The sequence below is a fragment of the Lynx rufus genome, unplaced genomic scaffold, assembly GCF_022079265.1.
Source record: "Lynx rufus isolate CCGP_SWC_20201006 ecotype Redwood Valley unplaced genomic scaffold, mLynRuf1.p SCAF_9, whole genome shotgun sequence".
NCBI classification, from domain to species: Eukaryota; Metazoa; Chordata; class Mammalia; order Carnivora; family Felidae; genus Lynx; species Lynx rufus.
Window position 1 is genome coordinate 22,852,080 of NW_025814897.1, and position 263,436 is coordinate 23,115,515.

Consider the following 263,436-nt stretch of genomic DNA (forward strand, 5'->3'; position numbering starts at 1 on the left):
GAGACAGGAGGAAGAAGACGGGGGCCCTATATTCCCAACGAAATGGACCAGATTCTAACTCTGAAGACACTAAAGCACTAGTTGCTAACTACCAGGAAAGGAAATGAAACAGCTATATAGAGTTGTAGGGACCTCAGGCGAACGAACATGAAGGGGGCCGGTGGTTTCTACATCTCCCTGCCTCAGTCCTCATGGTACTGATACGCTGTGAAGCCATCCCTAAACCCACCCTGATGCCTAATTAAATTTCCACGGGCAGGAATAGTGCCTGGTTTGACTTGTCTTTAGAAAACTTAGATCACTGACTTATTTTCTATGTTCTTTCTTATTACAGATAACATTCTGCAGTTATCATATATGGTGTGTCAGAAATTCTGCAGAGACTTGACATTTGATTTCCACAATCGGACTTATGTTCATAAATGTTGCAGATACAATTATTGTAACATCGAAATCTAAGATATTTGCCCTCCCGAGGCCTCACTCTGAAGTGTTGATGTTTCTCACCCTTCATACCCTGCCTGCCCTTGCTTTTTTGCCTTGTCTGTCTTGTAAGTACCCCAGCTGTCTCTTTAATTCAGTGTCACCCTTCCTGGCACCTCCAGCTCGGTTTCTATCTCAGTCAGAGGATGATGTTTCTGAACAACAGACCTCTCCCATGACAGGGATTGGCATTTCTATACTCAAGAATCCTGTCCCAAGAGGCTCTGTACAGCGAAATTTAAAACAAGACTGTTCCCAAACCCTATGATCAGCTAAGATAGTTGAGGTGGGCTAGAAGCACTTCAGCTGAACATTCACAAATACTTTTGTCTTAAACTCCCATTTTTGTCATTACTATAATTAAGCAGAAATAGCAGCAAAATGGATGGTGGACACTTGAGATTTTCCTCTACAGACACAATCTTATTTTCCAAGTGGACAGTGTTCACTTCAAACCCAGTCATGATTTTCTTGGCACCTGCAAAGTACACCTGTATACAACGTTAGTATGAAGGAGAAAATAAGGAAATTCCTGCCACTGTGATATTCATAGCTCACACATGGCCACTTGTAGGTCTGTTAATATGTAGTCCAGATACATCACAACTGTCCTTTCTTCTCTTTCCTCTCCTAATCTTTCTCTGCTGCTTCCCTCTATGTTACAATATGCAAAAGGAACCAATTCAAACTGGATTATAAATTGAATAGGAAAAGTACCCAATAAAACTAGAAGAAAGCATAGCATGCATTTATAACTTTGGAATAGGCAAAGGTTACTTAAACATGACCTAAAAAGCAAAATCATTTTTAAAAATTGATAAATTAGACCACATTAAAATTAACAATGTCTGTTCACTAGAATGTATCATTAAGAAAGTAAAAAGGCAAGTTAAAGACTTGGAAGATATTTGCAATACTTATATCCTCCATAGAACTTGTATCCAGAATGCAAAAATAATTCTTACAAAAAGCTGAGGGACTTTATTATTTTTTTTTAATATATGAAATTTACTGTCAAATTGGTTTCCATACAACACCCAGTGCTCATCCCAAAAGATGCCCTCTTTAATGCCCATCACCCACCCTCCCCTCCCTCCCACCCCCATCAACCCTCAGTTTGTTCTCAGTTTTTAAGAGTCTCCCATGCTTTGGCTCTCACTGAGGGACTTTATTACCACTAGACCTGACTTGCAAGAAATGCTGAAAAGAGTTATTTAAGCTGAAATGAAAAGATGCTAATCAATGGCATGAAAACATACAAAAATACACAATACACTGCTTTAGCTTCATGTACAGTCAGGCCTAGAAAATTCTAATAGGATGGTGTGTTAACCACCTAACTATATAGTACAAAGGGCAAAAGGGAAACCATTAGTATAATTGTAGCTCCTGTAATTATTAATAAATACACAATATAAGAGATAAATAATAACCTCAAAATAAAAGGGGGGAAGCTTTGTTAGACAATCAAAGGTAAATTACCATCAGCTTAAACTGGACTATTTAATCTACTTGACACTTGATCTCCACCATCAGACTTAGGTGCAAAAATGATGTAACTACAATTATTGTAACTTCAATAAGACTCATGGTAAGCACAAAGCAAAAACCTAGAGTAGATGCATAAAAGCTAAACAAAGGGGAGAAAGAGCAAACGACCATGGAAAATATCAATTTGCAAAGACAGGCAGAGACAGAGCGAAGAAAGAAACAAAATAGACACAAAACAACCAGAAAACAGTCAATAAGATAGCATTAGTAAGTCCTTACATATCCATAACAACTCTAAATGTAAATGGATCGAATTCCCCGGTCAAAAAAGGGCACAGAGAGGCTGAATGGATAAAACAAGATCCAGCTGTATGCTGCCTATAAGAGGTTCCCTTCAGTTTTAAGGACACACGTAGGCTCAAAGTGAAAGCATGGAAAAATGATATTCCATACAAGCGGAAACCAAAATAAAGCAGGGTAGCTACACTTATATCACACAAAACAGATTTTAAGCCAAAAATAGTAATAAGAGGAAAAGTAGGTCAATATATAATGATAAAGGAGCTAATTCACCAAAAAGATATGATAGACAATGACACAATAGTATCAGGAAACTTCAATACTCCACTTTCAGCAATGGATAGATCATCCAGACAGAAAATCAACGAGTAAACAATGGACTTGAAGCATACCTTAGACCAAATGGACCTAATGGACATTTGTAGAACATTCTATCCAACAGGGACAGAATACACATTCTTCTCAAGTGCACATGTAACATTCCCCAGGATAGATCATATAATGGGACACAAAACAAGTCCTAGCAAATTTAAAAAGATTGAAATCATACCAAGTATCTTCTGACCACAAGGCTATGAAACCAGAAATCAATAACAAGAAGAAACTGAGAAATCTACAAACATGGAAGTTAAATCACACACTCCAGAACAACCAATGGTTCAAAGAAGAAATCAAAAGAAAAAATAAGATATATACATACATACATATATATGTATACATATGTATGTATATATGTATACATATATATATAGGGAGAGAGAGAGAGAGAGAGGGAAGCAAAAATGGAAATACATGGGAATGCAAGCTGGTGCAGCCAGTCTGGAAAACAGTATGGAGGTTCCTCAAAAAGCTAAAAATAGAACTACCCTACGACCCAGCAATTGCACTACTAGGTATTTATCCAAGGGATACAGGTGTGCTGTTTTGAAGGGACACATGCACTCCAATGTTTATAGCAGCACATTGTATCAACAATAGCCAAAGTATGGAAAGAGCCCAAATGTCCATCGATGGATGAATGTATAAAGAAGATGTGGTATATATATACAATGGAGTATTACTCGACAATCAAAAAGAATGAAATCTTGCCATTTGCAACTATGTGGCTGGAACTGGAGGGTATCACACTAAGCGAAATTAGTCAGTCAGAGAAAGACAAAAATCATATGATTTCATTCATATGAGGACTTTAAGGGACAAAACAGATGAACATAAGGGAAGGGAAACAAAAATAATATAAAAACAGGGAGGGGGACAAAACAGAAGAGACTCATAAGTATAGAGAACAAACTGGGGGTTACAGGAGGGGTTGTGGGAGGGGGGATGGGCTAAATGGGTAAGGGGCACTAAGGAATCTACTCCTGAAATCACTGTTGCACTGTATGCTAACTAATTTGGATGTAAATTTTATTTATTTATTTATTTTAATTTTTTTTTCAACGTTTATTTATTTTTGGGACAGAGAGAGACAGAGCATGAACGGGGGAGGGGCAGAGAGAGAGGGAGACACAGAATCGGAAACAGGCTCCAGGCTCCGAGCCATCAGCCCAGAGCCTGACGCGGGGCTCGAACTCACGGACCGCGAGATCGTGACCTGGCTGAAGCCGGACGCCCAACCGACTGCGCCACCCAGGCGCCCCGGATGTAAATTTTAAAAATAAAATTTAAAAAAATCGAAACACAACATACCAAAACCTATGATATGCTACAAAAGCAGTACTGAGAGGGAAGTTATAGCAATAAATGCATATATTCAGAAAATATATATCAAATAAACAACCTAACTTTATACCTGAAAGAACTAGAAAAAACAAAACAAAATAAGCCCACAGCTAGCAGAAGCAAGGAAGTAGCAAAGATCGGAATAGAAATAAATAAAACAAAGACAAGAAAAACAATGTTAAAAATCAACAAAACTAAGATCTGCTTTTTCAAAAAAATAAACAAATTGACAAACCATTAGGTAGGCTAACTAAAAAGAGAGAGAGAGAGAGAGAAGATTCAAATTATAAAATCAGAAATGGAAGAGGAGACATTACACTGATAACACAAAATAAGAATTATAACAGACTACTAAGAACAATCATATGCCAACTAATTGATTAACCTAGGAGAAATGGATCAATTGCTAGAAACATACAACCTACCAAGACTGAATCAGGGAGAAATGAAAATCTGAATAGACCAATGATGAGTAAGGAGATTGAGTCACTAATCAGAATCCTTCCAACACAGAAAACTCCTGGATCAGATGGCTTCACCAGCAAATTCTATCAAACATTTAAAGAAGAATTAACATTCTTGCAGTTTGTGGGTTCGAGGCTTGCATCAAGTTTTGTGCTGACAGCTCAGAGCCTGGAGCCTGCTTTGGATTCTGTGTCTCCCTCTCTGTCTGCCCCTCCCCTGCTCACACTCTGTCTCTCTCGCTCAAAAATAAACAAAGATTTGGGGTGCCTGGGTGGCTCAGTTGGTTAAGCTTCTGACTTCGGCTCAGGTCATGATCTCGCGGTGTGTGAGTTCAAGCCCTGCCTGGGGCTCTGTGCTGACAGCTCAGAGCCTGGAGCCTGCTTCAGATTCTGTGTCCCCCTCTCTCTCTGCCCCTCCCCTGCTCATGCTCTGCCTCTCTCTCTGTCAAAAATAAATAAACATTAAAAAAAAAATTTTTTTTTTTTTTTTTTTAATTAAAAAAGGGGCACCTGGGTGGCTCAGTTGGTTGAGCGTCCGACTTTGGCTCAGGTCATGATCTCACGGTTTGTGACTTCCAGCCCTACGTCGGACTCTCTGCTGACAGCTCAGAGCCTGGACCCTGCTTCAGATTCTGTGTCCCCCTCTCTCTCTGCCCCTCCCCTGCTCATGCTCTGTCTCTCTCTCTGTCAAAAATAAATAAACATTAAAGAAAAATTTTAAAGAAGAATTAACATCAATGTTCATACTCTTTCAAAAAATTAAAAGGAGGGAACATTTCTAAATTCATTTTACAAGGCCAACATTATCCTGATCCCAAAGCCAGATAAAAACATTATTAAAAAACTATAGGCCAATATCCCTGGTAAATATAAAAATCTCAACAAAATATTAGCAAATTCAATGACATATTGAAAGGATTAATCACCGTGACCAAAGGGGATTTATGTCTGGGATCCGAGGATGGCTCAACATATGCACATCGATAAATCTGATATACCACATTGGTAGAATAAAAAATTAAAATCATATCATCATCTCAGTAGATGCAGAAAAGCATTTGACAAAATATAACAACATTTCATGAGAATAAAATCATCAAAGAAATGGTTATAGGGGAAATATACCTCAACATAATAAAACCTATATATAACAAGCCCACATGGGGCGCCTGGGTGGTGCAGTCGGTTAAGCGTCCGATTTCAGCCAGGTCACGATCTCGCGCTCCGTGGGTTCGAGCCCCGCGTCGGGCTCTGGGCTGATGGCTCAGAGCCTGGAGCCTGTTTCCGATTCTGTGTCTCCCTCTCTCTCTGCCCCTCCCCCGTTCATGCTCTGTCTCTCTCAGTCCCCAAAAAAATAAATAAACGTTGAAAAAAAAAAAAGCCCAGTTAACATTATACATACAATGAAAAGTTGAAAGCTTTTCCTCTAAGATCAGGAACATGACAAACGTGCTCACTCTCACCACTCTTATTCAAGATATACTGGAAGTCCTAATCATAGTAATTAGGCAAGAAAAATAAACAAAAGATGAGAAAGGAAGAAGCAAAATTGCCATTATTTGCAGATAATACGAACATTATACAGAAAACTCTGGAGATGTAACCAAAAAGCTACTGGAACTAAGCAACAAATTCAGGGGAATTGGCGGATATAAAATCAGCACAGAGAAATTAGTTGCATCTGTACAAAACATCTGAAAAAGAAGTAAAGACAACTATCTCCTTCAAAATAGCATTCAAACAAACAAAAAAGTACTTAGGAATAAATCTAAGGAATAAATTTAAGGAAGGAAGTGAAAATTCTGTGCAATGAAAACTACAAGACATTGATGAAAGAAATTAAAGAAGATACAAACAAATGGAAAGATATCCCATGTTCATAAATTGGAAGAATTAATATTGCTAAAATATCTATCCATATATGCAAAGCTGTTTATAGATTCAACACAATTCCTATCAAAATTCCAGCAGCATTTTTTACAGAAATAGAAAATCAAGACTAAAATTTGTATGGAACTACAAAAGACCCTGAGTAGAAAACCAGTCATGAGAAAGAGGAACAAAGCTAGAGGCATCACAATTCTTGATATCAAACTATACCACAAAACTGTAAAAATTAAAGCAGTATGGTACTGGCATAAAAATAGAAGGATAGACCAATAGAACAGAACAGAGAGCCCAGAACTAAACTCTTGCATTTATGGTCAATTGATATTTAACAAGGGAGTCAAGAACACTCAATGGAAAAAGGAGAGTCTCTTCAACAAATAATGTTGGGGAAAGTGGATAACCAGATGAAAAAAAGAAAGAAAGAAAGAAAGAAAGAAAGAAAGAAAGAAAGAAAGAAAGAAAGAAATTGGACCCCTATCTTACACCATTCACAAAAATTAACTTGAAATGTATTAAAGACTTAAACAAAAGACATAATACTGTAAACTCCTAGAGGAAAACATAGGAAAGAAACTTCTTTTTTTTTTTATTTTTTTTTTCAACGTTTATTTATTTTTGGGACAGAGAGAGACAGAGCATGAACGGGGGAGGGGCAGAGAGAGAGGGAGACACAGAATCGGAAACAGGCTCCAGGCTCTGAGCCATCAGCCCAGAGCCTGACGCGGGGCTCAAACTCACGGACCGCGAGATCGTGACCTGGCTGAAGTCGGACGCTTAACGACTGAGCCACCCAGGCGCCCCGGAAAGAAACTTCTTAACATTGGTCTTGGCAAAGATTTTTTTAGGTATGACACCAAAAGCACAAACAACGAAAGTAAAATTCAACAAGTGGGTTTCAATCAAATTAAAAGCTTCTACACAGCCAAAACACAAAAAATAAAATGAAAAGATGACTTGCAAAATAGGAGATGATGTTTCCAAGCCATATATCAGATAATGGGTTAATATCCAAAATGTATAAAAAATTCATACAATTCAGTAACACTAAAACAACTTATGGCATTTATTGAGCACCTAATACATGCCAGGCAATTAATATAAGATCTAATTTCTTTCTTGCAACAACTCAGTAAAGAAGATGCTATCATTTTTGTTTCATAAATAAGGAAACTGGGGTTCTGAGATATTGAGAGTAGTTTAGGGCCATTTGGTGAGATAGTAAGTAACAGCACTGGGGTGATTCAAATTGGTATGTTTGGGCTCAAAACACATCACTCTCTCTATGAATCCAAAGGAAGAAAGAAAGAAAGAAAGAAAGAGAGAGAGAGAGAGAGAGAGAAAGGGAAAGAGAGAGGGAGAAAGGAGGAAAGAAAGAAAGAAAGAAAGAAAGAAAGAAAGAAAGAAAGAGAGAAAGAAGGGGGAGAGAGAGAGACAGGGAGAGAAGAAGGAAGGAAGGAAGAGAAAAAGAAAGAAAGGAAGAGAGGGAGAGAGAAAGGAAAGGAAAAGAAAATCCAATTAAAAACGGGCAAAAGAACGAAATAGACATTTTTCCAAAGAAGACTTCCAATGGGCAACAGATACATGAAAAGATACTCAACATTACTAATCGTCAAAGAAATGCAAATCTAAACCATAATGAGATATCACCTCACACCTGTTAAAATGGCTGTCATCAAGAAAAATAGAGATACATATTGTTGAGAATGTAGAGAAAAAAAGGAACTCTTGGACACTGTCGGTGGGAATGTAAATTGGTAAAGCTAGCATGGAAAACAGCACAGAGGTTCCTCAAAAATTTAAAGATAGAACTACATATGGTCCAGAAATTCCACTTGCGGTTATGCATCCAAAGGAAGTGAAAACAGGATATCAAAGAGATATAAGCACTCCCACGTTTATTGCAGCATTATTTATAGTAGTCAAGCTGTGAAAACAACTTATACTCATCAACAGACTAATGGATAAATAAGAGATGTGATACCCACCCCCCACCATGGGAATATTGTTCAGCCATGATAAAGAAGGAAATTCTGCCACTTGGTGACAACAGGGATGAGATTTTACAGCATTTGAGATAAATTAGATAGAAAAAGCATATATGTGGAATCTAAAAAAGCCAAACTAGTAAGAACAGAGAGTAGAAGGGTGGTTACCAAGGTCTAGGGCATGGAGGAATTAAGGAAGTGTTGTTTAAGGGTACAAACTTGCAACCAGTAGATAAATAAGTCCAAGAGTTCTAATGCACAAAACAGTGATTACGGACAATACTGTATTATAAACTTCAATGTTGCTAAGTGACTAGATCTTACTTAATTGTTCCCACCACAAAAAAGAAATGATGATACTGTGACATAATAAAGGTGTTAGCTAATGTTTCAGTGGCAATTATATTGTAATATATCCATGTATCAAATTGACACATTGTATACATTAAATTTATACAATGTTATGTATCAGTTATATCTCAATAAAATTAAACATTAAAAAAAGTATTCTTGCAGATCAATTTGATAATGAAAAACTACCAAACAAAAAAATAGGCTAAAGACTTAAACAGATCATTTACTAAAAAGAATACCCATACGGTCAATAAGCATCTGAAAAATGTTGCTGATGAGACTGTAAATTGGTACTTTGAAATATATGGTTATCTTCTCAACCTCATTATTAGGTACATCCTATGATTTAGCAGGTCTACCCTATGTAGCGAAAAGAGTGACTGGTCCATCAAAAGATGTCTATAAGAATGTTCAGGGAGGAAACAGGCCAAGAGGGATGACAGAATTAGCATAAACCACACAATCTGGAGGCATAATTACAGCTCTAATCCCTCTGATTATAAAGACTTGTCTTTTTCCTGTATGTCACTGTGGGCAATTGGACAGGCTGTTTAGCCTGTCCAACTTCCCCAGAAAGTATTTCATTCTTTAATGGAAAGTAGCTCACTGGAGAGCCGATGTGTAATTTGGGGCGGGGGGGGGGGGGGGGGGGGGGGGAGGGGTCGTCACATTTCCCTTTCAATTCCCCTATGATAGGCCTCATTGTGACTAAAATGTTTGCATTTTAATCTTTAAAAACTGTAAAGAACTATTTAATAGTTTCATTGGCTGCTACTTTTCAAGAAAGCATTTCACTTAAAACCCTAACCTTCTTGAGCCCTTTAACCATTCCCAACCATGTTAGTCCTACATCATATTAGGAAATGGCTGTAATCATTGTTTCTTGTGCCTTGAGAGCACTTGAGGCAGCTGTTTTGTTTCCTTTGAACAATAACCCACGTAGAATCAATTTTTTTTAATCAGCACGATTTTCCAAATGAAGGGGTTGCCATAAAGGGAAGAGCAGGAGGAAGAGAGGGGAGTGGTAGGAAGAGGTTCATGGCTGCTTTATTGGTGATAACTAGAAAAAACCCAATTGTCCATCAACAGCAGAAAATATAAAATGTGGTATATTTATATAGTGTAACACTACACAGCAATATAAAGACTGAACTATTGCTATATGCAACATTACGGATAACTCCCAAAGGCATAATGGTGAGCAAAAGAAGCCAGGCACAAAAGAGTACAGTTCATTTCATCTATACAGTTGCACTCATATGAAGTTTAAAAACAGGACAGAAGTACCATGATAGAATTCAGAAGTGTAGTTACATTTGAGGGTTATGATATAGGAAGGAACAGAGAAAGCACTACCTCAATAAAAAAAATTTTTTTTCTTCAACTGCCATTTAAATTTTCAAGGACATCTTTTCAAAAGTTGTCCCCTTCATCTGTTTATGTATTCATACCCTGCTGTTTTAATTACAGACCTTCGTAGTTGATTTCAACATTTGGAAAGGCTAGTCCTAGCAGTTTGTCTATTGCTTCTTTTGGTTTCATCAGGTATACACCTTGCATTTGCAAAAGAAAATACTTTTGCCTCTTCCTTTCAAATTCTAAGGCCTCTAATTGCTTTCTCTTGTCTAATTACATTGAGTAATTTTTTAATATTACATTCACTAACTGTAGAGGCAGAGGGCATGTATGCACACATGTGACTGAGGGTGGGGAAGAGGGCAAGGAAGAGAGAGAATCTTAGGCAGGCTCCACACCCAGTGGGGAGCCTGACAGGAGCTCAATCTCACAACCATGAGATCATGACCTAGGCCAAAATCAAGAGTCCTTGCTTAACTGACTGAGCCACCCAGGTGCCCCTCCTTACTTCTTATTTTAGCATGAAACCATCTAATATTTCCCCCATCAAATAAACTACTGGCCTTCAGACTCAGGTATATATCACTTTATCATGTTAAAGACATTCATCAATACCAATTTTGAGGTTTTTTTTTTTTTTTAATGTATGAACAGGTGTTGAATTTTGTGAAATGACTTCTTGTTATCTTTTGGGATGATCATCTGATTTTTCTGTTACTATAATATTGTATTAATTGATATTTTTAACATGGAACCACTCTTGTATCCCTAGAATAAGACTCCCCTGGCCATAATGTGTGGTAAATTGCATCATCTGGACCTAATTAGTCATCTCTCCTTTTTTTTTTTTTTTCAACGTTTATTTATTTATTTATTTTTTGGGGGACAGAGAGAGACAGAGCATGAACGGGGGAGGGGCAGAGAGAGAGGGAGACACAGAATCGGAAACAGGCTCCAGGCTCCGAGCCATCAGCCCAGAGCCTGACGCGGGGCTCGAACTCACGGACCGCGAGATCGTGACCTGGCTGAAGTCGGACGCTTAACCGACTGCGCCACCCAGGCGCCCCAGTCATCGCTCCTTTATGTCTCTGTCCTTTAACCTGCCAGTTCTCAACGTCCTCCCACTGCCGGTGGGATTACCTGCCCAGTTTCCTGACTCTAGGCATGGCCTTGTAACTTGCTTTGGCCATTGGGGATGTTAGCAAACTTAATGGAAGCAGAGGTTCAAAATGGGCTTGGATCTTGCTCTTTATGCTTCTGCCATTGTCATGAATAAGGCGTGTCTAAGCTAGTGGATTAGTCCTAGGGGGAAATGAGCATGTAGAGCAGAGCTGAGTCCCCTTAGCCAAGGGTGACTAAATCAAAAAATTTCCAGATACCCCCTAGACATAGGAGTCTAGTTCATTGAGATTAGCAGAGCTACTCAGCTGAGCACATTGGGATTATCTGAATTCCTCAAACACCGGAAAATGATTGTTTATTGTTTTAAGCCACTCAGTCTTTGAATGGCTTGTTACTCAACAAAGATGAAATAATTCATTCTGTATTATCCTTTTATCTGCCATTGAGATCTGCTTGCTAATACTTTGTCAAAGATTTTTAAATTGATGTTTATAAGTGAGATTTTTATAATGCTCTCTATTACATAATCTCATTTGGATTTGGAGATTAATATTATTTTGTTTAATAAAAAGAATAAGTCTCCTTTCCTTATCTATACTCTGAAATAGTTCTTTCTAAATTGTTTATTTATTTATTTATTTACTTGCTTATTTATTTATTTTGAAAGAGAGCACATGTAAGCAGGGGAGACGGGCAGAGAGAGAATCCCAAGCAGGCCGCATGCGCAGTGCAGAGCCCAACACAGGTCTTGATCCCATGAACCATGAGATCATGACCTGAGTTGAAACCAAGAGTCAACTGACTGAGCCACCCAGGTGGCCAACCAGGTGTCACTATACTCTGAAATAGTTTAAATAGCATTGGGATCATCTAATTTTTAAAGATTTTTTTGGAATTCTTCTGTGAAACCATGTGGATCTAGTGCGTTTTTGGGAAATGACAAGAGCTCTTTTATAATTTTATCTATTTTTTTTTTTAAATAGAAATCAGTTTGTGTAGATTTTCTAATTCTGCTTGGGTCAGTTTGGTAAAAATTCTATTTTCCTAGAAAATTACTTATTTCAACTAGATGTTTACATTCATTTGCATAGGATTATACAAATTAGTTCGAAACTTAATTTTTTTTAAATTTTGTTTAATGTTTATTTGTTTTTGAGAGAGATAGAGCATGAATGGGGGAGAGACAGAAAGAGAGGAAGACACAGGATCTGAAGCAGGCTTCAGGCTCTGAGCTGTCAGCAGAGAGCCTGACATGGGGCTCGAACCCACAAAGTGCGATCATGATCTTAGCTGATGCCAGACACTTCAACGACTGAGCCACCAAGGTGCCCCATGAAACTTACATATTTTAAAAAATTTCCTTGTTTTGGATGTTTATTTCTCCTTTGCAATCTCTAATATTTGTATTTGTGCAGTCTTCTTTTTTTTAATTTTTTTTATGTTTATTCATTTTTGAAAGACAGAGAGAGAAGAGCACAAGCAGGGGTGGGGTGGGGGGTGGGGGGGACACAGAATCTGAAGCAGGCTCCAGGCTCTGAGCTGTTAGCACAGAGCCTGATGAGGGGCTCGAACTCACAAACCATGAGATCATGACCTGAGCCGAAGTCAGATGCTCAACCGACTGAGCCACCCAGGCGTCCTGTGCAGTTTTCTTTTTTAAGTAACAGGTTAACTTGTGATTTGCTTATTTAGATAAAATTTTTAACTCATTTGTTGTACTTACTTCCTGTTTTCTACCTATGGCAGACATATCCTAAGGAATGGGATGTATCCAGTGAGTCACAGCCTTGAATAGCCCTCTCCCCTTGAGCGTAAGCAGAACTTGTGTCTTGCTTCTAACCAATAGAATTACCAAAGGTGATGGAATATTATACATATTATTATGTTTCATTATATAATATAGATTCAATCTTAGCAATTAGGAGAGAGACCTTCCCACTGGCCTTGAAGAAGCAGTCATATTGTAAATTGACTATGGGAATAACCGTGTTGCAGAGAACTATGAATGGCCTCTTGGAACTGAAAGAGGCCCTAAGCAATAGCCTGAAAGAAAACCAGAACCTCAGTTCTACTACTACAAAGAGATAAATTCTTTTTTTTTTTTAATATAATTTATTGTCAAGTTGGCTAAGATACAGTGTTCACAATGTGCTCTTGGTTTTGGGGATAGATTCCTGTGATTCATTGCTTACATACAACACCCAGCACTCAAACCAACAAGTGCCCTCCTCAATGCCCATCACCCATTTTCCCTTCTCCCCTGACCTCACCCCCCATCAACCCTCAATTTGTTCTCTGTATTTAAAAGTCTTTTATGGTTTGCCTCCCTCTCTCTGTAACTTTCCCCCCACTTCCCCTCACCCATGGTCTTCTGTTAAGTTTCTCAAGTTCCACATATGAGTGAAAACATATGATATCTGTCTTTCTCTCACTGACTTATTTCACTTAGCATAATACCCTCCTGTTCCATCCACGTTGTTGAAAATGGCAGGATTTTATTCTTTCTCATTGCCAAGTAGTATCCCATTGTATATGTAAACCACATCTTCTTCATCCATTTATCAGTTGATGGACATTTAGGCTCTTTCCATAATTTGGCTATTGTTGAAAGCACTGCTATAAACATTGGGGTACATGTGCCCCTATGAATCAGCACTCCAGTATCCTTTGGATAAATTCCTAGTAGTGCTATCACTGGGTCATAGGGTAGTTCTATTTTTAATTTTTTGAGGAACCTCCATACTGTTTTTCAGAGTGGCTGCACCAGTTTGCATTCCCACCAACAGTGCAAGAGGATTCCCGTTTCTCCACATCCTCGCCAGCATCTCTTGCTTCCTGAGTTGTTAATTTTAGCCACTCTGACTGGTTTGAGGTGATATCTCAAGGCGGTTTTGATTTGTATTTCTTGATAATGAGTGATGTTGAGCATCTTTCGTGTGTCTGTGGGCCATCTGGATGTCTTCTTTGGAAAATGTCTATTCATGTCTTCTGCCCATTTCTTTGCTGGCTTATTTGTTTTATGGGTGTTGAGTTTGGTAAATTCTTTATAGATTTTGGATACTAACCCTTTATCCGATATGTCATTTGCAAGTATCTTCTCCCATTCCATCAGTTGTCTTTTAGTTTTGTTGATTGTTTCCTTTGCAGTGCAGAAGCTTTTTATCTTGATGAGGTCCCAATAGTTCATTTTTGCTTTTGTTTCCCTTGCTTTCAGAGACTTGTTGAGCAAGAAATTGCTGTGCCTGAGGTCAAAGAGGTTGTTGCCTGTTTTCTCCTCTAGGTTTTTATGGTTTCCTGGCTCACACTTAGGTCTTTCATCCATTTTGAATTTATTTTTTTGTGTACGGTGTAAGAAAGGGGTCTAGTTTCATTCTTCTGCATGTTGCTGTCCAGTTCTCCCAGCACCATTTGCTAAAGAGAGTGTCTTTATTCCATTGGATATTCTTTCCTGTTTGTAAAAGGTTAGTTGGCCATACATTTGTGGGTCCAGTTCTGGGTTCTCTCTTCTATTCCATTGGTCTATGTGTCTGTTTTTGTGCCAATACCATACTGTCTTGATGATTACAGCTTTATAGTACAGGCTAAAGTCTGGGATTGTGATGCCTCCCACTTTGGTTTTCTTTTTCAACATTACTTTGGCTTTTCAGGGTCTTTTCTGGTTCCATACAAATTTTGGGATTGTTTGTTCTAGCTTTGAGAAGAATGCAGGTACAATTTTGATTGGGATTGCATTGAATGTGTAGATTGCTTTGGGTAGTATTGACATTTGAACAATACTTATTCTTCCAATCCATGAGCATGGAGTATTTTTCCATTTCATTGTATCTTCTTCAATTTCTTTCATAAGTTTTCTATAGTTTTCAGCATACGGATCTTTTACATCTTTGGTCAGGTTTATTCCTAGGTATTTTATGGTTCTTGGTGCAATTGTAAATGGGATGGATTTTCTTTCAGTTGCTTCATTATTGGTGTATAGAAATGCAACCCATTTCTGTACATTGATTTTGTATCCTGCGACTCTGCTGAGTTCATGTGTCAGTTCTAGCAGCTTTTTGGTGGAGCCTTTCAGGTTTTCCATGTAGAGCATCATGTCATCTGCAAAAAGTTAAAGTTTGACTTCTTTGCCAATTTGGATGCCTTTTATTTCATTTTGTTGTCTGATTGCTGAGGCTAGGACTTCCAACACTATATTAAACAACAGTGGTGAGAGTGGACATCCCTGTTGTGTTCCTGATCTCAGGGGGAAAGCTCTCAGTTTTTCTCCATTAAGGATGATACTAGCTGTGGGCTTTTCATATATGGCTTTTATGATGTTAAGGTATGTTCCTTCTATCCTGACTTTCTTGAGGGTTTTTATGAAGGATGCTGTATTTTGTCAAATGCTCTTTCTGCATCTATTGACAGGATCATATATCATATCACCCTTTCTTCTATTAATGTGATGCATCACATCGATTCATTTGTGAATATTGAACCAGCTCTGCAGCCCAGACACACTACAAAGAGATGAATTCTACCAACAGGCCAAGAGTTTAGAAGTAGATTCTTCCTAAATTAAGTCTTCAAATGAGAACATGGCCTGGTCTACCCCTTGACTGCAGCCTTGTGAGATTCTGAGCTGAGGACCCAGCTAAGCTATGTCTGGACTTCTGACCTATAGAAACTGTGAGATAATGTGTGTGTTTAAGCCACTAAGTCTATGGCACAAAGCACAGAAAGTAACACAGCTATATGAAACAAATACACCACCTCTTAGATTTCTGTTTTTACTTATTGACGGTTCTTTCTCTTTTCTATTTACTTTGTTCTTGGTCTGCTACTTTGAGTTGCATGTTTAATTAATTTCTTACTTTTAAAATTTTATGTGTATTTAATGCTATGAATTTTCCTCTGATAAATGCTACTGCTGTATTCCATAGTTTTTGATATATCATGTTTTCTGTTAAGAAATTCTGCATTTTTGTGTGTGCGTCCTAGATTTTCCTTTCAACATAAGAGTTGCTTCATAACATGTTTCTATATTTCCAGGCGGTGACACATTTTTGGTCTTGTTTTCAGCTTCCACTTTACTGCGTGTGGTAAGTGAATATTGTTATATTATTTCTATTTCTTGGAATTTGAGTATTTCTTTGAGGACTTGCAAACATTTCCCAAGTTTAGATATTTGAAAGAACTCATCAGACTTCATAGAACATACATATTCTCTAAGAACATACTTAGAAAGCATACTGAATACAGACTTTATTTAAAGACAAAGGATACAGTGCAGCAAAAAAAAGAGAGGGCAGACAAACTTTAGGGAAATCTGGGAGACATTCCATGTGCAAGCTCCCAGGACTCATCATTTACATACATACAGATTGCCCTCTGTCACTGGATTGAACAATCACAATTTATGTGAGGGATCTCAGCTTCAGGAGTACTTTAAACAGAAGTTCTTAATGAGGGTGCATGTGGTTGGTAGGGTGGGGTGTGGTTATAATGCCTCTCTGACCATGTGATCAAGCCATGTTGGGAAACAGTTTATTTACATCAGCAAATAAAATGACACTGGGAGTCACCGGGGGAGTTTCAGACTTTAAAGAGAACATCATAAATGTATTTTTATCCTGGCCAAAAGTCCAAGCATCTACTGAGAAAAATATAGCCTTTTACAGTTCAGATGTAAATCAACTCTATCCTCCAAAGGGCTAATATATGTGACCAATCTTTGTGAATGTTCCGTGGGCACTCTATTATCTGAGTTCAGGATTAGATGTAGGTTTATAAGATCCACCTTAATAATGGTATTGTATATGTGTTTAATCTCCTTGCTAATTATTTACCCACATGATCTGGTGATTAGCATGCATTTCTTTTTCTCATCATATCTCCTATAATTTCTATAGAAGAGTTGTTACCAAAAGTCATGGCTGTGGTATTGGCTCCCTCAATTTTAATAATTTATATCTTTATTGCAGATTAGTGGCTTTAATAACATGAAGTATATATTCTCTCTTTTGATGATCTGGAGCATAAAATATAGGCTCATGATCCATATTAATTTTTAATATATATTTTCCCATGCATTTATATTTGCACATTTTTAATTGCTTTGATTTGGCCATACTTCTGGAAGGCAGCTATGCTCACCACTATACCACCAATGCTGACTATTTGGCCATATTTCTGAAACATCATAGAGTTGGATTTTGCTCTGTTTACCAAACTAAAATCTTTCTTTAAATTAATTTGGCTGATATGTTTAGTCAGTGCAGTCATGTTGTTTTATGGTGCGTGTGTTTGTGTGTATCTTTTCTACTTTATGGTCTGTTTCCATTTGTACTATCTTTTTTTCTCTCTCTTTTTTGTTTGTTTGTTTGTTTATTTATTTATGTAATCTCTACACACAACGTGGGTTTGAACTCATAACCCAAAATCCAGAGCCCCATGTTCTTCTGACTAAGCCAGCCCCTATATTATCTCTTTTTCTAGTTCAGGGGGAGAGTATTATTTAAGAAGATGTGTATTCCCATATAGTTTAAAAATCTTAAGCACAGGTTTATCTTGATTTACCTCATGACTTTTCAGCCATCAAATCTATCTCTTTTCCAAATTTCACTGTAGTATCCATATTTATGTTGCCATTATTACACAAGTCAGCATGATTGCAGCAAAATGTTTCTCTCAGTAAGTCATGGTATATTTGGAACATTCCCTCTTCACAAGGATTACAAGACAGTTTTGTATATCGGTACAGATATCTCCCTAAAGAGAGAAGAAAAGTAAAGGTAATTGCCTTACTTAATCACACTGTTTCCCTGGCAATGATGGCTCTCAAAAATCTCATTGGTTTTCTGTAGCCACGGATGAGCCCCAAACTGTGCCTGCATCTCATCTCGGTCTCTCCAGACAGGATCAGGCAAAAGACATCTGCCTCCCACACAGGCTCCACCCGAGGTGGGGTATGGAGAATTCCATTTTCCCAGCCTCTCTCATGGTCCCTGTTCCCTCCACACCTTGACCTCAAGAAGGTGGGCACCACTGGTAATTGTCTTGTGTCTCTCTCTACCTCTCACTTACCTGTAATTTTATCATTATAGTAATAGTGATCTATGGTACAACTCCTGTTATATATCATTAGATTGAACTTCCAGCACTTCTTCAAGTGAGTGAGGCATTTGAATCCATCAAAGAAGTCACAGTGATAGCAAAACCGAATCCCTAAAGAGAGAAAAGATTTAAAGCAGAGCTCTAGGGAAAGTAATTCTGCTACCTCTCCTGTCAACATTTACACTGGTGAGGTACAGAAGTCAAAGAAGGAAGTTGACACCCTTCCCAACTTCTGCCAGGGGTCCTTACTCCCCTGAGTGGGTGACAGCTATGACTCCAAGGATTCAAGACTCCTCTTCCCTTCACCGAAGTCTGGGGGCATAAAGAAGACATTAGAGCACTGAGTGAAGAGAGTGGAATATAGTCAGGGAGGGTAGAAAATCTGTGAAAAAATCAGGAATGTCCCCTCTCATTGTGCCATTATTTATCCAAAAACTGCAAACCGACTACACCATACCTTTTGATGTTAGGACTCTGTCTCCTATGAAGAGAAGAAGAAAAATTGTCTATCAGCCCTTTTACAGTAGCTCAAAAGTCAAGTTGAGAAACCACCTCGGTTTCCTCCCCATATAGCCTCTCACCACCCATCACTGCCTCCCTCACAGGTTTTACCTTCATCCATGAAGAGCACTGTGAATATGCCCAGCAGAAGCAACTGGAACATCCCGGGGCCCATTCCTAAGATGGTCCCAGTGAGATGTCCCAGCTCTATTTATTCCCATCACCTGCCCTCAGGCATCCCACTAGATCACATGATTTCAGATCAAGCCACCTGAATCCTCTCTACAACGTTCCCAGGAGACGGTACATCCTGTCTGCATTTGCATTTCTCCAGATACTTGGAACTCAGCCCACCCAGACAGCTCATTCCATTTTAGTAGATCTAGCATAAGGAACTAATTAACGTTGGTGTAGAATCTCTCTCCCTAGTACCTCTTCACTTCGCTTGTCGTTCTATTCGTTGGCCTACACGGAGCATGTCTAAGCCCACGTTCCAGGACACCCTTTCACACGTAGCAAATCTGGGGGCCCTGAGCCTTGCGAGGGAGTGGCTCAGTCCCTTTCAGGTACCAGAACCATCCAGACACTGGCCTCAGCATGACCTCCAGCGGTACTCCCTCCCTCCCGAAGTGAGTCGTCACTGCCATCAGGATACTCCGGCTGTGGTCTGACCACCCAGCATTAACACCCCTCTGAGAGATGGATGGGGCAGCACAAGAAAGGGGGATGCAGAGGTGAAGATGATCAGTTTCCCTTCAGCTTTATTCACTAATTTGTTCAAGGGAGACAAAGACTGGAAATGATTCCAGTGGGAGAGACGTACACTGGGGATTATGGGGAGAGAGGAAGACATATTTGGATTAGTCACTAGAAAGGGGACAGAGCGGGGAAGGGAGCGGGGTGGGCTGGAAATGAGCTTTCCCATCAGTCCCCTGCCTTTGCGTCACTTCCTCCAGATGGTGCCACACATTTGTGCCTCCCTCCTTCGTCTACTGTCACTTTATCACTGAGGCTTTCCAATATACACATGTGTAAATAGGAAATATTTGTCCATACGTGCAAAACTCCCTTACCACGCTTGCCACGTCCCTTTCCCATTTTCTCCGGCATGCTCAAGCCGCTTTGTCTTTCTAAGAGTTTCCTCATTTATGTTTTCTTGTCTCTTTCCCCTCTCAAGAACGAAAGCACAAGATTTCCCTGTGTTGTGTTTGCTGCTTTCTCCTCAGCACTGGGATGCCTTGCAATTATCAGATAGGCAAGACTATCTGATGAAAAAGTGAATGCATCGTTGGTGTGGTTAACCTGAGACACGAGGGAACGGTGAAAAGCCCCTAGTACCAAGTTGCGGGATGACCTGTGGTTGGTGGTCACCACAGAGAAGACAGGTGATGGCAACGGCAGATTCCCCTGTCTTGGGGACAGAGTGAGTGTGGGGCCCACTTATCTGAGTGGACTTATTCCCAGAGCCAGACACATGCTATTCCCAAGTACGATCCCTCACATAATCTTCGCCAGGAGGGTACTCCCTGTACATCTGGGATGGAGGCCCAAGGGTGCTACCTACCTGCTACGTGACCTTAAACAAGTTACTCATTTCTCTGGGATCTGGGACCTCACAGGTGAAATCAAGGGCTCTCAGAGGTATATCAGCTGTAGTTATTAGGACTTAATAAATTCACATATGATAATGGTCAGTAAGACCCTACTTGGTGGCAAACATTCTTGATTTCTTTGACTTCTCTGAACAACCACATAGCTTAGAAATAATTGACCTCATCTTCAAGTGTGCTTGAAGCCCAAGTACACTTAGAGATGAAGTATTATTCCCCAGGGAACAAGGCTGGACCCGGTGAGCCATATCCTTCCACTACATCATGCTGTTTCTTTCCTTTACCATCCGAGAAGGGTTGTACATGATACGTATGAGATTCTGGTTTCTTATTGTGAAAATTGTGACTTTATCAGTGTACCTGTCTTCCCTGTTGAATGTGAGGCCCAGAAATGGTGGGAGATTCAGGAGCCGGTGCCCTGGCAAATCCCTTTAAACGGGCTAACACCTGAGTTGCCTTCCAGACTCAGCCAGAAGCTTTGGCTAGCTGCTTAGCCTTTCAACACTTCTGTCCTCAGGATCTTAGTGTGTGCCTCCGACAGACCTTGGACACCCGTGGCCACCTCTCCCTCCCACAGAGAGAGAGCATGTGCTGTCCAGGCATTCTTTCCTCCCCGCCTCCATATCTGAGCCCCCAGAACTAGGTTCCCAGCCCTCCCCTGGGGCCTCTCCTGGGGCTGAGGGTCTGCACCTTCTCCCCTCCACCCCTGGCTCCTATTCAAAGCCTGCTGCCCCTTCCTAGATGGGTGGTTGAAGGACTCGCTGTCCTGCTCTTTGCTGCTCCCGCCCTGCCCAGAGGCTCAACCTGTACCCACGTCCTATCTCTGCAGACAGGGGAGAAGGTAATGGACTTGAGGCCACATTTGGCTCCTTTGTAGTCAGCCCGTGGTTGGGCTCACTTTGTCCCTGCAGGAGGGCAGCGAAGGGGCAAAGGATACAGGGAAAAAGAAAATAAAAGCAGAACACCACCCCCACTCACACAGAGAAAGTTCCCTGCATAGAGCAATATCCCCTTCAACCATTTCTGCCAACCTCAGACAAGCACTTTCCCTGGCCCTGCTCAGCAGGGAACACACCTGAGCGTGGGATCATCTGGTCCCAGGTGAGTCCACGACAAGAGGGAGCCTTGCTTTATTACAGGACTCCATCTGAGCCCCACACACCCAGAAAAAAGGACATGTGTGACAGAGGTCCAGGCACGTTTCTCCTCCATGACCATTTCCCTTGCACGCAGTGCAAACCTGCCTCACTGCCGGGCCAGCAGGGGACATGGGGTCTGGCTGACTCGTTCTCCTGGCTGGCCCTTCACCCAGCCCTGCCTCAGAACCACACTCCCTCTAGTAGCTGGACCCACCCCACATCACTGCCCTGAATGCCTGGGTCTCACTCCAGAAACCCTTGCCGTCCCCCCATACTCAACCCAAAGCAGCCCCACTTCCCTCCTGTCACTGCCCTTCAGACTTTCTCGCTGTGGGCAGCCTTGAAGGTACCGTTTTCCCCAGTGGGTCAAATGGAGGAGTTGGGCATGGAAGCAATAGAGCCCCATGTCTTTATTTTATGCCTAAGAAACAGGACTGAATTGCAATTTCACATCAGTGTGAAGACAGAGGGAGATCGTGATCTGGGTGCTCTCAGCTGTCAGGTCAGGGATCATGTCTGATTGGTGCTAACAGAGCAAGAAATGGGAATTCAGGGTCAGACATGGATTCTGGGTCACCACTTCCCATCGATTCGGCTCCTACCACATGCCCTGCTTTGGAGCTTAACTCATCTAACCGACTTGACAGTGGATGGATTGTGGGGAGGCCAGGAGTGACAGTGGACTTCTTCAAGAGGACTCCTCCTCAAAAGCCTGTATTTCCCGACGCTTTTCTTACACTGAGTCAGCAGGATCTCAGTCTCTAAGGCAGTGAGGGCTTTGCCCTGAAGTCCTGTTCCATTGCCCCAGCCCACTGCCTAACAGCCCCCTGTTCCAGTAGTTGCCCACCCTGTTTTGGAGTGATGAGTACAGGATGGAAGGCTGCTGCAAGCCACCCCTAACAGCAGTTCTCACCCAACTTCCAGGACTGCGGTCACAGTAAATGTTCATGTGCTTTTTTTTTTTTTTTTTCTTTTTCAAAATGTAAGTTAAGTTCTAATTCGTTAACATATAGTGTAATATTGGTTTCAGGTGTAGAATTTAGTGATTCATTACTTACATATAATACCCAAGTGTCAACATAACAAGTGCCCTCCTTAATACCCATTACCTATTTAGTGTGCTTCCCTCTACAGGCTGCTAGGACATTGACCAGTCAGTCTGGAGAAGAGGGACTGGAAGTCATAGTGCTCCCGAGTTATTCTGCTCGGGAGCAGTATAACTTCTGCCTGTTCTCATCTACCCAAGAAAACCCTGGTGTGCAGGAGAGTGAGAATATTGACCTAGGTTCACACAAATTTGTTAGAAAGTTATACTGGGAAAACTTGGACCCACCACTGTGCAACATAACTCTATGAAATTCACTATTTCTATTTCCCAAGCAAAAGTGAACAGGATATTCTGTCATATATGCTCCCCCAATGCCAAAGCACAAGAACATAACTGAGGTAAGATAATGGAAGATTTGGGTGTGTGGGAATCTCAGGAATCACACACATCCCCCTAGCCTGAGTAGGTGTCAGATGCATCAGCCAACAGACTACTCTCAGAGGTCACCTGTCCAAAGAGGGTCATAGCCCAGGGGCTGCAGCTGAGGCTCTAGCATGGCAAGGAGACAAACCTGGCAGTGGGGTTAGTGCAGGAGTGACCTGCTAAAGGTTAACTATCTTTAAGGCTTAGCGTCATCTTGTCTGGGAGTAAACAGAAAGAGAAGATCAAGAACAATTTCTTCTAGAATGGCCTTTGAAGTCAGAGACTCCGGTTCAGAACAGACTGGTTTCTCTCGGATGAGTGAGCAGCAAGAAAATTAAATGAATTCCAATTTACCAAAAACAAGGGGAGATCTGGAGTTCTAAAAGCCAGGGTGACCAAAAATTGAAGGAATATCTAAAGGATTGTGTAAAATCTCTAAATGAATCTCAACTGAAACGTTCTGGGGATGTTCTCCTTGTATCTCTTCCCCCATCTCCAAACCTCCCCTCTCATTGTGATTTTCTGAGCATCTCCAAGTGCTTTTCTAGATCCCAAAGTCCTAGGCACAAGTAGTTTCTTCTAGGAAAGGGCATAAAGAGCCTGGTTCAGGATTATCAGAAGGGACTCTATTCCCAGACCAAGCCCAGAGTCAGGCACAGCTTCCAGGATTTTGAATGCTGAGTCAATTCTACCACTCTCCCCTTGCTTTCCCAAAGGCCTGACCCTGGGTCTCCCAGATCTCCCTATTTGCCCCTATTTTGTCTTTGAAAGATAACATTCAACTCCTCAACCCTTCCCACAATGACTGACTGCATGAGAGCATCCAAGTCAGAGAAAGACTGAGCACAGAGGGGCATAATTCTTAAATGCTGCAATTATGGCATCTAAAATACCAAGCTTTGAGGGGCGCCTGGGTGGCGCAGTCGGTTAAGCGTCTGACTTCAGCCAGGTCACGATCTCGCGGTCCGGGAGTTCGAGCCCCGCGTCGGGCTCTGGGCTGATGGCTCAGAGCCTGGAGCCTGTTTCCGATTCTGTGTCTCCCTCTCTCTCTGCCCCTCGCCCGTTCATGCTCTGTCTCTCTCTATCCCAAAAATAAATAAACGTTGAAAAAAAAAAAACTTTAAAAAAAAAAAAAATACCAAGCTTTGTGCAATGCTCACCTTCCAGGGTCTCACTCAGTGGTACCACTGCACCTTTGTTTCGTCTCCTTGCCTGTACTTCCCTGACCTTTCTTTCTTGACAGGGACTTTTCTAAGTAATATGTGTATTCCCACTGAAACCAGGGTGCAGCAAGGGTGAGGTTAACAATAGTTTCTTCTCTGCTTACCTGGCTGCCAAAGAGGAGGACTTCTGGACCACAAATTTTTCCTGTTACTACAAACAACACGTTCTGCCCTAGGGCACAGAGACCATTTAAGAATCAAAACTGCTTCTTCTTTGGACAGCCAAGCTCCATAAATTTAAAGCAGCTGCTTTAGAAGCTGTTGTTTGCATAAGAAAGGTCGATCGTCCCATAACCATTGTGAGTCACAAATTTTTACATAAATTGAAAAAGCAGCTCCTACATCTACCTTTTTGATTTGGGAGATGAGAGTGATGATCCATCGTTCTGTGTTCCCTCTTTGTAAGAGAATATCAAGAATATCCAGTCTTGGAACACCTGGGTAGCTAAGTCAGTTAAGTTAACTGACTTTGACTCAGGTCACGATCTCACAGTGTGAGAGTTTGAGCCCTGCATTGAACTCTCTGCTGTCAGCACAGAGCCCGCTTCGGATCCTCGCTGTTCCTCCCCCCCTTTGCCCCTCCCCTACTCTCTCTCTTTCAAAAATAAACAAACATTTTTTAAAAAGAATATCCAGTCTTAAAATGTGGTTCTAAAAACAGCAGTTTCAGGGTTTCAGCCAGGTCTTTTGGTAGCCATTGGTTGGCAATCGAGCACCAGATACTCTGTTGCTTGAAAAAGATAGGAAGATCCATGGCCTCGTTTTTCTGTTCATCAGGATGTGTGTGCATGTGTGTACATACATGTGTGTGTGCAGGTGCATGCATACCATTATTTTCCCGCTGAATGACTGAGAAGACTGGGGAGGAAATATACACCTCATACTGATGAGCAGTCTTAAAGGGGAGGCAACTTGGCACAGAAACACCACCTAGGACTGGTTCCATGGGTGCAGAGACCCAAACCCCTCTTGAATGGCATGCCAGTGGTAAAGACCTCTGGACCACAGATTGCTTCTATCGTTCTCCTCTAGATTACAGAGGATCTTTTCCTTAAGTACAATCCCTATGGCTACCTGAATAATTCACTTTGGGGGAAACAACTTGTAGATTATTATATGTCAGGATATATACTAGTGCAGAGCTGATGGCAGGAAGTAGGGCACCTGAGGATACCTGTTCTAAAGGGGGGGATTTATACTATGGAGGATTTAAGAAAGGTATGAACCTGAAGACAGACAACCATAGTCAGGAATTGGGTTGTGCCCATGAAGGCCCCACTGGTAACGGATTTTCCTTTGTGTTTGTGTTACATCCCTTGAACCATGAGAATAGGCATAGCCTGTGTACAGGTGAAAATTTTTGTTTCCCTTGTCAAACAATCCTTCTCAACTATCATAACATTCTAAAGTTTCAAACATCCATACACCCCTTTACTGTGGTATTACTAGGAATAAATGAATGGCACAGAAGTGCAGCCCCCCCACTTCTATTCCTCAGCTGAGCCATGAACCATGACAGCAGCATCTTCTCAGTTGAGCATTATGCTTCAGACCACCTGGGTTCGAATCCCCGGTCTGTCTTTTACTAATGATGCAATCATGCCCAAGTTGGTTAATGTTTCTGTGCCTTCCTTTTCTTATTAAGAAAGATAATTACACTAATTACAGTATAAATTCATACTAATAATTGGGTTAATTTAAAAAATAATTATATTAACCTCACAGGGATTTTGTGACAATGAAATTTGATGATGCATGTAAATAGTGTCTACTACAAGAAAATGCTCATTAGATGCTTATGATTATGATTAGTATAGCTGACGCTTGAACAATGTGGAGGTTAGCAGCACCAATGCCCTGCTCAATCAAAAGTATGCATGTAACTTTGACTTCCCCAAAACTTAACTATTAATAACCTACTGTTGATTGAAAGCTTGACCGATACGCGTTTTGTATGTTACAAGCATTATACTGTATTCTTACAATAAAGTAAGCTGGAGAAAAGAAAATGTTATTAAGAAACTCATAAGCGGAGGGGTCCAGGAAGATGGCGGCGTAGGAGGACGCTGGGCTCACCGCGCGTCCTGCTGATCACTTAGATTCCACCTACACCTGCCTAAATAACCCAGAAAACCGCCAGAGGATTAGCAGAACAGAGTCACCGGACCCAAGTGCAGACGAGAGGCCCACGGAAGAGGGTAGGAAGGGCGGCGAGGCGGTGCGCGCCCCACGGACTGGCGGGAGGGGGCCGGGGCGGAGGGGCGGCTCGCCGGCCAAGCAGAGCCCCCGAGTCCAGCTTGCAAAAGCGGAGGGGCCTGACGGACTGCGTTCCGACAGCAAGCGCGACTTAGCGTCTGGGAGGTCATAAGTTAACAGCTCTGCTCGGAAAGCGGGAAGGCTGGAGGACAAAGGGAGGGTGAGCTGCGGAGCCCCTGGACGACAGAGCTCAGTTTGGCGGGGAACAAAGGCGCTCGCCAGCGCCATCTCCCCCGCCCATCCCCCAGCCAAAATCCCAAAGGGAACCGGCTCCGGCCAGGGAAATTGCTCGCTCCGTGCGAACACCCAACTCTGTGCTTCTGCGGAGCCAAACCTCCGGCAGCGATCTGACTCCCTCCGGCTGCCACAGGGCCCCTCCTGAAGTGGATCACCTAAGGAGAAGCGAGCTAAGCCTGCCCCCCCGCCGCCGTGCACCTTGCCTTCCCACCCCAGCTAATACGCCAGATCCCCAGCATCACAAGCCTGGCAGTGTGCAAGTAGCCCAGACGGGCCACGCCACCCCACAGTGAATCCCGCCCCTAGGAGAGGGGAAGAGAAGGCACACACCAGTCTGACTGTGGCCCCAGCGGTGGGCTGGGGGCAGACATCAGGTCGGACTGCGGCCCCGCCCACCAACTCCAGTTATACACCACAGCACAGGGGAAGTGCCCTGCAGGCCCTCAACACACCAGGGACTATCCAAAATGACCAAGCGGAAGAATTCCCCTCAGAAGAATCTCCAGGAAATAACAACAGCTAATGAGCTGATCAAAAAGGATTTAAATAATATAACAGAAAGTGAATTTAGAATAATAGTCATAAAATTAATCGCTGGGCTGGAAAACAGCATACAGGACAGCAGAGAATCTCTTGCTACAGACATCAGGGGACTAATGAACAGTCACGAGGAGCTGAAAAACGCTTTAAAGGAAATGGAAAACAAAATGCAAACCACCACAGCTCGGATGGAAGAGGCAGAGGAGAGAATAGGTGAACTAGAAGATAAAGTTATGGAAAAAGAGGAAGCTGAGAAAAAGAGAGATAAAAAAATCCAGGAGTATGAGGGGAAAATTAGAGAACTAAGTGATACACTAAAAAGAAATAATATACGCATAATTGGTATCCCAGAGGAGGAAGAGAGAGGGAAAGGTGCTGAAGGGGTACTTGAAGAAATAATAGCTGAGAACTTCCCTGAACTGGGGAAGGAAAAAGGCATTGAAATCCAAGAGGCACAGAGAACTCCCTTCAGACGTAACTTGAATCGATCTTCTGCACGACATATCATAGTGAAACTGGCAAAATACAAGGATAAAGAGAAAATTCTGAAAGCAGCAAGGGGTAAACGTGCCCTCACATATAAAGGGAGACCTATAAGACTCGTGACTGATCTCTCTTTTGAAACTTGGCAGGCCAGAAAGAATTGGCACGAGATTTTCAGGGTGCTAGACAGCAAAAATATGCAGCCAAGAATCCTTTATCCAGCAAGTCTGTCATTTAGAATAGAAGGAGAGATAAAGGTCTTCCCAAACAAACAAAAACTGAAGGAATTTGTCACCACTAAACCAGCCCTACAAGAGATCCTAAGGGGGACCCTGTGAGACAAAGTACCAGAGACATCACTACAAGCATAAAACATACAGACATCACAATGACTCTAAACCCGTATCTTTCTATAATAACACTGAATGTAAATGGATTAAATGCGCCAACCAAAAGACATAGGGTATCAGAATGGATAAAAAAACAAGACCCATCTATTTGCTGTCTACAAGAGACTCATTTTAGACCTGAGGACACCTTTAGATTCAGAGTGAGGGGATGGAGAACTATTTATCATGCTACTGGAAGCCAGAAGAAAGCTGGAGTAGCCATACTTATATCAGACAAACTAGACTTTAAATTAAAGGCTGTAACAAGAGATGAAGAAGGACATTATATAATAGTTACAGGGTCTATCCATCAGGAAGAGCTAACAATTATAAATGTCTATGCGCCGAATACCGGAGCCCCCAAATATATAAAACAATTACTCATAAACAGAAGCAAACTTATTGATAAGAATGTGGTAATTGCTGGGGACTTTAACACCCCACTTACAGAAATGGATAGATCATCTAGACACACGGTCAATAAAGAAACAAGGGCCCTGAATGAGACACTGGATCAGATGGACTTGACAGATATATTTAGAACTCTGCATCCCAAAGCAACAGAATATACTTTCTTCTCGAGTGCACATGGAACATTCTCCAAGATAGATCATATACTGGGTCACAAAACAGCCCTTCATAAGTTTACAAGAATTGAAATTATACCATGCATACTTTCAGACCACAATGCTATGAAGCTTGAAGTCAACCACAGGAAAAAGTCTGGAAAACCTCCAAAAGCATGGAGGTTAAAGAACACCCTACTAACGAATGAGTGGGTCAACCAGGCAATTAGAGAAGAAATCAAAAAATATATGGAAACAAACGAAAATGAAAATACAACAATCCAAACGCTTTGGGACGCAGCGAAGGCAGTCCTGAGAGGAAAATACATTGCAATCCAGGCCTATCTCAAGAAACAAGAAAAATCCCAAATACAAAATCTAACAGCACACCTAAAGGAAATAGAAGCAGAACAGCAAAGGCAGCCTAAACCCAGCAGAAGAAGAGAAATAATAAAGATCAGAGCAGAAATAAACAATATAGAATCTAAAAAAACTGTAGAGCAGATCAACGAAACCAAGAGTTGGTTTTTTGAAAAAATAAACAAAATTGACAAACCTCTAGCCAGGCTTCTCAAAAAGAAAAGGGAGATGACCCAAATAGATAAACTCATGAATGAAAATGGAATTATTACAACCAATCCCTCAGAGATACAAACAATTATCAGGGAATACTATGAAAAATTATATGCCAACAAATTGGACAACCTGAAAGAAATGGACAAATTCCTGAACACCCACACTCTTCCAAAACTCAATCAGGAGGAAATAGAAAGCTTGAACAGACCCATAACCAGCGAAGAAATTGAATCGGTTATCAAAAATCTCCCAACAAATAAGAGTCCAGGACCAGATGGCTTCCCAGGGGAGTTCTACCAGACGTTTAAAGCAGAGATAATACCTATCCTTCTCAAGCTATTCCAAGAAATAGAAAGGGAAGGAAAACTTCCAGACTCATTCTATGAAGCCAGTATTACTTTGATTCCTAAACCAGACAGAGACCCAGTAAAAAAAGAGAACTACAGGCCAATATCCCTGATGAATATGGATGCCAAAATTCTCAATAAGATACTAGCAAATCGAATTCAACAGCATATAAAAAGCATTGTTCACCATGATCAAGTGGGATTCATTCCTGGGATGCAGGGCTGGTTCAACATTCGCAAATCAATCAACGTGATACATCACATTAACAAAAAAAAAGAGAAGAACCATATGATCCTGTCAATCGATGCAGAAAAGGCCTTTGACAAAATCCAGCACCCTTTCTTAATAAAAACCCTGGAGAAAGTCGGGATAGAAGGAACATACTTAAAGATCATAAAAGCCATTTATGAAAAGCCCACAGCTAACATCATCCTCAACGGGGAAAAACTGAGAGCTTTTTCCCTGAGATCAGGAACACGACAGGGATGCCCACTCTCACCGTTGTTGTTTAACATAGTGCTGGAAGTGCTAGCATCAGCAATCAGACAACAAAAGGAAATCAAAGGCATCAAAATTGGCAAAGATGAAGTCAAGCTTTCGCTTTTTGCAGATGACATGATATTATACATGGAAAATCCGATAGACTCCACCAAAAGTCTGCTAGAACTGATACATGAATTCAGCAAAGTTGCAGGATACAAAATCAATGTACAGAAATCAGTTGCATTCTTATACACTAACAATGAAGCAACAGAAAGACAAATAAAGAAACTGATCCCATTCACAATTGCACCAAGAAGCATAAAATACCTAGGAATAAATCTAACCAAAGATGTAAAGGATCTGTATGCTGAAAACTATAGAAAGCTTATGAAGGTAATTGAAGAAGATTTAAAGAAATGGAAAGACATTCCCTGCTCATGGATTGGAAAAATAAATATTGTCAAAATGTCAATACTACCCAAAGCTATCTACACATTCAATGCAATCCCAATCAAAATTGCACCAGCATTCTTCTCGAAACTAGAACAAGCAATCCTAAAATTCATATGGAACCACAAAAGGCCCCGAATAGCCAAAGGAATTTTGAAGAAGAAGACCAAAGCAGGAGGCATCACAATCCCAGACTTCAGCCTCTACTACAAAGCTGTCATCATCAAGACAGCATGGTATTGGCACAAAAACAGACACATGGACCAATGGAATAGAATAGAAACCCCAGAACTAGACCCACAAACATATGGCCAACTCATCTTTGACAAAGCAGGAAAGAACATCCAATGGAAAAAAGACAGCCTCTTTAACAAATGGTGTTGGGAGAACTGGACAGCAACATGCAGAAGGTTGAAACTAGACCACTTTCTCACACCATTTACAAAAATAAACTCAAAATGGATAAAGGACCTAAATGTGAGACAGGAAACCATCAGAACCTTAGAGGAGAAAGCAGGAAAAGACCTCTCTGACCTCAGCCGTAGCAATCTCTTACTCGACACATCCCCAAAGGCAAGGGAATTAAAAGCAAAAGTGAATTACTGGGACCTTATGAAGATAAAAAGCTTCTGCACAGCAAAGGAAACAACCAACAAAACTAAAAGGCAACCAACGGAATGGGAAAAGATATTTGCAAATGACATATCGGACAAAGGGCTAGTATCTAAAATCTATAAAGAGCTCACCAAACTCCACACCCGAAAAACAAATAACCCAGTGAAGAAATGGGCAGAAAACATGAATAGACACTTCTCTAAAGAAGACATCCAGATGGCCAACAGGCACATGAAAAGATGTTCAGCGTCGCTCCTTATCAGGGAAATACAAATCAAAACCACACTCAGGTATCACCTCACGCCAGTCAGAGTGGCCAAAATGAACAAATCAGGAGACTATAGATGCTGGAGAGGATGTGGAGAAACGGGAACCCTCTTGCACTGTTGGTGGGAATGCAAATTGGTGCAGCCGCTCTGGAAAGCAGTGTGGAGGTTCCTCAGAAAATTAAAAATAGACCTACCCTATGACCCAGCAATAGCACTGCTAGGAATCTACCCAAGGGATACAGGAGTACTGGTGCATAGGGGCACTTGTACCCCAATGTTCATAGCAGCACTCTCAACAATAGCCAAATTATGGAAAGAGCCTAAATGTCCATCAACTGATGAATGGATAAAGAAATTGTGGTTTATATACACAATGGAATACTACGTGGCAATGAGAAAAAATGAAATATGGCCTTTTGTAGCAACGTGGATGGAACTGGAGAGTGTGATGCTAAGTGAAATAAGCCATACAGAGAAAGACAGATACCATATGGTTTCACTCTTATGTGGATCCTGAGAAACTTAACAGGAACCCATGGGGGAGGGGAAGGAAAAAAAAAAAAAGGACGTTAGAGTGGGAGAGAGCCAAAGCATAAGAGACTGTTAAAAACTGAGAACAAACTGAGGGTTGATGGGGGGTGGGAGGGAGGGGCGGGTGGGTGATGGGTATTGAGGAGGGCACCTTTTGGGATGAGCACTGGGTGTTGTATGGAAACCAATTTGTCAATAAACTTCATATAAAAAAAAAAAAAAAAGAAACTCATAAGCATCAACTGATGAATGGATAAAGAAATTGTGGTTTATATACACAATGGAGTACTACACGGCAATGAGAAAGAACGAAATATGGCCCTTTGTAGCAACGTGGATGGAACTGTAGAGTGTGATGCTAAGTGAAATAAGCCATACAGAGAAAGACAGATACCATATGGTTTCACTCTTATGTGGATCCTGAGAAACTTAATAGGAACCCATGGGGGAGGGGAAGAGAAAAAAAAAAAAAGAGGTTAGAGTGGGAGAGAGCCAAAGCATAAGAGACTCTTAAAAACTGAGAACAAACGGAGGGTTGATGGGGGGTGGGAGGGAGGGGAGGGTGGGTGATGGGTATTGAGGAGGGCACCTTTTGGGATGAGTACTGGGTGTTGTATGGAAACCAATTTGACAATAAATTTCATATATTGAAAAAAAAACTCATAAGGAAGACAAAATACATTTATAGTACTATAGAAATACTTATTTTAAAAAGTCTGCATATAAGTGCAGTTCAAACCTATGTTGTTCAAGGGTCAACTATACAGCCAAAGAATTCCAGGAAGTGGCTAAGATGTAGTTGAATAAGAGTTCCGATGGAGGTGAAGCGAACGTGGAACATCAGCTACTGCATTTAACTGGCATAGAAGTGAATATGATAACACAAATCCCTTTTACTCTCAAATAAACTTGCAGTAGAAGCCCTCTGAAGGGGCATTTACAAGGAGCACAGACTCAAAGCCCAGAGAGATGTTTGAATCGCTCCTGGATCAAGCCACTGAAGTGGTCAGGCCTGAGGCAGAGGGGCAGCGGAGAGTGAGAGAAAGCCTCTGAGACCTGGATTAGACGCTGCCTATGATTTCAAAGCGACTGATGACAATCCTTTTTTTCTCTCCTGAAAATAACATTTTTTTTTAATTTAAATTTTAGTTAATCAACATACAGTGCAATATTGGTTTCAGGAGTACAATTCGGTGATTCATCACTTACATAAAACACTCAGTGCTCATCACAAGTGCCCTCCTAACACCCATCACCAATAGCCCTAGGGTGAGTTTTTGGTCTTACAAATAGTTGCAGATATTGACATGTTCAATTTCTGACCACTTACCTGAGAGAGAAAAAAAATTCCCTGTGTAGTTATTGAGGTTAGAGAAAAGGTAGAGGAGGCAGAGGAGAGGGCCACACAGCATAGCACTGGAGAAAGTAATGGCTGATGGTTTTGACAGTAAAATATTATTATGGAAATTTAGATGTCTCAAGAAGTGCTCTGATAATTTGTTAATTTGAGGAGAAAGACAGAAGAGATATTACATTGACTTGGAGGAGAATATATAAGGCTTAGAGTTGACATCGCAGGCTTAAGCTTAGCTTTCTTTTTTATCTTATTTTTTTATTTTATTTTTTTTCATCATGGTAAGTGTACTCTTCAATCCTATTCACCTATTTCAACCATCCCTCCACCTGTCTCCCTTCTGGTAACCATCAGTTGGTTCTCTATAGTTAAGAGTCTGTTTCTTGGTTTCTCTTTTTCCTTTGCATGTTTGTTTCTTAAATTCCATATGAGTGAGATCATATGGTATTTGTCTTTTTCTGACTTCTTTTGCTTAGCATTATATTCTATCCATGTCATCACAAATGACAAGATTCCATTCTCTTTTATGGCTGAATAATATGCCATTGTATACATGTGTATGTTGTGTGTGTGTGTGTGTGTGTGTGTGTGTGTGTGTGTGTATACACCACATCCTCCTTATCCATTCATCAATTGATGCATACTTAGGCTACTGGCTTACCTTGGCTATTGTAAATAATGCTGCAATAAACATAGGGGTATGTATATCCTTTTGAATTAACGTTTTTGTATTTTTTGGGTAAATACCCAGTAGTGCAATTACTGGATCATAGGGTATTTAAAATTTTGAGGAACCTCCATATGTCGTCTTCCACAGTGGCTGCACCAGTTTGCAAGAGGGTTCCTTTTTCTCCACATCCTCACAAACACTTGTTGTTACTTGTGTTTTTTATTTTTACCATTCTAACAGATGTAAGATGATTATCTCTTTGCAGTTTTCATTTGCATTTCCCTGATGATGAATGATGCTCAGCATCTTTTCATGTGTCCACTGGCCATCTGTATATCTTCTTTGGGCAAATGTCTGTTCATGTCTTCTGCCCATTTTTTAAATGGATTATTCATTTTGGGGGTATTGACTTGTATCAGTTCTTTATTTATTTTGGATACCAATCCTTTAGCAGATATGCCGTTTGCAAATATCTTCTCCCATTCAGTAGGTTGCCTTTTAGTTTTGTGGATTATTTCCTTCACTGTGCAGAAGCTTCTTATCTTGATGTAGTTCCAATAGTTTATTTTTGCTTTTATCTCCCTTTCTCAGGAGACATACCTACAAAAATGTTGCTATGGCCAATGTCAGAGAAATAACTGCCTGTGCTCTCTTCATGGATTTTTATGGTTTCAGGTCTCACATTTAGGTCTTTAATCCATTTTGAGTTTATTTTTGTGTATGGTGTAAGAAAGTGGTCTAGTTTCATTATTTTCCATGGGACTTTCCAGTTTTCTCAACACCATTTGTTGAAGAGACTATTTTTATTCATTGTATATTCATTCCTCCTTTGTCAAAGATTAACTGACCATATAATTATGGGTTTATTTATGGATTTTCTATTGTTCCATTGATCTATATAAGTATTTTTATGCTAGTACTATACTGTTTTAATTACTACCACTTTGTAATATAACTTGAAGTCTGAAATTGTGATCCCTCCAGTTTTGTTTTGTTTTTTTTCAAGACTGCCTTGGCTACTTGAGGTCTTTTATGGTTCCATACAAATTTTAGGACAGTTTATTCTAGTTCTGTGAAAAATGTTGTTGATATTTTGATAGGAAGTGCATTAAATCTGCAGATTGCTTTGGTTAGTACAGACATTTTAACACAATTTGTTCTTCCGATCCATGAGCATGGAATGTTTTTCCATTTCTTGGCATTGTCATGAATTTCTGTTATCAGTGTTTTATAGTTTCAGAGTATAGGTCTTTCATCTTGTTGGTTAAGTTTATTCCTAGATATATGATTCTTTTGGGTGCAACTGTAAATGGGATTTTCTTAATTTCACTTTCTGCTGCTTCATCAGTAGTATATAGGAATGCAAGAAATTTCTGTACATTGATTTTTGTATCCTGCAACTTTATTGAATTCATTTATCAGTTCTAGTAAGTAGTTTTTTGGTGGATTCTTTAACATTTTCTATACGTAGTATCACATCATATGCAAATAGCGATGGTTTTAGTTCTTCCTTACCAATTTGGATGTCTTTTATTTCTTCATGTTGTCTCATAGCTGCAGCTAGGATTTCTAGTGGTGAAAGTGGACATCCTTGTCTTGTTCATGATCTTAGGGGAAAACATCGGTTTTCACCATTGAGTATGATATTCACTGGGGTTTTTTCATATATGGCCTTTATTATGTTGAGGTATGTTCCCTCTAAACCTACTTAGTATAGGGTTTTTATCATGAATGGATGTTGTACTTTGTCAAATGTTTTTTTCTGAAACCATTGAAATAATCATATGGTTTTTATTCTTTCTCTTATTGATGTGACATATCCTGTTGATTGTTTTGCAAATATTAAACCATCCTTGTATCCCGGGAATAAATCCTATTGATCATTCTGTATGATTTTTTTTAATGTATTGTTGGATTTGGTTTGCTAATATTTTGTTGAGGATTTTTGCCTCTATATTTATGAGAGATATTGGCCTGTACTCTTTTTCTGTGGTGTCTTTATATGGTTTTGATATCAGGGTGATACTGGCCTCATAGAATGAGTTTGGAAGTTTTCCTTCCTCTTCTATTTTTTTGGGAATAGTTTGAGAACAGGTATTAACTCTTCTTTAAATGTTTGATAGAATTTGGCTGTGAAGCTCTCTGGTCCTGGACTTTTGTTTTTTGGGAAGTTTTTTAAATTACTGATTCAATTTCATTGCTGGTAATTGCTCTGTTCAAATTTTTCTTTCTTCCTGTTTTAGTTTTATTAGGTTTCTAGGAACTTATCCATTTCTTCTAAGTTGTTCAATTTGTTGGCATATAGGTTTTCATAATCTGTTACAATTGTATTTCTGTAGTGTTGGTTATTTCTCCTCTGTCATTGGTGATTTTGCTTATTTGGATCTTGTTTGATGAGTGTGGCTAGAAATTTATCTATTGTGTTGATCTTTTCAAAGAACCAGCTCCTGGTTTCATTGATCTGTTCTATTATTACTATTATTTTTTTAGTTTTGGGTTTTAGTTTTAGTTTTAGTTTTTCTAGCTCCTTTAGGTATAAATTATGTTGTTTGAGATTTTTTATTTTTTTAATTTTATTTTTTATTTTTAAAATTTACATCCAAATTAGTTAGCATATAGTGCAACAATGATTTCAGGAGTAGATTCTTTAGTGTCCCTTACCCATTTAGCCCATCCCCCTTCCCACAACCCCTCCCATAACCCTCAGTTTGTTCTCCATATTTATGAGTCTCTTCTGCTTTGTCCCCCTCCCTGTTTTTATATTATTTTTGTTTCCTTTCCCTTATGTCCATCTTTTTTTCTCTTAAAGTCCTCATATGAGAGAAGTCATATGATTTTTGTTTTTCTCTGACTGACCAATTTCACTTAGCAAAATACCCTCCAGTTCCATCCACGTAATTGCAAATGGCAAGATTTCATTCTTTTTCATTGCCGAGTAATACTCCATTGTATATATATATACCACATCTTCTTTATCCATTCATCCATTGATGGACATGTGGGCTCTTTTCATACTTTGGCTATTGTTGACAGTGCTGCTATAAACATGAGGGGTGCATATGTCCCTTCAAAATAGCACATCTGTATCCCTTGGATAAATGCCTAGTAGTGCAATTGCTGGGTCATAGGGTAGTTATATTTTTAGTTTTTTTGAGGAAACTCCATACTGTTTTCCAGAGTGGCTGCACCAGCTTGCATTCCCACCAGCAGTGTGAAAGGGATCCTCTTTCTCCCCATCCTTGCCAACATCTGTTGTTGTCTGAGTTGTTAATGTTAGCCATTCTGACAGGTGTAAGGTAGTATCTCATTGTGGTTTTGCCTTGTATTTCCCTGATGAGTAGTGATGAACATTTTTTCATGTGTCAGTTGGCCATCTGGATGTCTTCTTTGGAGAAGTGTCTATTCATGTCTTTTGCCCATTTCTTCACTGGATTGTTTGTTTTTTGGGTGTTGAGTTTGATAAGTTCTTTATAGATTTTGGATACTAACCCTTTATCTGATATGTCATTTGCAAATATCTTCTCCCATTCTGTCGGTTGTCTTTTAGTTTTGCTGATTGTTTCCTTCGCTGTGCAGAAGAGTTTTATTTTCATGAGGTCCCAGTAGTTCATGTTTGCTTTGGTTTCCCTTGCTTCCGGAGATGTGTTGAGTAAGAAGTTGCTGCGGCCAAGATCAAAGAAATTTTTGCCTGCTTTATCCTTGAGGATTTTGATGGCTTCCTGTCTTACATTTAGGTCTTTCATCCATTTTGAGTTTATTTTTGTGTATGGTGTAAGAAAGTGTTCCAAATTCATTCTTCTGCATGTCGCTGTCCAGTTTTCCCAGCACCACTTGCTGAAGAGACTGTCTTGATTCCATTGGATATTCTTTCCTGCTTTGTCAAAGATTAGTTAGCCATACATTTGTGGGTCCATTTCTGGGTTCTCTATTCTGTTCCACTGATCTGAGTATCTGTTCTTGTGCCAGTACCATACTGTGTTGGTGATTACAGCTTTGTAATACAGCTTGAAGCCTGGGATTGTGATGCCTCCTGCTCTGGTTTTCTTTTTCAAGATCGCTTTTGCTATTCGGGGTCTTTTCTGGTTCCATACAAATTTTAGGATTATTTATTCTAGTTCTGTGAAGAATGCTGGTGTTACTTTGATAGGGATTGCATTGAATATGTAGATTGCTTTGGGTAGTATCGACATTTTAACAACATTTGTTCTCCCTATCCAGGAGCATAGAATCTTTTTCCATTTTTTTGTGTCTTCTTCAATTTCTTTCATAAGCTTTCTATAGTTTTCAGTGTATAGATTTTTCACCTCTTTGGTTAGATTTATTCTTACGTATTTTATGGTCTTTTGTGCAACTGTAAATGGGATCTATTCCTTGGTTTCTCTTTCTGTCACTTCATTGTTGGTGTATAGGAATGCACCCGATTTCTGTGTGTTGATTTTATATCCTGTAACTTTGCTGAATTCATGAATCAGTTCTAGCAGTTTTCTGGTGGAATCTTTTGGGTTTTCCATGTAAAGTATCATGTCATCTGCGAAGAGTGAAAGTTTGACCTCCTCCTGGCCAATTTGGATGCCTTTTATTTCTTTGTGTTGTCTGATTGCAGAGGCTAAGACTTCCAATACTATGTTGAATAACAGTGGTGAGAGTGGACATCCCTGTCTTGTTCCTGATCTTAGGGGGAAAGCTCTCAGTTTTTCCCCATTGAGGATGATATTAGCATTGAGTCATTCATATATGGCTTTTCTCGAGGTATGCTCCTTCTATCCCTACTTTCTTGAGGGTTTTTACCCAGAAAGGATGCTATATTCTGTCAAATGCTTTCCCTGCATCTATTGAGAGGATCATATGGTTCTTGTCCTTTCTTTTATTGATGTGATGAATCACGTCCTTTTGCGGATATTGAACCAGCCCTGCATCCCAGGTATAAATCCCGCTTGGTCATGGTGAATAATTTTTTTAATGTTTTGTTGGATCCGAGATTTTTTATTTTTATTTTTTTTTGCTTCTTGAGGTAGGCTTGTCTTCCTATAAACTTCCTTCTTAGAACTACTTTTGTTGTATCCCCCAAATTTTGGACCATTGATTTTACTTGTTTCCATGTAACTTTTGATTTCTTGGTTAACCCATTCGTTGTTTAGTAGCATGTTATTTAACCTCCGTGTATTTGTGCTCTTTCCAGATTTTTTCTTGTGGTTAATTTCTAGTTTCAGAGCATTGTGGTCAGAAAAGATGCATAGTATGACTTTGATTTTCTTGAATTTGTTAAGGCTTGTTTTGTGACCTAATATGTGATCTATTCTGGAGAATGTTCTGTGTGCACTTGGAAAGAATGTGTATTCTGTTGTTTTAGGATGAAATGTTCTCAATATACCTGTTAAATCTATCTGGTCCAGTGTGTCATTCAAAGCCACTGTTTCCTTGTTGATTTCCTGTTTGTATGATCTGTCCATCAATGTAAGTGCAGTGTTCAAGTCTCCTATTATTATTATATTATTATCTATTATTTCATTTGTTTGTTAGTAACTGTTTTTATGTATTGGGGTGCTTTCATGTTGGGTGCATAAATATTTATAATTGTTATATTCTCTTGTTGGATTGTCCCTTTTATTATTATACAGTGTCCTTCTTTGTCTCTTGTTACAGTCTTTGTTTTAATGTTTATTTTGTCAGATAAAAGTATTGCTACTCTGGCTTTCTCTTGACATCCATTTGTATGAAAAATGTTTCTCCAACCCCTCACTTCCAATATGCAGGTGTCTGTAGGTCTGAAATAAATCTCTTGTAAGCAGCCTATAGACAGGTCTTGTTTTTTGTTTTGTTTTGTTTTGTTTTTTTTATCCATTCTGTCACCCTATGTCTTTTGGTTGGACCATTTGGTCCATTAACATTCAAACTAATTACTGATAGGTATGTATTTAGTGCTATTTAGTTACTTGTTCAGTGTTTTTTTTTTTTTTTCTATAGATTTTCTCTAATCCTTTCTCCCTTGCTCTCTTCTCATAAGTTGACTTTTTTAGTGATACACTTGGATTCCTTTCTCTTTATTCTTATGTATCTATTAGTGGTTTTTGATTTGTGGTTACCATTAGGTGTGTACTTAAGCTCTTCTGCATATAGCAGTTTATATTAAGTTGATGGTTACTTAACCGTCTGTACTCTTAACCCATTCTGTACTCTTCTCCCACATTTTAAATATATGTCCTATATCTATAGATATTTACTTCCTTTTATTTTATGAATCTCTTGACTGATTTTTAGAGAAGTACTTGTTTTCACTGATTTTGTGTGTCTACTTTTCATACTCTCACTTACGGTCTTTCCTTTCCACTCAAAGAGTCTCTTTTAATATTTCTTGTAGGGCTGGTTTATTGGTCATGAACTCTAATAGTTATTGTCTGAGAAACTCTTTATCTTTCTACTCTGAATGATAACCTTGCTGGATAGAGTATTCTTGGCTGCAGATTTTTCTCTCTCGGTGCTTTTGAATATATTATGCCACTCCCTTTGGCCTGAAAACTGTCTGCTGAAAAATCTACTGATAGCCTAATAGGGTTTTCCCATATGTAACTACTTCTTTTCTCTTGCTGCTTTAAAAATGTTTTTCTTTGCCATTACTTTCTGCTATTTTAATTATTATATGTCTTGGTGTAGACCTCCTTGGAATGAATTTCTGGGGGGAAACTCCGTGCCTCTTATTTCCTTCCCCAGATTAGAGAAGTTTTCAGCTATTATTTCTTCAAATAAATTTTCTATTCCCTTTTCTCTCTCTTCTTCTTCTGAGATCCCTATAATGTGAATGTTACTATGTTTGATAGAATCACTGAGTTCCCTAAGAGTATTCTCAATTTACATAATTTTCTTTCCTCTTCTTTGCTCAGCTTATTTTCCATTACTCTGTCTTACAGATCATTAATTTGTTCCTCTGCTTCATTTAGTCTACTATTTATTCCATCAAGTGTATTATTTATTCATTTATTTTGAGAGAGAGAGAGAGAGAGAGAGAGAGCATAAGCAGGGGAGGGGGCAGAGAGAGAGGGAGAAAGAATCCTGCTTGGGGATTGCTTTTGGTGGTGACCATGGTGGCAAAGCATAAGCAGCAAAAGGAGAACCTAGGATAGCTTTCCTGAAGCGGGGCTTGAACTCACAAACTGTGAGATCATGACCTAAGCCCAAACCAAGAGTTGGATGCTTAACCAACTGAGTCACCCAAGTGTCCCCTTTATAAAAAATTTTTTGTTAAGTTTATTTGTTTATGTTGAGAGAGAGAGAGAGAGAGAGAGAGAGAGAGAGCCTCAAGCGTATTTTAAATTTCATTTATTGTGTTCTTTTTTTTTTAATTTTTTTTTCAACGTTTATTTATTTTTGGGACAGAGAGAGACAGAGCATGAACGGGGGAGGGGCAGAGAGAGACGGAGACACAGAATCGGAAACAGGCTCCAGGCTCCGAGCCATCAGCCCAGAGCCTGACGCGGGGCTCGAACTCACGGACCGCGAGATCGTGACCTGGCTGAAGTCGGACGCTTAACCGACTGCGCCACCCAGGCGCCCCTCATTTATTGTGTTCTTGATCTCTGATTGGTTCTTTTTTATATCTGTGTTAAGGGTCTCACAGATGTCTTCCACTCTTCTCCAGTCGAGTATCTTTATAACCATTATTTTAAATTCTCTTATCGGGCATATTACTCATGTCCATTTTGCTTAGGTCTCTCGCTGTGGTTTGCTCCTATTGTTTCATTTGGGACATATTTCTCTGTCTCATTTTGTCTAACTTTCTGTGTCTGTTTCTGTGTTAGGAAAGTCAGCCACTTCTCTTGCTCTTAACAATAACAGCCTTATAAAGAAGTCCTGTAGTGCCCTGCAATGCAGTGTCCCATGTTCCTCAGGGCCTGGCGCTTCAGGGAGTGTCTCCTATGTGTGTTGCATGTGCTCTGCTTTTGAGTTTTCCCTCTTTTTCCTTCAGTACCATTGTCCACAGAGGCTCTCTTTGTCTATTGGTCCCCAGCAGGGGTGGGGTGCATTTTAGCAAGGTGTGTGGTGGTCTGCTTACAAAATGAGACCTGCCCCTGCCGCTGCCAGAATTAAGGTCCCGCAATACACACAGGTTAGATGTGGTACTGGCAGGGTTTGCATGAGAAGGGCCCACAGCACCAAGACTGAGGCAGGCATGACTGGGAAGGGCAGATCTGCTGAAGCAAGCACTGCTTGACGTAAGCAAGTTAGACAGTGAGTGTCCCAGCCCTGCTGGTTCCTGCGGGTGGCTGTGTGTTTGTACTGAGCAGCAGGGGAGGGAAATGGTGCTGCTAGCTCCTTTGTTCCTGGAGGGGTCTCTCCAGGTCATGCTCTGAGATGAGCAAACACTCTCCCTCTCGTCTTCTCCCAGCATTTTCCCAAGTCCTGGTCCTACAGCGTATCTGCACAGGCTGTTTGTCATGCTGTCTCTTTAAGGATAGGGATTCCATTTCCTAAAACCCTCTGGGATCTCCCAGAGCCAAGCCCACCAATTTTTAAGATTCCAAGCTTTAAGTCCTGCTCATTATAAAAACTCATGAAATTCAGCCCCTCTTGCTTTCAAAGGCAAATGTCCTCCCTGCTCATGGGCTCTTCAGTGTGAACGTCTGTCTTTTGCCCTTCTCTGTGCCACCAGCTCCCTCCCCACCGTGTATGGTCATGATCCATTTCACTCCCAGACTGCATCTTTGCCCTTCTTACCTTCTTTGATGTGGCCTAATTTTAGTTTTGGAGTTTGTTCTGCCAGTCTTCGGATCATTTTTCTGAGTGATTTATGCTGATGAGAGTGTTATCTAGTTGTATCTGTGGGACAAGGCAAACTTATGGTCCTTCTACCCTGCCATTTTCCCAGCCAACCTCTTAAGCTTAGCTTTCTTGACAGGAGCTAAGGTAGATAGACATCGCCTAGGCACTGAGGTCCTGCACACAGGTCCTGAGGCTTCTGAGCCTGGGAGAAAGAATAAAAAAGAATAAAATTTATTTTACTTTTGGCTCCTGCAATAGCCAACTTTATTGCCCATGGGTGAATTGGTATTTGTTTCACAAGGAGAGCATAACAAAGTCAGGAGATAATACTCAAAGATTGACATTCAAAATGAGATTATGTAGAAGACAACAGTTTTAGAAGCCAGACAATTGTTCTGGGAAGAAAGGAAAAGAAAAGGGATTTGTAAATTCTCTTTGGTTCCTCCTTTAACAATCCAACAACTAAAACTGGAGAACTCAGCGAAAATTCCTTCATGGTACAGAATGACTGTCCTATAAGGCTGTGATGTCCAGGTCTACTCTGTCATAGAAGGGTATGTGTGATTTAGAGGAAGTAAAAATAAATGGCCTCCCTTTTCCAGCTTTCACATTTTGCTACCAGATGTGCTTTGTTAGATTTGCATGGGACAGTTTTATAATAACAAAATTTTTTAAATAAGAAATACAAGAAGAATTCACAAAAATATCCAGATTTCTAGATATTTTACAGCACACATGTGGTATTTTTAAGCATCAAGGATTTGTCAATACTGAACCCGAAATACCCCATGGCTACAATCCACCAGAACTCAATACCTGCTGTCCTTTCCAACTAGGGTCACCCGGTTTCTTACAGCCTCCACTACTCTATATTTTCTCCCAGATACAACTAATTAAATCTAATTTACATTATTTGTTGGCATTTGAGCTTGGGTCTGCCCTAAGAGATGACATCAGACATGTATAGCAGAAAGGAGTATAGTGAGAGTGGAAGGTACAAGAGTGAGTTTTTGAGGCAGAATTCCTAACTTCAAACTCCACTCCTCATTTAGTAGATGTGTGGCTTCTGTGCCCCTATTTCTTCATCTATAAACAGGATAATACTATCTTAGGACTGTGGTAATAGTTACACGAGATAATATACCCCTAAAGAGCTTGCTACAGCGACTGGTACGTCAGAATTTCTCCACAGATGTTAGCTGTTCTTAATGACATCATTTCCATACTCATATCTACATCATCTGAACACATTTGGTTACTCGCCTTCTCTTTCCCTGTCACTCGAAATTCCTTGGTAATGGTGCCTAGCCAAAGTTCAAATCCTCCTTCTCAGGCATTGGCCCTGTACCCCTGGAAACATGAAATTTTCAGTATTTTGTGGCAAGGATCAAAGGCAGACGCTCTGCCCTGCTGCCTGTCTCAGGATTTTAGCTGAGGTCCCAGGAAAGTCTGCTATAACAGCTGGTGTTCTAGATCTAAGACAGAACCCAAACCTAAGTGCTATAGACCTTCTTTCTGTTTCTAGATGAGAATCTACATCCTTTAACAAAATACTACATGTCTGAGTTGTGAGTTTATAAGCTATCTTCATATTCCCCTCTTCTCTAACCCTTTCTGACAGAGGCTTGGGGCCTTACAAACCTGGTCACTACCTACCTATGTACATACAGGTGACTCTGATTGTATCTAATCTCACCTAGCAGTCACATCCAGAGTATCAGTAATTTTCCTTTTACAAGGAGATAACCTGTATTCCATCACAAATTAGAATAAGACAAATCAAAACCAAAAGCAAATGAAGCTATCATGGCATAGAAAAATCACAGAATAGAAGATTAAGAAGAAAAGAGCAAATGAAGAAAGAAGTCTGACTCAGTCTTACTCTGCTCAAAAGAATATTCTGTCTTTGAAGCCAAATCTCTTGGAACCACTGAAAAGCACATTCAGAAATTAATCGTGCAGCATCATTTCTCAACCAAATACGTTTTAGTTTTTAACCAAGTGCGTTATTTTTAAACACATTTATTTAAACTTCTATAAAAATTTTAAATCATAATGTAACATATGCCTGCTATAGAATTTTAAATAATACAGGAATGTAAAGGGGTGCCTGGGTGGCTCAGTTGGCTAAGCATCTGACTCTTGATTTCCACTCAGGTCAGGATCTCATGGTTCATGAGATCGAGCACCACATCAGGCTCTGTGCTGATAGCACAGAGCCTGCTTGGAATTCTCTCTCTCCCTCTTGCTCTCTACCCCTCCCCCTGCTCGTGCACATGCACACTCTCTCTCTTTAAATAAAGTTTTAAAGAAAATACAGGAATATAAAAAGAAGTTGATGATCTTGCCATCCTCCAAAGCTCCCTCAAACCACATATTTTCAAGGTAATCAGTTTACAGTTACCAGTTGGTGTGATTACAGCAGTTGGAGTTACAGTCCTAAGATGACAACCAGAACAGGGAGCCTCCTCCACCAGCCCAATGGAGACTCCAGTAGACATGGTCCCTCTGACACACTCTGTCTGGTATGCACCCCCCCTCCCCCTGCTGGGTAATGTTGTGATTGCCACAGAATGAGGCTGCTCTTGCTGGTTCCTTTCGACAGAGAAGCAGAGGCTCTGCCTCAATGCTCTCATTCATGCAGCAAATATCTACTAATCCTACCTCTGAGTACCAGGCACTGTCCTAGGAGCTGGGAAAACAATGACAAATATGATAGTCATGGTTCCCACTCTCAAGAAATGAATATGCAAGTAAGTAAAAGAATAATTATGAAGTATGTTTACGTGCTATGAACAAACCAAAGAGAATACTGGAACATAAATACAAAAATCACAGGTGGTCACAGATGAGCTCTGGGGACGGCAACATTAAGAGAGAGAAGGATGGTGGCACTTGGGTGGGTCAGTCAACTGAGCTTTCAACTTCGGCTCAGGTCATGATCTGGCGGTTCGTGGGTTTGAGCCCCGCGTCGGGCTCACAGCTGTCAGTGCAGAGCCTGCTTGGGATCCCCTGCCCCCTCTCTCCCTGCCCCTCCCCCGCTCATTCTCTCTCTCTCTCTCTCTCTCTCTCTCTCTCTCAAAAATAAATAGGGGAAAATGGAAGCGTCTGAGCTATACTTTGGGTAGATTGTAGGTGATCTACTAGAATGGAGAAAAGGGTGGATATCAATGACTCTCAGGTATCCGGTATGTGCAACTGAGTGTAAGTGTCATCACTCACAGGGAGAAATCCCTTCGCTGAGGAATTCTGTCATTGTGGCATGAAGAAGGGAGGTAATTCAACTTTGTACATATTATATCTGAAAGTAAAGTGAGACATTCAAGTAAAAATGGCAAGTAGACAGTAGCTATGTGATCATGTAGCTCAGGAGAGAAGACTGGGATGTAAAATTAAGATGGCAGGATATGGGAGAAGGCGGTAGGTGTGATGGTTAATTTTAGTGTCAGCTAGGCTGGGCTAAGGGGTACCCAGATAGCTGGTAAAGCATTCTGTCTGGGTGCATCTGTGAGGATGTTTCCAGAAGAAAGTAGCATTTGAATCAGTAGACGGCGTAAAGAAGATCACCTTCACAAATGAGGGTAGACACCATCCAATCCATTGAAGGCCTGAATAGAACAAAAATGCAGATGGGCAAATTTGCTCTCCTGGCTTAAGCCAGTACAGCCATCGAAGATCCTGGTTCTCAGGCCTTTGGACTCAGATTGAATTGCACCACTGGCCGGGTTCTCCAGCTTGCAGATGACTAATTGTGGGACTTCTTGGCCTCCATGATCACATGAACCAATTCCTATAATAAATAAATAATTATATATTTTTAAAGTTATAAATATGGCTTCTATATAAATATAACATATACATACACATCTGTATTAATCTCCTTACTAGATCTGCTTCTCTGACTAATAAAGATTTTGGTACTGGGGTACCTGGGTGGCTTGGTCGATTAAGCATTCGACTTTGGCTCAGGTCATGATCTCACGGTTCGTGGGTTCAAGCCCCATGTTGGGCTCTGTGCTGACAGCTTGGAGCCTGGAGCCTGCTTCGGATTCTGTGTCTCCCTCTTTCTCTGTCCCTCTCCCACTTGCACTCTGTTTCTCTCTGTCTCAAAAATAAACATTAAAAATTTTTTTAGTAAAAAAAAAGATTTTGGTACTGACGGTGATTCTAAAGGAGCAGAACTGTAAAGATGAGTATTCTGAATTAGTTCTGGGGTTTCTGAAATTGGCTCTCTAATCCGATGAGATTTAAAAAAAAATGTTTTTAATGTTTATTTATTTTTGAGAGAGAGAGAGAGAGCACAAACAGGGTAGAAGCAGAGAGAGAAGGAGACAGGATCTGAGCAGGCTCCAGGCTCCAAGCTGTCTGCACAGAGCCCGATGCGGGGCTCGAACCCATGAACTGTGAGATCATGACCTGAGCCAAAGTCAGACGCTTAACCAACTGAGTCACCCAGGTGCCCCTCTAATCTGATTAGATTTAAAGACACTAAGGACTCTATTTCCAGTAGTAAAGAGTGCAAAGATAGTTGATTGCATAATCTGGCAATAAAGATAAGCAAAATATCTCCACTGGGTACTCATTAATTACTCATAAGAAACAAGACTAAAATGGCTATGTGTACTTTCAAACATTTTCAGAAAACTAACAAATAGGATAAGATTGGCTAGTTGCTCCCAAGATCACTAGACAACGTGGGGAAAGAAAAGGATGAGTTCAGAGATTTGAATGTCCAGGTCCTGGGCCACAGAAATGACTGAGAACTTCATGTGTGCCCTGAAGGAGACCTTTTATCTCCTCTAGCTGCAGGGTTGAAATTGCTGAAAATCAAATGCAGACCCTCATCCTACAAGTGGCTGCATTACGATGTAACTTGAACTCCTGGTCTTTCAAAGGCTCTACTGTTACAAAGAGGTCATTAATTGAGAAAGAATAAGTTAGAATGATGGAGGTGGGGACATCGAACTGCTAAATTTTGAAGAGTCTTCTCTGCTGGTGGAAGACTCCTCCCTGTCCCCAGGGGAACTGACTTCCCCACCCTCAGCTGAAGTGTTTCACCCAACTGCAGTGGCACTGGCCTCCCCAGACCCAGTGGCAGCAGTATCCTCATGTCCAGTAGTGTCAGCTGTTCCACCCCCATCTGAGGGGATTAACCCTGCGTTGACTGAGGAAACTATAATGGCCACCCCTGAGGCAGCTGCCTTACAAGATAATACAGATTCTCCTCAGGATCCACCCCACCACACCCCTTTGCTTCTAGACCTAGAACTAGAATCAAGTCCTAGCAGGCCACTTAAGGTGAGGTGACCCATGTGCTATACTCCAAAAGAAAGAAGTATTTGATTTTTATAATCCATACAAGCAGAAATCTGGGGCACATGTGTGGAAATGGATACTAAGGGTATGGGATAATGATGGAAGGAACATAAAGTTGGATCAGGCTGAAGTTATTGATATGGGCACACTAAACAGAGATTGTGCATTTAATTTTGCAGTTTGGGAGTTAGAAAGGCAGTTAGAGGAAGGGATTCAAAGGCTTAGGGGGATTGGAATGTCAGAGTGCATTGTGATTTAAGACTTACTTACCCACAGGGTTTGGTGGGGGGCGAGGGGGGGGAGATGGGGGGTGCTCAGACGTACGTCTTCTCACCGCTACTTTGACAAATAAATTTGTGAGGGGAGCCCCAGCATCCTTGAGGAGCTCTATGATCACCCTTCTCTTATAGGACAGAACTTACAGTAGAAACTGCAGTCACAACTGGAAAACCTAAATGCATTGGGACAAATTGGACCCCAGGGTGGCAGAAGCCAAGTGGTGACACCCCAACACCATCAGCAAGGTGGGCCTGGTTACTGCAAGGGACAAGAGAGCCAAAGCAGCAATCTGATAGTTTGACTTACACAGACTTATAGCTTTGGCTAGTTAATTATAGTGTTCCTACAAGTGAAACAGATAGAAAATCTAATAAATTCTTACTTGTTCTATACAAGCAGGAAAGTTCTACATCGGTGAACAAAAGTCTAACTTGAATCATAAAAACAGGATCAGGGACTCCTCAATCGTTCATTGACTTGAGCAAGTTTACAGACTCAGAATCCTTTGAATGAAGGGGGTGTCTCCTTCTTCTTGAAGTACATTACTGAAAATGTATACTGTCATTATTCCTCCCAGCCTTGCTCAAAGGGACCTACGGCCTTTTACCAGGGTAACTGTGAAGTGGGGAACAGGAAATATTCAGACCTTTCAGGGATTACTAGAAACTGGCTCTGAATTGACACTAATTCCAGGAGACCCAAAACCAGTCAGAGCAGGGGTTCAGGAAGGTCAGGTGATCGATGGAGTTTGAGCTCAGGTCAATTTCACAGTGGGTCCAATGGGTCCCTGAACCTTCCTGTGTTTGCTTTTCCAATTTCAGAATGCATACTTGGAATAGACATACTTAGCTGGCAGAATTCCTTATTGCTTCCCTGACTATGGAACGAGAGCTATTATGGCAAGAAAGGTCAAATAGAAACCATTAGAAATGCCTCTACCTAGGAAAACGGTAAACCTAAAGCAATTCTTAGGAGGGATTTCAGAGCTTAGTGCCACCATCCAGGATATAAGGGATGCAGGGGCAGTGATTCCCACCACATTCCCATTCAACTCACCTAAACACTGGACCATGGGATACCAAGTTACCATGAAACCTGAGCTGCCCAGCATGAACGGGGTATTATCTGATCCACCTGCTGATTTTTAGTCCCATTAAAAATCATCTTAGTCAAGATGGTCTAATAAGGACCAGATTTATCCTCCTGCCTAGAGAAACTCAAAAAATGAATAGAATATTGTACATAGTTTTCAAGGTAACGTAGGTCAGTGATTCCTGAAGCATGGAAAATTAAGCGAGGTGAGCCATATGACTATGACTGTACCATCTTACACCTGGAGAATTCGCAGGCTAAGGACGTGTGCCTGAATTGAAGAGGCAAAACTGACGGTCTGGAGAGACCAAGATGGCTAGAGCTCACAGAGAAGGGAACTGGAGAAAAGAGTACAGAGAGAACACAGATCTGGAGAGGATCTCTCTCAAGTATTCAACTGAGTACTGATTGGCACATGTGTGAACACACTACACAAAGCAGGAAAAAGCACGATAAAAAGCACAGTGCTTATTCCCTAGGGCAGAGTGAAAAATCTCACAGTCAAACACAAAGAAATCCACACCAAGACACATCATAGCCGACCTTTTAAAAACTGCAGACAAAGAGAAAAGTCTTGAAAGCAGCAAGAAAGAAATGACATTTTATCCACAAGGGGAAACAATTCAATGGTAAGATTTCTCATCAGAAACCGCGGAGGCTAGAAGGAAGTACATTTTTCTATTGAAAGAAAAGAATGGGTAGATCCTATATTCAGCAAAAATATACTTCAGGAATGAAAGGGAGACACAAGACATTCTAAGATGAAGAAAACTAGGAGAATATGTTGCCAGTAGACTGACCCTAAAAGAATGGCTAAAGGAAGTACTTAGAATATGCTGTTCTTGGGACATCAAGAACAAAGATAAAACATCATAAGAGAATGGATAAACACAACAGACTTTCCTTCCTCATTTGAGTTTTCAAAATTACATTTGACAGAGAAAGCAAAAATTATAATATTGTCTGATGTAGTTCTTGATGTATGAAAAAGAAATATTTAAAACAATTAAAAATGGAGGATTATATTATAAAGGGACATAAAAGGACAAAGGGATCCTATACTGCATTCCAACTGGTAAAATGGCAACACCTATAGACAGTGATAAGTTGTCGCAGACTATGAGTCTGGAGTTCTTTCTTATCCAGCAAGAGAGAAGACACAGAATTGAATATGAGAGTGGCTAATGTCCAGGAGACAAGAGCCCCAAACAGGAGTTTTGTCTCCGTAATTATGGACCCACATGGTGAATGTGAAGAAAACAAGATCTTTCACACGTGAATGTGGAGAAAACAATCAGACAGTAATCATTAACTTGTGTGTTGTAAGAAGCAAAGAGTCTTGGGGGGCAAGTGAGGTTTGTGATCAATGTACAATAGTATATTGGTATCAGATGAAAAGTAATTTCCTGCAGGTGATATAACAAGTTACTCATGATCACATTACAATATCTCACTAGCTAACCTTGGGTACTTTCGCCCCGTGGTGGCAGCTTTCTGTCCTAAGCTTTTTTCTAACCCATTTATGTAAGTAGAACATATTTCCCCACAATAAGTTATGCATATATAACACCTCGAGCAACCACTAAAGGACCTATACAAAGAGAGTCACTCAAAAACATTATAGATAAATTAAAATGTAGGTTTCAGTTCAACAGTGATGTAGTAGGATCCTGCACTCAACCTCTTCCCACAGACATACAAAATCTATATATGGAGAAAGATCCTCTGAAAGAAACCCAAAACTAGCTAAGCAGCTCCTACATGTTGGATAAAAAAAACAAAAAAAACATAACATAACATGAAGGGGAGGAGAAACTGAGACATGTCATAAATGTCCCCTTCTCCCACAACACACAGCAACTTATGATCAGGAGAGAACTCACAAACCCAGGTTTCTCCTTGAAGAGTGAAGGGTTTGAACCACACACCTGGTACCCCAACTTTAAAGACCTGCACCTGAAAGACAGTCCCCAAAACATCTGGTTTTGAAAACCAATAAGGCTTGTGTCCATGAGACCCACAAGGCTGTTTCAACTAAGAAACAGTTCTTAAAGGGCTTGTGCAGACTCACCCACTCCAGAGCCCAGTACAAAGGCAGCCAGTGGAAAAAGTACTAAGACTTTGGGTGAAAGAAGCTTATCTATTTATCTTAAAGCATCCGCCAGAGGGGAAAGCATCTAATTTAACACTCATCTACAGGCCTAATGAAACACTCTCCAAAAACAGAGGCCTACAGGCATCTTCTTTGTGCTCACCCTCTGCCTTGCTCCAGGCCACTGGTATCTCCTGGAAAGGAACTTATACCCTCCTCTGGTGCTCTGATATTTGTGCCTGCTGCCCACCTCTAGGTCGCCTGGTGGTCAGTGAGGCTTACACTTGTGGGTCCCACAGGATTATAGACAATGGAAAAAGACACCTTAACTACCTCCCAGGGCACAGCAGAGAGACAACAGACTGAGGTGCCCAGTCTTCCTATGAAAGAGACTTATTAGCTTATGTTCATAGCTACGGCCTGAGGAACAGGCTTATTAAACACACATATAGGAAGCAAGCAGCAAAACTTAAAGGCAGCCTACAGAATGGGAGAAGATATTTGCAAACAGCATATTGGATAAAGGGTTAGTATTCAAAATCTATAAAGAACTTATCAAACTCAACACCCAAAAAATGAACAACCTAGTTAAGAAATGGGCAGAAGACATGAACAGGTGGCTAACAGACACATCAAAAGATGCTCAGTATTACTCATCATCAGGGAGATATAAATCAAAACCGCAATGAGATACCACCTCACAACTGTCAGAATGACTAAAATGAACAACACAAGAAACAACAGATGTTGGCAAGGATGCAGAGAAAGGGGAACCCTCTTGAACTACTGGTGGGAATGCAAACTGTTGCAGCCACTCTGGAGAACAGTATAGAGGTTCTTCAAGAAACTAAAAATAGAGGGGTGCCTGGGTGGCTCAGTTGGTTAAGCGACCGACTTTGGCTCAGGTCATGATGTCGCAGTTTGTGAGTTTGAGTCCCGTGTCAGGCTCTGTGCTGACAGCTCAGAGCCTGGAGCCTACTTCGGATTCTATGTCTCCCCCTCTCTCTGCCCCTCCCCTGCTCATGCTCTGTGTCTCTCTATCTCTCAATAATAAATAAACGTTAAAAAATTAAAAAAAAAAAAAGAAACTAAAAATAGAACTACCCTAAAATCCAGCAATTGCACTATTAGGTATTTACCCAAAGGATACAAAAATACAGATTTGAAGGGGTACATGCACCCCTTCAAATAGTTATAGCAGCATTATAAACAATAGCCAAACTATAGAGAGAGCCCAAATGTCCACAGAATGATTAATGGGTAAAGAAGATGTGGTATACATATGCAATGGAATATTACTCAGCCATCAAAAAGAATGAAATCTTGCCATTTGAAATGACGTGGATGGAGGTAGAGTGTATTATGCTAAGCAAAACAAGTCAATCAGAGAAAGACAAATACCATATGATTTCACTCAATATGTGGAATTTAAGAAACAAAATAGATGAACTTATGGGAGTGGGGAGAGAAGAAAGGGAAGCAAACCACAAGAAGATTCTGAATGATAGAGAACAAACTATGGGTTGACAGAGGGAGGTGAGTGGAAGATGGGCTAGATGGGTACTAAGGAGGGAACTTGTTGTGTTATATAAAACACTGGGTGTTTTATATAATCAAGTGTTTTGATGAATCACTGAATTCCACCCCTGAAACTAATATTGCACTGTATGTTAACTAAAGTTTAAATAAAAAATAAATAAAGTAAGTAAAATTAAAAAAAAATAAAATAAACACACATCTAAGGGCCAACTCTAATCCTCTCCAGAGACCTTGGGGAGAGGGCACTTTCTTCCTATTCTCCTTGTGCTGTACCACAGATCATTGGTGTGCCCTGGAGGGGAGTTAGTCCATACGACTGGTATCCCCTCCTGGGAACACCTCTAGTTGCCTCGCTCTGGTGGCCAGTGGCTCTTGTGTTCGTGGTCCCATGGGAATGTAACAAATGAAGAGACAAGACTTGGCAGCTACCAATCTCAGGGCACAGCAGAGACAGTGACCAAAACACACGCTGGTTTCTCTGTGAAAGAGGCTCATTTGCTCCTCTTGGAGCTTTGGCCTGAGGGGTAAACTGCTGGTTTAACACACATCTCGAGGCCCACTTAGGTACCATCTAGGGATGAGGGCCAGTGGGTACCATTTTAGCACTATCTCTCTATCTCAGTCAGGGTTGCTGGTATTTATGAAAGAGGCCTATTGAATTATCTTCATAGCTGTGGCCTGAGGGGCAGGCTTCTAATTAAACTACATCTAGGGGCCAACTTCTCCAGGGACCAGGGAGGGTAGTGGCGTCATTTCTGTGCTCTCCCTCTGCCCTGCCCCAAGTTGTTTGCATCTCCAAGAAAGGTGCTTATGTACACATCTAACACCCTGGCTGCCCAGAGGACACATCGTTTGATAGCCTAAGTCTGATGGCCAGTGGGGCTTATGTTCATGGGTTCAGTGATACAGTAGCAAAGAAAGAAACAACTCTTAACTGGCCATCAGCACAAAGGGAACAGACAGAAACTCTTATCTCCCAGTCTTCCTCTGAAAGAGGTATATTTGCATACTCTACAAGCTACTGCCTGAGGATCTGGCTTTCATCAGCCTGAATCTAGGTGCTGACTGGGATCATCCCATCCAGGACACTGACGGATCTAGCACACCCTCAACTACTCAGAGTCACTAGCGTTAAAACAGGCTGTTTTCACGATCACAAAGGTTTGAAAGGCAACCAAGAGATAGGGCAAGGTTGAATAATAAAGCTCATCTACTGCACAATGCCATTCCTTTAAGACTGGGAGAGGAGGCTATTTTATCTAATGTGTGTACATTAACACAATGAAAATGAAGAAATAGAGGAATATGTTCCAAATGAAAGAACAAGATAAAACATGAGAAAAAAATATTTTGAGAGAGAGTGTGCAAGCGAGTTGGGAGAGGCATAGGGAGAGGGAGAATCTTACGCAGCTTCCATGCCCACCATGGATCCTGACACTGGGGCTCGATCTCATGACTGTGAGACCACGACCTGAGCCGAAACCAAGAGTCAGATGCTCATTTAACTGAGCCACCCAGGCACCTCTAAGTTGGTAATATCAGGGGACTTTAATACTCTGTTTTCACCAAAGGATAGATCATCCAGACAGAAAATCAATAAGTAAACATTGGCCTTAAATGACACATTAGACCAGATGAACTTAAAAGACATATACAGAACATTTCATCCAAAAGCAGCAGAATGCATACCTTTCTTAAGCACACATGGCTTAAGCAAACACATTCTCCTGGACAGATCATAAATTAGGCCACAAAACAAGTCTTAATAAATTTAAAGAGAATGAAGTCATATCAGGCATCTTTTTCAATTACAATGGTTTGAAACTAGAAATCAATTACAAAAAGAAAACTGGAAAATTCATAAATATATAGAGATTAAACAACATGCTACTGAACAGCCAATGAGTCAAAGAAGAAATCAAATCATAAATCAAAAAATACCTCAAGCCAAATGAAAATGGAAATTCAACACACCAAAACTGAGGGGGGGCAAAAGCAGTTCTAAGAGGGAAGTTCACAGAGATGAACGTCTACGTTAAGAAACAAGAAAGACCTTAAATACACAACCTAACCTGACACCTCAAGGAACTAGAAAAAGAAGAACAAATGAAGTTCAAAAGTAACAGAAGGAAGGAAATAACAAGGATAAGAGTGGAAATAAGTGAAGTAGAGACTTAAAAGGCAATAGAAAAGATCAATAAAACTAAGAGCTGCTTTTTGAAAAGAATAAGATAAAACAAACTTTCAGTTAGACTCACCAAGAATAAAGTGAGAGAAAATGCAAACAGATAAATAAAAATGGAATTCTAAAAATTATTCCTGTACTCTATATGAAGGCAGGAAAAACTAAAAGACATGAAAAACAAAAACAAAACTAATTAAATGACTGACTTAAAGTCCAAAATATCAATTATTATCCTACCTGTAAATGTTCTAAATACATCAAGACACAGATTGGCAGAGTGGATTAGCAAACATGATACAACTTTATGTTATCTATAAGAAACTCACTCTAAATATAATATTGAAAATAAAAGGATGAAAAAGATACAGCATACAAATAATCTAAAGACAGCAGGAGTTATTAACCATAGATAAAGTAGACTTTGGGGCAAAGAAAATTACCAGAGACAGAGAGGAACGTTACATAAAAGGTCCAATCCATCAAGAAGGCAGAGCAATTCTAAATAAGCAAACATCCAACAACAGAGCTATAAAATATGTAAAGCAAAAACTGATAGAACTGAAGGAATAGACAAATCCACAATCATAGCTGGAGATGTCCACATTTTTCTCTCAACAATTGATAAGACAACTAGACATAAATTTAGCAAGTACATGGGTGAACTCAGTACCATAATCAACCAAAGGATCTGACATTTGCTAAACCTTTTACCCAATAACAAAAGAATAAACACTGTTTTAGGTGCCCACAGAACATGTACCAAGGTCTGCCACATCTGGGCCATAAACAAACTTAAATAAATTTAAAAGACTTAAACTCACACAAAGTGCATCCTCCAACAACAATGGAATCAAACCAGAAATTCATAACAAAAAGATAATAAGAAAATCTACAAACACTTGAAAACTAAACAACATACTCTTAGGTACCCCATGGATCAAAGAGGAAGTTTCAAGGGAAAATTGTTTTAAATGCATTGAACTGAATAAAAATTAAAATATGTCAAAACTTGTAGAAAGGAGCTAACGCAGTGCTCTTTTTATAGCTCCTTTTATAGCAAGAAATGCATACATCTGAACAGAGGAAAAGTCACATATCAATATTCTAAGCTCCCATCTCAAGAACCTAAGAAAACAAGAGCGAATTAAACCCTACACAGAAGGAAGGAAATAATAGGAGAAATCAACGAAAATGAAAACAGAAAAACAATTGAAAAAAATAAAAGAGCTGATTCTTTGAAAAGATCTAAAAAATTTAGAAACCTCTAGTAAGACTGACAAAATAGAGAAGAAATATTATTTCCAACATCAGGAATGAAGCATGGGATGTCACTACAGACCTTGATGACCTCAAAAAGATAATAAGGTAATACTATGAACGACTCTATATAAATAAATTTGACAACTTAGACAAAATGGACCAATTCCTCAAACATTACAGACTATTGCAATTTACCCAATACTGAATTATTTGATTAGTTCCATAACTATTTAAAATATTAAATTAATAATCAAAAAACTTTCCACAAAGGAAACCCATGGCCCAGATGACTCCACTGGTAAATTCTAGTGAAGTTGCAAATCTGCATGTAACTTTTGACTCCCCAAAACCTTAACTACTACTAATAGCCTCTGTTCACCAGAAGCCTTACTGATAAGATAGTTGGTTAATACATATTTTGAATGTTATATATATTATACACTGTAGTCTTATAATAAAGGTAGAAAAAAGAAAATATTAAGAAAATCATAAGGAAGAAAAATATATTTACAGTACTATTATTATATTTATTTTAAAAAACTACATTATCAGTCAGCCTGCACAGTTTAAATCTGTGTTGTTTAAGGGTCAACTATACTATATAAGATCTATAATGCGGCAAGTTATTATTATTTGGTAGACACTGTGCTAATGTGCATTTTCTCATTTAACTTTCACAACAACCCCATGAAAGTCAGATTATCATCTCCATTTTAAAAGTAAGAAAATCGAATCAAAGAGATGCCATATAACTTGCCTAAGTCACAAAACTAGGGAGTGGAGGAGTTAGATTTTAAGCCCAGATAATATGAGCTCAGAGCATACAGTCTTAATTACTATGTCATATCCTTCCATATTATTAAATGTGTTACTGAAAGAATCTGAAAGTGAAATAATTAGGGCTGAACTAGAGATTAATAGTAAAAAGGAAATGGAAGTGAGAGGAGACTTTAAAAGGAAATAAATGCAAGAACTTAATAATTATAAGACATATAGTGAAGAAATGGGCAGAAAACATGAATAGACACTTCTCTAAAGAAGACATCTGGATGGCCAACAGGCACATGAAAAGATGCTCAACGTTGCTCCTTATCAGGGAAATACAAATCAAAACCACACTCAGATATCACCTCACGCCAGTCAGAGTGGCCAAAATGAACACATCAGGAGACTATAGACGCTGCAGAGGATGTGGAGAAACGGGAACCCTCTTGAATGCAAATTGGTGCAGCCACTCTGGAAAACAGTGTGGAGGTTCCTCAGAAAATTAAAAATAGACCTACCCTATGACCCAGCAATAGCACTGCTAGGAATTTACCCAAGGGATACAGGACTACTGATGCATAGGGGCACTTGTACCCCAATGTTTATAGCAGCACTCTCAACAATAGCCAAATTGTGGAAAGAGCCTAAATGTCCATCAACTGATGAATGGATAAAGAAATTGTGGTTTATATACACAATGGAGTACTATGTGGCAATGAGAAAGAACGAAATATGGCCGTTTGTAGCAAAGTGGATGGAACTGGAGAGTGTGATGCTAAGTGAAATAAGCCATACAGAGAAAGACAGATACCATATGTTTTCACTCTTATGTGTATCCTGAGAAACTTAACAGAAACCCATGGGGGAGGGGAAGGGAAAAAAAAAAAAAGAGGTTAGAGTGGGAGAGAGCCAAAGCATAAGAGACTCTTAAAAACTGAGAACAAACTGAGGGTTGATGGGGGGTAGGAGGGGGGGAGGGTGGGTGATGGGTATTGAGGAGGGCACCTTTTGGGATGAGCACTGGGTGTTGTATGGAAACCAATTTGACAATAAATTTCATATATTGAAAAAAAAATAATTATAAGATATATGGGGATAAGAAAGAGTAAAAAATGATCATTCCTTCAGTGATGAAAGCCCAGGGAAATGATAAGATCACTGAAAGGAATATGGATATCATAAGGGTGAATCCAGAGGGAAACAATAAATAGTATTTTAGATATGTTGTATTTGGGAAGACAAAAAAGGTATTCATGTAGAAATCTTAGTACACAGCAAAGATAAATTTTAGAAACCAGGGAAGAATAAGAATTGGAAATATTTTGAACTTATCTCACATAAAATGAGTTGTGGAAGCGATAAAACTATTCAGCTCTCCAAGGGGGAAAAAAGACTATACTCTGGAAACCAGCAACAGTTGAGAGGCAGAAGAGGAGAGGTGAGAGGAGAGCCAGGACAGGGTAACCTCAGAGAGTTCACCAGATGAGTTTCAAGAAGAGACTAGGCTGCTTTCTTTTCATTCTATACTCTTTCCTGGAAGATCTCATTCACACCCATTACTTAAACAACTATCCACCCACATGCAAATACTACAAGGCCATACTTTGCATCTGACCTCCACACTCAGATTTCCAACTGCCTAATTTTACCTCCACCTGGATGTCTCAAGGGCATCTCAAATTCACCATGCCCAAAATCTAACTCTGCCTGTCAAAATATGGTCTTCCAGAATTCTCCATCTCAGAAAGTGGCATCCAGCTGCAAAAACCAGAAACGTACAAATAATCCATGACCTATCTTCCATACATCAACCCCAGTCAATTCAAGGTCAAGTCATTATGAGTTTTATCCACTAAATAGCTATCTGTCTTCTCTCTTCTTGCTATTTCTGGCTGTTCGCATCCTCACCTAAGCCACCACCATGTTCTGCCTAAAATACTGCAACTGCTTCTCATTTGTACTTCACATAATCTTGCCCCCTCAGATGCGTTCTCCTCAATGCATCCAAGACAAAATTTCAAATGCACATATGAATGTGTCACATAACACATCCCAATCTTCACTTTAGTGAGTTTCCACAGTTCTCAGGAAAAAATCAAATTCTTTGTCTTGGCCTACATGACCTACATAACCTAGCCCTTGCCTACCTCTTCCGTCTCACCTCTACCCTCTCTTTGCTGGTCTTCTTTCAATTTCTTGAATCTTCCAATCTTCCACCCCCAATAGGCCTTTGCATATGCTTTTCCTTCTGCCTAGAAATCTCCTTTCACCCCCCATCTCACCCTTCCACATTTTCCCTACTATCCTTTAGCTCTTTGTTCAGTGGCACTATGTCAAATCTCCCCATTATTAGACGTTCTTATGAGAACATTTGCCTCTCTTTAGCACTGGACAGAATTGTAATTTTACAATAATTTGTGATTGTTTGATAAATGTTATTTTCTCCTACCCAACTGGAAGCTTTATAAGGGCAAGGATCATGTCTTTTTATTCATCATCAAATCACTAAGACATGGCACAGTACCTAACATAGGTATTGTGAAACCAAGTAAAGGCTACCTCATTTAAAATGGAGCTGAGAGGTCAGAAAGGGGAGGTTTCATGCCCTACAGTTCATTGTCAATTATAGATTCCCCAATAAAAAGCGATGTGCCTTGCATTTCCAAAAGGAAGAAGCCTATACTTGACTACCCCAGAAAGAAGAAGGAGGCTTTTTCTACTTGCCTGACAACAGCCCAACCAATGAGAGACTGTCACAACTCAGCCAATGAAAACCCTAGAATACTTCAAATTCCCAGTTTACTCCAAAGTACTTTTTGCTTATAACAGCCCCTCCTAACTTCCTCCTTTCCTCTACAAAAGAATGTCTCTCCTTTGTTCTCTGTATTTGCCCATCATTTTGCTAAACCTTGCATGTCCCAGGTTACAGTCCCAGGTAACAATCCCCTGCTATTCCCAAATAAACCAATTTTTGCTGGTAAAACAACTGACAGTTTTATTTTTAAGGTTAAGTGCTCAACAAATATTTGCTGAATAAATTATCAAACAGTCTCAAAAAAAAAAAAAAAAAAAGAGAGAGGAAGAGAGAGAGAACGGGAACCGAGCAAAACAACTAGAGATGACGGTTAAGAAGATCACTAGTTACATTTGAGAGTACACTTTGAATACACTGATGAGCATAGAATCCAGAATGCAGGGACTTAAGAAACAACTGAGCAATGAGAATAGAGAGGAGAAATTGGACAAGTAGGCTGATAGGAGGCGGCAGCAGGGTAGAGAGAGCTGTTTTCATTTTGCTTTGCTTTTCTTTTTTTAAATTTTTTTAAATTTGTTTATTTATTTTGAAAGGGCAAGCAAGCACAAGCAGGGGAGGAACAGAGAGAGAGAGGGAAAGAGAGAGAATCCCAAGCAGACTCCACATCGTCAGCACAGAGCTAGTTGCAGGGTTTGAACTCATGAATGGTGAGATCATGACCTGAGCCGAAATCAAGTCAGATGCGTAACCTGACTGAGCCACCAGGGCAACCCCTCATTTTGCTTTTCTTTATGCCATTGTTTTTCTCTGTATTTCCAAGACTAAAGAAGGAAGAATTGCAAATGTTAGAGGCAGGAGATAATGAGTCAGGTAAGAGAGGGCTACAGTTGAAGAAGTTTGAAAATGTCAACAAAGGGGTGAGGTGAGCAAACATATCATAAAGGAGGGATTACCTTAAGCATGACAATATAACCAACTGAAAGTAATATTTCAAGCACAGAAAAAGATGCTGATGGGTTAATAATTATTGGAACTGGGCATTGAGTTCATGGGGCTTCATTACATACAATTTTTTTTATGTGTTTGTAACTTTCCTTAATAAAAATTTTTAAGGATACAATTTGGTTTTCAAGAATAGGATTTTCTTTTATATGCTGTATTTTAGACGGCCTTAGTTAAGGTTTCTTGACCTGGGTGTAATGTATTTCAGAGAATCATGAAGATTATTAAATCAGATCTAGGCAAAGTTGGAGTATAGTGATCCACCAAAAAACAAGGACTGAGTTGAACACAAGACACCACTTGAAATATGACAGGAGATAGATCCTTTAAGTTGTTATCAATTAAAGGTTTTTAAAAATCAAACTTTAACATAAAGGATAACAAGAAAATAATTGGGGGCGGAGGTAAGGAACATGTTAAATGATCAAAGCAGTAGGTAAGAAAAATGACTCTACTCTTGTTTCTAAAACACATTGAGGAGATTTGATGTCAAAGAAAAGGTCATGCAGGTGTAAGACAACCAAACTAGAACAAGGGATATTTGCCCATGAGGAAAGAAAAGAATGTGTGGCACTAAAGTGGTATTGACTGAGATTGAAATCTAGGGCGTAGGGTCATTCAAATCTTTACAACCTACTTTCTGCCATCTTGTTTAGTCCTTTTTCTTTCCCCCAACAAATCCAAAGTGACTTAGAGCTAGTGCAAAGGCCCCGAGACTAAGAGGGAAGAATAAGAGGCAATGTGAAATGGATTAAATATGATCTTCTCTCTCTCATTGAATCCTGGATTTAAGAAATAATACAAATTTGTCATCCAGCGCCTATTTGTGTAAATTGGGATCCAGAACGTTCAGGACTTGGCAGGACAAATTGTTTAGTTATGTTGCAGGGCAATGACTAGAAAATGCTGAGTCGTGGGGACCTCTACTCATTTTCTTTTCTAGATCTCATCCTCAGCAATTCCCAAAGCGGGTACATACACAAACACACACACGTTTTTTTTAAGGAGTATGGCTATGTCAAGGGAGCAGACGGGAGCACTCCGAAGGAAAACCCCAAGTGAGTGCCAATCATAGCAAGAAGTCAGCATGGCTGGAGCACAAGCGCAGAGTAACATTGGTACGCACGGGAGACACAGCAACCCGTCAAATCAGAAGCCACGGAAAGGATTCAAAGAGCGTGCACAGAACCTGCGTACGTCAGACCCCAGGGGGTCTGTCTGAAAAAGCTGGAGGCTGGAGATGCTCCAGCTGAGCTCTGAGGACCTTCAGTTCCAACACCACCCACCCCCCGGGGCCGCCCCAAATTGGGAAGGGCGGACATTCGTTCCACTGAGATGAACGGAACGTTAAGGCCGTCCCTCCCCAAACTCAGCTAACTTGCCGTTAACCGAGGTTAGAGAGTCCCCTCCTTCTCTACCCGTAGGCCTGAAGGCGCCGCAGAGACAGTTCCGGGTTACGCGCCAGAGCAAGGGGAGGTTCGCACATTTCCGAATCCACGCCTCAAATCCCGGGCTTCCTCCCGCCAGTGGAGGAAGGCAAGAGAAAATGGGCACCAATCAGAATGTAGACATGGAAGACGTTCATGGTCAGAACCAATAGGAGAACTGGAGGGCGGGGCCGAGGATGCAAGTTCGCTCTTCTAGTTTAAACCGCGGCGGCCAGGCGTTAACTGTAGCTTGGAGGTTGGGTGTGCCGTGCGCCTGCGCGTGCTGCTGGACGCTAACGGAATCCTGCGGAGCTTCGCTAGGCCGGCAGCGGGAGTCGGTGCGGCGAGCGGACCTCGGCGGGGCCGGTAAGCGGGTAGAGACTGGAATAGGGGGCGCACGGGCCCACGGGGGCCGATCGCCCGCCGTGCGGAGAGGTCGAGGTCTGGATAGCACGGAATGGGAGTACCCTCACTGGTGCGCCGTCTCACGTCCGACATACCTTCCAAACCCGGGTTTACTGCTTCCCAAGGTTGGTGTAAGCTGTGTCGTGCTGTGCCCTTGGCGTGCCTGAGCCCCTTGAAGTCACAGTGGGCCCCCGTGGCGCGCCCGACGTCCACTGCCAGCCCGATGGCTGCCCTGGCTGGCACCTCCGTAGCCCAGAGGGCTGCAGGGGAAGGGGGTGGTGTAGCCGCGGGAGCCGGGTTCCCCGGAGGCCGCCAGCATCCGAGGCGACGACCGCGCCCGAGGCCAGGTGGGCACCAGGTGGCCTTTGTTGTTGTGCAGCGACCAGTCTTCCCAGCCGGTAGTTGCGCCCTTTGTGAACTTCTGGGTGTAACCGTGCGAGCAGCTCTCTCGCTAGTGAGTTAGGATAGGGTGGAAAAACGAACCCTGTAGCCCTACCCCAGATGAAAAGAAACCTTTTTTCTGATTGTAAAGTTATACCGTCCCGTTGATTTTAGAAATAAATCCAAGAAGAACGAACGTATAAAGGAAAAAAGGAAGAAAATTCTAGATATTCCACTGGGCCACAGATAACCATCAAAAAAACCCACTTCATATTTGGGTTCCCTTCAGATATATGCGTTTTGAGTATATATACCTAATTATACTTATAAAATATATTTGGTTTTATGTAATTGTTTTAAATATGATAAAGCATAGTCATTTAAAAAGCAGATTATGCCTTAGTAATATTTTAGGAGCACGTGACTGTCAAATATAGATAAAGCATTATCATTTTTAATGGATGCATGGTACTTCTTACAATGGCACTACTGTACAATATATTATTTAACCAGTCCCCTCACGATGGACACTTGTTTTTCCAGTTTCTTCATCATAAAATAGCATGGTGGTGGTTACATGTACGTATACATGTTTGCATTCTTGTTCAATTTATCTCCTTAGAATAATTCTTGGAAGTGGATTATGGCTTAGACATTGTGGTGCAGTTTAAATTGTGATTCATAATGCCAAGCTGCCCTCTAGAAAAATTGATATCCCCCCCATCTACACACACACAGTGTGTAGGGTGCTTATTTCTCCACACTCTGACTGACACTGGGTATGAGAAAATCTTACCAATCTGAAAAGACATCTTAATGTCTTTATTTCCGTTATTAATGAGATTAAACATTTTCTGTGTGTATTATTATTTCTTTGGGAAATTTTCTGTCTTTCCTTTATTCTGGTCCCCTATTCTGGTGCATTTACCTTTTACTAGCTTTCTAAGAGGAATTTGAATTAGTGATTTTGAACCTGTTGCACACATATTTTCCCCAGTTGTCCCTTGGATTATGGTTGACTTTTGCTGGGTGTTTTGTTTTCTCTTGTTTTGCTCCAATGTTGTGGTTCTTTAAGCTGCTTGCTTTGTTCCAAAGTTGTGGTTCTTTCAGCTACTTGCTTACTTCTCCCCAGAGGTAGAGAAATTTGTTGTAACTCTACAGTAGCCTCCCTGTAATGGTTAGAATCTAACTAGTATCCCAGTTTAAAATCCTCCCCTTTCACCCTTGAAATCCTTGCACTTGGAACTACTAAACCTGGGATACCAAGTTGCTTGGGATTTTTGAAGAGAAGGCACTACTGGGTATTTTGGTCAATATTATCAATGTCTACAAAATATAAGCTGCTCTAGCTTCTATGTGACAGGTTCCTCCTAAGTAAAGGGAAAGGATTATCAGGTCTTTATTAAAAAGAAAGAACTTACAGTTACCTATGAGCTTTACTACAGTTTATGTTTTACTATTTGCAAACACCCTTCTTCATACATTGAAGAAAAAGGAGTGTGCCATAATTTAAATGCAAACAAAATAACATGTTAATCACTGTATAGTATAGTAGATATGACATTAAAAAAAATCTCTTTGGGCTTTAGTATTGGAGATCTTCCTAACCCAGAGTCCTATTCCATTTCTGTCCCTGCTTTATTCTGTTTTATCTTTTTAGTAGGTAGTTTTGTATTGCATGAACATTGGAATAAATGGTGTAATACCTCTCACAAAGCACCATTTTATTTGTATACATACCATATATGTGTATGTTACATATAATACATATTATGTGTTATATCTTCATATATAATGTATATAATCTCATTTAATTCCTTCCATTTTTCCAATGAAGAAAATAAGATCTAAGGCCTACTTCTGACTCCATACCGTGAGTCAGAAACTGAAATTTATAATAAATATTACCTCAGATAACGTAAGTAATTTTGCAAAGTTACATTTTAGGATGCATCATTGCTTCATCTGTGATGATTGTCCTGATTGTATCTATGGTAACTACCAAAAAAATAATGTCAGTAGGGGCGCCTGGATGGCTCAGTCGGTTAAGCGTCCGACTTCGGCTCAGGTCATGATGTCACGGTCCGTGAGTTCAAGCCCCGCATCGGGCTCTGTGCTGACAGCTCAGAGCCTGGAGCCTGTTTCAGATTCTGTGTCTCCCTCTCTGTCTGACCCTCCCCCACTCATGCTCTGTCTCTCTCTGTCTCAAAAATAAATACACGTTAAAAAAATTTTTTTTTTAAAAATGTCACTAAATGCTTATTCTTCTAGATTTGATAGTATAGTTTAATTAATCTTGAAAGAATTTTAAGATCTAAGACCCTGTTCCTCTAACTCCTTTGCTTCTAAGGAATCTTCCAAGCATGGCGTTTTAGTGTTTTTTGTCCCATGTATTGTTTCTTTAAAGTTGAATTTTTAAAATAGTGATTTCTTAAACTCTTCTTTTCCAGGTTTTTCTCGAAAACTAATGGCAGTGGAGGTACATTGAAATAAGGTAGGAAATTGAAAAAAATAAAATGCTTTGGTTTGTCCTTCCATGTTTAAGTGAGGATATTCTACTATACTCAATGATTACATTAAAAGCAAAAGGATCCTGACATCAAAATTAAAGAGGAAGGCTATCTATATATCTCTATCTCTATCTGTATCTAGATAGATAGATAGATATATTTTTTTTAGCAGGGGTGGGTCAGAGAGGGAGAGGGAGAATCCAAAGCAGGCTCCATGCTGTCAGTGCAGAGTGGAGATGTGGGGCTCAAACTGCTGAACCATGAGGTCATGACTTGAGCTAAAACCAAGAGTTGGAGGCTTAAGTGACTGAGTCACCCAGGCACCCCAAGAATGTTTGCAACTTATGTAAAAGGTGGTGAAGAAGATGATGACTATGCAACTGAGACCATTTGTGGCTCACACAGCACTAGACTGATAAACTTTCTAAGAGATGCTGTGCTTTATTGAGTTAGGCCATTTTCAGGTAGTATTGTGCCTGGTATAAACCAATGTATCAAATATTTAACGGACTAAATTTCTTACTTTTAATTTCTCTTTTAAAAAATAAGACACTCAGGCAAAGCTCTTTATGAGAATTCAGAGTAGTGAATATTTCATTTGCTTTTTTCTTTTAATTTTTTTAATGTTTGTTTATTTTTGAGAGAGAGAGAGAGAAAGAGCATGAGTGGGGGAGGGGCAGAGAGAGAAGGAGACACAGAATCCGAAGCTGCCTCCAGGCTCTGAGCTGTCAGCACACGGCCTGATGCAGGGCTCAAATTCACAAGAGTACAAGATCATGACCTGAGTCAAAGTTGGATGCTTAACCAACTGAGCCACCCAGGCGCTCCACTCATTTGCTTTTTTTTTTTAATTTTTTTTTTTTTTAACGTTTATTCATTTTTGAGACAGAGACAGAGCATGAATGGGGAAGGTCAGAGAGAGAGGGAGACACAGAATCTGAAACAGGCTCCAGGCTCTGAGCTGTCAGCACAGAGCCCGACGCGGGGCTCGAACTCACGGACCGCGAGATCATGACCTGAGCCGAAGTCGGACGCTTAACCAACTGAGCCACCCAGGCGCCCCCATTTGCTTTTTAAAAAGACAAAAATAACAGGGGTGCCTGGGTAGCTCAGTCAGTTGAGCATCCTACTCTTGATTTTGGCTCAGGTATGATCCCAGGGTCGTAAGATCAAGCCTCGCTTTGGGCCCAGTGCTGAGCGTGGAGCCTGCTTAAGATTCTCTCTCCTCTCTCTCTCTCAAAATTAAATAAACAGCATAACAAGTTAGACACTTGTAGGATCAGGCTTTAATGAATTTGAGGCACAGGTTTCCACATGTATGTAAACCCCATTTCACAATTGCTTTTTGCTTCTTCCATCTCTTAATCCTTTTGGACAGGAATGAGAATGTTTGAATTCTCTTACTCAAGTAGGAGCTTCCTTCACAGGGCTTAATGTTCTTTTGGTTTGGGGTTTTCTGGGGGGGGGGTTTCTTGTTTTATTTTTTCAAAGAGCTGATAATCTGAATTTTTAGGTCTTCTTGTAGTACATATTTTCTTGTATTTCTTTCTCTCCACCTACCACTAGCTGCTTGTTGCCTCCTAGATTCTCTTATGGTTAACTGATGCTTTTAATTTCTGTATCAACACAGACTCTCTTTGTTGGTTTCTCCAAAAGAGTATTTTCTTCCTCCATTATATCATGACAGTCCCTTTTGGCTTTTGTTTCTTCCTCAAGGAATGAATGTGGGTGCTCGATACGTCCCCTACGTACAAAATGCTGGATCCGGGATTCTAATCCTTGGCATTTAGGACGATCCATTAGTGGTTTATATGTGCGCATTTTCACTCCTTCTACAAAGGCACTGGTCTGCTTTATGACAGAGGGCTTAACATTTCTCCATTCTATCATTCCATCCATCTCTGGTCCTATAATACATACAGTCATATGTTACATGGATACTTTACCACAGTAGAATCACCTCCAAACTTTACATAAATCTGCTCCCATAACCCCACATAACTTTGGTTCTGGTAAATAATCGTCTCTTAGGATTTCCCCTGTCATACCTGTCCCACAGGGTACTGCAACACAGTCCAGTCCTTGTAGCATGCTATACAACATGTGAGTTTTCACAGCATGATTAGCCCATAGTTGTTGTAGGTGGGTAACATTGAACTCCTGAACCTCTCGGTCATAAATCCACTTGATATTTTCAAACTTACAGTCATACAAGACTAGAGGAAATTCTACAGCCATACTAGAGGGAAAAAGAGACAAGAAACAGTATGAAAATACACAGCAGCCGTCCAACAGTTTTCAAATACAAGTGGCGGGGGGAGGTAGTTGGATTAAAAGGAGGGGAAAATCTTCGTCAGTACTGAGTAACAGATAAGAAAGCAAAAAACACCATCCCTAACCTTGAACAACTTTATATTTGAAAGACAAAAACAAAAACACAACACAACAAACCATGAATCAACTGGTTAGGCCTCAACCATAATGCTATAACATTATTTTTTACATTTTTTCCCAACTTGTTGATTTTGCAGTATCGTAGCCAGTGAGGTTTATCCAAGGTGTGATTATTGCTAATTGAAAACATTTTTATGAACTTGTTAATTTTGCATAGTATGAAGTAAAAAACTAGATTTCACTGCTTTAGAAATGAACTGTTAGTCTGTCTGGCCTCAGCCTAGTCTCAAAAGTCTAACTATTCTTCCTACCTTTCTTGCCATTTCAGACACTGAAAATAAGGAAAAATTCAAAAGTACAGTAGTATGACTGCCCAATAATATAAAGCAAGGAAGATTTATATGAATAGTTTGAATGCTCACTTTTAAACTTCACCAGAACCTAATAATAATACCCTTAAAATAAATTCAGGGGAAAAAACATTTAGGAATGAATGTTATTTTATTTAAGGGGACCGGTCCAAATACCTATTCCTTACTAATGGGATAGAACAACAAGAGAAGAAAAAGATAGCCCTCCTGCATATTCATGACATTCTCCAAGTTAGATTCAAAGCTTCAAGAAGACAAAATAAGTGACCTAGTTAATTAGACAGTTGTTGGGAGAAGATATGTTAACCTTTAATTATTTAAAAATTTTAATATATTTAAAAATATTCTAACAGCAACAATTGTCTTTTGTTTTTAACGTACCTGTACTGAGGTTTCTGGGGGTTTTTCTCTATGTTCAGCAGCTCATCAATAATCTCTGGCTTCTCCATTCCTTGGCCAATCAGAAAAAGGATAGCCATCATACAGCGGACTTGATGATAAAGGAATGCCTGGCCAATCACTTCAAACTGACATAACTGGAAAGGTTCTTGCCAGCTCTCCTTATCCAGACTCTGGCCCACTAGCTGTACTTGAGCAGACAGAATAGTCCTCTGAAAATTGATCACTCCGTTGGCTACATCCATTTTACATAAGTTCCTAAAATCATGTGTGCCAACATACTTCTGAGCTGCATCGTTCATGGCCACAATGTCTAAATCAGCACGAGGGAAAAAATAGCGGTAAGTCCGCTCAAGACAGCTGAACCTAGCACTGAAGCTAGGTTCCACAGGGGCCCAGGCCAGTACACGGATGTCTGGAGGGAGTACCCGATTGAGAATGTGGGTATAGCGGATCTCTTTAGCAGCATCACTGACTTCATCTTTTAAATTACAATCCTCTGAAGCCCTGTCCTTTGGAAAGTGAGAACGAAGGTCAAGAGAAATCACCTATGGAATTAAAGGAAGATGGTTGTTTTAAAGACACAATCTGAATCCTTAGTATGTGCACCTAGAATACATGGGTATCACTTGCTTTAAGAAACAGTATGGTGGCCCTTACCTGTCCAAAGGCACTGACTCCTTTGTCTGTTCGCCCACAGCGGTGATAGTTGGATGTCTGTCTGCTTTCTACTAGTCGAGTCTTGGTTAGAGCCTCAAACAGTTTCTCTTCAATTGTATTGTTTGTGTTTTCCTGACTGGCAAAGCCTTGGTATCCCCAGCCCAAATAGGCTATCTTTAGAGCTACATGTCTTTGACCATGAGCACTGAAATCAAATGCACGCTTAGCTTTTCCAGCTCCTAAAGAATTTTCTCTCACGGTTGAGTCTTTGTTGTTGGCCTGTTCTTTTTTAAGTCTCTGTACCTCCTGCTCCAGTTCCTGTATTCTTTTTAGGAGTTTGACAGTTTGGGTTCTGTCTATGTCACTTTCAGCCATGATAAAAGACAACCAACCCCAGGGATAAAGAAATCATATAGGTCCACTCTACCTGAAAAAAGAGTAAAAGGATACAACAGTTTCAATGCGGATTACTTTGGTGATGTCCATATCATTCCATCATCTGCAAATAGTACCTAAGATTTAATTTAATGCCTAAAGGATATATTTTGCTTCTGCCCAGGGAGGCAAGCATTAGCTTAATTGTTCTGGGTTGATCATCCATAGATACTGTTCTTTTCTATCCTGTCTGGCCAGTTCACAGGGGAAAAGGAAAGGAGCATCAAGAAGTGGCATTGTTAAAGTTTAGTCAGAATTTAGGGAAAATATTTGTAGATCCCATTTCTCTCTGCTTCATTAGCTGTGATGATTTTTTTGATGATGATCGTGTTTTTGATATTTTTTCCTTAAAACATTTCCTTTTGACTTCTCATTACACTTGTCTAATCTTTCTAATCTTAAAATCTGTTCATATGGAATATATATGTCTACTCAGTTTCCACTGCTTTCCAGTATTTCATATAAAACGAGTGGCTTGTATATTCTGTCCTCTAACACTCAGTTCTGTCTTAAAGGTGGTACGGCAGAAGCTAGCCTGACTGACGAAACTTGTCAATGATTGTACTTCATATTGCAAGGAGAGCCTGAAGTCAAGGGTTTCCCACTCTTAAGTGGTTTTGATGGCAGAGAGAAGGTAATTAAGCATCATGATCTTTTTTTAAGTTGAATTTCTGTTCTATACCTCTAGCTATTGAAGAGTCAATCTGGAAAATGTAATTTACATGTTGAAATTCCTGACATATTTCAAAATTCTAGCGTTGAATATACTACATCCTTAAAATTGGGACAGTGCTAGACAGTCCATGACTGGTGGTCACTTTATATGGATTGTCACCAAATGTGTTCTAAGGCTATGTTATCTGGGTAGCTCATTTAGTTTCTGGCCTTTGAGAGTTTCTGTATCTATGGATATGTTAAAAGTTTAAATACAAAAAAAATGAAACTATAACAAATACTAGAAGAAAACTTTTCTTTTATAGCCTTGGAATGTGAAAGGCATTTCTATGTAAGATACTATAGAAGCCCAGAAAATATATACATCTGTTTTAATTTAAGGATCAATAAGAGAAAGTCCAACAACCAGAGAGATAAATGGGAAAGGAAAAGCATTTCATACAAAAAGAGAAAAACAGCTGATAAAAGTGTATGAAAAGTCGTTCAGTTCTACTCAATGTAAATACCATTTACAGGAGAACTATTTTTCATCCAGCTGACTGCAGAGGAGGTTTGACAGTACACCACTTTGGAGAGGGAATGGAGAAGCAAGCTCTGGAAGATGCTGTCAGTACAGCCTCTTCACAGGGCAGTTGACAACATCCATCAAATTGAGCACACACATATCTTTTGACCCACCTACTCCATTTCTAGAAATTTTACATACACGTGGGCTTGCACAAGTATGTAAAAACTTGAAAGATACTTGGAACATTCATTTTTAACAAGACTGTAACCTAAATTAAATCAGGGGCTGAAACGAATAAATTAGGGCACATCCATATGTCAGAATTCTGTACAACTTTAAACAAAATGAAGTCCATGTGTGCTGATCTCGCTGGATCACCAAGACCATCTTTAAGATTCAGGGGAGTTGCGGGATGCCTGGGTGGCTCAGCTGGTTAAGCGTCTGACTTTGGCTCAGGTCATGATCTCATGATTCTTGGGTTCAAGCCCCGCATCAGGCTCTGTGCTGACAGCTCAGAGCCTGGAGCCTGCTTCGGATTCTGTGTCCTCCCTCTCTCTTTGCACCTCCCCCCTCATGCTCTGTCTCATTCTGTCTCAAAAATACATAAATGTTAAAAAAAAAAAAAAAAAAGATTCAGAAGAGTTGTATAATATGCTCCTTTATGGTATAAAAATGTACATATGAATATGGAAGATTACTAGAGAAAGTGTAAGAAACTACCTTTTGAGAGTGAGACTTGATGGGGGAAGTGGGGAATCCTTATTTAAAATGACCATGTGTTGGGGCGCCTGGGTGGCGCAGTCGGTTAAGCGTCCGACTTCAGCCAGGTCACGATCTCGCGGTCCGTGAGTTCGAGCCCCGCGTCAGGCTCTGGGCTGACGGCTCGGAGCCTGGAGCCTGTTTCCGATTCTGTGTCTCCCTCTCTCTCTGCCCCTCCCCCGTTCATGCTCTGTCTCTCTCTGTCCCAAAAATAAATAAACGTTGAAAAAAAATTAAAAAAAAATAAAAAATAAAAAAAAATAAAATGACCATGTGCAGTACAGCATAGGAAATCTAGTCATTATTGTATATATAGTATTGTAATAACATGTGATGGTGACAGACAGTAGCTATACTTGTAGTGAGCTTAGCATAACCTATAAACTTGTCAAATGTACAACTGAAGCTAATGAATATTGTATGCCAACTGTATTTTAATTAAAAAAATTCCCATGTGCATGTACTAGTTTTTCAATTTAATTTAAAAAGAAAAATTGTAGGGCATAAAAGTCCTTATTAGAAAGAAAGAAAAATTGTAGGGATACAGGAAATAGTGTGGGCAGTAGCTACCTGTCCTAGATCCAGTCCAGAAACTAGCATTGGGCATTTGGCTGGTTGATTGGGGTTTAAAAGTTAGTTCAGTGACAGGGTACTGAGATGAACAGATTTAGCTTGGCAACTAATGACACATTAAAATCACTTAAGCATACGAGTGTTTATGTGCATATCACTGCTTTGTGATGGTTTTGGATTAAATCACTCTCATCAGTAAAAGCAAGGACTGAAGCCAGACTGCCTGAGTTAGACTTCCAACTCCATCACTTACAAGCTGTGTAACCTTGGACTAGTTCTTTATGCCTCATGTTATTCATCTGTGGAAAACCGGTAATAAGAGTACCAGTTAGCTCACAGGATTCCATGAATTAGTAAATGTTAAGCACATAGAACAATGCTAGATACACAAAGTGCTCCTCAGTGTAAGTTGCATAATATATGTTAGGCATTATGTCTCAAGCTCTTTTTCTGCCTCACCTGTACTGTCCTAGGAGCTACTACAGGTAGCAGAACTACCAGGCATTAGAAAGTGAGAGCAAACAAGAGAGTGGAAATGAAAGCAGCTGGTAGATTTTCTGGAGCTGAGTTAATGCCCCTCCAAACCGCCACCATACTACCCTGCTCTAAAATCTGTATTTTATTACAGAACTATTACATTTATGATTGCCTTAGCCATTCTTTCTCCATTTGACTACAATAAAATAATACACAAGAAGGGAATGAACAGTTAATGAGCTGGGAATTATCAGAAACTGATCAGTATTTTTTCTTCCAGAAGGTCCTACAGTGGAGGGGAAGCAATGGAGGAACTCATGGGACCCAGTGGACAAAAATGGGCCAATATGGATCCAGAAGAAAGAATGTTGGCAGCCACTACAGCTTTTACCCATATCTGTGCAAGGCAGGGTGAGGGAGATGTCAGGAGAGATGCCCAGTCTATGCAATATGATCCCTACAGTAAAGCCTCAATAATTCCAGGAAAGCAGCCTCTCCCTGTGCAACTGCAGTACCCACACGTAGAAAGTAATGCCACTTCAGAAACAGTCTCAGAGGCCTCTCAAAGACTCCGAAAGCCAGTGATGAAGAGAAAGGTGTTGCGGAAGAAGCCAGGAGGGGAAGTCTTAGTGACAGATGAGTCAATTATCAGTGAATCGGAGTCTGGTACAGAAAGTGATATGGATCTCTGGGACTTAAGACAAAAGCTGATGAGTCTGCAGTTCCAGGAAGACAGGGAATCTCCAGCTGACATTTCACAAAAATTTAATTTACCACATGAATACCAAGGAATTTCTCAAGATGAGCTCATTTGCTATCTACGAAGAGAAGGAACGGCCCCTCCAGCTTATGAACAAGACCTGATTGTTGCCAGTCGACCAAAGTCCTTTATTCTCCCAAGGCTGGACCAGTTGAGCCGAAACCGGGGCAAGGTAGACCGCGTAGCCCGATACTTTGAGTACAAACGAGACTGGGACTCAATAAGGTTACCTGGTGAAGATAATAGAAAGGAATTACGCTGGGGTGTCCGAGAGCAGATGCTTTCTCGAACAGAACCCCAGTCCAAGCCTCAGCACATATATGTTCCAAACAATTACCTAGTGCCAACTGAGAAGAAAAGATCTGCCCTTCGCTGGGGTGTTCGTTGTGACCTCGCAAATGGTGTCATGCCCAGGAAGCTTCCCTTCCCTCTTTTTCCTTCTTAAGTGTTTTTTTAACCTCTTTTATGGGATTGTTTGGGGGTAACCTGGTTCTTTCTCTCTTTCCTTTTATTTAAGTAGAAACAACTAACTGAAAAGCCCATGGAACATTATAAAGACTTCACCTACCATTGGTCTTTCCTAAGTCTATATCTCATTAGTATTAAATACTACTTCACTTCCTAATGACCACTCTCAAATCCGGTAATTGCAAGACAAATGCCAGAGAAAGAAAAACAGATCTGGTCTTTCACTTTGTCAGATAGCACTATTTCTGTTCTATACTGTTTTTAACCTTTGGCCAATGTGTGAGTTGCTGTCTTTAAAGTTGCTGGGTGTTAAGCTTACTCATTAAAGAATTTTTGGATTTTGTGAACTTGATCTTTTTTTTACTTCTACTTCCTAAGTAAGATGATCTCAAAACTGGGTTATGATTCTCCTTCCAATCATTACTTCCCATCATACTCTCACCACTTAAATAATGAGCACCAGAGGAAAGGAACAAAAAACTGTCATTTACGCACACACTCCTTAAAGGAAGGAAGGAAAGTAGCAACACAGATGATCCTCCATCACTAAAGGAACATAGTAAATCCAGAAAACATAAGTGATCTTTTTAAAACTTAATGTTTTTTTTTGAGAGTGTGTGCAAGCACGTGTGCATGAGTGGGGGAGGGGCAGAGAGAGAAAGAGGGAGACAGAATCTGAAGCAGACTCCAGGCTCTGAACTGTCAGCACAGAGCCCGGCGTGGGGCTTGAACTCACAAACTGTAAGATCATGACTTGAGCTAAAGTCGGGCCCTTAACGGACTGAGCCACCCAAGAGCCCCAAGTGATTTTCAATAGATGCTCAGTAACAGTACTACATGACATACAGAATTCTAACCCAAGTTTAATTCCAGAATTACTTCAATAATGCATTGCCCTCCAATTGTCACTTCTAGAATACCATGCTTTTTATAATTTGCCACTGAGATTTTCTTGGAAATTAATGCTTGTTGCTTGAAGGCTATTCCCACTATTAAACAGAACTTCTTCACTACGAATACTATCTGTAACTAGATGCAGACACAAATATCCAAGTGAATCTGGCCTATTTGGGTACAGACCAAAATGCTAATTCTGTTCACCTTAAATTGGTTCTATTCTTGATGCCTCTAATCCAACGAGGAACATCTAGAATCTGGAGACTGTCATTTGTAGCATTTGAAGCCATCAGAGGGACAGCAGAAACAGTTTGCTTGTTCAAGGGAAAACAGCTGTGCAACATAAAAATGAACAACTTTGACCATTACTATCTGCTAAAATATACTTGCTCCATAATGTTTGGGCCACATTCATCCAGTTCCACTGGAAGGCATTTATCAGGGAAAGAATCAGTGACTCAAAGATAGATGTGGGATATGCTCACTGTAAAGTAAAAATTGCAAACTATCCAACAGTGAAATGATTAGGAATATCGTCCACTGAAAATAATGGGAAGCTATTAACAAAGTGCAAATTAAGTGAAACCAGTTGTAAACTATACAGTATGATCACAGCCATCTACACATGCAAAGCACAAGGAAAAATCAAAACCTTACTGGGTAATGAGATTAAAGGTAGTTTTTATACCTCTTTAAAAACCTTGAAAACCACATGGCATTTTTATATGCAAATTACACCAATGACTTTATATTATCTCAACGCCCACTATCAACACATAGTTTTTAGTGACCTAGTTTAACCCTTTAACCAGAGAACTAGTCCAAAGGGCTTAAGCAGGTAGTAAGATTTGTGGCAAAAAGACTTGGGTCCAAGACTCCTGACAACGTGCATTGCTTCCTCCAGCACACCGCAGCACACCCAACGCCTGGAAGGGGGCTGCCACATTACCACAACGAGGGAATCGTGTGTGCGCCGACCAAAGACTGTAAATATAATCAGCTATCGCTAGAGTTTCAATACGTTTTTTGAAGTTGAAAAGATTCAAATCTCAAAATATTAGTAACCAATAGGGTAGTAGAAAGCGTTCTCCGTGATAAACTTTATTTTAAACCAACGAGGGAAGGAGGAATAGCCAAAGGATCAGGAGACACTATGATCACTAACAGTGAAAAGCAATCGCGTGGAAAGCAATCTCCTGAACAATTTTTTAAAAAGTCGGGGCGCCTGGGTGGCGCAGTCGGTTAAGCGTCCGACTTCAGCCAGGTCACGATCTCGCGGTCCGTGAGTTCGAGCCCCGCGTCAGGCTCTGGGCTGATGGCTCAGAGCCTGGAGCCTGTTTCCGATTCTGTGTCTCCCTCTCTCTCTGCCCCTCCCCCGTTCATGCTCTGTCTCTCTCTGTCCCAAAAATAAATAAAAAAAAAAAAACGTTGAAAAAAAAATTAAAAAAAAAAAGTCGCCACGCCTCCCTCTCCACAGACTATTGGAATCCTGACCTCTATTAGTATTTAGTTTTGTGACCAAACAATTCTGAGGCAGCAGAGACTTAACTCCACAGTCCAAGGGCCCTCTAAGTAAACCGAATTACAAGGAGTTCTTACTGCTGCGACTTTCTGCCAGGAGCATCAAGAAGCACCAGATACAAAAACAGGGTCCTAAGCGAGATCCCATATTCACCCACCAGCGCTTTCAAGAACAAGGTATGTAAAAGGGGGACTGGAAAAGAGAAACATCCAGCTGTCTATACATTTAGCGTTTCTCTTTGGAGAACCCAGAAGATAATTCATCCCCAAATCCCCTTACTTACCTTCCGGTTGTCGACCACGCAGCTTTTCCCGAGACAGGAAGCTGTCACTTTGCGTCTTCTGCGCGCGCGCCCAGGGTCTCATGGGAGATGTAGTCCACCCTTGTGGGAAATGTAGTTCCAAGACAGACGCCAAAATCTGCCTAATATTTTCTAGTCTGACCACCATTTCCCCTCCGACAAAGCAGAACCTGGGACCTATGCTAACACAAGAATAAAATATAGGATAAATCTAGTGCTATAAAATACCGAAAAAGCAGTTTTTCAAGTCTCTGCTATCTGTATACGAAAACTAACATTGAAGAACCTGGTCCGACTTTATATCTACTTACATGAGTAAAAAGTTACCATTGTAAGACAAAAACATTTGCTATTATAATCCACATGTAAAGGCTGAAAAGGAATTTGATAACCTCAAAACAAACGATTGAGGTGCCCGAGAGTGACCGAACAGAGCTGGGGAGTCGTGCTTCAGCACCACGGAGAGATCATAACTAGGTTTTTGGTTTGTGAGTTTCTGCAGAGACGCTGATCCAAATCTAAAGGCTCCAGTTAGAAAACTGATAATGCAGATGCGGATAAGAGGTGGAGGTTTTACCGCAAGGAAAACAGTTTTCTCATGATTGTTTTAGCAAAGGGCACATATCAAGATTAAAATTAAAACAAGCAGGTATGTGGAAACATCACAGGTATTAGAACAGGGGCAGAAGTTTAGAACTTGGGTAACTTCACTCCCCCTTCTCATCTTTGCATTTGAATTAATTTGTCAAATGAAACTCATTCATTCTGCCCCTTTACTATCCTATGCAATTCTCTGGCCTTTCTGACATCTTTTAATACAGAAGCGGATATTTGGGAGGAAACGTGGGCACGAGTGCTTGAAACCGGGAATGGGTGAGCTGAATTGTCTGTAGTGAGTGGTGCTTAAAGAAAGTGGAACTCGCGAATCAGTGCGAAAATTGGGGCGGCTTAGAGTCTCAAGCTTTTGTTGGGTTAGCAGAAGTTAGGGGAACACGAATGTTCACGACAATAGCGCCCCGTCGCCCGTTTCTAACACCTGGCACGGATGGGGTTGCTGGTGGAATAGAAACCTGCCCCAGGATCACACTTCTCTGGCTCCGGCGGCCACAACTCCCCCTGCCCCCGCCCCCCCCCACCTCCCTGGCGCTCGTGCGCCTGCGCGCCGCGCGGCGGATGCTCGCGGGCGCGTAAGCCCGCCCCCAAGGGAAGCCCATTGGCCGCTGGCTGGGGCCGGGCACTGCCTCGTGCCACGGGAGGGCGCACGTGCTGGGGGCGGGAGCTGCGATCTCGGCTATGGCGTCGTTACTTTGGGGAGGCGACGCCGGGGCGGCGGAGAGCGAGCGGCTGAACAGTCATGTAACCGCCGCTGAGGCGGGGAGGGGAAGTGGGCGGGAGCCAGAACCTCACTCTGAGAGGGAAATCTGCTGGGGGGGATGTGGCGGGGGGGGGGTGAGGGGAAGCCTCGCTAGCGTGTGGCGTGGGGTGTCAAATGGTGGAGGGGTGATGTGGTAAGGATTTGGGGGAGGGCCAGAGGAAGGAGACCCCGAGAGACGCAAGATCTTTGGTTTGAAGGGCAGAACGAAGACCCCCTAGAAGTCCTGGGAGAGAAAGCAGCTGATAGTCCCAACTAGACCTCGGAGTTTTTTGTTCTCCCAATTTGACCATTTAGCCTCGGCTAGCTTCCATCTTACCGACCACCGCGTTTTTCTATCTACCATTCCTTACTGGTTCTGTGACACCGGCCCCCCCCCGCCCCGCCCCAAGGACTGCCACATTTAGATTAGAGGACTATAAAGAGGAATTTAAGGTACAGGGGCAGCAGAAAGTCTCCTTCATTTTAGCATAATTCATACAGGTGACCTGTTCCTGAAAAGAATCCATTAATACCCGAAACTGCAAAGGAAACAATATTCGGGTGGTCTCTCCCAGCTAGTGGGGAGCACTGGGCTGCTTGGTGGCTTGCTTCCTAATATTGATTGCAATTTGTGTCTTTCAATAGTTTTCAAACCTCATCCACCCCCGGAAGAACCTTCGGGGTATTAGGAGTACTACAGTCCCAAACGTAGGTGAGTGCTGTTAGATAAAGCAAATTGGTCTCAATTAATTAAAAAGCATTGCTTTCCTCAGGCCCCTGGCAACTGAAATACAATAGACTTCCATTAATTTAATACTCAGGGTCCTCCACTACCTTCCCTGTCTTTTTACCCACTCCTCCACTGGATGACCCTTCATGTCAGTGCACACTGTGGAGTTGGTGAGAGATATTGGGATCATACAAACATTTCTGTTTGGTATTTATTGTTTCTTTTCCATCCTTTTAGATGGTTCTAATAACACGGAAGATGATGATGAAGACGATGTAGGTAGGAGTAAATTCATTTGCATGTAACCTAGCATTCTGTATCAATTAATTATGACTTTCACAATGTGAGTGAATAATATAATCTTAAGTGAAAAAGGACTTTTTCTCTATTTTCTTTATAAATCGTGAATTTCAGAAGAAATACTAAATTAGGAGTAGGCTGTATTTCTTTAGGGGGAGTTGAAATGCAATATGCGGGAATGAGTCGAGAATTTTCAGCTGGCAAGGCAAAATTAGGTCTGGTGGTGATGGATGTAGGCTTGCTTAAGGCCAGAGGTTGGTGTAACAGCAGAGCATAAGAAACTGGATCTTCATGTAAAAAGGAACTCTCAGTGTTAAGTCATTCTTTCTACAACCTTCTTTTAGAAGGAAGATAAGAGTAGGAGCAGTTGCTTGATATACAACCACTGAATGGAAAGGAGCAATTTATTAGGTGTCATTTAGGAAGCTGGATTTACTCGTGCAATATTTCCTTTTTTATTTTTGCTTTTCTAGTGGATTTGGCAGCCAATTCACTCTTAAACAAATTAATCCGGCAGTCATTAGTAGAATCCAGTCACCGAGTTGAAGTCTTACAGAAGGACCCCAGCTCTCCACTCTACTCAGTGAAAACATTTGAAGAGCTGCGGCTGTAAGTATTTTTATTCATTTTGTGTGGGAAAATGCCAGAGTGGTACAGAACAAAATAATCTGCTAATAATAAAAACTCTCAGAATACCCTTCTTGTTCTAATATTCAGTATTAAAATGAGATGTGTACATTTTGCGTGCAAGTAAAGTATAGCTGAAAAAGGAGCACTACAATACCTGAGTTGTGCAGCAAATTGAGAAAATTTTGATGGTAAAATATTTTAACCTTGACATGCTAAGGGAGATAACTAAGCTCAACACAGCCATATTACTATTTGCCATACCATGATACAGATATAGGGACGTTGATGACCCAAATATTCTCTCTCACCTCCTTTAGATAAGTTATAAGCTGTTACCTTCCTAATTCTATTTTGTTTTAGATGGCATTAAAATGAATAAGTTTCCCAAATGGGTTTGCATTTGCTAGGGATCTGTTAACTCTCATTAAGGAAGTGTGTTTTAATCAGAAGAGTTACTGATAGGGACCCGTTTAAGGGGGAAAAAATCCAAAATCCCAATGCTCAGACATTTTCTAAATGGAAGGAGAAGCCTACTTATGATTAACAGCTGGTTGCCAATAACCTGCCAATTTAACCGCATGCAAAATGTGCCTGTTATTGAAGGTGGACGTGTTCCAACCTATTTCTTTTTATCTTCTTTCTAACATCTATCAGGAGACCTCAGGAAGGATGCATTTAAAAATGCTAGCTCTGGGGTGCCTGGGTGGCTCAGTTGGTTAAGCGTCTGACTTCAGCTCAGGTCATGACCTCATGGCTCGTGAGTTCCAGCCCCATGTCAGGCTCTGTGCTGGCAGCTGAGAGCCTGGAGCCTGCTTTGGACTCTGTGTTTCCCTCTCTTTCTGCCCCTCCTCTGCTTGCGGTGTCCTCTCTCTCTCTCTCTCTCTCTCTCTCTCTCTCTCTCTCAAAAATAAATAAACATTAAAAAATTTCTTTAAATGCTAGCTCAGAAGGATGAGATAATATTGTGTCTTCCACTCCTAGACAGAATTGATGTAAGGATCACCTCGACATAATTTTGTCTTCTCTGAAAATTGCTGTTAAAGCATCAAAGTTTGTCATTCATTAAAAAGAATTAAACAGAGGGGTGCCTGGGTGGCTCAGTTGGTTAAGTGTTAGATTCTTGATCTCAGCTCAGGTCTTGATCTCAGGATTGTGTGTTTAAGCTCCATGTTGGTCTCCATGTTGGATGTGGAGCCTACTTAAAAACAAAAAACAAAAAACAAAAAAAAAAAAAAAAGGAAAGAAAAGAATTAAACAGTAAATCTGTTTTCTGCTTGTGTGGAAAATAAGGCTCTCCTGGCAAGTTAATACACTTTTATCAGACAGGTTTTTCCTTTTTTGCTGGGTTCAACTGAAAGTTCATTGTTAGGCTCTTATTACTGTCCTCAGCCTGGGCTTGTAGCGTAGCTTATTATTTTAATGGTAAAACTGTACAAGCATGATTGTATATGTTTGGAATTCGAGGTATAAATTGTATATTTCTAAATACTACTTTTGAATCTCAGTTGCAAAGTGGCTTAATTTAAAAATGCACCTTTGGAGTTTGTATTTCAGAGGCTGCTGACCAGTCATAGGCTTTGTTTGCTTTTTTTTTTTTTCTTTTGACAGGAAGGAAGAGTTATTAAAAGGGATCTACGCAATGGGCTTTAATAGACCATCCAAAATCCAAGAGATGGCTCTCCCTATGATGCTGGCACACCCGTGAGTTTCCAGGGCAGTGCTATCCCAACTTCATTATTTTTAGTCTCCTGTATGCAGTTTATACCCAGGCATCTCCTCTTTTCTCCAGACCTCAGAACCTCATAGCCCAGAGCCAATCTGGAACAGGAAAAACAGCTGCTTTTGTGTTGGCAATGCTAAGCAGAGTTAATACCTTGGAATTGTTCCCACAGGTAAGGAAAGGCTGAGGGAGAGATGGGAATGCTTGAAGATGCCAATGATATTGTAGTAACGGGTCATATTACTTCAATGATGTGCTGGCATTTAGAATAGACATTCTTTCATAAAATCACAGAGCATTGGGCAGCAGTAGGGGACAGTGATTGGGAACACAGTCTTCATTGTTTGGTTCCAATCCCAGCCTCTCTGCTTACTAGTAGAATGTCTTAGGTGAGTTAGTAGATCTTTCCATGTTTGTTTCCCTGTCTGTAAAGATAACATCTATAAAGGCGTGGATCATTCCTGACTCTGAGCACAGTGTAGAAACCGCTCATTAAGCATTGAATGCACGCATGAATGTATGAATTCATGAATGAATGAATGCCTCATAGGATTGTCGTGCAGATTAAGTAATGTACCTCTTTAGCGCTGTGCTAGGCCTAAAGTGAGCATTCACTGGTGATGACTGTAGGACTAGAGGATCACCTGGTCCACCTCCCCCTTTAGCAGAGGAGGAAACTGGGGCTTGGGGAGGGAAGTGTCTCACATAAGGTCACAGATGTCAAGAGTGACTGAGCAGGGACAGGAATGGATCTTGCCATGTGCTCAGTCTGGCTTCCACTCATGGAAAGTGGTATTCTTTCCCTGTTTCTCTAACCTGTACTCATCAACTCGTTTGACAAGCTGAGTACCTGAGTACTGAGTGCACTCTATGCCGTGGGGAAAACAAGGCTTCTTTTGGTAAGTTTACAGTTTGATCAGCAGGATAAGCTGTGGAGATGGATGACTAATGCCCAGCATTTGAAATTTTGTGCTTTTTTAGAAAAGTTCACTGAAATAAATATTCAGGGAGGGTTTGATATGATGAATAAAAACTCTTAGGAAAGACTGTGCATGAACACACATTGAGAAATGTGTGTGGAAACAATTTTTAGCACTGTAGCTATGTTTTCCTCTTCTCTGTATCTCAGATTCTTAACTGATCTTAACAAATGCATTAAACATCACCAGTTTCTTGCATCAGCTTCTTCATTCATCAACCAGGTATAGAGGGGTGGAAGTAGCAGGAAAATTTTAGGGAATATTCTGCCAGCATTGTATATGGTGGATCAAGCAGGGAGTGTTCTGGAAGTAGGCAAACTTAATAGCAGGCAAGAAGTTATGAGGGTCATGCTCAAGCTGTGATTTGTCTTGCATTATCTTTCTTCTGGATTCCCAGCCTCCCTACACCTCACTGTCCCCCACAAAAAAAGCATAACCTGTGGCTCTCTATAACTCTTTAGAGAGGAATATGTAAAAGGTGTTTCTCCACCTTCAGCCCCTTCTCTCCCCCACCCATATTAAGTGTTCACCTCAGATCTGTCAGCTGCTAAATTGTGTTCAATTGAAGATATTTTAGTCAACCAAAATCTCCAGTTTTGCATGTGTGCCTCTTCCTGAACAGACTTTAATTGTATGTCAGATTTGCACGATGGCTTGCATGAGCCTTTCAACTTACCCTTTCTCTCTCACAGTGCCTCTGTCTAGCTCCTACTTACGAACTGGCTCTGCAGACTGGTCGTGTGGTCGAACGGATGGGAAAATTCTGTGTGGATGTTCAAGTGATGTACGCCATTCGAGGGAATCACAGTATGTACCAGAAAGCCGGTCCTGGCTGACCTTTTAAATCCTCACTCCGGCAAGCATGTTACATCCCTTCTTGGCTTGTCTCTAAAGCGGGGGCTATGACAGCACCTGTACCAAAGGGTTGTTACTAGAATTAAATGAAGCGGTGCAGATGACGCTCCGTGTGCAAGCCTGGAGCATAAGAAGGACCCAGTAAATGTTAGCTACTTCATTTCCACATCCTGCAAGATGGTGCTTACATATATTTCTTTTTTTGAGGCTCAGGCATTTTGTGCAGACAGCTTGTGGCGTTTAACTTTTTCATTAGAGTATTTCATGTGCATGGCAGAAAAAGATCTTTAAAACACAGGTCAGAAGGTAAAAGTGAAAGTTTCTCTTTCTTGTCCTCCAAAGACCTATTTCCAAGGATAACTAGTTTTGTTCACCGACCTCTGTTGTTTGCTTTCTTTTTCAGTTCATTAACATATGGATGTACATGTATGTATTTGTTTTTGTAGAGTGTGAAAATGGGAGCACTATTTTCTTAGTGTCTACAAACTTAACATGGGGACACTGTCTGGGGACAGTTTGTAGGGTTTCCACCACTGTGCCAGTGCTATTGCTGCAGGGTGGCTTCTTAACCGACCGTGGGCAGAATCAAATAGTCAAGACTGTTATTACTAAATCCTAGGAACTGAGGAATCTGTCCTAAAGCTCTGCAAAATCAAAATCTGAGAAGGCCCTCAGGGTTTGCATTTGCAAAATCATCACCAAATGTACTTTGACTGAAGAGTCCTGTGTCGCATCACCCTGATGTGTGGATTCTTAGGGTCATTTGCGTCGCATCTGAAGGAGTCCTTCAATCCCTTTCTCCCTAGTTCCCAGAGGAACCGATGTCACCAAACAGATTATAATCGGCACTCCTGGGACTGTCCTAGATTGGTGTTTCAAGCGAAAATTAATTGATCTGACTAAGATCCGTGTATTTGTCCTGGATGAAGCAGACGTGATGATTGACACACAAGGATTCTCAGACCAAAGCATTCGTATTCAGAGGTAAGTTTCACATCCATCCTTGTTCTTCCTGAATCTTCCGTCTGGAGGGGGAGTTTGATTTGTCTGCTGCTCCTAGTTGCCTTCACTACTTAATTCCTTACTTCTTTTGCTTTTGAGACAAATTTGGGGTTCAATATTTTCACCAGTTCAGCGGGCCTTTAGACTGCTGTCATTTGCTGGTTTCTTCAGTTTGTAATCTTGCCTGACTGCTCTTGTTTTCTCCACTGGCCTACATGTGGAACCCATGTGGTGAGTTGGCACCAAATTGTGTCCCTAAGTTCTCTATTAGAGCAAAAGTCCAAAGAGAATTTGTTAAAACTTGATAAGGCTGTGGTGAGGATAACCGCCGGGGGATAGAGAACACAGTAATCTGGAATTGGGAACCACGTGGTCTAGTCCTGACTTTGCCTCTCATTTGTCCTGTTGTTTTCCTAGGCCTTTCTCTCAGGATAACCCAAGGGCCCTAAAATCACAGATCACCAGGCCTAACCTGCGACTCACTGGTTCAGAATTTCTGGGAGTGGGCTTTAGGAATCTATATCACTTGTTTTTAAAGAAAGCATTTATGCACTCAGTATTAAACTCAAATGGTACTGAAAGACCCATCATGAAAAACAGTGACCTCCTGCCCTATCCTGTAGAGAATACATCTGGGTTCTGGTATTAACCTTCATATATTTAAATAATATGTCACATGCCTTTTTCTTAATGTGTCGTCATCTGCTGACTACCTTGTAGAGGAGGTGGGAATTCTGCTCTTTTGTACCACCACCCTCCCCCATCCTCCTGTCCCCTCTGTCCCCTCTCTGTGGTTAGTTACATCGTAAGAGTTGGTTACGTTAATAGTGATATCATTAGGACATACAGATAACTGTTCGCTGTTGCACAGGGTATTACTATAATTATGTATTTTCTTGTACAACTGCTACCCCCAGAATTTAATAACTGTCTGTTTTCCTTCCTTTGGTTAGTATCACTGTGTGGGGATCTTTAAGTTTTCTCTGCCTATTTCATCATATATGTCATACGAAAATGCTATCTCCAGAAAGGCAAATACACTTAAAAATTCCATCAATGTCTTTTTTTCCCTGAAACTCTCCCGAGCACACTCTCTACGGTTTCAGTCTGGACTTCGTTGTATAGCTGTCTCTCTAGGTCTTCCTGGCCCTCATTTACAGTTTGGAATCTCCTGTTTTCTGGGTCCCTTTTCTTGGTTTACTGTCAATTTACTCAGTACGCTGGAGTATATTCTCTAATGGCTTCCTAAAAAACAATGTCAGGAAGTTTACTTTCCATCTCCCACATGTCTGAAAATATCTTTATTGTACCTGTAAATCTGGTCTTTTGATTGATAGCTTGCTTGGATGTGGAGTCCAAGTTGAAAAGAATTCTCCCTATAAATTCAGAGTCAATGTTGAAAACAAAAATTTTTTAAATACTATAATTCCCTCAGTTCCAGTGTGGTTGCTGACATTTAAAGTCGTTCTGATAGCCAAACTTTTGTACGTGATCTGTTTTTTCTCTGTAGAAGCTTTTAGAATCTTCTTTCTCCATAGTATTCTGAAACTTGACAGTGATATGTGTTTGTTTGGGTTCTTTTTCCCTCATTCATTGTTCTAGACACATAGTACACTCACCCTGTTCATTTTTAAAACTTGTGCCTGCCAGATCTGGGAAAATTTCTTAGGTTATTTTTTTCCCTGCAGTGACTAACTTTCTAGGGAGCAGGACACAGCCATGCCAGACCAAAAAAAAAAAAAAAAAAAGTATATATATATATATATACATATATATGTGTGTATATATATATATATGAATGAATATAATGTAGAAGAAATAGTCATACATGTGTGTTAACATAAAAGTGTGATAAATGGTATATTTCTTTAAAATTGTATATTCTATATTTTCTGTTACATAAATCCTACAATTTAAGCAGAACAACAGTAGAACTAGTTAAGTGGCTATTAGTCATAATTATCAATAGAACTAATTAAATGAATAGTATGTATGAGAAAGATATAACAGTAGTTTATGTCATTTTTGACATAATTTAATTTTTTTAAATTCTTCTCTTCTTTTTTTTTTTTTTAATTTTTTTTTTTTCTTTCAACGTTTATTTATTTTTGGGACAGAGAGAGACAGAGCATGAACGGGGGAGGGGCAGAGTGAGAGGGAGACACAGAATCGGAAACAGGCTCCAGGCTCTGAGCCATCAGCCCAGAGCCCGACGCGGGGCTCGAACTCACGGACCGCGAGATCGTGACCTGGCTGAAGTCGGATGCTTAACCGACTGCGCCACCCAGGCGCCCCTAATTTTTTTTAAATTCTTTATTGCACGCTTAAATGTTGTCAGCTGTGCTGTTGTATGTTCTTAAGATACTTAAATAGAAGACTTTACAAGGAGAATGTCAACACAATAGGACTAATTAAACAGCTGTTACCTGTGTTTAAGGACAAAATCAGCAATGACCTATTTCTTTTTGTCTCCTAGTGCAGTAGGCTGTTTCTACTCCTTCTCTTTCCTCCTCCAGTAATACTTCTCTGAACTGCCTGCAGCCTTCTTCCCTTGTATGTGGTGGTAAAACTGAATACAGTCAAATGTAAAATTCATTTTGACTTGAAACTCTGCTCTTATCAAGCTTACACCAATTCTTGGTATTAGTCCAGTGTGATGTCCTCTTAACAAAAGTGTTTAAGGGGGGCGCCTGGGTGGCTTAGTCGGTTAAGCATCCGACTTCAACTCAGGTCATGATCTCATGATCCATGAGTTCAAGCCCTGCGTCAGGCTCTGTACTGACAGCTAAGAGCCTGGAGCCTGCTTCTGATTCTGTATCTCCCTCTCTCTCGCCCCTCCCCTGCTTGTGCTCTCTCTCTCAAAAATAAATAGAAACATTAATAATAAAGTGTTTAAACATGAGCTATTTAAGAGTTTACTGTCTAGCAACAGTAGTTTTTTAAACACGCAAGAATTCATGTCTAGCTTTCTAGAAACATCCACATCTACTATGTCTGCAGGCTTGTTTTGTAGACAAGCTATTTGTCATTCAGATCCTTCACACCTATAAAATCCACCGCTTAGGTTACCCGGGTCTAAAATGTCCATCATTTTTAAACACTCTGAAGTCCATTAGATAGCATTGTAATTCTCAGGGAAATGGTTGTGAAGCACCGAGGGGATTTAAGTCTGTGAAATCCAAGATGGATTCCGAGTAAGTTACAGTTTTTAGCAAAGGAACAAGAAAGTCTTGTTCAACTTAACTCCCCTTTTCTGCTGATAGTCTTGAGTTCTGCAGAAGTCTTACTTCCTTTAAAATGAGTATTTTTTTTCTTTTTTTTGCTTCAGGGCATCACACAGCATATCATTTCTGTTTTACCGTAATTCTTTTTTCCATTCCTATATTCAGCACATTTTCAAGTTGGAGAAAGATGTTCTTTTTTTTTTTTTTTTTTTTTATTTATTTTTTTTTTTAAATTTTTTTTTTCAACGTTTATTTATTTTTGGGACAGAGAGAGACAGAGCATGAATGGGGGAGGGGGCAGAGAGAGAGGGAGACACAGAATCGGAAACAGGCTCCAGGCTCTGAGCCATCAGCCCAGAGCCTGACACGGGGCTCGAACTCACGGACCGCGAGATCGTGACCTGGCTGAAGTCGGACGCTTAACCGGCTGCGCCACCCAGGCGCCCCGAAAGATGTTCTTTTTGTCTCACACTTGGAAGATACGATTTTATGACTAACATTTTAACTCTTTTTCATGGCCAGCAGCAATGATAGGCATCTTACAGGCATATGTCCAAGGTGACTCTCTTCTTCCATTAACATACAGTAAAAAAATGTACTAGATGCTTCTGCAGTTTTTAAGGAAACTAAAAAGTCACCAAAAACTTTGGTAATGGAAGCTCAACATCACAGTTAAGCAAATTATATGCCTTTTAAAAGTGTGGTCTACAAAGTATGCAGGATATTTAGCTAGCAAGATCTTTTTGTTTTCTTTGATAAGTTTATAGACTGAATGGAATCTGTCAGAATTTATATTTGCATTGTCTGCAGCATATGCAGACAGTTGAACAAAAGCTAGTTTGTATTTGGATAGGATATCAACAGTCTTCAGTTTTAGATTTTCCGTGACTTATTAAAACTTTATAGAAGTCAAGGAGATGTTTTGAACTCCCATTTTTCAAGTCAAAGTATCTAAGAGGAGGAATATATTTATTGTTGCTGTGATTTGATATATCATCTGGTATAGTGTAGACAGGATGATCACTGGTAAAATCTTATAGAATTAGCTGTACACTGAAAGTGGCAAGACATCTGTGGTCAAAATGTTCTCCATTTGTTCACCCACAGGACATTTTACTTGCAACCTCTAAACAGGAAATGTAAATTTCCTCAGTTTCAGAGAGATATCAAGGGAGGGATACAATAATGCATATCCATTTGTATGGTACGGCCAAACTAATTCAGCATCCACTGTTTCCAGCTGAGCACTGGTGTGCTTTAAAAAGGCAAAACAGCTTTGAATTTAGAAATGGTGCCCATCTCATCCTGAACTTGTGATGCTTGGTCTCCATATATGCTTTTCACATCTCCTTCTCCACCATGCTTTCCCCCTGTTCTTCCCTTCATGTGGTGCAGTTGCTTTGTTTTTGGTATTTACCTCTTTAACCCAGTTGAATGTGTCTTTCCATCTGTCATTAAAATAACACAGTCACTTAGCTGCCTTTTTCTGTCTTATCTGGATCGTCCTGGCATTCCCTGTTTCTTTTCCATAACTTCCTTTTCTTGTCATGGATGCAATATGCTGCTGTTGTCTCTCTGAGGATGTTAATTATAGTATTTAAATTTTTTTTTTCTATTCTCAACATTGGCTCTGAATTACCTAAGTTTCTTGTTTTGTTTTGTTTTGTTTTTTGCTACAGTCTGTGTCTTTTGTGGTAGACCTTCCCCCCCTCGAATCTGGTGGCACAATGGCCAGCCTTTCAAAATCTAAAAGTAGGAACCAAGAAGCTTATTGACAGCTCCCCAGGAGACATGCACTTGGTTGCTGGCCTTCTGGGAGGGCCAGGGAGTGGGCTGTGTTTTCTCATGTGCATATTTCCCCTCGTTCCTTATTTTCAGCTCTCCGCTTTACCCTTACCTTCTACTGAGGCTGGTATCCCCAAGTCTGGGATTTCTGCACAGACAGTAGACTTCTACTTGCACATGTTCAGCTGCCTGAAATGAGGTGGGGTCCAGTTGCTCCTCACACACATTTTCAGCCAGCCTTCCTATTTAAAATAATTTTGGCCAAAGATCAAGCGAGACTCCCTTCTGGCCATCCTTTACGCTAAGTTGGTGTGTTTATATATAACTGAGAACGAAAGGTTCGGTAGCTGAAAAGGGCTGCCTACTCAAGAGAATATTAAGTAATAATTAGAATGTTTATGTTGGTTGTTCACCCTTCCATTGTTGATTTTCTTCCTTTTGCTTAAAAAAGATTAAATCGCAGTATTGTCCAATAGAAAGATAATGCAAACCACATGTGTAACTTTAAATTTTCTAATAGCCACATAAGAAAAAACTAGAGAAGTTCATGTTATATTTTATATATATCAGAATCAAAAGTAGCATATCAACAAGTAGTCAATTTAATCAATATGAAAATTATTAATGAAATAGTTGAAATTCTGTTTCTCCTACAAAGTCTTCAAAATCCAGGGTGGATTGCAGAACAGCCCGTGTTTCCTTTCCTTGTGTAGTCTGTGTACATGGAATGAACATCATGAATGTACATGGAATGAATCATTCATTGGAATGAGATGGCACAGGCCTTGGGGTGCAAGTCCCGGTACCATCTTTCTCCAGATGGAGAACTGTGATGTAGCAGATGGCCAAGAGTCTCCCCCACTGACCCCACTGACCCCCCCAAGCAAGTTAATGCACAGTATCCTTCATATCTTCTGGCACACTGCCCCCACTTACTCTGGCCTCTGGTGCCCACAGCTCTGAGAGCTCTCAGGGGTTCTGAGAGAGCCACTGCCTTTGCAGCTCAACCACCCTTGTCATCACCATTTCCATCTGTAGCGCTCATGTTTTCTTGTTAACCAGAGTTTCCCATCTTCCAGAAACGTATTGAAATTTCTCATCCACCAGTGTCTCCTTTTCTGTCTCCATGTTGTTGTAGATTCATATCTTTTTATCTCTTCTTGATCATACTAGTGGTATGTGGGAAGCTAAGGAGGTACGCATGTAGGCAGTCTACCACAGTTGCCAAGAAGTCTATCAGATCGTTACTTTGGAAAGCTGCCCAGATGATTCAGACCCCAGACTTGACAGAGTACTTGGGACTCGCTGGACTCCATGATCTTTCCTGCTCTCTTGTAGCACTAATGCCTTATCTTCTAGGTGCTCTGTCATCCCCTCAAAAGCAATGATTTCTCTCCAGTGAAATCAGATTAACTTAAAATTTATTGATGTATAAAATGTGTTCAGAGAAATACATGAATCACAAGTGTACGGTTGAGTGAATTATCACAAAGAGGCCGTGTTCATGTAACAATGGCCCAGACCAAGAAATAGAACCCCAACTCTCCAGGGGTCCCTGAATCGCTAGCCCCCTTTCTTCAGGATTAACCTCTGTTTTGACTGCTAGTTCCATAGATTCATTTTACTCATTGTTGAACTTTATGTAATTTGGCCCTCTGTTCATTAGGGGTTCAGCTCATATTTTGCATGCAGTAGCATTTTTATCTTTTGTTCCCCTTTTGTGTATATCCAGGTTCTTCCCACTCCAAATAAAGTTAGCTGTGGCTGCTGTTCTTTTCCTCCCAAGAACTATAACACCTGCCATTGAATGACTAGCCTGTTTCCTTCCCCACATTTAACTTTGTGTAAAATGGTACCATGAAGACTATCTAGACCACACTCTTGGCTCCATGATTTTGCCTCTTTTAAGAAGACAATTGTCAGGGCGCCTGGGTGGCTCAGTCGGTTGAGCATCCGACTTCGGCTCAGGTCATGATCTCGCCGTCTGTAGTTCGAGCCCCACGTCGGGCTCTGTGCTGACAGCTCAGAGCCTGGAGCCTGTTTCAGATTCTGTGTCTCCCTCTTTCTCTCTCCTCCCCCACTCATGCTCTGTCTTTCTTTTCTCAAGAATAAATAAATGTTAAAAAAATTTTTTTAATAAAGTAAAAGAAGACAGTTGTCAAGTGACACCCCATACCCTCCAAAATACATATCTAAATTGTGCCCTTGAGTTCTACATTCAGTTCATGTGTTTTTCCAAATTCTGGTTGGCAAGAAAAGGCAGGACACGTGGCCCTTTGCACAGAGGTGGAGCTTATGGGCAGCACTTCACCCACTGAGCCCTCATGGCAGTGGGTGTGATGTGCTTGAAGATGCCTCCAAGGAGAGCACCAGGGATGGCAGCGGCTGACGGCCCGGCCGTCTTCCCCTTCTCTCTTACAGAGCTTTACCTTCTGAGTGCCAGATGCTCCTCTTCTCAGCAACCTTTGAGGACTCTGTGTGGCAGTTTGCAGAGCGAATCATTCCTGACCCTAATGTTATCAAGTTACGAAAAGAGGAGCTGACCCTGAACAACATCCGACAGTATTACGTGCTGTGTGAGAATAGGAAAGACAAATACCAAGCTCTGTGCAACATCTATGGTGGCATCACCATTGGTCAGGCCATCATCTTCTGCCAGGTAACTGCTGAGATCTGTCTTCGTCATGCCCAGACTTCCCTGCATGTGGAGGCGAGGGGATGGTAATACTAACAAGTGCCATAGAGCCAGGTGCCATCGCAAGCACTTTTTGTACCAGAGGGTATTTAGTGTAATCTTCAGAACAGCTTGAGATAGAAATTAATCTGTATTTTGTGGGTGAAACTTAGAAATATTAAGCAATGGAATAGGACCTCAATATGATGTTAAATAGAGGGCATCATTTATTTTAGGGGGATTGCTTCTAACAGTTCCCCATTTAGGTTGATGTTTACTGTTGGGTTTTTACAGATCACCCTTCATCAGATTAAGAATGTTCTCGTCTAATTCCTAACTTACTATGAGCAAAGTAGCCACTCCGTCTCTCACTGTTAATATTACCCTGGTTTTATTTTCATATTTACTTTTTCCATCGGACGTGTTTCATGTTCACGCATTGGTTTTATTTTCTCTCTACCCCACGAACACTATAAGCTCCATGAGTGCAGGACCTCATCTGTCTTACTTTTGTAGCCCACTAGAATGGCTCCTGCCTGGCACAGGGACAGCACTGAACACATACTTGTAGAATAAAAGAAAGCTCGCTTCTGCCACGGACTAGCCATGAAACCTTGGGCAAGTGACTTCATGTTTTTAAGCTTTGGGTTTTTGGGTTTTTTTTTAATTTAGGTAGCTATGTCATCAGGTTGTTGTGAGAGCAAATGACTGTAATGCATGTAAGGATTTGAGCGAGATTCCTGGCAGACATGAAGCACTCTTCTTAAAGGGACTAAGGGTGTCATTACTGCATTATCCAATTTTGTCATCACACTACCACATGAGGTAGGCGAGCATTTTATCTCTCCTTAATGGCTGAGAAGTCAAAGCTCCTAAAGGTTGAGAGGATGTGACCCTAGGAAGTACAGGGGGTGGACAAATTCCATGCCTATTCTAAGATTTCTCTAGGACTTGAGGGAGAGGTAAAGCAAAATCCCTGTGCAGCCATTTCTGGCTTCCCCATCATGCGTAAGTGAGCATTGCAAACACAGCAGGTCTGCTTTGACTTGGAGTGCTGTGCTGGGTTTTGTGTTTTCATGTAGACTCGTCGAAATGCCAAGTGGTTGACTGTGGAGATGATGCAGGATGGCCACCAAGTGTCTTTGTTAAGCGGAGAGCTGACCGTGGATCAGCGAGCCTCCATCATTCAGAGGTTTCGGGATGGGAAAGAGAAAGTTCTTATAACAACCAATGTCTGTGCTCGAGGTGTGTGTGTGTTTGTGTGTGTACACACTTAAAGTCAAGTTTATTGAAGTATATAATTTACGTATGATAAAACTCATGGATTTTAAGCATACAGTGAGATTTTTGACAAGCATATAGGGTCATGTAATCATCACTATAATCAAAGTATAGAACACTTCCCTCTCCCTCCAGAACTTCCTTGTGCTCCTTTGCTGCTAGCCTCTTCTTCATATCATCTGACCCCTGGCAACTACTGATCAGATTTCTGTCTACTTTTTTGTCTCTTCCAGAATGCTATATAAATTAAATCATATATAGGTAGCCATTGTGTCTGACTTATCCTACTTGATATAATGCTTTTGAATTCATCAGTGTTGTGACATATATTAGTAGTTAGGTCCTTCTTATTGCTGAGTCATATTCCCTTGAATGGATATACCACAATTAGTTCATTCACGAGTTGAAGGACATTTGAATTATTCACAGTTTGGAGCTATTTTGAATAAATCTGTAATAAACATTCATATGTAGGTCTTGTGTAGACATGTTTTCATTTCTCTTGGATAAATAAAGTAGGATTTGGGGGTCATATGGTAGATGTATGTTTAGCTTCATAGGAAACTGAAACTGTCTTCCAAAGTGACTGTACCATTTTTTATTCCCACCAGCAATGTAGGAGAGTTCCAATTGCTCTGCATCCTTGCCAGCAATTAATACTGCCACTCTTTTTCATTTTAGCCATTCTAGTAGATGTGTGTGGTATCTCATTGTGTTTTTGACTCATGCTCCCTAATGACTAATATTGATCATCTCTGAGGTGTTTTTAATTTTAAAACTATTGACTACTTTGGGGAAAATTCTTTGTTTTTTCAGGAGACAGGCCTTCCTACATTATTCATTCTTCCCATACCCTTGCCTACACCCCATACTCAAACCATGTTTCCTAATTCATTCAGATAGAAATGAAGACCTGCTATGCAGGTGGAGCTCAGCACTGTGGAAGAGGAGCCTGAAAAAAGATGAGGTCCCAGCCCCTCAGGAGCTCAGCGTCTAGGCACTTGACTATCTAGACCAGTGCCATCCAGTAGAACTTTCTACATTGAAGGAAATGTTCTGTTCTGTGCTGTCCAGTTGGTAGCCAGTGGCCATATAGGGCTGCTGGGCACTTGAAATGTGGCTAGTGTGACTGAGGAACTTGTAATTTGAATTAATTTAAAGTTAGAGGGCCATATTGGATGGCACACCTCTAGACCTTGGAGGAAAGAGGGCACCAGGAGCTCCAAGGAGGACAAGGATTGTGACTGAAACAGCTTTCTAGTGCTGGGAGACAGAGGCACTGGGGGATCATAGAATTCTTCCGGGAACATTAGATGTGAAAGGTTTTGAAGAAAGGGTAGAATCTAATTTGATAAGAATTTACAGTTTGCTTGGGAAATGGCAAGGCCGTGTGACTACAGTGTTGGATTTGAGTCAGGAGAGGAAGAGATGAGACTTCAGGTGGTTTGGAAATCTGGAATTGTTTGTGTTTCATCCTGTGCAGTTTGGGCAGTCAGCCCTGAACTTAGGTGTCCAGGACGTTGCCATGGTGACCGTGGTCAGAGAGACTAGAGGAGGAGAGAAGAGGGGGAACTTGTCTGGAGGTTGTTACAACAGTGAGGCAAGGGATAAAAAAAAGTCCTGGCTGGAACCATGACTGCGGCATGGAGTGGCGTGGGGTCCAGTGAAGGGTAGGGCACGTGAGACAGGGGGTCCTGCCGGGGACTTAGCAGAGTAGGAACGGAGAGGAGGCTCTGTGGGCTTGGCGAGAGCCCTGTCCACAATACACGCTCTTTGTACACACTGAAACTTCTGTAGAATTAGCTTCTACTGACACTCTTAAATCTAGCATCCTAGGTGCCCTGGGCCAGCAAACTGCTTGACCAAAGTATCCAGTGACATAAAACCAGCTTTTGTTTGTAAATGATGGCTGTTAAGAGAGAGTTTCCCTGGCAGATGGGGCTCATGAATAGCTGTGTCCTAAGGAGACAGTCGCAGGACCCCACAGTGTCTTTCCTCTTCCAGGGATTGATGTGAAGCAGGTCACAATTGTTGTGAACTTTGATCTCCCTGTAAACCAAGCTGAGGAGCCAGACTATGAGACCTACCTTCACCGCATAGGGCGGACGGGGCGCTTCGGGAAGAAAGGCCTGGCCTTCAACATGATTGAGGTGGATAAGCTACCCCTGCTTATGAAGATCCAGGATCACTTTAGTAAGTAGCACCTGTCACAGTGGGAACTGTGCATCCTGCTGATGGTGACAGTGATGGTGTCTGTCACGGACCTAGTACCCAGAGGTTTAGGGTCTATGGGGGCAGGAGCCAGGGAGTGGGAAGCTCCTAATCCACAGTGAGTGCTAGAGCTCCTAATGTGAGGCCGTTGAGTAAATCATCCATATATGGTAGCTGAAGAACAACTTAAAAATCAAGTGGAATTATGGGGCGCCTGGGTGGCGCAGTCGGTTGAGCGTCCGACTTCAGCCAGGTCACGATCTCGCGGTCCGTGAGTTCGAGCCCCGCGTCAGGCTCTGGGCTGATGGCTCAGAGCCTGGAGCCCATTTCCGATTCTGTGTCTCCCTCTCTCTCTGCCCCTCCCCCGTTCATGCTCTGTCTCTCTCTGTCCCAAAAAAATAAATAAACGTTGAAAAAAAAAAAAAATCAAGTGGAATTAATATGAGCTCAGGTTTATGTTATTGCCCATTATGGGACCCGGGGCAGCTTTTCATGTCCTATAAAGCACCATCCAAAACAAAGTAATAAAGTCCTTTAGGATTATATTTTGTTCCTGGAGTGCTTGGTGGCTCAGTTGGTTAAGCGTCCGACTCTTGGTTCCAGCTCAGGTCATGATCTCATGGTTTGTAGGTTCGAGCCCCAAGTCAGCCTGCTTGGGACTCTCTTTCTGCCCCTCCCCCACTCACACCCACACGCTCTCTCAAATAAACTTAAAAAAAATTATATTCTGTCCCCAGCTTCCCCTCTCATTTACATTTTTCTCTTCCTCTGGCCCCACCCTACCAACTAGGATAGTCCTAAATTCTGAGATCTGCTGCCCTTCTTCCCACCCCACATCCAAACAAGGCAGACTCTGGTAACCTTCTGGGCTCTTGGACCAGCAGCTTGCACTCTGATGGAAGCTCTGATGGTAACCTGAGGCATCCACTTCTCAGTTACCCCTGGCCCCAAGGCCCACGGACATGACTGGGGAGCAGGGGGAGAGGTACACGCGAATGACCCCGAATATATCTTCACCTTTTGGGAAAACGGTACTTAACTTTTGTGGGAAGCAATGGACACTGTCCCTGGGGAAATGCATAGAGGCACACCTATGCAGTTTGGAATACGATTTGGGAAAGTCTAGACTGTGGCACATCCATGGACGCTTCAGGGAAGTTGATTAAGCACCTCTCTGTTAGGAGAGGCAAGGAGGGATGGCAGGCAGAAAGAACCCTTACCATCCATCCACGCCTGCTATGGTAAGCTCCTTATGACCAAATCCTGGGAAGTGACCTCAGCAGAGGCACCTTAGCTCCCCTCCCTGTTGCCATCCCTCACCCCACCCCACACACGCCCATTCATTCCTCCTAGTAGGGCCACGCCCCTTCCCAGGCTCCCCTCACCTGCACTCTGGCCTTTTTTTCTGCCCCAAGGTATCTAGACACAGCTATTCTATTGTTTGGTACATTTGATGCTCTTTTAGTTAGTTTTAATTGGTTATTTTAATCCTATCTCTTCCTTATCTAATCTAGAGAATGTTCTCTCTCAGGGCTTTCCATACAGGGGATGACAGGAACACGTATTTGTGAAGGTGTCACTATCTTCAGAAATTCAGAGCTGAGTGGAATGAAATTCTGTGTATGCCCCAGGCTAAGACTGCTTCTGTTCTCTTCCCTTCTCTTAGATAGCAGTATCAAGCAGCTCGACCCTGAAGACATGGATGAGATTGAAAAGATTGAATATTGAAGACAGAACTGTGTTGTTTGTGAAATGTCCTAGTTTATGTGAGAATGTCCCAATGGGTTTTGAAGGTAATTTTTTCCATTGGGGCTTTTTCAGAGTGAAACTGTTAAATATGGCAAAATAAATGTCATGGTAGCCTTAGTCTTAAGACATGAGGTCTTTTTGAAACCAAGTTGGTGTGAAGCACTGATCTTTTTGAATAAAAAAGCAAGATTATTTCTTATTCTAACCTTTTTGCAGGTAAACATCTTTGTGTGGGCCACTGGGGTGTTTGGGGAACTTCGTCTGTAGGGTCTGAGCAGAGTGTGCCTCTTGTGAACGTGTCACGGTGCCACGAGATGGCAGTAGAACTTCACCAGTTCTGGGATCTGAGCTGCGGGCCAGGAAGAAGCCCGACAGCTCCAGGCCTCACTCCCTGGGCGGCCCTTTAGAGCCACTAGTGTCCTTCTCCCTCACACGTCTGCTCCCCCTCCTAGTGCAGGCATGCTTGGGAGTGCCCGCGCACACGTGTGCACACACACCCCTTAGGTTGGAGCTCAGGGTGAAACCTTCAAAAAGTAAAACAATTTGAAAGAGAACATTTTGCTTTTTTACTGTTTCATGTGACATACACATTGTGAAAATATTTTCTCTGGCTTCTTAATGTCTTCAAATTAGAGGATCATTTGCTATCTAATAGGATCTGGAAACGTGGCTTTATTACAGGCTTTTCTTCAAAACAGCCAGTCAGGGGTGGGGAGGGGGGTGGAACCCGCTCTCCTTATTAAAGAAGTAACATTTCAAGGGAGCCGAAACGTTTTGCTTTTAAAAACTTAAAGGTGTATCTGAGAATCCCAGACGTTTTCCTGTAAGTCCCATTGAAATGCTTTTCATTTCTCACATTTGCCGCTAACCAGTGAAACAGTGGGCTTGCAGAAACAGGGGAAATCGATACCCTCCCAGAAAGCGCGAGCCGGTCTGCAGCCTGCAGCTTGTCCAGGCCCCGGCTCTGTCCCACCAGACTGCCACCAGCAGCCGCAGTTAGTGCTCCCGTTGGCCTGGCCTGGAAGGGTGTTTCTGGCCTTTCTCTTCTGGTGTTCCACGTGCATAGCCCCCTGCCTGTGTGTTGTCCCCATGAGCAGGGCTCAGAAATACGTGGAAACCGTCCGGCATCCTCACCCCATGGCAGACGTTTCCTGTGCGTCCTTGACACCAAACACCAGCGAGAGGGAGATGGAAAAGATGTTAGGGTCACCTCAGAATTCAGAATAACAGCAGCCTCAGACCATGCCGAAGGACAGAGGGGTGTGCGGGCTGTTGGTGCAGCACAGAGGAGGGACCCCCAGCGCCATGTGGGCTGGCTTCCCAGAGAAGACACTGTGCGGCTCCTTTTACGAGAAATATGTATTGAATGGTGCCACTCGTCATGTACTTGGTACCACCCTATGCTTTCCTAACACGGGTCCGCTGGGGCAGCCTCCCAGGCCCTGCTCGTCACCATGACTAGCCCCGTGTGGAAAAAAAAGCCAGACCCTGGGAAGGCAGAGCCCAGAAGTACAGTGGAGGGGAGCTGAAGGCACAGGCAAAGTAGCAGTTAACAAAGAGCTCGGTCTCAGGAGGAGACCGACACAAAGAAGAGCCTCCAGCGACAGAATTTGTAGGAAGCTGAACTCCCACCTCTGATCCCACTCGGGTTTTCCTCGCACTGTGTCTGCCTTCCTGTCTGGACTGCCATCGGTTTGTGGTCCGTCTTGCTGTCCACTCCGTCCGTACCTAGCCCCCAACACAGTGACCGGTGCATAACAGATGCTCAGTAAATACTTGCCCAGTAAATATTCCTTTGCCATTTCTTCATTCACTAACATTCTTCCCTGACGTTTTCCATCCTAGTTTTGAACACCAGTCATATGGCATAGGATGACTGAGGATAGGGAGGATGTCAAGGTGTTCTGCTCTCTCTTACTATTTGAGAATCGAGTGGGACTTTGCATCATACTCCTCTCTGCATTGCGGTGTTCTAAATAAAACTTCACCATTTCCCCTTCCAGTTAGACCTCTGATGGGATATCTACCAGCTACCCTCACAAATGTCTTCAGGAATTTCCATTTGGCAACTGTTCCCACAGGGTCTGCAAATAGTGGCATTCTTCGGCCTTCCCCTTTGCCCCTCTCCTCACATTCTTTTGTCTTGCCACCTAGGAGGCGGCAGAGCCGTCCTGTGTTCTGTGTGCCTCACAGCTGTCTTAACGCTGGCTGTCCGGTTTGGTGAGTCAACAATCCAAAGGCTGTTTTGCAGGGTGCAGCTCCTTGCTGGGAACTGCAAGCAATTTTCACATCACACCGTGCGTGGCCCGGCCAAGGTCATCTCTCAGTTGATGCCTGCCTGAGGAAGGAGTCAATGGAGAAGCAAGGAATAACCAGATGATTTCAGTGCATCTGTGGGCTGGATTAATCAGCTGTGTATTACTTGGCATTAAATACTAAACCAACTCCATTCCGTTTATCTTGGCCAGCTTACTACTGTTAGCATATTGAAATACACGATTACATAGAGCAGGGCTGTGATTCCCAGCGGGAGTTGTGAGTGAACACCCCTCCTGGGGCACGGCTCTCTGGATGTTGGGTGCTGGATCTAAGGCAACTATGAATAATAGGAAAGGCGGAGGTGTTGGTCACAGTCTGGTAGGATGTCTGACAGCCCTTCTCAAGAGACATTATTGCTCTTGGTCATGAGCAAGTGTTGATCCTCCCCAGCAAAGCCTGGTCTCCGTAGAAGCGGCTGGCGGTCTCTGCACTTGTGATCAACGGTGGAAAGTCTTAGAGGATGGTTGGCTGGGGGAGATGGCAGTGCCTTTCCAGCCCTGGGGAGAGAGGCTGCTTGTGTCCAGCCTCGCTTCTGCGCTTGGTCCCCTGAGAGGCTCTGTCTCCTTCCTTTTATTCAAGTGGGGACCCCAACAGAAAGGCTCCGAGCAGAGACGACACAGCTGTTGGGATAGAAGGTGAAATGGGACTTCAGAGCAAGGACCTCTCTGTGGGCCTGCACTTTTTCACCCTCTGAACCCAAGGGCCTTGCTCTGTTCTTTCCTGCTGTTGAACGGAGAACCCGTGCATGCTGGTCCAGAGGGCACGAGGGGCCCAGCAGCTGGGCATATGTTAGCTTTACTACAGGACTAACGCGAGAGTTGGGTCCTCTTAAATCCTACCCCCTCGCTCCAACCCCCCACCACTTGTAGGGAATCATCATGTGTATTAAAGACACTCATAACATTGTAACCCACAGACTGTGAAATATCTCAGGCTATGCTTCAAGGAATACCAACTTTCTGTTTTTGGAAGAATCCGAAAAGAACTTGCCCCAGAATTTTGTATCCTTTTATTTTTTTTACCCGTAGCCTTCTGTCTGCTGACCCCGTTCCCTGGCTAATGTTTTCGGTTCTAGGTCCTGCATTTTCCCATGTTCTTGGCTCTGCTGTGCTGCCTGCTGTCTAAGGAGGGGTGGGCCAGCCAGGCTCTAACCTTCTCCCACCCCTCCCTCCCACCCCCGCTGTGCTGCCTGGTGCCCCTCAGAGGCAGGCTGTCAGAGCCATCATCTGGAGATGCTGCCCTCTTCCCTTAATTTTCCTTATTGCTTTGTGTCTCAGTCAGCTGGGGCGCCGTAACAAAATATCACAGACCAGGTGGTTTAAACAACAGAAATTTCTTTTCTTACGATTCTGGAGGCTGGAATGTCCAAGATCACGGTCCAGCAGTGTTCAGTTTCTGGAAAGGACTCTCTTCTGCCCTCGCACTACATCCCCACGTGGCAGGGAGAGAGAAAGAGCTAGCTCGTGCTAATCCCATAATCCCGTCATGAGGGCCCCACCCTCATGACCTAATTACCTTCCCAAATCCTCACTTCCAAATACCATCACATTGAGGTTGGGGCTTCAACATATGAATTTGAGGGGGGGGGGCAGGGAAGAAACATTGTGTCCCACCTGCCAAATAACACTTTGCAGCCCATTATTTTAAAACTATCCATAACATTCCATAAACTATCATTTAAAAATTTGGGTGGGGTTGAAGCACCATTATCGTTTTATAATGTGGTTTTCCACCTCACCATCAAACAGGCAACTTTCAGGCAACTTCTAATGAAATACAGGAAACACACCTGAAATGGGGTGATTCTGGGTTAAGAGAAGTAACAGTGTGTCCTGAAAAGCTATGGAGACCCACTGCCCATGTTGAACTTCCCACCCTCCTTCCCCAGTTCATCAGCTTCAACTTCTACTCTGATTAGAGACAACCAGAAGCTCTAATATATTAAGAAAGATGAGCACTGAAAAGATGGCTGTCCCTCTCTTGTATTCCAGAAAAAATGAAAGAATTTTCTAAATGAGAATCTCCTGAAGTCCTTAGTCTTTAGAGAGAAATGAGGGCAAACTATCTCACACTCTTCTTTGGGAATTTATCTGTGCCTGTGAGTTTCTTCTCTTCAGTAGAATGGTTGTGGGTTTCTGTATTCCCATTTCTAGAATACATTTTCATGAGTGGGGATAATGTCTTATTTTGAGCTTGATATTTTTCTTGTGTTAGGAAGAATGATGCGGTTTTACTCCAGTCCCTTAGTTTGTGATTTGTGGCTTGGAATCCCAGTTGGAAGGAAATGATTGACCAGGAAGCCCGTTTTTTTGTGAGGTTTAGAGACATGGTCAAGTATAACAGCCTCAGGCATGATTTAGAAGGCAGAGTCTGAACAGGCTGCTTTGTGAGGTAGTGAGCTCCCCATCCGTGGGACTCTTCAGTCCATCAGAAGCATCCATTCTGGTCACTTGCAATGGATATTGTGTACTTGTGGTTCTTGCATTAACTGGGAGTTTGGAATACAATGATCTCGGAGACTGTCCATTCCAAGATACCATGTGTCCATGACTCCGCACAGCAGAGCTACACAAACAGAAGAACATGAGCCCTAGAAGCTTTGCACAGAGGAAGATTGTCTTCCACAAAGGAAAAGAAAACGGAGTGATTAAGTTCTAATTACACCCTGTCTCAACTTTCAGATTCACCGGTTTCTTCCCCATGTGACCATCTCTTTATACCTATCTTCATCAACTCATGCAGAATGTGGATTATTTTTCACTTAATATTTATATTCTAAAGGCAATAAAACAGCAAATAAAAGTAGCAAGGGGAACATTATAAAATATCCCATTACTTCATCATAACAATTATTATCTCGATGCCATCCTTTCCCTCTTGGTATGACTATTGGTAGTTAGTCCTAGTGCATATACGTGATGCCTCTTTATTTGAAACCTTCAAGTGTTTTTTTCACGGTGCTGAGTAGTCTTTGGAATTACTAAAAATAATAATTGGCTGGACTCTCCTATCAGGTGAATATAACACAGTGCATTCAGCTGTTCACAGTTCAGCTTTGCTGAACACTTATGTGCTGTCCAGTTTTTCAAAATTACAGGATTATAAGTAATGGAGCAAATCTTCTTGCCCATTATTTTGAGTTATTTCTTGGGATGAGAGACATTTAAGTTTGAGTGTTAGGTAAAAAAAGAGCATTTTTATGGTTTTTGATAGATTGTGCCAAATTGCTTCCAGAGGGCCATAACCACACCCGTTTATACCGCCCCTCTGATTTCACCCCGCCTTACCAGCAAGGGGTATTTTCATTTTCAAATTGCTTGGTAACTTTTTCTGGCTTACATTTCTTCTAATACAAACGAGATTGGAACTTTTTTAAATATGGTTCATTGTTTGAAAAACATCTGTGGTGTCCTTTGCCCATTTAACTTATGAGATCTTAATGTTGTCCTTATCGAGTTATGTGAAATACATGTGTGAGCTGATTTTTCCAAATAAAATAAAGATATTAACCATTTTTCCTAAAACGTGTCTTCCCAGTTTGCCTTTTTAATTTATATCATGGCTTACATACAAAATTATCTAATTTTTATAGTAAAATATATCAATAGTTTTGTGAGTTTTGACTTTCTGGTTCTAGAATGTTAGCACTGCTCTAGAAAATATCCAGTTTCGTTCTCAGTTATTATTGTAATTTTATCTTTAGAAAAGATATTTGAGGGGCGCCTGGGTGGCCCAGTCAGTTAAGCATCCGACTTCAGCTCAGGTCATGATCTCATGGGTCATGGGTTTGAGCCCCGCCTCGGGCTCTGTGCTGACAGCTCAGAGCCTGGAGTCCCCTTTGGATTCTGTGTCTCCCTCTCTCTCTGCCCCTCCCCTGCTTGTACTCTCTCTCAAAATAAAACATTTAAAAATAAAGATATTTGACTTTAATCCATCTGAAATTTATTCTGGTGGGAAGTATATCAAATTGATCACATTTTCTTTCTTTCTTTTTTTTTTTTAAGTTTGTTTATTTTGAGAGAAAGAGCTCTGGAGAGCATGAGTGAGGGAGGGGGCAGAGAGAAAGGGAGAGAGAATCCCAAGCAGGTTCCATGCTGTCAGCACAGAGCCCAATGCGGGGCTCTATTCCACAAACTCTGAGATCATGACCCGAGCCAAAATCAAGAGTTGGACGCTCAACCAATTGAGCCACCTAGGCACCCCTCTTTTTAAAAAATGTTAAGGGGCACCTGGATGGCTCAGTCAGTTAGGTGTCCCACTTCGGCTCGGGTCATGATCTCACGTTCGTGGGTTTGAGGCCCGTGTCAGGCTCTGTGCTGACAGCTCAGAGCCTGGAGCCTGCTTTGGATTCTGTGTCTCCCTCGTTCTCTCTGCTCCTCCCCTGCCCACCCTCTGTCCCTCAAAAATAAATAAACTTTAAAAAAAATCTTTTTTTAAATGTTAATAATTCTGGGATGGCTGGGTGACTCAGTTGGTTAAGCGTTCGACTTTGGTCTCAGGTCACGATCTCACCACTTGTGAGTTCGAACCCCGCGTCGGGCCCTGTGCTGACAGGTCAGAGCCTGCTTCTGATTCTGTGTCTCCTCTCTCTCTCTGCCCCTCCCCTGTTTGCACTCTATCTCTCAAAAATAAATAAACATTAAAAAAATGTTAATGATTCCAACTCCATTTATTGAGAGATCCTTTCCTTTTTCCATTTTCTTTGGATTTCTCCTTTATCATATTACATTTCTACACATCCGTGCACATATGATAGGATTCTATCTACTTGATTCCAGTTTATTGTGCCAGTACCACAGTTTTAAGTATTGTTACATAATTGTTTTAATCTAAGGGCTTGGTCCTCCTCTTGGCTATTGCAGTTCCCTCTCATTTTTTATCTTTTTTAGGTTTATTTATTTTTGAGAGAGAGACAGAGCATGAGCAGGGGAGGGGCAGAGAGAGAGGGAGACACAGAATCTGACGCGGGCTCCAGGCTCTGAGCTGTCGGCACAGAGCCCGATGCGGGGCTAGAACTCACAAATGGTGAGATCGTGACCTGAGCCGAAGTCGGATGTCTAACCGACTGAGCCAGCCAGGCGCCCCAATTCCCTCTCATTTTTAAAAAATATCATTACTAGTTTTACTCTTTGAAATTAGTTTTAGATCCATTTTGTCAACTCCCAAAAAACTCTGGATTTTTATTTGACTGCATCCATTTGGCAGTTATAATTATTCGGTCCATACATTAATTTGTGCAGTATTTAATTTCATGGTGGTCTTTTCTGTCCCCGTGTCCGGAGACATGCTAGGAGCAAAGACGGAGGGAACGGGCCTGGCGTGGGCCAGGAGGCTGGTATTACTGGGGGTAGGGGTGTTGGAGAGACTCAGCTGGCTGTACCCGGGCTGGGCCACGTGCCCACATGTCTGCCCGAGAGGGAGTCCAGATGACGGAGACTGGTGTATACTGCAGAGGTCAGGAGACCCAGTTCTAGCCCCACCTGGAGTGGTGTTAGTCCCTTCTGTGCCAGGGTGAAGCCACTTCATCTGCCATGGCCTTGTCCCCCAAGGATCCTTCCAGCTCTAAAACCTCTTCACCTCTGCTCCACGTGGCGGAGGACCCCGCAGTGCTGTCCCTGCTTCACCTCTGCTAGACCGCGAAGCGGGGCGGGGCGGGAGGCAGAGACCCTTCTGCTGGGTCCTCCAGGTCCCAGCACCCGGCCCGGTGCCGAGCCCTCACAGGTGTTCCATGCCCGCAGGAAGAGGGGCGGAGGGAGAAAGTGTGCAGCTCCGGTGTAGACAAGAGCTTTGTCCCGGCTCACGTGTTTCAGCGCGCCCGGTCTCAGGCTGCGACCTAAACAGAAATCAGCCTGGGAGAGTGCGATCGTGCAGCTCACTGAGGGGACGCCTGGGTGGTGCCCGTGCTGTTCGTGTGCAGACCACACCTTGAGTAGCAAAGTTGTAGAACACAGATGTATGTGGAATTCTTGGCTGAAAAAAAAAGGGTGGGGGTAGGGGTGTGGGTGGGGGGCGCCTGGTTGGCTCAGTCGGTTATGCGTCCGACTTCGGCTCAGGTCACGATCTCATGGTTTGTGAGTTCGGGCCCCGCGTCAGGCTCTGCGCTGACCGCTGGGAGTCTGGAGCCTGCTTCAGATTTCGTGTCTCATTCTCTCTCTGCCCCTCCCCCACTTGTGCTCTGTCTTTCTCTGTCTCTCAAAAATAAACAAGTGTAAAAAAAATTTGTTTTAAAAAGTGAGGAGGCAGGGGTGGCTAGGTGGTTAGACTTCTGTGACCATTATGACCATTATCCTTTTAAAAGTATATGTATAGAATAGACGAGAAACACCAAGTCATCTGATACCTTGTCGGGATAGTAAGTTCACAGCTCAGGTTACGATAGTAAGGTTATAGACTTTCTTCTACCTGTTTGTTGCTTTCACGTGTTGGCAAAGAATAAAAACTGTTAAGGAATCTCTTTGTGAACCGGAAAAACAAAAGCGGTTCATCCCGCAGCCACAAAGGGCCACATCACTCACTGTCCCTTCTCTGAGTGGCTCTGTACTCCCGAGGTAAGCCTTCTCTCCAGTTGGGACAGTTTTCAAGATGTTTTCTAACAGCCTGCTTGGGTTTGCTCTGTCTAGAAGCGCCCGAGGCTGTACCCACTGCCCAAAGGGTGAAGTGTGACCGGCTGACCCACCTCTGGTACAGATGTAGCCCTTAGAGATGTAAGAAAGTTCCTTGCTCCTCATCTAGGGTTAACCCGCAGCCGGACCAAACCACCAGGGACGCCCTCTGCTCTGCACCCACCCAGAGTATGAAGGAAAATCTCTGAGTTAAAAGTTTGCCTTTCTTACTGGAAGAATTTTTATTAGGCCAAAGCGTTGACAACTTTGTCCTTCCCAGAATCTGCTAACACCCTCCCTCCGTTCCCTTCAATTTTTAGCACTTTTCCCCTCCTCGGTTTTGGAGGGGAGGAAAAACTATCTTGAACAAGCAGAAAGTTTTATCCAAGGTGTTTGGCAATGACTCCGTGTGCTGGGAAAGATTTATGTCTCCGTTCTCTGGCACCGCCTAGTGTGAGCTCACTTAAAACAACTGAATAAATGAGTTCACTTTATCCTGTCAAAATGGAACCGAGGGCGGCATGGTACCCAGCTGGGGTCCACAGGGACCCTGAGGCAACGTTCATGTCTCAGTCACTTGTGCTGAGCTCAGCCGTTTTTATGTCTGTCTGAGATCATTAAAACGAGGAGGGCAAGGAGAAGAAAGCCCCATGGAATGAATGGTGTGATGGAAACACCACTTGAAGCCTACAGGGCTCAGCCCTAAGTCTGCATTTAGAGGTTCACTTAAAAGGCTGCCCCTCTACCAGTTAGCAGCCCTTCGGACAGTTGGTTTGACCTGAGCTCCTTGAAGGGGCTCCTGCAGAGAAGTTTCTTCATGCTGATGGTCACAAGACTATTTGTCTCCCTTTCTCGTTAAGCCCTATTTTGTCATTCCTATGGCCCTCCTACCATTAAGACTGGGCCCATTGAGACAAGGCCTTATTGCTCTAGGAAAGGATCATGGATTCTGTCCTGGATGGATTGTCTGGGCCTCCTCAGTTCCATCCCTATACATGGGTTGGGGCTCAGGATGCTTTTTAATTCAAGGTAGCTGCCCCGGAAGGGAAAGATAGCACTGCTAAGTCCCGAGCAGAAGGTAGCTGGTGAGCTGGAGGGCCCAGGCTCACCCATCTGGAAAGCGGCTGCACGACGCTACCCTCGGCTAGGATTTGTTCCTCCTTCCGGAGTCCTCGGGCTTCAGCCAGAGGGAAGGGTGGCTTTTGTCTTAGGGTGGGGGACTTGGGACTGTTTTGGACAATTTCTTAGCATTTAAAGGTGACAGAGTGTGTCCCCTAGACTGTAAGCAGCCTAAGGGTGGGGATTGTGCCTTCTCCCAAAGGAAGAGAGGTAGAGAGATGGAGGGAGGGAGGGAGGGAGGGAGGAAGTAGACCCTCACAAGGCCTGGGAAACTCTCGTAAGAACTTAATGCCCTTTTATAAATGTGGAAGCTGAGAGATTGTGTTTATATATGTAAATACATCCTTCTATCAATTTATTTTTGTTTAAAATGTAACTAGTTTGGGGGCGCCTGGGCAGCACAGTTGGTTAAGCATCCGACTTCAGCTCAGGCCATGATCTTGTGGCTCATGAGTTCGAGCCCTGCATCAGGCTCTGTGCTGACAGCTCGGAGCCTGGAGCCTGCTTCGGATTCTCCCTCTCTTTCTGCACCACCCCCACTCACACTCTGTCTCTCTTGCTCTCAAGAATAAATAGACAGAAAAAAAATTTTTTTTAATGTAACTAGTTCGATGTGCACTGTTTATATTTTTTCAACATGACTTAAAGCACAAATAGAGATAAGATAAAAATTGTCATCTGTGTATCACCTTGGATGTTGCCCCAAGTGCTCCCATCCCACAAGGGCAGTGGCTGTCACAGTGTGGTCCCCAGGCTGGCAGCATCAGCATCACCTGAGAAAGCCTCAGAAATGCAAATTCTCAGGCTCTACCATAGACCTCCTGAATCAGAAGCTCTGGGAATGGGGCTCAACAGGCTCTTTTCTCAAACCTTCCAGATGATTCCCACACTTGCTGAAGTTTGGTAACCACTGCCCTGGAGAGTCGGACCACTGAGGAGTACCTCCTGGTTGTGTCTCCTCTGCCCCTCCTGGACTCGGTGTCCTCATGAACACAGCACATGAAAGCCCTGGGTGAAGTACCATGTAAATGTTAATTCACACCCAGCCTTTCGCAGCTTAGTTGAGAAAGACAAGAAATGTGATGTGAAAGAACATTTGCACCGAGGAAGACACCTTGAAACTTACATGTAAGAGTGCAGAGAACCAATGCTGGATCATTTCTCTCTGAATCCTTTAGTCAGAATTCAGGACTGATGAGGAGAACCTAGGAAAGCAGCTAGCTCCCCATTGTTTAGAGCAGCCCTGTCCAACAGAACTTTCTGCAATGATGGACATGTTCAATATCTACATTGTGCTGGGAGACAATCCTCCAGGGGTCTTTTGCATTTCTGCACATCTTTCAAGGAGAGACACTGACTACCTTTTTCTGGACAATTTTCAAGGACATTTGTGTAGCCAATAGTCTTGGAAGGCAGAGACAATGTCTTCCTCCAGAGCCAAAAAACACAGCCTGCTTCCTGCCCATTATAAAAGATTCAGGTTCCCTAAATTGGGGTTTCCTCTCTTGTATTGGAACCCACTGCATGTATAGGAATCATCTGGCCCTCCTCATGTTACTCTTTGAGAATTGGAGCTCAGGAAACTGGAGCAAGAAAATGCTGATACTCTGGCTACTGATATTGCTATAAATAATAAAGTCCGTTGTCTCAGACCCGGGAGTCTCATGTCTTCTGCTAGCATTCGTGAAACTAGCAGATTAATTTGTTAGCTTGCAACTAGAGGAAAATATGAGATTCTTCACGTTCCTCAACGTATTGTCCAAAACATGTGGCTATTGAGCACTTGAAATGTGGCTAGTATGACTAAGAAACTGCATTTTTAGTTTAAACAAATTTTCCCTAGTTTTAGTGAAGTATAATTGACAAATAAAATTGTATATATTCACAGTGCACAATGTAATGATCTGATACAAGTATACATTGTGAGATGATTACCACAATCCAATTTATTTACATATCCATCATCTCACATAGTTAGCTTTTTTCTTTTTTTGGTTAGAACTCATAAGAATTACTCTCAGCAAATTTCAAGCACATAGTACAGTATTATTAACCATAGTCAGCATGTTGTACATGAGATCCTCAGAACATATTCATCTTGTAACCAAAAGTTTGAACACTTTGATCAACATCTCCCCATTTCCCTCACCTTCCAGCCCCTGGCAACTACCATTCTACTATGTTTCTGTGAGTTTGACTTTTTTCCCCTTTTTTTAGATTCCACATATAAGATTCCATGTATGCCATATGGAATACGTCGTCCTCTGGCTTATTTCATTTAGCATAATGTCCTCTAGGTTCATCCATGTTGTCATAAATGGCTGGATTTACTTTTTTAGGGTTGAGACATATTCCATTGGATATATTTTGTAGAAGTTTATTTATTTATTTTTGAGGGAGAGAGTGTGTGTGGGGGGAGGGGCACAGAGAGAGGGAGAGAGAGAATCCAAAGCAGGATCCGCGCTGTCAGTGCAGAGCCCGACGCGGGGCTCCATCTCATGAACTGAATAAATGAGTTCATGAACTGTGAGATCATGACCTGAGCCGAAATCAAGTCAGACACTTAATGGACCGAGCCACCCAGGAGCCCCTCCATCGTATATGGTAGACACTTAGGATGTTCCCATATCTCAGTGATTGTGAATAATGCTGCAATAAACATGAGGATGCAGATATATCGCCAAGATACTGATTTCACTTTCTTTGGATATGTATCCAGATGTGAGGTTTATTTGTAAATAGCCACATGTGGCTAGGGACTATCATATTGGACCACAGAGCTCAGAATGTTCAAGCATCAACGAGCAGGACCAGGTAGAGGGATTTTTCTACATTGAGAGGGAGTTGACACTTAGATGATCTCTAAGGTATTTCAATATTTGAGTGCTAATGATTCTGCAGCTCTAGGAGGAGTGGAATTGTGAAGAGGTGCCTTTTCTTTTTTATTATGTCTGGAGGGGTTTCCTGGCACAGCTCAGAGATCAAAGGCAAGAGGAATTGGGACTGGGTTTGGAGCTTGGGGATGGGGAGATATTCTTGCTATAGGAAATGTCTTTTGGAAGAGGCTTGGATGCAAGAGAGAGAGAGAGAGAGAGTGAGAGAGAGAGAGAAGATATGGCCAGAGAAGACAAGCAGACCGGTGACCCTTAAAGAATTTACCCAGCTCTGCCCTCCCCTTCTGCTGTCAGCCTGAGAATATCCCCCGTCCACCTCTGGTTGGTCAGAGACTCCTCTGGGCCCTTTTCAGCTCCCCAGGCACCTGCCCCCTTACCTCCTGGCTCAGAACAATCTCCTCTTTGATTGCTGGCTCAGGCCCTGCTGACAGGTCAAGTCATATGTACCTAATCAGGAGGAGCTGGGGCCTGAGGGATGATAAACAGGGCTTCTCATTTCAATAAAGTTTGTGCAGAATATTGGAAACAGCTGTGGGCCTTGGCTGGTGGTGCCAGAGCCCGTGGGGGCCTGGTGTTTGTGGGAGGAGGGTTGAAATCGGGAAACATAGGGGCGGGAGTTGAAAGGGTGCTTTGCCACCCAAAGGCGGAGAAAGCCAGTGAGCCTAGTTCAATTGCCAGCTCCTGCTGGAATCCCAGGCTTTGTGGAGCGTGGAGAGCCCTCTGGAATCAGAGGACTGAGGTCATAGCCAGGCAGGTCTGGATTACCCTGGAGGTCTTTACTTACATTTATGTAAATATGTCGTTTATTTTACAAATTCTACATAGATTTCTCCGCAAGCTGCTTTTCTCACCTAACATCGCAAAAATCCCTCTACATGTATTCTTTTTCTTAAATTGTGGTAAAGATATAAAATGTACCACCTTAATCATTTTTAAGGGTACAGTTCACTGATGCTAAGGATATTCACACTGTCGTGCAGCCAGCCTCCACAAATTTTTCACCTTGCAAAATTGAAACTCTGTGCCCATGAAACACCAACTCCCCATTCCCCCCTCACCCGAGCTCCTGGTGACCACTTTTCTTTCCGTTTCGCCGAGTCTGACTACGTTAGAGGTATGGAAAGTAGAATCATACAGCATTTGTCTTTTTGTAATTTACTCTTTTTAATAGTTGCAGAACATTACGGTATATGGACCTATGTGTATCATTCAACGATTACCAGTACTGTACTTCTGTCACTGCAAAAAAAAAAAAAAGCTTTGAAATTTTTTAATGCATATCCTTGAATGCTGGAGTTTGCTGCCTTTCTCTTTCTTGTTTCTTCCCTTCCTTCCTTCTTTCCTTCTTTCCTTCCTTCTTTCCTTCTTTCCTTCCTTCTTTCCTTCTTTCCTCCCTTCATTTCTTTCTTTCTCTCTTTCTTTCTTCCCTCACTCCCTCCTTTCTTCCTTCCTTTTCTTCATTCATTTTCTGTAGGATAAATGACCAGAAATGACATGTCATGACATATGAAATAACCCATAACTGGGTCAAAGAGATGCCTATTTAAAAAAATTTTTTTTAATGTTTGTTCATTTTTGAGAGAGAGAGAGATATGAGTGCAAACAGGGAGGGGCAGAGAGAGAGAGGGAGACACAGAATCCAAAGCAGGCTCCAGGCTCCGAGCTGTCAGCACAGAGCCTGACGTGGGGCTCAAACCCATAAACCGAGAGATCATGACCTGAGCTGAAGTTGGACGCTTAAACGACCGAACCACCCAGGCGCCCCAAGAGATGCATATTTTTAGCTTTCATACATGTTACTAGATCCCTTTCTCAGAAGTCCGGGTAACTCCCATTTCCACACCTGGGACTGCGAGTTACTTCCCCCACATCTCCTCCGGCGCTGGCTCTCCTCACTCTAAGGTTTGCCATTCTGACAAAGGAAAAGTGAAGTCGTGCTTTTAAAATGTGTATTTCTTGGGGCACCTGGGTGGCTGGCTCAGTTGGTTGAGCGTCCGACTTCAGCTCAGGTCATGACCTCGCAGTTCCTGAGTTCTAGCCCCGAGTCGGGCTCTGTGCTGACGGCTCGGAGCCTGGAGCCTGCTTCCAATTCTGTGTCTCCCTCTCTCTCTGCCATTCCCCTGCTCACACTCTGTCTCTCTCTCTCTCTCTCAAGAAAAATAAACATTAAAAAAATTTTTTTTATGTAATAAAAATAAAATGTGCGTTTCTCTATTAGTGAGGTTATGCATCTTTCCCTGAATGCACTGACCATCTCTGATACAAATACAAATGTATTCGTATGTTTTGTCCATTTTCCTGCTGGCCTATTTCTCTTCCTCATTTTGCCTCAGAGCTCTTTGCCACAGATGTCAAACCTCTATAGGTAGTAGATGTTGAAATTTTGTCTCCAGTCTGTAATGTCTTTTGTCTCTGTATATGTGATATTTTATCCTTTGAAAATTAAAAAAAAAAAAATGTATGTCTACCTTTTCCCCTCTAGCTTCTGGATTTTCCATTTTGTTTGGAAAAATCTCCTTATGGGCACTTGGGTGGCTCAGTCGGTTGAGCGTCCGACTTCGGCCCAGGTCATGATGTCGGCGGTCCGTGAGTTCGAGCCCCGCGGTCAGGCTCTGTGTTGACAGCTCGAGCCTGGAGCCTGCTTCGGATTCTGTGCCTCCCTCTCTCTCTGCCCCAACCCACTCGCATTCTGTCTCTGTCTCTCTCAAAAATTAATAAACATTAAAAATAAATAAATAAAAAATCTCCTCAAACCATAGATTGTATGAACATTCTTCTAATGTTTTCCTCGTTAAATTGTCTTAAGCAGTGTTTAAAACTGTTTTAAATAGTTCCTCATGAAATTGTTTAAAAGTGAAAAACAGCATATAAGTGGTTTGAAATGTTTAAATTTAAACACATTTAAATCTTTCACCTATTTGAAATTTAGTTTTAATAACACGTGAGGTAGAGAGACAAACCTTATTCTGTTTTTCTCAAAGAGCCAGTGGGGCCTACGCAATCGATCAAATAAACTATCCTTCTCTCCACTGGTTTAAAATACCACTTTTATTGTGTATTATCCATACGTACTGGCGTATATTTGTGGACTTGGTTCTATTTCTGTCCCATGAATCTGTTTATCTTGTCCTTTCGCCTTACCATATGATTTGGTCAAAGTGATTTGTAGTCCGTTTTCATAGGCCCCTCTTACCTAAATATTTCTTCATTACTGTTGTTTTCATCATTACGGTTATACAAATTCCTTGCAGCTGTAGAGCCTGGGAACGTCGGGAACTTTTCAAGACAAGGCAGAGTAAGTCCGGGAAGGCCTGCCCATGTGCACTCTCAGGAATCAACCACAGCAGAGGCCAGACGAGATTAGATCTCCCGTGTGCTCGGCACTGCTCTTTTCAGTAACGCCGGGGCTGGAAGACCAGAACTTCCCCACCTTGCGGTGACGAATACTTAAAATTTCTGGCTTCTCAGCCCCAGCCCCGTCCTCTGTACACTGCTTTGAGAAGGTGGCCTCGGGCCCTGTGAGTCCCGTCTCTGCTTGGCCAGCTGTTCCCTGTTGGATCCTTGTGACCAGAGCCACTAGAGGGGAGGCTGCCGGCTGGAGGAGGAAGGGTGACCGCCTGCCTTCCCGTTTGTGTCCGTGTGTTCCCTGTAAGAGGCACCCCAACCTTCCCCCTTCACCCCACAGCAGGCCCATCCCGGAGCAGCAGCTGAATCCAGCTTGCCATGTCTCTAGTACTTCAAGCTTCACCATACGCTACGCACCCCACACGCCAGCTCCAGAGACCCGGCCCTCACAGGCAGGTGCCTCTTCCTCAGAGGTCTGGGCGCAAGCCCAGGGGTCCGTCCTTCCTTCCTTCCGGCTGAGAGCCTCCTCCCCAGGGCTCTGGGTCCCTCCTCAAAATGTCTAAGGGTTAGCGATTGCAGCCTCTTCCTCTGGTTTCCCCAGCCCAGGCGGTGGCAGGCCCTCCGGCCACTGACGAGACCTCCGTGACACCCGAGCAGTTCTCTTGTCGCCCTTTCGTTACCTCGTGAGCAGCGTTATGTCTAGTTATCAATTCTTTATCCTTTTTTCAACTCACTTGTGTGGTTTTGGTCTCCTGATGGGCCCCCGCCTGACGCAGGTAATGGGGGAGCGGAGTTTTCTGGGGGCTGAGGGCTGCTTCTCTTGGCCACCCTGCAGAGAGCTCTCCTCCCCCCTCCATTCCCAGAATTATTTGGCTGCTGGTTGTCAAGGAGACGACTGACAATTTCCAGTTGCCAAGACTCCCCCAGGAGTTCTACGGAGACATTCTGGAAACTCCCTACCCCTTCCTGCTCCCCAGCCAGGGAACTTGGAGAATCTAGCCAGGTTGGGGGGGTGGGTGGGGGTGGAGGGCAGGGCATGGGACGGGGTGTGGGGAGCAGACCAGGCCTGCAGATAGAAAGAGAGACAAGTGGTTTCCTTGGGCCCTGGCTTCGTCCACAGACCTCAAGTGCCTGGCCCGCTCCCCCAGCCTGGTCCCGACAGATACCCACTGGTCCAGACAAGGCTGAGTTCTCCGGTCGGGCTCTCAGCCACAGACACCTGTTCTCACGCCGTCACTCCAGGCATGGTGGGAGCCCCATTGCCAGCTGCAGCAGGGAAGTGCCCAGAACCTTTCCCGGGGAAGAGCCTCAGCCATTCCTAAGTTCCTGTCACTGAAGCGGGGAGCAGCACACATTGGCACCCAGTGTCACGCCCTGGCTCCAGTCTGTTTCATAATAATAACAGAGGCAACATAATAATAATAATAATAATAGCAGTGAGGTGGGTGTGGACCTCCCTGCATTAAAATCAAATAAAGTTGCCTCCATTACCGGGGCCCCTTCCCCCTTCCCCCCAGAGCCCCACCAAGATCTGCGAGGCTTACAAGGTACCGAAAATAGGGAGACGCTTATAACCCTGGGTCCATCATGGTTGCTACTGACCTTCCCATTGGCCAAGCCTTCATGGGACTTTCCATTTCTCTGCCCTTTATGGGTCAGGGGCCTGGCCTTTGGAGGTTCATCCTCTCTTGGGGACCCAGTGACCTCTGATCCATCCCCAAACTCAAGGAAGTCTCCTTAACTGCCACCAGAGGCACTCTCCTTTCTCCTCCTTACCACTTCCACAGAGAACACCTAACACAACTTTTCAGTGACTCCGTGCTTCCAAAAGAAAATAAAAAATGCTGACTCTGATGTCAAGAAGGTTTTGCGTCTGCCCTATAAAAATCCTCATGGCAAGGTAGAACTAAAGACCTGTTTTATTTTTGCAGAAAAATAAACTGAAGACATCATTCCATCTCATCCCTGAATGTCTTAGCATTCATCTAAGAAAAGTAGGAACATTGCCTTCCATAATCACAAAACTAGTATCTCACAAAACCGAATTAACAACATTTTTCTTGTGGCGTATGCTGAAGAATCAGCCTCGTGTACGGAAAAGGACTGAGCTCTGGAGCGGGGAAGTAACATGCTTGGTGTCACTCTGCCAGAGGGCCACAGAGCCGGGATCTGAACACCCGCCTGGTTCCAAGGTCCGCTCTGTCCACACCCCCACGCGTTTGCACAGCGGTTCCTGCTTCTCGCCGTCCTCTCCGACGCACCCGCTCCTCCAGCTCTTATGACAACCCTGAGAAGCCGCTGGGCCGGCACGACAACCCCATTTTTAACTGATGAGGAAACAGAGGCCCGGAGAGACAGAGTATCCCACCCACAGTGGCGTGGGAGGGCTGGCTGTGAAAGTCTCCGGGAACGGTACAGCCGACGGAAGGAGGGCTGGCTACCAGGCAGAGCTGGCACGGGGAGCAGGCCTGCCTCCCGTCCCCCAAAGGGGGCACTAGCCACCACAGTCACACCTCAGCTTAGTCCTCCCCTGCCTTCCTCTCCTGATCCGTTGGTCTCCCTTTCCTCAGCCCTCTATGTAGGGCCTCGTTCATTTCCTCTCCGGTCTCCAAAGGGCAATTAACAAAGTGACTAAGCGGTGACCCCTGCAGGGCCCTCTGTCCCTCTTGCCCTCCCCCTCCCCCTCTCAGCCAGGAACACAGCGGGAGCCACCACCACTGCGGAGCCTCTGGCCCATTTCCTCTCCAGCCCTCAGCTCATCTCCTGCTGGGGTCCCCGAGGGCCTATGGCTGGCCTCTGACAAGGCGCACATGGACACATGTGGAAAAGCCATTTTTTTTTTTCCAGGAGCATCTGCTTCCTCTGCTCCAGTCCAGCTGTCCCTATCCTTCCACATTCTGTTCAGGTTTCAGAATCAGGGTTCAAAATGGTCGCAACAGCCTGGAGAAGTCTGACGTGCCGCTGCCCACAGTGAGGCAGAAGTTTCCCAGAAAGTAAGGCAGCGGCCAGGAACCGCGAGCGCTCGTTGTAGCCGGACCACTACTTTGGCCAAAGACCCCGGGGAGCCCCGTGGAGCCACCATTTCCTCTCAGAATACTGAGTTCTGTCCAGGCTTCCTCCTGGGCCTAGGTGAGGACCCGAGAACACAGAAATAAATGTTAGCTGGATGGATCAGCAAAACTGTAACACAGTTTGTAACCGAGAGGGATTTTGAGTCTTCTTTTCAGAGAGAAAAGGAACCCAGCAGTTCCACGGGCTTCTGGCCAGCCCTGAGGGGACCGTCTCAGGTGGGGACAAACTGGAAAGTGCTCAAAGGTCATGGAGCTACAAGGAGAATGGGGGATCGATTCATCGGGGGAAAAAAGTAGAGGGAATCTGAGCCCATTGGTAAAATGTGGATAGGAGTACTATCTCATGGAGTGTTGAAAACACCCAGCCCATGCAGCACATTCCTGGCGATAAATGGTATTATTATTTAGGTAGAGAATAGAAGGACTGGATATGCTGTTTTCAAATTCTGAATGACTTTCATTTGGAAGAGGGATAGGAGTAATTTTGCAAAGTTTCGGGGGAAGAGCTCAACCCTGACAATAGCAGCGTCAGGAAGGCAGATTCTAGTTCACCCGAAACAGAAAGAGGGCAAGAATGAACGTTTATTGAGTGTATACTATGTGCTAGGGGCTTACAAGGTGCTTGGTAAGTGTGGTCGCATCTTATCCAATAACTTGAAAAAGTAGTCATTAACATGCTCATTTTAAAGATGAGGACAAGGAAGTTCAGGGTATGTTGCTTGCCCGGGGTCATATAGCTACTGCAATGCCCACCCAAAGTTGGCCAATAGAAGGGGCTGAAGGGCCATCTCTCCAGAAGGCTACTGGAGGCCTCCTCTGCCATAAGGTGGGTCTCACTGACCCACTCAGAGCCCTCAGCCCTGGTTCTCCAAAATTTCAGCTCAAACAAGTCAAGAGTCTGGATCCCCAAGTCCATCCTTGTTACCTTCTGAGTTGAGCCAAGGGAACACTCCCGAGTTGGCCCCTCATCGCTCCTGTCTCTAGACCACCCCCTCCTCCTCCCTCCAGGATCTCGCAAAGCAATGACGCAGGTGCTGATGTGAGCCCGTGGGACCCAGGAAGGTTGTCGATGGAAGCCCCACAGTGAGGGGCCCTGCAAAGGACCTGGGCAGGAGGGGAGGACGCGAAGCAGGCACCGAAACACGGGGAGCCTACAGCCTCACCTGCCCCAGAGCCTGGGTACTGAGCATGCCCAGAGCAAAGCACAGTACCAGGTTACCCTGGCTTGGCTGATGCTCTTTGGGAAAGAGGGGAAAAGAGATAGGAAGGTGCCCTGCCATCGGTAGCACGATGCCTAGCACTTAGTAGATGTTCAAGAAATGTTTGTTGAATTAATTGTTGACTTTCTTCAGTTCAAGGGGCATAAATAATTTTAATAGACAGGCGCTATATATGCATAAGACCATTTATTTTTCTCAAGGAAACAATTATATAAATGAAACTGAGCCTCAGAGGGGTTAGTTACATGCCAAGATCACACGATAATGAAGAGGCAAAGCTGTATTCTGACCACTGCACTTTGTTGGGCACAGGAGCCTCTCCTGGCCCCTGTGCTCCCATAGCATCCGAGACAGGAGCCCTAGACCTGCTCGCCCATTCTGGTCATGCCTCCTCTTCCCTTCCAGACAGGACTGTAGCTCTGCCCTGGGTGGGTGGGTGGGTGGGGGCTGGGGGCGGTCAATTTTTAGGTGTCAACTTCACAGAGCCACGGTGTGACAGATATTTGATCAAACATTATTCAGTGTGTGTCTGTGAGGGTGTTTTCTGGATGCGATTCACATTTGAATGAGTGGACTGAGTCAAGCAGATTGCCCCCCAACCCGACCATGTGGGTGGGCCTCATCCAATCAGTTGAAAGCCTGGGTGGAACACAAAAGTGGACCTTCCCCCCAAATAAGAGAGAACTCTTCCTGTCTGACTGCTTTGAGGTGGGACATCAATCTTCTTCTGCCCTTGGACTTGGACTGAAGCATCAGCCTTTCTTGGGTCTCGCGCTTTCCAGTCTTCAAACTGGAACTCACACCATAGGCTCTCCTGGGCCTCCAGCTTGCTGACTACAGATCTGGGGAGCTGTCCACCCCCGTAATCATGTGAGCTAACTTCTTAAAAGAAATCTCTTTCTTGGGGCACCTGGGTGGCTCAGTTGGTTAAGCACCGGACTTCAGCTCAGTCATGATCTCACGGTTTGTGGGTTCGAGCCCCACATTGGGCTCTGTGTTGACAGCTCAGAGCCTGGAGCCTGCTTCGGATTCTGTGTCTCCCTCTCTCTCTGCCCCTCTCCCCCACTTGCACTCTGTTTCTCTCTCAAAAATAAATAAACATTAAAAAAAAAAAAGAAATCTCTTTCTCTGTAGACACACACATCCTATTGGTTCTGTTTCTCTGGAGAATCCTAATACACCTTCTTCCCTGACTCTCCCTTCCAGAATCTCCCTCACTAAGGAGGCAGAGTGGGTTGGGGAGCACTGCCCACATCTTCTGTGATCTTTTTTTTTATTTTATTTTTTATTTTTTAAAATTTATATCCAAATTAGCATATAGTGCAACAGTGATTTCAGGAGTAGATTCCTTAGTGCCCCTTACCCATTTAGCTCATCCCCCCCTCCCACAACCCCTCCCGTAACCCTCAGTTTGTTCTCCATATTTATGAGTCTCTTCTGTTTTGTCCCCCTCACTGCTTTTATATTATTTTTGTTTCCCTTCCCTTACGTTCATCTGTTTTGTCTCTTAAAGTCCTCATATGAGTGAAGTCATATGATTTTTGTCTTTCTCTGACTAATTTCACTTAGCATAATACCAGTTCCATCCAGTTCCATCCACATAGTTGCAAATGGCAAGATTTCATTCTTTTTGATTGTCGAGTAATACTCCATTGTATATATATATACCACATCTTCATTATCCATTTATTCATTGATGGACATGTGGGCTCTTTTCATACTTTGGCTATTGTTGATAGTGCTGCTATAAACATGGGGGTGCATGTGTCCCTTCGAAACAGCACACCTGTACCCCTTGGATAAATGCCTAGTAGTGCAATTGCTGGGTCGTAGGGTAGTTCTATTTTTAGTTTTTTGAGGAACCTCCATACTGTTTTCCAGAGTGGCTGCACCAGCTTGCATTCCCAACATCTTCTGTGACCTTGATGGCTCTGGGTGAGAAAAGGCTGGCCGCAGGGGCCAATTCCACACGCAGAAGAGGAACTTCTGGCTAACTTCAAGGCCAGCACAAATTCTTGCTGCAAGATCAAATATCCTTTAAGGTTTCCTGACTCATTCTGCCTGGATGCTCATGTTTTCTCTAAAGACAGGGCCTGTGGCCATCTTGAGGCGGACAGCAATGCCAGATCCCAAAGAATTTCTTTTGCTCCCAAAGGAACATTAAGATATTCCCAGGTTGGGGTGGGGGGGTGGTCAAGAGGAGTGAGCCATACGGACTGGTCAGTAGTGTCAGGAAAACATGCTGTCCCTGCTTTGTGGGAGCCCGACTCCCAGGGACCCTCCGTCATTCTGTTCAAAGCCCAGTTAGGAGGGAATAGAGGCTCATGACCCAAAGGAGGGCGTGGAAGGACCTTGGCCATGACTGAATGAAAGTGGGACAGGGGTCTGTCCACTAGCCTGGGGCAAGTGAGAAGCCGAGAGTGCCCCGGTGAGCACCTCGGAGCCCAGGAGGAGACTGTGGGGCACTCAGCTCTGACGGCTTCTGTCCCAGCCGAGCCCTGATGAACCTGACACCAGATACCCCATCCCACTGGGGTCCGGGAATCTCACCCTATCCCTCACCCTGCACCAGAAGACCGAAAACTGACCTCATGTCAGGCTGTCTGGCAGAGACAGCTATGCAACAGGAAAGCTGGTCCATGCTTCATAGATCAGATCCAGCTGGGAGCGTGAAGGACAGCACCAACTACATGCTGGGCGCCTGACCCAAGTATTTGCGTGCCTGTGTACGTGGATAATTTGATGAACTGTAACCCCCACCCAAGTCAAGAAATAGGAATTTACTAGCACCCGAGAAGCCCCCCCGTATGCGAATATAAGGTTTTTATCTGATATTCACAATAGCCTTAGAAAAAAGGTGTTGTTATCCCACTTTATCTGCGAAGAAACTAAAGCTCAGAGAGGTTCAGAAATTTCCAGAAGTGTCAGGGCTCGACAGTCAAACCCAAACTCTGGCGTTGTGTTGGACTCCTGAGCTCCTTCCAACCCTCTACCAGCTTCTCCCAACAAAACAGGAGGAAAACACAAGGGGGGACAAAAAGCATTCAATGACGTGTTTTGATGTCCTTGTCCCTGAGGTCCGGAGGGCTGCATATGGGGGGCTTGTGCCGGGCAGGTGCTTGCACTTGATGTGGTTGGGCTGTTTTCAACTTTATGCTCAGCGACTCTCTAACGTTATACTCTCATTGAAATGGAAATGCCAGGGGAGCTCAGGGCTGTCCCCGAGGCGTGTGCCCCAGCTAGGTCTTGCCCTCCCATCTCTGCATTATGGATGGAGTGAATCATCTGGTAAATAATTCACTTGTCATTGGGACAGTGAGGGTAACAGGAGAGCGGGATGGTGGTGTCGGAAGGCTGAGGTTGGCCACCTGAGCCAGACCCCCAATCCTTCCAGGGCTGGGCTTTGCTCTGGAGAGGGAGCTCCCGAGAGTCAGGCAGGAGCCCCACATGGACAGCCACCCAGGGAGATGAGACCATGGTGCGTCAGAGGGCTCTGCACAAACCGCTCAGTCTCCTGCTGCTGACACCCCTCTGCCTTCTGCATCGAGGGGCCTCGGGTGAGTGATACTCGGACCACCCCTCACGGGGGCCCATTCCCCCCTCACATCCTGTTACTTCTTCCCTTTCTTCTTTGGGTGGGATCCCCCTTTTACACTTTTGTGGCCCTTCTGCCAAGTCCATCCACTTTGTTCATCTGCTAGGCCTTAACCAGCTCTCCCTGAGCGACCGCTATGTGCCGGGAGTCGGGGAGGCAGGGCCGGAACACCTTCAGAAGCCTGGGGTTATCCTGAGGGCCACTGTCGGGTTGTAAGCATGGAGCGACATGGTCAGATCTGGGCTTCCAAACGTTCCCCCCGCCCCCCGCTTTATTTTTTAATTTTTTTAATGTTTATTTTTGAGAGAGACAGATCATGAGCTGGGAGGGGCAGAGAGAGGGGGGGTCACAGGATCCAAAGCAGGCTCCAGGCTCTGAGCTGTCAGCAGAGAGCCGGATGCGAGTCTCGGACTCACAGACCACGAGACCGTGACCTGAGCCAGTCGGACGCTTAACTAACTGAGCCACCCAGGCACACACCCCCCCCCCCAACATTCCCTTCAGGACAGATGGTTTCCTGGGAGCTGAGAGCATCTGGAGATAGGCTAGGTGAGAGATGCCGGTAGCTGGGGCCACAGCAGTATCCACAGGGTTGGGAAGAACCAGTTTCTGGGTTGTTTTGCTTCTTGCTCAAGTGAAGAGCAGAATTTGGCCCTTGATCCCTTCCCTCCAGCTCCGTGCCTGTCTTCTCTTCTGGCTGGAGAAGTTGGCAGCTGTGGAAAGAGTCTGAGATTGGGAGCCAGGCTCCAGTCCCAGCTCTACCACCTGCCATGTGGTTTTAGACCGTGATTTCGTGCTTCAGAGTCTCAGGGGATGCTATTATCGTTACAGGCAAGGTCAGCAGATATTCTGTGCCTTGCTTGTCTTCTGAGGTGCTATCATCATCCACACGTGCCAAAGCCCAGGACAGTATCATTATTTGGCCACAGGAGACAGGAGAATGTGGTCCTCAGGCAGATGCTGGGGCTCCGTACTAGGTCCTGAGCAGAAAAAAAACACCCGTTGACAGCCTTACTCTGTGATGGCTGTTTAATGTCAGACTCCCCGATAGACTGAAAGATCCATGAGAACCAGGTTGGGGCGGCTCATCTGTCCTTGTAACCCTGGTGCCTGGTACAGAGCAGGTACTCTGTAATTAGCAGTTGATGCATACGTGCTGGATGGGCTGATGGCAGGCTGGGGTCATCTTCCCTTTGCCGTAGTGGGTCTGGAATCCCCCCGGAATCTTTACACAGAGACCCCCACAGCCTCGATTACCAGTGGCCGTGTAGATCTCCATCTCGGGCTGATCATCAGACTGACTTCTAGATGTTTGTTAAAAATACAGATTCCTGGGCCCTGATGCCTGGGGATTCTGAGTCGGTGGTCTGAGATGAGGCCCAGGAATACGTATTTTTATCAGTCTTCCACAGTGGTCTGCCGGCACCTGGGGATGGGAACCTCAGCTCCAGTCTGTTCCCTGATCTCAGGCAAGGACTCCCCCAGGCTGCCTGCCCTGCCAGACAGGAAACTCCAAAGCTCCCTCAGACACTGTCGCTTCCCCACTAACTCCAAGGAGGAGAAGGAGGAAGGGCCCGAGGAGGGGAGGGAGGAGAGCCCAGCACAGCCCAGATGTCCTGAATTCCCACTCTGTCCGTAGGGCAGCCCCACTGGACACGCAGAGCCCCTGACGAGGAGGCCACAGCCATTCAAGGAGTGCGGGGCGGCTCCGTGGAGCTGGCCTGTGGCTCTGGGCCCGCCCCCCTGGTGGTCTTCTGGAGCTTCACTCCCCTGGGCTCGCTGATTCCCCGACCTGTGGCTGTCACCAATGGAGCAGAGTCCAAGGTGGAGGCCGGGGCCTCCGCGCTGGGGGCCGTGAGTCTTTGGAACAGCAGCCTGGTGCTTCAGGAGCTGCGGGAGGGCGCCCGTGGCCACTTCCTGTGCCAGGCCCTGCACGCGGCCGGTGGCCAGCTCCACACCACCTACTCCTACCTCACTCTGGCCGTGCTGGGTGAGGAGCCTAGCTGGGACGGGTGACCTGGGTTGCTCTGCATGCCGTTTAGCCTCTATTTGCATGTGCTTCTCATTGCATTGGGCCGGGCCCAGGTTCCACCGGTCCTTGCCTCCGGGGGGGCGAGAAAACCTGGGGTCCTAGGAAAGGGATGGTCAGGGCCCCATGGGCAGGCCAACCCCCAGCCAGCAAGGGCTGAGCCGTGAGACACAGCAGGTCATGGCCTGGGTCTGCGATAACAAACACAAGGCCTCTCCTTCCCCTGGCCAGTGCCCGTATCAAAGCCTCAGGTGAGACTGAGTGACCCATCCCCAGTGGAGGGGACCTCCGTGGTGGCCACATGTGCGGTACGGGAGGGCACAGAGCCTGTGACTTTTGCCTGGAGACATCAGGCACCTCGAGGCCCTGAGGAGGACCTGGTGGAGGTCACAGGGCAACTGCTTCAGCTGGACCCAGTCAACAGGACGCACCTGGGCTGGTACGCGTGCAGTGCCCGCAACGCCGTCAACCGGCTGAGCAGTGATGGAAACTTCCTTGATGTCGTCTGTGAGTCAGATGGGTGGGGGTGGGGGGGCACGTGGTCTGCACTCTGCACTCTGCCTCCTGCCACACCTCAGGGCCACCAGGAGGGCCACGGCCCTCTGAGAGGCTCCAGCAGGCAAGAACATCAGGGCACTGGGCCCGCTGGTACAAAATACAGGTCTAGGACAGGGGTTTTAACCTTTTCAAGCTCATGGGCCCCTCTTCCCAGGAAAATGGGCATACGTTCAGAGTCACAATTCTACGCATATTTACGGTAAAGGGGATGGCCCACAGAGCCTGCCTTTGGGCTGAACCTGAAGGTCTCTCGGGACCAACTGAACCCTGAGGAAACAGGGAGGAGGGACACAATAGGGAGAGAGGGCAGCAAGTTGGTCCAAGTTGGTCCAAGTTGGACCAAGTCAAAGGCCAACGGTCCCAGTCCCAAGAAGCCCCTCCATCCTGGGCAAACTGGGAAGGTTGGCACCCCCCTCCTGCCTAGCCAACTCTTGTCGTACCCCAAACTCGGTCCCTCAGGGAAGCCTCCCACAGCCTAGGGTGATTGCCTCCACGGACCCTGAACACCTACCCTGGACGGTGCCTATGGCCCGCAGACTCTGAGCTCCTCGGGGGCCTAGCCCAGTGGTTGACATAGTAGGTCCATAGTACGAGCTTTTTGGTGAGCTCGGTGACGATTACACGAGTGAGTCAGGGAATGAAGACTGGAGAGATGTGACGAGTCTTCCTTGCCCCCCAGATGGTCCAGACAATCCCGTGATCACGGTGGAGCCACTGGGCTTGACCGAGGAGGGTTTCTGGGCCGGCGAGGGGGAAGAGGTGACCCTGAGCTGCGGGGCTGCATCCAACCCCCCTTGTCACTACGTGTGGCTCCGCGACCACACTCAGGTCCAAGTGGGGCCCGCCTACACCATCGCCAGCGCCAGCCGCGCCCACACAGGCCTGTACACCTGCCTGGCCCACAACAGCCGCCTGGACACCCACAGCCAGACCACCGTCAGGCTCACCATCTACTGTGAGTGTGGGGGAAGGGGCCGCTCAAAGCCGGGACCACCACAGCCCTGTGTTCTGGCAGACTCCAGGCGCCCTGTGGAAAGCGGTGTAGACGTCGTAGGGGAGGGAGGTGTGGGAGTCAGGAGGTGGAGAGCAGGGGGACAGGCTGAGAAAGCTGTGGGAAGGGACAGGGAGAGAGGAAGCCCCTGACCCTATGTCGACCTCATCCCCAAGTGATTCTTCCCACGGCCTTGGGGACTGAACTGAGGCACAGAGAAGGGTAGAGAAATGACCGTGAGGCAAAGCACCCAGTGGCAAAGAAGAGGCAATGGGGAAACTTCCCCTCTGGGGGCTTCCACGGGCCTCTGGGATTCCTCAGGGGCTCTGAACTCCCGCTCACCCCGTCAGCTCCTGCCCCTGACCTGAGAGCTCAGCTCTTTGCCCTCCAGCCCCTCAGAGAAATCGAGTCGTTTCCCTGCCCACACACTTCTCGCTCCTTCTCCTACCCTTGACCCTGTGGCCCCTGGGCCTCCAAGCTGGGCCCGGGGGCCACGGTGCCCTGGCAGCGGAGTCTGTCCAGCCCCACCCTCACCCACTTCTCCGCCCAGATCCCCCTGAGGGGCAGCCCTCCTGTTCTGCGCTCCCCACCCTTGGGGCTGTGACCTTGGTCTGCGCCTGGCAGGGGGGGCTTCCAGCTGCCCGGCTGCGGTGGGAAGGGCCCCGGGGAACTGGCCCTGCTGCTCTCAGCAATGTCACCTGGAGTCGTGGCACCACCCAGCTCCCTAACGGCGGCGTTTTCACCTGTGCCGGCGAGCACCCAGCCCTGGCGCTGCCTGCCCTCTGCAGGATCACACTGTGTGAGTGGACATAGGACACAGCAGGGCTCGGATGTTCCAGGCAGAGGCATGGGTGGGAGCCAGGGGAGAGCCTTAGGGGAGCCCTGGGACCTGGGATGCGGCTCCAGATCGCAAACTCCAAGACTTGCCATGTAGCAAGGAGGTGGGCAGCACTCAGCTCTGACTCTCGCTTCCAACCTCCTCTCCACTCCAGCCGGGCGTCCAGCCACACTGCCCTGTCCTCCGCAGTTTGGGCTTGGAGCCCTGTGACGCCTTCCTGTCTCCCAGCCTCCAGGGTCAGCAGGCTGTCATTGACCTTACACCATACTTCTACTGCCCTATTGCATGTTGGCCTTGAAATGTGCCTTTAGCTTTCTCTCCGCTTTGGAGATTTTTACCCACCCCCCAAGACCAAGTTCAGATGCCATCCTATCTTCAAAGTGCTTCTCCCTAAAGCCCCACAAAGTTTGTCTTTCTACCTGTACTCTAGCATTCATCAAATTATATTGTCATTGTTTGCTTGTTGTCTGTTCTATTTCTCTGGTACATGGCCAGCTCTCAATAATGATGGATGAATGAACGAGTTAATGAGTCAATGGAGGAATGAGTGAGTGAGCAATAAATGAAGGAAGGAGGGGTGGGGTGGGGTAGGCCTACCAAGCCCTTCCTCCGCCTGTAGGGCCAGGCTGAGCCATTATTCCCTATCCAGGGGAACCCCTCCGGAGCCCCACCTGCTGGACCACAGCCACAGTTGGAGACCAGTTCATCATGCTGAGCTGTGAGTGGCCTGGAGGCGAGCCCCGTGCCATGCTGAGCTGGCTGGATGGACAGCAGCAACCCCTGGGCACCACTAGCCCCTCACTGGCCATCCACCTCCTGCATACCCAGGACGATCTGGCTGGCCGAGAGTTCACCTGCAGGGGCAGTCACCCACTCAGGGTCCCTGACCCCCACTGCCGGCTCCTGCTGGGTGAGTAGGGGCTGGTGGCTTGGTTCTGGGGCGGAGGTGGGAGAGCAGCCCTTTGGAATTGTGATGAGGGCCTCTGGGGGGGGGGGGTGTCTGCGCTGGATGCAAAGTGAGTCAGGAGACTGAGTCACCTCACCTCCCAGAACTCAAGTTGTTTCGATCCATAAAGTCAGGGGGTTTGGTCCGGGTCTGTGTTGCCCAATAAAAATAGGTGAGCCGTATATATAATTTAAAATTTTACATTTAAAAAAAGTACAAAGAAATAAGAGAAACATTTTATGGAACTCAATATATCCAACATATTATTACTTCGATGTTTAATAATAAACAATTATGAATGAGGTATCTTATTCTACTGTCCTCAAAATCCAGTGTATTTACTTACAACCCATCTCAGTGTGGTCTGGCCCCCTTTCAAGTGTGCAACAGTCCCGTGTGACCAGGGGCTACCGCTATTGGGCAGCACCCTGTCTAGCCGGTGAGGGAATTCTGTCTCCCTCATTTGCATCAATTTGCATGAGGGAGTCTGTCTCCTTCATTTGCCTGAGGGATTCTGCCTCCCTCATTTGCATCAATTTGCATGAGAGGTGCCTGATTATATTCCTGCCTTGCATTAGTGTTTCAGGTGTCAGAGGTCTCTCTCTTCCTCTCTCACTGCTTCTATTTGTTTTGGTCTGGTTTCCTTCTCTGTCCTCATCTGGCCCTGCCAGTCCTTTTTATTGCCAGCTCCGCGAAAAAGAGTTAAATACTGAAGTGAAAAATGTGAGAAAACACACAGTCACATATAGCAGTTCGCACAAAATGATTTACATCTTGGTCTCCAGGGGTTTGGTGACAGCCTCCCTGGGCTCTCAGAAGGCCCTCATCTGGGAATATTTCCCTCCCTTATTACTCAGTCTTGGGGTTGGAAATTCTATCCTAGGAGATTCACTGACACCTGAAACTCTGGGTCTTTAGGACTCAGTCCATAAAAAGCATCTGCTCTGGGCCCAGCCCAATGCCCTGGGGGTGGGAGCTGGTGGGCTATTTAGGGAGGTATTAGGAGGCCCCATGCCAGGTACTAGGAGGGAGCTGGTTAACACAGGGGTGAATAAGGCAGGGGCCCCACCTATAGGAGCTGAGACTAGAGTTGGGGCCTGAAGGCACACTGCTATTGTCAAGAAATCTGGAACCAGATTGTGGTAGGACTCTGGCATAGAACGGGATCCTGGAAGAGGCAGCAGACTGGCCCAAGACAAGCTCCACTGCCAACTCCACTGGCCCCGTCTCTCCTCTGTTTCCCCTCCCTATCCCCTCCACTGCTGGGCTACCCCCAAGCCTTCCCACTAGCCCAGGCACGGGGGACATCTTCCAGCCTTACCCTCTCTGTCCCTGCAGAAGCCCCACAGGTGGCAGTGGCTAAGCCCCAGGTGTCCGTGCTGGAAGGGGGAGAGGCCTGGCTGGGGTGTGCCCTCCTGGGGGGCACGCCACCTGTCCAGCTCCTCTGGCTGGGACCCCAGCGACAGCAAGTGGAAGCTGGCCCTTCTGGATTCATGCTGCACCCTGAGGGGGCCCAGCTGCACCTTAGCATCCGGGACGCTGACCCAGCACGCCACAGGGGCGCCTACCAGTGCGTGGCTCGCAATGCCTTAGGGAACAGCAGTCGGAGCGTCCTGTTGGAGGTCCTGAGTGAGTGAGCGATAGTGGGTGTTTGCGTGGCGAGGGGCATGGGGAAACCTCCAGCCGTAACCCTGCAGGTGGAAAGACGCAGGAATCCTCTGCTCCAAAATTAAAAAAAAAAAAAATCTTAATGTTCATTTTAGAGAGAGGGGGGGGAGGGGCAGAGAGAGAGGGAGACAGAATCTGAAGGAGGCTCTAGGCTCTGAGCTGTCAGCACAGAGCCTGACGTGGGGCTTGAACTCACGAATTGCGAAATCCTGACCTGAGCCGACGTCGGACGCCCAACCGACTGAGCCACCCAGGTGCCCCCTCGGCTCCAAAATTTAGACCCGTTAACTCCTCAGGCACAGACAGGCCCTCAAAAGCGCAAACCCAGACGGGCTTATGTGAACGTGAACCTGATGAACCTGATGCACTCTTGAATGAAGGCCAGCAGCACTCCATGCTGTCAGAATAACGTCCTCAGTTTGTAGGTGACGACACTAGGGCACCATAGACTGAAACTACACAGGACTGATCAGGTCTACAGACCTCAGTGTGGTGCCGCACTCCTGGCTCTCTCTCAACAACATTGGAATCAATGTGGGGGCGCAAGCACACCGACATATGTGGTTATAGGTGTGCAGGTGCCGTATGTGTCCCCGCCCTCACCCCCAGGATACCCAGCTCCTCCCAACGTCACCATCAGCCGCCTGACATACGGGAGACACCGGAGGGAGGTGCAGCTGCAGTGGGCCGTCCGAGGCCCTGGGAACCTGACGGGCTTCCTGGTGCAGCGGAGGGCCAGTGTCCCGAGCCCAGGAGCTGGGGCTTGGGAGACAGCAGCCAGTGACATTGAGCCAGAGAGCAGGGGCCGGAGGCTGGGGGGCCTGGACCCAGGTGTCCGTTACGCCTTCCGCGTCCTGGCTCTGAATCACCACACGGCTGGACATCCCTCTGAGGTGAAGATACCAGGTGCCGGGGCTAGGGCCATGGACGGACTCACCTTTTCTCCACCAAACCGAGCCCCGCTTCATTTTCCTCCTCACGGGGCCTCCCCTGCTCCTTTCCTCCGCCTCCCTCCCACTTGAAGTCCTGTCTCCTGGTCTCTTTCCTCTTCTCCACCCTCCCCTGCGGTAGTCACGGCCGTCTTTCCCGTCCCTCCCTGGGAGGCTCCGGAGGCCCCGGGCCTAGGGGTAGGAGCCACAGTTCAGCTTGAATCCGGAGAAATAGGGAAGGGGGAGGCACAGGATGCCGGTGATTCGAGAAGGGTAGGGGCCCAACTCTGTGCCTCAGTCTCACCTCCCGGGGCACAGGTGGGCTCTCAGCTTCCTGCTGCTCTGTCTCCGTCCCGGGAACTCCCTTATTTCCTGGTGTTCTTCCCTTCGGCCCCAAGCTCCAAGATAACTGGCCTGTGGCCTTCAGTGCCACAAATGGGGGACTTGGCTGGGGACTCGAAAGCAGGCAGAGCACCTCTTTCCTTGGGAAAGGCCCGACTGACAGATTCTCTGGGTCAAGTCTCGCTCTTGATTGCTCACCGCAGGGCATTGCCTGCATGCCGCCCCCTAAGCCATTGTCACGTTTCAGTAGTGGCACCAAAACCATGTAACCAGCGCTCTCCCCTCCCAGCGGATCCACCCTTCAGCGCCTATCCAGCAGTGCTGGGTGCAGCGGGCACAGGAGTGGTGGTGGCAACGGTGGCCTCTCTACTGGTGTTCCAGTATGCTGCCCGGCACCCGGGGACCGTCCCCTGTGAGTGGAAGGCTGAAGGGCGGGGTTGCTTGAGTCCATAGGTGGCCAGGTCTAGACCTATCCAAGGAGAGACACAGACTTCCCCTGGGCAGAGTCTAGGCTCTTCCTTAACTGTAACTTCTCCTCAATGCTAGCGGTTCATCCGGGCTCCAACCCCCAACCCCAGCCATCTATGGCCATCCCCATCTATGCTCCCGAGTCTCTAATACAGGGCCTAGGAAGGAAGGGAGGGCTACTCTCCAGGGACCTGTGGTGGATTGCTCAAGTTAACACCCCTTCTTTTCTTTTCTTCCTACAGGCCTTGGTCGGTTGCTTGTTCCCATGTGAGTGTAGAACCCTCGTCCTTCTGGGTGGGGCAGGGGCGGGGGGGGGCGGTTGTGTGTCGGGATTTTCCTCTAATTGGAAAGGAAGGCTGGGGAACCGAGGCTGTCACTGACTTCACTCTCGCACTTCACCCTCAGGGAGCAAAGTCATCAATATAGGGAGTCGAGGGAAGGCCTTGAGGAACAGGCAGGTAAGCATGCTTCCGTCCCAAGGACCACTCATGTGTAAGGACAGCAGTCCTGAGTTTCATGCATGAGGCTCAGTCTCTTGTCCTGCGAACAGGCGGGGATGCCCCCGAGGCATCGGTCTGCTCTGCTTGTGTCTGTCCTTGGTAGGCATTGAACCCCCACCCGCCACCCCAGGTGTGGAGCCTGTGCAAGAAGCCACGGATGCTCCAGTTAACGTCACCATCACTGTGACTGCAACCCCATGAGGCCCCAAGGGTTAGGTGCAAATACGCACAGGGACAGGTGGGAGTGGAAAGATCCCTCCGTGTAGTCGGCCCTAGAGCCGAGAAAGCGAAGACCCCAGCTGCCCCACCCCTTCAACACCCAGCCTTCACAACCAGGACAAGGCTGCCGTGCCTCTGGAGGACCTGCTTCCAAGAGGAGTCCTGGCCCAGCTTGTGGAACCCGGAGGTGGAAGGATGAGGAAGACCCACAACTGGAGAAGAGACCAGGCGGGTGTCCGAGGGCCGGGGAGAAGGATGGTTCTGGGGACGGTGCCTGGCGCTCTGCCGAGCAAGCCAGCTGCTGGCGCACGAAGCCTGTGAACCGAGAAACTGCTAAATAAATCGTACGTGATGCTCTCACTGGTGGAGGCTTATTTCAGTTGCAACTCCCACAGGGAGAGGCCGGCCCCAGCTTCAGCCGGGTTCTCCTACTGGCGGGAAGCTGGGAGATGGGAAGCAAACCTGTAGGCAGGCGTGTACTGCCTTCATTCAACCGTAGCAAGGAAGGTGCCCTTCTGGGAGTTCCTTACTTTCCAGATCTCGAATTCCTCCCCCAGGAACGCAAACTTCGGTTATGGGACCAGCCTAATCAGAGGGGTAGTGGAGCCACGCGCCAATGCCAGGGTCTTTGTCCGTCTCCGACCTTTGGTGCAGGAGTGCCGCGGAGTCTGCAGTGGTCACAGGGACACACAGTCGCTAGACTCCGGGAGTCTGTGCCGACACGACAGAGCAGAGGTATTCCAGATGCGGCTTCTTGCCACCAGGCCCGGGGGATGCTGGCTGACAGGGGACCTTCCAGAGTCGTACCCCGTCAGCTGCCAGCATGACTCACTGGCTCCAGCGTGCGTGTGCGTGTGTCTGAAATCTGGGGGAAACACAAACGAATGCTTGTTCAACTGGGCTACGAGAGTCAGGAGTCAGAGCTGCCTCCGCAGGGGACTCGGATGAGAAGAAACAGCAAGAGAGCCAAGGGATGATCTTGCCAGGAATAAGGAAAGTGGCGCCTGGAAGGAGACAGGAGACGGACAGAAACTTAAGTTGCTTCTCAGGTTCTCACAGACTTAGACTTTATTAGAAAAGGGATTTCAAGTTCTCTCAAGGCTCTCAGGACTGGAGCTAAGGTTTAAAGAAGGCTTATTTCAACATGGGGAATAAACCAGAACAAGGCCCCACCCCATGCCAAAGACCCTCTGGCTCTCTGGTCACCACAGCCCAGACACTTTGACTTGTTAGGGCTGCGCCTTGAGGAGGCGAGCTGTCTACCCAGGAGTTCACACCGATGTAGCTCCAAGTTAGTGGTAAACACAGACCACTCTCCTCCCCGCGTTCCTCTCCCTCCCTCCTGTCTTCCTTCCAAAGAGATACCGAGTTTCCCCCCCAACCCCCGCAGGCGGTCTGCCTCCTTCCACACAGCTCTTTGGCTCAGGCATTTTCCCAGCCTCCCCATAAAACTCTTGTTGTCCTAGATCTTGTTCCTTCAGGGCCTGGATCTCTTCGGTCAGAACAGGAGGGATTAACTCGCTTGGCTCTGGGGCGCACGCAGGGATTTTGAGGGGAGGACAGGGATGGAGGTTCCAAAGAATTTCAGAGTAAGACATACACCCACCCACCCCCATCACAAGCTATAAGCAGCTTTATACAAACAGGGAGTATCTCAGGATCCCCATTTTCACGTGCTACTCTACAGGAAAGCAGCATTCCCTTTTTAATATAAAGTCGTATCAACCAGATAAAACCTGTCAAAGCTACATCACTTAAAATATGTACACTTCCAAACAGAATATTACAACTTGAAGGAAAATAAAAACACACTTTTCAATATGATACAAAGACATGCATCTCAAAGTCATTGCTGTAAAAGGGCAACACAGGTGGAATTCAGTTCTGAAATTAAGCTCTTTGCAGTACTGTATCTGGAATGATCGTTGCGACACGGTCGGCCTGATACAGACGTATTGGTGTTCACAGACTCACTCAACATAAACACAACCCAGAAATGCTTTCCTAAAAGACCACTTCAAAAGGCTGAAAACATTGCAATTTCGCTTACATCCTGTACGGCACCCATCACCAGACTATCAGTACGTGATGGAAAAAAAGGAGATAGTGAAACGATACGACAGGAGCGGGGGAAGTTTGATGCTAAAACAAAGAACCACAGAGAATTCTAAGATGAGAAGGCACATGAAGAGGCCTGACCAGTGAGATGCTCACTAAGCCGAGGGAAGATCACATTCCCTGGCGGGGCGGGGGGGGGGGGGCAGTGTAGGAAGAGGTGAGGGGTGTCCTGGGGAGAAACGGGGACTCTGGAAAGACCCAGAGCACGCAGCTCTGCCCCTGCAGGACCCAGCACAGCTTCTCAGGCTGTGGGGTCAGGGCATCGGAGGCACCATGCGGCAGGGGAGGAGAGCATACAGAACTGGACCGGTTCCATCGAAAGAGGGAACCACATGCTTTTGGAAAGCGGTATGGAAAAAAATGGAAGGAGCCCAGATTACGGCTCCAGATAAACTGGGCTAAAGTTCAGGCTCTGTGGTGGGTGACTGGCTATGTTGCAGATTTGCTGTGAGGGTTAACGAGATAGCAGAGGCCAGCACTGAGCACGGTGCCTGGTCCACCGCAGCTACTCCACAAATGCTAGGGCCATCTCCCACCCTGTGCTATGTCCTCGGACTTCCCGGGGAAGCGACAGCAGGCAGGACGGTTGCTGGTTGACTGTGCAGGTCATACAAGTTCAGAATAACTCAAGGTCAGGGAGAATGCAGAACTCCTGAACAGTAAGGCAACTGTATATATATATATATATATATTTATATATTTATATTTATATTTATGTCTCAATATATAAAGGCATTTTTTTTATAAATAAAATACAATAAAAGGGATAACACTTAAAACAGCGTTACTAATAATATAAATAAAGCAGTCCACAATGAGTTTGCCCTAAAGGTAAAAGTTGTCTCCTCTACCGGGTGGACAAATCCCATATTCAAACTCAATCTTTAAAAGCAGTTTATGACCTAAGGCTCATGCTAATACACCTCTGTTTCCTGAATCAAAATGACTGCCTACGAACATTTACTCCCAGTTTTCTCAAACTCCCTTTGTGACCGCATGGCTGTGAGTTGGTTGGCAAACACAGGGCATGTTTTCATATTCTGTGCACTAGGACTCCGTCCTTTGCTAATCACAGAAGGGATGCAGATATCCCCCTCCAAAGCCAATTGTATCTACACCACATGAAGCATAAATCCAGCATACTATAGGTATGGACATCTGGAATGCAGAATTTGATTCTACGGCACCCCTAATACCGGACCCTGAAATTATATTCACTACATTCCACTCGAAGACATTCTCGCATAGTGACCCAGCTCAAACAGCGTTATTTCGCTAACAGCTCTATTTATAAAATATATAGACATATGTAAGGGAATATTGATGCATTTACATAAACAGTTGATTAACATAGTATTCTAGTCTATTTCACTGCAATTTTTGGGAAAGAAGCTTTTTTCATTTATGCTGAAACTGTTTGACTCTACATAAAGAGAATCATTTTGTTTTTTTTCCCCCCAAGGGATGCACAATCCAAAAATAAGCAGTGATCCATTAAAGCTTGACTCAAAAGCTATTAAAATAGCTATTAAATAGTAGGAGTGTTTTTTTGTGAGCTTTTGTTTCTTTTTTTTTAGATGTGGAGAAGAAAAGCCTTCCAAAGGCAGCTGCAAATGTCCTCGTCACTCAGAGGGAGCAGTAACTGTGATTTATGAGCTCTGCTAACCGAAGCTTCAGGTGCCTGTTTACAATGACGACATTCTGAAAAAAGTCAGGAAATTTCAGACCATACCCCTTTCCCTCCAAATTAAATCTTTTCTGACATTCACGTCTTTCAAGCATTGCCCATGTTGGAAGCTGGAAAATAATAATTTTCGGGTGGCATGACACCGGGAGCACAATGTGGGTCTTTCTTTTCAAGTCGCCACTTTAAACTTATGTTGTTCCTACTCTCAGAACAGTCAAAAAGAGCCCCACAGTGATGATTTTATAAACCAATCCAATTTTAAGGTAGTGGGACCTGAGGACATTCATTTTTCTCTCTGGCCCTGGTTCCCTCTCTGCAAAATGCAATAACCCCACAGACCTTAACCTCAAACCATGTTCATGACACTTTGTGACTAGTGTCTAGAAAACGGAACATAATTTGTGCCCATGTGCAGACAGTCAACAGGTCCCCTATCACTTCTGTGGAAGGCACTCCTAAAATTCAAAAGAGACCTGCTATTATAAACACTAGGTGACAGCTGAGGGTGATTTCAAATGTTCTCAATAATAATAAACATAGTATCAAAAGCCAGCTTTCCATCTGAAAACTTCGAACAGCCAGATCAGTTCCCTCTCAAGCCTTCTCGGCCAAGAGGCTGGATCCTTGCAGGAGGCGCTCTTCTGGTCACTGAGGTTCTCGGAAACATGGAATGATACCACCGCTCTCAGATGATTGAAAACTACGCAAAACTAGGTTTCCTACTGAGGGGGAGGGAGGAATAGGAATTGTTAAGGCATAAATAATAAAAAAGGGCACACAATTTAAGATACATTCATATGACATTACTACTACAAAAAATAAATAACGATTTTCTCTGATTTGAATGAATGTCCTTCACACAGTCCATCCCCAGGCCTGTTTTGTGCAGGTGCTGGCTTGAAGTGGGAGCGTGACCAGTCGTACGCACATCCTCAGGTTTCTTGGGGTTGCTGAAGGACCCCTGAAGGGCTGTCTAGAGGAATGCCGGGAGGAGACCACGCTGTCTTTTCAGTACAGTCCTTTGACCCATGTGGCAAAATAAGAGGATTCCAACTTAAAATTTTGTTCTCTGTTTCTGAATGGACACAGCTCTCTCCTGAAAAACACAAAGGTTTGGGAGCATTAGGAAATCATAAAGCTGACTTTCACAACACAGTCTAAAAATATTACTTTGATCAATAAAGAAAGAATCATGAGCAAGAGTAGAGCCAGTTGTGTTGAGTTTGACTTTGAGAGAGGAAGTAGGTTTCAAAGATCTAAAATAAAGCTGAGCTCTCATGGACAGTTGTACAATTCATCTGAGGGCTAAAAACCCCTTAAAACCCTGCAAATAACCACTTTAAAGAAAGGCTACAGGGGCGCCTGGGTGGCTCAGTAGGTTAAGCATCCGACTTCGGCTCAGGTGTGACCTGAGATCTCATGGTTCCTGAGTTCGAGCCCCACGTTGGGCTCTGTACTGACAGCTCAGAGCCTGGAGCCTGCTTCAGATTCTGTGTCTCCCTCCCTCTCTGCCCCTCCCCTGCTTGCATGGGGTCTCTCTCAAAAATAAACAAACATTCAAAAAAAATTCTTTTTAAAGAAAGGCTACAAAAAAAAATTAAATAAAGAAAGAAAGGCTACAGGGGTGCCTGGTGGCTCCATCAGTTAAGCGTCTGACTCTTGATTTCAGCTCAGATCATGATCTACAGTTTGTGGGTTTGAGCCCCACATAGGGCCCCACACTGATAGCGTGGCGCCTGCTTGAGATATTCTCTCTCTCTCTCTCTCTCTCTCTCTCTCAATCCCCTCCACCTCAAAACTAAATAAAATATATAAACATTTAGAAAGAAAGAAAGAAAGAAAGAAAGAAAGAAAAGGAAAGAAAGAAAGAAAGAAAGAGAGAAAGAAAGAAAGAAAAGAAAGGCTACAACTCCAGAATTAATGCAAATGTAAAAGAGGCCCATGATCACAAAATGCATTGCCCCACAAGTCTACTGTTCAGGTACAAACTGAATCAAAGCCTATTTGGATTTATTCTCCAAAATGTAATGGGATTAACAGCCTGAGCTGAAGGATGTGGATAACAGAATTTCACAGAATTCCCTGTATCGTCAACTTTTTTGAAGTACCCACTAACCCCACCTACTATTTAAGAAATATGTGAGCTGATCACAGAAAAAAGCAACTTCCTTCATACAGGTCTTAAGTAACTGAAGACTAGCTTGAAACTTAAGATTTCTTTTTTCTTTCTTTTTTCTTAAAGCACGTAGTTTAATGGAACTTGGGAAACATTTTTCACATGTTTATCATTTTTATGTTTGTATCACAGATGGTTTGAAATTATTAAAAGCATCTTTACACACAGTGATTCTGTCCCTAAGCTATCAAATATGACTGGATCGATGGCATTACTAAGAACCTTTTATTTTTCTAGTAGGGATAGAATGGTTTCTGACTATACCCTGGGAAATGTATGGGGAAATGCATTAAATTAACATACACAATTCTGCTACCAGAGAATATGTTGTCTAACTAGACAGAGAAATTGCTGTAACTATATTTTACACGTGTGAGAAAAGGAGTGAGCCCCTTATGTACTCTGAAATTATGATGGGATTTTCCCCCCAACACACACCAGTGGGATAGAGCACTCCAATTTTCACAAACATGGAAAGACGCAGAAATGATCCCTTTCCCCCCATTTCCATTCTTCTTGCAAATGACTTATGTGAACTCTTGTATTTTTGTAAACTATAGAAGACAGATCTGGGAACAGCTTATTCTGTGCATTCTAAAAACAACCGTATGAGGGGAAAATTGTTTTAGATTATGTGAACAGTATTTGCACATGAAACTTGAGATTGTTAATGGCTCCCGGTACCTCTGCTGAACTCTGCTGTATCTTCTGTGCACTCAATGTCGATGTCATTTCTATTGTCCTGACAGCAAGTATGCTGAGCAGGTCTTGGTGCCGTGTCATCTTTGAAGCTCTCCTCAGGTGACTGGCTACAGTCGGGGGCTGTGGAAGCCAGACATACGGGCACCTTCATGTGACTGAGGGGCTTCATTTCCAAGCCATCGTGAGGATAAGGTGCTACCGCTGGGACCACAGGAAGGGGGCTGCTGCTGAAAGTGCTGCTGGTTTTGGTGAAACACCTACAAAATACAACCAAAAGAAACAGAATTGTGCCTTCAGGGATCAATCGTTAAAATACACTTACTTTGAAATACCATTTGGTGTTTTGTAATCACAGACTCTCATTAAGAAAGATCAGTGCTTACAAATAACGCAATGATTCGCTCTGATTTGCAAGATCAAGAACTCAGAAATTGCAGTTAAAGTGGAATACAGCAGGAGACTGCACCACTTAAGAATAAAGCCATATAGGATGACCAATCTCACAGGCTTCCTTTGCCTTGGTCCTCTGTCAGAAGTTGTCTTCCATTTCATAATTAACTGGTTCCTGAATACAGCACACAGAAGAAAAAGGCCATTAGCCACTGGAAGGAATGGAAGAGAACAGAGAGGAAGAAGAGAACAGAAAGCTAAGAAACCTACGGCCACGTGAGAGGACGAATCTTATGAAAGCCGACAAAAACACACGGCTTTGAAGTCAGGTAATATGTTCCCTCTTCCCCCTTGCAGGGCAGGGGACACTACAAGGATCAGATGTTCGAAATCCAGGTTTTGTATATTTTAAAATTTTTTTCTTTGAAGAACTGATTGCTAGAATTTATTAGCACAGAGCATTCACTTCAATCCTGACTTACTTTTATTCCTGCCCTCACCTAAGATACGCGTTTTCTTTTTTTCTTTCGGTTCTTCAGGTTAGATCATTTCTATTGATCTTCTAGTTCACGGATTCTGTCTTCTGTCGTTTCCAGTCCGCTGTTAACGCCATTCAGTAAATTTTCCATTCCTGTTAATTGTACTTTTCAGCTTCGGAATTTCCTTGTGGTCTTTTCTATAGTTTCTATTTCTCTGCTGCAATTCCTCAAGTGTGAATTCAATGTTTTTATCCTCCTTTAGGTGCTTGAACCTATTTATAACAGCTGCCTCAAAAGTCACTGTCTGCTCATTGTGACATCTGTGTCACCTCAGGGTCTGTTTCTGTTGACTTTTTTCCTTTAAGTATCACATTTTCCTTTTTTTTTTTGCTGGTTTTCTATTGGTCTTGAACTCTATCCTCTGACACCTCTGTTTGGGTCCCTGACCCAAGACTGGAGAATGCCCTCCGGCAAAAATTCACAAATAAATGTCAGCCATTGTCTTTCAAGTTTAGATTTATTCAGTTCCTGCCTGCTTCAAGCTATTCTCCAGTAATTTCAAACTGTCCAGATTTCATCACTATTATTACCTATAGATGATCAAGCTATTCCATCATAAACAGACACTGGAATAACAGAAATATATTTTTTATTTCAATAATTGTAAGAAAAGTCTTAGGAAGACATTTCATTTGGCTTTGATTTGGGCATGTTAGGTAGGAAACACACAGAACTGACCGGCAGTGTGAGGGAGCTAGGCGATGTTGGGGAATAAAAATAAGAATCCTTTGGATTTCCACTTTTTTACCATGGGATGGTACATTTCTGGGGCATATGCAAATGAGTAAAAGAAGTCCATGCAACTGTTACGAGCATCTCTGTTGGTTCAGGTTATTGGAAATACTAAATGCTAAGCAGGAAGAAAGATCTGAACCTGCAAGACAGGAAGATATCTGTCAGTTAACCGGATCCTTCATTTAAGTAAGTCCAACATTAATTTCAAATAGAGAAGTATACTTACTATAAATTTAGTGGAATCTGGGTACTAGTCACCTGGAATGGAAAGCCAAGTATGTGAGGTATTCATTTGTACAGAACAGTTTGAGTACAGGATTATCTAATAGGACTCTATTTTAAGTTTTAATAATATATAGCAAGAAATACATACCTGACTCAAATTAAACCTAAGTGTTCCCATGCATGTCTTAAGCCAATAAAAAATGAAGGAAGCACTAGTAAGAAGGAAGTTTGCTGGAGGCAGAATCAGAGCACTGGACTAGACAGATCATGACTCCAGGAGAGTATGGCATTCCTCATTTGTCCCGTTCCACATTTTATTCAACTCTGAATTTTAAAAACTTTTCTGGGATGCTGGCAAAAGTGAGCACTAATCTCCTGACAGCCATTTAATAATGTCCATGTGATCGCCCTCTTTCCTTCTTGGATTTTGTCAGGTCTCTTCCTCTGTCCCAATACCCAGGGAACCTGAGAATCCCTCTGAACATATTCAATTCGTCGAATCGAATACAGACTGTTAAGTAGGGTATTCACCCAAAATGTGGGGCATGGTCAGAGGCAAAACCAAAACACAGACAAAAATAGCCTTTCTGAATTCAAATACTACTAATGAAAATTTAACGGGTATTCTCCATTTATATAAATAACCTTACCTAGAAGAACCCTTTATTCTAAAAGCATTTGCTGAACACCTTCTAAATGTCAGACGCTGTGGTAAGAGACTGAAAATATAAAGGTAAATAAGGCAGATTTCCAGCTTCCAGTCAAGCAGAGATGGACAAGTAAACAAATGGTTCCAGCGTGATGCAGTAAGTTACACAAGAAGATGTAAAAGACACTGTCTGTGAGACGGTAATAGATGTGTGCTTGATGAGAACAGGGCACTTCCCATGTGACCAGCCAATGGACTAGTGTCCATTCTTTCCTACTGGTTCAGACCCAATTGTTTTATAATCGAAGAAATTACATTAGGTCACAATTACAGAATTAGAGAGTAAGAAGGATTCTGGTTTCCCCAAATTGGAAACAACTCTAGTTGGGGGAATCTACAAGGTTTCCATGATTTGTTGGAAATAACTTTTAAAAAATTAAACTGCTGGTTTCTGGCTATGACTGATTAGTTTGTATCAGAACAATTCTCCTGCCAAGGACAACTACAAAGGATGGAGAAATTTTTATTTTAAAACTTTTTTAATGTTTATTTATTTTTGAGAGAAAGAGAGAGAGAGAGAGAGAGAGAGCGCAAGCACATGCGAAAGGGGCAGAGAGAGAGGGAGAAATAAATAAGGTAGATCTGAATCTGAAGCAGGCTCCAGGCTCTGAGCTGTCAGCACAGAGCCCAATGTGGGGCTCAAACTCATGGATGGCGAGATCATGACCTGAGTGGAAGTCGGATGCTTAACTGACTGAGCCACCCAGGCGCCCCAAGAAATTTTTATTTTAAATCTGTTGAAGTCAGCAGAGGGCTACTACCCAAGCAAGCACCTGAGTGGCTGAGATTTCAGAGAGAAGGTAAATGTGAACCCGAGTTTCAGCATCCCCTTTTCCCCTTGAGGCATTTCCCCAATTCAGTGCAAAAAGAAAAGGCTGAGGCATGAAGCAGAAAGTGCTGGCTACAAAGCTAAGAAGCTAAACAGGACTCCTGGCACTTTCATGGGGCTGAGAAAACAGAAATTGGAGTTCAGAGCCTCCCAAAGAGAAAAGACTTTTTAATTAGGACCCTTGAAGGCTTATGCTGTAAAAATAATGGTGAAGCAGAAACAGACAACACTTTTACAGACGCTGAAACTCAGCAGTAAATAATCAGCTCAGTCCCTGATCGGGTTAAAGCGATCTGCCCCTTGGCAAACTGCCTGCCAAGAGCAGTCCCTTCTGGAAGAAGAAAACTTCTTCCAGAGCCTCTGTGAGTTTTCATACGCAGTGCCCAGAATTCAATTAAAAATTACCAGGCATATCAAGAGAAAAATAAGTGATGCAGATACTGAATTAGGAGACAAAGACTTTAAAAGACTTGGATGCACGTATTTAAGAAAAAAGATGACAAGATGAAGAGTTTTAATAGACACGTAGAGTCTAGTAATAATTAGAAGCAGGCACTGCATACTATTCAGACTGAAGGGCAGAGACAAAAGGATGGGAAATACAGAGAGAAGTTTTAAAGACATAGGAAGCATCGTGAAAAGAGAACAAGACAGAGCCATATCTGGAGACAGAGGGCTAAGAATTTGCTAAAACTGACGAAAGCCCAGGCCGCAGATTCAAGAAGTCCTATGAACCCCAAGCAGAATACAGATTCACACTTTCGAATGTGAATAATTAACCACAGAGTTTAATGTGAATAATTAAACTGCCGAAGGCAAAATACAATGTGAAAATCATAAAAGCAGTCAAAAGAAACAGACATTATTACTCTGGAAGGGAACAATGACAGTTGCACAGACGATTCTTCACCGGAAGCGATAGAAGCCATAATGCAACATCGTGCAAGTACAAAAAGAAAGTAACTGCCAGCCTAGAGTTCAATAAACAGTAGAAAGGATCCGTCAGAAAGGAAGATGAACTGAAGACATTTTCAGACCAAAACGCTGGGACAATTTGTCACCCTCAAACCTGTACTATAAGCAATCCCAAAGGGAGTTTTTCCAAGTTGAAGGAAATGACTACCAGCACAGAGAAGAAAGGAAATACTGGAAAGAACGAACAGTAACAAAAAAATGTAGTGTCAGGAATTCTGAATAAATACTGACTTCAAAAAACAGTAGCTGTAATGTCTTAGAGAACTTTACGTATCTGTAGAATGAAAACGTGACAAAAATAACACAAAACCCTGAAGAAGGAAATGAGTGAAAATGGTCTAAAGTGTTTTATTGCCTAAGAAGTGGTCAAAGTACTGATGTATACGGGACTCCGATTAAAGTCATAATGTCTAGCACCAGGCACATAGTTTGTGGCACATTAGTAGGACCTCAAAAATGTTGAACTAATAAATAATAAACATTAAAACATCAGCCATTTTTTATATCCTTTTTCTTAAGTAAGTAAATTCATCGTCAGAGGGGGCGGGCAACGATTAAACTAACTGGAAAACATCTTATAACAGACCATGCTCAGCACTAAGATAAGACATGTCCACTTTAGCGAGAATGAATGGATATACTTACGCCTTAGGATTTTTGTAGGACAATAGTAGTTACGTCTGTCCTTGTTCCATACTGGCTCTGTTGTCTGGGTTTTCTCTCATCTGCTGGTTCCAAAGATATCTGACTTAAACTTCAATCTCCTTGAGGACAGGAGATAACTGTCCCAGTGTTAGAGTAACCTCTTAAAACAGTGAGACGCACAGCATAGGCAGACCCTTAAAAACAACCCCTGATGGTGATGTTGTAAAACAAACTAACTAATAAGCTTCTGGCTTGAGGCCCCATGTGTCTGCAAGAATCTGGAAGCAACAGGGAAGTCCTAGAAACCTAAAAGACCACAAAGTATCATCAGGGCAGAAAGAAAAGTTTTCACTTAAAAAAAGCAAAGTTAAACTGTAGTTAAAAAAAAAAAAATACTTGCCAGAATTAGAAAAAGCAGGGCACCTCCCTAAAAACAAAATAGTATAAATTAATAATTTGTTGAGGTAGCTCTAAGAGGAATTAATGTTAATGTAAAATAATGTTAACACAAAATAATGAAGACTCACCAGATAGTCAGAGGCCTTAAATTCTTCTGTTGCTTTCCTTTTAGTTTCTTTTTTTCTGCTCACTTCTTCAATTTAAAGCAAAGGATGACATGTTTGTTTGTTTGTTTGTTTGGCTCCTTGCCCAGCGAGGACCCCCACACGAGGCTTGATCTCATGACCCTGAGATCAAGACCTGAGCTGAGATCAAGAGTCAGCTGCTCAACCGACTGAGTGACCCAAGTGCCCCAAAGGATGAGCTTTTTCGATGAAGTGCAAGGGCGATTTGCTGGGAGGCAGTGGAGGTGAACTACATGGGTGGGGCGGGACTAAGGGGATGGCCAAGACAGAGGGGCCATGGCCAACTGTGACGGATGATAACCTGCTTTTCTGTGCCGGAGAAAACACATAGATGAAATATTCAGCTGTTTTACAAGAAGTGACGCATATTTAGCAAGAAAGAAAAGAAGTACAATTTAACCGTTCCCTATTCTTTGGTATCTATTTTTCAGATAAGTGAAACAGAAGAGGACAGCAGTTTACTTTGTTCTGAATTGTGACTCTCAACAGAACAGTGTTGATGTTGATCATACTTTGGTTAGATTACCCACTTTTCAACATGCTAAACCACACTGATAAAATTTTCTAGTACACCAAATCCTAACCCCTAATCATCAGGAATTAACCTTTTTTTTAATGTTTATTTTTGACAGAGCGTGAGTGTGGGAGGGGCAGAGAGAGAAGGGGACAGAAGATCTAAAGCAGGCTCCAGGCTCCGTGCTGACAGAGGAGAGCCTGATGCGGGGCTCAAACTCACAAACCGTGAGATCATGACCCGAGCCTAAGTCGGATGCTTAACCGACTGAGCCACCCAAGTGCCCCAGGAATTTACCATTGGATAACTACATGGAAATCATTTTTCTGTTCCAGGTATCTACATGTATCAACATAAAAATGGCTTTAACTTGGGGGTTATGTGCTAAGACACAAGCATAGATGACAAAGTATATGAAAAAAGAATATCATAGGGGCAAATGGGTGGCTCAGTCATTAATCCATCTAACTTTGGCTCAGGTCATCATCTCACGGTTTGTGAGTTCAAGTCCCACGTCAGGTGAGCACCAGCCCCACTCCAGGTGAACCCCGCTTCTCTCATTCTATGTCTTCCTCTCTTTCTCCCTTTTTCCCTCTGTCCCTCCTGGGATTCCCTCTCTGCTCCTCGCTTACTTGTACCCTCTCTTTCTCTCAGAAAATAAAAATAAATTAAATAAATAAAAAATAAATGAATAAATGAAAAAGGACTATAATACCTGTTCTGAATAGAATTAAGAAGATAGCATGTGGAAACACTTTTGCTGATTAACACTTGAATTAAAATCGCTAAAGCAAGCGGGTAATCACAAAAATAGTGATGTGTATACATGTAAACTTCAAAGACCCAAATCTATAGGCAGTGAATGAGAGAACATGTCAAGTGAGTATGTCTACAAATACAGGACATTTATCAAGCTGCTCTTACAATGCACACTTTACAGTTTATACAGGCACAAAGAGTTTGTAGTTTCACTACCTTAGGCTTCTCAAATAATCCTTCAATTTCAGTTATTATTGGCTTAAGGTAGAGTGAAAGTTTTCACTGAGCTGTCTCTGACTCAATGAAACTACTCTGCTTAATTTTAAATGTAAAAACACTGGGTAAATAGAGCCCTGGGCATCTTGCCACGTACAAAAATGTGTGCTAAAATTAATTCAGGTGGTCTGGGGCCTGTTAGTTTACTAAGATCTCTTTCGGTTAACAGGAAAGACCTGACAAATTGGTAAGATAGAAAAAGGACAGTTATGGTGTCATAAAAGTAATGAAATAGTCTTTAACCAACAATCTGGATAGCACACACTAGGAAACAGAAGATTGGAACAGTGGCACAGGACTGTGCTTTGACGAGTATGTTGTTTAGTATTTGACTAAATATATTTTGGACATTCCAGAAAAACTATATAGGACCTCTGAAATATTTTCTAGAGAAGTGGCCCATTTCTGTTTACACAGTTAAATATTTGTTAAGTGTGACTGATTATGTACAGAATGGCTCTGATCAGGTAATTGTATAAATTTTGCATTGTTTCCTTTTTTTTTTTTAATTTTGTTTTTAATGTTTATTTTTTTTTTGAGAGAGAGAGAGACAGAGACAGAGACCAAACAGGGAAGGGGCAGAGAGAGAGGCAGGCACAGAGTTGGAAGCAGGCTCCAGGCTCCGAGCTGTTAGCACAGAGCCCGACACGGGGCTCGAACCCACAGACTGCGAGATCATGACCTGAGCTGCAGTCGGCCACCCAACCGACTGAGCCACCCAGGCGCCCCTTAAGTTTCCTCTTTTGATGATCCCTGAAGGGCAAAGACTGACTATCCATGGATCTCTTGGATGTGCGATACTCATTTTCATGAGTATGTTCTTGAAACTTCTGAAATACTCACATCTTGGCGGTGGTTTGTTTTAATACTCAGCTTACTGGGTGCCTGGGTGTCTCCGTCGGTTAAGCATCTGACTCTTGACTCTGGCTTTAGGTCATGATCTCCAGTTCATGAGTCTGCACCTTGAGTCAGACTCCATGGTAGAGGCACAGAGGCCGCTTGGGATTCTCGCTTTCCCCCTCCGTCTGCCCCTCCCCTGCACACAGGCTCTCTCCCTCTCAAAATAAATACATAAACTTAAAGTAAATACTCAGCTTACTTCTGTTTCCTCTTGCCTCAGTGTCTCTGTCACATTGCTGACCCAGCCCTTATTTTTGGAGGCTCATCAGTTACTATGCAACAGAAGCCTGATGACATTCCTCCAGGGCCACGGCTGTCCTCCACTCTCATTGTACATTCTTTGTTGGATGCAACGACCCCAGTCTCGGAGTGGGAGTTGCCCTTTGGGAATTACTTTACTGTGACTGTCACAAAATAGATGACAATAAACGACTGAGTAAATTACTGAACATGGCAAGCTCACACCCACATTGTCTTACAAATAAAAGACCAAAAACACTATCCTAACCACCTGACTCCCGGACGACAGGCCACTGTTCTCCATATTATAAGTAGGAAATATAGAACTTCCTCAGAAGGATGGTACTGATCAATTTTAAAAATTGGACACAATGTGGGAATGCAAGCTGGTGCAGCCACTCTGGAAAACAGTATAGAGGTTCCTCAAAAAACTAAACATAGAACTACCCTACGACCCAGCAATTGCACTACTAGGTATTTATCCACGGGATACGGGTGTGCTGGTTTGAAGGGACATATGCACCCCCATGTTTATAGCAGCACTATCAACAATAGCCAAAGTATGGAAAGAGCCCAAATGTCCATCGATGGACGGATGGATAAAGAAGATGTGGAATATATATACAATGGAGTATTACTCGGGAATCAGAAAGAATGAAATCTTGCCATTTGCAACTATGTGGATGGAACTGGAGGGTATGGTGCTAAGTGAAATGAGTCAGTCAGAGAAAGACAAAAATCATATGACTTCTCTCATATGAGGACTTTAAGAGACAAAACAGACGAGACTCATAAGGGAAGGGAAACAAAAATAATATAAAAAAACAGGGAGGGGGACAAAACAGATGAGACTCATAAATATGGAGAACAAACTGAGGGTTATGGGAGGGGTTGTGGGAGGGGGGATGGGCTAAATGGATAAGGGGCACTAAGGAATCCACTCCTGAAATCATTGTTGCACTATATGCTAACTACTTTGGATGTAAATTTTAAAAAATAAAATTAAGATAAATAAATAAATAAATAAATAAATAAATAAATAAATAAAATAGGTCAAGGGGATGAAAAGTACAGCCAATAATAATACAATAATAATATATTACATAATATATAATAACAGCCAGTGACAGTCAATAATATAATAATAATAATATAATAACATCCAGTGACAGATGGTGACACTTACTGTTGTGAGCATTACATAATGTATTAATTATTGAATCACTATCTTGTACATGTAAAACTAATGTATCATTGTATGTCAACTATACTTCAATAACAAAAAATTTTAAGTAACAAAAAAAAAAAAACTAGACACAATGTTTTGAATTTTTTTTTCTTAGGGAATTGGGCAGATTACCACAGATGGAAGAGAAACCAAACCTTAGGTTTTATGTGTTTGCTGCCTTTGGTTTTTATGGCTATTTCTGAAGTAGCTACATGATCAGCAATAGATAGATGAAGTCATAACAAATTCACTTGCTGGAGCAAAGAATTTAGACGTACTCAACAAGCAGTCACTTTCATACTTCACAAACCAGCTGGGTAGCTCTAATCGTAGGCCAGAAAGAGCTAGTGCTATAATGCAATGTTTGCATACTCATCTTGACACATTATTTTTATCTGCGTCTATCTGATTATCAGTGAAAGGTTCCAAATTGGTTAAAAAGTGTCCCCAAGCTCAGCAACACACAGACTTTCAAGGTTGTCCTCATGCAAGAGCTTGGGGATCATTCGTACGATCTGTGCTTCCTAAGGCACCAGTCCCAGTCAAGTGATTTCTCCTTTGACCATCAGCCACGTATAGCTTGCACTTTTTCTTCCCAGGTGGATTATATCCATTTCTCCAAGCTGGTTTTTACTTGGCTACTTCCTGCCCACTTCTAATCTCTCTAGGACCCTTAATTTCTTGTTTTTTCCTGATGGGACCTCTCAATTCATTCATCTGTGAATTCCATCAGTGTCCTCTCTACTCTTTTTCTACACATTATCAAGACTGATGATAAACAGGCAGGATTTAACCTCAATCCTTTCCCATTAAACTAGCCAAGCAACTGACAAACCCCATTTGATTACATATCCAGAACTGCTCCACTGCCTTTTAAATTGAGAAGAGAAGGGGAAAGACAGAAAGCTTTTGATTTATTTGATTAAAATCTGTTACATTCTTGAAATGCACAAGGATTTCTCAATTAAGTCTTCAGTGCAGGGGATTGGCTCCCCACAAAGGTGCATTAAATACGCTTCTTTCTAGCTGTCCATCGTGAGCTATTACATATCACTCTTAAAACCCGAAAAGGGTTCAAGTTAGCTGAACATGATGAAGCAGGCAGTCATTTACAACATGCCACAAAAGCACTAGCACATCAAATAAAACTCGACAGACTGCTGGAGTGCACATTCCCCTCTTACCTGTTCTCAAATTTTCACATCAGTACTCCAATTTAGACAATAAAGGCAACGTTTTCTCTCCAGATAGTTATGACCAAAACAGACGGATGGTAAAAGGGGTCTAAGGCTGGCACTGATTTGTTTCTTAAGTGCCCACTCTACAAAACATGTTTAAGTTTAAACCCAAGAAAGCACGGCAGGACACCGCACAGGTAAGATTCCACCGGGGACAGGTCCCACACAAGACTTCATCCATTAGGCATCTGTGGAATACGAGAGCCACCCTGGGTAAAGGAGAGTTTGAAAAGGAGTCTAAAAGGATGACTCCAAGGGTTTGCTAAGGGGTAAACCGTTTCTCCTCATCTCCTGCAGTGATTCCTACTTAGTAGGTTGCATCACTTACCTAGATACCCCCCTGCCTGCCTCTTCCCTCAACTGATCACTGGTGTCTTAAAAAAATTTTTTTTAGTGTTTATTTTTGAGAGAGAGAGAGAGAGAGAGAGAGCGCACAAGCAGGGGAGGGGCAGAGAGAGAGGGAGACACAGAATCCGAAGCAGGCTCCAGGCTCTGAGCTGTCAGCACAAAGGCCGACGCGGGGCTCCAACACACGAACTGCGAGATCATGACCTGAGCCAAAGTTGGACGCTTAACCAACTGAGCCACCCAGGGGCCCCAGGTGTCTATTTTTTTTAATTGGCACCTCCTAAATCTCTCAAACTCATCTACTTCTCTCCATATCTACTGCAACCATCCAAGGGCACTGCTTCTCATCTGGGCTACTGCAATAGCCATCTAACTGGTCCCTTGTATCCTCTTTTGCTCCCTCCAATTTATTCTCCAAACTCCATCCAGAATGTTCTAGCACAAGGCTGTCCTACTTAAAATCTCTCACTGACTCGCCATGGCTCTGTATGACCTGCTTTCACTTACCTTTGACCTCTAACCCCTTTGCTTGCCAGGTTCCTGCCACGTTAATCTTCCTGAAGCTTGGTAAGGATCCTAGCATTCTGCTTTATGGCCCTGCATAAATGGTACCTCTTGTTTGCCTGGAAAGTTTTAAACCTATCCCCTTCTCTTTTCCCTAGTTTTACAAATTCTTCAGAGCTTTAGAGCAAAATGTCACTTGCTTAGGGAGATCAGTCCTTTCAAAGCCATTCTTCACTTTTCCTTTAAAGCATGCAGTTTTGAGTGCATGGTCATTTTTACGTTTCATTTATATCATTTTGGGAAAGGTATGTCTCCCCATCAAACTGTAAGCTCAGTGAAGGCAAGGACAATGCCTGGTGTGCTCACGACATATCCCCCAGGACCTAGCTTGGTGTTTGGCCCACTACAGACCTTCAACAAATGTTTGCTGAATGAATGAATAACTGCTTTTTCCTTTCACTCTCCTTATTTTATCACATCCCTTTCATCAGCTCCTTGAAGACATTTCAAGGCTATAAGCAAAAATAATGAAAGAGAGAAGAAAGTCTTATAAAAAGGATGTCTAATCACTTTAAATGCCTAGGAAATAAGGCAACAACAGTACTTTAAATAATTAAAAATATAAAAATAATCAATTAGCCAAAGCTACCGTCTCCCTTGGTGATCCCATCCATACTTAAGTTTTATCACTTTTTAAAAAATTCTTTAATGTTTATTATGAGAGAGAGAGAGAGAGAGAGAGAGAGAGAATGAATGGGGAGGGGGGTGGGCACAGAGAGAGAGGGAGACACAGAATCCGAAGCAGGCTCCAGGCTCTGAGCTGTCAGCACAGAACCCAATGCAGGGCTCAAACTCATGAACCATGAGATCATGACCTGAGCCAAAGTTGGAAGCTTAACCGAGCCATCCAGGCGCCCTAAGTTCTATCACTTTGATGCAAATGACTCTTAGATATGTAGCACAGCCTTGATCTACCCCCAAACCCAACGTCAGCATTTTCATTTGTCATCTTGGCTTAGATATCCAACTGGAACTTGGAACTCTAAATGCCCAAAACCAAATCCATCACCTTTTCTCAATGTCACTTTATTTAAGTTCCTTATTTCTATGACTATTACTGTGGCAATTACCATGCCATCCATGCTGGGAACTTTCTCTTCATTATGCATCTTCCTTTTTTTCTAGATCCGTATCAGTCAGTGGCCAAGTCCTAAAGATTCCCACTCTAGAACCTTCCTCATCTCTTCCTTTCTACCTTCACTCCTTACATGAAAGCCAAGTCTTCGTTATGGAAACAAACTGGTCTCCTCCCTGCAATCCCACCTGTGTACTGCAACCACTAATCATAGCCTAAACACATCTCTTGAATACACTGCTCCCCTTCTCAAAAACCTTCCAGAGAATTATGATGCAACTGGCCCATTGATTTTCAACATTTAACCAATATCCCCCACTTCTTTGTGTTTTAATTAATTAATTTACTTCTTTTTGAGAGAGAGAGAGAGCGCGCGCTCAAGTGAGTGAGGGGCAGAGAGAAAGAGAGAGAGAGGGAGAAAGTGTGGAGCCCGAAGTGGGGCCCGAGCTTATCTGCTGTGGGGCTTGAACTCACAAACCATGAGATCATGACTTCAGCCAAAGTCGGATGCTTAACTGACTGAGCCACCCAGGCGGCCAATGTCCCCCACTTCTGATTAACATAAAAATCTCCTATCCCTCCTGCACTGTTATTACTGAAACAACAGGGACTTTTTCCATTCCTTAAATGTAGAACTACGAGATTCAACATGCTTCTTCAAACTCTGCTCACTATATTTCGAGCTCTGTTGTAAATCACTATGATCAGACCGTGGGCTCTCCAGAGGTAGGACGTGGGCCAGTACCCAGTACATGGTAGGCACTCAATAAATGTTTCTTAAGTAAACTACTACACCGTGACATTCAGGGTCATTCAAGATATAAATTCAATCCACTTTTCCATTTTATATCCTGCTACCCTCTACTTGCATTTCACCAGCCAGATTCTCCAGTGGTTCTTAAAGCATGGTCCCAGGACCAGTAGCATCTGTCCCAGTAGGGATTCATGAGGAATGCAAATTCTCAGGCCCCACTCTATACCTACTGAATCACCAACTCTAAGGGTAGAGCCTCCTCATTTGTGTTTTCACAGTGCTCCAAGTGATTCTAACGTATGCTAAAGTGTGATCATCACTGAACTGCACTACTGGCATACCTTTGAGATAATGAGGTTTGGCTCCAGACGAGGGCAATAAAGCAAATGTCACAATGGAGCAAGTCAAATGAATCTGTTGGTTTCCCAGTGCATATAAAAGTTCTGTTAACACTATACTATAAAGTGTGCAATAGCATTACGCCTAAAGAAACATATACACAGCTTAGTTAAAAAAATACTTTATTTTGGGGCGCCTGGGTGGTGCAGTCGGTTAAGTGTCCGACTTCAGCCAGGTCATGATCTCGCGGTCCGTGAGTTCGAGCCCCGCGTCAGGCTCTGGGCTGATGGCTCGGAGCCTGGAGCCTGTTTCCGATTCTGTGTCTCCCTCTCTCTCTGCCCCTCCCCCGTTCATGCTCTGTCTCTCTCTGTCCCAAAAATAAATAAAAACGTTGAAAAAAAATTAAAAAAAAATATTGCTAAAAACTTTAACCATCATCTGAGCTTTCAGTGAGTCATAATCACTGATCAGATCACTATAACAATGAAACTATAATAATGAAAGAGAACTATAATGATATTATAAGACTTATAATATTATAAGAATTATAATAATAAAAAAGCATGAAATATTGTGAGAATTACCAAAATGTGACAGAGTCGCGAAGTAAGCAAATGCCATCGGAAAATGGGCACTGATGGACATACCTGAGGTAGGGTTACCACAAACCTTTAACTTGGACAAAACACAGTATCTGAAGAGTGCAATGAAATAAAGCACAACAAAATGAGGTATGCCTGTATCCACCCTCAGATAAATGTTCACATAACTGAACTGAAATTTTGCCTCGTTTTGCATACACACTAGTTCAACTGGTGTTAGGAAATGCAAATGTATTCTTAGTAATGTCAATATCCTAAAGGTGTAAATTAACTAAAATTGTGCATATTTGGGGGAGTAAATCATATATCATCTACGTCTCAGCATCAGAAGCTTATTACAAACTTTGCCATCTTGGGGGATCTTGAGAAAAGATGTCTCTTTTCAGTTTCAAAGTGAAAGGAGAAGCTTTACATTTAATGATTCCAATGTTCCAGAGTTGAAGGTAGGTACTTACTGATATTTATCTGGCCAATCACTAAGTATCAAAATCACATAATGGCTCCCGGGAGCCAGGTGAGACATTTGGCTAACCTTGAAGGCAATGCAGACAAGCCAAGATTTGCCCTGAACAGGCAGACTCTTATGTAGGAAGAAGTAAACTTAAGCTGGGGTGAGACAGAAGCTGGTTTTCTCAGGCTAAAGAGAATGTACCCATATTCCCAGGTAAAAGGAAAACCCCCAAACATGAAATTCAAGAAGTTATCAACTTGAAAAGTTAGTAGAACTATTAACTGTCCACTGTCTTAAAGGGGAAAAAAACCAAACATGTATAACAAAACCCCCAATACTATAAACATACTCTCACTCACACACACATAAAAATGGCTATGAGTGAGTGCATGACGGTAGATACTGGTCATATTCATATAAATGGGATGCATTTTGGTACCAGGATGATAACATCACCATAAAGACATGATTAGCAGCAAATTACCAAAATCTATAATCAGAGTATGTTGGGCTGGTTTTACATTTCCTAGGACAATTCTTCATTTTTCAGATAAGGACATAGCTATAAAGAGATTATATAACTTTCCCAAGATCATAGATTTGGGCAGTGGGAAAGCCTCTGTCTACTTATTCTTAGACCAGAGGTTCTCTTACAACATTACTCTGATGCCTACAGTTGAACTGAGACCTGCTGAAGAGAAACACAAAGGACAATACATTGCATTTTCAGGCAATACCATTCGTTTTCATTAAATCTATTAGATTACTTACCAGGTGTATGAAGCATTTTTAGCATGTTCCTAACAAATTGTGATAAAGCCTACAGCCAGTTCAGGACAAAAAATAGGGCTTCAGTGTTATAAAACATCTTAAAATTTAGCTGGGTCATATAGATTTTATTTAAAAATGTAACAAGCAGGGGCTCCTGGGTGGCTCAGTCGATTAAGTGTCTGACTCTGGATTTCGGCTCAGGTCATGATCTCACAGTTCGTGAGTTTGAGCCCTCTGCTGGGCTCTGCACAGTCTAGGGATTCTCTTTCTCCCTCTCTCTCTCTGCCCCTCCCCCACTTGCACATGCGCTGTGTGAGCACACACGTGTGCTTGCTTACACTCTCTCTCTCTCTCAAAAATAAACATGAAAAAAATGTAACAAGAAATCTTAGTACACAAAATAGGCAGCTGACTTGCTCACATACACACCCTAAGATGGGCTAAGTAAACGATAAAGAAAAATTTCGAGGAAGTTTTCATTGTTTTGCTCTGCAACTCAAAACACATGCTGAGAAAGGGACTGTTAGTTCTATAGCTGACCGTTTCCTTACAAGCTCTGGTTTTGGTAATTCCCAGACACAACTCTTAACCTTGTCGTTGATTTGAAAAATATAGGTCCCATCCCATTTCAATAATGAAATATCCAAAATCCAGTCCATACTCCAGTTATCTTATGTAGTAACTATAACACAACTTTTACACTGTAGAATTTTAGACCTGGGATGGGCTTCTGAGACCACGTAATCCAACACCATCGTTACAGAAAAAAAAAAAAGAACTAAGATTTTTGACAGACAGAACTTTAATACAACGAAACGTCTGACAATCCTTTGGAGTTACTATATACAGAGGTAGCCCGAAAGCTTCCTGAATCTTGTCAAAATTTAAATGAACATGTTAGCCTACATATTTCTATCTTGTTTGAAATATTGTGAGTGTACATACCTCTTGAGAGATTTCTGAAACTCAGAAAATTAAAAGAAAGTGAGATTTTGCTACTTAATTATCTTGAGGTTTTAAGAATAATAATTTTAAGAAGCGCTGAATAATCTGGTAAGAAAATTTCAGTAAAATTACTATGAAAACACATTACTATATACACAGGGTTTTTCGTCTAACATTCAAACATGCTCTCATTCGTGACACAGACGGAAAAAAACAGATGAGAAAAGACAAAGTCTATATGCAGAGAATGCCTCTACTTTAAAGATTTCAAAAGCACCAAACCTTTTAATAACATCTCAGTGAGAAATAACGTCTTGAACATTGTCCATATAGCTAAATAACCAAAGCCCAGAAAAGTAAAAACTGTAAAGCAGGGCCAAAAAATTAGTAATGGCCTTAAACTTAAGTCTCCATATTCTGAGATTTATATCTTACATAAAATTTCAAGAACTTCCTTTGCCAAAGGGGAGAAAAAGAAGAGTCCTTCCTATACCATAGTCACAACAACCTGTGCAAATACAGAGCCACTTACCTATTGTTGTTCCGACAATTTCGACAGCTAACGCGCTCCAGCGGGTCCGACTGAGGTACTGCTGTGTACCTCCCACCACCCTGGTCAGGAAGGAAGTGCAGGGAAAAAGAAAAAGAGAAAAGCGTGAAGGTGTCACAGACCAATAATCAAACAGCCTTAAATGTAAAAGCCGGCCCAATAACAAACAGTTATACGCTATATTTTAACCAACCTCTGAGCAAAACGTTATGCTGATCGTTAGTTACCAATATTCACCAATGAATTCTGTACAATATTAAGACTATACCCTACAAGCTAATCGCCATGTTTTTCCCAAGTCTTTTTGTACTGGAAGGAGCCAAAGAAATGGAGACATTTAGTCACTTCCCCTTCAGGGTTTCAAATCTAATGGGCCCAAAATACACTGTACATTACAACCTCCTATTCATTTTTACTTTTCTAGCAGTCATGGAAGAATTTTACGTGATGCCAGTTGGAGAAACAGGGTGGAAATCTGTTTGAATGATGTCACAAGATAAACCCATCTTCATTTTCCTGTAATTATTTCGATTAGGTCTGTTCACTTGACTACACTAAGTTTTCAAACATGTTATATTTTTCCAGATGGAGTAGATTCTCAGCCAGCAATGACTTAGAGGGGAGGATTAATATTTTGATGTTGCTTTTGGCGGAAACTGCCTGGCAATTAAGAAAAATGCCCAGATTAACACATACCTCATTGTAAAACACTCGCTTGACATATACAATGGCAAGAGTTCTTCCAAACTGGGTGTTGGGAACTGAAGCAGGCTTACGGTCAGAGTAAAAATTCTGCTTTCAGACGAAAAACAGCAGAACCGAATTTGATAAGGGTGGGAGAGGCTGTCACACTGCACCCAAACCCAGGGCAGTTCTGCAAGGTTAAGGAAAGTTCAGGCCATTGTTTTTCCCAGAATACTTTCCATTTCCATTCATCTCATAACAACGGCCAGAATCTAAGCAAACCAAAAGTACTGAAAATGTCTCTCCGCATTCCTGATTCAACTAGCAACAGGAATTTTTGGGAAAACATTGAGAGAAAGAATATCCTCTGCCACATTCAGATCATGAGCATAAGCTCCAAAGCTTCACAAGATCAAGTTCACCTACGGGGTAATGTGCTTATTTGAGTCACTAAACACATCAAAGTTAATTCAATGATTTTTATGATCACCAGCGTTTTTAAAAATTTCCCTATTTCCTCCCACCCAGAAAAGAGGTGTAAGAAAACTAATACGTGAAAACCAGATGTTAGCCTCTAAAGGATTAGTACACCTAAAGGAGCAACTATTATTTAAACAGAATTTCGCCATTCAGAAAAACCCAAACTCCTGCGTCCGAATCCTAAACCAAACATCAGACTTATTCTTTTCTGCTTATGGAAACAGCATATGCTATTCAAACTTTAATGCTCTCTCCTTTAGTTTCCTGGACAATGTTACTAGCTTGGACTAGGAGTGGAGACCAAAAAAAGTTTAGAAAGTCTGAATATAAGCCATGTCTTTCCCCACAAAATAATGAAATCACTATTCTCTTTTGATAATGAGATGCACTCAAACGAGGTATTTTTCTACAACACATTAAAACTAGATCACACGAAAACCCAGCAGATGTCCAGCTTTAAGATACGAATATACATTACAGTTTTATTCTCCAAATGTAATATTTTAATAAGTCTTTGTTGAGTTGAGGGTGAAAAAATACCTCTAAACTCCCTTCAAATTTTAGCACATTGTGGGTTATGGCAAGTTTATCTGTAATCAGAACAACGACAAAAATGTCAGTGAGTGCTTAATTTGATCAACTAAACATATTATCTATTTGAAAAATAATGTGGATGCACATACATCCTAACGACATCATAAATCAAACTTCCTAATGCAGAGAACCTCTTTAACCAGCATAAATGCAAAATAAGCTAGTTACTCTAGTCCCGTTTCAAAAATTAAACTAGATCACTAAGTTATCCCTGAAATAAAGTATTTTTAAAGGTCCATCACTCCTTGTGGCTAAAGGATGGTAATATTATAAAAGGCAAAAATCTTACAGGTAACAGCCCTACCACACATCAGACACAAGAGACAAAAGAAACTCATTATAGGTCAGAAGTCACAATCTGGTGGCCTGCAGACATGTTCCACGTGGCCTATGCACTGCTTTCAAAAATTGGAATTAGTTGCCAACGTGTAAAAAATCTCGCCATTTCACCTGGATTTACAAGATGTTTTGGAAAAATCAGAAAACCGGTAACCCCAGGCCCTCTGTCCGTGCCAACAACAGGAGTGAACTGCAGCTGGTGTTCTCCAGATTGCTCCCGCCTCCAACTGCTCTCTTTCCCAGCTTGCTTCACGCAGTTTCACGATCTGCCTGACTCCCCTGGGCCTGCGAGTTTTCAGATTTTGCTCTAAATGAAGCAAATTTAAAGTCTCAGGTCCAATCTATGCCCTGTGGTATTTCTAGCTCTCAAGAATAACTTCCGGCAAGTTCGTTACTGGTATTCCACTTTCACCATGAAAGAATTTTAAAATATAAACCAAACTGATGAACATAACTATCACCTGACAACAGAAAGTTTACACAGATTACTCTGGATTAAGGGGTTGCCACTGATACATACTATTTCCAGTCCAGTGAGCCTGTAAGGTTTCTATGGTCACAAAGGCCAAGTAGGCCAACCATGTTATTGCACCCTGGTACCGTGGGGCCCAGGGAGGATTTATTTATTTGTCTGTTTGTTTGTTTATTTATTTAAAAAATTTTAAATGTTTATTTTTGAGAGAGAGAGAGAGAGACTGAGCGAGCAGGGGAGGGGCAGAGAGAGAAAGGGAGAAACAGAATCTGAAGCAGGCTCTAGGCTCTGAGCTGTCAGCACAGAGTCTGACGTGGGGCTCGAAACACGAACTGCGAGATCATGACCTGAGCCAAACTCAGATGCTTAACCGACTGAGCCATCCAGATGCCCAGGGAGGCTTTATTTATAATTAGGTCTCTTACATTTACTAGGTGACGAGGATGTTCAAAATCCACATGCGTCCTGGTTAGTGAGCTTGTGTGTCCCGCGTAAAGCCCTCCATTTAAGTTCCCATTCATGACTCCATTGACTCCATTAGAGATCTTATGGTGAACATGGGAGCAGCCATTGCTGAGACCTCCATTACTTATGAAGCTTCCATGAACATTCCCATTTATCCGATTTGTGCCAGGCAGAGTAGTGTATTCCACCATCTGCCCATTAATATCTGACCCTTGGTAGAGATATCCTGGAGGGTCATATTCTGTTAAAAGAGAAGAAGCAAAACAAAACAAAATGAAACAAACAAAAAAAACAAAAACACACAACAGTAAGACACTAAAAAAGACAATCTTCTTGGGTAGGCAGTTTGATTAATGAAACAAACCCCTAAGAAACTATAAATACAAGAAAATAAAATGCCCTAAATATGTTCACTGTGTTCACTTAACGCCTAATTATGAGATATGCTTTGAGAAAGTTATTGCTATTTCCTTGTAAGGAGATAGCTAGGAACTTTGAGTTAATTAAGACTCTGTTAATGGGAAAAGAAATTAACCAGAGAGAAACTACTCAAAAGAATTAATAAATTATGTAAGTTGAAACTATCAAAGTCCTGGCAACACTAAGAAAAAGTGTTTAAACTCCCTCACGTTTCAAAGTGCCGAGAGAAACCATATAAAAAAACAACAAAAGACAGGGCGCCTGGGTGGCTCAGTCGGTTAAGCGTCCAACTCGGCTCAGGTCATGATCTCACGGTTCGTGAGTTCGAGCCCCATGTCGGGCTCTGTGCTGAGAGCCCAGAGCCTGCTTTGGATTCTGTGTCCGCCCCCCTCTCTCTGCCCCTCCCCTGCTTATTCTCTCTCTCTCTCTCAAGAATAAATAAAACACTAAAAAAAAGTTTTTTTTAAACAACAAAAGGCAACCTTTAGGTAGGATGTTTTATTATTGTTTTGAATTTGTTAAATGTTTATTTACTTTTGAGAGAGAGAGAGAAAGAAAGAGCATGAATGGGGGAGGGACACAGAGAGAGGGAGACACAGAATCTGAAGCAGGCTCCAGGCTCTGAGCTGTTAGCACAGAGCCCGACGCGGGACTCGAACTCACAAACCACGAGATCATGACCTGAGCTGAAGTTGGATGCCCAACGAACTGAGCCACCCAGGCGCCCCTAGGTAGGATATTTTAAATAGTAATAACACTTTTAAATGAAAGGATGGAGTTATGTATACATTCACTGACTATCCATACAGTTCCTTGGTTAATACAGTCCATGTGGAAGTTGTGGTTTACTAAAGGCTAATTATTCCACTTCCTTATACTAAAAGCATAAAATAGTTGCCTCAATTCTGATTTCCAGGGGTACACTTACTAGACATATCTAGAAAAAGTGAAATAGTCCTTAGAGAATATGGTACCTAAACTCTACAGTACTTATTGGCAGAGTTCGGATAAATTCTTTGAAGGTATTAGAACATGCCAAGATTGGATTAGGTGTTCTTCCTATTACTGAACTTTTTGCACAGGTGAGTTATTATCAGTATATCTGATTATCTTTTCCACTACAACTGTAAGTTGACAGGGCAGGGGCCATGTTTACTTTTTTACCAGCGTTCATTGCTTAAAACAGTGCCAGGCGCCTCAAAGATAGTTAATGAGTATCTTCTGAATAAATGACTCAATGAACATCACTACCATAAGCTTCTATCTTTGAACATATTACCAAGTCATAAAGGGAAATGACCTTAACCAGATTAATCTCGCCCAGACAACCAAAGCAGTACTTTTCCTTTAATGATTCAGCTCACACAATTAAAGTCAATGATACTGAAACCATTTAGAAAAAGAGCCAATCAAATGATCTCCAACCCTTTCAGCCTGGTAGCACCACCACCACCAATTCTCTCCCTACTGTCTCCTGGGGGGCACCAATTCGATAAAAACAAATCATCTTTTCTCCCCCTGAGCTATTAGCTTTAATTCTCTTATTCTGGGGCCAGTGAGAAAACCAAAAAACCTCCTCCCACCAAAGACTAAAGTCTCTGCTGGATCTGATTCCCCTGATTATAACGGTTGGGAGAACAAGAAAGGGGCAAAGGAGAGGGGAAGGGAGAGAGGTCGGGAAAGAGAAAGGAAGAGGGGTTCTGGGCTAGCTGTTTTCATATAGCATCATCACTGACCGTGTAAACACTCTCATTACAAGATACACTTAGGGGGAAGAGATACCGGTCTCGGGCTGTTTGGGTACACCAGGTACTGAAACAGGACCATGTTACCTTAATTTGTGTCATTCAGTAAAAGCAACTTAGAAAAGTATTCCTTTCCAGACTTTCCAGCCTCTTCTATTCCTGCTGACAGGTCTTGTACCAGTAAGAAGGCGTTCCTGCAGCAATCCCAGAGCTCACGCTTCAAAAACTCTTTGCTCTTTGGTGGTCCAACAAAGCCAGGGTTTCCCAGCACTAAGTCAGCTATTTACTTAGAGACCTGCCTGGTTGTGGCTTTGCTGTTTATTTCTACTGGGCAATTTAATGTGATGCTCCACTTATTCTGGTTGACAGCTAGAACCGTTTTAAAGTCCCCTCCCTGAATGAAGAGTATCTAACATGTTTTATGCCATGACACTCATGCACAAAAGTATTGGGGATCAGTATGTATTCTGACAATATTTTCCCACCCATCTTTATAAAAGGACAAGGAAATATTTCTGAATGGCTTACTCTGTATGGTGCTTTGCTGGCGGTTCTTCCACAGGCACATTGCGATGAAAGCCATGAGAATGAGGACCATGACACCCAGCACGCAGCCAACTATCAGATACAACATATCGCTGCTTCTGGTGGGGCTGGTTGCAGGCCCAACGTTTCGTCCACCTCCTGGGGAATTTGGAGGGGTACTCAAGTCTTTGACGGGATACTCAGAAGCTCCAGGAACACGTTTCACTAGTTGAAATATAAAGGAAAACGTGATGTCAGAGCGAACACAGACTCCATGAAATGGTTTACTCTCTGAAGGAGGTCTGGTTAGGAATGCAAACCAATGTGTTTATACTTGTTACTGAGATGATGTGACCACCAATGAGTCACAAAGAGGGCTCAAAAGTTGAAAAATCGGATGTGCCAAAGTCTTAGTTCACAAATTCTAGAGAAATCATAAAATCAGGGAAACAAATGTACCTACTTGAACCCAAGCTCCTATATGATTATCTGCCCAATTATCCTTGTAGAAGACTATCAAAGAGTTGAAATAAAAATATTCCAACTTACAGATGGAACAAATATTTCTCTGTGATATACTCTGAGCTGAAGAAGACTCAAAAGTACATATTTTATGTCTCTTTCATGTGATTACTATTACAAGATACGGCTTTGGACTATTTGAACAATCATCTGCAATTCCGAAGACAAGCATTTCAAAACCAATACCCTTTGGAGTCCACGTACATGCAGTCTTTTTACCTAATGCATTGATATTCTGAGTAAGAGTGACAACAGAAGCTAGCAACAGGTGGACTCAAACCCCATTGTCTCTGTCCTCAGAAAACATGTTCTTAATGTTTTAAATGTCATAGAGTAGCAACAGACCATAGTGGCTGACAACCCGGCCTCTGGAACCACACGGCCCAGCTTTATATTCTCAGTTCTACCATTTATCCTTAGCTGTAGGACTTTAGCCTCCACGGACCAGTGTCTGTAGGTGGAAACTGGAGATAACAACTGCTCTATCAGAAGGCTGTAATGAAGGGTAAAGGAGTTAATCATGTAAAGCACTTAGAACAGAGACTGGCACATAGCAGTGTTCGATCACTTTTGTTATTATTAGTTATTATACTTCCTGTTACGGCTTGTACTGGGGCAGAGTGGTCTTTAAAAACAATCTGAGTCAATAAGTAGTACAGTGGGGTTCAACTTTCTAGCAAGTTTACACAGCACAGAGCTGGGAATCCATTAAAAAGAGGCCACCTTTCAAAGGAAAGAGGTCTCCAACAGTGAAAACTAGATGAATACTCGGCAGAGACTCTAAAAGAAACTCCTACTTCAGGTAGTATGTTGGCTTAGACAATTTGAAGGTCCCTGCCAATTCTAAAGGAAACAAATGAGTTTCTGAGGCAAAATAGACGTTACAGATCATACATTAAAGATCATGATTACCCATGGGGAAGTCCGTCAGATTTATCTACTCTTCATTTAGTTTTTATTTATTCACAATTCTACCAAGCTTGATGATTTTGCCAACTGCTGCTAAAGTTAATAAATTCTGTGGTGGAGGTGATACCGACTCATCAACATCAGTAAGAAGAAATAGGAGGACGGGGAGGAGCAAGGGAGGAGGAAGGGAGGAGAAGAAGGAAGGGAAGAGAAGAAGGAAGGAAGAAAAAGAAGGGATGAGGAGGAGGAAGGGGGAGGGAGAGGAGGAAGGGGGGAGGAGGAGGAAGGGGAGGAGGAAGGGGGAAGTAGAAAAAGAAAAAAAGAGGAGTGCCTGGGTGGCTCAATTGGTTAAGCCTCGGCTCTGGCTCTGGATTTCGGCTCAGGTCATTATCTCTTTGTTCATGGGTTCCAGCCCTGCCTCAGGCTCTGTGCTGGCAGTGTGGAGCCTGCTTGGGATTCTCTTTCTCTTTCTCTCTCTCTCTGCTGGCTCCTCCCCCCAAAAATAAACAAATAAACTTTAAAACAAAAAAAAAAAAAGAAGAGGAAGAAGAAGGAGAATGAGGATGAGGAAGAAGAAGAGGCTAAGAGCATGGAACAAGAAAAGTGAGATGGAAAACATAAAGAGAAAACAAAGAACTAAGAAAAATTATGACAGTCTCTGATATTTAAGAGTAGGGGGAAATGGGCTGGCTTCAACACCGTTCCTGAAAAACCTTACTAAATCACTAAAGATAAGACAATCACCGTTAACAACAAGAACCCTGAGGGGCGCCTGGTTAAGCATCCGACTTCGGCTCAGGTCATGATCTCATAGTTTGTGAGTTCAAGCCCCGCGTCGGGCTCTGTGCTGACAGTTCAGGGCCTGGAGCCTGCTTCGGATTCTGTGTCTCCCTCTCTCTCTGCCCCTCCCCTGCTCACACTCTGTCTCTCTCTCAAAATAAATAAAGATTGTTTTAAAAAAAATTAAAGAAAAAAAAAACAAGAACCTTGAGTCATTTATTTTTTTTTATTTTAACGTTTTTATAATTTTTGACAGAGAGAGGAGTACGTGTGGGGGAGGGGTGGGAGGGGGGGACAAAGGATCTGTAGAAGGATCCACCGAAGCAGGCTCTGTGCCAACAGCAGAGAGCCCAGTGTGGGGCTTGGACTCACAAATCCTGAGATCATGACCTGAGCCAAAGTTGGACGTTTAACTGACTGAGCCATCCAGGCACCCCCTGAGTCATTTCTTTAAAAACTGAGATTGTGTATTATACATTCTATTTAAACAGGCTGGGAATTGTGTAACACATTTCAGAAAGTTATTCAATATGAACAGTTAATGTTTTAAAGAGCTTTTTTTCATTTTTTAGTGACCTGGAAGTCTGTAGGTAGAACCTTTTATTCCCCAGCAAAGTCAATTAATGAGGCATATACTATTATAGACACATCTATGCTTAAATAATACAGTTATTACACTGTTGTCTATCTTTTATGTTTTGCCTGGCTAGATTCTTAAATGTCTTGGGGACAGAGATGATAAATTCCATTTTTGTTTAATTTTGCCCTACGTATTACAACACTCTAGAGGCAAGTAAGAAATGTCCGTTAACTTATCACAGTGACTAATACAAAAAGCCCCTCAAATATATACTGCCCAAATTAAATCCAAGGTAAATTTAAATGTCTGTATATTTATATACACATGTTTAATGTGGATTTAATATGTGGGTTTTGCAGCATAAAGTCATATGACTAACTTAGCATTAAAAGATGGAACAATGTCTTGTCTTTATAATTCAGTTTATGTGGGGCATCTGGGTGGCTCAGTCGGTCAAGCATCCGACTTTGGCTCAGGTCATGATCTCACGGTTTGTGAGCTTGAGCCCCGTGTTGGGCTCTGTGCTGACAGCTCAGAGCCTGGAGCCTGCTTTGGATTCTGTGTCTCCCTCTCTCTCTGCCCCTCCCCTGCTCACACTCTGTCTCTGTCTCAAAAATAAATAAAACATTTAAAAAAATTTATAATTCAATTTATCTGAGCCTCAGTTTCTTCATTAAAAAAAATTTTTTTTTTAATTTTATTTGAGACAGCAAGCAGGGGAGAGGGACAGGGGGAGAGAGAGAGACAATCTTTTTTTTTTTTTTTAATTTTTTTTCAATGTTTATTTATTTTTTTTGGGACAGAGAGAGACAGAGCATGAACGGGGGAGGGGCAGAGAGAGAGGGAGACACAGAATCGGAAACAGGCTCCAGGCTCTGAGCCATTAGCCCAGAGCCTGACGCGGGGCTCGAACTCACGGACCGCGAGATCAGGACCTGGCTGAAGTCGGACGCTTAACCGACTGCGCCACCCAGGCGCCCCGAGAGAGACAATCTTAAGCAGGCTCCACACTCAGCGTGGACCCCAACATGGGTTCGATCCCAAGAGCCTGGGATCATGACCTGAGCCGAAATCAAGAGTTGGACGCTCAACTGACTGAGCCACCCAGGCGCCCCAGTTTCATTTTTGAATTGGTATCATAAAATCACCTGTAGCAGACACACTGAAGGCTGCCCAGCCCAGTCAGCAGCCTTTTCCTCCCATACTTGCAAGGCCCCAATTTTGTTGAGCTGTCCACTCAAACCCCAACAACTAAAGTAGGTCCTGATCAATCATTTCACTCCCGGGAATGGTTTGGGGAGCATGTGACTGAGTCCTGATCACTGAGACCAGTGGGGGTGGGGGACAGGGGAGGAATATGGGAAATTTTCTCTTGTTCTTAAAAACAGACACAAGTTAAAAACAGTCTCTTTTTCTATTAGGTTAACTGAGACTGGACAGGAGTTTGTAAATAGCCACATTAGCTGTTTCTATTACGTGTAGTATTATCACCTTTAAAAACAGATAACAGGAGTACCTGGGTGGCTCAGTGGGTTAAGCGTTCAACTCTTGATTTCGGCTCAGGTCATGATCTCACAGTTCCTGAATTCGAGCCCTGCATCAGGCTCTGCACTGACAGTGAGGTGCCTGTGTGGGATTCTCTCCCTCCCTCTGCCCCTCTCCAGCTCTCTCTCTGTCTCTGTCTCTCTCTCTCTCTCAAAATAAATAAACATTAAAAAAAACAACTAGAAGATATTTTATAGTCAATCTACATATGGAGGCAGAGTTGGGAATTTCAATTTAGCATAGCGCACTGCTAATTCTGAATTTAACCACCACACTTAAGTAGATAGAGTTACACACAACTGTCATTCAAGAAACCACTTGAAGGGTATAAAGCACTTTTCCCTAAAATTATGCTTTTTTTAAAAAGTATTCTAATTTTCACAGCAATCTCAGCAATTACTCAGCAAATATTTCTACTCTCTTTGTGGAGAAAAAGAAAAAAAGAAGAGGAGTGAGTTGCTTGGAGCCACACAGAAATTAATGAATATGATCAATGTTTCCGTAAACTAGGTTTTAGACAAGTGCTCTAGTCAACGTATTATGTTTTCTGTTGGGACAGTCTTCACGCCAGGAAAAAAAAGCATGAGTTCTCATTCCTCTCTTACCTTTAGTTTCACAGATCATCACATTACTAAACTCGCTTTCTCCCCCTTCGTTGAAGCACTGCATTTTAATATCGTAGGAGGTTTCTGGCTGCAGATGGCCAATCATGTGCCACTGCTTTGAACCTAGAAAGGAAAAGGAAAAGACAAGCTTTACGTATCGCACGACCCAAAGGTAATTTCGAAACGCGGTTGGAACAGCATCCTATCGCCATAGCGTCTGTCTGTGTGATGAAAATGTCCTTCAGCGAAGCACTTCAGTAATGCAGCAAGATAAACGCATTTCTGTGACATGCCATGCAACAAATGACAAGAGGTACACGGAATTAAAGCTATACCCGTGCACTGGCAGTAATATTTTGTTTCGTTACCAAGAATTAGTAGTAGGCCTTTCGTAAAATCCATGTTAATTTTATGCATAAGTTAAGGGAGGAAAAACCCCTCAAGTCCTCTGATGGTCTATTTTAACCTAGCAAGTCAATCCAGTCCGTCCACCCTCCAGAAAGCAGTACTATAAATGAGATCAGCAAATGGCGCCCGACCCAGAATAAGTGACCATTTATTTACAAGACAGGCCTCACAGAAACTCTCAGTTCTGCTGGACTGGATATGACGTGAACAGACGTCTAAGTGAATGTATGAACAAATGGTTGAGAATAATCAAAAAGCAAAATCTACTAGCGGAAACTCTTGGTTCCTGCTCCACTGTTTCTTTTCTTTTGAGTCAGGGTCTCCAAACCACACAAGTATCTCTAATAGAATGACTTCTGTTATCCATGGCACCCAGCCAACGTTTCATTTAGAAACACTCCCCAAACTGAACCAACTCTCATGCGAACCACTCTCCATTTTTACTTCCACGGACATGTGATGAACTTTAATAAACAGGGACACTTCTGGCAGATTTAATGAACTCTTCCTGCACCTTTAATCCCTCTTAGAACATACCTCTTCAAACTGTTTCCACAGTTCCTTAGAAGCTCAACTATACCACCTACTGATTTAAGAATTAATTGAAGGGGGAGGAAAAACAAAACCAAACCACACGAGCAAGTCAAATCTACTCGGCTGACAGGTCCAACAGCACTGGGTTCCTTTCTAATTCAACACAGACAAAAATATTTCAGACCGGAAACACAGCCCCTTTTCCAGGTCACCACTACAAAACCCCTCATTCATAAAGACTCGTAGTTTACACAGAAGAGAATCTGCTTGTTTTAGGATCAAGGGACTCTGAAAGGCTCAAGAAGTAAGGAATTCTATGCCCCCTTTGTAAGTATAAAGAGGACCCTAAAATAAACTTGACTCACAATCTTGATTCAAAGACTGGAATAGATCTATTTCTAAGTTCCAAACACTTTCTCAAAGACTTCTATTTTTTCTCTGTCCTTGGGTCTTTCCTAGCTCAGCCCTACACTCACCTAACTATAAACGTTCTCCTGAATAATGACCACACTAGATTGGAAGTTTTCCTTTCAGAGTCCTAGTCAAAACGTAATTAAACTGCGCTTCCCATATGTTAACTAATAAGAGAAAAACAGGTAAAAGGACACGTATCTTGTTAGAATAATACTCCACTGTTATGGTAATTATTCAAATGGCTAAAATGACAGGAAGCACTAGCAGAGAGAGTTTTCCTGATCACTGATGAGTAAGACAACAAAGTACATTATTAGGTTGAAAGTCAACCAACCAGCATACCCTTTTCTTAAACAGGTCATTTTTTTTTTCTTTTTTTCTCAAAGAATATTTTAGAAGGTGAAAAGCCAAAGCACAGGCTTAACGATTAGGATGCTCGATACTTTAATTTTTTGGAAACTCAACTTTATAAGACAAAAATATTCACCACAAAAGCACTGGTATGCTGGAAACATTTACGGTTTACTCCAATGTGGAACTTAATTCAGAAGATAGGATAACTTGATGTAATTGCTCTTGGTGTATTCTTTAACACTGTAATTGAGTTTCAGGTTTTTTCCAAAAGCTTAAACAATTCTGAGTCCATATACATAAGTAATCTAAAACTTTGCCTTAAAGAAAACTTTATGGGCAAAGGGTAAATACTTTCGTTCCTTGGTTTGGGAGAACAGGCCAATAGTTTCCAACTGCCACAAAAAGAATTTCAAATGCATAAACTTGAAAATAAGGAATAAGCAAATTACACAGCACAGTGAAGCCCACTTAAACATCTAACTGCTCCGTCTACGAAGTTTATAAACAAGTTCTCTGTGAACCGTAAGGCAAAACTCACGTCTGCAGACACGACTACTGGATACGAAAGTTAATTTCCCAGTTCCACACACCATATTCACATCACAAAAGCTTGCAAAAATTTCAAAGATTGAACTAGGGAATATATTTTAAAAACTGTTCACTGGTGGATATTTCTAGAGAGTAGAACCAGGGGAGGTTGGGAAAAGAATGGCACAGAGCGAGACAAAGAGAGATGTTCACTTTGTTTACATTTACCTTGTTTAGAACTATTTCATAGCAAATGTTAATCTCTGTCAAAAGATTTTAGAAATAAAAGTGACAGCGCCACTCTCCTAACCCAGCTAAACTAAAATGACGACCTAGCTAGAACTCAAATATAGAACAGTTACTAATAACTCTTATCATTTCTTCTTTTTGCATAGCTTTTTCAGAAAGTGAAATGTGCACAGGGAAAAGTACCCATAACGGAACAGCTCGCTGAATGTTCATGAATTGAACATACCCATGGTACCAATACCTAGGTCAAGAAAGAAAATATTACCGGCACCCCAAAAGTACCCCCCATGCTTCTTCCAGTCATATCTCCCTCAAGAAAGCTACCGTCTTAACTTCATAGAATAGTCTGGCCGCTAACAAGTATCTTACCTCATTCCCCCAGTGCTTCATGTTTAAAGTGGATTTTAGAAACTAATTTGTTTCCTACTTTTCCACATTAAGAGAAATAATCACTCTTTCATTCAAAAAATATTTACTGAGCACCTGCTACGCACCAGGTATTAAAACTCAGATGATAATTTTTTACTATATTACAAAAGTAATCTGCTGGAAAAACATTATTTAAATTACACTATTTAAAGAAAACTTAATTTAGCGTATTTAAATGAACTTATTATAAGACTACTTACAACGAAATTTATATGCAGCCTTTGACATCAAGAAGTCGTATGAAAACAACCTTGGCCCAGGGCCATTTTTTGACATGATCCATCGTGATGTTAATAGCTCAAAGGATCAGAATCTTGGGAGGGGGAAATAGCCCTTGGAGGAAGGCTTCCTCCCAAAGCAAGAATCCCTTCTAAGAGATCACTGAGAAAGCATCCAGCTTCTACTGAACACCTCCAAAATTAAGGAGTTTCTGAGTTTGTTAAAAAAGCCATGTTGGAGGTTTCTTCTTTATGCTACTTCCTTTTAGCTGCCCCTCCCCACCGGCTTAGTTCTTCCTCCACATAATAGTCTTTCAGTATTTTTTTTTTTTCAACGTTTATTTATTTTTGGGACAGAGAGAGGCAGAGCATGAACGGGGGAGGGGCAGAGAGAGAGGGAGACACAGAATCGGAAACAGGCTCCAGGCTCCGAGCCATCAGCCCAGAGCCCGACGCGGGGCTCGAACTCACGGACCGCGAGATCGTGACCTGGCTGAAGTCGGACGCTTAACCGACTGCGCCACCCAGGCGCCCCAGTCTTTCAGTATTTGAAGGCAGCTGTCACATTGCTTGTTAGTCGTCCTTTTTCCAGCCTGATCATCCTCAGATATTCCACTGTTCTTTTCGACTCCATTCATTCATTAAATACTGAACACCTCACCACTGGAGGGGCTGGGGATACGACACTAGAGAAAAGACTCCTTGCCTACAAAGAGGCCAACGTTTAGCGGTGGGGACAAACTAAGTAAATAATTTCATACACACACGCACACATGCACACATACTCCTTACATACCAACTGTGGTGAATTCTATGACATAACCATAAAGGGCACAGTTAGAAATTACACCAAGGGTAACTCACATGAACCGGCAGAGGTTACCTGAGGAAGTAACATTTCGGCCCACAACAGAAAAAACTAAATAAAACACCAGAAGAGGAACACAGTAGGGAGTAGGAACTGCCACGTGTCATAGTACTGAGGCAAGAGAGATCCTGGTGCACACAAGGAAACTCAAAGAGGGCCGGCATGTCACGGAAGACACAGTGAGAGGGGAGACGTGTGTGAGACTGGAGGAAGGTGCAGGCAGGGACCAGCCAGGTCATGTGGGGCCTTCAGACCACATGCAAAGTTCTAGATTGTATTTTAAATGCAAGGGAAAGGTAGTTTCAACACACTTCCCTATCTTGGCTGGTTTTTTGTCTCTATATATTTCAATTCCTGAGCATCTCTCAAAGCGGAGAACATGCTTAAGATGCAATCATTCCAGTAGAGACGTTAATGGAACTGAGACGGAGACATTTTTTTACATATAGCTAGAAGTTGCAAGTGATTTTTATACTCATGTTACTATTCACTTAAATAAAACAGAAAACAAGAATTTTTTTCAGATGAACTACTGACAAGTCAGATCTCCCCCAGGGTTTTTTAACTGTTTCTATAACCAAAATGGAAGATACTATGTATATTACCTTGGAAAGATGGTCTCTCTTTGGGAAAAAAAATCAAAGTAATAGTGTCTATGACATTTCATATTTTATCTATCTTAACCTGGGATGATGTTTTTCATAATATTTATAAATTTTCTCCGCCCAAAGCTCTTTACGCCAGCTTGCCAGTGGGACTTACCTTCTACAACATCCCTCTTGTAATCACTGTCATTGTCACTATCTGTTGGCCGGTAGTAGATATAAAATCCTTGAATGGGAGTATTATTGTTACTTGATGGAATGTACTAAAAAATAGAAGCAAAGACTTGTCAAAGACAAAAATGAGTGTAACTTTCAACATCCATGATGTGAAATATCTGAGTGGCAATACTTTTCCAGCTTCATTTTGTAAACATCCTTGATGGCTATTTTAAATTTAATTCAAAGGTATTGCGAGCATTTAATTTACTGGAGGGCTGGGCAAAAATAATGTAATATATTTCACCAGGTTCTAAGGCATAAAAGTATGTTTGGTTCAAAATAAATAAATCTTGGGGGTGCCTGGGTGGCTCAGTTGGTCGAACGTCCAACTCTTGATTTCGGCTCAGGTCATGATCTCGTGGTTTGTGAGATCAAGCCCTATGTCGGGCTCTGCACTGACAGCATGGAGCCTGCTTGGGATTCTCCCTCTCTCTCCCTCTCCCCCTCCCTCCCCCTCAAAATAAATAAATAAACACGATAAAAAATCTATCTCAATCTTGAAATGGCAATTAAAGGTAACACTTGGCTGAGAGCTGAGAAGACTGTCCCACTCATCAGAGGTGCTTTTAGATAAATATGCTATGCCCTTCAACTTTCCCTCACTTAGAAGTTAAAAACACTTGCTATTCGTAATATCGTGCCATGAGGATATCAAATCAATCATTACCATGGCCAAACTAGACAACCGTCTCATTAGAAAAGCTGTCCCACTTACCGTCCACTTCAGCATGATCTGCGTATCACTGACAGCTTCAGTGTAAGCAATGTGGGGTCCAGTTATTGGACGGTTAGAGAAACGATTGGGGAACCCAGCCACCTGATAAGGACGAGATGCCGAACTCCGAAAACTCTCACCATAATGGTTGATGGCAATAACCCTAAATTTGTATGTTGAACCTTTTGAGGGAGGGAAAAAAAAAAAAAAAAAAAGGAAAAAACAGAGTTTTTAAAAATCTGCAAACAGACAACCGAAGGTCATATCATTATATGAGATATGGCAACTGTGCCTAAGTATCTATCTACAGTCACGAAAACACACTCTGAAGTCTCCACGGTAAACAGATTTCAATCCACTTGCCAGCTTCTGTCAACTGGCAGCGGATGTTCAAGATGTTGTGTTCCCGGGTCCAAGAGCTTATTAGGAGCCACTGGGAGACAAGGCCATGAAAGATTAATGATGTCTGTCATGGTAGGGGCAGGTAGAGAACAGGAAAGAGCACATTTACTTTTTTTTACCATCACGTTCTAAAATCATAACCATCAAATGCAGTATTGGTTGAAGTATCTGTGTTCAAAACGAGGTTCTTTCCCCTTTGAAAGAAACAACTGAAGCGAAGTTTAACACAGTGAATACACTTAGGAAGGGGCGCTGTGTGGGTGACAGCAGATGTCACTTGATTTCACCAATAATGGGATAAGAGCGGACAGATTTAAGCCACAACAGAAGGTATTTATTTGTATTACATATTAAGAACTTAAAAAAAAAAAAAAACAAAAAAAAAACCTCTAAGGATTGTGAGTTTCTGACGATCTAGATCTAAAGAATAAATTAGACTCCCCCAGCACGTTTCCTGATGGCTCATAAATAACCACGGGGCTTCTGAAGACGGTGTTTTCTGTCTGTAAAATGCTACCCAGCTTCGCCCACATTTAAAACTGTCACCTTCTCCCAACTCTACCTGCAGGTTCTGAGGCTCATGTTACCTGTCTAGACAAACACCGACATCTGTCACTAAAGTACATTTAAAAAGGCCATAAACAAAAATGGTCATGGAACACAGATAAAAGCAACCAAAGTGTATTTGTGATTACTGCTTTTTCCTTGTGTGGTTTAACGTCTCAATACAGCCTTCAAGATGCTGGGGTGGCAGCAGGGAAGTCGGGTGTTCTGCTGAGCAAAGCATGAGTGTTCTCCCATTTCCGTTGAGAGATTCATCATTAGAGCCAACAATTTTTGTCAAACAACCAGCAATTTTCCTCTTAAAATATGTAATTATAGCAAAACACCTTACACACACACACACAAAGATGTCACACAGCACTGTTTCTACTGATTAGCAGTTAGAAAGAATCCAAGACCCAGAAGAAAAGAACGTGTTAAGTAAATCACACTACACTTATACAGCAGATATACAGTTCTTAAAAACTTGAGTTTTTGAAGAATTTCTAATGATATTGGAAAAGGCACGTGATAGAGGGAAAATGGGATCACAAAACAGTATTTATGGCACGATCCTGGTTTGTATTAAAAAAAAAAAAAAGGCTACAAAAATACACCAAACTGTAAACAATGCTTATCTCTGGCTGGATGGGTTTCAGGTGACTTATTCTTTTCTTCATAGTTTCTCTTCCGTTTTCACACAACAGGCTTGTATTACTTTAACAATCAGAAGAGTACGAGACCACTATAAATATGCATCTCAAGTCAGCAGTGGATGGCAAAAAAGGAAATGTTTGAATATTATTACCTGGCTCTAAGCTACGAACTTCCACAGAAAGTTTGGAAGGAGGGATATCTTCAGCTGCCACCAGCCAATCACTAGTCCTCATCCGTTTGTACTCGACCTTGAAGGCAGTGATTGGAGAACCCCCATTGGCCCGAGGAATCCAAGTGACATAGACGGACGTCTCTGATGCCGTAGAGATGGTAGGCCGATCAGGTGCCTCTGGAACTAAACATGGAAACATTTATTCCAATAACCCCTGGTGTCAGAGACAAGAATAACTCAAACTAAAAGGGTCATTTTATTAAAGATTCGTCACCAAACTAACTGCCAGAGTTAATAATATTAAGACTATCTTCGTATTATCTTTTAAAAGCTAAGGGGCAATGAAATGACCAGATACAGGAAATACAGGAAAAACAAAGTCATCTATAAACTTGATAATTAGCTCTAGAAAATGGAAAGTTAATGGGCATGATAATAGTGACCATGCTACTTTAGATTCATGGCTAAATAGTGTATAAGTAATTATTACCTGGTGCTTATAATTTATAGTAAATTTTCAAAATTAGGTGTTATTTAAATGTTTTTCTTTACCCATCCAAGCTACATAACACACATACAGATTATTAGCTATTACTATCATATCCTATCTTAACACACCTCAAGGCTATAGGAACGCTACTCCAAAAACACAGACTGCAGGCAGTAAAGAGATAAAATTTGATTAATAAATCAACAGTGATATTAATGGGCAAAGAGAATGCTACGTGGGATGGAAGCAGGAAGACAGGATATGTAGTTAAATAAAGAAAAGGGGGTGGGGCGCCTGGGTGGCTCAGTCGGTTGAGCATCGGACTTCGGCTCAGGTCATGATCTCATGGTCCGTAAGTTCCAGCCCCACGTCGGGCTCTGTGCTGACAGCTCAGAGCCTGGAGCTGGCTTCACTTTCTGTGTCTCCCTCTCTCTCTGCCCCTCCTCCACTCATGTTCTGTCTCTGCTCTCTCTCTCAAAAACGAATAAACATTAAAAATACTTTTTAAAAAAATCAAGAAAACGGCCCTCAGTAACAAGATGAGCCGCCTAGTCATCCACACAAACTTTAGAAAAAGGAGTCAGAGAACGAATGTCTAGCAGTTACAGGTGACACGGCCAAGGGGAGGGGAGGTCCTGGCCCACAACCTGGACAGTCTAGACTCCCGTGGCAGGTAGAAACGTCAGGATTAAGTCCACCAGCCATTTAAAGCACGTACCTAACTCTTCTTGCTGACCAAGAAGACCACACACTTGTTGTCGTAACTGTCTTCCCACTTGGTTCCTACCAGGGAAGAATGCCGACAGAGACAATCTGGTCTGTGGGACGGTTTCAGTGCAAATTAGTAAGTTGCCATTCTGGTTTACGCTGATCGCCTATGAATTCTGCAAAGGTGAGCTGGGTCTCAAGAGACTGACTGTCGTTTGGCATGCTAACAATCAGATGTCCAGAGCTGAAGGAGGAGGTCCAGCTCCGGGCCATGGTGATGTTACCTGGGTAAAGTCACTAAGCGAACCCTGTCTGTCTGGCCCGTGCCACATTCCTTAAGCAACACCACTCTGTCTCAACTCGACACCCCTTTAGCCCGAACAAACACATAAGAAAGAACATAATAATGTTGCAGATGGTACTTGTATGGAGAAAATGGTGGCATTTTAAAAGCAAAGCGCTTGATGGATTAAAAAGAGGAAAATACTCAAAGCAGGCAACTTTTGAGTGATACTTACTGTATTCCTTTCAAGTTAGAAAGCAATGGAAACAGAATGAACAGTACTGTTAGTGAATCTCTCTTTTGGTACTAGATAACCAACCACTTCCTTATATTGATGCATAGGAGGTTAAAACTCATCAAAGAACACCAAAGATCATACAGAAAGAGAAGGTTATTAGGGAAAAGAACCATTACAGAAAAGAATCTTCAATATGTAAAAGAGAGAGCATGTGGCAGTTATGGGATAAAAGAAAGACTGTAGTTGGGAGTTCAAAAATCTGAATTTTGAATAGCAGTTCTGGAGAGCTCAGGCAAAGCTGCATGGCCTTCCTGAGTCTCAGTTAACTGATTTGTAAAATATGCTAATCCTTCCCCCAGGGTTATTGCGAAGATTCAAGAGATCACTTCCTATGGCTATCTCTGCCTGGGTGATTCCAAACTCATGACTTCCAGAACTGAACCCTTAAGCTACACCTAACTATCCTTATTACCTGTCTCGGTAAATGGGCCCTGGTTGCCCAAGCCCGAGGCCCCACACCTTTGCCTCTCCTTCAACGTGGACTCAATCTCCTTTGTCTGACAGCTGTGTCCCTCTCCATCCACACTCTCACTATTTTCGTTATTTCTCTAGCCTCATCTTTGGCCATTTCTCCTTTCCCCCTCTTTAAAGTCTTCTATGGTTCTTCACAGCTTTCCAGGAAAAATTATTATTATTTTTTTTTTTTTAGGAAAGATTAAAATTTTAAGTACATCATACAAGGTGCCCACCTGCCTCCCCCCCAGCTCTGGCGTCACTCCCAACAGTAACCAATCACACCAAATTAAAACCCTAACCTCTAAACCTCGACACGAAATCCAACATGTCAATTTTGCATCTCTTTGCACAGGAGCTGTCTTGCATTTCTTGTTCCTTCCTCCATTCTTGTCTTTATGGCATTCTTGTCTTTGAAGCTCAGCAGAGGGAGCCTCTCTTACCACCACCTGCCTCCTCTGCATATTTCTCTCGTGATCCCAGAACGCCAAGGGTAGACTCTCAGCACAATGAATCCAAATCATTGTTATGGGTTAATGTGTATATATTACCCACTATATTGTTGTGGACTTATTGTCTAGATCATTCACGATGCTGCAAACTCCCTGAAGGCGAGATTTATTTTGCCTCTGCTGCAACAGCATTTGGTCCAGTATCTACCACAGGATGTTAAATAAGTCATAAGGTTTTTGTTTTTCAGATGTCAACTTTATTCATATATAGTTGATACTCGGGGCGCCTGGGGGGCTCAGTCATCTGAGCGGCTGACTTCAGCTCAGGTCATGATCTCGCGGTTTGTGAATTCAAGCCCCCCGTTGGGCTCTGTGCTGACAGCTCAGAGCCTGGAGCCTGCTTTGGATTCTGTGTCTCCCTCTCTCTCTTCCCCTCTCCCACTCATGCTCTATCTGTCTCTCTCTCAAATATAAATAAACATTAAAAAAAATTATATAAAGTTGATACTCGTGTAAGTACTCTATTAAGGGAGCTGAACTGCTCCTCAGAGGCTAAAGTACTCAAGCAGAAGAGGCTCATGATATTGAAGAAGCAGAGGGGTTCCAGAAGGGGGTTCAAATGTTATGACCTGCTTTTGTCTGAGGCCAATCGTGAAAGACTATACAAATAGGGAAGAGAGGCTTGAACACTGTTAGAGCTCAGCAATGAAATTTTAAGCCCTCCCTAGACATCCTGCTAACACACATTAACACAGCCACAAAGAGCACGTTATGTTGTAATTGTAGAATTAGTACATGTGAAATTTAAATACTAAAAAGAATCTTTTGAAAACTGTATGGCTATGACATCTAAAAACCATACAAGTGGCAAGATATAGCAATAAAATGGAATATGGCATGCAATCATTCAAAACACTAAGCCATACCGTAGGCACCACCACACGTTTTGATAAATCACCAAAAAAAAAAAAAAAAAAAAAAGTCAGACTTTCAGAGTTCAAAACATAAATTTAGTTTCTTTGCCAGAGAGGAGAGAGAAAAATCCTTTTTATGAGCTATAAAATCTTAGTACCAGAACATTTTGGGTCTGAGTTTATTACCTCAAAAAGCAATCATGACACTGAGTTACCAAGATCGGAGCACAGGGCATTAAAAAAATGGTAATAGGGGGTGCCTGGGTGGCTCAGTCGGTTAAGCATCTGCCTTCGGCTCAGGTCATGGTCTCATGGTTCATGGGTTCGAGCCCCGCATCAGGCTCTGTGCTGACAGCTCGGAGCCTGGAGCCTGCTTCGGATTCTGTGTCTCCCTCTCTCTCTCTGACCCTCCCTGACTCGTGCTCTCTCTCACTCTCAAAAATGAACATTAAAAAAAATTTTTTTTTTAAAACATGGTTGAAATAGGACCTGAAAGAGCTTTATGGTAGGCTATAATCTGAACAATAAACAAACACTCTCTCCCACTCCACCCCCTAAATAATTTGAAACATGCCAGTTACATGTGCAAACAAACAAAATCAATAAAAATGAAGGTTCTCTACTTTACCTCCACTATGCCTAGAGGAATCTGTAAGTACCACCCCAAAGTTGTCCGCAGCCTCCGAAACAACAGGACGCCTAGGGATGCCCATGGGTGGAGAGGACGCCTGGGTGTTTTTTGATGAGGTTGTTTTCTCTAGAAAAGTTAGAAAACACATAATCACGTACGGTAATATAAGCTTCTGTGTAGATGTAGAGTTAAGGAAAGATACTAAACTCAACTGGTGTATCAATATAAATACATGAACTTGTCTGTTACAGGGTCTGAGTTTAAGACCTACATTGTCAATACTTAGATAATCTGAGGAATTGACTTAAAAAAATTACTTTGTCAGGGCACCTGGGTGGCTCAGTCAGTTAAGCAGCTGACTCCTGATTTCGGCTCAGGTCATGATCTCAATTTGTGAGATCAAGCCCTGCGTCAGGCGTGGAGCCTGCTTGGGATTCTTCCTCCCTTTCCCTCTCTGCCCCTCCCTCCACTTCTCTCCCTCTCTTTCTCTATCAAAATAAATAAATATTGTTTTTAAAAATTACTTCGTCTTTTTCTAGTAGCTTTAAGGGAAAACTGAAATGTGTCTTTCTTCATCAGGCTAATTTAAATTTACACACAGAATAAACACCACAAGTAAAAAAAGCCAAATGCCGAAAAGCTTTCAAACTATCCATCCCTTTTTCTTCTTATTGTACCTATTTCTTCATTCTAAAACATAAAACTCATTCTTAAAGAGCTTCTGTTTCTTTGTGGGAAAATTATCATGTTAAGCTTAAAAATTCCAAGAGGCAAAAAGTGAAAATGGGTGATTATCTTAAAACTGAAATATGTTCTTCTTATTCAGTATTTATAGGTCAGATTCTATAAACAACTGTGGACTGATGATGAACATTAACTCAAAGTGCAGTTCAAACAAGAAATACTCATTTTTCTAGCTACACTCTGTAGTTAGTATGAAAGGGTCTTTTCCAAAAGCCAATAAATAATTTCTTCTCAATCATACCTCCTTTTTATTTTTGTTCTGTACTAAAATACTCTGCTACCCAGTTCCCCTCTCTCCTCACTGAAATCTTTTTGTTCATTGATGGCCAAGCTATAATGGCATCTTTTCAATCAAGCCTACCCTCAACGAGCTACCCCACTTGAAAGAACATCCTTTCTTTGTACTCTTTCAGTCCTTCCCAGTACTTGTCGTACTTCGCTCACACCCTTGCCCTTCTGCGGTCTATCCTTACCCTACCCCAGTTGAAACACACAACAGATTATGTCACACAACTCAGCTCAAACCCTCCAACGTTTCCACTTTCTCAGAGTCAGTCAATGTCCTTGCAGGATGGACAAGGCACTGTGTGGGGTGGCCGCTCTGTCATCTTCCTGAGCGCCCTCCCCCACGGTCACAGCCCCTTGGCTACCGTCACAGTGGTGCCCTCAGTGTTCCTGGGGTACACCCCGCACACCCCACCCCAGGGTCTCTGCACTTGCTATCCTCTCAGCCGGGGTGTTCTTTTCCCGGACATCCACGTGGCTTTCCACTTTAAACCTCGACGTTCTGCTCTGCTGTCGACTGCTCACTGAGGACTTCCCTGGCCACCTGCTTACATTGTGACAAGTGCTACCCCACGCACTTCCTATAGCCACCCGCTAATTTAGTTCTCTTATTAGCATTCACCACTTCCTAATGTACTTATAACTCAGGTGGAAACATCTCCCAACTAGACTGTAAGCTCCATGAGGGCAAGGAGTTTGTCTCTTTTGTTTATTGCCTGACACACAGAAGGCATTCAGTAAATATTCACTCAACTGAAATCCTGCCTTGCAGTTGGTATTTATTTGTGTGTCTTAGCCTACTTAGCAAAGTAGAGGCGCCATTAGGATGAATCTTATCTTGATCATCTTTGCTTTCCCTGTATCACCTACACCAACGCCTTACATATCATAAACTCTCAGAAATACTCGTAGAACATTGGATGGGATAGAATAATACAACCATCCAAGCATGGCCAACAAAGGTACTATAGTAAAATTATTTAATGGATTTATATATAAGAATCTCTAGGGGCACCTAGAGTCGGTTAAGCGTCCAACTTTGGCTCAGGTCATGATCTCATGGTTTGTGGGTTCAAGCCCCTTGTCAAGCACGATTACTGACAGCTCAGAGCCTGGAGCCTGCAGCCTGCTTTGGATTTGCTTGCACTCTGTCTCTCTCTCTCTCTCTCTCTCTCTCAAAAATAAAAAAAAATAAAAAAGAATGTCTATGACCCCAAAGGACACTCAGTAATAAAGAGACATCAACACGGCCAGCTCGCTCCTCCTGAGGAAGATTATACTCACCTTTGCTGGTTCGGAAGGTAAGCATGGCGGGCTGCCCTTCACCTGCTGCGCTCCTTGCCACCATCAAAACTTCATAGAGACTAGATGGCTCTAGTTCTGTCAGATGGAGCTCATTCTCACTTCCCGGGACTCGAACTGTGTGCCAGCTTCCCACCAGGCCAACGCCGTCATCTAGCTGCTCAAGAGAAAATAAGTCATTAAAGAAAAGGAGATAAAGGGCAGAAAAACCTTCCATTCCAATTTGAGAAAATCTTCCATTCCAGATGTATGTTGGTAAGGAATATACTGTTGGAAGAAAGAGACATGATATTTCTTCACATTAAGAAATATAAGGAGACCCGTAACATGAACTTAGGAATTCTCAGGAATAAAAAGACTCCTTCCTGGCTCTCCTACTTACCGCTCATTTGTGGCCTCAAACAAGTTACTTATCTCCCAGAGTTTGCTTCCTTTACTTGTAAAGGAGACAATACTCCTTTCTTACTGGGCTAATGTGAGCATAAAATAAGTACATAATAATCTGGACTAATGATAATATATAATATAAATAAATATATGTTAAGTTAGAATACATATGCATATATGAGTTACATAATTATGCATTTTATATTTCCAGCATTCTTCATGTCTCACCACTTCCACATGTACTGGAGGAAATAAATGTTAAAAAAGATCTGGGGTGCCTGGGTGGCTCAGTCAGTTAAGCATCCAACTCTTGATTTCAGCTCAGGTCATGATCTCACGGTTTGTGGGTTGGAGTCCCGTGTCAGGCTTCATACTCAGCTCAGAGTGTGCTTGGGATTCTCTCTCCCTCTCTCTCTGACCCTCCCTTACTTGTGCGTATTCTCTCTTGCTCTCTCAAAAATAAATAAATAAACTAAAAAAAAAAAAAAAAGATCCAATCCGTTGTGTCTTAGTTAATAGAACTAGGAAACGACATCACACAGAAGTTTTTGTGTGGGTAAGAATCCCAGTGAAAGTTTCATCTTGAATCATTCAAAGTTTCTACATCTTGAATCATCAGGTTAGAAACAGTAAATAAACCTTCAAATATCACCATGTTAATTGTTCCAGATATTAAAAATATATACTATTAAACGATGGGCACCAAAATGTCTTGGACAAAGAAAGGTATTTTAAATATGAGGGTGTCTTTTGTTCATTTATTAGTCTCATAAACAAAGAAACACTTTTTTTCATTTTGCTTTAATACAAGCCTCTGGAAGAAACACTGGAAAATTAACTGAGAGGATCAAGGTTCACTCAAAGAAATCACCAAACAACATACGATTCCGATACAATTAAGAAGACAACTTGAAATAAAAATAATTGTCAGAGATTATACCAGAGGGCTTTGATGTTTCTAATAAGAAACTGCTTTATTTGTTAAATAAACTGTGTTTTACTATCTCACAAAGGGAAGGGGTGACTTTTTAAAAAGTGGTTTCTAGGGGCGCCTGGGTGGCGCAGTCGGTTAAGCGTCCGACTTCAGCCAGGTCACGATCTCGCGGTACGTGAGTTCGAGCCCCGCGTCAGGCTCTGGGCTGATGGCTCAGAGCCTGGAGCCTGTTTCCGATTCTGTGTCTCCCTCTCTCTCTGCCCCTCGCCCGTTCATGCTCTGTCTCTCTCTGTCCCAAAAATAAATAAACGTTGAAAAAAAAAAAAAAATAAAAAAAATAAAAAGTGGTTTCTAGAGGTTTACACTCAAGGGGTTAAAGTGTTTGATAAAAAATGTCAAAAAAAAAATGTCAAGAAGTCACTGGGTTCTTGGAATTCCTATTCTGGGGGATACTGTGTATCTTTCATTCTTACTGCTTACTGGTAAAACCAGCATGGCTGTTGGGATAGCTCTCCCAAACTCATAATCCTAGAACACTCCTGTTTCCTGCTGCTCTATAAATGTCGAAGATAATAAGCTTGTGTTATATACACACAACGTTAAGGTGAGAGAAGAGAAAGCTGATAAATGAGAAGACATTACCTTTCGATACTTCACAAAATAGGCATTGATGGGCAGCCCGCCATCCTTCCCCGCCCTCCAGACCAGGTTGTACGTATCAGATGTGTAGGTCTGCGGAGGGCTCAGAATGATGGGGGCATCAGGGACAGAGGCACCACTAGTGTTTTTCTCTGGCGATGATTCCACTGCGCTGGAGTGTTTCTTCCCTGGAAATGAGCTCAATAATCCAGCTTCTGAACCATCTCTTTTATCATTCTGAGTGGGATTGGAAGGTGTAACTGTTTCTGCTTTTGTATTTGTTTCAAAAGGAACTGCAGGGAATGGAAGAAAGAGAGAGAGAGAGAGAAGAGACAGCTTGAGGAAATTCATTATTTCAGTGCCTTCTGCACAGTGATCCAACTGCCCACAAGGATACAGACAATCTGAGCCCCAGAAGTGAAAGCAGGTTAACAGCTCAGTTTGTAATTCATGGAAACCTCCAACCTCCAACAGTAATCTCTTATTGAAAAAGCTGCGGCAGTGAAGTGATTTTGAGGATGTTATTTTTCCTTGCTCAACGCTAGTATTCCCTCTTCTACAACAACAATTTGCTAGTTTAACCTTGAAAGATTTTAAGTTGGAGAACACCGAGTGGTAATTCCAGTTGGTAAATGAAACACATGAAGCGATGCATTCCCTTAGCGGCAAGGTGAACTCAATAGTAAGGAAACAACCAAGAGCTAGGCTGTTACCTGCTGGGGAGCCAGTCTCCAATGATACCCCTCAGTATCCACACCCTTGGACGGTCCCCTCCCTGCTGAATCAGGCTGGCCCTATGACTGGCTTCAACCAAAGTGAGACTGTGCTCTTCCAGGCTTGAGTCTTCACAAGGCCTGGCACTTCTACTTTTGTGTCGCCCCATACAGACATCCAAGCTAGCCGTGTGGAGTGGTGGGGGGAGAGGGGGAGAGAAAGGGAAGGAAGGGGAGGTGGCCGGTTATTCCAGCCTTCACAAAAGTGTCACACATGTGGGTAAAGCCACTTTGGCTGTTCCAGCCCCAGGTACATCTGACTGCAATGGCGGAAGAGACCCCAAGCAAGGCCGGCAGAATTGCCCAGCTGCGTCCAGTTAACCCTAGGAACTGTAAGAGATAATAAAGGGGCTACCGTTTCAGTAATCTTTGGGGGTAGTTATGCAGCAACAGATAATGAAAATACCCTACACAAGCAAAACAATTTACATTCGACAAGAGGAAACAAGGGAAAAGAAGGGTTTACCTATTTCCAAGCAAGCCCTCTTTCTGGATAGAACTGAAGACTGGCTTAAGAAATCGCCAATCTAGGGGCACCTGGGTGTCTCAGCCGGTTGAACGCCCGACTTCGCCTCAGGTCATGATCCCCCAGTTCATGAGTTCAAGCCCCACATCGGGCTTGCTGCTCTCAATGCAGAGCCCGCTTTGGATCCTTTATCCCCCTCTCTGTGCCCCTCCCTTGCTCGTGCTCTCTCAAAAATAAAGAAACGTCAAAAAAATTGCCAACCTAAAGAAAAATGAAACAAGCAAATAGTCTTAATGACTAAAAGCATACAGAACACAAGGGAAAAATATTTGCGCTGAAAAAAGAAATAGGTTGCGCATCCCATCCCCCAAATTTACTGAGCACATATTATGGGCCACGCATTGTGTTAGACATTTAATAAATATAATCTCCTCAAGCTCTCAAAACAACATTCTTAGGTGGACAGTAATATTCCTACTTCACAGCTGAGGAAATTAGGGTTCTGGGAGATTAAGTGACAACAGGCAGCAGAAGAACTCCGGTGATGCTGCTGGAAAAAAATGAGAAAGCAGTTGATGAAAACAAATAGACTCCGAGCACCATGAAACCCAAGTGCTGACAGCTTGGTTTCTCTCAAGTGCTATTCAGGCTGGCAACAAAAAGGTCTCCCCTTTTTGACCACTTTTGTGGAGGAAGGGAGCAGAGGAAACGATGTGAAAGACTTTCTTTTGCACAGTGAAGTCGGATTCCTGGTAAAAGCTGGGTGTGTTTTGAGAAGCACTGCAGTTCAGGAGGGAACCGACACAAACCACGGCTAACGGCGTAAGGTCGGTTTTCTGTTTAGAGGAGAAAAGGTGTCTCCGACGCGTCCTCCACTAAAGAAGCTAGTGAGAAAATAATCCAGGAGAAAACTAATTAAGTTCACTGAGACAACTTCACAATATTGCTTCTGGAGCAGCCGTGTTTATCTAGTGAGTCAGGACGTGGGCTGGCTGGTAAGGGCATGCGGCTGGTGCCCACTGGGCCGAGAGATGGGCTCTAGCAAGTGGAGGTAATTAGCTGTGGCTTAGGGTAGCGGAGAATGACCTTTTCATCATTAGGAGTTCCACGGAGTCTTTGGGCTGCTTACCACTGGGAAGTGGTATCTGGCCGTACAAGAGTTTAAAGACCACAGGCCTCAACTTATGCAGAGGCAGGAGACAAACTTATGCCTCAGCCTGTGTCTAACAATATCAGTGTCACAGTTCTGCTCCTGCTATTCTCGACGTGATGAGACTTTTCTGCCACGTTTATTAAAAAGGGGATTCGAGAAGAGGGGAGGAGGAGGAAGATTCAATTCTTTTCTCTCTGCTATTTCCAGTAATATTTGAGTACTCACACGATATAATTTATAAGGCCTGAACACCACTTTCAAAAGTTTTTTCACATATATTATCTCAACTTGTCTTCAAAACAACTCTGTGAAATGGTCAGACGAGATCACTTCTTGGCCTTTTGGCTAAGATCAAGTGTGAAATGATCAGTTTAGACATCAAGTATTGGGGCGCCTGGGTGGCTCAGTCGGTTGAGTGTCCAACTTCGGCTCAGGTCATAATCTCACAGTCTGTGAGTTCGAGCCCCGCGTCGGGCTCTGTGCCGACAGCTCAGAGCCCAGAGCCTGTTTTGGATTCTGTGTCTCCCTCTCTCTCTGACCCTCCCCTGTTCATGCTCTGTCTCTCTCTGTCTCAAAAAAATAAAAATTAAAAAAAAAATAGAAAAAAAAATAGACCAAGTATTTTTAAATGTAGAACGCTTTTTGAATTAGAAGAGGCTGATAAAATTTTGCTTTTCTAAGTACTATAACTATGGCAGTGAATTTAATGACTCAGAGCTGAAACTAAACTAGGAATAATATAACCAAACTTGTCAAAGCCGTTCCCACTGTGACCACTCACACCAGCATCCCCTACCCCAACTATCCCAAACCAACTCCCATTATAGTTTTCAAGAGTTACAACCCACTCTACAAATATTTGTACATCTAAGACCTCAAAACCCAAGGTCTCTGGAAAGAAAAAGGAGGAAGGGGCAGTCATCTCTCTCTTTGCCCTTGCTTACCCCCAAAAAAACAAGTAAATGGCTCTCAGTATGCTAGAATTTAATAAGGCTCAGATTCCTGTAGAAAGAGGTGGGTTATTATGTATTGTGAGCTTTAGTAAACCTGGCTGGATCTTAATAATTATAGGGCGCGCCAAAGAGAAAATATAAGAACATTTTGGAAGGAGGTCGGTGATGGGGTTACTATACATGAAAATGGTATTTATCAAGACATAAAATCCTGGAAGGGGTGGGGAAGACCTTAAAGATCTAAAAAATTCTAACCTAAACAAGTTAGCCTGTGTATTTTCTAAAGGCTTCAGATCTTTGATATTTAAAGTGAGGCAGTGAGACAAAAGATCCAGTTCCATCAACTGTGACTATCACATCTGTGCCTCTTGCTATCCTATATTTATATAAAACAATCACTTTAGCCAAAAGCTAACCAAGCATCACCTGTGTTACACCTGTCCTACAGCTAACAATTTGAGCAGAGCCACTCTGATTTTCGCTTGGCAGAGCAGATATATAAACACACACATGTATACATATTCATATTTACACGTGTATAAATTTATACAACACCCAACTACCCTCTTCATTGGAGGATTCTTAACATGTCTAAAGTGAGTAGCTATTTCTTCCTTCCCTAACTGCTACATGGAATAATCCTAATTTACCAATAATCAGACAGTAATAATTATAATCGAATACAAATGGATGTCCTTGGCCTTCCCCACTTCTCTTTCTACCTCCAGCTTCCTCTGGAGCTCCAGGGGCCTTGTGTGCCTGTGAATGGAAATACCTGTGTGCACACCCAATTTCTGTCTACTTTACCTTCCTTCCTCTGCAAAAGACCACCCCTTGGCCGCTCCTCTGGCTTAAGGGTGCCTGCACACTGGTGGTGTGGTCTACACTCTGGAGGATGGGTCAGGGAACGGGTCCTGTGTGGAACCAGACTGTGAACTAATTAAAGCAAGGACTTCCAGAGCCCCAGACCTGCTATACACAAGGAGGAACACGGGCTCCAGGCTCCAGGGACTATAACTTAACCCCTTAACCACATGGACTATTTGACCAGTGGGAGCTGAGGACCCAGGCAGAAGAAAGCTGCAAGGAGCCCTCTAACGCACTGGCCCAAGGCAGGGAACTCAGTTGCCAAGACTAAGGGCAGTACTGTGTTTGACACTCTGCTTCATGCACGACAAATAAGGTGACAGTCTCCACTCAACTACCTGCTGGCGCATTGCTGCTCCAAATACTGATGTAAGGTTTGAATTTGAATTAAGTCAAATTTGAATTAACTTAACAATATTGATACTCTATACTTATTTAATTTTAACAATATTGATACTGTATAAAGCTTTTAAGTCATCCTCACCAAAAATCAATAAAATATCAAGAATTAATGTTATACATCCCATTAGAAAAATAACTTTGAATAGGAGGTACTGTTTGGTAGTACCATGATTCTACTTTCTCAATGAAAGCCAACCCTTTAGGGGTGCCTGGGTGGCTCAGTCGGTTAAGCGTCCGACTTCGGCTCAGGTCACGATCTCACGGTCCGGGAGTTCGAGCCCCGCGTCCGGCTCTAGGCTGATGGCTCGGAGGCTGGAGCCTGCTTCCGATTCTGTGTCTCCCTCTCTCTCTGCCCCTCCCCCGTTCATGCTCTGTCTCTCTCTGTCTCAAAAATAAATAAAAGTTAAAAAAAAAAAAAAGCCAACCCTTTAGACGCTGGATACTGTACTTATCAAAGGCTCACCTAAAAAATGTCAGCAATGATCACTTTCAGTAGCTTAGACAACCAAAAGCATTAATCATGAAAACAGGTCACAACTCGGGCTTGCTCCCAATATGAGAGCTTTCTATAGGACAACTACAACCTTAACCAAAACATCAGAAATGGAAACCAAGGTTCATCCGGTTCATGGTAAGGCCAAATACCCAAAACCACAGTTCTGTGTTTCACTATTGCCAGGGAAAAAAATATATATATATATATTCAGAGATTGCTGGACTCATGAAAAAAACATACTTCAAAGCACTTTATCCCCTACAATCAGAGGAAGCTAATCACCCGAGAAAAAGTACTAATGGCAACTCACCAACTGTGAGGACTGCCTCCGACTGTGTGGCACCATGTTCATTTGCGGCTTCGCAGATGTATTTCCCAGCATGCTCCTGAGTGATGGCCTGAATGTACAGAGAGCTTGAGCCAGCTCGGGACATGATGAAGTAGACAGGCTCCAGGTCATAGCCCCCAGGTCGTAAGTGTGACTTCCGGGATTTTGATCTGAGCACTTGAGACGGATGGCTGGTTATCAACCCGTGCCTGTCATACCAACGCATGACTGGGACTGGCACGCCAGTGGCATTGCAGGACAGAGTAACAAAGTCTCCATCTACCACCTTTGTACTTGCTGGTGCTGTAATTATAACTGGCTTGAGTCCACTGCCTATTAAAACAGTAATTCACACACAAATACACACACATAATTAAGAGTATGGTACCTACAATGCAAAATAAATTCATCTTCTTGCATAAATGTTATCCATGTCGCGCCCAAGTAACAGCCTTAAAAGCATCTTTCGTACATGTATTTCTTAACAGTGTTTTTTTTTTTTAATTGAAGTATAATCGACATACAACATTAGTTTCAGGTGCACAACATCATGATTTAACATATGGATACACACTGGCAAATGATCACCACAATAAATCTGGTTACCATCCCCTAAACAATGTTTTACATGCAGAAGAGTATGGAGAACACATTCATTCCCTGAAATAAGTGTTTGCAAAGACATGGGCAAACAGGGATATAGGACGGTAATAACTAAAACAAAGATAACCCCCCTCCTTGTTAATTCCCTTCTCAACTTTCACCACGTAAAACTGTCCCTAAAAAGTAGAATTCTTAATTGTGGGCTCCTGGACATTTCCCTACACAGACTTCCTGTCCTTTAGGGAAAAAAAAAGGGTTTCCTATACACATTTGACTGCTGTTAAGTATAAAACAGGTGAAGCCATGAACAAAGTGTCAAGGAGCATAAAACAAAATAATATTCCTTCACAAAAATAGTTCATTCCAGGGGGAACCTCTGATTACAAAAAGCCTGGGAGAGAAATCTGTTCTGAGTGAAAGTCGACGAGTGTATTTCTTATCATGTTACACAAACAACATTTTTTGTCTCTAAACTAACTCTCTTTCCTTTTGGTCCCAGGTATTCTCTGGAGCCATTTTTAAGTGTGCCTACTATGGAATATCGATTACAAATGGAATTTTCTCCAGTGCATCCTTCTCTTTCTCCAGCCCTACTTCCTACCTTTGACAAAACCAACACTTGGTATGGTTAGATTCCCGAATCTCTGCCAATCTAGAAAGTGTAAGATGCTGTCTCACTGGTCATAAAGTGCACTCTCCTGAGTACTAATGAGCTTGAACATCTTTTCACGTGTTTATGTGTCACTGGTATTTTTCCTCCTCTTTGAAATGCTTTTTGTCCATTTTTCTGTTGGGTCATTTATCTTTTTTGTAATGGTTTCAGAGTTCTTTGTATATTCCAGCTAGTGTTCTGTTATTCGTTATATATGCTGCTAATGTCTTCTCACAGTTTATTGCTTTTTAAAAAAATTTTTTTAACATTATTCATTTTTGAGAGTGAGAGAGACAGAGCATGAGTGGGGGAGGGGCAGAAAGAGTGGGAGACACAGAATCAGAAGCTGGCTCCAGGCTCTGAACTGTCAACATAGGGCCCGACGCGGGCCTCGAACTCACGGACCACGAGATCATGACATGAGCTTAAGTCAGACGCTTGACCAACTGAGCCACCCAGGGGCCCCTGCTTTTCTTTTCATTTAAAAAAAAAAAATTTTTTTTTAACATTTATTTATTTTTGAGACAGAGAGAGAGCATGAACAGGGGAGGGGCAGAGAGAGAGAAGCAGAAGACACAGAATCTGAAGCAGGTTCCAGGCTCTGAGCAGTCAGCAGAGAGCCCGACGCGGGGCTCGAACTCACGGACCGTGAGATCGTGACCTGAGCTGAAGTCAGACGCTTAACCGACCGAGCCACCCAGGCGCCCCTTTTCTTTTCATTTTTAATGGTATCCTTTATTAATAAGGATGTTCTAATTTCAATGTAGTCATATCAATCTTTAAAAAAAAAAATTAGCCTAAAATGTTAAGTTATATCCAATCAGATAGACGTCTCCTGTATTTTCTTCAAAAACTCTGCCATCTTGCCTTGCACAGATAGGTCTTTAATCCACTGGTAATTTGTCTTTATATACATTACGAGTTAGAGATTTCATTTCTTTTTCTCCATTTTGATGAGCAATTATCCCACATCCACACTTGAAGTGGATGTCCTCCTCTTGGTAATCTGCAATGCCACCTAAGTCAAATCCTTAGGTGCAAATGTCTTCTTGGTGGGTCTTTGTCTTGTTTCAATAGCCTATCTGTTCCTGCACCAATACAATATATCTTAGTTACCACAGATTTTTATATATGTTCTAATACCTGTAAAAATAAGTCCCTGTGTTTTTCTTCTTCTTTCAGCATGCCTTAACTATTCTTGGGCCTTTGGTCATGCATATAAATCCCAGAATCAGTTTGTCAACGTCCTCAAAATATCCAAATAAGATTTTAATTGGAATTGCATGAAGTTACAGAAAGTTTCTGGGAAGACCTGACAACTGTGTAATACTGAATTTCGGTATGTACCAACTGATATATCTTTCTAGGATACCTTGGTCTTTTTAAGTGTTGCTAATATTAAAAGGTGACTTTTAAATGATATTTTCTGCCTGTTGTTGGCTATAGTGGTTAATTTTATGTATCAACTTGATTGGACGAAAGGATGTCCACATAACTGGGTGGGTCTGCAAGAGTGCTTCCAGAAGAGATTAGCATTTGAACTGGTGAACAGAGTATAGCAGATGGCGCTGCCCAACGCGGGTGAGCAACATCCAATCTGCTGAGCACTCTGTAGAGCAAAAATGCAGAGTAAAGGTGAATTCTTTCTGTCTGCTTAAGCTGATCCACCTTCTCCTGCCCTCGAACACTGGACATCAGCGCTTCTGGTTCTCCAGCTTTTGGACTTTGGTCAAGACTTAAACCAACAGGCTCTCCACCACCCCACAAATGAACTACACTATTGGTTTTCCTCCTTCTCCAGTGTATAGAGGTTAGACCATGGGACTTCTCAACCCCCATAATCATGTGAGCCGATTCCTATTATAAACCACCTCTTATTTATATCTTATATATCCAACTGGGTTTGTTTCTCTGGAGAAGCGTGACTAATGCACTGGTATATAGAAAGACACCGATTCTTCTTTGTTGGTCTTCATCCAGATACCTTGCTAAGTGCCTTTATTATTTCTAATAATTTGCCAGCAAATTGAGAATTCTCTGTATTGGCAATCACAGCTGTTATGGGTTTGATTTTTTTCTTTCCTATCCTTATATATTTTATTTTGTTTACATATTTTTTTGTCATTCTGTGCTGATCAGAGTCTCCAGTATGATGGCAAATAAAAGATTTTAATTTTTTTTTTTTTTACTGTTTATTTATTCTTGAGAGAGAGAGAGACAGAGTGTGAGCAGGAAGGGGCAGAGAGAGAGGGTGACACAGAATCCAAAGCAGGCTCCAGGCTCTATCTAAGCTGTCAGCACAGAGCCTGAGGTGGGGCCTGAATCCACGAATGGTGAGATCATGACCTGAGCCAAAGTTGGACACTTAACCAACTGAGCCACCCAGGTGCCCCAATAAAAGAGATTTTAAAGAGAATGCTTCCAACATTTCACCATAAAAGTGACATTTCCTGTAAGTTTTTGTTAGATACTCTTTTTTTTTTAATTTTCTTTTTTTTTTTGAACGTTTATTTATTTTTGGGACAGAGAGAGATAGAGCATGAACGGGGGAGGGGCAGAGAGAGAGGGAGACACAGAATCATAAACAGGCTCCAGGCTCTGAGCCATCAGCCCAGAGCCCGACGCGGGGCTCGAACTCACGGACCGCGAGATCGTGACCTGGCTGAAGTCGGACGCTTAACCGACTGCGCCACCCAGGCGCCCCTAGATACTCTTTATCAGATTAAGAAAATTCCCTTTTATTTCTATTTTTCTAAGTGTGTCTAACATGGATACTGAATTGTGTCAAATGTTTTCCTGCCTCTATTCAATCATGATGAATGACACTTTAAATTTTCTGACTGATTCCTGGGCTGACTCGTTAGTTAAGATGTATTTCCTTTTTTAAATATTGATGGCTTGCTAATATTTTCATAAGATTTTTGTATCTATGTTCATAAATGAGATTGGCGTTTGGTCTTCCTTTCTTATGCCATTCCTTTGTGATTTTAGAATCAAAATCATAAGGACTGGAGAGTTCCCAGTTTTTACTTTTCTCTGGAAGAGTTTGTGTAATATTTGGAATGGTCTGTTACTTGTAAATTTCGTAGACCTCTCGATAAAACCTATATGGCCTGGTGTTTTCTCTGTGGGAAGATTTTAAACCCCTAATCAGTTTCCTTCATGAGTACAGGACTACATAGGCTTTTTAATTTCTTTTAAGTCATCCTTACTAAGTCGTATTTTTCCTAAGAATTTGTCTATTTCCTAGGACATTGTAAACTGTTGACATAAAGTTTATCACAATGTATCTTTATCTTTTATTTTATCTTTACCTTTATTTATTATTTTTAATCTCTACAAGACTTGTACTTTTTATTCCTAAAACTGTTTATTTGTATTTTGCCACAAAGGTAGGTCCATTTTATTAGATTTGCAAAGAACCAACTTTTTTCTTTACTGAACCTCTCCATTTTATCTTCATTTTCTATTCAATTGATTTCTGCCCTTTAGTATCTCTTTTCCTCTGCTTCCTTATTTTCAGTCTTACTAGTTTTCTTTTATAAGCATTTAAGGCTATACATTCCCATGTAAATTCCATTTTTACTACATCCCACACAATTCAATCTGTGGCATTTTCACATTGCACTGTAGTTTTTTCTCTGTTATTGAGAAGCATAATTTTACATTTCCAAATACATGCCAGTTAAAAATGACTTTTACTATTAACTTCTAAAATAATTGCACCAAGGTCAGAGAATTGGTCTGTATCACACTGATTCTTTGACACTTGAAATATTTATAACTCATAGGCAAAAGATTAATATCCCTAATGTAGAATTCCTACCAATCCACAAGAAAAATGACCAACAATCTAATTTTTAAAATGGACAAAAGACAATGAACAGTCAATACATAGGAAAACAAATTCAAATGACTCATAAACATATGATAGGAAGCCCAACTTCACTCATAGTAATATAAATACAGACCAAAAGGTATTTTTTTTTTTAAACTATCAGATGGGCAAAGATTTAACACCTTGCCCTGGTGAGGATATGAGGAGACAGGCAGATACACATTGCTGGTCAGTAAGAATAAAAACCAGTAACAATTTTGCAGAGCAACTCGGTGATATCTACCAAAATTACCAAACAAAGATGCTTTCATTTAGCAAATTCATTTCCAGAAATCTATTTTATAGATATTTACACCTGTGCAAAATAATCTATGCAGATGGACATTCATTATAGAACTCCTTAATAAGCAGTCATTTGAAAAAGAATGAAAACACTGTTTAATGAACCATCTGGGAAGATACCAAAGATATGGTAAATAAAAAACTCAAACTGAGGAATACTACCTCCATTTACGGGGGGGAAAAGATGTTATTAAGTGCACACAGACACATTGTGTGTGATTGTATATATACACACAAGGATATTAAAGACACTGATAAAACTGGTTAGTTCTAAAGGCAATATGGCTGGCCAGGGAATAGAAATGAGAGACTTTCACCATATGCCTTTTAAACTATAGTATCTTTTGAAAAAAATAATTTAAAAAAATTTTTTTTAATGAAGTTAATCAAATAATATTGCCTCTTCATGGAAATGCCCATCTGCAACTAGAAAGGAACATGGAAAATAGGCATAGTTCCTTTATGGTAATGGAATTATGTTCTCTAGTGAAAATGATTTAATTTTTAACCAAAACAAAAGCCTATCTGTAAAGTAAAACTTCCTATGGCTTCTGGACCCAAAAGCCTACCTTTTTCAATTTCAAGTCTCCCAGTAGACTGTATGAATCCAATCCCATTATCTGCTACACACTGATACAGCCCAGAATCTTCCATGGTAACACCACTGATTTTCAGTCTGTTTCCTACAGTTAGATGTCGTGGGGAAGGATGAACAGGTTGTGCATTATGAAACCAGGTACGGTTTGGAGTTGGGTTCCCATGAATCTCACAAGTAAATTGTACTGTGGCACCCAGAGAGACTGTCTGGTCCTGTAGTCCTTTAGAAATTGAAGCATTTTCTAAAAATAAAACATATAAATTAAACTCTAGCCCTTAAGAGGTACTTTTTAAATTATCACACAAGACACATAAAATCTCTCTACCAATAACTAGTTGAAATCAAATTGCATTGTTTACTCACCACATTCTCCTACCTGCTATGGTCATCAAGACAAAATTAGAAATGTATTTGAACTTCCTTCTAATCAAATAAACCATATGTCACTAATATTTCATAGTCTCTTTTTCTAGATCTTCCCACCCACTTATCTCTCTCTCTCTCTCTCTCTCTCTGTCTCTCTCTCTCACACACACACACCCACACACATATACATCTTGGGCTTCCCTGAGCATTTGTTTCAGGTGATTTGTTTGAAATAAGTAGTTTCCCATGATTTCACACTAAACAAGAGCCAAAAGAAGAATGTTTATTCACAGGTTAAATTCTTTTTATGGTCAATTCTGCCGTTAGGCTAGATGTTATACTGGGCAGGAAACTTCCTTTACTATCCATCAAGCCACTTTTTCCTAGACCAAGTAAATCATTTAGCAACATTGGTAACATATGCCCAAATTACATGATTATGCATATTAACTTAGACCTGATTATCACGTCACTTTAAATCTCATTTGCCATACACTTACTTAATTCCAGGGTTACCTACGTTGCAAATAAACACATGCAGAAGGTTTACAGCAACTATATTTACTATGAAACCACTTACAACCTATTTTTTTCTGGCTTTCATGAAAATCTGTTTTGATAAAGGAAAACATTTTCCAGTGCTAGACATGACAGTGAGACAGGGAACTGGAAAAAAAAGGAAGGAAAAGCTTTGAGATAAAGAGTGTATACACAGCAATGTGGGTGGAAATAATACAATGAAAGCATTCCTTAAGGGAAAATAAAATGAAATAGATTTCTTTTTGAGGTGACCTTTTCTAGTCAGTACTGTTAGGTACTCCTACTAGGTCCAACACACTGACACAGCCCAGAATCTTCCACATCATTAGGAAGGAAGAACAAGCTTTGCGTTGCATAACCAGGTTGGGGGGGTAGGTTCCCATAAACATCCCAAGTCAAATGTTCTGTGCCACCAAGATATACTGCTGAAATCAGCAGTCCTTTAAAAAAAAACAAAAACGAAGCTTCTTGTGACATCATATGTGAAGATGTTATTTACATGTCATTTATAGCTCCCAAATAGATCTTCCATTCAAACATCAGTTAGACCAGAAAAATAGCCTGACCCGAAAAGCAATTTAAGAAGTAACGTCTTACCAAGGACATTAACCATGTAAGTCACATGTTTTACGTCTCCAGACTTGTTTCCCACTATACAAGAATAGTTTCCAGAGTCCACCGGGTCAATGCTGTCTGTGGCAAGATGGGAATGCAACCTTCGCCAGTTGCTTCCCGGCACAGCATCCTGACCGTCCTTCAGCCAGTGCACTTGAGAAACTGGGACCCCACTCACCACACACTCCAGGGTGACGGGGCTATGAGAAAGCACAGCTAGTGCCTGTGAAAAGGTGGGGTGAAGAATGTGAAAATCGTCGGAAGAAGGGCCTGGAAAAAGAAGGGAACAAAAAAATGTCATTATTAAACATCCACTTCCAATCTCTTCCTTACCAAATCTGCAAGCTTTCTCATCTCCCCATTTATTCTTCTTTATGCCACAAGGTCCTACATGGTAGCTTAATCCATTTTTAGTGGAGAATTAAAATGAAAACACTTTGTGGCCCCTTAGGGCTATCTCTGCATTAGCAGTTTAGATATGCAGAATTTTTGACCAGTCCAGAGACCACCACTTTGTTGTGCTTTGACCACTGGTTCTAGCTGAGTTCGGCTACCGTAATCTCAAAATCAGCTATGACTACTGTCAGCTGAAAGAGAACAGCTATTAATTTTTCATAATTCAGTTAGCCACCAATTTGATTACCACTGTTACAAAGTTATATTGTCTCTATTATTTCTTTTTATTTGAGCAAAGGGTCAAGTTCTCCGTCTGGTTTCCACTCTGTCATCCTGACCAAAATTCTCTTCTAAAAATTCATTATCGCGGCGGGGGTGGGGGGCAGGGGCCGGGGAGGCGCCTGGGTGGCTCAGTCGGTTCAGCATCCAACTTTGGCTCAGGTCATGATCTCACAGTTCATGAGTTCAAGCCCCACATTGGGCTCTCTGCTATTAGCACAGAGCTCACTTTGGATCCTCTGCCCCCTGCCCCGCGACTCTCCCCTGGTCACACTCTCTCCCTCTCTCTCAAAATAAATAAATACATAAATATTTTTAAAAATTAATCAATGAATTAAAAATTCATTATCTTTTAAACACATGTACAGTACTATACTATAATGCATTCGTGTATTTAATTTTTTTATAAGACTTTCTTATGATAAGCAAATAGGATCTGAAAGAAAAATTCACTCTGATTTTCCAATGCCTTCTAAAGAATGCCTCTGAGGAAGCTTCTCCTGAGGAATGCTTCTGGTTACCGTTATTCTCCCAAATACTTACGACTGACAAGAAGCTTTCGGCCAATGGGTTCAACTTTTAGTTCATGAGTGACAGGATTAAAAGCTGCACACTTATATGATCCCTTGTCCTCTGAAGATACATTCAGAATCTGAAGATTCCCTGATGGAAGGATTAAGTACTTCTCTGAGGAAAGAAGGGAATGCAGTTAGGCCTCTATATGAAAGACCCCAATGAAAACAAAGGCTAGCAGTCGTGCTTTCAGTGTAGACATCAGAACAGCAGCAACAATCAGAGAAAATTGATTAAATGAAAGAAAGGGGAAGTCAAGGCGGGGGGGGGGGGAAGAGTCAACAGTTCTAGAGTAACAAAATCGAACCCATCAGAAACATCTGACCTCAGACCATTTGTTGAGCACACTGAAAGCACAAGCATATGTAGAAAGAGATGCAATGCCCACAGCCCCCACCTTGAGCAAACCTCTCCGGACAGCACTCACTGATCCGCCAGTGTCCACTCATGTCTACCCATTCATTTTTTTCTCAACAAATACACACTGGGTGCCTGTATTGATCCAGGCACAAGTGATACGATAAAGAAAGCAGACTGCAAGCCCTGCACTCATGCAGCCAACATTCCAGTGCAGGAAATGGGGGCCGCAAAGAAAGGGATAAATAACAAACAAACAACCAGAAATCTGTCTATTACAGTGCTGTGGAAACTTTAAAAAGCAGCTAAGTAAAGGGGACACGGAGCAATGGGGCATGGCATAGTATTTTACATAGAGCCATGATGAGGGAGGTCTCCTCAGAGGAAGAAATATCCGAGTGGAACCCTGAATGAATGGAGGGAATCTGGGATTGTAATCATTTCTACAGTGTAACCACTCATGCCGGTCTTCTTCTGACTTCTGAGAGTAGAGGCAATACATCTTATGCATTTTTGTAGCCACAGTCCTTAGGACACGGAGTTCAACAGTAGGTTGCTTCATGACATTTGTTCTGTGGGTACCACTGGCTTTTTGTTGAAGGTCTCACCTGTGGAATGTTTCAGCCACTTTCCCCGGATTTTATAGCGCACCTCAGCCTTGGGGTTACTATCTGGTACTTTGCAGCCAATGAAACCGGTACTCTTTTCTTCCGCTGTAATAACCTGCTTTGTTGGTGAACCAAAATCACCAAGAACTAAAATACATAAGTAAATAAGTAGAAAATTAATTGATTAATCAATGCAAATGTGAACGCTCCCCAAGGAAACTTAAAAACTAGAAGCCACATCTTGCAACGCGGCCGTTTGCGGCAGCTAACCCCAGTTCACAGAGGAGCGTGATTTTTTTATCTCAGGAAGGGGCTGGAGTAGAGGCCTAGAGCTAAGTCATGGCACCCTTTTCCAGAAGCCAACGCTTCCAGGAGACTACAAGACAAACAAGCAAGCGGCCCTTAAAACATGGAGGAGAACCTAAAGCATAGTCATTCCCATTCTGTCAAGAGACATCCTTTTCCAATCCAGTCGCTCATGAACACCCACTTTCCCTACGCATCTTTATGCTGTTTGTCGCTACTCACACTGCAATAAAATGGCTTTCAGGAACAAACCCAATTCCTCTCACTACTAAGAGTTCGCTACAGATGGAGCCTGCCTGGAAGGGTTCTTTATGATCTGCAGTGCTGAAAGCATCCAGCCGCCTGCCACTAGGAGTTCAGCCTTCCCGTGTGAGTCCTGGAGCTGTCCATGGGTCAAAGCTCTACGAAAACATTTACTCTTCTCAGTTACGACAAACTCACTACTCCTGGGGGATCCAGATTTCTTCTGTAAATAGGGGTGCCCTGACAAAGACATCTTCCATTACTGGAAGCCATCACCATTTGAAAGGCAGATGGCTCAAACCTACTAAGAAAACCACCACATTCCAGATTTGCCATAAGTTCAATACCCGACATTCCTTTCTCTACAGTCAGTGATTTCATTCCTCCTTCTTTAGCCTGGTTTCAATTAAATAAACTAAAATCACTCAGTGATCAAGACAAATAAAACAATTAGATGTGAGCGAGATATGGGACTGCATGAAACAACTGAGTGTCAAAGTTGACAAAGCTTTTTTGTTGCTGCTGCTATTAAAGGACTTCTAAATGTTCACAAAGAAATTCAGAATTTGCATTAGAAAACCCTCCTAACCATGTAAGAGTTACTTCCATGCCCCTGTTACACAGGAAGACAGGAGGCCAAGCTCATGGAGGTTCAAGTGCATTTCCCCCAGCTCAACAGTGAGAGTCAAGGCTGAGATGAGGACGCTATGTGTTTACTCCAAAGCCCACGCTCTTCCCTCTATTCACACATGCAAGTACCAGCATTCTAGTTTCTAGGAAAAAGCATAAATCTGAGGGATAAAATTAAACTCACCAGCAGTAGATACTGTTGCAGGGCCGCTCACAATTGCCCCGATGCTATTGTTGGCAACGCACTGGTAGGAACCCGAAAGGGAGGGATTAAGGGACAGAATAGTCAAAGTCCCCTGATGCATCTTAATCTGTTCCATGTTTCTATCCAGTCTTTTTCCATTATGCAACCATGAGATATGAGCGGTCACAGGCTTAGCAGAACAATGGAGTACTACGGGTCCACCAAGTCTCTGGACAGCGGACAGTGGCTCAGAAATAAAAGATGGTGCCAAGTCTACCAGGAAACGTTCCCCACGTGCAAAGGGGTGGGGAGAATAGGAGAGAAAGGAGGTAAGGGGAGAGAGAGAAGAGTACATTGAATACATTTCATCTGAATCTATGGAACCAGAGGCAATTCCGTATTTTATCCATACCTGTTACAGTTCTTAATGCTTGTACAAGTTCTAGGAACATTCTGATATGACTATTTTTGGAAGTAAAAAAGGGCAACGTGTGAAGCTACGACTTAAGGACCAGGGTAGAATGGATGAAAAACCTTTTGATGTAAATCCGACAAAATACCAATTCTTTAAGTGAGAAAAAGCAAACTGCTCTGTGTATGAAGTAGCTTCTGGGAAATGGAAGTCAAGAATCTGAGGGGCTCCTGGACGGCTCAGTCAGTTAAGTGTCCAACTCTGGCTCAGGTCATGATCTCGCGGTTCACGAGTTCAAGCCCCGCATCGGGCTCTGTGCCGACAGCTCAGAGCCTGGAGCCCGCTTCGGATTCTGTGTCTCCCTCTTTCTCTGCCCCTCCCCTGCTCACACTCTCTCTCTCTCTCTCTCAAAAATAATTTAAAAAAATACATATGAAAAACTGAAGATAACTTGCAAAGTAGAAAGAATTCTCTCCTACATTACTAAGGACTTGATTTTAAAGAGTAAATTAATGTATAAATAGTGGCTACGGTCTTCTTTCCTAGAAAGAAAGAATAGAAAATAGAAAATAACATTCAACTTTAATAGAAAATAACATTCAACTTCTAGGAAAGCAGAAGTAGAACATTAGGAAGCCAGGCTGAAATACAGTCTACCCTTTTTTGGAGCATCGATCTTAATATTTTTATTTGGTGTTTAGAATAGTTTCATTTGTTAGACCTTTTCCTCAGCAACTTGGGGGAGAGGGTGAGTTCTTACACTAATATATCAAAACAAATCCCCCTCCACCCCCCAAAAGAGTGAGGGGGACAAGAATACTGTTAATCTGGGGGAATAAAGTACTTCCAAAAAAAAAAAAAAGACCAATAAATTCCTGACTCTACTTTCGCAGGATATTTAATTAGATATGAAGATTAAGGGAAGTGCCTCTCTTGACTAAAATCTGAGGTGGTTGTTTAGCAAAACAAAAACAGAAATAAAACCAGCGAGCCAAGATTTTTGCTTACAAATCCAATATAGTTATGCAGTATTCTTAACAGAGACAACAAGTATTACTTAATGAATAAACCTCACTCGCATTTCTATATACTTACAAAGAAATCTCTCCACAGACCTAAAATTACTAGAGATGCATGTGGGCTTGGGCTTATAAACACATTTAACATTAAACACTTTTAAGCTTTTCAGTGACCCAGAAGCAGAGAGAATCTCAGACAAGCTCAGGCGAGAAAGTGGCAGATCTGGGATTTGAACCAAGTTCTCTTGCTCCAAGACGAGCACTGATATGTGCTGATTCTAAAATTTCTTCGGTCGTATGTAGTCAGCATTTTATTCCTGTTATAATCTCCAAAATCAGACATTTGTAACATATCCTCTTACGGAAAAGAGCAGGCTAGGACAATATTTGTTTTTAAGGCAACAAGAGGAATGAATTTATAAGGACAATGATGGGAAGGCCTGCCAGTGCCCAGAAGCACTACTAAGAGATCCTTAAATTGCTGAATTAATCAGTTTTTAAGTCATTTGGCTGGGTCAAACAAATCTTAGAAACGTCTTTGGAAATCATTATTATCAGCAAAGATTTGAAGTCTGTTTTGTATAGGATTAGGATTAAGATGAGGAAAAGCTTCAGTTAAGACATGACCATTCTTGGGGTGCCTGGGTGGCTCAGTCATTGGATGTCTGACTTTTTTTTTTTTTACTGTTTATTTATTTTGGGGAGAGACAGACACAGAGCGCAAGCAGGGAAGGGGCAGAGAGAGAGGGAGACACAGAATACAAAGCAGGCTTTAGGCTCTGAGCTGTCAGCAGAGAGCCCGATGCGGGGCTCGAACTCACGGACTGTGAGATCGTGACCTGAGCCAAAGTCGGACGTTCAACTGACTGGGTGTCCGACTCTTGATCTCAGCTCGGGGCATGATTTTGCAGTGCGGTGAGTTCAGGCCCCACACTGACAACATGAAGCCTGATTGGGGCTCTGTCTCTCCTCTCTGCCCTTTCCCCACTTGTTCGTTCTCTCTCTGTCCCTCTCAAATAAGTAAAAACTTAAACAACAACAACAACAACAAAAAGACGTGACCATTCCTGGGGACTGATGACAAGCATTGAGCCATATAGAGAACTGCTGAATCGCTATATTATATTCTGAAAACTAATAGAACACTGCATGGTAACTATACTGGGATTAAAATTTAAAACCTGAAAAAAACAAAAACACAACCATTCTTCAGCTCTTACCTGAATTCACGGAAGGACACAGAATCGCAAGAGTAACAACATACAGCAGTGTCTGTAAGGGCCGAGGATCTGGATGCATAGCGCCAGATTACAGAAGCAGGCAGGACAGACTTCCAGGCTTTGGCTCACTAAAAGACATCCAGGAAAAAAAAAAAAGAAGAAGAAGAAGAAGAAAGAGAGAAAGAAAAGATCATCTAAACACCCCAAAACAGCTGAAATCTTGTATCTGAGTAGTCAGGGTTGTGAGCATGATGGCTGCCGTCGATTTTGAAAGCTCTGTATAGAGTGCGGCAAATACAAGGCACTTAATGGTCCGTATCTCCCCGATTCACAAACCAGTCTCCAGACACTAAATAAACATGGAAGCTCTGCTCATCCTTCCAAGGTACTAGGATGCCTCTTATTGTACAGAATCAATCATCTCAAATGAACATGTTCAACTGCCTTTAGTGCATTTGTTTGCACATTTCACAAGGATCGAAAACCCAACCCCACCAAAATGCCCCACCAACCCCTTGACAGTCCTAAAATAGACACAGTAATAACAAAATAACAGCAAACGTTTACATGGTGCTGAGTATGTGCCAGACAGCATTTCAATGTTTTGTGTATACTAATGAAATCTTCAGACAACAACCCCAGGAGATAGGTACTACTGGGTTTCGTCCCTTTTTTTCAGATAGGGGACTCAGACTCATGGATTGTTCAAACAGATTTAAGGGCAGACTTGTGTGGGGATCAAGCTTGGCATGTCTGCAGATCATCCAAAGAGCACTGTGGTGAGACTAGATGGGACTAAGCCAGGAAGGGAAGAGGGAAACCAAGCAGGAGGTAATGTAATCACTCAGGAGGGAGGTGAGCACACGGTGGGGCAGACCAGTGAGTCAACTGTGGAGGTGGTGAAGAGTAACGAGATTCAGAATATATTCTAAAGGTAAAACCAACAGAATTTGCTGAAGATCTGGATATAGAGTATGATCAAAAGATGTGTCAAGGCTAACTTAGTATTTGGTGTAACAGAATCAGTAACAGTTGTGTTTACTGAAGAGGGGAAGGCAGGGAAGGGGGAGACAGACTGAAGAGGAGGTTAGTCAGCCGTTCCGTTTTGGGAAGGTAAGTCTGAGATATCCATGAGGCATCCAAGTACTACTGTCAAGTTCACAGCTGCAGACAGGAGTCTGGAGCTGTGTAGAGAAGTCAGAGCTGGAAATACAGATGCCAGAACTATTAGAGCCTTAGTGCTAGATGAGCTCTAAGGAAAGTATGACAGAGGAGAGGAGAGCCCAGGCAGAAGGCTTGGAATACTTCAACCTTTAGAAACCAAATAGACAAGGAAGCAGCAAGGGAGACTAAGAAAAGTAGCCAATGAAATAGGAAGAAATCCAGGAGAATGTTGTGTCCATGGAGAAAAATGGAAAATATTTCTAGAAGAAGGGCATGTTGCAAACGCTGCTGAAAAGTGAGACACCATCTTGAAGACACGTTGGGGCACAGGTGATACAGACAAGAGTGGTTTCAATGGTGGGGAGACTAACATCTGATGGTGGGTTCAGGACAGAACGGGAAGGGAGGAAACGAAAAAAGCACAGAAAACTCCTTCAAGGACCTTGCTATAAAAGGTCAGCAGAGGGGTGCTGGGTGGCTCAGTTAGTTAAACATCTGACTTGATTTCCACTCAGGTCATGATCTCACAGTTAATGAGACTGAGCCCCAAGTGTCGGGCTCTGTGCTGACAGTGCAGAGCCTGCTTGGGATTCTCTCTCTCTCCCTCTCTGCCCCTTCCCTGCTCATGCATGCATGCACTCTCTCTCTTAACATACATACATACATACATACATACATAAATACCAAAAAAAAAAAAAAAAAACCAGGCAGCAGAAAAATAAGGAGAATTGCTGTAGACACATGACAGTCAAGGGAAGGTTTGGTTTTGTGTTTTTGTAACATAAAGTATAGCATATTTAGCTAAAGCTAAAAAAAACAAAAAACAAAAAACAAAACAGCACAGGCAAGGATGAGGGTAAAAATCACTACCATGCATTGTTGGTGGAAATATAATCAGTAAATTCTTTCTGGAGGGAATTTAGCGATATCTATCAAAAATCATTCATCTGTGCAACAAATACTTAAGGAATGCTTATTAATTACATGCCAGGCAATATTCTAGAAGCTAGAGAGAGAACAATGTAAAAATACATGAGTAGCGGGGCGCCTGGGTGGCGCAGTCGGTTAAGCGTCCGACTTCAGCCAGGTCACGATCTCGCGGTCCGTGGGTTCGAGCCCCGCGTCAGGCTCTGGGCTGATGGCTCAGAGCCTGGAGCCTGTTTCTGATTCTGTGTCTCCCTCTCTCTCTGCCCCTCCCCCCGTTCATGCTCTGTCTCTCTCTGTCTCAAAAATAAATAAACGTTAAAAAAAAAAAATTAAAAAAAAAATACATGAGTAGGAACAAGTAACACAGACAAGAATGTACACCTCATCTTCTAGTGGGAATGATGGACAACAAACACGATAAATGAAATTACTAAAATTAACAATGTCTATGCCACCCTCCAGATATGATCCATTCTCCCTCCTCCGTGCTGCCTCTACACCTTGGACATATGTCTACCATCACACTCATCATTGTGTTCTATAATTTATCTGGTTACATAACTTTGTCGTCCTTGAAGGCAAGAATGGCCTCACATTTAACTCTGTAAATTCTAAAACCTAGCAGAAAATAGGCACAGAACATTTTTTTTAATGTAAGTAATACCTTAATATAATGCAATTCCCAGAAATACCTTAAAGAGTATTTAGTGAGAACTTTCATGTCATGTGAATTCCGCATATTCTAGCTATATTTTTTTCCTTTATTTATTCACGCATATATATGATTTCTTAAATCAAAAAGGCCTATAGATAGGCCAGGCACTTTGTTAGATGAGGGATCCAAAGAGTGGTTACTCTGTCTGCAAATTCTCCCCGACATTCCTACTTGGCCAGGGCTGGACACAGCTTCTGTGACTATGGAACACAACAATGTAGCCAAAGAGCTACAGTAATGACATTTTAGAACTGTGAATTTTATGTGCATATTCACTCCTGCAAAGGTTAATTCTAACCATTGGTAACACTGGGTAGAAATACAAAGGCACCTTGAGTATGACTTTAAACAAATCAAAGTGTCACAAAAAATTGAAAATTAAAAAAAATAAAAAAGAAAGCAAATAATGTCTCCCGGGATCTGCTCACTTCTCTATGGCATGCAATCCCAAATCTACAGGTTGCAAACTTTAGTGTATCTACATCACAGACTATCAGTTAATGGATTGCCTTCTACGTTTTTTCTTGCTGACCTCTTTTAAAAAGTGGGAGAGGATATTTTGGTACCACTCATTGGCGGAAGGGGCCAGCTGTGTGAAAGCTTTTTTCGGTTTATTTGAATTCTCACTTGGTTCAAGGGCAAGGACTGACACACCACTGGTGAGCAGTCAAGGCAAAGTAAACATTCAAACAACTTGTTAACAGGAGACGCTGTCCTGAAAGAATGAGGACAAGGAGGGGTGTTCTTCCTTTTGCCAAATCTTTCCTCAACTATTTATTTATTAAAAAGCGGTGAAACAAATTCCAGAGTCAACTTTAACCCTAGCACACGATCTGCTGAGTTATTTTACAGCTGTCCTTTAAAGCTTCACAGTTCATTACTACCTAAATAGTTATCCCACAGGACCATCCTTTTTTAATTCTATCTTTCTATTAGGTTACTCGCAACATGCTGCCAGTTGACTTTGGAGGTTGGAAAGAACTTAGGACCATAACGTAAATATTTGTTGACTTGGTTTACATTTATCCAAGGAGAAAGCTTGCTCCATCTGTTAGAGAACCATGGTAATGAGGACCCGGACCTGGATTCCATTGCTATAGGAGTCAGGTACCTTAAAATTACATTTAACAGCCACCAAGAGTAATGTAGGTCCAATCTCACCCACAAAGAGGGTGAGATGATGTATAAAACAGAATATATCCATTAGCACTACTGGAAAACTGCTCAATGCTGTGTCACTTTCAAAAGTTCTATCTTTGTTTAAAAAAAAAGAAAACGTTTAATATTGGTCTTATAGTTTTTGAACTAAGGAGGTACTGGAAAACAACTATGGCCTTTAACACATATGTCACTTTTCCTACCTACAGAAATTTACCTGGGCAAGAGACAACAGCTTTAATTTCCTCTGCACAGAAATACTTATCCTATCCTCCTCTTACCCTCTCTTCTGATCTGGAAACAGTGGGCAACAGAGAAAAGGTCCATGGTAGGATCACAACAACCCAGTCCTCCACACATCATTTTTGCCACATCACTTGCCAAAGGCTGTCTGACCTCTTGTTCTAGCATGTATAACATTCAAATATTCTCATGCAAACATTAAAAACAGGGGCGCCTGGATGGCTCAGTCGGTTAAGCATCCAACTCTTGGTTTTGGCTCAGGTCATGATCTCAAGGTTCATGAGTTTGAGCTCCATGTCAGGCTCTGTGATGACAGCACGGAGCCTGCTTGGGATTCTCTCTCTCCGACTCTCTCTGCCCTTCCCCCGCTCATGCTCTCTAAATAATAAATAAATAAATAAATAAATAAATAAATAAATAAATAAACTTTAAAAAATTAAAAACAGAATTCTGATTTAAATCATACTGTCATGTTTTCAGCTTCAGTGTTTTTCTCATTTAAAAATTTTTTAAAGTACCCAATGTGGTTAACATAATGCCAGACGATATTTTTAAACAAAATATTCAAGTTTTCTTCACATATTCTCCATTGAATATGCTACTTTCACAAAGTAGAAAATTGTTAACAGAAAGTTTCTACAAATGCTCATTGACCAAAACAAAAAACAAAAAAACCCAAAAAACCCTACACATTCATAACAGAAAATCTGGGAAGTGCATAAATGATAAACCAAAACAAGTCAACACAATTCTACCACCTTAAGATAACACATCAATATTTTGATGCATTTCCTTCTAATCCTTTTCGTATATGTGTTTATGTACATAATTGCGGTCATAATGTGTGCAATACAGTTTTAAACCTGCTTTATCCATTTTTCATCTAATGATCATTTTTACTTATTAAATAATTCATAAACATAATTTATAACAGTGATTGATAACTTTATTGAATAGACATACTTTAGTCACTCTCTTCTGGATAATTAGGTACGTTTTCTACTTTTTATTTATTTTTTTTAATGTTTGTTTATTTTTGAGAGAGAGAGCCAGAGCATGAGTAGGGGAGAGGCAGAGAGAGAGGGAGACACAGAATCCAAAGCAGACTCCAGGCTCCGAGCTGTCAGCACAGAGCCCAGCACCAGGCTCGAACCCATGTAAGATCATGACTTGAGCCGAAGTCAGATGCTTAACCGACTGAGCCACCCAGGTACCCCAGGTACATTTTTGATATGTGTGCGTACACATGTGTATTTCCTTGCTATTACAGATAATGCTGTCATGAATCTTTGTCCGTAAATCATTAATCACTCTTCTACTTATGTCCTTAGGATAGATTTTTTAAAGTGGAATTACTGAGTCAAGGAGTATAAACATTTTTAATACTCCTAACTTATATACTGGCAAGTAGTTTTCCCCCAAATGGCAATAATGCATAACTCTATCCCCCAGTAAGCACCATCAACACAGTAGGGGGGTAGACTCCCAGTCACCAGAGTATGATTTACATCCCAACTCTGCGGTGAACAAAGCTTGGATGTAACATATGAATTTGAGCAATTCATTAAAATATCTGTGAAGGCATAGAGCAACATTTACTGCCTAATCTTATGAGAGACTTTTAAAAATAATATTCTAAATATACATAAAACTACAAAAAAATAAAATAAAAGGAATGGATGCTGCAGGCCACATTCATCAACCTTGTTAATCTCTGAACTTTTAATTACAAAAAACACCACGGACACAAAAATCTCTGCTTTTTACCCAAAATTTATTGTAAAATAGGATACGGGTCACTGTTGTTATACTGGGTGATTTTAATTTGTAACATGCATTTCTCTAAAAATAAATTTGTGTGTGAAAACTGCTGACAGACGTTTTTTGGCAATATTTGCTGGCATTAAAAATAGTAAATTACCATTCATTTCAAAGCTTTGTTCTCCCTTCCCTACTGCTTTTCTTGTCCAAAAAGCATTTAAACACCTCTATTTCCCTAAACTACTAGAGGCAGTAAAATAATTCAAGGCATTGGATTTTTTTTTTTAAGAGAGAGAGAGAGAGAGAAAGAGAATGCAAGCAGGGAAAAGGGACAGAAGGGGAGAGAGACAGAGAATCCCAAGCAAGGTCCATGCTAAGCACCGAGCCCAACACGGGGCTCAATCCCACGATCCTGGGATCATGACCTGAGCCCAGATCAGATGCTCAAAACACTTGAGGCACCCAGGTGCTCCAAGGCACTGGATTTTAAACTGGATTTGTTCTTCCCTTACTACAGGGCTTTAATAAAGACATGATCAATTCCCTATGTGAAAATCTGAACTCTTGAGACTTATCCAACTCACTGGTCCCAGAAGAAATTAACATGAGCATGAGGAAGTTCTTCTACCCTGATCATAACTTCAGTTACGGCCAACGTAATTCTATTATTTTCACGGCAGTTCTGAGTGGCTGATTAAGTGTCTGAGAAGATCCTCCCAAGAAAGCACCTGGTAGGACAATCTCTCCAAGGAAAAGACTATAAGCTACAAAAAAAAAAAAAAAAAAAAAAAAAAAAAAAGAACAGCTAGGCGGAGTGCCACCATTAAACCTACAAATCGGGACAACCCTTTTGTTCATGCTATAAAAATCGTTGGAGGACCCTCCACTTTTGCATGGGATGAGTGCTGTTCCTGGAGTCTTAGCTTGATGTTCCCAAAGAATGACTGGTATCTCCTAACTTATAAAGCTTTCTTTAAGCCTCTCCTTGACATCTACACAGAAGGCAATCTGTCTTGTATAGCAAACTACTTTTAGGCCAGGCCCAGGATTACCAGCATTTCTGTTGGCAAAAGCAAGCTAAAGGTATGCCTGGTCTTAGAATAAGAAAGGAAATACTTCCCTAACATTTACTTAACTTATTGTTCAGGTTGTGAACTTAATGCTTTTATAACCTCTTTTCAACATGCTGCCAGAATAATCCTTTGGGAAAAGTCTTTCCTGAATTTCTCGATTTGATTCTTTTGTTTTTGAAGCAATGCCTTTGCTTTCCTAAGGATGATCAAAGCCGTCTCCCTGAATCATCCCCCTCCCCAGAGTCCTATATCAAATTTTCTTATAGTTCTCTTTCAGGTTCAGGGAATAACTGTGATTAATCTGTGAACAAAACCTCCACTTGGGACCCGGATAGGTTTTCAAAACAGAAAAGTCTTTAAGTTGGTTTCCTTTTTTAAAAACAATTTCCTTCTTGAAAAATAAAAGATTGGTCTTTATTTACAAATAATCTCTTCCATAACATGCTATTTCTCAACTGTTGATTTTAAAAAGTGGATCTTCTGCAGTAACTAAGCAAAAGAAAGAAAAAAACAGGTTTACCGAAAAATTTTTGAATGCTATCAAGATTAATTCAGCACAATTTCAATTATGGAAGTCAAACATACACTTCTTTTTCCCAGCCCACTGAGCTACCCTGACCTTAATCACATCAAATTGTAAATCTCCCATAAAAGTTTTCTTCATTCTGAATATTTGAATAATTTACCTAAGCAGCTAATACCATTTTCTACACAGACTTCTCAAAGAACCCTACCTTTTCTACGAGACATTCATCCAATCAAAGAATTTCATACATAGGGAATCTACTTTGGGCAAGAACCTACAAGGGGTACAAAGATCAGGAAGATGAGGCAGGCATCAGGCATCATTCCTGAACTAAAGGATTCTGCAGCCTAATTGAGAAAAGAGGGCACAATCATAATTGGCTTTGGAACAAAGTATCATTAAGTGCAATGAGCGTGTGAAATATATTCAGAGTTCAAAGCGGAGGAACCCATCTTTTATTCAACAAATATTACATCAGGCTGTGCTGGGAACTCAGCCACAGACAGATAGGACGTCTGTCTCCCTGAGGTTCATGGTCGCGTGAGGGAAAGGACAACTAAGAAGCCACCCAAACACAGACTCACCTAACAGAACGACTAACATTTTTGCCACAACGGCTCCTGTGGTTATTTCACTTTTTGGATGGCTTTTTATTCAGCGTCAGAACTTTTTCAATCAGAAGCAAAAAAAGGAGTACTTCGATATTACAGCTTCGGGCAAAGACACACCCACCAGTTTACACGACCCCACAGTGTTTAGTCGGAAAGTATCATACAGGAGAATTGGAATGGCCTGCTGTGTTTGGATGAACCCAAAACACTGTGCTCTGTGTACAGATGCCATGTGAGTGGGAGATCGGTGAGCATTTTCTGCTAATCTCTCTGCGCTGTGAGCACCATTTCTGCGAGTTGGGGAGCACTCCCATGTTTAGCCTTTATTTTGCCATGAAGTGTTTTTCTGTACCGTAAGCTTTTAAGTGCAATGTAAGTGAAGACCACTGTGAGCCTTAAAAAGACTCATTGTCTGAAAGTCAACTTCCTGTCTCTCCACTGTCTCGAGAGGAGGACTTCCTCATGGTCCTCCTCCTCCAGCCACCAGCCTCAAGTCTTCTCTTCCTTGGTTGAGCACAGTAAACTCACTGCACTGTATTTAAGAACATCCTGTGCTTATTTACTTTCAAAATACTGTTTATCACCTGTACAATTTTTTTTAAACAAATTTGTTTTTATCGCTCAGTTGACTTTTTTTTCCATCCATGAAAACCGTGGCTATCTTGGATTGGGATGGAATACGTCATGATTATTTTTTCCCATCAAAATCAAGGAAATGGTTTTTGCTAAGAGGTAAAGCTTTTAGGGAATAGAGGTTTTCAAGAATTAAAGTAGTTAAGTGAGGGGGGGAGGTGGCTGAGCCACAGACCAAAGCAGAGATGCTGCAGGAAACACAGAAGGGTCACTTCACCTGGACTTAGAGAAGGTTTAAGAAGACACCTCAGAAGAAACAATGATCAGGAGAATTGATAGAGGGCTCTGGGAGGCGGGAGAGAGGAAAAGCAAGGGGAGGTGGTACTCCAAAACATAAAGAGCGATGTGTGTGCAGAATTAGAAAGAGCAAGGAGGTAGGGCGCCTGGGTGGCTCCATCGGTTAAGCATCCAACTCTTGATTTCAGCTCAGGTCATGATCTTGCGGTTCATGAGATAGAGCCCGGTGTCGGGCTCTGCACTCACAGTGTGGAGCCTGCTTGGGATTCTCTCTCTCTCTCTCTCTCTCTCTCTCTCTCTCTCTCTGTCACTCCCCCGTTCTCACACTCTCTCTCCCTCTCTCTCAAAATAAATTAATAAACATTTAACAAAAGAGTAAGGAGGGACACCTGGGTGGCTCAATCGGTTGGGCGTTGGACTTTGGCTCAGGTCATGATCTCACAGCTTGTGAGTTTGAGCCCCACATAGGGCTCTGTGCTGACAGCTCAGAGCCTGGAGCCTGCTTCGGATTCTGTGTCTCCCTCTCTCTCTGCCCCTCCCCTGCTCATGCTCTGTCTCTTTCTCTCTAAAAAATAAATAATAATAAAAAAAGAGTAAGGAAGTATGGCTGCAGATAAGAGGAGGAAATATGGGGTAGCAGGTAAGGCAGCGTAGTTAAGCAGAAGCTGCAGCATACAGAAGAAAAGAAATCAGGTCAAGGTATCAGCTTTTATCATGAGAGGGGAGTACTAATGGCTCCTAAGCAGGCAAGGGACAAGATCTGACTTGTGCCTTTGAAAAATCATTTACGCTGCAACGTGGAGCATGGCCGAGGGACGGAAGAGAAGTTAGAAGGCCCTGGCGAATGAGGGTGGAGATGTGTACTAGAGAAATACCAGGGGATAGATTTAAAAGATTTTTAAAAATTTTTTCAACATGGACATATTTACCAGATGTTATTAAGAGGTGGCATTGATAGAACTTAACAGTGAAGGATTTGGACTGGGAAAGAACCGGTCTCTTAGACATCTTTGGAATTCACTAACGTCCACTCATCTGTTTCCCCTCCCCAGTGCTTTGACCTTAAGTAAAAGAACAAGGCTGCTGTTCAGATTTCTACTTGGACAAGTGAGTGAGTGCTTGACATGCGTTCACTTAAGCACAGGAAATACACGAGAAGCAGCAGGGTTTTCCACGGCTTGTTGTCGCTGTTTTGATGGCAGCGTGAATGCAGAGTGCATCCCGTAAGGCGTAGAGAAAATGAGTTGGGTTGGGCATAAGTGGAACTCCAAGAAAGAGGCCGAGTAGGCACAGAAAGAAGCCTGAAGTGCTTCAGAGATCGGAGGGGGACAGTAACAGAGAGACGAGATTGTGCTCCCTTTTGAGGAGGTGCTCCCTTTTAATCCTTATTTTAAAAAAAATCCACTACATTGGAAGGAGTAGCAATTCCTCATTCAAAATAATCCACCTTATCAATACCATGAACACAAACTTTTAAAACGAAAAAGAAAATGGGGATGAAATAGGGACGGACGCTCGGGTTTCTTAAAAATGAGTTTCAAAATGTCACCGAATTTCACACACATATACCCTTCAAAGGTACTACGGTTTAGGGTGATCAGACGCATTCCTCAACTGCTGACTCCTTCATGATCGCTCCAGCCTTTGATCCGCGACAGTCCTCACGCTGTACACGCGGGGCCTCAAAAAATGAGAGTAACAGCTGTCACCCATCTTTCAGTGATTTCACTGGAGGAGCCGGTGGGGGCAGGAGGAAGGTGAGGAAAAGCAGCAAAGTGCTCTCCTCAGTCCAGCTGCAGCAAATACGCCATCTAATAGCATGTTAATCTACGGGGGTTAGTCTCCTTCTCTTAGAAATGAAAGCATCCCTTAGAGCAGTCATGTGCAATTGACGATGATGCATGCTCTGACCTGCCAAGTAGCTCGGAGGCAGTAGGAAGAACATATAAATCTTACAAACGTAGAGCTGCAGGACATCAAACACCCAGGTCCACATCAGTAACTTGCGGCCATCTCTTCTTACCAGAACTCAGACCCCTCCGTACGAAACGCAGCTCTTCACGGTGCCCATTTTATGCGCACGGTGATGATCGCACCATCATTCAGATCAAACTTCTCGCAAACTGTTGACACCTACAGGCTTCACAACCCTTCCCCCCACGTCCCCAGGGCCTCCATCGAGTCGGCCAAGCGTACAACCTGATCCTGCTGTCTGCAAAAGCATTTCCTTTCACTGTGGACCATGTAGAGGGATAAAATGGAAGTGACTTGGAGTTATGGCACCAAAAAGGCCAAATGAGCAAAGAAATAATCAACTCCACATGAGCCACTTCGGCTCCAACACAATGAAAAGGGCCTAGGACTAACCCCAGGAAAGGTCACAGAGATCAAAGGTCACCAGCAGAAAAAGGCAACAGTGAGCAGCTGCCAGCAATGGGAGTCAGCGTGGTCCTAATTACGCTCCAAAAGAGAAGGGGTCTGAGTGTGGATTTCAGGTCTCTTCACAGTATTTGTGTGTTTAAAAAAGTCAAGTGTTCCTGTTCCACTGTCTTTCAAACAGCCTATTTCTTCCTGCTTCTAGAACACAGGAAACCAAAAATCACGGAAACAGGCTAATTCTGACACCCACCGTGAACTGGACAGGAGCATTATGAATATTCTAAAACACAGCTGCAAACAGCGAAATTCTCCAAGGAGACTTGGGAGAGATTATTAAAAAGACAAAATACAGCAAGTTTCAAAAGGATTGCTTTGCAGGCACCAAAGAGTCAACACTTGCCACGAATCAGTAGATTTTCAAGCTTGTCACTGGCATTGGCTTCACGGGGAAAAAAATAATAGGGTTATGGTAACCACAAAACAAAAGCTAGCTAAGAGCAAAAATGTTTAAGTTTGCGAAGAACTAGTTAAACTTGAACAGACTGATCTTACAAAGGTCCAGACAGACATTCGGCTAACTTGTTTTGATGAAGGATGAGGAGGAGGAATATGAATGCATTTGAAAGGGGGCTTTAGAGGAGTGTTGGGTAATAAATTTAATATAGTTGTTATTATGTCCAGGGCATTGCTCAGAGTTTACCAAATGAAACAAATTTTTCCCTGGCTGTTACAAAAGACTCGCCCTCAGGGGTTTGGTTTAGATTTCATTTTAATAACAAGGAAATAAAACCTCAAGGAGAAATTCATTTCCATGAAATATATTCTACTGTATACAATTAAACCTTTAGGACATAGCAAAATAAGGAAAAAATTAGAAATCTAAGAAAAATATCTGTGCTGTAAATAAACTTGAATCAACGCTGGCTGGGCAAGGGATCTCCATCACAATGACTTTTATATTATGTTACCTGCTGAGCTGGAAGCTTCCTAGCGACCTGGAACATAGTGACACTGGTTTCCAAGGACTTCATTCCATCTTTAACCATGGCTGCATAAAACAACCGAAGGAGTTTGGATTTCTTAGGCGCCCCTGCTTTGTTCAACTAGTGACAGGAATTAGATCAGACACAGCTTCATCAAAGCTGTCATAGTACCATGGAAGACTGACCGTGCATTGATAATAGGACTCTTCAAGCACATTCATAAATGGACATACAAGCCAATCATAGATTACTATGTAGTCAGTACCTAATTACCTCAAGTGGACTGTTAAGTCTATAGAAACGTGAAAATACGCATTGGGCTGTATGAAGAAAACTTGCAGCCCCAGAAAACTTTGATAGGCAGTTAAAGTCAAAGAAATGCTCAAGATACAATGCCCCGATGAACTAGAAAATAGAAAAATCAATTAACATCATGGTATCTTTGTAAACACAGCACAGTAATGGCATATCCTTTTAGTCCAAAGAAGCAGCCAAAGAAGTAGCTGTATGTAGCCTTAGGCACAGCCTGTCTACCAGAAATGAAGCAAAGCTGGCCACCAGCGTTATGTAGAAAATAACAGTGGCTACATTTCGACATGAAGTTAAGCAACAGTAAATAGGATGGTGAAATGATCCAATGACACATTGAAACAGAAATCTCTCTCTCTCTCTCTCTCTCTCTCTCTCTCTCTCTCTCTCACACACACACACACACACACACACACACACACACACACACACACTAAAATACTGGGAAAACCATAGTAGCAGACTGACCCAACTTGGAAGACACATCAACTTATTCCAGTGACACTCCTCTGTGTAAAACCGTTATGAAAATCCTTTGTTAAATATTTTCAGTGACAATGTGTAAACCAGGTGTAAAAACCATTCTCATTGTTATGATAACATCTGATGTTTAACACTATAGTGTCCTAACTCCAACATTATCGACAAATTTATTCATTAGTGGCTATTTCCCAATAAATCAAGAACACCATTTTTTTTTTTTACAGTGCTATAACCAGTAAAGATAATTCCAAAGGAACTCCAAATTTCGTGGCATAACAGCAATGTGAGACTGAACACACAGCTTACAGATTCTGACTTAGACATACAAGTTCTGGTATTATTTCTTAAAATTTTTTATATTACACTGTATTCAACGTTTCCTATACACACAACATAGCAACACCTTACATGTGTAGAATACAATTTATATGCTGATACATCTATAGACCCTATACTTTTAAGGACTTGTCATCATTGGCTTCTATGAACAACATGAGGGGGGTTTTGTCTCATTTTGTTTTGTTTTGTTTTGGTGAGATTTACAGGAGAGTTACAGCTTCACTGTTTATACAATGACATGATTAATGTGGGTCTTGGAATTATAAGTGTTGTGGGTTGGATCCTTAGCTTAATAGTCTAAAATCTCTTCACTTGACCCATTTTCTAAGCCAGACTGTGAGTACAGTTGGAATCTGCAGCCTAAAAACACAAAAAAAAGCAGTTTCCCATTCATTTACACAACAAAAATGTACTGCATGCTTATATTCAAGGTAGCTGGGGAAAAAAAGATGGGCGGGGGGCAAAAAGTAGAGTAACACAATAGGGACTACCATGATCTCATTTCCTAAGTTTCTGGCATCTTTAACTCTTGGATTACATATAAACAATAGCATTTAAAACTATTTTTGAGGTATAAAAAAGTTTCAAGAAGTGACAGGAGCCCTCATTTTTAAAATATTATGTTTAAAAACTACTATAAGGCATTTAAATATATTTTAATAAATATATTTTAAATATATTTTTTAAAAATTAAGTTAGTGCTCCAAATGGATATATTTCTTTTTCCTAGAGAATGTCAGCCAGGTAGAACATTTGCTAATTTAGTGTGGCTTAGGTTCTGTCTGTAAAGGGGAAAAGAACCACGTAAGTTTTTCCAGCTTTAGGATTCTATGACAAACCTTTTACAAGTGCCGTGTTTAAGTGAGGGGAAAAAAAAAACACTTAAAAGCTCAGGTGCAACTCTTATACAAGTTTTGCCTCATCTCTGGCAAACTCCAAAAAAGACTGCACTTAATGAAAGAGGGAAAGGGGTGGGGGTGGGGGGGAATCCAGCCAAGGTATCCAAAATCAACACATTTTCAGCTCTAAAAATTAAGTCAAAAGCATATATAGCTCACTTCAGTTTGCAAACAGAAAAAGAGTATTTGTGTTAACTCAGAAAAAAAAAAAAGCTAAGTTGAAAAGAAAAATTTTTTACACGTTATTTTAGTCGGAGACTATTTTACGATTTCATTGTAAAAACCTATAGAGGTGGCCCCTTTATTTCATATCCAACTAAAAAAACTGGAGAAATTTCCCTGGCAAATGCTCTTGCATTATGAAAGTGTCCTTCACCGTTTTACAGTCAAATTATCTCTAAGGTACTCGCAGAACTCTGGAAACACTGTTAGAGAGACATGTAAAAGTTGTTAGGAACATGTAAAACAATGGAAAAGATTGGTCTTCTTGTGAACACTCAGTATTTATCTTCAACCACTGCTTATGAAGAAAATGGCCTTCCCAATTTTAACACTTGGGTTATCAAGCTTTCCAAGAATTTACATTTAAAACATTTCATAACTCTACATAATCATCTCCTTTTTCTCTTCCTAGCTTCCCTGCCAACCTAAGTAAGTCTACCTTAAGAGGAAAGGCCCAGATGGCAGGTGTGGGTGTTCCAAAACATCAGATATTATTTTGTTTATTTGAATTACATTCTTTGCTTGAACAGCCTCGGGGCGCACATAAAACATACTACTAATTAAAATAACCAACAGCAGTACCAATAAAACATCTAAAAAGCAGCCTTTATATAGAGAGACTTTTAGGTGCTTGCCTCCTGACCTCAGTACAGGGAACAATGAAGGTGCACTGAAAACCAAGTGAGGCATTTCTATTTCTTTTAGAGAAAGATAAAAAGCCAACTTAAGGTTGTGGCAAGAAGGGAACCCTCCTTGATGCTGATGCATCGTCAACCCTTGGGCACATGTATCTCACAGACAAACATCTGGCACGAGAAATGGCAAAGAAGCCACATCCCAGGACAGACGACTGCATACTGACAACTTACTAGGTTTAATCTACAGCACTGGTTCCCAGAAATTCGGATTTCAATAACCAGTGATACTGAAAACTAAGGCAATACACCTGGATGATCCCATGCAAGCCTGCCAACCATTCGCCAAGAATACTTTTTTAGACAAATTAAAAACTGCCATCCACTATCATCTCAGTGGAACAGAGCAAAAAGGCAGGCAAAACATAGTTTCATAATAAATTTAGCTGTAGAAAGCAATCACTACATGTCTTTTGGTCCACTGTTCCTCATTTTACTCCAAATATAAAATCTTCATTATAAACTATGCTGCTTTGAAGACTGATGTTGAGAAACAACTAATCAATAGACCTAAGTTTTCATTGTCTTAACTCAGTATATTTAATATTATTATATATATTATCATCTGTCATGTATTACAAGCATAGTATACATAATTGTTACATAGTATATTATAATATACATATAGTATAATAGTCAATACCAACCTTTGGTTACAATATAGGCTAAATCACGCACCCCCCAATGGAGCATTGAACACAGACATCCCCATAGCTTTTCATCCTGAATCTCAACCAACAAATGTCCCTAAAACAGCATTTTTAATCTTCTTGGTATTGACAGGCTTCTACCACTCAAAGATACCCCTCTGATACCAGAGTGTCATCCCTTCTCTTCATTAGTAACATCCCCCTCCAAAATAGGTCAAACTTTTAGACCCTGCTAGGAAAACGGTGTTTCAGACGCAGGAAATTTACATGTATACATCCCTACATTCAACTAAAAAAAAAAAAAAATCCATTACTCTCTCCACACACCGCTCTAAAACTTCATGCTTTAAAACTTCTTTCCTTCTTCGGTAATGGCTTTGATTTTCATTTTAACCTGATTTCCCCCGGGTCAAAATTATGGCCAAGGAGGATTCCTTGAAGAGAACGTGCACAATTTGACTTCATCTGACTCTTTATACTGTGAAAAAAAAGAACTAGGCTAGATACTTACAGGTCACATAAATGTGAAAAATTCGTACCTGACCTAGATTAACCACTAGTTTGTCAGTTCCATGAGGGGAAGGAGCCAGGTCTATTTTGCTCACCACTATGTACCATACCTGGGAAGTTTCTTGCACAAAATGAGTGCTTAACAAATGTCGATGAATGAATGAATGTACATTGAGAGAAACCCAGCAATGTTTCCTGTGAATTATGAAGTTATTTCACAGACTACTAATTTAATATGCTTAAAAACATTCTAGTAAGCCAAGAGAAGATACAAGAATAGTGTCCCACTCCTAAATAGCAGTTTAAGACAATCAACACTAACGCTTTATGACCTGTTCACTGAGTTTATTTGGTCTTTGATGGAAGTGAACACCCATATTTTCCTATTTTTTATTATGTCAATTTTTTTTAAATCAATAGCTAATAGTTATGTGCTGTATAATGTGATAGGCACTTAAGCCAAATGACTAACACAGTGCAGGACACAGCATTACAGAAAAGCCACGGGCAAAAGTGAGAAGACAGTAAATAAAAGATGTTATCAAAAGTTCTTTTCAACCTGAAGAGAAAAGGATACTACCGACAATATCAGAAGCACTATTATCACTTTGCTCACCCACAGAAATAACCCAGTAGAGTCCGCAGAAACATTCACCATGGACTTGAAAGTCATACAGGCATAGGGCCAACAATAGGTAAATGCAATTCTCTGCTTTTACTACAGTTAGAAGGGTTTGTAGCTAAAACAAAAGACTTCATATACTTATGACAGAGATTGGCATTACAGACGAAAACATCAGGGCTTCTTACTGTACATACTCATGTTTCCTGCAATGTGGCATGAATTTCTGTAAGGTCAAAACCATGTAAATAAAATCCTGCCACATAAAGTTGTTATTAAATTTAGGAAGATAACTCTCAAGGAGGTGTTTCAAACATACTTAGACAGTACTGGCCAAATTCATTGGGTGAAACCACAGAGAGTTATATAAATTCCCTTAAAACTATCGAGTCAATCTGTCCTACCTCTTGCCAACACTTTTTAAAGTACTGAATTTGGCAAAAAAAATACCTAAGGAAAACAAGCACATTTTTTAAGCAAAATGCCACAATGCTGATTTATACACACATGAGGTGGATTAGTCACTCCCTGTCGATACCGGACAAAATCAACTCGCTGATTTATCTGCATAAACAAATGTTTGTCTTTATACGTATTTATAAAATTAAGATTTTAAAAGGTCGTATAAGCACTTACTACGTCCGAGTTACCGGAGAAAGACTCAAATGCTTCAGTCAGTAGATCTGTCATCTTTCTGCCCCAGCACCAAAGAGCGATGATCCAGTCCCAGTGGTGATGGTAGGTCACTTGGAAATGATTTAAGGAGGCGGGGCTCTATGTGCAGCACGAAAAACCTTGCCAAATAATTCTGATACTCTACCCCACCCTTGCCTCTTGCTTCCACTAGGCAGGGAGTTAACTGGCTTTACTGTGTGTGAAAGTAAATCTACTTGTACATCTTACCAAACAGCTGTCTTATGAAATTAATTATTCTAAAGGATAACAACTACCAATTATTAAGTTTATTGGTGAAAGATTTTACATGCATTATTGTTGATCCCCACAACATTCCTAAAGATGGGTATTGTTTCCATTTTACAAGTGAGGTAACAGTAAAGAAGAAAACTCTAGTAACCTCCCCAAGATTCTAGAGCTTGTAAAGGGCAGGGGTAACATCTGAACCCAGGGCAATCCCAGGCCTACGCTTACCTCTTACCCCTTTCTACCTACAGCTTCCTAATTAAAAGAAAGGCCTTGAGTAGAAATCCGGTTTTATGTCCATTGATGTCCGTGAGAATCCACGGTCACTTCCCATTCTGGAGGGATTCTCAAAACTATCAGGTTTTAGTTTTCTTTCTCTTTTTTTTTTTTTAAATTTTTTCAAGCTCCAGCAACTTTTATTCTCTCTTTCTCGATTTTAATCTGCGAAATGATTGTCGGAGGGACGAAAATTATTTTTTATAAATTTCACTGTGTTTCTGCGCTTCTGGAACTCAATTACTGTAAACTTACTGTGAATCATTAGCCAGACAATGAAGGCAGGACACAAGATTTCAGTGCCTAATTTGCATTCGTGTTTTTGGGTCATGTCTGTGACATGTGAAAGTCACATGAAGTTACAGAATACAGAGTACAAAGGAAGTTCTGAAACAGGTAAGAGGAAAAGCAGATGTGAATTATCTTCCAGCTCATGGCGGCCTAAGTGTGACAAACTCAAAAAGCATGTCATGGCACACAGCCTTATACAACATCATGAACACACAAATTACAAAGATCCCCTATCACTCTGGCTCATCGGCAATAAGCAAATATTAATACACACAAACACTTCATTGAATGGGTTGTTTAATTGCTCAGTACTATATATATAGCAGTGCACTTTTAAAGTGATTGCCCACAAAATATTGGACCAGTAGTTAAAAACAAGGTCATTATTAAAAAAAGAAAAACCGTACTAATCACGCTTAAAATTTTAAAACAATCATATGAAATAAGCAAGTGAAATATAAAACAAGCAAAAGTTTCTTTCTACAATACTGACAATCTAAAAAATGTTTTAAAGATTTTACATTTTTGAATTATATTGGTTTTGTGGTAATATATTTATTTTGTAAATTTTAGTTTTACAAGAAGTTTGCATCTAGTTTCTTTTCCATATAATTAAGAGATTCGTAATAAAAATCATTTAATCAGTAATAGTTTATAAGAATTTGCCCTTTGACAAAGTTTGAGCGCTGACCCCTTTTTAGCAAAATACATTATCATCTCAGTTAAGACACTATGTTCACTAATCAAACACACAGCTATTTCCTTGATCACACACATCCCTGCAAATCTGAGTTGAGAGTGGGGTTGGGGGATAGAACAAGAATTACAGTTTCAAATACAAGATTCACAGTCCCCCAAATCAAAACAGTTAAAAGAATCCTATAAATGCCACCTACCTCCAAAGCCACCAAGACCACCACCCTAAGAAAACTCTATAAATGCAACACAACCAAGCTTTATACTCTATGTTATAGGACCCAGAAGGAATATCTTTTTTTATTTTTTTTTTAATATTTATTTATTTTTGAAAGACAGAGCATGAGCGGGAGAGGGGCAGAGAGAGAGGGAGACAAAGAATCTGAAGCAGGCTCCAGGCTCTCAGCTGTCAACACAGAGTCTGACACAGGGCTCGAACCCACGAACCATGAGATCATGACCTGAGCCAAAGTCGGATGCTTAACTGACTGAGCCACCCAGGCACCCCTGGGAATACCTTAAAGTCTGCGCATTTGCAGAGTTGTGGCACAACGTTTTCTCCTGCAAACGCATTCAGTATCACTACAAAAATTACCGTGTTTCCCTGAAAACCCTGATTCCAGTGATAGAAATACAATAATGAGGCCAACCAGTGGACTAGAAGAAAACAGATGGAGTTTTCAGCGCTTAACTGAAAGAATACAACAACAAAATGCATAAGTGCCTCCTTCCTGAAGCATTATTACTGTCACTGTGGACAACAACCAAAAAAAAAAAAAAAAAAAAAAAACCCTACGGATAAAGAGGGAATGGCCAGCCAAAAAGGGAAGACTGCCCACCACCTGTCATGTTCTGGTTCCACAATCCCCTGTTCAATTTTTTGGATGCACCTCCACCGCTAAACTTCGATCTTCAACAGTCACTTGAGGGCAACATACTTAAGCCGGCCAACTAGAAACAAAATAGGGGAGTGGCCGGGGTGGGACTGACAGTGTGCATAACTGGCCTATCTCCATGTCAAATATTTGCATCTGATGATTCCACATCTATTCTATTTCTCTCTTGGAAACAACTTGGGGATGGCACTTTATTGGTGGTCTTTAATGCTACCAATCCCAGTTAAGTGTTTATCTGTTCTGACCATATGTAAGCCCAAAAGAAAAGTAACAAATTTAAAAGGACGTAAGAGTCAAGCTCATTATTTAAGTATACATATAAGAATTCCAGAAAACACCGGGATTTCCCATAGATAAGAAGATTTGCTGGGGATGGGGCGCCTGGGTGGCTCAGTCGGTTAAGCGTCCAACTTCAGCTCAGGTCATGATCTCACAGCTTGTGAGTTTGAGCCCCACATCGGGATCTGTGCTGACAGCTCAGAGCCTGGAGCCTGCTTTGGTTCTGTGTCTCCCTCTCTCTCTGCCCCTCCCCTGCTCACGCTCTGTCTCTCTCCCCTTCAAAAATAAATAAACATTAAAAAAGTTATAAAAGAAAAAACATTTGTTGGGGAAATTATCAACAGAAAATTAGCAAAGTGTACCAACAATAGTCCTTGCTTCTAAGAACATGTCAGTGAAGGTAGGTATGAAGTACATCTCTCACAAAATAAATTTTATTTTCTTGGTATTAAACTGAAGTATGTTTACACTGAGTTTGGGGAGATAAGAAGGGAGAAGGGGAGATCACAAAGTTACAAAATTGAACATGTGGAACAAGAGAGTCAAATGGTGTTCACTTGTTTGGAAAGTCAAAGGAATGTTCCCAAAAGTTCCCCATTAGCTCTTACTAATTGAGCTAATTGAGTATTAGCTCAATACTCACCCAACTGCGCTCTTTGCTATGCACTGGGTTCTAACCAGTCCAAAAACATATAACCAATTCCAGCGTATTCCCCCATTTGTGGCTCCCCAGAGTTTAATCCCCACTCATTTGATTCTAATTCACTGTGTCACCATAATACCCCCTTTTGTGGATATGAGCCCATCTCACCGATAGCAATTATAACAATCAGAGCAGCAACACCGCCCTCGAGAACCATCTACCTGATCACACGAACACTAAAATGAGATGGCCAAGAGCCTGATGAGCTATCATTCATTCCCATTATACAGGTGAAGAAACCAAAGCACAGGGAGGCCATGTCACTAGACTGTAGTGCAAGCTGGCTTTGACCCCAGGTACTCACTCTCTAGAGCTTACCCTCATCCAAACCCCTATGATACGATGCCTAAAAATTCCCAGAATTTTACAGAAAACTAATTCATTCTCAATTTAACTGTTCCATTAATGGAAATTCCACATGCTAAGTTTACCTAAAACAAGCTGTGGGGTTGGGGGAGCTGTCCGCCAGTCCTTAGTAGCCCACCATCTACTAAGCAGCATATGAATGATAAAAAAAAAAACAATTCTCTTCATTAGTTGAGCTAAGCACCCTACATAGAATAATGATGTAAAGCGTTGCAAGAACATTCAGCACATTCCAGTCACACCTAGTATCAGTCTGTTGGGAAAGAAACAAGTAATGCAGCAAAGAAATGAGTCACAACACCCCACAGCCCAAATATGCTCTAACAATTGTCCAAATCATTTTCATACCCTTAGAGAGCAAGGGGTTGAAAAATTAAAATTAAAGCTGAAGACTTTCCAAACAATTCAATTTCACAAGAGAACAAAGAAGAAAATTATAGGTTAAAACTTCCACTATACTAAAGAATATCAAAGAAACATCAAAGAAAACCATTATTTAAAAGATGTTAAAAATATCGGGCAGGAACCCTAATATTTTAAGAATTTAATCATGTAAAAGCCAAATTAACCTGCTGACATAAAAGTATTATTTTAAAGCCATTTAACCATTACCTAAAACAACATACAAATTAATACATATTAATCACTATACACAAAACTACATTATAGACTTGGCTTATACTGGGCAATTAGAGATCTGAACAAGTATTCATTCTTGTTCAGTTTCTCTTCTTTCAAAAAAAAAAAAAAGACTTACAGACAAGCCTCATCAATCATTAAGAGGGCCTGGTTCTGGTATTATATGAGCTCTGTCAACTTTAATCAAATTGCTTGCCAGATCGTAGATAAGTAATGACTTGCTTAGGTTAAGCAAGGCCAGAGTTTTCCTTCTGTAGTATATACATCTCCAGAGTGAAAATAAACAGCCTCACACCTCTTACTGGAAGCTGGTCTCTGTTGCTATCACAACTCACTCTTCACTCCAATGAAGGAGGAGCAAAATTTGCCTTTAAGAATGTCTATTTTTCTTTCTTCTTGATCTTGTCATCAAAACCATTTTTAAGCTGTTTCATTAAACAGTTAACGACTGGCTTGATTTTCACCAAAATAATACAAATTAGCTGTCATTAAATGCTTTAGCGTTAGCATTTGTTTTAGCCAACCTTATACAGTGACACAAAACGAAAGAGAAGTTAACAACTGGTCAAAGCAGCATTAAAGCATCATGTAAAACTGCAAAGTTTGAGGGGTGCCTCGGTGGTTCAGTTGGTTGAGTGTCCCGGCTTCAGCTCAGGTCATGATCTTGAAGTTTGTGAGTTCGAGCCCACGTCAGGCTCTGTGCTGACAGTTCAGAGCCTGGAGCCTGCTTCCGATTCTGTGTCTGCCCTTCCCCTGCTCATGCTCGGTCTCTCAATAATAAATAAACGTTAAAAAAAATTTTTTTTAAATAAAATTAAAAAAAACTGCAAAGCTTGAATTCATTTTCTAACAAATCTAAGAAATGAAAAACCAAATTATGTCTTGATAATCATCCGTCATGTTTTGGATACAGGGGTATCATGGAACAACCATTAAGAGAAAAGAACATCTCAATGTAGATTTGATGTTCATTCCACAAAGACGCAAATGTAAAATGAGATTTACTTCTAAAAAGCTTCTTTGCAGGGCGCCTGGGTGGCTCAGTCAGTTGAGCATCCGACTTCGGCTCAGGTCATGATCTCGCAGTCCGTGAGTTCGAGCCCCACGTCGGGCTCTGTGCTGACAGCTCAGAGCCTGGAGCCCGTTTCAGATTCTGTGTCTCCCTCTCTCTGACCCTCCCCTGTTCATGCTCTGTCTCTCCCTGTCTCAAAAACAAATAAAATGTTAAAAAAAAAATTTAAAAAAAAAAGCTCCTTTGCTATTTTCCTGATTTTACACAGAACTGGAAAGGGCTTCCAAACTTCATTTCAGCTGGGACATTCTGTTAGAGAAATTTCCAAGCGCCTGCTTTAAAGAAATGTGCTAGAAAGCAAGGATCCCTGTGGCTAGAAATAAAAATAAAGTAACCTCTGTAGAGGAAAGAGTTCAAAACTATAAGACACCAGGGAATCAATTTTATCTTAGGCAAAATTCACTTCCATATCTTCCGTGAGGTCAACAGAATCCAGAATGCAGAGTCTGTGGTTTAGAAATGTCAAAGAAATGTCAAAGAGAAAACAAAACAAAACAAAACGTAGAAGTATTTTATTCTCTTCCTAAGCACAGACAAATGTGCAATTATAATCTAATTTAAGCTTTAGAAGAATGACTACAGTTTCAAAGAACCTCCTTTCCCAGCATTAGAGATATGTTAAAGATCTAACTTTCAACTACATGAAAACTCTCATAAACACGATCCTAATGCTCAATCACGTATTGTCCTCATGGTTTCCACTCTCATGACAATTTTACTGTTTCGTACATTTAAGCAGAAAAACAAACACACACCACCATCAGAAAGAGGAGATCATTCTGCGTCTGGAATAAAAAGAACCACAAGGCAGGAGTCATCATCGCTGGAACACTTCACAAGGCGCTAAGTGAGCAAGGCGGGTGATGTGGTTCTCCACTGCAACCCCACACAGGACAGCACTTCCCTTTCCCAGGCTGCAGCACACCAGACAGACAAGAGTCCTGGTCTGCAAAAGCAATACAGTCACTCCTTCGTCACCACGTCACCTGTTGTTAAACTGCCAGAGTTTACATCCGCTCCAGGTAAATCAGATACGGAAGAGGTTAGTATTTCTCAGTGAATTAGAAAGAACTTCCACAAAGCAAACGGGGACTTCCTTTGTGTACCAAATATCAAGCGAAAGGATTTTTTTTTTTTATCCAGAAAACTTGCATTTCACATGAAGGGGGCGGGAGGCGGGGGTGGTAGGAAGCCTGAATTGCAGAAAGGAAAAACCGAAAACTCAGTTTCTCTTTCTTGGTTGTTGAAGGGCCATGGGAGTTCGATAGGGGGTGCCTGCTGATTTGATTCCACGACCAGCTGACATCTGTGACCACAGCTAATTAAGTATTCTGTATGTATGCGCAGCCAGCTAAGAAAACACTGAATCTGATCTTTGTCCTGCAGAGTTAATCATTTCCTCATCTTTTTTCCCTGATAATCTCCTATCTCAAAGAGAAATCCCAAAATAAGTAAAACACTGACAATGTCTCTTTAAAACGATTTGTTATTTTCCCGCGGAATGGGATACAGCCAGGGCTTGGAAGGTTCACATTTAGAAACCCACTTTGGGAGCTGGCTACGAGACCCCTACTGACAACAGTAAGATGTATGTAGTCAAATCCCTGGGCTAAAATTTATTTGATGCCACAAAATGCTGATATCAATCTCTGCACGAGCTGCATTGTATGATTAAAAACCCCACTGTGGCTGCTGTCATAGTAACAAATGTGAAATTACTTTAAGACCTAACCACTACGACAATAGCTATTTTAAAATGCATCCTCAAACACAAAAGAAATAACAAATAATGACAACTGTGTTTGCTAGCCTAATAGGAGACCACAGTTAACAACCCATCTTATAATGACTCAAATTGGTTTTTGTTAGCCACGGGCTTTAAAAAACTTAGCTCCAAAATGTAAGAAGTGTAAGAAGAAAATTATGTGAAAGACCTATACAGGTCTACAGTCAAAGCCCAATTCAAACACAAAATAATCTAAAACATGATCAATAGAGATTGAAATTAGAAATTCAAGGTAGAGTTCTGATGTGTTTTAATCTCAAAATGGATTTGACCATAAATAAAGAAAATATGCCTAATCATCAATAAATAGAAATCAAACAAACGGATAAAGAGATCAGAACCATCCTAATCAGATTATAACAGGACTTGAAAATACATCTTAAGCAGAAATATCTATTTAGAATACAGTTTGAAATATACTTTACCCCATCAGAACTATAGAGTCCTTACTATAAAACTAAACTTGTAATTCCACTTTGGATGAACATCCAAGATTTGATGAAAGAAATAAAATGAGCTTGTTTAAAAAGGTGATCACAGTAAGACGAACCCACAAAGTAAATCATGGACAGAATGTAATAGTTAGACTTTAGTATGGTTCTATTCAGGAGTTTAACAATCTATCAAGAACAATAAAAGTATCTTCTCAGTATTGAGTGGTCCCAGGATCTACTGACCTGCTATTCAGATGCCTGGACACAAAACTGAAATCCTGGTATATGAGGGGTCGCTAAGTCATGGTGACAATCTAACAATCTAATTTCCCGACGAGAGTGAACAGGGGAAAACGGGCGGGAGGAAACACTATATTCAATCAAATTGAACTGACTGGCAACACGATGTTATTTTACCAGGGTTTATAAAAAGAATTAAATGGCACCTTTTCTACAAAACTGTACTGTCGCATTTGTAATCACACCCAGACACTTACCCTCACGTGACTATTTTCATAAGCCAATTGTCAGATTTTGTCAATACATCGTGAGCTATATAATATCAAGGCAAATAATGAAGTTTAACTCCACTTTATGGATGAGGGTTCCTCATACCCACCCCTCCTACTCTCCTAGTCACCAAACTGAGAGGAACAGTTTAAATTATTGAAACAGAGGTGAATGATAAACAGCATGGCCGTTTCAACTGAAACTATGTTCACTCCCTAATTCTTCTTGCCGGTTACTCACTGTGTTGTTATTTTGCTATACACACACCCTGAGGCCAAAACCATGAAAATAAGCCAAAATAAATGGACAAGAAAAATGTCTTCTCCCTAGCTTACGATGCTATTTTTGTTTTTATTGGAATAAAAGAGGCTGCCAAGTTCTGATGTCACTACAGTAATTTCATGGCCTGATAAAAGTAGTATTTTATCCATTAAACATCTGTCCCCCTTGCCAAATTTACCTCCAAGCAGGCCGTGTGTACAATTACTCATTAAGCCAATAACTGCCAGGCATTTCCCTGGCAAGAGACAGAAGCCAGAATCGCACTTTTTAGTACCTATATATCCGAGAGAACACCTGCGATAGTGAGTATTTTAAAACCAGACAAAACTTGGTATCACCTCTCCAGACACCAAATGTTGCACAGGAGAAAAATACACATTTTAAATATATATAATCGTTTTAAAAATTCATCCATTTAAATTTTTTAACACTAAAAAACTCAAAAACTGAAAAAAAAAACCGTTAAAATATCATGCAAACATTCCAATAATGAGACAGTTAACTTTTTTTTTTCTTTGTCTAAAGCGTTCTTTAATCTTCATTATTTGAAGCTGTGGTCTACCTGAACTTGACATGAAGAATCAGACTTTAACTTTTTTAATGTTTATTTATTCTTTTTTTTATTTTTAAAAAAAAAATTTTTTTTTCAACGTTTATTTATTTTTGGGACAGAGAGAGACAGAGCATGAACGGGGGAGGGGCAGAGAGAGAGGGAGACACAGAATCGGAAACAGGCTCCAGGCTCTGAGCCATCAGCCCAGAGCCTGACGCGGGGCTCGAACTCACGGACCGCGAGATCGTGACCTGGCTGAAGTCGACGCTTAACAGACTGCGCCACCCAGGCGCCCCAAATGTTTATTTATTCTTGAGAAAGAGAGAGAGAGAGGCAGAAGAGACAGAGGACGAGTGGGGGAGGGGCAGAGAGAGAGGGAGACACAGAATCCGAAGCAGGCTCCAGGCTCTGAGCTGCCAGCAAAGAGTTCGACGCGGGGCTCAAACCCATGAACCGCGAGATCGTGACCTGAGCTGAACCGACTGAGCCGCCCAGGCACCACTTTCACTGGATTTTTAAGAGCAGACTGTATGTTGAAATCACGCATGGGTCTAGAGAGGACAGTTAGGGTCCAGGCAACATCATCAACACCATTTGGAAACTCGCTACAAAGGGAGAATCTTGGGATTCACCCCGGACTCATTAAATCATTTTAAACAGCCCCCAAGAGGGCCACCTGGGTGGCTGTCAGTTAAGCAACTGAGTTTGGCTCAGGTCATCATCTCGGGGTCCGTGAGTTCAAGCCCCAAGTTGGGCTCTGTGCTGACAGCTCAGAGTCTGGAGCCTGCTTCAGATTCTGCGTCTCCCTCGCTCTCTGCCCCTCCCCAACTCATACTCTGTCTCTCCCTCAAAAATAACAAATAAGCATTTAAAAAAATTAAAAGAAAAAAAAAAACAGCCCCCAAGAAATCCAAAAGCACAGTGACACTTCAGAAGCACTGTGATTACCACTCGGATACATTCAGCCATTTGGGTATTTAGTACTCGTTAGGCATAGTGCGAGTAAGGGGGTGAGAGGGATGATCACACATAGAGGGGACAACACATCATCTGTCCTTAAGGAGAAAGACGAGGATGAGCAGACATGTAAACAATGATGATACAGTATCAGGCAAAGGAGAGACAGAGTTCCCAGCCTGCAAGACAGAAAGCAAGGTACATTCAAGTGATTCAAAGTAGCTAAAGACGTCAGTAGCATCCAGTAGGTAGAGCACCTGTACACCCCACTGAAGACCTGGGCCTTAATAAGTGAGCGATTCAGGGTCTCTGGAGAAATCGACTTTAAGGAGAGCAGTCACATGATCGGATTTATGTTTTAGGAAGATTCCTACTCTGGTAACACGGAGAAAAATGGATGATTTGGAGTGGGGGCAAAACCCCCACTGGAGATAGGGAGGCGACACAGAAGCAGTTTCAGCAGAAGACCAAAAGTTGGGTTTTTTGGTCACACATTTGAAATCTCCTCTCACCCCTCTCCCATTTTGGAAAGGTGGCTGGAGGGGTAAAAGGTAATGGTAACAGAGCAGACCTGCTTATACGTTACAGGGAGGCAAGGGAGGGTTTATTTATATGTGTACATGAACACAAAACAGTAAAAGCTCAGTAAACTCAGTATACTATACTTTTCTGCTTACAAAATAAAGATTATTTCAGTGATTCAGGATTCTACATTACCTTCAGCCATTGTTAAGTATCAATTATTAACACGAGTTAACATATATTTACAGATACAAGATATGTACATGGTTAGATTAAGTAACTATGGGCCTCAGAAAATATCCCAGATACAGTTTTTTTTGCTTGGATAAGTCACTTTCTCCCCCCAGGATGAGTGATTTCTCTCTCTCGAAATTCAAGTACAGAAAAGTAGGGTGGAGGAGAGAAGGCAGAGAGAGAAGATGTATATTTATTCATTTTTACAGTACACCTGTTGTATGAGTGAAGAAATACACCTGGGCCAGCAGATGGCCTCAAGAAACTTCTCAGATGTGTACCTACATCAAGAGGGAGCAAATACTATACTTGGAAAGTATTATCACTGCTGATGCTGGCACACGTAGAATACTGGGAAGTTTCTATTTTCTCTTTATGTAAGAAAGAAAAGAGTAGCTGACATTTAGTTGTTAGTGATATAAACGAAGAATTACATTTAAAGTGAACAAAGCCAGCAAGCTGAGGCAGTCCTCAACTTTAAACTCGGGTTGGTTTGAGAAAATGTATGGACTCAGTGGCTGTTTGGACATTTTTGACACATTTTTCTCCCTCCAAAATCATGCATGTATTGGTTATATAGAATCACTACGTAGTAAAAGCCCATTTCATGGAGTCTCACTACTGCAAGGCTCTCAGAGGTCGTGTAGGCCAATCTCTCACCCAAGGAAGAGATCCCTTCCCCAGTGTCTTTCGCAAATGTCCAGTAATCAGGGGCTCGTGTCCCCTCAAAAGAGCATTCTCTATCATGAGGCAGCTCTATTTGACAGACAGTTCTCCCTTCTTTTGAAACAAAATCTGCATCTCTTGAGTACCCCATACAGGGCAGAAGATGAATCATTTATCACTATTTCAACCCCCATCCCCTCGAAATCTGGGCCACCGAGGGTCTGATTTAAGAAGGAAAGGGGGTCAGCTTGCCCCTCTGGGATCCGGGGGAAGCCACCCATGCACGTGGCTGTATGCCAAGAACGACCTTGTGTCAAGGAGTATGAAGCAATAAGACTTAATGAAATTACAAAAGCTGAAGAGTACAATGTCTCCTAAGGAGAAAAGTGGCTTGTGTTCCAGCAGGACACCCAGAAAATCCTTCATCAACATTTCCAAGGACAGAAATATAATAAACTATTTACCTCAACCACAACTCCCTCAAAATGAACAAACAAACAAACAAAGAACCTTCTAATTCATCAACATCATCTTGCATTCTTGTTTCACTGTTTGGTGAAATAAACTTTATTTAGCACATCAGGTTAGTAGCCAAAAGTCTTCTTCTTGAAGCAAGCAGCCCTGTTCTTCAAAATTTTTCTGTAGCATCACATCCTACTCCACTTTCTTCCATTTTTGGTGTATTTTTGTTTTCAAAAGAATATTACGTTATTTTGTTTTCTTCTAAGACTCTCATGCTAGTGCTAGCTGGTGCTTTCTTCTGTACGTTTCTAAGTATTGATTATGGCATTAAATCCTAAGCACAAAAAGATATAAGCTACCTTAGATGATCCTTCTTCTCTGTTTTGGGGCTCTCTTCCTTCCCTTCTAAACACACACACACAGAAGGACAGTTAACAACAGGTTTGGTTTATGTAATTATGACTGAGAGCAACTACTCAACCCCATTTTAATATTTATGTACAAAAATAAGGTCATGGTAAATTTTCAAGCTAGCCACTAGGATCCGATTTTCAAATAATGTGAGAAGAAGTGTCCTTTTCTTTTTTCCCAGTGACCACATATCCAATGTGCCGATAAAATGAACTACTACCAATTTCAAAACACACAAAAACTTTAAGTAACAATTTAAAAAGCACAAATTACTACCATACACAATAACGTGGATGAATCTCACAGACCTTATGAGCAGTGCAAGAAACCACATATAAAAGAGTACATGCCATAGGAATCCACTTTTATGAGTATAGCTGGAGAACAGGCAAAACTAATCTATGGTCAGATGAGGCGCAACAGTGGCTGCCTGATAGGGGTGGCAGGGTTGTCTGGGAAGGGGCACCAGGAGAACTTTGAGGTGAAAGAAATATTCTAGATCTTGATCTGGGTAATAGTTGCCACCCATATGTGCATATGTAAAACTTCATCCAGCTGTGCACTTAGTGTACATTAACTGCACGCTCATGTACATTTTTATATCACACAATCAACTAGGAAAAATGCAACATTGTTTCCAAGCACCTTTCAGTTCAACTGCAAAATTAAGAGCACATTACATCTATAGCTCTTGCATGTACCCATAGGATTACTAACTTCTGAGAATTCCTTACTATGTTAGTCCTTAAACCAACTCTGGATCAGAGTAATATGTACAGAAGGAGTTAAGTAAAAGTAATAGGAGCCAACACTCACGTGTTACAGTTTTAGCATATCCCAAGCAATTTACTTTCATTCTCCCATGTAATCCCCACAACCATGGTAAGAGATACTATTGTTATCCCCATTTTACAGATGAGGAAACCAAGACTTCGGTCAAGCTCACTTCCCCAAATAAAAAAAGGTGAGCGAGTATCTAACAAGAATAGGTAGCTGAGAAGCAAGCTTTGTAGATCAACTTTTGAATGCTGTTTGTAGTAGGGTAATATAAAAAAATCAACCACACAGTTCCAAGCAACAAAACGGTAAGCAGAATATTTCTACGCTCAGTCATATGACCTGTATATTTCTTTACCCTCTGATGTAAGATACAAGGAACTTCACTGTCCCTTAATCCTATGATTGAAAGGCACATCATTCTAGCTCTCAAGAACTGAAGTCCCTATTCACATTCCGACCAATATTCGGCAGAACAAAATGTGCTTTAGGGGTAGTTTTTTATGATCTCTGGCCATCAAAATATATCACACAGCAAAAGCCACTAAAAACCTGTGAACCAAGACTGGCACAATGCTAACTTGCAGTGTTGACCCCAATGCATGCAAGGGTCCTTTCAATTTGGTCGTGCTAGGATTAAGGTGAGAAAAAATTAAACACAGTCTCTAAAAGGCTTCTTTATTTTCCCAACACTCAGTATTGTGAGAATTTGGGAGAGGACTACATGGTAATAGGATGGAGAGAACTGTGACACACAACAGGATTATAATCAGGAACAAAATCTATCAAATTGCCCAGCAAATACGCTACTGAGTTCTGCATCAGTGGAAAACTAGCACCAGAATTCAAATTCATTTTTAACTTGGAATTTTCTTCTTGGAATATGGAAATTGATTAATGATACTATCCAAGATTCAGAACTGCCCTTCCTGGAAAAGTACACAAGAAACAAACTGGGCAAATATCCTGAAAAATGTTTGTACCCAAAAATTATTTGGGGCAGCTGCGGGGGCGGGTGGCTGGGGAGGAGGACACACTCATGTTTCTCAAAAATTTTGCTCCAAAGACTTTATAGAATGTTTTTGGTAGATATATTTTCATTTACTTGTGGCTGCAAGCAAAGTCTGCAAAGCAATGCCTTAAAAAATACTAAAGATCAGACCTCTCAATAAGACACCAGGAAAGAGACATATACCCTAAATGAATTTAAATCCTTCAATAATGTAACAAGAATGCAATGAAATCGTATAAAAACAAAAGCGAAAAGTGAAATATGCCTATTCAAACAAGCATTTCATCTCTGCAAAGCGATGTGCTTCACATAAAAGTCTGATTTTGCCCTCAGTTTAAAAAGTTATTAGAACAATACATCAGTCCTTACCGGCAAGACCAAACTGTAACACAATTTTATATATTTATCAAAAGATCATTCAGAGAAAACTTACCAAGTCTTCAACGTGTAGATGCTTGTGCTTCAGAGGGAGAGCAGAGAAGTGACTTTTTGTACTTAACAGTGGCGTTCAGTTCAGTGCTAAAAACACATCACCACAGTCCTGCTCGTAAGAGAGTCCTGACTAGCAATCTGCCTTCGGGTTGGGCTGTTTTCTCTTATAAGATAAGCTGTTAAGTCATGCCTTGATTTTAGATCTGCTAACATATGGAGTCTTCTAATGTAGCCTCTCTCCGCCCCCTCCCTCCACCACCCCATCACCACTCAGCTCCAATCCCTCTACACACACACACACACACACACACACACACACACACACACACACACAAAAGGCACTGCGGGGCAGAAATTCCTCAGGTGCTCGCTAATGTTATTCCCAGGGTCTTGGAGCCGCTTCGGGGATCAAGAGATCTCATAGCCCCTGCTGGGGTAAGGAGCAGCGAGTCTGTTCCATTTAATCAAATACAGAATGAATTTTCAGCTCTATTCACTAGCTTGTCTCCAGGGCTCTCAAAAGGCACCAGGCAGCTAGAATCACACACATGTGGCTCTTTTAGGCAAGTATAATTAGTTTGATTTTAAAAAGCCACATTAATAATATCACCTCAGGACCATTATTCAGGGGACAGATGACAATGATACTGTATGTTTTAAGCCTGACAATGGGGGAAAGAGCACAAACAATGACGGAAAACTTGAAGGATTAAAAAAAAAACAAACCAACAAACCAGTTTTTCACTTAATTGTAATCCAATATTTTTAAAGTGACATTAAGTATATTCCATATACCATCTTTGAAGTTTAATTGAGAAGAATCAAAGCCCTCCTTGTCAGCCTCTTAAAAGTAAATTAATACCATATACACGACAAAAATGTATAAGTGGAATGTTTATAAATAAATAGGATATTTACATACAATATAAAATCCTGAATAAAAACAATAAAACATTATCTAATCCAATTAACAAAACTTCTTGGGAAAAAAAAAAAGCACTAACTGAAAATCACCATAAAATCAAGTCCTTCAAAGCAATCTATTTAGCAACCAGACTCCAAATTCTCTTTCTAATCTAATTAGTTCCTATTAAGTAGTAAGACCATATATCTTAAAGAAAGACTACCTTGGAGACAACTCCTCTGCTCTTGTGATGTGCTGTCTTATTTTTCCTTCTGCAAAGTACAAATGCTAATTACAAGGCCATAGCTAATGTAATTACATGTTATAAACAACCAATTTTTCAATTAGTTATTTTTAAGTTCCTATCCCAGTCTAATTTCCCTAAGATAATGTTTAATTCCTGAAATCATTTTCCCAGGGTATACCTGGACACAATCACCAGTTTTTAGTCTAAGTTTTTGCAAAAGAAACCTTCCTAGAGAAGAAAACTTTTACTTCAACTTATATTTTGACAAACCCATAAATGAAATCGTCTAGAAAGTTATGAGAGCCTAAGGGCAAAGCGGAAAAGAGAAAAGCAGAAGACCTGGTCAACAAATTTTACCTGCCCACTTTAGAGCAAAGCCCTATGACAAAAGTTTCCACACAAAGCCTGCATCTATATATACCTTGCTGACAGGGGGCGGGGGAATCCTATCTTGAAGTGAACTTAATTCCTCACTTGCAAAGAAAGCAAAGGATAAGACTGATTTTAGAAGCCAACCTACAACAAGCTAGATCAGTATGTTCCAAGTCCTAAGGGTTCTTTGTACTTCCCGGCTTGAGAGTCAGAGCTGTTTAAGTACTTTCCACAGAAGAGGAGGTTGATGAGAACCATAGCAATCAATCAAAGCATCCCAAGTGAGTTACTACACAAACAATAGCACAGTACTTCTAGTAACTGATTTTCCTGGTTGACTAAACTATTCAAACAAAGACAGATTTCCACATACTATATCTGAGTTTTTGCATGAAAGTTAAACAATATGTACTTGTGTGTTTTTTATAGAAATATAAATGTTTCTGCTCTACCCACTGCCAAGCACACACCCAGGGCACGTCTTTACAAAATGAAACAGGTTTTCTCCATCCTTCTCATATAACTTAAAGTATGAGGCAGTTTATTTCAACATGTGTATAACAGAAACTACAGTATTTGGTGCCTCTCTGGGTTCCTAAGAATACTTTCTAGTTAAGCACTAATTTAAAATTTCCAGAATTCTTTTCTTTCATCTTGTCCTACAAGTTGAACTACATTCCCCCTCCCATTTTCAGCTAAAATAGACTCCTTTTCAAAAAATGAGCTATAAAATGTAATAAAATGCTTAGAATTACACTGAGAATAAACCCATTTATTTCCCAGGTCCCCTCCCACCTTGTCCCTCTGTGACACTGCCCTTTAGGGACACCAGGTGTTAGCTGGGAGTCTGAGGGCAATGGTACCAGTGAGGCATGGAAACAGAATTGGCCTCTTTCATTTTTGCTGGCCACTGGCCTGAGAATAATCTCATGTTAGCTTTTAGTTCAACTTTCTGTTTCTCAAGGTGTTTGATTTAGGACACAGAGGCTGACTTTCTGTTATGATGTTCTCTAAATTCTAGATCTAAAGTGGAAAGCAGCCGGCCCTTAAGGCACCTGCCACCCTCTGTAGTCCTCACCAGGAAAGGCAGGCATTCTGGAGAAGAACTCCTTTTGGAGAGCCTTCCACCTGATTTGGTGGGGTTAGGGAGAACAATGAAGGCAAGGGCAAGGGAGTCTATCTATCCCCCTCAGTGATTTATTACTGAAATCCCTAGATGTGGAGAGAAAGCAACAAAGGTCTGGAAGCTGCAGACCGAGATAAATAGTGAGCTGTAATGTATTTAGCAAATGATAATGCAATCCACAGAAAGCTTTACAGAGAAGAAGGAAAAATACACTCCCTGGGGCTGGGAAGTCACTGAGCCTGGGAAGGCAAGAGAAAGATACATTGTGCAGGAAATTTCTCTTGCTTCTCCCTACACATAAATCACTGTCTCTCGCGGGGGCTCTGCGGGATGGAGGTTGAGGCGAGGGACCCCGCTCCGCTCCCTTGGGAAAACGTGCTGGCGCCCCTGACTCCCGGCTACGCTGGAGCTCACCTGCCCCAGCGGATCATTGTCAAAGAGATTTAATCGTGTTACTGACACCTCACCCCGCCTCCTCCCACGAGGTGGCTCAGCGTCCCCGAGGACGCGGAACGTCGCAGCTCCCCGGTGGGCATCCGTCAGCTGCCCTCCCCAGAACCCGCACGCAGTCCGGGATCCCCACGCCTTGCGGGGCGCACCGACCTGCCCTCCCGCGGACCTCCCGCTCCCAAGCCGCGTGGCCCCCAAGCCCGGGGTCCCCGGACCACCCCTCCCTCCGATCCTGCGGCGGGCCCACCCCCGCACCTCTCAGCGGGGCAGACTCAGTCCCCGGACCTCCTGCGCGGCAGCCGGCTCCGAAAACCACCCCCAGGTCATCCCCCGCGCGCTGGCGGCGGATACGGCGGCGGCGGCTGCGATCCGAACGGGCCCCTCCATGCACAGAGCAGGGCAGCAGGAGGGCGCGGCGCCTCGCACGCCGGGGCGGGGACGCAGGGGCGGGCGGGCTGGCTAGCGCGGGGTCCCCGCTCTCCTCGCACCGAGCCGCGCGAGCCGGGCACCCGGGACTCAGGGGAGGGGAGCTGGGGGGGGCGGAGCCACCGGGGCGCGTCCCCGCGGCCGCGCTCCTCTCCGCTCAGGCGCGCGGGCGCGTAACCGGCGGGCTCGGGGCCAGCGAGCAGCACGCGAGGAGCGGGAGGAGGGAACCGGGCCGCAGAGGCCGCAGCGCCCCGCCGGCCCGCGCCCTGCCGGAGGGTGCGCGCGCAGCCTGCCAGATCAGCGGCGGGGGGATGGGCCGTACCAATCTGCGGTGGTGGGGGGGGGGCGCTCCGTCCAGGAGCTTCTCCTCGTCCCCTTCCTGCTTCCTCTACGGGAAAGCGTCCCCAGGAAAGTTGAGTACGGTCTCTGCTTTGGTTTAGGACAGTGAGGCTGAGCGGCCTCAGCAACTCACGGAGACTCCAAGATGCCTGCACTCACTTTCCCCTCACCTTGCTTCCCCGGGAGAGGCGGCATTTCTGGCCCGTCCACAAATGGTCTCCACGCTCCCCTGTTTGCCCGCCCAGGTCCCGCCCCTCGCTCCTCTACCTAAGTTGTGTGTGGAGGCAATGAGTCCAACCCTTCTTTTGGCTCCTACCTGGGCTCTGCCTTCGGATTCCAGCTTCCCGCCGCTTAAGGCTCCTGAGCCTTTTCAGCACTTTCTGTGCGTCCTTTCTTAAGCAGCTGCATCCCGCCGTGCATTCATATACACGCAAGCAGGTAGCAAAACTCAAGAGACTAGGAGAGGCTCAGTGTCACCTGGTGAAACTAACCTGGTCTTTGGTCCCAGAGTCTTCCCACCTCGTCCTTTGGACCTGCCTCGAGTTATTTGATCTCACTGAACTTAAGTTGTTAAACATGAAAAAGGGAAAAATAAATTCTAGTTAAAGGTTGTTGTGAAGCCTAGGTATGATACTTGGTGAAAAGCACCTGACATTCACTGGGCATTTGAGAGCTGTGACTTCTATTACTAGCAGTTCTTTTTTTTTTTTTTTTTTTTTTTTTTTTTTTTTTTTTAACCACTGTCATTACTTGTTAATAGTTTAACTACAAAGGAGTCTAGTGAAAGTTCAAAAACATTCAGTACTGGGATGACTGGCTGGCTCAGTTGGTAGAGTGAGTGACTCTTGATCTCCAGGTTGTGGGTTTGAGTGCATGTTGCGTGGGTGTAGAGATTACTTCAAATCTTTAGGGGTGCCTAGGTGGCTCCGTCTGTCAAGCGTCCAGCTTTGGCTCAGGTCAGGATGTCATGATGGCGGTTAATGGGTTCAAGCCCTGCGCCTGGCTCTGTGCTGACAGCCCAGAGCCTGGAGCCTGCTTCTGATTCTGTGTCTCCTTCTCTCTCTGCCCCTCCCCTACTCACACTCTGTCACTCATGCTCTCTCTCAAAAATAAACATAAAAATAAATAAAACAAAATCTCTGAACACACACACATACGCACACACAACATTCAATAGTGAATTTCAGGAGAAATATGCCAGTCTCCCTTACCTTCTTACTTGAATTTCACAAAGAAATGCTTTGAAAGTGGTAGGGTTCAAACAGTTTAACTTTCTGCTTTTGCTATGTCCAAGATCTTTGTGAAAGCATTAGATCCTATGAAAGTCAGGATAGGAGGCAAAAAAGAAGCTGTGACTCTAGTTTGTGTTCCATTGTCCATGTTTTACTTCAAATCACAAATCGGTATGTTATTAACTTAAGGTATAGTAAATGATTTTTCATTCAGCATATAAATCTTATAAACACTGAGAGAGTTCTGTCTGAATAGAATGGAAGTCTTGCAGATTTCTTGTGACACTCATTAAGAATCGTAGCCATCCCCCACCACTGCAGTTACACTAGAGACACTTACAGGTTCCTCTCTTGGAGCCCATATGACTCTGGGAACCCCCAATCTCACAGTGCCATTTGAATATCACTGTACCTATTATTCCTCATAATCAGGCTGAGAAATAATCATGATGATGTTTATTGATAATGATTACTTTTTCTTCCTTGTTCATAAAGTGGAGAAATCATTTCAGATATAAAATAGTATTTCATAGGGGCATCTGGATGGCTCAGTTGGTTGACCTTCCAACTCTTGATTTCAACTCAGATCATGATCCTGGGGTCATGGGATTGAGCCCCACATCAGCTCTGTACTGAGCATGGACCCTGCTTGGGATTCTCTCTCTCTCTCTCTCTCTCTCTCTCTCTCTCTTTCTCTCTCAAAAAAAAAAAAAGAAAGAAAGAAAGAAAGAAAGAGAAATGAAAAAAGGATTTCACCAATGAATCATATATTTGTTCAGCACTTGCTTTAAAAATGCTAAAAAAAAAAACCAAAAAAACAAACAAACAAACAAAAAAAAAAACAGGGTGGCTCAGTCAGTTAAGCATCCAGCTTGGGCTCAAGTCATGATCTTGCAGCTCATGGGTATGAGCCCTGGGTTGGGCTCTGCACTGACATCTCAGAGTCTGCTGAGGATTCCCTGTCTCCCACTCTCAGTCTCTCTCTCTCCCTCTCACTCAAAATAAATTTTTAAAAAACTTAAAAATACTAAAAACAAAACAAAACAAAACAAATCAAGGGGCAACCAGTCGGTTGACCATCCAACTCTTTTTTTAAACATTTTATTTATTTATTTATTGTGAGAGAGAGCAAGAGGGAGGGACAGAGAGAATGGGGGAGGGGCAGAGGAGGCGGGGAGAGAGAATCCCAAGCAGGCTCTGAGTGTCAGGTGGAGCCCGATGCTGGGCTCTAACCCACACTTGAACCACACGCGTAACCAGCTGAGCCACCCAAGCACCCAGAGCATCTGACTCTTGATTTCATTTCAAGTCATGATCTGATCAAGGGATGGAGCCTTACCTCGGGCTAAAGATTTCTCCCTCTCTCTCCCTCTGCCCCTCTCCCACACTCTCTGTCTCTCTCTCTCTGTCTCTCTCTCTCTCAAATAAAAAAAAAGAAATAAAAATAAAAAATTTAAAAAAATACTTAGTAAGCACCTACTCTATGCCGCTGCTAGGCAAAGAGGTACATGGAGAATTATGACCTAGTCCCCAAAGAGCTCACAATCTAATAGTGATCCAGGTGCATAAATGGGTAAGTACACTGACATGTCTTCAGTATAATTAACAAGGAGCTGTGGAAGCACAGGGCAGTGGTGCTAACAGTGCCTGGAGTTTGGGGGAAGGGGAGGGTGGCTTGTCAAGAAAGGCTTCCTAAAAGAAGTGACTCATGAACTAAGTCTTAAAGGATAGTAGGAGTTGGCCAGGTAAAGGTCAAGGAGTGGAAGGGCAGTTTGGCAGAAGGGACATTATGAATAAAGGCATAGAGGTGAGAAACAAGGCAACCCACTGGATCTTCAAGCTCTTCTCCTTTTTTTTTTTTTTTTTTTTGAGAGCGTGTGAGCAGGCGAGGAGCAGAGAGAGAGAGGGGGACAGAGGATCCAAAGTGGACTCTGCTGACAGCAGAGAGCCTGATGCAGGGCTCAAACTCATGAACCAGGAGATAACGACCTGAGCCAAAGTTGGACACCTAACCAATTGAGCCACCCAGGCGCCCCATAAGCTCTTCTTTGTGGTTGAAGTGTAAGGGGCTAGGTGAGGATTGGTAAATGAAGACACTGCAGAATGAACCCAAAGTCAAATCACAAATCATACCAAGAAGCTGGTACTTTATCCTATAGGCAATGGAGAATCAATGCAGGGTTTTACATGGGAGTGTAATATGGTCAGATTTGTCTTTAGAAACATGACCTAGCATCAGTGATGAGGATGGACTGAGGGAGCCAAGTCTGAGATCAAAAAATTTGGAAGCTTCAGAAGCTGGCTGTCTAGACAGTCCAGTTGGAGCAAGAGACTGAACTGCTCCAGTTGAATCAAGGACAGTAGTAAAGCAAGAGCAGAGAAGAGAGGAGAGAGTCCAGAAACAAGAGGAAAATTTGGCAGGACTTGGAAACTGACTTCATGTGGAAAGTGAAGAAGACAGGGGACTCAAGGATGACAACAGCCTTCTAGCTTGAGTGGATGATAGTCATGCTCCCTACCCCCATGGTACCTGGGAGAAAATAATGCCCAGCAGGAGATATAGGTTTTAGGGAAACAATGATATGTTCAATTTGAGCCTTTTGAATTTGAGGTCCCTGTGGAACCTCCAAGTACAGGTGTCCACAGATTGATAAGTCCAAGCTGGACATATAGATTTGAAAGTCATCAGTATAGAGTATATTTATGTCACAAAAATATTCCCTCAGAAAGAATATGGAACCCTATAAAGTTGTAGCCAAGGGTCAATTTCTAAAACTCTGATAACTAAAGCCCTTGATTATCTTGATGAATTTGGACGGAAGGTTGTTGACTGACTTCAAGGTGTGACACATGAAAAAGATGCTTGAGTAAGGTGGTAAGGGTTTGGAATAACCATTAGGAAAAATGAGAGTTGAAAACTAAAAGTTGAAAATCAATCCCCGGAGTAATGAGTGATGCTGAGAGCCTGGCTAAGGTTGGGGATCATGAATTTGTAGGGGAGGCATCTGCATGATTGTTTGATTTCCTCTATCAAAATTTAACCATTCAGGTGTAAGGGGAAAAGCATAACACTGATCCAAATTTGCAGCTTCACTGGGGGATGTGCAAGAAGGAGAAAAATACATGGTAGTCGTAAGAAAGTAATTTAAATCATCAATCTTTAAATCATCTCTCTTTCCAAAGTGTCAGCTGGAAAAGAATGATAGATTGGAATAAAAGGTCAGACAAAAGAAAAGGAGATTTCCGTGAGGTTGTTACAAGATTGAGGAGTAAAAAAGACAAGAGGTCTTTGGTTATGATTACTCACCATTTCCGAAGCGCAACAATTACGGTGATGATTATAGATCTAGCACGCTACTGGATGCTGGTGGAGGAAATGGTGCAGAGACCTCAGGTCATTATAATTTATGGGATCAGAGCTGGAGACATGGGCAGACATTGAAGAGCCCGAGAGAAATGTTCAAAGAAACACCATGAGCCCAGTGCCCGAGTCCACAATGACTGGGTGGGAAGGTTGATAGATGCTTAAGTGCCATGGATGTACATTCAATGAGTTTTAGGCCTGAATCGGGTGCTTTTATAATACAAAATAGATACTAAAGCTGGTTCTCCAAGAATAACATGATAGACTAAGTAGAGCCAAGCAGACCTATATCAAATTCTGACTCTACCTCATTTGACTTGGTCAAGTTATTTAAACTCTTGGGAGTCTTGTTTTTGCTGGTCATTTGTGAAATAGGGATGATACTAACACCCGACTGAGAGTTGATAATATGACTTCTTTTCATAGGAAGATTAATTGAGCTAATACCTGTGAAATACTAGTTGGCAAAAGCAAACACTGAATAAAATTTAGCTATTATAATAATAATAGTTAATGCTTATCTAGCACTTGTTATGCCAAGTATTATTTTAAGCGTTAGTCCTGTGTTACAAATGAGAGAACTTGAGGCCGAGCAACGTGATGTGTCCTGACCAGGATCACACACCTAGTTAGTGTAGACCTTGTGTTTAGACCCAGATAGTCCGGTTCTAGATAGAGGCTGGACTCTTAATTACCGCACATTAATGTATCCCCACAATAAGAATATTTATTGTTATTGCTATCACTTCAAATGATTGTGTCAATCAAAAAACGTCTATTGAGCACCTTTTAGGTGTAAGGCACTAGATTAAAGAGGTATAAAAAAGGGGCGCGTGGGTGGCTCAGTTAAGCATCCGACTTTGGCTCGGGTCACGATCTCACAGTTCCTGAATTAGGTTCCTGAGTTCAAGCTCCCGGCGGGCTCTCTGTTGCCAGAGCAGAGCCCCCTTCCAGAGCCTCTGTGGCCCTCTCTCTCTGCCCCTCCCCGACTCGAGCTCAGGTGTGCACGCTCTCTCTTTCTCTCTCTTTCTCAAAAACAAATAAACATTTTTTTAAAGAGGTATAAGAGGGGTGCTTGGGTGGCTTAATCCGTTTAGTTAGGTGTCCGATTTCAGCTGAGGTCATGATCTCACGGTTCGTGGGTTCGAGCCCCGCATCAGGCTCTGGGCTGACAGCTCAGAGCCTGGAGCCTGCTTCAGATTCTGTCTCCCTCTCTCTCTCTCTCTCTCTCTCTCTGCCCCTCCCATGCTCACGCCCTGTCTCTCTCTCTTTCTCAAAAATAACATTTAAAAATTAAAAAAAAAAAGGTATAAGAAAATGCCTAGATTTAAACACATCTATGGACCTCCTCAGGATCCCTCCGCTTCTCCTGTCTCTAGGACACTCGGCTACCATGGCAATGTATTTGGTGCTCCTCCCACTGTTCCTGGGCCCTGCACAGCTTAGGACCTCACCGCCCAGCATGTGCTGAGATGGCCAGGTGACCTAACCCAAGAATGCAGGACGTGTTTGCCCCATGAATGTGAGAAGGACATGGAAGAAGAGCTCAACAGATTTCCTTCTCCTTCCCTCCACCCGGTGGCATGAGTTTTCGGTAAATCTTATCTGGAGACGTCCCTGGTGACGGAACAGGAGCACCTGTTGTGTGACCAGCTGTGACCTTGCGTTTGTTTCCCGACTTTTCCTACCACGTTTCCATTTTCCCTCACTCTCACCTGGAATTGACTTAATTGCCCCAATTTCTGTTTACCAGAGAGACTCTAAACATAAGGACTTATGTTCATAAAACTTTAGAAGGATCAGACCTACCTCTACATAAAATGTAAGTAACAATACAGATAAGTATGTGATAAATACTGAGTGAGTAGGATGCACCAGGGCACAAGTTTGAGTCCTCACCTGAATCTGAGCTACGTGATCTTGTATTTTCTATGCCTCAGTTTCCTCATACGTAAAATGGGGAGAATCATCACTGTCCCCAGTGTATGCACTTCCATACACTGATGGTGAGAGTAAAAAATGGTACAACCTCCAGGGAAGAACATTTGATGACATTTATCAAAATTTATTGTGATTTTGCCCTTGGATCCAGTGGTTCCAGTCTTAAACCTTATCCTACAGATGCTCTTGCACTCACGTAAAATGCTGCATGTGAGGCCCATTCGTCGCAACATTATCTATGACACATTGAAAATAGCCGGAGTGTCCATTACGAGGAACTATATCCACACAATGGAATAGTATGCCGCTGAGAAAAGAAAAAAAAGACACTCTAGATAGCTGCTACGGAGGATACTCCCGATTCTACCGTTTGTGACAACACGGATGGACCTTCATGCTGAGTGAAATCAACCAGACCCAGAAAAACAAATGCTATATGATCTCACTTGTATGTGGAATCTAGGTAACAGAACTCATAGAAGCAGAGAACAGGTTGGGGGTTACTGGAGATGGGGTTGGGGGTAGGGGGAATTGGGTGAAGGTGGTCAAAAGCACAACCTTGTAGTTATTAGATAGAGAGGTCCTGGGGATGTAACACACAGAGTGGCCACTATGGTGAACAATCCTGGCTTGTGTATTTGAAAATTTCCAAGATAGTAGATGTTAAGGGTTCTCATCATAAGAAGAAAAATTATAGTTATGTGAGGTGATAGATTTTAACTTATTGTGGGGATCTTTTCACAATATACCCATTTATCAAATTGTTATGTTTTGCACCTCCTACTCGTACAATGTTATATGGCAATTCTATCATAGTAAAACTGGGCAGGATAAAAGTACTCTAGGACACATCATGAAATGGAAGAGAGGGAGGGCGATGTAAATGCAGAATGGTGTATATAGTGGGGGCTCAGTTGGTTAAGCTTCCAACTTCAGCTCGGGTCATGATCTAACGGTCTGTGAGTTCGAGCCCCACATGGGGCTCTGTGCTGACAGCTCAGAGCCTGGAGCCTGCTTCAGATTCTGTGTCCCCCTCTCTCTCTGCCCCTCCCCAATTCACACTCTGTCTCTCTCTGTCTCTCAAGAATGAATAAATGTTAAAAAAATTTTTTTTAATTAGAAAAAAAGAATGGTGTATATACTGTTGTGTGCTATTATGTAGAGTTAGGAAGGAAAAACTAGGAATATATATTTGTATTTACTGATCTTTTGCATAAAGAACCACGGGAGGGATGCAAAGAATAACTTATAAATGATTAGCTCTGGTGGAAGGTGGGTAAACAGTATTGACAGAAACAGAGATAAAATTGAGGCTTTTAAAAAAAGGTTTTTTAATTTATTTTTGAGAGAAAGAGAGCAGAGGAGGGACAGAGAGAAAGAGAATCCCAAGCAGATTCTGCGCTGTCAGTGACGAGCCCGACAAGGGGCTCGAACTCAAGAAACTTGAGCGTGGCCTGAGCTGAAATCAAGAGTTGGATGCTTAACCTACTGAGTCACCCAGGTGCCCCAAAGCTTTTGATAATATTTTGATTTTTGAACACGTAAATAGGTTACTTATACAAAACAAAAATTTAATATGAAAATAGTATCTGTCTTTCAAGGCTTAAACGAGATAATGTGTTGAATTCCTAGCGTAGTAACTGAAGGACAGTAGGAGCTCAGTAAACGGTCACTACAAAAAAACCCCCACCAAAACCAAAAAAAAACAAAAAACAAAAAACCAACATTCAGCTGAAATGGAGAAATAAAGGCTTCAAGAAGGAAAGAGAACTTAACCTCAGCTCACAGGCTGGGGAATACTCAGAAAGAGGTAGAGAAATGGGGTCCATGCCCAACAAGGAAGTGCAGGGGACAATGGGACAAAGCTATCAAATCAAGGTTGCAGGTAGAAGACTCTAGATAGGGGAGGGCCCGGGGGATTCCAGCAGAGGAGCAGTGAAGTTAGTGAAGAAGTTAGTGAGACAAATTGGGGCCACATAGGGGAGGATTTGAATTGTAGATAAGACCTTTATTCTTGGGTACTAATAACTAACTGTATTGTATCTTACGCTAGGAACTCAAATCTTAGTGTCTGGATCCAATACCAGCTCACATTAATGTTATAAGCCTCTAAAATATCCTTGGGCTGGGGGTGCCTGGGTAGCTCAGTCAGTTAAGTGTCTGACTCTTGATTTCAGCTCAGGGCATGATCTCACAGTTCATGAGTTTGAGCCCCACGTCGGGCTCCCCAGTGGACAGTGCAGAGCCTGCTTGGGATTCTCCGTCTCCCTCTCTTTCTGCCCCTGCCCTGCTCACTCTCTATTTCTCTCTATCAAAATAAAGAAATAAACACTTAAAAATAGAAAAAATATCCCTGAACTAGAAACAATCTAAAAGGCATTGCCAAAGTGAAAAAGTGTCCCTTTTGGCAACAGCAAGATTGGTCAAAGTGGGTCATCATCAAGCTGGCTCAGTCTGTTGAAGGTTTGCCAAGTAAAGAGGGATTTCACGTGTTTTGCTTTGGGTCATGGCTTTGGATTTTACGCGATCTTGTTTGCATAAGAAAAACATTAATCCATTTAAAATTGACAAAGAGAAGGGAAAATGACCATCTAAAAGTCAATTGGTTTAAGGCCTTTCTCTTTACTCTCTGCTAAGGGTTCCAAAGTTCAAAACAGCAACTAAATCCCCACAATAAGCTGGACCCAGAGGGTTAAATAATAACAGAAGCCGCTTGTTCTATTTGGATAATTTCCAAATTTATACAACAAAGTTCCCATTAAATATGCAGGAAGTTCTAATTATTTATGATGTAATTTAATATTGACATGCTATTAAATGACCTGACCCTCCCCCAGACTTTCAGAGTTTTACATCTGAGGACTGCAAGGTAAACTCTCTTACCATGACCAGAGGTTGGTAATCAACAGTTTGGCCCTGCGAGGTATTGTTTTCTTCAAAAAGAAATTCCTACAGCTTGACTGTATTCTCGCTGTCTTATACATTTCCTGAATTGTGTGCAAGAGGATTTCACGGAGAGGGAGAGTTCTATGGCCTTTTTTATGCTGAACAGGCTAAGCCCCGGAGACTCACCGCCTAAACCCATTACACACAGATCACCTAACTCTGTGACTGGGTTTGTGATGCTAGATTAACCTACCCACACACCAGGACAGAAGAAAATGACTTTACGCTATCTTCTTTGCGCTAGCAAAGAATGTGGAGATCATTTTACGGAAAATGGAAAGACAGGGAGGCGCTGAACAGATATGGATGCCACCTTCCATGCCATTGAGTTACATGCGGCAAAGGAGCGCCTGTCTGAGATGTGAAAGAGAATGACCAGCCGGGGATATTTGCAGAAGCTAGCAGCTAACGAATGAGTTATTTGAGGCTGGATGGCCTCATAGAAAAAGTTATCGAACTAAGGAGTGGGAAACCTGTTCAGTACAATTTATTCCCAGATCCCTCATCCTCCTGTCCACTGTGTGAACGCGGGGCAAACATTTCATCTCTACGGTAGAATTTCCTTCCTTTCTCTCAAAGAGGAGAAAGGAGCTACAGTGCATCAAGGTCTCTGAGAGCCTGGCATTGTCAGAGCAAATTCTGGCAACTTCAAAGCTCTAGCATGAGTTGGAACAAAAAGATTTTGACATAATGTCTTAGCTGCTGCTGGAAGGATTTGGTTTTGAGTCTCTTCCGGACATCAAACACCTAGGGCAGTCTAACTGGGCTAGTCTCCGGGGGTGCTGGAGGCCTTCTTATCAGTTGTGAATATTCCTTATGGCAGCAGCAGAAAATGTTAGGAAAATTAACTTGCACTTTGGACAAATTACTTAACATGCTTTGTGCATCCGTCTTCCCATCCAAATAGGTACGATTCACAATGAGAAACGGGAAAGGTACCATTTGCTAAGACTGTGGTGAGGGTTTAGTGACATAATGCATACAAAGAACTTGGCCCAGAAACAAGGACATAATCAAGAGTAAAGATGAACTGTTATTTTGTAGGGGTTTTTTATTTGTTTTTTTATTTTAGAAAGCGAATGAGCAGGAGAGGTGTAGAGGGAGAGAGAGAATCTTATTTTTAATGTTTATTTTTGAAAGAGAGAGAGACAGAGCATGAGTGCGGGAGGGACACAGAGAGAGAGGGAGACACAGAATGAAGCAGGCTCCGGGCTCTGAGTGGTCATCACAGAGCCTGACGTGGGGCTCGAACCCACAAACTGTGAGATCATGACCCGAGCCTAAGTCAGACGCTTAACCAGCTGAGCCACCCAGGCACCCCAAAGAGGAGAGAGAATCTTAAGCAGGCTCCACAGTCATGGGACTCAATTCAGGACCCTGGGATCACGCCCCGAGATGAAATCAAGAGTCAAATGCTCAACCGACTGAGCCAGCCAGGCGCCCGGCCTGTTACTATTTTTATCATCATCGTCGTGGTAAAAATCATTCCTTCCTACAGACCAAAGTTGTCTCTAATTGCTTTAGCTGTGAGCACCTATCATGTTAGGCAATGAAAGAGCAAAGCACACATGACCTACTGGTTTGTGTGACGGCCTTTCACAGATTAGTAATAAGGGTGATGCTTGCTGTGTATACCGTATAGGTATTTATCCACAAGGGGCATCAATTTGGAAGACTGGTAAGGATCAGAGAAGCTTGGCGCTCCGTAAATATTACATTGTGCTTGTTAACAAAATGAATGCAAACGTGTATTTTAAAAGGGAATCTCATTAATCATTACTTTTACTCTTGCTTTTGCCTTATGTAACAAGGTGTTTTCTTTTGGTTAATTAAAAGTACTTATAAGGGGTATCAGTGCTGATACCCTTTAAGACCAGGGTTCTGAACGGAGTCCTCTGCACTTCCGCATTGCCATCCAGCCAGATGGATTCCCTGGGGGCTAGAGAGACACCCCCCCCACCCCCCACCAGGGCCCCGCAGGGAGAGGATGCCATTAGAGGGGATCTGGACCCTGGCATGTTGGAGCAGAGTTAACAGACTAAAGAAGCTAGTGGCTCATGTCTTGGGTGACTCTCCTCCCAGCAGTTTTGGGTACAGCCTGTACGTTCACATTTATGCCAGCAAAGTGGGGTAGGGGGGGAAGCAAAGAGGGAGAGAGCACCTGGGAGCTGATACCTGAGTGAGGGAGGCTTAGGAAGGGGCAGCAGGGATGGAGAAAAATTGAAATCAGGGGTCATTTCCCTTTCTCCTTCCAATCCACTCCTCCCTCTCTCTTTGATGAGCCATTTTGCTGTTACGAAATCACATGGTGCTGTTACTCACTGCCCCTGGCTTCCTTGCGTGGGAACTGTTAATGAAGGGAAAGCAATCGAGGAGACAGGTTTTCTGCAGGTTTCTCCAGGTTGGAGATGCACACTGGCTATGGGCTTCCCAGTGTGTTTTGGGGCTGCAAGACTTGAGTGAACTAATTCAATCCAAGGTGGCAGTGACTGATAGCTTTATAAGTAGTTCTCCCAGCATGTAAGGAAATGGCTCTCCGGGAGTAGATTTTTGGATACTGTAAGTAGATTCCTAGGGAGATGTTTTGGATTTGGGGGACCATCTATCTCCTCCGCCTCTCAGGTAGCCGCTCTTTCAGGTGACAAGCAATGCTTTAAGGGCAGAGATTAGCAACCATCCCAACCTGGTCCCAGGCTGGGAGGGGGCACGGGAAAAGCTGGAGAAGAGCCCATTCACGTGGCCGCTCCCATTCTAACTCACACCCCCACCTGCATTCAGGAATACCTCTTTCCCCTTTCCTCTGTGGTATTCATTTCAGGCTTTTTTTTTTTATTTTTTTTTAATGTTTATTTATTTTTGAGAAAGAGAGAGACAGAGTGCAAGTGGGGGAGGGGCAGAGAGAGAGGGAGACACAGAATCTGAAACAGGCTCCAGGCTCTGAGCTGGCAGCACAGAGCCCGACGCGGGGCTCGAACCCACGGACCGTGAGATCATGACCTGAGCCGAAGTCGGCCGCTTAACCGACTGAGCCACCCAGGCGCCCCTCATTTCAGGCTTTGTCAAAAGCTCAACACTGAGACAATTAGCCTCTGCCCATAGCCGGCAGCCAGCTCTTGGGCCCCTTCACCTTAATGGTGGCACTGTGCCTGAGGAGATACTCTGTGTAGCATTCTTCACAGATGCCTGAGGGGGAGGGCGACAGGCCTTTCTGTAGAAGAAAGGAATCGAAGTGGGGAAGTTGAGACTTAAAACTCAAAATCAACCAAACCAACACAAAATGTCAGGACTCCAACTTTTTTCCAGAGTGAGATAATTTTCTTTATTACCTACCATAAGCCATGACTTTGGGGATTATATGTGCCCTCTTAAACTCAGCAGGCCCCGGCCCCTGCCCCCACGCACAAGGATGGCTCAGAGATGGCTTGCTCCTCTCAGCAAAAGCCTTAATTTACCCCCTCGCAAGTCAGTGCCTCACACTCCTGACCAGGAGGCGTGTAATCTCAAGGGTCCTTTCCAGACCGAGAAGGCTGGCTGCATAGTCCTCTAACATGGGAAATGTTTCAGGACCTCTTGGAGATGCTCAGGCCATCTGGATTCCTGTCTGTGAGCCATGTGATCTGTCTGCAGGGGAAAGTCACCAGTGAGACGGTCATTCCCAGGCTTCTCCTCTATCAACGTTTGCAGCCACAGTGTGGAAAGTTAGCCCTTTGTTTTCCTCCAGTGCCTGGATCTGTGCATATTTCCACCCTTAAGGTGACCTTAGAGATGGCTCAGAGGGTGCCGAACTTAATAAGCTCTTGGCAAAGTGAGCCAAAGGCAAGAAGGAGGTGGAATAGATCACTGTCCCTCTTCTCTCTCTTCCTGTAGTTCTCTCTCTACCTTTATTGTTGTTTTGAATTTTTTAAATGTTTATTTAATTTTGAGAGAGAGAGAGCACGCGCACACCAGTGGGGGAGGGGCAGAGAGAGAGGGAGTCACAGAACCTGAAGCAGGCTCCAGGCTCTGAGCCATCAGCAGAGAGCCCGATGCGGGGCTCGAACCCACAAACTGTGAGATCATGACCTGAGCCGAAGTCGGTTGCTTCACTGACTGAGCCACCCAGGGGCTCCTCTCTCTCTCTCCCTTTAAAATGCTGACATTGCCATAGCTCTCAGGGTTAAAGTTCACTGATTTTTAAATAGAATAAATGTATTCGATGACATTTACTAAGCTATTACTAAGCTATATTGTCAAGCAGAACATAATGTTTCTACGCTTGGTTGTGTCTGCCTCCTATTTTTGCTTTCCTGGGAGAGATCACCATATATTTTCCTACCTTTTTTTTTTTTTTTTTTTTGAGCCACCAAAGACCCAGGCAAATCAACAAATGCTTATCAAGCTTTTTCTGTTTGTTCATCACTTGCCTGTAGAAGAATACAACAGCATTTCAGCTGTGGAGATAAAATACGATAAAATACGCACTTATGTAGTCTCTATTAAGCGCCAGGCACAGAGTGCTAAGCATTTTTTATAAGCACTCATTTAATATTCCTGTGAGATAGGCATTATTTTTTTAAGCTTATTTATTTACTTTGAGAGAGAGAAAGAGCAAGAGAGGGGAGCAAGTGGGGGAGGGGCAGAGAAAGAGCAAGTGGGGGAGGGGCAGAGAGCGAGGAAGAGAGAGAGAGAATCCCAAGCAGGCTCCTCGCTGTCAGTGCAGAGCCTGACGCGGGGCTCGAACTCATGAACCATGAGATCATGACCTGAACCAAAACCAAGAGTCGGAGACGCTTAACCGACTGAGCCACCCCAGGCGCCCCGAGATGGGCCTCAGGGTTCCTAACTTTACAGGTGAGGAAACCAAAGTTCAGAGAGATTGAGTAACTTGCTCAAGGTGACACCACTAGAGAGGATAGAGCTGGATTCGAATCCCAGTAGCTGAACTTCAGAATCCACACGCATAACTCAGGCTATGCAGCCTTTCCAACGGGTCTCCGTGACGGTGAGGAAGCCACGCAAAGCAGCGTATAAACGAACGCTCGTTTGCTATGGTGTAGACTGAGGTTATGGGTTCAAAAAGCAGGAAAGCAATGGTTCTTGGGAAAGAACCACAGAAAGAGCTGGGTTGGCTGATGGAATACATTGTTCTCAGGCAGCGTGAGGCAGACAACCCGGGGATCCAAAGAGAAGCTAAGAAAGACAGAGGGTGGGAACCTTGCCTGACTTCAGAGTCAGGAAAATAGCAAAGTTCTTTTCCACAAAGTGATGGTAAGAATAGTACCTCCCTCCTGGTTTCGTGAGGATTAGAACAATGCCGTGCACGTAGCAGGCTCAGTGTCAAGTGTTGACTATACTATTACTATTATTGTTCTTGGATGAACTTTCACTTCGAGCCTGGCTACAGTTGGGGAGAGGGGAGCCTGGCTTATATTATGGTGTCTTAGGTTAGTGACTGGAATACACTGAAAACCTTTGTTCCTTGGCAAAGCAACGCCGTGCTCTCATTTCAAACCCACTTATAAATTCTGCAATGGAAAAAACGAGGCTGGCCCTTCGGGAACTCACTGTAAGGGCCTGAGGCTCGCGCCACAGTCTCACTAAGTCCACTGGCAGAAGACCTTTGGGCCACCCAGCCCCACCTGGAGGAGGAAGGCGACGAAACGGGTGATCTCACCACGTCCCCTTTGACCAAGGAGAGGGCCGGAGTCTGTGATCCCGTAAACAGACTCCTAGGCCTTGCAAACCATGGGCGTTTTTGTGGATTGTTCTTTGTTCAGAAAAAGCCAGAGCAGTCTCGAGAAGCCTGCAGAATGTTAGAGCTGTCGCTTCTAGAGTAACGTAACTCTGTCTGTTACCCAGCCGATCAGCAAAGCAAAGCAAAGCAAGGTATATGTCTCCATGAGTCTCCATGAGTCATTTAATATTTAATATTCACAGTGCTGGCAGTTTTTTGACTGATGCAAATGTTTTGCAAACAGAACCCGGGCCTGTTTTTCTCCACGCTCCCCCCACCCCTGTCGAGTGAGAGGTTGGCAGAGGCAGTGCTAAACTAGTAGGGCCGATGAGATACTATCTCTGTCTCCTTGTAACACAAAACATTTATTTTGCAGCGAGTGAACACAAAATTGAAAGGGCTCCAAGATTTCTGGGAGCAAGAGGCTTGATCTCCCCTTAGCTGGACCGCCTGGTTTGTTGACTTTCTGCCTTTTGTCTCCCCCGTGGCAGTGATAAGCTCCACCTGAGACATATGCAATTAGGAAGGCAGTTCTAGAAGCACCAGATCGTCCCCCACCTCGGGCCCCAGAAGTTAGGAAAACTGTCTAGGCGGCTGAGAGGACGAGAAACGTACAGCAGAAGAGATGAGCTCTGATGGGCAAAACCAGGTTTGGTGATGGCCTCCCGCTTCTCCGGCTTCTTCCTAAAGCCCCAGATGCACGCGTGGCTCAGGGCCCACACAGCAGCCTCAGCAGTCACACGGGGCACTTTGTGGAGGGCCTCACTTCCACGCAGCCGGACCACGGCGCCTCCAGATCTGTGACCACCGAGGCAACGTCACGGCGGACTTAGTTCCCTGGCTGTACCAGCCTCAGACGCTGCCTCAGTTGAAATCCCGGCTCTTACTAGGCATGTGCCCCTGGGCAAGTTATTTAATTTCTGTGTCTGCAAAATGAGGATAATAATTGTACCTACCCCCGTGGGCTGTTGTGACAATTAGAACGTAGGCTCAGTGTAAGTGTCGGCTACGCTATTACTATTATTATCGGTGGGGAAGGGGGAGTAAAGTCCTGCTTCGCAGTCCGAGTCATGAGCACCTGCTCTCAGCGGCGTCATTGTGCCCACAGGCTGGGCCCCGGTGCTTCTCCCAGGGCTCTCATCTCATGAAGGAGCACCTTCTTCTTACCTCCCAGCTGGCTTTGTGTTGTCTCTGAGGCTCCTGGCTTTCAGAACCAATTTCTTCGCTCCTGCTTCTTACATGGGGCTTCCAGCACCAGCCTGTATCGCTCAGTCTGTTCAGTGTTTAAAAACACAGTCTTTGTCCAAGGTGCCTTAACCAAGTGGGTTAAGCATCTGACTCTTGATTTCGACTCAGGTTATAACCCCTGGGTCATGGGATCAAGCCCCACTTCGGGCTCCACGCTGAGCATAGAGCCTGCTTATATGAGTCTCTCTCTCTCCCTCTGCTCTTCCCTGCTCTCGCTCTCTCTCTTTAAAATAAAATAAAAATATTTCGGGGCCACCTCAGTGGATTAAGTGTCCAACTTCAGCTCAGGTCAAGGTCTCGCGGTTCACGGGTTCGAGCCCCGCATCAGGCTCTGTGCTGACAGCTGAGAGGCTGGATCCTGCTTTGGATGTTGTGTCTCCCTCTCTCTCTGCCCCTCCCCTGCTCATGCTCTGTCTCTCAAAAGATGAATAAACATTAAAAATAATTAAAAATAAAGTAAAATAAAATATTTTAAAAAAACAAACAAAAACACAACGCCCCCCCCCCCCAAAAAAAACCCTCCCACAATCTTTGTCTAAACTCTGCTTTCCATGGGCAGGGGGAGATGGGTGGCTCAGTTGGTTGAGTGCCTGTCTCTTGATTCTGGCTAGGGTCATGATCTCAGCTAGGGTCATGATCTCGCAGTTCATGAGTTCAAGCCCTGCATCGGGCTCCGCCCTCTCTCCCTCCCCCCTGCACCCCCACCTCATGCTCTCTCTCTCTCTCTCTCTTTCTCAAAATAAACTTAAAAAAATTATTTTTTAAACTCTGCCTTTCAAGAAAGGAGAAATATCTAAAGGGTTTGTCCCCGGAGGTGATTTATAACCACACTGCCCCAGTCTTGCTCCAGAAAATGCACCATCTCCCCGTTCAGTTTTTCATTTAACTCAGATTTATTGAGTGCTGTTAACATCAGAGTTTCTCAGCCTGAGCACGCTGTGATATTCTGGACTAGATAATTCTTTGTTGAGGGGGCTAGCCCGTAAGACATTTAGCAGCATGGCCCCGGTCGTGACAATGCAAAATATCTGTAGATTTTGCCCATGTCCCCAGACATAAGGTTATCAGAGTTAGCAAATGAATATATAAAGATTTTCTTTTTAATCTGGCAGTTTTACTCTGGGGCAGATTGCCGTCGGTCGAGAACTACTGGGCTAGACAGACCCTGTGCCTGGTGCGTTCATAGCCTCGCACCCACATGAACCCTGGGTAAGGCAGTTATTAGCGACCCATTCTGAAGATGTCGAATCTGGGTCTTGGAGAGGGACGTTTCGCCAGGGTCCAGATGCATGAGTAATTTCAGTGTGCTTTCCATTGTATTCCAGCAGCTGAATGGGGCTTGACCTTTTATAGCTTCGTCCGTGTTTATGAGCCTTGAGGGGCCCCATTCCCACCTCACTCCACCCCTTCTGTGCTGATGCTCTGATAATTGGGACATTGACTGTACAAAGGGCCGAACTAGACACTGTCCTACAAACCTCTCCACCCCACACAGCTCTGAAAGCCTCTCTTGGAGAGAAGGCAGAGGAAGGAGAGGAGGGTCCCTGCCTCCCACAGCTCTGCAGCCAAAGCCCGGAGAGACAAAAGGCAGCGCGGGGCTGTGCGGCCGCCGTGATTATTTCCCTTGCTCTATCACCCAGCTCAATGGGGCATTCTGGATCCCTGCCCTCCAATACTCAGGGGCCTTATTAACAGAGCTCAGCTGTTGTCCAAAGCCCTTACCTCACCCGAGAGGGCTGTATTTGCATGATAATGCCCTCTTTGGGGGAATTATTGCTTAATTAAAGAACAGCAATCCCTTTAATTAGCATGTCTCCTTGCTCCCTGGTACTTTCAGGGATTCAAATGAGCTCCTCATTAGGTATTGGCACTTGGACAAATCTGGGGCTTCTGGCTGCGCAGGGAGGCTCCCAGGGCTGGCAGCCCCAGCCGGGACCTCAGACACGGGGAGGCCCAGCCCTGGCGGAGAGCACAGCCGGGGCTTTGTGAGAAGGACAGACCGAGCCCGGCCAGCACCCTTGGGGCCGCAACCCAGCGCGCAGAGAAGGGCCGGGCCCTGATGGTGCTATCTGCAGGCTTTCTCTCTACCTCAGTTTCTCCGCCTGAGCTATGGTCCTCTTTTCAGCTCATTTGCCCAACACATTTAGCTGCTTTACCCATTCTTCTCCCCTGGTGAATGCTTTGAGGTTCTTTCTATCACCTTAACCCATCTCTGTCTCTGTCTCTGTCGCTGTCTTTCACACACACACACACACACACACACACACCACACCCGAACCTGTTGTAATCTCAATGCATTTCAGATTCTTCGCTCTCAGCTTGGGAGTGCAAGTTTCTCTCTTAACTGGTAGTGTACAGGGTTAGCACATGAAACCAGACACAAACAGGCAAGAAAAACCACCTGTCTTGATCCAGAAATGGCCTCTTTCCCTGGGCAAGATCACTACCTTTCTTTAGCTTCTCTTCTCTGACATCTGGAAAGCTCTCCAGGGACTACTCCGTGCCCCTGAGTAGGATTTCCAGAAATATGGACCGATGTGGGTTCTTACTGCCACAGCTCACCCTTTCCTATTAACAAAACAAGTTTTTTTGTAGGTCCTACGGACAACCACTTTCTATATGCTACAAGTAATGTCAGCCTAAGAATGCTTTGTTATTTCTCTTCATCTTTTCTGGGAAATCTTTTCCAGAATAAGGACAATTATATCCCTTCCAGAAAAAATAATCTCTTTTGCCTGGATGTCAGTGTGCCAAAAATCAAATGACCTTTATCCTCCTTCCTACATCACACGCATTCTCTCTGTCTCCCCACTCCAAGACCTGTATCTATAATATTCTGTTGATTGCAAATAAAGGCAAAAGTACACGTTTCAAAAATGTAGGTAGAGGTAGATAGAACCCTAGATCTGCACTCAATAGACCTGTCTTCCTGGCTAAGCTTAGCTGCATAGCAGAAACCTCTCTTTCACCGGTTTTCTGGGACTCTCGAGAACTGAGTAAGAACACTTCCAGGGGCCAGCCTCCCATCAGTTCGGGAACATCTTCCGCCACCGCCTGGCATTCGCACACCCAGTCTCTCTGCCCCCATCCATCACACTTGCCTCTGTGCCCCCAGCGTGAGCAGCCCGGGGCTCCCCTACCTGCGGAGTCCCCAATTTTGCCTGTGTGGGAGGAGAGTACAGGGCAAGGAAAAGGTGGCTTGGAGCTCTTTTGGGGACTCAGGCTGGAGAGAGATGGGGGAGGGGTGGGGTGTCTGAGGAGAAAGGGACTCACTCGCTGGCCCTCTCCCTGGGCGTCACCCTGCGGGGAGAGTAACAACAAATCAGAGGTAAATCCACTTCCTGGCAGGAAGCTGAGCCTGAAACTCGATGAAGCCACAGCAGTTCAAAGGGAGAGTGACACCCAAACAAGAGAGCAGCTCTTAATCCCCCACAGAAAGATGGGAATGGAGAGCTCAGGCCCAGGGGGGGAGACCGCGGCTTTGTTTAACCAGGATTGAAAACACAGCCCTATTGAGAGGCTGGGACTTTGAGACACAGACCCCGAGGAGCACTTGCCAAGTTGAAGGCAGCCCAAGGCTGCCAGCTTTCACCTTTTTAGTTCTGGGCTTGGCAGTAATGAGGCGAAGAGCCAGGACTTTTAACTGGCGAGGTCAAAAAGGTTTCCTTATTAGACAAACAGGGGTTGAGAGTGGCGGGGGGGGGGGGGGGGCGGTGCGCCTCTCAGTCTCAGCTTGGAACCATGATCGTCCAGAGAAGAGCCCGAGCTGGAGGTGTGATGGGCAGTCTCCATCCACACCCAGCCCCCACCTCCCACCCCGAGCCCCTGGGACCTTCGTCTCTGCCCAACCCCACTCCTGCCATCTCACCACACCCTTGAAGAGGTGTCAAGTGGGCCAGAAGAGGCCCCGGTCAGACAGGAAGTGACAAACAGGTGGCCGCAGAGGCCTGCCCTGAGGCTCGTTCTTGACCTGTGGGTCAGCGCCTGGGATAAGGTAAACTGGAGAGGGTGGCCCTGTATGAGAGGGAGGGGTCCCTCCCTCCTGGGTGGCATCGGAATAGCTTCTTATGCCGCTGCTGTGGCCCAGCCCTGGCCCCGGGGGGTTCTGAGGCCCTTCACCGTGCTGGCTGCTCACTGAGGCTATTTGTCAACCCGCGCTCTGCAGAGACCTCAGGTTTAGGAGGTGGTGCCCATGGGCCAGTGGGAGATGGGGAAGGGGAAGGTCCAAGTTGAGCAAAGGGTGTCCCCCCCCCCCCGCTGCCACCCTCTTAGCCACACATCTCAACCAGACAGTAGCTTTTTCATTTACTTAACATATATTTCACATGACATTTCATTTTGAAGAAGCGATCACAGAGCCCGGAGAATTTGAATAGCCCTGCCCTAAGGAATAAGAAGACGTTGTAGAGGGGAGATTCGTACGTTAATATTTTCATAACAATATGTCTGCATCGTTGGCATCCAAATGTGATTCATTAAATGAATGCTTGCAAGGCACCTTATTTCTAGGACCACTAGCTCCACAGAAGATTTGAGGTTGCTTACAAAGAGATGTGTATAATAAAATAGAGCTAAATATAAATGGGAATAAATTACCAAGACCGGCAAAAACACACAAGAAGTGAAATCAAGACTAGGGGAGAGAAACACATATATGCAGGTGATAAGGTTCTATGTATTTACTGTTATTGGACTCCAAAGTGGCTTCTGAGCTTCCTGGAAGGCAGGGGAGGGGAGGGAGAGAGAGAGAGAGAGAGAGAATCTCGTATCTAATTCTCTTTACCAGAATAGAAGAAATACACCAGCTTCTGAGGCTAAGCAAAATTCTTTTAGAAAAATTTTCAGAAAAAATTTCTCACAACGAACCTCCTGTAGGAAGGGCTGTGTCACAGAACTGAGTCTCTAGCTGGCTCCCTATGGAAATAGACTTCTGTGGCCGACTCTGGGGTTGGCCAATGAAAACCAAAGGCATAAACATTACAATGCAAAGGTAAAAACAGGTTGGTGAAGACACAAGATAAAGCAGTCCCAAAGAGTGGCCTGGTGCTGCTTTAGTTTGCTCCTAGCATAACCCATCTGTTTGAATTTGGGTTCCCCCACAAATAGACCTTAAGTAAAGGATTCAAATGCAAGTCATTTGAGATACCAGCCCAGTAAATAAACACTGGTAGGGGAGTGGGCGAGTGAGACAGAGAAGGAAAAAGAAAAGATGTGTTATGTTATCAGATGTGTTATGTTATCTCTTACTACTAAGAGATATGAGAGCTTACCCCACGGGGGGATGCTAGGATATTAAACAAGCCTGAGTTATCCTACATGAGGGGTGGGAGCTGGGGCATTTATACTCCCACCAGTCAGTGGCTGAAGGCTGCTGCTAGGGAGCATTAATTCCCCGACACTTCAACCGGCCATGCTCACCCGCAGAATGGGCCCCAGCAGGCAGAGAAAGTCCTCAGGAAAGAGATGCGGGTGCCGGCATGGGACCACAGACTAGTGTGCCCGCTGGCCAAGGAGGTGTGGGCAAAGTACTGACAGCATCTACTACACTCTCCTGCTTTGGTCCCATCGGCCTGGGGGATACACGGTGATGCCCTAACACCAGTCCACATTCTCCTGGCTCTTGCTCAGACCTGCTCATGCAGGACTTCCAGTTCTCTACAAAGTCTTCCCATAATTATTCTTAGGAGAATTCGGGGAGTGTCTCTCGGGTGCTCATAAGGCAACCCAGTCCTCTGGGCACCCACTGGGCACTGCTACCTCTGCTGGGAAGGGCTTATACTAAGTCCCTGCTGGGGGCCTGGCAACATCACAGGTAGCACTGGGCTCGTTAGGCGTCATGGCCTAAGCTGGACATTGACACCCTTTCCCTTCAGAGTGAGACAAGGATCTCAGAAGCTCTCAGAACACCACACTGTGCTCTCAACTGGAAAACAGATAATGCCCTTCTCGCCACTTAGGTTATTTTCCATCAGAGGTCCACTAAAGCAATACAGTCTTATGTCCTGATATCGACAAAGATTGCAATTAAAACAACTCTTGATTGTCGTAGGAAGCTGCTCCTTTTTCTTCTTTAGGCCCAGAAACGGCAAGGAACAAACCCCAAAAGTATTGTGCACAATCTTATCCCTCCCCTCCAACAAGTTATATTCAGAAATACTCTCTCTTCCCCTTCAACACCAAGATTTGTTGCTGGGTCAAACCTGTCACCCTCTCTTTTCCCTTGGGATTATTTCCTGGAAGGCTCTTGGTCACTCATGCAGATATACTTGTCAAGGACTTAGTCCACCAGTTTGCCAAATTTGCTTAGACATATCCCAACTTGCAATGGTAGATATAGCTTAGAACACAACTGGAACCCTTGCTTGAAAAAGATAGAAATTTTAGGGGTGCCTAGGTGGCTCAGTCGGCTAAGTGTGTGGTTCTTGGTTTCAGCTCAGGTTATGATCTTGCTGCTCGTGAGTTCGAGTCCTGCGTGGGGCTCTGCACTGGCAGTGTGGAGCCTGCTTGGGATTTCTCCCTCTCCCCCTCACTCTCTGCCCCTCCCCCACTCATGCTCGCTCTCTCTGCAAATAAATAAACTTACAGAATTTTTAAATTTGGAGAAATGGATAAATTCTGTGTTCTTCAGAGAAACTGTCACGAATGTGATCTTTGATGACAGCTAAATAGCAGATTGTTCACTATTATATTCCATAAAGAGATATTCTTTGTTGATGACTGAGAATAGGCCCGTATGCACGGAAACCAGTTGAGTGGCGTATAATTTTGATATCGTTTCGAAGGTGTGTAACCAAGACTCTGACCCGTGTGGAGGGTCTTTCCAGCTCCTCCAGAGGAAGGCTGGAAGGGTGCTTGCAAGTAAAGACAGACTTTTTCTCAGAAACCGATCTCATTTTGTGATAGTCCACGAACAAGTAGTCAGTTAATTTCCCAAAGTTCTACACGATGGAGTGCTTTTCCACCTGTCCCGCCAAGACATCTTTCATTTCAAAAGCATGTATACTGGAGTCTCTTTTATTTAAGTGTTTCTGAGCCCCTATTGTTTCTAAGGCTATGTAGGGAAGAAAAATGTCATTGAGGTGTGAAAATATTCTCTAGCACATGGACCACTTATACAATTAGCCTCCTGGTTCCACCTAGCATTCAACTCTATACCCTGTCCCCCAACCCTGCCTAGCATCCTCGTCTGGCAGGCTCTCCCTGGTGGTCTGAGTGGTAGATGGGGTGAACACTTGACAAAACGATGCAAAGACAATGGCAAAACGTGCATGCAATGCAGGATTTCATGAAGTCAATGAAACAGTGTTCGGTAAACTACTGAAGCACCCACAAAGCCCTTTTAGAATGACAGATCACGGTTGATTGCAGAGAAAATTGACAAAATTGTTGCCTGGATAGGTGCTCTGAAAGAGAATTTTTGAATAACGAGGATTTAGCTCCCCTGAGAACATGAATGGACCTTTGGAACATTTTTGTAAACATTACCATTTTTATGATCACGCTGGGAAAGTCAAAAGGGAAAGAATGATGCGGTACCGTGCTGCAGATTTGTGTATCGTGTCCTGCCAAAAATCTTCCCAAAATGTAAATCATTCTTTGTTTTTTGTTTTTTTTTTACTAAAAAAACTTTTTTAATGTGTCTTTATTTTTGTTTTTTTTTAATTTTTTTAAAAATTTTTTTTAACGTTTACTTATTTTTGAGACAGAGAGAGACAGAGCATGAACGGGGGAGGGTCAGAGAGAGGGAGACACAGAATCTGAAACAGGCTCCAGGCTCCGAGCTGTCAGCACAGAGCCCGATGCGGGGCTTGAACTCATGGACCACGAGATTATGACCTGAGCCGAAGTCGGCCGCTTAACCGACTGAGCCACCCAGGCGCCCCTTAATGTGTCTTTATTTTTGAAGGAGGGGGAGACAGAGTGTGAGCAGGGGAGGGGCAGAAGAGAGGGAGACACAGAATCCAAAGCCGGCTCCAGGCTCTGAGGCATCAGCATAGAGCCCAATGCAGGGCTTGAACTCACAAGCTGTAAGATCATGACCTGAGCCAAAGTCGAACGCTTAACTGACTGAGCCACCCAGGCTCCATAAATCACCCTTGTGTTTTAAAGAAATATGGCATTCCTAACTTAAATTTTGTTAAACTTGGGGTAAAAATGAACTTAGTTGTATTTTTTGTTTATTTTCAATATAAAATTCTAATCTATACCTTTTCTCCCTACTATTTATTATGAAATGCTTGGTCCCCATTTTAAGAGGATTCCCTTTCAATGACTATTTTCCAGGATCCTATGGCTTCCAATAACGAGACTCTGCCTGAGGACTGAGACAGGTACCTGAAGCAGCTTGTCATTAGCATGAAATTCCTTTAAAGTTTCACATTTTACCTTAACATTTCATGAAAATATGTTTATACTCTGTAACGTACTCCTGAAAAATTACTTAGCTGTTAAATTACACTTTTCACTAAAAGTCTTCAGTAAAAAGGATGTTCTTAGAAGAAAGAACCATATTTATCCTGTGGCTTTATCTACCCCTATGGCATGTTGCATATCTTCCTCAGGATGAATGAACTCCATTTGAAAAACCTGGCCATAAAGAATGAGCGAAATCACTTGGGCCTTGACAATGCCCAGAGGGAAATGTTGCCAGTCAACTACTATCCCCAGCCACAGAAAAATCTCAAAAATGCCCCCTTAGAGTATCTAGCTTAGAGCAATGGTTTGATCACTCTATAAGGAAAATTAATTGCAAACGTAGTCTTAAACTGCTGGATTGATTAACCTGATCCATGGGATTATATTATGTGAGCCAATTCAACTTTAGAGGATGTTGTCTGCCAAAAATAATAATTCTGTCACTCTTTCTGAGCATGGTGAGATACCAGAACCCTTGAACCCCTGAGCATAGATCATGTCAAACAGAAGGCATATTGTATCTCCATTTAGAGGACTCCTCATCCTCCTTTTTCTGAAGCAGGAATATCCATCTATAGATAATCCTAATCCAACATGCAATTTTTTATTTTTATTTTATTTTTTAATGTTGATTTATTTTTGAGAGAGACAGAGACAGAACGTGAGTGGGTTAGGGCAGAGAAAGAGGGAGACACAGAATCCGAAGCAGGCTCCAGGCTCCGAGCTGAGCTGTCAGCACAGAGCCCAATGCGGGGCTCGAACTCACGAGCTGTGAGATCGTGACCTGAGCCGGAGTCAGACGTTCAACCTACGAAGCCACCCAGGAGCCCCAGGGTATACATGTTTTAAATTTAAAAGGTGGCGTGGGACAAAGGAGAATAAAAGAAAAAGGAAAGGCATCGGGATGGTGTTTCAGTTTAGAATGTTCTAGGTTGTTATTTGCTCTGCCAAGAAATGATTCCTGTGGACTTTGATTCTCATGGTGGTATCAGAGTGCCGGTTTTATATGAACACCAAGAACTAGGGATCTGTATTGTTCTTATGTGGTCTGTTTCCTGTCCACTGAGTCAAGACAATGAAAGTCTAGTAAAAACATCACACAATCTGATAATGGCTTTGCCAGATTCCTTCACAACCATAGAGAGAAAAATCAGTGATCAACACGGAGTGGCTGTGCCTGAGAACTCCAATTCCCCCGCACGCCCCACATAAAATATTGGCCTGGGAAACACAAAACTACAATTTGCTAAGAAGACAATGTGCACAATTTTTGTAAACAATTTATTTTATCGTATTTCTCTAACAGAAAGGATATTCTGTATTTCAAATGCTGCCGGAAAAAAAGTTGAGTAAGATGAAAGCAAAGACGAACCCACAGGCTTCGATTACAGGAGAGAATCTGAGGGGCATCTGGTGGCTCAGTCGGGTTGAGCGTCCAACTTCAGCTCAGGTCACGATCTCGCGGTTTGTGAGTTCCAGCCCCACGTCGGGCTCTGTGCTGACAGCTCAGAGCCTGGACCCTGCTTCGGATTCTGTGTCTCCTTCTCTCTCTTACCCTCCCCTGCTCTCTCTCTCTCCCTCAAAAATAAATATTTATAAAATTAAGAAGAAGAAGAAGAAAAAGAAGAGAGCACCTGAGCCATGCACACTCATGTGGGAGCTGAGCCTTGAACTGCCATCCACTCCCTCTGCACAGCCTGCCTGAGACCATGGATGTTCAAAGAAGATGCG

At 42.7% G+C, this 263,436-nt stretch overlaps 6 protein-coding genes and 1 long non-coding RNA gene across 13 annotated transcripts in view; 4 read left to right on the top strand and 3 right to left on the bottom strand.

Moving 5' to 3' along the window:
• The window catches only part of PATE3 (prostate and testis expressed 3), a 2,847-nt gene extending 2,388 nt beyond the window's left edge, over positions 1 to 459 (top strand). Inside the window, exon 3 of the mRNA XM_047070930.1 lies at positions 335 to 459. Within this exon, the coding sequence (XP_046926886.1) occupies positions 335 to 459 (125 nt within the window). The remainder of the gene's footprint in view (positions 1 to 334) is intronic.
• Positions 460 to 62,703: 62,244 nt separating this feature from the next.
• Positions 62,704 to 74,558, top strand: HYLS1 (HYLS1 centriolar and ciliogenesis associated). Of its 6 annotated transcripts, none has more exons than XM_047071335.1 (4): positions 62,704 to 62,802; positions 65,673 to 65,716; positions 70,507 to 70,625; positions 73,264 to 74,558. In XM_047071335.1, the coding sequence occupies exons 3-4, from the start codon at positions 70,612 to 70,614 to the stop codon at positions 74,186 to 74,188; spliced, it is 939 nt and encodes a 312-aa protein (XP_046927291.1). In that variant the 5' UTR covers positions 62,704 to 62,802; positions 65,673 to 65,716; positions 70,507 to 70,611; the 3' UTR covers positions 74,189 to 74,558. The 6 variants fall into 6 exon arrangements, with proteins under 6 accessions (XP_046927291.1, XP_046927294.1, XP_046927295.1 ...); XM_047071338.1 differs by having other exon boundaries at positions 73,267 to 74,558; XM_047071336.1 differs by lacking the exon at positions 62,704 to 62,802 and adding an exon at positions 62,833 to 62,966.
• Positions 66,996 to 76,936, bottom strand: PUS3 (pseudouridine synthase 3). Of its 2 annotated transcripts, none has more exons than XM_047071333.1 (5): positions 76,914 to 76,936; positions 69,557 to 69,983; positions 68,879 to 69,444; positions 67,781 to 67,971; positions 66,996 to 67,639 (listed from the first exon to the last, which is right to left on the bottom strand). In XM_047071333.1, exons 2-5 carry the CDS (start codon positions 69,929 to 69,931, stop codon positions 67,329 to 67,331), a joined length of 1,443 nt encoding a protein of 480 aa, XP_046927289.1. In that variant the 5' UTR covers positions 69,932 to 69,983; positions 76,914 to 76,936; the 3' UTR covers positions 66,996 to 67,328. The 2 variants fall into 2 exon arrangements, with proteins under 2 accessions (XP_046927289.1, XP_046927290.1); XM_047071334.1 differs by lacking the exon at positions 76,914 to 76,936 and adding an exon at positions 75,313 to 75,355.
• A 1,288-nt stretch (positions 76,937 to 78,224) lies between these two features.
• On the top strand, positions 78,225 to 97,606 carry DDX25 (DEAD-box helicase 25). The gene is made up of 12 exons (XM_047072448.1): positions 78,225 to 78,287; positions 78,931 to 78,997; positions 79,253 to 79,294; positions 79,789 to 79,924; positions 81,554 to 81,646; positions 81,735 to 81,837; positions 83,338 to 83,452; positions 84,307 to 84,484; positions 91,933 to 92,170; positions 93,268 to 93,430; positions 95,471 to 95,659; positions 97,344 to 97,606. Exons 1-12 carry the CDS (start codon positions 78,225 to 78,227, stop codon positions 97,403 to 97,405), a joined length of 1,449 nt encoding a protein of 482 aa, XP_046928404.1. The 3' UTR covers positions 97,406 to 97,606.
• Positions 97,607 to 121,471: 23,865 nt separating this feature from the next.
• VSIG10L2 (V-set and immunoglobulin domain containing 10 like 2) lies at positions 121,472 to 131,061 on the top strand. The gene is made up of 12 exons (XM_047070603.1): positions 121,472 to 121,553; positions 123,231 to 123,581; positions 123,852 to 124,127; positions 124,858 to 125,133; positions 125,720 to 125,968; positions 126,657 to 126,917; positions 128,292 to 128,582; positions 129,231 to 129,527; positions 130,182 to 130,304; positions 130,603 to 130,627; positions 130,766 to 130,818; positions 130,964 to 131,061. Exons 1-12 carry the CDS (start codon positions 121,472 to 121,474, stop codon positions 131,059 to 131,061), a joined length of 2,382 nt encoding a protein of 793 aa, XP_046926559.1.
• A 1,070-nt stretch (positions 131,062 to 132,131) lies between these two features.
• On the bottom strand, positions 132,132 to 236,571 carry CDON (cell adhesion associated, oncogene regulated). The gene is made up of 20 exons (XM_047071576.1): positions 236,337 to 236,571; positions 200,667 to 200,794; positions 198,016 to 198,288; positions 196,653 to 196,799; positions 195,658 to 195,801; positions 194,422 to 194,709; positions 192,890 to 193,159; positions 186,868 to 187,218; positions 181,451 to 181,740; positions 179,470 to 179,644; positions 177,154 to 177,282; positions 172,907 to 173,110; positions 171,154 to 171,335; positions 170,377 to 170,482; positions 165,613 to 165,735; positions 160,675 to 160,896; positions 157,942 to 158,222; positions 154,930 to 155,009; positions 137,745 to 138,019; positions 132,132 to 135,980 (listed from the first exon to the last, which is right to left on the bottom strand). Exons 2-20 carry the CDS (start codon positions 200,743 to 200,745, stop codon positions 135,817 to 135,819), a joined length of 3,783 nt encoding a protein of 1,260 aa, XP_046927532.1. The 5' UTR covers positions 200,746 to 200,794; positions 236,337 to 236,571; the 3' UTR covers positions 132,132 to 135,816.
• LOC124505593 (uncharacterized) lies at positions 138,029 to 143,531 on the bottom strand. The gene is made up of 3 exons (XR_006960690.1): positions 142,810 to 143,531; positions 139,653 to 139,684; positions 138,029 to 139,565 (listed from the first exon to the last, which is right to left on the bottom strand). It is a non-coding gene; the product is annotated as an uncharacterized LOC124505593 (long non-coding RNA).
• Positions 236,572 to 263,436: the final 26,865 nt, after the last annotated feature.

Coding starts and splice junctions, on each gene's coding strand:
- PUS3 (XM_047071333.1), bottom strand. CDS start 69,931: ATGGCTGAAAGTGACATAGACAGAACCCAAACTGTCAAACTCCTAAAA. Junction 69,445..69,556: donor GAGTCAGTGCCTTTGGACAG/GTAAGGGCCACC, acceptor TTAATTCCATAG/GTGATTTCTCTTGACCTTCG. Junction 67,640..67,780: donor TGCAGTACCCTGTGGGACAG/GTATGACAGGGG, acceptor TATGTATTATAG/GACCAGAGATGGATGGAATG.
- DDX25 (XM_047072448.1), top strand. CDS start 78,225: ATGGCGTCGTTACTTTGGGGAGGCGACGCCGGGGCGGCGGAGAGCGAG. Junction 78,288..78,930: donor GCGAGCGGCTGAACAGTCAT/GTAACCGCCGCT, acceptor GTCTTTCAATAG/TTTTCAAACCTCATCCACCC. Junction 81,838..83,337: donor CCTTGGAATTGTTCCCACAG/GTAAGGAAAGGC, acceptor TCTCTCTCACAG/TGCCTCTGTCTAGCTCCTAC.
- VSIG10L2 (XM_047070603.1), top strand. CDS start 121,472: ATGGTGCGTCAGAGGGCTCTGCACAAACCGCTCAGTCTCCTGCTGCTG. Junction 125,969..126,656: donor CCTCTGCAGGATCACACTGT/GTGAGTGGACAT, acceptor TTCCCTATCCAG/GGGAACCCCTCCGGAGCCCC. Junction 128,583..129,230: donor CGTCCTGTTGGAGGTCCTGA/GTGAGTGAGCGA, acceptor CCTCACCCCCAG/GATACCCAGCTCCTCCCAAC.
- CDON (XM_047071576.1), bottom strand. CDS start 200,745: ATGCATCCAGATCCTCGGCCCTTACAGACACTGCTGTATGTTGTTACT. Junction 179,645..181,450: donor ATTTTGTGAAGTATCGAAAG/GTAATGTCTTCT, acceptor TCTCTTGAGCAG/CTAGATGACGGCGTTGGCCT. Junction 165,736..170,376: donor CAAGAGGGATGTTGTAGAAG/GTAAGTCCCACT, acceptor TTTCCTTTCTAG/GTTCAAAGCAGTGGCACATG.